Source organism: Heptranchias perlo, chromosome 3 (assembly GCF_035084215.1).
Source record: "Heptranchias perlo isolate sHepPer1 chromosome 3, sHepPer1.hap1, whole genome shotgun sequence".
In the NCBI taxonomy this organism is placed as follows: Eukaryota; Metazoa; Chordata; class Chondrichthyes; order Hexanchiformes; family Hexanchidae; genus Heptranchias; species Heptranchias perlo.
The window spans coordinates 33,425,667-33,670,634 of NC_090327.1; the positions used below are offsets into that span (position 1 = coordinate 33,425,667).

Genomic DNA, 244,968 nt, shown 5'->3' on the forward strand with positions numbered 1-244,968 from the left:
ACCCCTCCACCGCGTACCGTGGCTGCATTCTGTACTATCTATAGGATAGCCAAGACTTCTTCGGCAGCACCTTCCAAACCCACAACCTTCACCAACAACAACAACTTGCATTTATATAGTGCCTTTAACACGGTGAAACGTCCTAAGGCGCTTCACAGGAGCGTTATCAGACAAAAATTGACACCGAGCCACATAAGGAGAAATTAGGATTGGTAACCAAATATTTGGTCAAAAAGGTAGGTTTTAAGGAGTGTCTTAAAGGAGGACAGAGTGGTAGCGAGGCGGAGAGGTTTAGGGAGAGAATTCCAGAGCTTAGAGCCTAGTCAGGTACAGCCGTCAATGGAGGAGCGAAGGGAATCAAGGATGTACAAGAGGCCAGAATTGGAGGAGTGCAGAGTTCTCGGAGGGTTGTAGGGCTGGAAGAAGTTTCAGAGATAGGGAGGGGCGAGGCCTTGAAGAGATTAGAACACAAGGATGCTGGACCAGGAGCCAGTGTAGGTCAGCGAGCAACCTAGAAGGACAAGGCCATGGGAAAACCATCACCTCTAAATTTCGCTCCAAGTCGCACATCATTCCGACTTGGACATATATCGCTGTTCCTTCATAGTCATTGGGTCAAAGTTCCAAGAATTAATTAAAAAAAACTCTTCCCTCTGAGTTAGAGGTTATGGGTTCAAACCCCAATCCAGGAATTCTAAGCTATAACTTGAGTGCAGCAATTTTAAAAGTATCATTCCTTGGATGAGATCCTAACCTGAAGTCTTTCTGCTTGCTTATTAACATAGGCAATAAAGATCCCATTGCACTATTTGAAAAAAGGCACTCCTGGTTAACAATCTTCCCTCAACCAATCTCATTAGAAAAAATGGTTACTCATCTCATTTCTGTGTGTAAAATGGCTGCCACGTTACCCAAACAAACAGCAGTTCCTCTGCTTCTAAACAATCAATTTACCACGTAGAGTGATTTGGTGTTTCTCAAAGAAGTAAGCAAAGAAATTTTTTTAAGGACCTTCAACCTCTTTTCAGTTGAATCTCCATACCAGCTGCTCTCAGAATTCTGCCAGTGCTGCTCTGAAACAAATTACAAGCCGGTACACGGGACTGGTTCAGAAATGACTCAACAATTTCTGTTACCTTCCTGTGGGAAATGTTTGCCTTTGTTTTGGTTCTTTCCCATAGTGAGAGGTGCAGATTTAGGATCAGTGATAGGGACTGGGAGATAACATATCCCATTATTGGCATCGACGGATTGGATCAAATCAAATTGGCAAAAATAGCCCTGAGGAGTTCATAGAGTGTATTAAGGACTGTTTCTTAGACCAATACGTCGGGGAACCGACCAGGGAACAGGCCATTTTGGATCTAGTAATGGGTAACAAAACAGGATTAATTAATGATCTCAAAGTAAAGGATCCCTTGGGAAGCAGTGATCATAACATGATAGAATTTCACATCCAGTTTGAGAGCGAGGATCTTGGGTCTGAAACTACTGTATTAAACTTAAATAAGGGCAATTATAAAGGAATGAGGGCGGAATTGGCGAAAGTGGACTGGGTAAACAGATTAGATGGTATGATGGTAGATAAGCAGTGGCAAACATTTAAAAAGATATTTTATGACTCGCAACAAAAATATATCCCTGTGAAGAGGAAAGACTCACAAAAAGGGTGAACTAACGAAGGAAGTAAAGGATGGTATCAGATTAAAAGAAAAAACATACAACATGGCAAAGATTATTGGTAAGCCCGAAGATTGGGAAAACTCCAAAAACCAGCAAAGGATGACTAAAAGAATAATAAAGAGGGAGAAAATAAATTATGAGAGTAAACTAGCGAGAAATATAAAAACTGACTGTAAAAGCTTCTACAAGTATATAAAAAGGAAGAGGGTAGCTAAAGTGAACATTGATCCCTTAGAGGACGAGACTGGGGAAATAATAATGGAAAACAAGGAAATGGCAGAGGAATTGAACAGATGTTTTGTATCTGTTTTCACAGTAGAAGACACTAATAACATGCCAATAATAGAAAATCAAGGGGCAAAGGGGAGGGAGGAACTAAAAGCAATCACTATCACTAGAGAAAAAGTACAAGGTAAACTAATGGGTCTAAAGGCTGACAAGTCCCCTGGACCTGATGGCTTGCATCCGAGGGTCTTAAAGGAAGTGGCTACAGAGATAGTGGATGCATTGGTTGTAATCTTCCAGAATTCACTAGACTCTGGAAAGGTCCCAGTGGATTGGAAAACCGCAAACGTAACACCCCTATTCAAGAAGGGAGTGAGACAGAAAGCAGGTAACTATAGACCAGTTAGCCTAACATCTGTCATTGTGAAAATGCTAGAATCCATTATTAAGGAAGTAGTAGCAGGACATTTGGAGACTCACAATACAACCAAGAAGAGTAAACATGGTTTTATGAAGGGGAAATCATGTCTGACAAATTTATTAGAGTTCTTTGAGGAAGTAATGGGCAGGATGGATTAAGGGGAACCAATGGATGCAGTATATTTGGTTTTCCAAAAGGCATTCGATAAGGTGCCACATAAAAGATTACTGCACAAGATAAGAGATCATGGTGTTGGGGGTAATATATTGGCATGGATAGAGGATTGGCTAACTAACAGAAAACAAAGAGTCGGGATAAAAGGGTCATTTTCAAAATGGCAATCTGTAACTAGTGGGGTGCTGCAGGGATCAGTGCTGGGGCCTCAACTATTTACAATATATATCAATGATTTGGATGAAGGAACAGAGTGTCTTGTGGCCAAATTTGCTGATGATACAAAGATAGGTGGAAAAGCAAGTTGTGATGAGGACACAAAGTGTCTGCAAAGGGATATTGACAGTTTAAGTGAATGGGCAATAATTTGACAGATGGAATATAATGTGGGAAAATGTGAAGTCATCCACTTTGGGAGGAAAAATAAAAAAGCAAAATATTATTTGAATGGAGAAATACTTCAAAATGCTGTGGTACAGAGGGATCTGGGTGTCCTCGTACATGAAACACAAAAAGTCAACAGACAGATGCAGCAGGTAATCCGGAAGGCAAACAAAATATTGCCCTTTATTTCTAGGGGGATGGAGTATAAAAACATGGAAGTCAAGCTACAACTGTACAGGGTACTGGTGAGACCACATCTGGAGTACTGCGTATAGTTCTGGTGCCCTTATTTAAGGAAGGATATACTTGCATTGGAGGCAGTTCAGAGAAGGTTCACTAGCTTGATTCCGGGTACGGAAGGGTTGTCTTATTGTCCGGCATCGGACCACTAGGCACCGGACACGAAAACGGCAAACCAAGCCCAGTCGACCCTGCAAAGTCCTCCTCACTAACATCTGGGGACTTGTGCCAAAATTGGCAGAGCTGTCCCACAGACTAGTCAAGCAACAGCCTGACATAGCCATACTCACAGAATCATACCTTTCAGCCAACGTTCCAGACTCTTCCATCACCATCCCTGGGTATGCCCTGTCCCACCAGCAGGACAGACCCAACGGAGGTGGTGGTATAGTGATATACAGTCAGGAGGGAGGGGCCATGGGAGTCCTCAACATTGACTCTGGACCCCATGAAATCTCATGGCATCAGGTCAAACATGGGCAAGGAAACCTCCTGCTGATTACCACCTACCGTCCTCCCTCAGCTGATGAATCAGTCCTCCTCCATGTTGAATACCACTTGGAGGAAGCACTGAGGGTAGCAAGGGCACAGAATGTACTCTGGGTGGGGGACTTCAATGTCCATCACCAAGAGTAGCTTGGTAGCACCACGACTGACCAAGCTGGCCGAGTCCTGAAGGACATAGCTACCAGACTGGGCCTGTGGCAGGTGGTGAGTGAACCAACACGAGGGAAAAACTTTCTTGACCTCGTCCTCACCAATCTACCTGTCGCAAATGCATCTGTCCATGACAGTATTGGTAGGAGTGACCACTGCACAGTCAATGTGGAGACGAAGTCCGGACTTCGCAGTGAGGATACCATCCAACGTGTTGTGTGGCACTACCACAGTGCTAAATGGGATAGATTCAGAACAGATCTAGCAGCTCAAAACTGGGCATCCATGAGGTGCTGTGGGCCATCAGCAGCAGCAGAATTGTATTCCAGCACAATCTGTAACCTCATGGCCCGGCATATTCCTCACCCTACCATTACCAACAAGCCAGCGGACCAACCCTGGTTCAATGAGGAGTGTAGAAGAGCATGCCAGGAGCAGCACCAGGCATACGTAAAAATGAGGTGCCAACCTGGTGAAGCTACAACTCAGGACTACATGCATGCTAAACAGCGGAAGCAACATGCTATAGAAAGAGCTAAGCAATTCCACAACCAACGGATCAGATCAAAGCTCTGCAGTCCTGCCACATCCAGTCGTGAATGATGGTGGACAATTAAACAACTAACGGGAGGAGATGGCACTATAAACATCCCCATCCTCAATGATGGCGGAGTCCAGCATGTGAGTGCAAAAGACAAGGCTGAAGCGTTTGCAACCATCTTCAGCCAGAAGTGCCGAGTGGATGATCCATCTCGGCCTCCTCCCGATATCCCTACCATCACGGAAGCCAGCCTTCAGCCAATTCGATTCACTCCATGTGATATCAAGAAATGGCTGAGTGCACTGGATACAGCAAAGGCTGTGGGCCCTGACAACATCCACAAAAAGTAGGACAAATCAAATCTGGCCAATTACCACCCCATCAGTCTACTCTCAATCATCAGCAAAGTGATGGAAAGTGTCGTTGACAGTGCTATCAAGCAGCACTTATTCACCAATAACCTGCTCACCGATGCTCAATTTGTGTTCTGCCAGGACCACTTGGCTCCAGACCTCATTACAGCCTTGGTCCAAACATGGACAAAAGTGCTGAATTCCAGAGGTGAGGTGAGAGTGACTGCCCTTGACATCAAGGCAGCACTTGACCGAGTGTGGCACCAAGGAGCCCTGGTAAAATTGAAGTCAATGGGAATCAGGGGGAAAACTCTCCAGTGGCTGGAGTCATACCTAGCACAAAGGAAGATGGTAGTGGTTGTTGGAGGCCAATCATCTCAGCCCCAGGACATTGCTGCAGGAGTTCCTCAGGGCAGTGTCCTAGGCCCAACCATCTTCAGCTGCTTCATCAATGATCTTCCCTCCATCATATGGTCAGAAATGGGGATGTTCGCTGATGATTGCACAGTGTTCAGTTCCATTTGCAACCCCTCAAATAATGGAGCAGTCCTAGCTCGCATGCAACAAGACCTGGACAACATCCAGGCTTGGGCTGATAAGTGGCAAGTAACATTCGTGCCAGGCAATGACCATCTCCAACAAGAGAGAGTGTAACCACCTGCCCTTGACATTCAACAGCATTACCATCGCCGAATCCCCCACCATCAACATCCTGGGGGTCACTATTGACCAGAAACTTAACTGGACCAGCCATATCAATACTGTGGCTACAAGAGCAGGTCAGAGGCTGGGTACTCTGCGACGAGTGACTCACCTCCTGACTCCCAAAAGCCTTTCCACCATCTACAAGGCACAAGCCAGGAGTGTGATGGAATACTCTCTACTTGCCTGGATGAGTGCAGCTCCAATAACACTCAAGAAGCTCAACACCATCCAGGACAAAGCAGCACGCTTGATTGGCACACCATCCACCACCCTCAACATTCACTCCCTTCACCTCTGGCGCACAGTGGCTGCAGTGTGTACCATCCACAGGATGCATTGCAGCAACTCGGCAAGGCTTCTTCGACGGCACCTCCCAAATCCGCGACCTCTACCACCTAGAAGGGCAAGAGCAGCAGGCACATGGGAACAACACCACATGCACGTTCCCCTCCAAGTCACACACCATCCCGACTTGGAAATATATCGCCATTCCTTCATCGTCGCTGGGTCAAAATCCTGGAACTCCCTTCCTAACAGCAGTGTGGGAGAACCTTCACCATACGGACTGCAGCGGTTCAAGAAGGCGGCTCACCACCACCTTCTCATGGGCAATTAGGGATGGGCAATAAATGCCTGTCTTGCTAGCGACGCCCACATCCCATGAACGAATAAAAAAAAAATTAGGAAAGATTGAACAGGTTGGGTCTATACTCATTGGAGTTTAGTAGAATGAGAGGAGATCTTATTGAAACATATAAGATTCTGAGGGGACTCGATAGGGTAGATGCTGAGAGGATGTTACCCCTCATGGGGGAATCTAAAACTAGAGGGCATAGTCTCAGGATAGAGGGCCACCCGTTTCAGACGGAAATGAGGGGGAATTTGTTCTCCCAGAGGGTCGTGATTCTTTGGAATTCTTTATCCCAAAAAGCTGTGGAGGCTGAGTCATTGAATACATTCAAGGCTGAGTTAGACAAATTTTTGATCAGCAAGGGAGTCAAAGGATATGGGGAAAGGTTGGGAAAGTGGAGTTGAGGTAAAAATCAGATCAGCCATGATCTCATTAAATGGCGGAGCAGGCTCGAGGGGCCGAATAGCTTCCTCCTGCTTCTATCTCTTATGGTCTTGTGGCCTTATCACACTGTGCCCATTTTACAGGTGTAAAATGGGTGCCTAAGGGTCCAATATGATGGGCAGTGTGCACGCTTATTCTGGGCTGGATGTGTGCCACTCACCATATAGGTATAGTACTGTTGCATAGGCATAAGTTGCAAAAACAGGCTTTAAGCCCTTTACTTATGCAAATCGGATGTCTAACTCAAGCACCCACTCGCCCCCCCCCCCCCCCCACCTTCTGCTTGCACCCAATCTTGGTGCCTCCTGTGACTGGCGAGCTGCCTCTGGGGCCGCGAGTGGTGTCCGCATCTCACCGATATTAAAAATATGGGGCCGGTGGACCAGTTTGTCGTGGTCCTGCCACTGGCCTCTTTGAGTACCTACACTGCACCAGGATTGTGTACTGATTCGGGTGAGATCCAATTTCTAGGCCATTATATCCCATTAATTTAGACGCAAAATATAAAAATGTTTTAATTTCCCACCATCTTCATACCTGCTGAAATTTTAGAGTGAGCTTTGAAATAGGCGGGCCGGGAACTTCGTTAATATATTTAATTTGAGGTCCTATGAGGCCTCATCCAATTTTGATATCCTAACGTATGGCTCCCTGGCACAAGCATCCCATGGCACTATTTCGAAGAAGAGCAGGGGAGTTCTCCCTGGCACTAGCCAATATTTATCCCTCAACCAACATTACGAGCAACAGATGATCTGGTCATTCATCTCATTGCTGTTTGTGGGACTTTTGTGCAAATTGGCTGCCTTGTTTCCTACATTGCAACAGTGACTACGCTTCAAAAGTACTTCATTGGCTGTAAAGTGCTTTGGGGCGTCCTGCGGTCGTGAAAGGCGCTATATAAATGCAAGTCTTTCCTTGTGGAGTGAAACTAAGCCAAACGGAGCAGGTCCTTGATTCAACCCTTCTCTAAATTCTGAGTTAGTTTGTCTGATTTGGGGCCATTGGATGCGTCTGTTGGCCTGATTGGGGGTCATTTTCACTTTAGGCAGTGGCGGAGCAGCTGTCTGTTTTACACCCCCTCCCACCACCCGATTTTCCTTTCAATTGTAAGTGAAAATGATCCCCCCACCCCAGTCTGCTTTGGCAGGGGATGGGAAAATCAGCCAGAGTACCCAACTTAGTGACCATTTTTGGAAGGGCCCTCCACAAGAGAAAGTCGGATGACGACATAATAGAGCTCCCCTGTGATGTGTTCCCGCAGGATACCCTGCTAACACTCACTGTCTAGACTCATGTAAAAAGAATGACCACTTGGTACTTTTGGAGGGTATCTGGTGCCTGTGGAATCAAACTCTGGTGAGTCAGCGTTCAGGAGAGCAGAGAACTGGAAGACAAAATAAGGAGGATTCTTATTGAAAAAGTCATTATGACATTCAGAGGCCTTGAAACAATTTTGCAATTAAAAGCTTGATTGAAAACAAAAATAACATCAAAAAAAAATTCCTCTCACTGACATTTTGAAAGATTTAAGTTAAATTAAGGACGCTGGAATTATTTAGTTTTTGGCATTTGATTCACATAAAATAATTTATTACCATAACTATTTAACTTTTTACACCCTAATCATTTTATTAAATCCTGCAAATCAATTCTAGGAAGGAGAAGAATAAAAGTAGGTTGTAAGTTAGTACAGCTGTCGTGAAACTGACCGGAAATTGATAGGAAAAGTTCCCGGTCCTTAAGAAAGAAAGGAAGAATTAGCATTTATCAAGTGCCTTGCATGACCGCAGGACATCCCAAATCATTTCCATGCCAATGAAGTACTCTTGAAGTGTTCCAATGTCGATAATAAAACTTCCTATAATGTTTCCAGGAAGCATCGCTCTTACCACAGGGTAAATACATTGATTTTGCATATCAATACAGTGGAATGTGATGCCAGCACTTGATTTGATTTCAGAATGTTTCATTAGCTTCGAGAAACTACCAGATATAAATAAAATGGAGCTGGATTAAGAGGTACCATTGATCCATGTAATTTATTTCTTTGCTGATTCAGTTTCTCCATTTCAATTAAAAATCGCTCAAGGTCCCATATTTAAACAGAATTCTTGACAATCCCCAATGCTGTAGTGTCTGTGGCCTATTGAATTCGGTAAACATCTGCCGGGCTGACTGTGACTTACCTTGGACCAAGACTGTAATAGACATACTTATACATTTTATATGCACACGCATACACGCACGTATATATATTATATATATGTATACATAGTATATATATACACACACATATATATATATATATATATATACATACACATATATTTTTTTGAATGGTCAATGAAGTGTGTGAGCAGCAAATTTATATTAAAAAAAACTTAGAAACGTGCACTGCACACAAAGTTTTCGCACTTTAAACTTAAAACAAAAATTCTCAGACATAAAGGGCGAGAGGTTTGGAGCCCAGGACATGACTTGTAATTAATTAAAATTTCAAGATTGTAAATTAAAGCTCGCCCCTTCTATTTAAATACAATTATTACTGCAATGGCAGTGCTATTAGTTATAGTGTCGCTGAGAAACCTGCCACCTACTGTCCAATGTATGTATTGCACTACTGTATAACCAACCATTCAATGTTGCATTATTATAAAGCACTTTATCACTTCAAAACGTCTCAGAGCCTTGACAGACTTTAACAGAAAGCAGATAGTAGTGTTGAACGGTTCTTTATTCAGATTGAAGGGATGTATAGATTGGTGTCCCCCAGGGGTCGGTATTTGGACCACTGCTCTTTTTTATATATATTAATGACCTGATCTTGGGTGTAGAGGACATAATTACAAAATTTGCAGATGACATAAAACTTGGAAATGTAGTAAACAGTGAGGAGGATAATAGCAAACTTCAGGAAGACATAGACAGGCTGGCGAAATGAGCAGACACATGGCAGATGAAATTTAATGCAGAGCAGTGTGAAGTGATGCATTTTGGAAGGAAGAACAAGTAGAGGCAATGTAAACTAAATGGTACAATTTTAAACAGGGTGCAGGAACAGAGAGATCTAGGGGTTCACATACACAAATCTTTGAAGGTGGCAGGAGAAGTTGATCAAGCTGTTAAAAAACATATGGGATCCTTGGCTTTATAAATAAATAAGGAGAAACTGGTTCCACTGGCAGCAGGGTTGATAACCAGGACACAGATTTAAGATAATTGGCAAAAGAACCAGAGGGGAGATGAGGAGAATTGTTTTTACGCAGTGAATTGTAATGATCTGGAATGCATTGCCTGAAAGGGTGGTGGAAGCAGATTCATTAGTAACTTTCAAAAGGGAATTGGATATATAATTGAAAAGGAAAAATTTGCAGGGCTATGGGGAAAGAGCATGGAAATGGGACTAATTGGATAGATCTTTCAAAGAGTCATCACAGGTACGATGGGCTGAATGGCCTCCTTCTGTTGTGTATGATTTGGTGATTCTACGAACTGTTGTTTTGTGGAGGAACACAGCTGATGCTGTGCAGCAGCAAGGTTCCACAAACAGCAATGAGATGAATGTCCAGTTGATTTGTTTTTGGCAAGGTTGGTTGAAAGGAGAATGTTGGCCAGGACACCGGTAGAACTCTCTGCTCTTCTTTGAGTAATGCCATGGGATCCAGCAGATGGACATAACATCTCAGGTGAAAGAGGGGCCCTTCTGGCAATGCACCGATTGTCTTAGCCTCAATAAAGTGCTCAAGCCCTGGAGTGAGATTTGAGCCCACAGCTCTGTCTCAGAGATGAGAATGACACCGATTGTGCCGAGCAGGATTTGAAAGAATGATGCCACTAGTTTGGGAAGTTTTGAAGTGATAGATAAGTTGCTAGTATTGTGATTCTACCCAGACCATTTCATCTCAAGGAAAAATTCTGACCCCAAAGATAAATCAAGAATAACACTAGTCCTTTTCAACCTATCACACTTCCAGGAACTTCGTGGTTAGGGTAGCATGGTGGTTATGTTACTGGACTAGTAATCCAGAGGCCTGGACTAATAATCCAACAGTTGCAACAGTTTCTAATTGACATAACTGATTTGGGCTCATTCTTGTTGCAATCTCGCTGCATCCTCTCCAATGCCTATATGGAATATCCTGGAGTATTCTTTTAATTCAGATGAAATCAAGAATTAAAATGTGCTTAAATTAAAAAAGAATTAAAAGATGTCAGGCTTAACTCAGTGGTAGCACTCCTGCCTCTAAGTCAGAAGGTTAAAGGTTCAAGTCCTACTCCAGAGGTTTGAGCATATAATATAGGCTGACACTCCAGTGCAGTACTGAGGGAGTGTGGTGCTGTCATTTGGATGAGACATTAAACCGAGGACCCATCTGCCCTCTCAAATGGATGTAAAAGATCCCATGGCACTATTTGAAGAAGAGCAGGGGTGTTCTCCCTGGTGTCCTGATCAATATTTATCCCTCAATCAACATCACTAAAAAAACCTGATAATCTGGTCATTTATCTCATTGCTGTTTGTGGGAGCTTGCTGTATGCAAATTGGCTGCCGCGTTTTCTTACATTACAACTATACTTCAGAAACACTGCATTGGCTGTGAAGCGATCTGGAACTTCTCGAGGTTGTGAAAGGTGCTATATAAATGCAAGGGTTTCGTTACTCAAATAAGGACAGCCACTGAGGCCAGAATGGGCAGTCTGGGAGGGGGAGAGCGATACTATATATATATTTTACTAACTGCCATGCATAATTCCCTCTTCTATCTGAATTTAAATGTAAGCAGATTTTTTTTTCTTTCCCTTTTCACAGATAGTCCTGCCCTGTTTTTCATCACTGCTCACATCTCTACTAGAACAGTACTGCGAGGCCTTATCGTCCTTATACAATGTTACAGGTACATTTTACATTATTTATGGGGCCTACCATGGCCAGCCCTGCCTTGTATCAAGTCTGGGAACTATTAGCAGTGAGAATTACGATCTAAAAAAAAGTGAGCCAGATCATATGCCCCATTTAAACACATGGAGCTGTGTTCATTTTTTTAAGTCAGAGAAGATCAGAATAAGTTATGTTTTTGAACTAAGCAGTGAGTAAGAATCACTTCAAGTGAATGGGACTTGGCAAGTTCATTCAAATGAACAATGTGCTTAAATTGGCATTGTTGGTTAGCAGTCAAATTGCCCCTAATGTAAATCTACCATGAGTAATCTGCCAGCTGCAAGTACATTATTCAAACATTGGTATGTCTCCAGTTCATGGGCATGGGCCCATATCATGAGACCATCTCTAAATGCAATAAATGCTGGCTTTGCCAGCGACGCCCACATCCCATGAACGAATATTAAAAAAAAACGGCAATGAATCGGAAATCTCACTCAAGATGGCTGCAGAGAGAATTGGAAGAACACTGTTGCAGTAGGGAATACTCCTCTAATCCAGTGTTGTCCAATAGTAATCGCTGACTAGCCACAGGCCTGGTTACGGCGATACTGTTTTAGCTGCATGCATTAATTTTAGTAAAATATTCCTTATACAAAATACAGTAAATATACCCCATGTATGGATGTACTTAACAAACATCTACCACCATTCAGTGCAAAACTTTGCAGTCTTTCTCTTTCACCAAAGGGTCTGAAGAAAATAACATAGAGATTCTCTCTGTGCAACTCAATGGACTATCAATCAATTCTGTATATAAACTACCCAACACCATATTTGCTTACGCAGCTGACCTCACCAACAACATGGTTCGTTTTATAATTGGTGATTTTAATAGAAATGGGACCACTCTGAGACGAATGATGATGGTGAATTGGTTGAAGCCTGGACGGAAGCAAATCGACCGTTCCTTATATACGACCCCCCAAGCTTCCCAACTCATTCACCAATGGTTGTTGGAGCCATGGATTGAACCCCGATTTGGTATTTGTCAGCAGCATTGTCACTAATCAATGTGAGAATATTGTTTTAGATTCCGTCCCAAACACCAAGCTATTGGAATTAAGATCGATGCGGCTGTCTCCTTGAAGACTGCCTTGTTTCATCATCATTTTAATTTTAAGAAGGCAGATTGCAAAGGTTTCTCTGTTGGCCATCAAAGATGTACCTGCAACACCAGAGAACTGTGATCTCTTTGTGAAATTGATGCAGAAGGCTGCTCAAAGGAATATACTCCGTGGATACCGTACAAGCGATATACTGGGATGATATGATGAAGCTAAAATGCCAAAGGAGGATTACATAGAACACCTCCAGACAAACCCTTTTGTTACATTAACAGCTATGGTTGCCAACCCTCCATAATTGTGCTGGAGTCTCCAGGAATTGAAGATTAATCTCCAGGGCACTGCTGGGAGCAACCCGGAAAGAAAATCATAGGGGCATGAAAAAAAAATTCTTTCAACACTTTTATTAGTTATAAAAATGTTGGAAATGGGAAAGAAAAGGCTGTATGACTGACAGTCAAGAATCACCCAATCGGGTAATGAAGAGACTGTTTCTTTTCCAATTGTCGCGGGAAGGCACGGTGAGAATGGACATGTTGGTTGACCAACAAGGGGAGCTTGGGGGAAAGGCAGTTGAAGGGAGGAGCTCATGTGATGAAACCTCCAGGAATACATCCAGCCAGAGTTGGCAACCCTATTAACAGCAGGTGACAAACACATTACCGCACTCACAAATGAACGGCGTAAAACTTGGCAACAGCTGATTGAATCAACTGATAGGATTCGCAGCAGTAGGAAAGCTTGGAGGACTATATGAAAACTCAGCAATGACTCCACAAAACTGAACACACACTTCAACGTCACAGTAGTTCAAGTTGCTCACCAGCTTCTCCTAATTAGTCGAGGAAGTTCCAAACATAGTGCTAATAGGACCAAATTGCCAAGACCCGTCGATTCTTAAATATCTAACTCTGGGTTTACTATACCGTTTACCATGTGCAAACACATAGATGGTGTCAAGATATTAAAGAACAATAAAGCAGCTGGCCTCGATGACATCCAAGGTGAGCGGATCAAACACTTCGGACTGAAAGCAATTCATTGGCTGTATGATTTGTTCAACTTATGCTCAGAGCAATGCCACATCCTCAAAATTTGGCCTAGTGCAAAGATCGTAGCCATTTTGAAAGCTGGTAAAGACCCTACAAGCGCAGAAGACTTCAGACCAATTTCTCTATTGTGTCATACGTATAAGTTATTTGAATGTCTTATTTTGAACCAGCTCTTTCCCTGTGTGAAACAGCAGCTTATCCCAGAACAGACAGGTTTCTGATCTGGAAAGTCCTGCGCGATCCAACTACTTAATCTGACCCAGCATATCGACGGTGGCCTAGAAATGTGGCCACACTAAATGACCTCCCAAGCCTCCAATGCCGCGGGCAGAAAGCTTACGCTCATTACGAGCCGATGGTGGGCCACCCAACATATTGATAAAGGCCAGAAAATAGGCATGCAGTGCCCACACATGAAACAGACGTTATGCAAATAAGGGACCTAATCTCTGTTTGAGGCGCCAATGCAAATTTGGTTTGCCCTGAGACAACATTGGCATCAGAGTACCCCCAATTGCACCTGTGTGACATTTTTTTTACCATTTTCAACATCCTGAGGGCTCTCTGCGTGAGATTGCCAAGTCGTGAAAAATTAGCAACACTTTTGTGTTGTAGGCCCAAGACAACGAGGAACTGGATTGAGACTACCCAAACTCATTCTGCTAGCAGACAGAAGAGACATTCATCTGTTCTTTCTGGTCTAGATTTGAACCCATAACCTTGTCATGAAAGGACAATATTGAACCCACTGCTCCACCAAGTTCCCTTCTTTCTCCACTCCCCCCCCACCCCGCCCCAGGAGCTAAGGTAGAGTACTTTGAACAAAAAAAGCACTCCCATACACTTACCTTTCCCTTTCATAACTTTAATTATGCCTTATTCGGTAGTCACAGCAAGCAACTAAAAGTATTTGGTGCTATTTATGGACATTGCAGAGAATGTGGCAGAGAACCTGGAATGCAAGTTATTGTTTTAATAATAAAATGAAAAACAAGTATTAATAACAATCAACTGTAGATTCTGTTTGCCAATGTAAATGGGCCTTTGTGCATTAACTGTAAAATGAGATAGATTTATAACCCTTTAGAATAGAGACAGATTGCCTTCCTATATCAATTACACATTAAGCGCTGAGAATTTTACTTTAATATTCTATGCGGGATCTTGGTATCTGTCAGTGTTTTGATTGGTGAGCTCATTTGAGCGATATATTCATCTCATGGTACTGTGTGGTGGGTGAGTGACACATCCAGACAAAGGGACCAGCAGCGAGTCCATGTCCACACTTAGAAAGGCTTTATTCCTCAAGCTACTTTCGGGCTGTCCCATTGCCAGCGCCCTCATACCTCGGCAAAGCTCTTGGTTAGACTGTAAAGCTGATCATACACTGATTTATTGCAGATGCTTCTAAGAACAAGGTGCCTTTGAGTGTGCTGACTGTTTCATTCCATTTGTGTATTGATTTATGTTTCACTTTTTCATTTTGTGCTCGTCAAGATGAGAAAACAGTTTGCCTGTGTCAGCATTCAGACTAGGCCAGGTGTAGTACGGTAAAGCTCTCTCGACTCCAACCTCACAAGAGGACCAGTTTGGTATTTTTCCATTTCCCACTTGTAACTTCTCTGGTGCTAAATTATATGTAGTTTTGTACTGAGGCCTGCAACCACTATATTGAGATTTCAAACAGGCAACAGAGACTTGTACCCCATTGGCTTGGATTGGATTTGAACCCAGGTTCCAAACATCTAAGCACGGTCAATAACCTACTACACTACCCTAAGATAAGTATAGATGTTAGAGCACGTCCGTGTGTCCTCAACATGCTCTTGGAACTGATATTCAGTCTAAACCCTATTTTAATATCTCCTTACAAGCTCTCGGTGCAGCTTGTTTGGCTGGTTTCTCACCATTAGTTAGCTTTCCAGACTGATTAATGGACAGTTTATAACTTTCATAACTCCAAGCTACTCAGCCATATGTAGTCTGTTGGTAAGTGCATGGGGTAGTCCCTTGTACTGTTTTTTATCTGTGGGGCTTAGTTTCCCAGAATTCGGGGACCAACCCTTCAGGGTTTCCCAGAATTCAGTAATGAGGTTCAAAGATCCCTCTATGCTACAACTCTGTGCCCCTTTCATTTGATGCTCTGATTTTAATTGCCACTATTTTTCGAATGCTCTGTTGTCCTTACAATATGTGTATATGAATGTGTATATGCTTTTTGATGGACATCTATAAGCATGCAGCGTATAGATATATATACATGTGTATTTGATTGCTGTTATGTACGTACTTAAATCCAGCCCTTTGGGTTGAAAGTCTTTGCTGGTTTTATGCAGGTATATGTTTCTATGTATGTTTGATTTGATATACATGTATTTACTACACAGTCCTTTTAAAACATGACTGCCTAAGTAACGACTCTGCATTAGTCATAAGTCCTTCGGTTGAGACATTAAACCAAGGTCCGGTATTGCTTTTCCGAGGATTCAGGTGGGTAGCGCAGTTCCCATAGCACTCTTCAAAGAAGAGCAGAAAGTTGTCCTTGGTGTCCTGGCCAACATTCTTCCCTCAATCAATACCACCAGAAACAGATTAATGATCATTCATCTCATACTGGCGCAGAATGGCCACTACAGTTACCTACATAACAAAGTCAATGCATTAATTCACAGTTTAAGATGTTTTTGTCTGATAAGGTGCTGTATGAATGCATGGATTATTTAGTCATTATTATTTATTAGTTGTGGGCTCTAATTGTGCATTTCCTTTGTCCTGTGATTCATAGGAACAGGATTAGACCATTCAGCCCCTCGAGCCTGCTCTGCCATTCGATTAAATCGTAGCTGATCTGTACCTCAACTCCATTTACCCGCCTTTGCTCCTTGATACCCTTACCTCGCAAAAATCTATCTATCTCAGTCTTGAAAGCTCCAATTGTCACAGCATCCACAGCCTTTGAGGGAAGAGAATTCCAGATTCCTATTACTCTTTGTGTGAAAAAATGCTTCCTGATTTCGCTCCTGAATGGCCTAAGTTTAATTTTAAGATTATGCCCCCTTGTTCTTGATTCCCCCACCAGATGATACAATTTCACCGTATCTACCCTAACAAATCTTTTTAACATTTTAAACACCTCGATCAGATCACCCCTCAATCTTCTGTACTCAAGGGAATACAAGCCAAGGTTTTGCAACCTGCCCTCATAATTAACCCCTAAGCCCCGGTATCATTCTGCTGAATCTGCGCTGCACTGACCCAAGGCCAATATATCCTTCCAGAGGTGCGATGCTCAAAACTGAATGCAGTGCTCCAGATTGGGTCTAACCAAGGCTTTATACAACTGAAGCATAACTTCCTCCCCTTTGTATTCCAGCCTCCTTGAGATAAAGGCCTCCAAACCGAACATGTCAGTGACTGAAAGTCCTGTGCGATGAAGATACAGGGCTGCGGGGAGAAGGCAGGGCAGTGGGAATAGTTTGGGACTGCTGTAGTAAAGAGTTGGTATAGACATGATGGGACGAATGGCCTCCTTCAGCTCTGTAAAATTCTGAGCTTCTATGAAAGATCACATAATACAACTGTTAACAATCTGAGTAAAGAATTAGAAGCATTTGTTTTTAAAAAATTCCATATTGTTTCTGGTACCTATTACTGTTTGTCTGGTAGTTTCAAATGGAGTTTGTTTTCTTTGTTGAAAATTTCTAAATCTATGATATATTAAAAGTTTTGTGTATAACATACACTTCCTGTAAGTGTCACATTTAGGACCTATCACACTTTCCCCGTCACACTTTCCACATCACCCTTTCCCTGTCACACTTTCCCTGTCACACTTTCCCTGTCACACTTTCCCTGTCACACGTTCCCGTCAAATTGTTGATAACTCCTATTATTATAAAATGGTGCTATCCTGTGACTCACCACGAGCAATACCACAGGAGGTTGGTTAATATAATAAATTGATTAGTTGCTGCAAGTTTAAGTTGTTAATTTGTTGGGTTTCTGTTTACTACTTTCCTGCGATCTTCCAATTTTGAAATTGATCTGTTTAAATTTCAAGTATTCAGTTAATAATAATGAATAATTTAATTTTAAACAGCATTTCCTGGCTTCATAGGAAATCCATATTACATGCAGCTTTACCTTTTCTTGTGCTTTGGGAGATTTAAGGGGGGAAAACGCGAACGCTGGAATTGACAGGTTTAAAATTCTGTAAATTGACTTTCTCAACTGCATTTTTCAACTTTGCCTATATATATATATATATATCAGACTGTACTCAAGCGAAGATCAGTGCATGCAATTATAATTAACCTCAGGAAATGGATCAGAGTCATTAAACTGACAAGGAGACATCTCCCAGTATTTCATATTTTGTGGCTCAAACCTGGTTAGTGAAATTGACAAGTGTAATTGACTTGTCAAAGTCTCTTTCGCTTGATGAGTGCCTCTGCATCGTTTGTTTGTTAGCACTGATTGTGTTGGATTTGGTTCCTTCTTTGCTTATTCTGAATTTGGTCTTGACGTAGAACTGGGATGCGGAGCAGATTGGCCAGAAGAGGTGGGATGGGTGGGGGTGAAGTAGTTTTTTTTATTTGTTCATGGGATGTGTGCGTCGCTGGCAAGGCCAGCATTTATTGCCCATCTCTAATTGCCCTTGAGAAGGTGATGGTGAGCTGCCTTAATGAACCGCTGCAGTCCGTGTGGTGAAGGTTCTCCCACAGTGCTGTTAGGAAGGGAGTTCCAGGAATTTGACCCAGCGACGATGAAGGAACGGCGATATATTTCCAAGTCGGGATGGTGTGTGACTTGGAGGGGAATATGCAGGTGGTGTTGTTCCCATGTGCCTGCTGCCATTGTCCTTCTAGGTGGTAGAGGTCGCGGGTTTGGGAGGTGCTGTCGAAGAAGCCTTGGCGAGTTGCTGCAGTGCATCCTGTGGATGGTACACACTGCAGCCACAGTGCGCCGGTGGTGAAGGGAGTGAATTTTTAGGGTGGTGGATGGGGTGCCAATCAAGTGGGCTGCTTTGTCCTGGATGGTGTCGAGCTTCTTGAGTGGTGTTGGAGCTTCACTCATCCAGGCAAGTGGAGAGTATTCCATCACACTCCTGACCTGTGCCTTGTAAATGGTGGAAAGGCTTTGGGGAGTCAGGAGGTGAGTCACTCGCTGCAGAATACCCAGCCTCTGACCAGCTCTTGTAGCCACAGTATTTATATGGCTGGTCCAGTTAAGTTTCTGGTCAATAGTGACCCCCAGGATGTTGATGGTGGGGGATTCGGCGATGGTAATGCCATTGAATGTCAAGGGGAAGTGGTTAGACTCTCTCTTGTTGGAGATGGTCATTGCCTGGCACTTGTCTGGCACGTATGATACTTGCCACTTATCAGCCCAAGCCTGGATGTTGTCCAGGTCTTGCTGCATGCGGGTTCGGACTGCTTCATTGTCTGAGGGGTTGCGAATGGAACTGAACACTGTGCAATTATCAGCGAACATCCCCATTTCTGACCTTATGATGGAGGGAAGGTCATTGATGAACAGCTGAAGATGGTTGGGCCTAGGACACTGCCCTGAGGAACACCTGCAGCAATGCTCTGGGGCTGAGATGATTGGCCTCCAACAACCACTACCATCTTCCTTTGTGCTAGGTATGACTCCAGCCACTGGAGAGATTTCCCCCTGATTACCATTGACTTCAATTTTACCAGGGCTCCTTGTTGCCACAGTCGGTCAAATGCTGCCTTGATGTCAAGGGCAGTCACTCTCACCTCACCTCTGGAATTCAGCTCTTTTGTCCACGTTTGGATCAAGGCTGTAATGAGGTCTGGAGCCGAGTGGTCCTGGTGGACCCAAACTGAGCATCGGTGAGCAGCTTATTGGTGAGTAAGTGCCGCTTGATAGCACTGTCGACGACACCTTCCATCACTTTGCCGATGATTAGCTTTATAAAACCCTGGTTAGACTGCACCTGGAGTACTGTGAGCAGTTCTGGGCACCGCACCTTCGGAAGGACATATTGGCCTTGGAGGGAGTACAGCGTAGGTTTACTAGAATGATACCCAGACTTCAAGGGTTAAGTTACGAGGAGAGATTACACAAATTGGGATTGTACTCTCTGGAGTTTATAAGGTTAAGGGGTGATCTGATCGAAGTTTATAAGATATTAAGGGGGAACAGATAGGGTGGATAGAGAGAAACTATTTCTGCTGGTTGGGGATTTTAGGAGTAGGGGGCACAGTCTAAAAATTAGAGCCAGACCTTTCAGGAGTGAGATTAGAAAACATTTCTACACACAAAGGTTGGGAGAGGCTTGGAACTCTCTTATGCAAACGGCAATTGATACTAGCTCAATTGCTAAATTTAAATCCGAGATAGATAGCTTTTTAGCATCCAAGGGTATTAAGGGATATGGGCCAAAGGCAGGTATATGGAGTTAGATCACAGATCAGCCATGATCTTATCAAATGGTGGGGTAGGCACGAGGGGCTGAATGGCCTACTCCTGTTCCTATGTTCCTATGATTGAGAGTAAACTGATGGGGCGGTTTTTGGCTGGATTGGATTTGTCATGCTTTTTGTGGACAGGACATACCAGGACAAAGTCTACACTGCTCTAAAGAAAATAGACCTAGCTTCATAAACCTATCTGAGTAACTTAGGTTCTTTAAGCTAAGAATCATTCTCGTAGCTCTCCTCTGAACCTTTTCCAAGGCTACTGTATCACCCACCATATGAGTGGACCAAAACTACATAAAAATCTACGGCACGGAAGAAGGACATTCGGCCCATCGTGTCTGCGCCGGTCGAAAAATAGCTATCTAGCTTAATCCCACTTTCCAGCACTTGGTCCGTAGCCTTGTAGGTTATGGCACTTCAAGTGCATGTCCATGTACTTTTTAAATGTGATGAGGGTTTCTGCCTCTACCACCCTTTCAGGTAGTGAGTTCCAGACACCTACCACCCTCTGGGTGAAAAGATTTTCCTCAGTTCCCCTCTCATCCTTTTACCAATGACTTTAAATCTATGCCCCCTGGTTATTGACCTCTCTGCTAAGGGAAATAGGTCCTTCCTGTTTACTCTATCTAAGCCCCTCATAATTTTATACACCTCAATTAAATCACCCCTCAGCCTCCTCTGTTCCAAAGAAAACAACCCCAGCTTATCCAATCATTCCTCATAGCTAAATTTCTCCAGCCCTGGCAACATCCTTGTAAATCTCCTCTGTACCCTCTCTAGTGTAATCACATCTTTCCTGTAATGTGGTGACCAGAACTGTACGCAGTACTCAAGCTGTGGCGTAATTAGCGTTTTATACAATTCTAGCATAACCTCCCTGCTCTTATATTCAGTGCCTCGGCTAATAAAGGAAAGTATCCCGTATGCCTTCTTAATCACCTTATCTACCTTTACAACATGTCATCAATGAGGACAAACACCTCGCTATGGCCATCCCCACACCTCCACTACTCGCCTTTAAACAGCCACCCAACCTCAAACAGACCATCGTTCGCAGCAAACTACCTAGCTTTCAAGAGAACAGCGTCCACGACGCCACACAACCCTGCCACGGTAACCTCTGCAAGACATGCCAGATCATCGACACAGATACCACCATCACACGAGATGACACCACCCACCAGGTGCATGGTTCATACTCCTGTGACTCGGCCAACGTTGTCTACCTCATACGTTGCAGGAAAGGATGCCCCAGAGCATGGTACATTGGCGAGACCATGCAGACGCTGCGACAACGGATGAACGGACACCGCGCAACAATCGCCAAACAGGAGGGTTCCCTCCCAGTCGGGGAACACTTCAGCAGTCATGGACATTCATCCACCGACCTTCGGGTAAGCGTACTCCAAGGCGGCCTTCGAGACACACGACAACGCAAAATCGTCGAGCAGAAATTGATAGCCAAGTTCCGCACCCATGAGGACGGCCTCAACCGGGATCTTGGGTTCATGTCACGCTACACGTTACCCCACCAGCGAACAAATGTTATCTGTTTTTAATATAATGGGTCATTTGCTGGCTCTCTCTGCCTTCCAGATGTTTCTGCCTCTCTCTGTGTTTTTTTTCTCTGTTTTTTTTCCCTGTTTGTTTTTTTGTTGAATGTGTATTCGGGGGTTCTGCAGGTGACACCTCTCTGTCTGAACACGGTGATTGCCTTGGCAATGGGCAGTTGCAGGGGCAGTCTGTAAACACCATGTATTGTTCAATATGTATAAATGCGTAGGCTTCAAGGAGCTCTTGAAACATTTGCCTGAGGAAGGAGAAAATCTCCGAAATCTTGTGAATTTAAAATAAAATTGCTGGACTATAACTTGGTGTTGTAAAATTGTTTACAATTGTCAACCCCAGTCCATCACCGGCATCTCCACATCATTTCCTGCTACCTTCAGGAATCTGTGGACATGCACTCCAAGCTCCCCCTCTTCCTCTACACCTCTCAGTATCCTCCCATTTATTGTGTATTTCCTTGCCTTGTTTGCCCTCCCCAAAGGGATTACCTCACACTTCTCTGGATTGAATTCCATTTGCCACTTTTCTGCTCACCTGACCAGTCCATTGATATCTTCCTGCAGTCTACAGCTTTCCTCCTCACTATCAACCACACGGCCAATTTTTGTAGGGTGCAACTAGATGAGGTCTAACCAGCGACCTGTACAACGACAAAGAATATATTTATGCCTATTTAACTCTGTCTAGATCTTCATTTACCTGCCATTATCTTTAATTTATTTGCCAATAGGGCGGGGGAGAGGGGCTGACTTTAGGTTCGATCCTATCATCTGACATCCGCACATGGGCATCACTGGACGCAGCAGATGCAGGGACCCTGAATTATTTTTCCTTTCCTTATGCCAGAGATACTACGACCAACTGTTGAGGCCCTACCTGATACATGCTAACTCAGCACAACCCAGGGATTGTGCCTGCGCCCACCTTGGTGTGTATAGCTTGGTTCCAGACTGCGGCAGTAAATTCAGCATCGGGTAGCCCAGCGACTCGTTGCTTATTCTGAAAGTATAACTTACCGTAGCGCTCGAGTTTCACAGTAAAACTTGCCTCTTCCCACACCCCAACCTTCTCGGCAATAGCAAGTGCTGAGTCCAATGACTGAAAAAAAAACAAGTAGAGTATGGATAGCAGAAAAGAGTAAAGCTTTGAGTTGAAGGTATAGTCAGTGGCTGTAAACCACCAGCCTGACTGAGGCAGGGTAATCAAAGAAGAAAGTCATCAGCTTTTACTTGTTTGGGGTTAGGAAAAAAAATCACTTGGATCATCAGAACGTAGAAGTTATTGAAGAAGCTGGTTGCACTCATTCTACTGTTTCCTACAAATAGTGGGAACACTGAATACAATGGGACCAAAGGGCAAGATATGCCGACAGCCCAGCCAGCATGTGACAGAATGCCTGTATCAGTGTTTGCTATGGCAACAGCTAATTTCGACTTGGTGATAGCTGCACTACATCAGGAATATTTCTCTCTCATTTTCTCTCCTCTCTCGCTCTCTTTCTCTCTCTCTCATGCACACAAATATATTTTTGCTCCTGTCAGTCTATGCTGTCTTCCTGTCTTTCTCAGATAATTTTCCAGTTTTTAGATGCCGATGGAGATGCTCACTGGTCCATATCGAAATTCCAGCAACTTTCTGACCATTTAAGGTAACAATTGGAAAATTATGTAACACACTCCTGAATTCCTGATATGCGCAGATGAGAGTCCCCATCTCTCTATCTCTGTGAGTCTATTTCTCTATAGCTCAATCTGTATACATTTATTCATCCCTCTATATGTAGCTATTTATTTATCTAATTTTATCTGTACATCAATATATTTATACATAACCTAATTTGTTAGGTTACATAACCTAATTTGTTAGGTTATATCCATACATAACCTAATTTGTATATATTACTATCTTCCTCTGTATATCAATTTGCCTCTCTCCAGGTCAATGTATTTATCTTTGTATCTTTTCCTTTAGCTGTATCTCTCTGTTGTATGCCTTTAATTCTGCTTCTCTATTTATCTATTTCTTTCTGTATCTCCCATCTCTGCACATTTACCAATATCTGTCTCATCTATTTATCTGTGTGTCGATCTTTCTGTAAATGTATCTATTTGTCTATACTTTTATATCTATCTATCTGTGGTTATAGCCATTTATCTATTCTGAAGCTTTGTTTGTAACTCTCTGTGTATGTTTTGCTTTCTGTGTCTAACTGTATTTATATCTATTTATCTCAAACTCAATCTGTCCAGTTGTATCCATCTTAATGCAAAAAGTTTTATCTATCTTCCTCTATATGCATCTCTATTCACCTGTATCTACCTATATCTGCCTGTATCAATCAATCAAAAATGTACTGCACCTCTATTTGCATCTCTCACTATCTCTTTTTATTCTATATCTATCCCAAGTTGTATTTATTTCCAGCTGTATGTCTCTCACTCTCTCTATTGGTCTAAATCTATCTCAATGTATCTACTTATCTATCTATCCCTACCTCTATCTTCCTATCTCTCTATCACTCAATTTTTTTATCTCTATCTATCTACTTACCTACCTATCTATCTACCTATCTGTCTCTATAACGATATATCTCTCTATCACTATCTTTGTATTAATCTGAATCTCTAGATCTTTCTACCTATCTATCTCTCTATCAATATTCAGCCATCTTGTTATCTATCTATTCTCTCCATCTACAAACAGACCTATTTCTGTACTTTCTATCTATCTGTCTTCATCTGCTTAAATGTCTCACAATCTCTGGGTATATTTCTAATAGTTTTTTTGTCCTACATTTGATTCTGTTTGCCTGTTGTTTATTTTGAATGGTATTATGATATCAGGTTGGATTTGGTGTCAGAATGAAAATATACAGATGCTGACTAAAATCCTTTTAGTGATGCAGCCACTTCAGGGCATGTTGGACTCATTAGTCATGCCTTATCTGAGGCTTATTGCAGGGAGCCTGTCCTTCCACTTAACTCAAACAGCCACTGACTCCTGCGTTTACTTTTTTTAGCAGAATGGACGAGTTCTTTAACATCACTAAAAAGCGGCCCCATCGTCTGGTAGCACAATGTGTTAGTAATGTAAAATAACACATTGCATCTGGGCAAAGCGCCTGTCTTCTGACAGAATTTGGTTCACACTTTATTTCTCAAAACCCATCTCTTTGATCAAGCTTCTAGTCACCATTCCTAATCTATCCCTTCCTGGCTCAGCATCCATGTTCCTTATGACTATCTATGAAGCACCTGAGAGCATATTCTTTACATTAAAAGTGCTATATAAATGCAGGCTGCTGTTGCTGTTGCAATGATGAGATTGCAGCTGCTCTGAATTTGCCTTCCTTCACATTGCGAGGCAGCACTGCTGAAACAACCACACGTGCCCAATCTTGCACATACCCAGTCACTCAAGAATCGTGTTCCCGACTTTCAATTTCTGGCTTTGGCCATTACCACAATGTCCAGGGAGAGAGCTCAGCTCTACCAAAGCCAGAAGAAATGGCGACTAGTGCCATCCAGCACTGCTAGAGGCAGCTGTTTATGTTTGGCTCTGGCAGTTCATTACCTTCAGGGCCTCCTTAGAAATCCACCTCATAAAGTGTGTCTGTGTCCAGAGTCAGTGCAATTATAAAAGTGCCACATTAATCTACCTTAAATACAAAATATAACTTTATGCCAACATGTACCCAAAATGCCCAGAATCTAAGCATAAGTCATCAATCTCCCATTCTTTCCCAAAGAGTTAGGCTTTGGAATGCTTTGCCACAGGATTAATTGAGGCAAAGTCCCTTTAAGGGAAAAATGGAAAAACATTTGAAACAGAGGATGAAATGGGGAGCAATGATCCACAAACAGCAATGAGATAAATGACCAGATAATATTTTTTAATGATGTTGGTTGAGGGATAAATATTGGCTAGGAAACCGAGGAGAACTCCCCTGATCGTCTTCAAATATTGAGACCATCCGTTCAGCTGCCTCTGCCGCTTCCCTCCCTTCCCCTAGCCCACCAAGCCAAACTTCCCCTAAGGTTCTTCCCTGCCCCAGCCCTGAACTCGTATCTATCTCTAGTTTCTCTTCTATCTCCCCTCATGCCCTCTCCGAGCTCATCTTGTCCATGAGACCCACCTCCTGCTCCCTCAACCCTATTCCCACCAAACTGCTGACCACACAACTTCCCTTCCTGGCCCCCCTATTAGTTGATAGTGTTAATGGTTCCCTCTCCTCAGGTACTGCCCTTTTCCTTTCAAATCTGCCATCATCACCCCCCCTCCTCAAAAAACTCACCCATGACCCTTCTGTCCTGGCAAACCACCACCCCTATCTCCAGCTTCCCTTTCCTCTCAAAAGTCCTTGAACGTGTTATCGCCTCCTAAATCCATGCCCTTCTTTCCCGCAACTCCATCTTTGAATCTCTCCAATCAGATTTCCTCCCCTGCCACAGCACTGAAATGGCCCTTTTCAAAGTCATAAATGACATCCTAAGTGACCGTGTGCGGTAAACTATCCTCATCCTTCTTGACCTGTATGCAGCCTTTGACAACATCCTCCTCAGTTGTCGAGCTGGGTGGGATTGCTCTCGACTGGTTCCATTCCTGTCTATTCAGTTGTAGCCAGATAATCACTTGCAATGGCTTCTCTTCTCACTCCTGCTCCCGCACCGTTACCTCTGGAGTTCCCCAAGGGTCTATCCTTGGCCCTCTCTTATATGCTGCCCCTCGGTGACATCATCCGAAAACACAATATCAGGTTCCAAATGTACGCGGACTACACCCAGCTCTACCTCACCACTACCTTTCTTGACCCCTCCACTGCTTTTAATTTGTCATGCTGCTTATCTGACATCCAGTATTGGATGAGCAGAAATTTCCTCCAATTAAATATTGGGAAGACCGAAGTCATTGTCTTCGGTCCCCACCACCGTCTCCATCCCTCTCCCTGGCCACTGTCTGAGGCTGAACCAGATTCTAGACTCGACTATTCCAATGCTCTTCTGGCCGGCCTCCCACCTTGCAAACTCCGTAAACTTGAGTTTATCCAAAACTCTGCTGCCCTTATCCTAACTTGCAGCAAGTCCCGTTTACCCATCAGCCTTGTGCTTGCTGACCTACACTGGCTTCTGGTCCGGCAATGCCTTGATTTTAAAATTCTCGTCCTTGTTTTCAAATCCCTCCATGGCCTCGCCCCTCCCTATCTCTGTAACCTCCTCCAGCCCTATTACCCTTCCAGATCTCTGCGCGCCTCCAATTCCGGCGTCTCTGCATTCCCGATTTTCATCGCTCCACCATTGGCGGCCGTGCCTTCAGCTGCCTATGCCCTAAGCTCTGAAATTCCCTCTCCACCTCTCTACGTCTCCTCCTTTAAAAGTCTCCTTAAAACATATCTCTTTGACCAAGCTTTCAGTCACCTGTCCTAATATCTCCCTATGTGGCTCGCTGTCAAATTTTGATAACGCTCCTGTAAAGCACCTTGAGACGATTTATTACGTTAAAGGTGCTGTACAATTTCAAGTTGTTGTCGTTGTTGCAGTGCCATGGGATCGTTTACATCCACCTGAGAGGGCAGATGGGGCCTCGGTTTAACGCCTCATCTGAAAGACTCCCTCAGTACTGCACTGAAGTGTCAGCCTAGATTTTGTGCTTAAGACTTTAGAGTGGGTCTTGAGCCCACAACGTTCTGAGGCGAGAGTGCTACCACTGAGCCATGGCTGACACATTGTTAAATTTTATTCTAATCCAAAGATCCAATTTTCAAGAGCTGGTCCAATTAACATCTATAGGCCTAAGCCAAATCAGAGCACTCCACACTATTTACTGAACTATGTATAAATCATCAGCCTGGGGTGATCTCTTATCCGATTGTAATGTTTATTGACAGGTCTGTGATGTGTTTGTTGGAGTTCAGTTATATTTGTTATCTGAGTGAAATGGCCAGCTGCCTTTCCTTAATGAAAGACAGGAGGTTTGCCCCAAAGGTAACCCTTCTAATGGAGGATTCACAAATCCAGTAACCTGGTACTGTTTGAGCCTGATAAATGATTGCCTTTCTCCTCCCCCCCACCCCCCAATGAATTTTATACTTCAATCAATGCTTTACCTATTGTGAATGACTGGAGATGGAACACTGGATTCGAATTAAATTTAGGGCAGAATTCCAGCGTCGGGTATCTAGACTTGATTCCAAATAGATTTATAGTTGTAGTCTGTGAGCAGCACATGATGAGTTTTGTTTTTAAATAGTCAGTCAAGCTGAATGTGAAGCTTTAGAGCAGCCTCCAGTGCTTTGCCAGTTTTGTGTTGCTTAGGAAATGGTTGTAGCACAGGGGTTGGCAATCATAATTATCTTCACCAATAGTTGGTGAGGGCAGTGATTGAGAGTATAACTATTAAACCGAAAGGGAGAGACAGAGAGCTACCGGAGGAGAGCAAGAGATAGAGAGATACGGAGAAAGAGCAAGAGACAAGGAGAGATACTGATAGAGTAAGAGAGAGATATAAAGAGCAAGAGAGATACTGAGAGAGAGCAAGAGACAGAGATACTGAGAGAGCAAGAGAGAGAGATACTGAGAGAGAGCAAGAGACAGATTGAGAGAGTAATAGAGACCAAAACTAATGAGAGGAAAGACCGAGAAAAAGAAAGAGAGAAAATGAGACACAACAGCTGAGACAGTAACTGAGAGAGATTGAAAAATAGAGTAATGGACCAGAGCATGTCCAGGAGATAAAGCTTGAGAGAGACTGAAAAAGAGAGTGAGGGAGAAAAGAAACAAACATAAACAGATCGGGTGAAGGTGAGCAAAAAAAAGACAGACACATAGAAAGAAATAGACTGGGAGTTTGAGAGAGGGAGGCTGAGAAAAGGGGTGACAGAGGAGGAACTGAAAGAGAGAGAGGCCAAGGCATACACATTATGTGAAAGGAGGGGGACTGACGTGTAGATAGGTGAATATAGAGGCAGAAAATGAGCACAGATTGAAAGAGAAATAATAAGATAATTAATAAGTGGAGGAGTGGTATAGGACACTGGCCGGAATTCACAGTGCAAAAACTCAAATTAGCAATATGGGTGATCAGGCGTAGGCAGTTGCAGCATTCCCATTGGCCAAAGAGGTGGAGCGAATCTAACGGAGAGGTGAGGCTTTAAACCAGGAGGCGCCTCGCACATTTCAGGAAGGAGGGAGAGCGCGAAAGAAGGGGGAGAGAAAGGAGAAGCGGAGAGTGAGAGAAGCAGAGAGCCGCTGTAACTACAATAACAAAATCCACACACTCCCCGGCACAACTACAGTCCCGAAACCAACCTGCACCATGGACTCTACAATCTTTCAGATCATCATCGACGAGTTTGACCCCAACTGCAGCCTGATAGATGCTTTCCAGGACCATTTCTATGAAACCGATCCCTTCCCTGTTGTGGATTTCACTGGTATGATCGTCTGAACCGGGCAAGAAATTGTAGATTTGAGTTGTGGACCTTTAGCTTATGTTTGATTTTTTCTCCTTCCTGTTACCCTTTCTCATTTTAATTCTCTATATATTTTTATATCCTCCTCCAAAGGTGTTTATTGCAACACAACAACCGATCAAATAGGAACTTGCTGGCCGAGGACGACAGCGGGGCAACTTGTGGCGAGACCTTGCCCTGAGTTCTTCAATGGGATCAAGTACAATACGACAAGTAAGAACGGCTTTGAAAAAAACTTACCGAGTGATAAATTTCCATTAACATTATCCTCTATAAATGTAAATCTATAGACTAGTCTATTTTAGATTGTGATGAATTCATGCTCCATCTTGGCTGGTGTTTCTGCTATGTGCTGTTTTACATCAGGTTTACAGTTTTTAAAAAATGCTTTTACATTTTTAGTAGTGTTTTAGATTTTTCGCTTTAAGCCTACTGCTAATGACATCTTACACGGTAATGTCTCTGAGTCTGTGGGAATTCAATTTGTGGAAATTACATTTTGTATTTTAAAAAAATCTTAAAGTGAAAAGTGTAAAGTTCGAGTTGGAAACGAGTAAATGTGAAGTGCCCTTTAAGGAAGGAGGGAAAGAGACCCAGATGGGTGGTTGTGAGTTCTGCCCTCTGTGCTGCTGAATGATTCCTTCCTGATCCAGTGCAGTCCGTTAAAGTGAATGAAATAACCCAATGGGCTGTCACTGAATCCTCTTTTATGAGTTAGAGCGTTCACTTAAAGGTGCAACGTCGCCCTTAAAAGTTTGGTTGCCAAAGCGTTTTCTGTTTTTTTTGCTATGTAAATTTGCATTCAGAAATATTTAATAGAGGTGTTCAAAATTATGAGGCGTTTTTAGAGTAAATAAGGAGAAACTGTTTCCACTGGCAGGACAGTCGGTAACCAGAGGACACAGATTTAAGATAATTGGTAGAGGTGACACAGCGAGTTGTTATGATCTGGAATGCACTACCTGAAAGGGTGGTGAAAGCAGATAAATACTTGAAAAGGAAAAACATTGCAGGACTATTGGGAAAGAAGGGGGGAATGGAACTAATTGGATAGTTCTTTCAAAGAGCCGGCACAGGCACGATGGGCAGAATGGCCTCCTGTGTTGTAATGTTCTATGAGTCTATGTTCACTGCATTATGAAAATTTCAGTATGTTGTTTGTGTGCAATTTTTGTAAGCTGCTCCCAATGCAGGACAGCGATGGTTCCCCTTTAACATGAATTCTGAGTGTGTTTGGAAGATAACGAGATTCAGTAAACAAGGGGGCAAATTATCACCACCTGGTGGGCACCAAGGAGTTAATTGCTCACCTCATGAGACGATTTGCCGGGTGCGCAACTCGAGGTGAGAATGTTGGTACGGTCACAACATGGTCAGTCTGCCTGTGGGGTCCACCAAGAGCAATAGTAGTGACATAAAGGTGGCGTATACAGTAAGAAACTGGGCCCATGAAAGATCAACACTGCAGTAGATGTGACCCTAGAAATTAATGGATAAACACTTAACACTTTCATATGACGTTGCATCACCTGCTACTTTAATGCAGGCTTTTGTTTACATGGACTAATGCCTCCATTAAAATAGCTGACAGAAGAAATTCATACAAGAGAGAGTGCTTTAAATCGAGAGATACAGAGCGCGAGACTGGCAGAGAGAGATTGATAGAGGAATAGAGAGAAGGGGCCGTAATTGAGAGTATATTCCTGCTCTAATGTCAGCACAAGCAATTACTATTTTATAATAAATTATAATTTCTATTGTTGGGTGCTGAGAAAGTCAATTTATAGTGTAGCTTTTGGAATGTGTAGTCAATTTGAATCTGCTCAATTGTTCAAGACTGATACCGTATTGGTTAATAGTCATATGACTTTATTTAGCGCAAGCAAGAATCAATACATCACAGTATTTAAGCAGTAGTTTACAAAGCACAATTGAGAATTATATTAACCCGTTGTCCTTTGGGTAGAAGCCGTGACCCCATTGCCAGTTCCTTCATTCACGTACTCTCGTTCTCATTCACCCGCCTGGTGTTTTCTTTTCTGTCCTCTACACAAACAAAGTCTCTGACCCCCCCAGTTATACCCCAAAAAACGGAACTGCGGCAAAATACATCCAATCAGGTAATTTCCTAAATACTCCCCTTAATTTACCCAATCATATCATAGAATCATAGAAATTTACGGCACAGAAGGAAGCCATTCGGCCCATCATGGCTGTGCCGGCCAAAAAAAATCTATCCAGCCTAATCCCACTTTCCAGTACTTGGTCCATAGCCTTGTAGGTTACGGCACTTCAGATACGTATCCAAGTACTTTTTAGATGCGATGAGGGTTTCTGCCTCTACCACCCTTTCAGGCAAAGTTCCAAACCCCTACCACCCTGTGGGTGAAAATATTTCTCCTCAGATCCCCTCTAATCCCTCTCCCAATTAGTTTAAATCTACGTCCCCTGGTTATTGACCTCTCTGCTATGAGAAATAGATCATAAGAAATAGGAGCAAGAGTAGGCCATAAGGCCCCTTGAGCCTGCTCCGCCATTCAGTAGGATCATGACTGATCTTCGACCTCAACTCCACTTTCCTGCCCGATCCCCATATCCCTCGATTCCCCTAAAGGTCCTTCGTATGCACTCTATCTAGGCCCCTCATAATATTGTACGCCTCAATTAAATCTCCCCTCAGCCTCCTCTGTTCCAAAGAAAACAACCCCAGCCTATCCAATCTTTCCTCATAGCTAAAACTCTTCAGTCCTGGCAACATCCTCATAAGTCTCCTCTGTACCCTCTCTAATGCAATCACATCTTTCCTGTAATGTGGTGACCAGAACTGTATGCAGTACGCTAGATGTAGCCTATCTAGTGCTTTATACAGTTCTAGCATAATCTCCCTGCTCTTATATTCTATGCCTCAGCTAATAAAGGGAAGTATCCCGTATGCCTTCTTAATCACCTTATCTACCTTTCCTGCTACCTTCAGGAATCTGTGGACATGCACTCCAAGGTCCCTCTGTTCCTCTACACCTCTCAGTATCCTCCCATTTATTGTGTATTCCCTTGTCTTGTTTGCCCTCCCCAAATGTATTACCTCACACTTCTCCGGATTGAATTCCATTTGCCACTTTTCTGCCCACCTGACCAGTCCACTGATATCTTCCTGCAGTCTACAGCTTTCCTCCTCACTATCAACCACACAGCCAATTTTTGTATCATCTGGTTAGGCTGACTGGCCTATAATTACTCGGTCTATCCCTTTCTGCCTTTTTAAACAACGGTAGAATGTTAGCAGTCCTCCAATCCTGGAGCCAGGGAGGATTGGAAAATGACGGTCAGAGTCTTCGTTATTTCCTCCCTTGCTTTTCTTAACAGCCTGGGATACATTTCATCCAAGCCTGGTGATTTATATACTTTCAAAGATGCTAATCCCCTTAATACTTCCACTCTCACTACGTTTATCCCATCCAATATTTCATACTTCTCCTCCTTAACTGCAATGTCTACATTGCCCCCTCTTTTGTGAAGACAGACGCAAAGTATTCATTAAGATCCATACCCACATCTTCCGCCTTCACATATAGGTTACCTTTTAGTTTCTATTAGGCCCTACTCTTTCCTTAGTTATTCTCTTGCTCTTTATGTATGTATGTATTTATAAATAAATAAAAAATGTATTTATAAATAAATGTTGTTGGTCTTTTAAAAAAAAGTTTTTATTTTTTTACTATTTCTTTCTGTCTTTTTTATCTCTGTCTTTTAATTCAATATTTCTTACCCTCTCTTTTATTTCGCTTTGTGTACCTGATTTGACATTGATTTCATTATTCTAACTTACTCTTCCTGGTTCTGTGTCTGTGCTGCTTATTAACATGCTCCAATCTGATTGGATAAGGGGATACACAGCTGCTTGCCCCTTTCACACAGATCCCAGATGCCCAGGAGAGGGCGCCGCGCTGGATTGAGGGCCTGATAGGAGGAACTTGCAGTGCAAAAGCCCATGAAAAGCCTATGGGCAAGTCCAAATCTAACGGGCGTCGTTCCTTCGCTGCTCAGAGCAAAATCCAGCCCATTATTTTTCCTTGACGGAGAAGGACATTCTAGAGGCAATACCATTTCTTCAAAGTTCTTTCCACAATACTGGACCAGAGAATGCTGTGGAGCAGGCAGTCTAACTCGGATTTGAATAATGCTGGGATAATTGAAATTTTCAAGTCTGAGATAGCTAGATTTTTGTTAGGTGAGGGTAACAAGGGATATGGAGCAAAAGCAGGTAAATGGAGTTGAGGAACAGATCAGCCATGACCTAATAGAATGGTGGAACAGGCTTGAGGGGCTTAATGGCCTACTCCTGTTCCTATGTACTGATCTCAAACCAGCACAGTCCCCACCGTTATATCGGGAGTTCTCCCACTATATGATGGAAAAACAAGTAGCGCATCTCAAACATTAACCTGACATTTGAAATGCCCACAAATCATCAATAAGAAAAGTAAACCAGTGTGTATTCTAACTTGCACCAAGTTCCGTTCATCCATCACTCCTGGGCTCATTGACCTACATTGGCTCCGAGTCTGGCAACGCCTCAATTTAAAAATTTTCATCCTTGTTTTCAAATCCCTCCATGACCTCGCCCCTCCCTATTTCTGTAACGTCCTCCAGTCTTACAACCCTCCGAGTTCTCTGCGCTCCTCCAACTCTGGACTCTTGAACATCCTCGATTTTCGTCACTCCACTATTGGCGGCCGTGCCTTCAGCTGCCCAGGCCCGAAGCTCTGGAATTCCCTCTCTAAACCTCTTGGCCTCTCTACCTTTCCTCCTTTAAGGCACTCCTTAAAACCTACCTCTTTGACCAAGCTTTTGATCACCTATCCTAATATCTCCTTATGTCACTCGGTGTCAAATTTCATTTGATAACGCTCCTGTGAAGCACCTTGGGACGTTTTACTATGTTAAAGGCGCAATATAAATTCAAGTTGTTATTGTTTTGTATTCGGTTCACTAACTTTATTTAAGCCACACTGGTGAAAAAAAAGTAAAACACACAGAAACTTCTGATTTTTTTATAGAACACGTAATTGTACTGTACTTTACAGTTTGTACACAGCAGTCCTACTTATCTTCAGGAAAGAAGTCAATAATCCACAACCAAAAATAAAACAAAATACACTTGTACTTCTGTTTTTATTCCTTTTCTTTCTATTGTACCTTTAATCTTTCTCTAATGTATTTTAGCCTTTTTTCCTGCTTCCTCTTTCGCTGACTGCTTTTCTTCAGCCTCCCTGCTTCCTTTTTAAGGTGAGAGTAACTTCACAAAAAAAATCCCTTTTGACTGGCTAGCAACTGGCTCCGCAGCTGCCACCGATCAAACTTTTCATTACTTCAGAATGAGTAGCCCAGGAGAGGATCGCTCCTTTAAATCCTGCTCACTAATTTGTTTCCCAATTTTCTCCCCTCCTGAAAGTGTTGACTCCTGCTCGGGTATGACTTCATGGGTGCCATACCTCGCCCAAGTGGCCATTTTTTTTATTATTCATTCTCAGGCTGTGGCATTACTGGCAAGGCTGGTATATATTGACCATCCCTGGTTGCCCTGAGTAGGTGGCGGTGGGCCTTCTCCTTAAACTGTTGCAGTGTAGCGGTCTGATACAACTGAGTGGATTGCTAGGCCACCTGAGTTGATTTTTGGACTGGAGAGACATTTAGGCCCAGACCGGGTAAGGACAGCAGGTTTCCTTCCCTAAAATGCATTAACAAACCAGTTTTACAACAATCCGACAGCTTCATCGTCACTTATACTGATACAGGCTATTTATTCCCAGATTTTTTTTTAAACTGAATTCAAATTCTCAAACTGTCATGGAGGGATTTGAACTCGTGTTCTCTTGATTATTTATCCAGGCCTCTGGATTACTAGTCCAGTAACATAGCCACTACATTACCGTACCCATTGTGATCTGAGCCTGAGCTTGGCAGGCTGTTCCAGTTTAGGGGAATGGCATCACAGCTGAGCTTGATACTATTCTCATCCAACATCCACACAAAAGCAGAGGTGACTGGATAGTGATCAGGAGTGGAAACCCTGGCTGATTTTTCCCCTAGACTCAGGGGCATCTAGTCTATAACACCTTACTGAGATCAACTAAACATCACAGACTGGGAATCAAACCTGGGACCTTCCTAGTCTACTCGATTAGTTCCTACTTTCACCAACTGAGTCACTGGGGGAAGGAGCTTTAAAACCATTGCAGAAATATTCATTAGTCAGGTGTTCAAACTGAGGGGTCAGTTGTTCCAAGGTGAACTTTGTGTTGAAATGAACCATTAGTCTGGAGGGACTGTAGAAAAGTGCCTGCCTTAAGGAAAAAAAATCCATTACATGGCACTGCCATCCTGAGCCTGAGCTGCAATAAACAGCTTACATTTCTATAACACTCATTACGAGCAGAGTGCTCTGTAGGGCAGTGGATACTGAGTGGGAGAGAGAAAGGGAATATGGGTCAGAAGAGGACAAAAGCATTGTCAAAGAGGAGGAAGGTCATTGGGAGATTTTTGAAAGCTGGGAGGGAGGTGACAAGGAGGAGATACAGAGGGAGGGACAAGGCAGCTGAAGGAGTATCCACTGATGGTGAAGTGGAGGGAGCAGGAAATGAGAAGTAGGCCAATGTTGGACGACTGGAGGATGTGCATAGGCACATAGGTCTGGAGCAGATCATTGAGCTGGGGAGACACTAATAATATAGATTAAAAGGAAAAGTAACGTGTCTAACTTGTTTTGTGACAAAAAACAAAATGACCTTGTGGAAAAAGTTTATACAATTGACTTGTCTCAATTAGAAGGCATTTAATTCAAATTACCAGGTATTTCAAATTTTTCATGAAAAAATCATCAAATAATCTGGTAGACTTTTTCCTCAGTCTGTCAGGCTGACGCATCAGTGCAATGTTGAGGGAATGCAGCATTGTCAGAGGAATGTGTTTTATTGGCTGAGACATTAAACCAAGGCCGTGCCTGTACAGGTGGGTGTAAAAGATCTGCTTGAAGAAGAGGACTGAGATCCCCCAGTGTCCTTGGGCAACATTCTTTGCTGAGCCAAAAAACAAACTAACTAGTCGTTCATCTTATTTACTGTTTGTGGGATACTTGTCAACAAGAGAGCTAAGTCACCAAAGAAGATATGCGTAGGCTTAAGCACAAGAGATGAAGGATGAGGCAGATGTCCAGGCTTGGAACAGAATTCAGTTTCTCATTTTAGTTCTCATAGACTTCAACATGTTGGCTGCCACATTTGCCTACATAATATCAGTCTCTGTGAAGCACTCGGGATGCAATAAGGTGCTATTCTTTCTTTCGCTAAAGGTGTACACCAGTACAAAATAAAATAAAATATCAGCAGCAGTAATTTCTAGGCTATAATGGCTATCAGGCTTTGGAAGCTGTAACCATAGAGATACCATTTACAACTTGTCCCCATGGATGGCGCACACAAGATGCCAGATATTATTAATTCATTTTATAGATCAAATGGATAGTGGAGCTCCCAGCGTTCGTGTTTATTTGGACTTTCAGAAAAGCCCTAGGTCCTTTATGAGAGATACTAATCAAACTAAAAACCAGAACATGAGATTAGTTAGGAAGAATTGAAAATAGGACGTGCAGAGTGTTTTTGAGAGAAGTAGTGTCAGGTTGGGTTGGACAGAGGTGTGTGGAGTACAGCAGGGGTCTGTGCTTGGAACTCTGTCACTTCTTATCGATATGCAGCAACCAGTTTTCTCCCCCTCTGTGCTGAAGGTGGAGATTCCAGCTGGTGTATGGTTCCATGAGTAGTTGTGCCCCTTCAGTACCTCTCCCAGTGCCCATTCCTTATGTGCAAGTCTGGACAGTGAAGGTTCGTTTTTGATGAACGTAGCCCTAGCAATGTGGAGCTTTGCCTGCCGGCTGCAAAGCTGATTGTTCCATCCATTCAATCATGGGCAGCACCATCACGATTTCCTGATGTTCAAATCTGATGGGCATGGCTCTCCATTGCAAACCCTTGAGTGTCACCATACGAGCACCATATGCGTGATCCAGAAATTCATGACACCCATTGACCTGACATTCTGGGGGAGTGTAATTGTGATTGTTTCAATTTTCCCTGGCTCCGTAGGGAGGAAAAATATGTCCCTGATTGCCTGTTTCTTTTGCACCATTGGCAGGTTGATTATCTAGCCAGTATTCCACTGCTCACTCCTATATGATGTATTTGTTAAAAGCTGCATTGGACCATTAAAAATTCACAGTGAGAACAATTGCTTTGGTTGCTATGTGTAGCAACATCATAACCATGTTCTTTTTGAATGGATTTACAATGTCACCAGACAGTGGGGGTGAAATTGGGCCGTTTTGTAGGCGCTACATGGACTCCTAAGCCCTGAAAATGGGGTCCGCGATGTGCGATCACACTTCCAGTGTGACGTGCACAGGATGCCATCTTGGTAAAGGTGGTTGTGCACGCACACCTAACGGCCGTCAGCAGCATGTAAAGTAGGGAGATTAAGATGTTAATCAGTGTGCAACCTGATTTGAAGCAGCTGGCGGCATTTTGGAACTCCATGCTCCAGCCAACGCATTGTCTTAACCATGCACAGCAGAACAGGACTTAAATGGCATGACCGCTATTTAAAGGGATCATGCAGGAGTTACAGGTTAGTTGCTGGATTAGTTATTCTGGCTGCTGGTACAATTGTGCATGGTTTTGGAAGTTTCCTAAACAAGGAGAAAGTTGCAATATTCTATAGAGACTGGTCTGGCTGGTTTTGCAGTACTGTTAGTGGCACTTAAAATACTGTGCTGACCAAAGTTGCATCCGTGGGTGTCCTGCTAGGGCTTCTTCTGGGTATTGAACATGACTGGGAGCATGCAGAAAGGCCACGCATAGCAGGACAAGCTGCTAGAAGAGGGAGGTGGAGGAAAAGGTGCAAGGCATTCAGCAGGAGGCCATATCCAATGAGGGCGTTGGGGAACCAATTCTCTTACCTCAGCTTCAGCGACAACCAGTGCATCCGACGGCTGCGGTTCACTAAAGAGGTCGTTACTGAAATTTGTCAACTGTTGCAACCACAACTGCAGCCTCAGAGGAGGGCAAGGACAGCATTGCCTGTGGCTGTCAAGGTAACCGCAGCGCTTAATTTTTACGGCTCTGGCTCCTTTCAGGCTGCTGCTGGAGATATAAGCAACATCTCACAGCTTGCAGTGCACTGCTGTATAAGGGAGATCACTGAGGCTCTGTACGTATTCTGAAACACATTCATCTCGTTCCAGCTTGCCAGAGATAAGCTGCAGGAGTGAGCATGAGGGTTTGCTCACATTGCAGGCTTCCCCATGGTGCAAGGATGCATAGACTACACGCATATTGCCAAGCAGAACTCGGCCATATTCATGAACAGAAAGGGATTCCACTCCCTCAATGTGTAGCTGGTGTGCGACCACACGCAGCGCATCATGCAGGTCAATGCCCACTAGCCTGGCAGCAGTCATGACTCTTTCATTCTGCAGCAGTCCAACATGCTACCTAAATTTCAAACAGCATGGCAAGTAAAAGGCTGGCTACTGGGCAATAAGGGTTAGCCCCTCATGAAATGGCTCATGACTCCGGTCAGGAACCCACACACACATGCACAGCAGGCCTGCAATGAGAGCCAGGCTGCCACAAGGGACATCATAGAGCACACCATAAGCGTCCTCAAGCAACACTTCCGCTGCCTGGACCGCTCTGGGGGAGCCCTGCAGTACCCAGCTGGGCGGGTATCAAGATTTGTTGTTGTAGGCTGCATGCTGCACAACCTCGTCATTATGAGGAGACAGCCCTCGCCACCGCCTTTCCGGCGAGAACCTGAGCAACAGTTAGAGGAACAGGAGGAAGAGGCGGAGGCCAGGGCTCTGTGTGATCAGATTATTAATGAGCGATAACAGTAACCTCAAAGACACCTCCCCATTCACCAACAGTCCCACACCCTTTACCTTTCCTCTCCCACATGACCATCAAATCGTCCTCCTTATGATTACACATTGCTTCCTCAGCTCATTGCAGAAATGAAAACTAACACCAAATACAAATTCATATCCACCGTTTATAGATTTACACATGAAATTATTCAAACAAAATGAGACTATTCACCCTTGTGTATTCCCTTAGTGCCTGTTATTCGTGTGTCTTTACCTTTCCTAGTGCTCCTACAAGGTGCATCCCCAGTGGCTGGAACATGGGTGGTGGAAGGCTCCTAACCTTCAATGGAGGAGAGTGCAGATGGCCTTGGAGCAGCTCTAGGCTGGAGGGCCCAGCTTCAGACTGCACCATCTCGGCCTGGGCTGCAGCAGTCTGGCCTGACCGGCTGACAGGCAACGGCAAGGACTCTGGCAGAATGGCAGGAGTGGGAGCAGGAATGCTGTCATCCTGAGAGAGGACAACAGGTTCGTCTTCCATGGTGCCACTGCCACTCTCCTAGGATGGCACCTCAGCACTCCTGGTGATCTGCTGGAGAACAGATTGTTGGACTGCTGTGACGCCCTGAAAGCCCTGTTTCACGGTGGAACCCAAAGCCACAATAGCAGCAGTCTGAGCCTGTAACGTAGGAGTCTGAGCTTCCAAGGCAGCTGTCTGAGCTCCAAATGCAGCAGTCAGACCTTGGATGGCAGATGTTTGTGCTGCAATGGAAGTTGTGGCATCGGTTGTCAGACGCTGCATCATAGTGGGTTCCACAGGTGTGCTGATGGAGGTGACCACCCGTTGCATTTGGGATAGGACGGGCTCCAAGCTCTGCACAAAGCCCTGCACCAAATTGGAGCTAGACTCCTCCATGTTCCTTGACATTGTGCACAGGCTTTCCAGTGCATCAAGCATTTGGTTGTGTATGCCCATCAGCCTTCTTCTGTAGCCTAGCCCATTGAAGTCCTCATCTGACTCCTCTGCAGCAGAACTAGTGTGCGACCTCGCGCTCCATTCCCTCCGCCCCGGCTCCTGCACACTTGTGCCCGGTGTCTCTCCACGTGCAGATCCCTCCTCTATCCTAGCCTCCAAAGCTCGTGCAGTGCCGTTACCTGAGCTGGTGGCTGCGAGTGTAAGATTGCGTGACGGTGTGTCTGCATCATTACTGTCATCTTCCTCTGCCTCTAATGACTGTTCCAGCTGCAGTTCTTTGGTATCTGAAATGACAAAAGGACACGGGTTGAGTTGTGGTGAGGTTTGGGTGGTGTGGCTGTCATGGATGAATAGCTGCCAATATGTATGACCTGTGAGTTGTGGGTGTGCGGCTTGCAAGAGTGGTAATGTGTGAGGGTGAGATGCAACATCTGATTTGCAGGGTTGCGTACTGATTGAAAGAGTTTGTTGGTAAGTGGGCGATGGGTGGGTGGAATGCGTGGAGCAGTGGATGAGGCTAGTGGTGCAGTTGGTAGGATATGCCATGTGACAATTGAATGCTCTCACGTTGACCACTCGTGTCAAATTATTGAACTTCTTCCTGCACTGCATCCATGTGCATGGTGCGATGCTCCTGGCATTTACCTTGTCCGCCACAGCCTCCCACTACCTCTTCAGCATATGTCTGGAGGGCTTCCTACCCCCCTGCGGTTATAGGATGGCCTCTGTCTGTCCACTTCTTCCACTAAGGCCTCTAATGCGCCGTCCGAGAACCTTGGGGCACACTGTCTCCCAGGTGCAACCATTCTTCGATATCTTCCAGCACAGAGTTACTTCCCAAAGGACTTCCTGCAGACACAATGCACCTCCCCTTTAAGAGGTGCAGGCTGCTTTTAAGTAGAGTTAGCCACTCCTGATACCGGGGCCCCCTGCTGGTGCATGCAGCCAATCAGCAGCACAGGTAACACTGGCTGCACGCAGCAATCATTGAAATCATCAGGCAGCACGAATGTTACGTGCTGCCTGCATCGCTACGACCGGGCGCAGGTTAATCGCGCACTGCAATCCCAGCACCCATTTTCGGAGATTATTCAATATAACCCCAAGTAGGTTTTACTTAAGCACAGTTGTTGACCTGCGACTGTTTAAGTGTATATTACTGCCCATGCTGTATCACTGGAGGTCTATCTTCCCACCACTGAACCTGGCTCCTTGGAACTATGTCCCAAAAACTACTTTGCTTTGCTACCTCTCTATTTTGCTTGAAGAGTCTTTAAAACCCATTTCCTTGAGCATGTCTTTGGTTCTCCTGCCTTAGTCTTTTCCTTCCCCTGCTTACAGTCCTCCCATTCTTCATCTAAAGTGATCTGGGATGTTTCCATTATTGTACTCCTTTATTGATTCTCAAACAACTCAGGACTACATGCATGATAAACAGCGGAAGCAACATGCTATAGACAGAGCTAAGCGATTCCACAACCAACGGATCAGATCAAAGCTCTGCAGTCCTGCCACATCCAGTCGTGAATGGTGGTGGACAATTAAACAACTAACGGGAGGAGGAGGTTCTGCAAACATCCCCATCCTCAATGATGGCGGAGTCCAGCATGTGAGTGCAAAAGACAAGGCTGAAGCGTTTGCAACCATCTTCAGCCAGAAGTGCCGAGTGGATGATCCATTTCGGCCTCCTCCCGATATCCCCACCGTCACAGAAGCCAGTCTTCGGCCAATTCGATTCACTCCACGTGATATCAAGAAACGGCTGAGTACACTGGATACAGCAAAGGCTATGGGCCCCGACAACATCCCAGCTGTAGTGCTGAAGACTTGTGCTCCAGAACTAGCTGCGCCTCTAGCCAAGCTGTTCCAGTACAGCTACAACACTGGCATCTACCCGACAATGTGGAAAATTGCCCATGTATGTCCTGTCCACAAAAAGCAGGACGAATCCAATCCGACCAATTACCGCCCCATCAGTCTACTCTCAATCATCAGCAAAGTGATGGAAGGTGTAATCGACAGTGCTATCAAGCGGCACTTACTCACCAATAACCTGCTCACCGATGCTCAGTTTGGGTTCCGCCAGGACCATTCGGCTCCAGACCTCATTACAGCCTTGGTCCAAACATGGACAAAAGAGCTGAATTCCAGAGGTGAGGTGAGAGTGACTGCCCTTGACATCAAGGCAGCATTTGACCGAGTGTGGCACCAAGGAGCCCTAGTAAAATTGAAGTCAATGGGAATCAGGGGGAAAACTCTCCAGTGGCTGGAGTCATACCTAGCACAAAGGAAGATGGTAATGGTTGTTGGAGGCCAATCATCTCAGCTTCAGGACATTGCTGCAGGAGTTCCTCAGGGCAGTGTCCTAGGCCCAACCATCTTCAGCTGCTTCATCAATGACCTTCCCTCCATCATAAGGTCAGAAATGGGGATGTTCGCTGATGACTGCACAGTGTTCAGTTCCATTCGCAACCCCTCAAATAATGAAGCAGTCCGAGCCCGCATGCAGCAAGACCTGGACAACATCCAGGCTTGGGCTCATAAGTGGCAAGTAAAATTTGTGCCAGGCAATGACCATCTCCAACAAGAGAGAGTCTAACCACCTCCCCTTGACATTCAACGGCATTACCATCACCGAATCCCCCACCATCAACATCCTGGTGGTCACATTTGACCAGAAACTGAACTGGACCAGCCATATAAATACTGTGGCTACGAGAGCAGGTCAGAGGCTGGGTATTCTGCGGCGAGTGACTCACCTCCTGACTCCCCTTTCCACCATCTACAAGGCACAATTTGGTGTTGGTATGGAAAAGGTAGCTCCAGAAAATTACATTAAACTAAACTATTAGATTAGGACAAAAGAACAAACAGTAAAGGTTAATTTAGGGTATTTCTTGTAAACAAAAATAGTGATCAATACATGGAATGGATTTCCACGTAGGTTAGTAGAGGCAAAAACGCTGTAATTATTTAAGAAGCAATTGGATGCAGTGATAAAGAGAACTAGGGGATCTTTCTGGATGAATGAATTAAGGCAAATGGCCACCCTTGTCTGGATCTGTCTTGCGATTTTGTGATGATTTATTTATTTACATTCATTGGATGTGGGTGTTGCTGGCAAGGCCATCATTTATTGCCCATCCCTAATTCCCTTGAGAAGGTGGTGGTGACAACTGAGTGACTTGCCAGGCCATTTCAGAGGGCAGTTAAGAATCAACCACATTGCTGTGGGCCTGGAGTCACATTTAGGCCAGACCAAGTAAGGACCCTAAAGGACATTAGTGAACCAGATGTTTTTTTTAACAACAATCTGGTAGCTTCATGGTCACCATTACTAGCTTTTTATTCCAGATTTTTTTTAAAAATTAACTGAATTTATATTTCCCAGCTGCTGCATTGGGATTTGAACTCATATCTCATGGATTACTAGGCCAGTAACATAACCACTATGGTACCGTAGCCAGTAATTTAAATTAATTGAAAATGAGACTGATGTTAGTAACTAATGCCTCCATGTCGTAAGACACAGAAATAAACAAAAAAACCTTTACATTAAAGCTCCCACTTTTGATATCCAGCTTTCATTTTAGAAATTCTGGATACACCACTCTAAAACCGACTGTCGTGTCCCAATGAGATGGGTGGCAATCCTAAGTGGGCTTGATGGATCAAACAGTTCTTTTCTTCTTCTGTACATTTGAAGACCTGTCTCAAGTCTCCTTTCAATCTTCCTTTTTTCAAAAGAGAAGACCAGTTCTGGGGCAGGAGAGACCTGTACAAGGTGGAGGGGTTGCACCTCAACAGGGCTGGGACCAATGTCCTTGCGAGGAAGTTAATTCGTGTTGAGGGGGAAGGTTTAAACTAATTTGGCAGCGGGAGGGGCACCAGAATGAAGCATTAGAGAGGAGAAGCAAGGTGCACAGAGAGACAAGCAGTATTGGAATAAAGAATAGTTCAGAAATAGGAGGGATCAGACAGGATGGAAATGTGAGGCAGATTAGGATGGGTTCGGAGTGCATGTGCGTAAATGCACGAAGCATGGTAAATTAAGTTGGTGAACTGTAGGCACAAATTGCCACATGGGATTATGATATAGTGACAATAACGGAGACCTGGCTCAAACAAGGGGGGATTGGGAACTTAATATTCCTGGCTACAAGGTATTCAGGAAAGATAGGGAAGGAAAAAAAGGAGGGGGCACGGATGGCATTATTGATCAAAAATACTGTTGCAGCACTGGAAAGGGATGATGTACTTGAGGATTCAAAGACAGAATCTATTTGGTTAGAATTAAGGAACAATAGAACGGTACTGGCTGTATATTATAGGCTACCAAATAGTGGAAACATAAGAAAGTAAGAAATAGGAGCAGGGGTAGGCCAGACAGCCCCTCGAGCCTACTCTGCCATTCAGTAAGATCATAGCTGATCTTCTACCTCAACTCCACTTTCCCATCCTGTGCGCATATCCCTTGATTGCCTTAGTGTCCAAAAATCTATCGATTTCAATCTTGAATATATTCAACGACTGAGAATCCACAGCCCTCTGGGGTAGAGAATTCCAAAGATTCACAACCCTCTGAGCGAAGAAATTTTTCCTCATCTCTGTCCTAAATGGCCGACCTCTTATCTTGACCCCTATTTCGAGACTCCAACCGGGGAAACAGCCTCTCAGCATCTACCCTGTCAAGCACTCTAAGAATTTTATACGTTTCAATGAGATCACCTCTCATTCTTCTAAACTCCAGAGAATATAGGTCCATTCTACTCAATCTCTCCTCATAGGACAACTCTCTCATCCCAGGAATCAATCTAGTGAACCTTTGTTGCACCCCCTCTAAGGCAAGTATCTCCTTCCTTAGGTAAGGAGACCAAAACTGTACCCAGTACTCCAGGTGTGGTCTCATCAGAGCCCTATGTAATTGCAGCAAGACCTCCTTACTCTTATACTCCAACCCACTTGCAATAAAGGCTAACATACCATTTGCCTTCCTAATTGCTTGCTGTACTGGCATGTTAACTTTCTGTGATTTGTGTACAAGGACATCCAAATCCCTCTGATTACCAACATTTCTTAGTCTCTCACCTTTTTAAAAAATATTCTGCTTTTCTATTCTTCCTACCAAAGTAGATAATTTCACATTTCTCCACATTATATTCCATCTGCCACCTTCTTGCCCACTCACTTAACCTGTCTAAATCCCTTTGCAGCCTCTTTGTGTCCTCCTCAGCTTACTTTCCCATCTTGCTTTATGTCGTCAGCAAACTTAGATACATTACACTCGGTCCCCTCATCTAAGTCATTGATATATACCGTAAACAGCTAAAGGCCCAAGCACCGATCCTTGCAGCACCCCACTAGTTTCAACCTGCCAACCTGAAAATGACCCGTTTATTCCTACTGTCTGCTTTCTGTCTGTTAATCAATTCTCTCTCCATGCTAATATATCAGCCCAATCTCATGAGCCCTAATCTTGTGTAACAACCTCTTGTGTGGCACCTTATCGAATGCCTTTTGAAAATCCAGATACACTACATCCACAGGTTCCCTCTTATCTACCCTGCTAATTACACCCTCAAAAAAACTCTAATAGATTTGTCAAACACGATTTCCCTTTCATAAAACCATGTTAACTCTGCCCAATTACATTATGATTTTCTAAATGCCTTGTTACTACGTCCTTAATAATAGATTCTAGCATTTTCCCTACTACTGATGTCAGGCTAACTGGCCATTAGTTTCCTGTTTTCTCTGTCCCTCCTTTCTTGAATAGTGGGGTTACATTTGCTACCTTCCAATCCACTGGGACCTTTCTAGAATCGAGGGAATTCTAGAAGTTCAAACCCAATATGGCCACTATCTCTGCAGTCACCTCTTTTAAAACCCTAGGATGTAAGCCATCAGGTCCAGGGGATTTGTCGGCTTTTAGTCCCATTAATTTCTCCAGTACTTTTTCTTTACTAATCTTAATTACTTTAAGTTCCTCGCTCTCATTAGACCCTTGGTTCCCTACTATTTCCGGTATGTTTTTTGTGTCTTCTACTGTGAAGACAGATACAAAATATTTGTTTGGTGTTTCTGCCATTTCCTTATTCCTCATTATAATTTCTCCTGTCTCTGCCTCTAAGGGACCCACAATTACTTTTGCTAATCTCTTCCTTTTTACATACTTGTGGATGCTCTTTCAATCTGTTTTTATATTTCTTGCGAGTTTACTCTCATTTTCAATTTTCTCCCTCTTTATCAATTTCTTGGTCATCCTTTGCTGATTTCTAAAGCCCTCCCAATCCTTAGGCTTACTACTCTTTTTGGCAACATTTTAATCCTCTTTTTTTAAATCTAGTACTATCCTTAACTTCTCTAGTTAGCCATGGTTGGATCACTTTTCCCATGGAGTTTTTATTCCTCAAGGGAACATATATTCATTGAGAATTATGAATTATTTCTTTAAAGGCTCTCCATTGCTTATTTACTGTCATATCTTTTAATCTAATTTCCCAATCTACCTTAGCCAACTTGCCCCTCATACCTACCTAATTGGCTTTGTTTAAACTTAAGAGCCTTGTTTTGGACTTAACTACATTACTCTCAAACTCAGTATGAAATTGTATCATATTATGATCACTCTATCCTAGAGGATCCTTAACTATAAGATTACTAATTAACCCTGTTTCATTACACAATACTACATCTAAAATAGCCTATTCCCGAGTTGGTTCCTTGACATATTGTTCTAGAAAACTGTCTCGAATGCATTCCATGAGCTCGTCCTCCAAACTGCTTTTGCCAATTTGCTTTGCCCAGTCTATATGAAGATTCAAGTCCCCCATGATTATTGCATTACCCTTGTTGCATGCGCTAATTTCTTGATTTATACTCTGTCCAACACTATAACTACTGTTAGGGGGGGCCTACATAAACTATATGGGTTAATAAATGACAGCCAGCACGGATTTGTTAAAGGCAAATCGTGTTTGACTAACTTGATTGAGGTCTTAGACAAAGTAACTGACGGTAGTGCGGTTAATGTTGTGTGTGTGAACTTTCAAAGCGCCTTTGATAAAATACCACATAATAGACTTGTTAACAAATTTGAAGCCCATGGGATTAAAGGAACAGTGGCAGCATGGATATGAAATTGGCTAAGAAACTGAAAGCAGAGAGTAGTGGTGAATGGTTGTTTTTCAGACTGAAGGGAAGTTTAGAGTGGAGTCCCCCAGGGGTCAGTATTAGGACCACTGTTGTTTTTGACATATAATAATGACCTGGACTTCGGTACACAGGGCATAATTTCAAAGTTTGCAGATGAAACAAAACTCAGAAATGTAGTAAACAGTGAAGAGGATGGTAACAGACTTCAGGAGGACATAGACAGACTGGTGAAATGGACAGACACATGGCAAATGAAATTTAATGCAGAGAAATGTGAAGTGATGCATTTTGGTAGGAAGAATGAGAAGAGGCAATATAAAGTAAATGGTACAATTTTAAAGGGGGTGCAGGAACAGTGAAACCTGGGGGTGAACGTACACAAATCTTTGAAGGTGGCAGGATAAGTCAAGAAGGCTGTTAAAAAAAGCAAAAGCAAGGGATCCTTGGCTTTATAAATAGAGGCATAGAGTACAGAAGCAAGGACGTTATCCTGAACCTTTAAGGTAAGCCCCAGCTGGAGAATTGTGTCCAATCCTGGATACCACACTTTAGAAAGGATGTCAAGGCCTCAGAGGGAGTGCAGAGGAGATTTACTAGAATGGTACCAGGGATGCGGGACTTCAGTTACGTGGAGAGACTGGAGAAGCTGGGGCTGTTCTCCTCGGAGCAGAGAAGGTTAGGGGAGATTTGATACAGGTGTTCAAAATCATTAAGGGTTTTGGTAGAGTAAATAAGGAACAACTGTTTTCAGTGGCAAAAGGGTCAGTAACCAGAGGAGATAGATTTAAGGTAATTGGCAAAAGAACCAGAGGCGACATGAGGAGAAATTTTTTTTACACAGTGAGTTGTTTTGATCTGGAATGCACTGCCTGAAAGGGTGGCTGAAGCAGATTCAATAGCAACTTTCAAAAGGGAATTGGATAAATACTTAAAGGGGAAAAATTTGCAGGGCTCTGGGAAAGGGTAGGGGAATGGGACTAATTTGATAGCTCTTTCACAGGCAGGATGAGCCGAATGGACACCTTCTGCGCTGTTTCATTCTATGATTCTATGATGAGAAGATTACATTTTCTTAACCTCTCCTCACCAGTTAGATCTTGGAATTGATCCCATTTGTTCTCCCTAAATCATCTCATATCTTTTTTATTTACTGCCCAATTCACTTTAATTTTCAGCTCACCTAATTTGGTTGCAATCTTGCTTTTGGGTTAGAAATGTTCTGGCTTGTAGTAGGATTTGTGCTTGTAATCTTGGCTGACACTGCAGTATTGGGGGAGTGCTGTATTGTCAGAGCTGCCGTACCTTGGGTGAAACATTAAAAATGAAAGGCTCATCTGCCTGCTCAGGGTGAATGTTAGGGATCCTAAAGCACTATTCGAAGAAGTACAGAGAGTTCTCCTGGTGCCCTTCACACAGCACTACCAAAAGAGTCCAACTGGTTATCCATCTCTTTGCTGTTTGTGGGATGTTACTGGTGCTGAATGGCTGCTCTGTTTGACCACATAACAGCAGTCATTGCACTTTAAGTCAAACACTTTAAAATATGTTGATGTGATAAGATGCTATATAAATGCAAGGTTTATTTTTCCTTCTCATCACCTCCTGAAGGCATTGTATGTGTCATGTGGTACCACGTGATATCAAGAAACGGCTGAGTGCAGTTGATACAGCAAAGGCTATGGGCCCCGACAACATCTCAGCTGTAGTGCTGAAGACGTGTGCTCCAGAACTAGCTGCGCCTCTAGCCAAACTGTTCCAGTACAGCTACAACACTGGCATCCACCCGACAATGTGGAAAATTGCCCAGGTATGTCCTGTCCTCAAAAAACAGGACAAATCCAATCCGGCCAATTACTGCCCCATCAGTCTACTCTCAATCATCAGCAAAGTGATGGAAGGTGTCGTTGACTGTGCTATCAAGCGGCACTTACTCACCAATAATCTGCTCACCGATGCTCAGTTTGGGTTCCGCCAGGACCACTCGGCACCAGACCTCATTACAGCCTTGGTCCAAACATGGACAAAAGAGCTGAATTCCAGAGGTGAGGTGAGAGTGACTGCCCTTGACATCAAGGCAGCATTTGACCGAGTGTGGCACCAAGGAGCCCTAGTAAAATTGAAGTCAATGGGAATCAGGGGGAAAACTCTCCAGTAGCTGAAGCCCTACCTAGCACAAAGGAAGATGGTAGTGGTTGTTGGAGGCCAATCATCTCAGCCCCAGGGCATTGCTGCAGGAGTTCCTCAGGGCAGTGTTCTAGGCCCAACCATCTTCAGCTGCTTCATCAATGACCTTCCCTCCATCATAAGGTCAGAAATGGGGATGTTCGCTGACGATTGCACAGTGTTCAGTTCCATTCGCAACCCCTCAAATAATGAAGCAGTCCGAGCCCGCATGCAGCAAGACCTGGACAACATCCAGGCTTGGGCTCATAAGTGGCAAGTAACATTCGCGCCAGATAAGTGCCAGGCAATGACCATCTCCAACAAGATAGAGTCTAACCACCTCCCCTTGACATTCAACGGCATTACCATCGCCGAATCCCCCACCATCAACATCCTGAGGGTCACCATTGACCAGAAATTTAACTGGACCAGCCATATAAATACTGTGGCTACAAGAGCAGGTCAGAGGCTGGGTATTCTGCAGCAAGTGACTCCCCTTCTGACTCCCCAAAGCCTTTCCACCATCTACAAGGCACAAGTCAGGAGTGTGATGGAATACTCTCCACTTGCCTGGATGAGTGCAGCTCCAACAACACTCGACACCATCCAGGACAAAGCAGCCCACTTGATTGGCACCCCTTCCACGACCCTAAACATTCACTCCCTTCACCACCGGCGCACTGTGGCTGCAGTGTGTACCATCCACAGGATGCACTGCAGCAACTCGCCAAGGCTTCTTCGACAGCACCTCCCAAACACGCGACCTCTACCACCTAGAAGGACAAGAGCAGCAGGCACATGGGAACAACACCACCTGCACGTTCCCCTCCAAGTCACACACCATCCCGACTTGGAAATATATCGCCGTTCCTTCATCGTCGCTGGGTCAAAATCCTGGAACTCCCTTCCTAACAGCACTGTGGGAGAACCTTCACCACATGGACTGCAGCGGTTCAAGAAGGCGGCTCCCCACCTCCTTCTCAAGGGCAATTAGGGATGGGCAATAAATGCCGGCCTCACCAGCGACGCCCACAACCCATGAATGAATAAAAAAACACCTTTGATGGTGGTTGTCATCGGGCTATTCCACCAAAAGTGGCATCAGGAATAGGCCCGGTCCTGTCCATGGATGTGCAATTTATGGTCTTAGTTATGAATTACACAAGATTCTGCTTTGCAAGCTAGTACTCTTGACATACAACAGGAAGCTCTGCCGTTAGAAATGACTTCTCGGGTTTGATTTTTGGCTTGAGATAAAAATCTAGATGGCTCATTCCCAGAGGTTGTTGCGGTTGACCTCCGTAACGACTGAAATCTGGCTTCATTTCAGCTTAATGTGCAGTGTCCTGTATTGATTGCAATGGATGATAAATTTGCTTCAGTAATGCATATATATGCACTACTTTTTTCTGTTTTTTTTGCTCTCCATCCAAGTGTTGACAGGTTTGCTTTACACATTTCCCCAGCAGGGTCCGTGATTCCCAATTGCCAGTCAGTTTCACTGCCCAGATTATGTACTGAGAGCTGATAAGCTCCATTTACAACATTCTCCAGGGGGCCCCTCAGAAGATTGAAATGAAAACTGTCTCACTCAGCTACAGTTTCACACCGGTGAAACAAGACAGGCATTCTGAAGTTACATCAACATTCATTTCCTGGCTGTCATCCTACAGAGGGTAGGGGGAGGCAGTGTGATTAATGGGAAGACGTTAGCAGGGTGTAACGTTGCATTTACTTTATGTAATGTAGGTGAGGCAAGTGTTCAGCTATCAGAGATATCGAGACCCGTTTCAAGTAAACGGAATATGAGGCAGGTAACCATCGCTTGCAGATGATGCATAGGATTTTTCATGTATAATGTATTTTCCATATTCCTTCGTTTCCTGGCAAGTGTGCTTGATCAAACTCAAGTGCGTACTGTATATGGTTCCACTTTGTAATTTTAAGTGCTGGAATAATTTAGATTTAACAGGGCCAATTTTCCTCTCTGACCCTCAAGCCGAGCTCCCTCCTAGCACAGGCCCACCCCCAGCAGGGTCTTGTGCCATCAGCAGAGGATGGAAGCAGGAGCATAGCTGCAGATCTGATTGACCTGGTGAGCAGTAGCCAGAAGGCCCCTGAGGTCTGAAGATCGTGTGGAGTGGGGGTGGGGTTGCCAACTCTGGTTGGACATATTCCTGGAAGTTTCATCACATGACCTCCTGCCTCCAACCGCTCTGCCCCCACTCTCATAGAATCATAGAAATTTACAGCACAACATGTCTGTGCTGGCCGAAAATGAGCTATCTGGCGTAATCTCACTTTCCAGCTCTTGGTCCGTAGCCTTGCAGGTTAAGGCACTTCAAATCTCCTCCCATTGGTCACCCGACATGTCCGTCCTCATGTTTCACCACCTTCCCACGCCAATCAGAAAGCGAATAGACTCTTCGTTAGCCGATTGACAGTGAAGAATCATCCAGTCAGCAGCTTTTTTCTCCCATGTCTAAAATTTTTATAACTGGTAAACAAGAAAATTTTCAAAAACGATTTTTTATTACCCCTATGATTTTTCTCCAGGGTTGCTCGCAGCAGTGTCCTGGAGATTAGTCGTTAATTCGTGGAGATTCCAGGGCAATCCTGGAGGGATGGCAACTTTAAGTGGGAGAACGGGTAAATTCATCTACCTTGGATCTTTGAGGTATTCTGGGATGCCTGCAGCCCTCTGCAGTTTGTGGAGGGTCCCGATGCAAGGCCCGCTGTTAGCTTTATGGAGGCGCAGCTACATCTGGGCACCATGGGTGGACAAAAAGGAAAGTGAGGTGCCAGGGCCAGAATACCACCTTCTCCCTCCCTCATCTAATGCTCACACCAGCTTATTCCAGGTGCAGAACCAGTACCGTCCGTTTTGGAAATCCCAGGGCAGGTATTGGGTGCAGAGACATTAGGAGTCGCCACTGCCTTTTCCTCTTAGTTGTGTCTGGGAACTGAGCGTGCACCCAGGCGCAGCACAGAAGAAAATCAACATGTCCGTTGCTGCTGTCAAACATAGAACCATAGAAAAGATACAGCACAGAAGGGGGCCATTCAGCCCATTGTGTCCGCGCCGGCTCAAAGAACAACCAGGTGCCCATTCTAATCCCAACTTCCAGCACCCAGTCCGTAGCCCTGCAGCTTACAGCACTTTAGGTGAACACTGTGAATTGGACGCATGTCAACAGCAGCCAACAGTGTTGAGTACTACACTTTATAATGTGGAGATGCCGGTGATGGACTGGGGTTGACAATTGTAAACAATTTTACAACACCAAGTTATAGTCCAACAATTTTATTTTTAATCCCACAAGCTTTCGGGGGCTTTCCCCTTCCTCAGGCGGTGTGGAAGTGACATTTTCGAATCCTTCGCATTTTAAGATCACATAACAATGCCTGGTGATTACTGCCCGTTGCCAAGGCAATCACAGTGAGCAGACAGAAAGGTGTCACCTAAAAAGGCCACCGAATATACAAACCCCCCAAAAAAAGAGAGAGAGAGAGAGAGAGAGAGATAAGGAAGACAATCAATGACCCGTTATATTAAAAACAGATAACATTTGTTCGCTGGTGGGGTTACGTGTAGCGCGACATGAACCCAAGATCCCGGTTGAGGCCGTCCTCATGGGTGCGGAACTTGGCTATCAATTTCTGCTCGACGATTTTGCGTTGTCGTGTGTCTCGAAGGCCGCCTTGGAGTATGCTTACCCGAAGGTCGGTGGCTGAATGTCCATGACTGCTGAAGTGTTCCCCGACAGGGAGAGAACCCTCCTGTTTGGCGATTGTTGCGCGGTGTCCGTTCATCCATTGTCGCAGCGTCTGCATGGTCTCGCCAATGTACCATGCTCTGGGGCATCCTTTCCTGCAACGTATGAGGTAGACAACGTTGGCCGAGTCACAGGAGTATGAACCGTGCACCTGGTGGGTCGTGTCCTCTCGTGTGATGGTGGTGTCTGTGTCGATGATCTGGCATGTCTTGCAGAGGTTACCGTGGCAGGGTTGTGTGGTGTCGTGGACGCTGTTCTCCTGAAGGCTGGGTAATTTGCTGCGAACGATGGTCTGTTTGAGGTTGGGTGGCTGTTTAAAGGCGAGTAGTGGAGGTGTGGGGATGGCCATAGCGAGGTGTTCGTCATCATTGATGACATGTTGAAGGCTGCGGAGAACATGGCGTAGTTTCTCCGCTCCGGGGAAGTACTCGCCATCGTTCGCAGCAAATTACCCAGCCTTCAGGAGAACAGCGTCCACGACACCACACAACCCTGCCACGGTAACCTCTGCAAGACATGCCAGATCATCGACACAGATACCACCATCACACGAGAGGACACCACCCACCAGGTGCACGGTTCATACTCCTGTGACTTGGCCAACATTGTCTACCTCATACGTTGCAGGAAAGGATGCCCCAGAGCATGGTACATTGGCGAGACCATGCAGACGCTGCGACAACGGATGAACGGACACCGCGCAACAATCGCCAAACAGGAGGGTTCTCTCCCTGTCGGGGAACACTTCAGCAGTCATGGACATTCAGCCACCGACCTTCGGGTAAGCATACTCCAAGGCGGCCTTCGAGACACACGACAATGCAAAATCGTCGAGCAGAAATTGATAGCCAAGTTCCGCACCCATGAGGACGGCCTCAACCGGGATCTTGGGTTCATGTCACACTACACGTAACCCCACCAGCGAACAAATGTTATCTGTTTTTAATATAACGGGTCATTGATTGTCTTCCTTATCTCTCTCTCTCTCTCTCTCTCTCTTTTTTGGGGGTTTGTATATTCGGTGGCCTTTTTAGGTGACACCTTTCTGTCTGCTCACTGTGATTGCCTTGGCAACGGGCAGTAATCACCAGGCATTGTTATGTGATCTTAAAATGCGAAGGATTCGAAAATGTCATTTCCACACCGCCTGAGGAAGGGGAAAGCCCCCGAAAGCTTGTGGGATTAAAAATAAAATTGTTGGACTATAACTTGGTGTTGTAAAATTGTTTACAACACTTTATAATGGGATAGTAGAGTATTGAATGGATTTCCTTTCTGGATTTTTAATCCATGCTTCCAGTGCTTGGGAGAGATTATGGCCCCTTTTGTTTTGTTCTAACAATGAAGAAACCAAAGTAACTTCTTACTTTCAGCTGATCTGTCAATCTGCACTCTTGATCCACCTTCTGTGTTAATCCCTGTACATAGCTCTCTACCATTACACATGCCTAGTTTTCTTCTTCTTTCTGTTTTTTCATAAAGAAAGAATTCCTACTTTTTTTCCCGTTCCTCTCCTGAAGTATTGACTCTTGCTGGGGAGCAGGCAGTGGCCATCCTCTTGGCCCCTCGCCCAATAGGGTCTATCTTCATGTGTAAACCTAGACAATGATGGTTGGTGTGCTATTTGATCAAAGGGGAAGCCGCAGCCAAGCCAAGTGCGGTGGAAGTGAGCAGTATAAGGCTGATTCTGCAAGCAGGTGCCAGCGAGAATCAGCACTTGCAAGACGTGCAGGTCAGGAAAATCATGGCCGCAGCCTGCAACTCTGCAGACCCAAAATTTATGCACCTGCACTCGGTGCAAGCGTTGCTGTTCAATGGGAGTGCCCCATGGCAGAATCGGCCCTTAAGAGTGGGCTGAAGAGACAATTGAATGCAGTTTTGGAGAGAGAAAGAATTAAGGGACATGGCACAAAGGCAGTGGGTAGATAAGAACATAAGAAATAGGAGCAGGAGTAGGTCATACGGCCCCTCGAGCCAGCTCCACCATTCAATAAGATCATGGCTGATCTTTGGCCCCATATCCCTTGATTCCCCTAAAGTCCAAAAATCTATCTATCTCAGCCTTGAATATATTCAATGACTCAGCATCCACAGCCCTCTGGGGTAGAGAATTCCAAAGAATCACGACCCTCTGAATGAAGAAATTCCTCCTCATCTCAGTCTTAAATGGCCGACCCCTTATCCTGAGACTATGCCCCCTAGTTCTAGACTCTCCAGCCAAGGGAAATAGCCTCTCAGCATCTACCCTGTCAAGCCCCCTCAGAACCTTATATGTTTCAATGAGATCACCTCTCATTCTTCTAAACTTCAGAGAGTATAGACCCATTCTACTTAATCTCTCCTCATAGGACAACCCTTTTATCCAAGGAATCAATCTAGTGAATCTTCGTTGCACCATCTATAAGGCAAGTATATCCTTCCTTAGGTAAGGAGACCAAAACTGAATACAGTACTCCAGGTGTGTTCTCACCAAAGCCCTGAAACAATTGTAGCAAGACTTCCTTATTCTTATACTCCAACCCCTTTGCAATAAAGGCCAACATAGGGTTCATCTGTGAAGAAAGAATGGGTTTGTTGGACTTAATGGTCTTTTATTAATTGTCAAGAACTAAAAGAATGTCTAATAAGGACTGTGGAGGAGATGATAAGTGACAAACACAACATTCTGAGCTGAATATGGTTACAAACTGAAATGATAGGAACATTGGAATTGCTGGACGAAAAAAGACCAAGGTCCATCTAATTCGCATTCTACCATCCTGGTAGTCTCATGATACAATGATCATAGCAATCAATCTCTATTAATTAGTCTACAACAAACCCAGACATGACAAGAGGAAAACCCCCAGTGGTGGAGAGCTTTGGGAACCATAGGCCCAAAATCACCCATTCCTCCCAAGCTACTCTGACCACATGACATGTTTCAAATTACTCATATACTGTATCCCAAAATATTATTTTCTGAAGTGATGTGGATGCCAACTGCAATACTTAAGAAAGATCCCTCTAGAATCCATTCTGAATTAATTGTCTTTAACCTAATAAAAGCTCCATTGATTTTTCCATAAGTGCAGAGCCTATTACTGAAGGAACTATACACAAAACAGTCAAGGCTTATGAAGGATTAATGCACCTTCTGTCCATACAACCTGAGTAGGTCTGAGTTATGTAACACTAATGTGTGTGCAACTTTCCCGTGGGTTGCTTGGCTTTTTTAGGAAGCATGTTAATGAATCATAGAAGGTTACAGTACGGAAGGAGGCCATTCAGCCCATCGTGTCCGTGCTGGCTCTATGCACGAGCAATCCAGCTAGACCCACTGCCCTGCCCTATCCCCGTAGCCCTGCATATTTTTTTGCTTCAAGTACTTGCCCAGTTCCCTTCTGAAGGCCATGATTGAATCTGCCTCCACCACTCCCTCGGGTAGTCCATTCCAGATCCTAACCACTTGCTGTGTAAAAAAGTTTTTCCTCATGTCACCTTTGGTTCTTTTGCCAATCACCTTAAATCTATGCCCTCTGGTTCTTGACTTTTCTGCCAATGGGAACAGTTTCTCTCTATCCACTCTGTCTAGACCCTTCATGATTTTGAGTACCTCTATCAAATCTCCATTCAACCTTCTCTGTTCCAAGGAGAACAATCCCAGCTTCTCCAGTCTGTCCATGTAATTTAAGTCCCTCATCCCTGGGATCATTCTCCGCTGCGCTCTCTCTAAGGCCTTCACATCCTTCCTAAAGTGCGGTGCCCAGAACTGGACACAATACTCCAGTTGTGGCCGAACCAGTGCTTTATAAAGGTTCATCATGACTTCATTGCTTTTGTACTCTATGCCTCTATTTAAAAAGCCCAGGACCCCTAATGCTTTTTTAACTGCTTTCTCAACCTGCCCTGCCACCTTCAACAATTTATGCACGTAAACCCTCAGATCCCTCTGTTCCTGCATTCCTTTTGGAATTGTGCCCTCCAGTTTATATTGCCTTTCCTCATTTTTCCTACTGAAATGATCACCTTGCATTTTTCTGTGATAAATTTCATCTGCCACGTGTCTTCCCATGTCACCGGAGTGTCTATATCCTCTTGAAGTCTATCGCTATCCTCCTCACTGTTCACTGCCCTTCCAAGTTTTGTGTCATCCGCATATTTTGAAATTGTGTCCTGTACTCCCAAGTCCAAGTCATTAATATATATCAAGAAAAGCAGTGGTCCCAGCACCGACCCCTGGGGTAGACCTCCCTCCAGTCCGAGAAACAACCGTTCACCACTACTCTCTGTTTCCTGTCATTTAGCCAATTCTGGATCCATGTTGCTATTGCCCCCTTTATTCCATGGGCTGTAATCTTAATAACAAGCCTACCATGTGGCACTTTATCAAACGCTTTTTGAAAATCCACATTCACCACATCAACTGCATTGCCCTCATCTACCCTCTCTGTTACCTCATCAAAAAACTCTATCAAGTTGATTCTGACTGCGTTGAAGTTAATTTATAATTAAAGTCACCAGAGCAGGTTTTACAAATAATCAAAAGTTGGACGTTAATTTTAAAGGTATATTGTATTGGCAAAGAATCCGGCATGTTCTGTTCAAAGGCAGATCGATACACAATTGGTAATGTGGTAACTTGGATTTTAAAGGCCCCAACATTGCTGGCAGGAAGTGTGCGCACATTTCGGCCGGAAATATGCCACCCGCCATATTGGGTAAGGACAAATGAGGCATCCTTTACCTTCGCCTGATGCAGGTGTTAGACCCTTTGCATATGCAAATAAGTGGCCTAACACCTGTTTGAAGTCCCCTCTCCAAGATTGGTTTGCCCTTAGGCAGCCAGCGCCATTGCGGGTTACACTGTAACAGAGTAGGTAAATAACTAACTTGAATATGGAGCCGGGAGGAGCAGGAGTGCTCCTCCTGACCTCACAGTTAACCCCCCTACCGGATCGCCACCACTCCCAACCCCTGATCACGGCCTCTCCGGCTTCCTCTCCCGACACCCCCGATCGGCCTCTGCAATCGCCGATCCCGACCCCCAAACTCGACCACCCAGCCGATCAGATACCAGACCCATTTACCTGAGGGCCGCTGCAATGCTAGCAGTGGCCCGATATTGCACAACTCTTCACCGGCGGGCTCCAACTCTGTGTTGGCTCCATTATAATGAGTCCCGAGGCCCAATACATGGGGAGTCTCGGGCCTCACCATTCTGATGCACGGAATGTACCCAGCACTCCCTTCCCCACCCCCACGCCCAATGTGACATTTTGGGCCAATATTTTTAAGTACTAGCTGATCTCCTGGGGCATTGCTCATTGTGAGCCGGATGATACCCTGTTCTATAAATACAAGAGCATTATACCATGTAACGCATGGTGTACTATTCTGCTGTTAGGTCAATCCACAGCTGCGTCTTATCAGGTAATTTGTTCTAAGTAGGTACATGTTGAGGTCAGTTAGTGAAAGAAAGAACTTTCATTTATATAGTGCCTTTCATGATCTAAGGACATCCCAAAGCATTTTACAGCCAGTGAATTACTTTTAAAGCGTAGTCTACTGATGTAATGTCGGCAAACCTGGCAACCAATTTGCACACAGCAAGGTCCCACAAACAGCAATGAGATAATAACCAATTAAACTGCTTTTGCTGATGTTGGTTGAGGGAGTCAAGCAGATGAACACCAATAGTTGGGCAAAGGGAGAGGAAGATCCATAAGAAGCCAGAGTCGGAGGAATGGAGAGCTCAGGAAGGGATACAGATTGGAGGAGATTGCAGAATTTTGTGGGGAAGGTCATGGAGGGATTTTAAGATGAGGGTGAGGATTTTAAGGATTTTGGGAGCTGGGGAGCCAATTTAAAAACTGCAGAACATTTCTCAATATCAGGGGTAGGGCTGTGCAGAGCAGCAGTCCGTTGCTGGCCTGTGCGGGCAAATAAAGAGGTCAGCCTACCCATGAATATGACAAAATGGCAGTCAGCAGCGTCCAGCTCTGGCTGAGGCAGCCATTCTTGCCTTGGCTCCAGATGCCATTGGAAAGCTGCGTCACGAAGTGGATCTCGGGGCTTTCAGAGGCACTTTCAGACTGCCTCGTTCATACCTCCCACCACAAAAATATAGAACCAGGAACACTTCTCACCACGATGGACGTCTCGGCACTATACACCAGTATCCCCCACGATGACGGCATCGCTGCAACAGCCTCAGTACTCAACACCAACAACAGCCAATCTCCAGACGCCATCCTACAACTCATCCGCTTCATCCTGGATCACAATGTCTTCACCTTCAATAACCAGTTCTTTACCCAAACACACGGAACAGCCATGGGGACCAAATTCGCACCCCAATACGCCAACATTTTCATGCACAAGTTCGAGCACGACTTCTTCACTGCACAGGACCTCCAACCAACACTATACACCAGATACATCGACGACATTTTCTTCCTATGGACCCACGGCGAAGAATCACTGAAGAGACTACACGATAACATCAACAAGTTCCATCCCACCATCAAACTCACCATGGACTACTCCTCAGAATCGGTTTCTTTCTTGGACACACAAATCTCCATCAAAGACGGGCACCTCAGCACCTCACTCTACCGCAAGCCCACGGACAACCTCACGATGCTCCACTTTTCCAGCTTCCACCCCAACCACGTCAAAGAGGCCATCCCCTATGGACAGGCCCTACGAATACACAGGATCTGCTCAGACGAGGAGGAACGCGATGGACACCTACAGACGCTGAAAGACGCCCTCGTAAGAACGGGATATGACGCTCGACTTGTCGATCGACAGTTCCGACGGGCCACAGCGAAGAATCGCATAGACCTCCTCAGAAGACAAACACGGGACGCAACCAACAGAGTACCCTTCGTCGTCCAGTACTTCCCTGGAGCGGAGAAACTACACCATGTTCTCCGCAGCCTTCAACATGTCATCGATGACGACGAACACCTCGCTAAGGCCATCCCCACGCCTCCACTGCTCGCCTTTAAACAGCCACCCAACCTCAAACAGACCATCGTTCGCAGCAAGTTACCCAGTTTTCATGAGAACAGCGTCCACGACACCACACAACCCTGCCACGGCAACCTCTGCAAGACATGCCAGATCATCGACACGGATACCACCATCACACGAGAGGACACCACCCACCAGGTACATGGTTCATACTCCTGTGACTCGGCCAACGTTGTTTACCTCATACGTTGCAGGAAAGGATGCCCCGGAGCATGGTACATTGGCGAGACCATGCAGACGCTGCGACAACGGATGAACGGACACCGCGCAACAATCGCCAAACAGGAGGGTTCCCTCCCAGTCGGGGAACACTTTAGCAGTCAAGGACATTCAGCCACCGATCTTCGGGTAAGCGTTCTCCAAGGCGGCCTTCGAGACACACGACAACGCAAAATCGTCGAGCAGAAGTTGATAGCCAAGTTCCGCACCCATGAGGACGGCCTCAACCGGGATCTTGGGTTCATGTCACGCTACACGTAACCCCACCAGCAAAAAGGGGGAAAAAATTTATATATTTTTTAAAATTCTCTCTCTCTCTCTGCCATTTTAAGTTTCTTTCTGCTTGCCTGTGTAAAAGACACAATGTATATCGAGTGTACTGGGACGTTCTGTTCTCCGTGACTGGCCTGTTTGAATAACAACGACACCTTTTGATTGGTGTGATGCTGTCCCAACATCGTATAAGATATGCGATTTGAGAACCTTTTCATTCAATCATCTGACGAAGGAGATAATCTCCGAAAGCTTGTGATTTTAAAATAAATTTGTTGGACTATAACCTGGTGTTGTAAGATTCCTTACACAAAAATATAGAATTAGACCTATTTCCTTCCTTTGCAGTCGGGTGTGAAAGGGAACGTAAAATAAGCATCAATTGTTCAGCACGTGATGCCACTGACTTGCTAAAGGATGGAAATTAAAATTGGTTTACATCTCAATGCTGTAACACCTTGACACAAATTGGAAGACATTTCGAAGTGTTTATCAGATATTCTGGATTTTCACGTGAAGCACCATCATAGTTGAGGTGTATTTCACACATCTCTGTAAAGAGGATTAAACATATCACTTCAACTACAGCCTGGCAATATCCTTAGGAGACAAGGTAATAACTTGAACACTCTTAACCATTTGTGTTGTGGATTGAAGCAGTTGCTCAGTGTGACAATCTATTTTTATAAGCTTCTTTTCATTGGTTTAGTGCCGTGCTACTGGAGGAGGCTCTCATGCAGCCGACAGCAACACTAAGGGACGAAAATTCTATTAGGCCCATTTCCAGGCCTTAAATGGGCACCACACTTGGAGCGCACCCACCCCAACCGAGAGGTCTGAGGCTGGCCTGAAAATGGGCTTCTTACCTCATTAATATTATTTGAGTGAGCTACCAGCACCTGACACGCCTCCACAGACAGCGTGCCCATTTTAAAAAGATCAATGTCAGGCTGAATGCCTGGCTGGCAGCTGGTAAGTCCTGGGAGTTGAGGGATGGAGCAGCTGTTCAGACCCTCGTGAATAATGGTCTGACCCAATATTGCGTCAGAGGTCTTTCAGACGTAGTTTGGGCATGGGACATTGGTCCCGAAATTGGCCCTTGTTGCATCTGTTTTACACTCATAAAAAGGGCGCAGGGAGGTCCAATTTCTATCCCCAAAACAAGTTTGCTGGATTCACAAAGTTGGGCCCAGGGAAGCGGGGGGGGGGGGGAACAGGAAGAAAAACTGGGTCTTCCGGCCTTAGCGAATCTGCCTAGTTTACTTTGATGTTGCCGTCAGCTACACGGCTGAAACCGACGGCACTTGCATGACACTAAAACCAACGCTGAAGCAACTTTACAGCAGCTAAAAAAAATAATAATTCCTGCCTCGGGGGAGTGGCTTCCGTGTGCTGCTCTTTTTCTTCTACAAAACCACGGCCGATCTTCCAAGTTGGTGCAGCCAGCAGGGACTTTGATCAACAGCCATGCGAGGTCGCGGGCAGGTGCTCACAATATCACAATGTGTGCAGCTGGTATTCAGCCTTCAGCCGCCACGGTCCCATGCTCTGGAATTCCCTCTCTAAACCCCTTGGCCTCAGCACCTCTCTTTCCTCCTTTAAAGCATTCCTTGAAACACCCCTCTTTGACTAAGTTTTTGGACATCCCTATTAATCATCCTTCTTTGGCTCACCATCCACTTTTCTTTTTGCCTTATGCCACTTATGAAGTGCCTCGGGGACATTCATCTATATTAAAGATGCTACATAAATGAAAGTTGATGTTGTACTTGTACTAAGCTGAACACTTAGATCTGTTGGTATCGGCAGTTTAAGATATAAGTAAATCAATGACTACGCTTGTTTACACCTGATTATTGTGAACTGTGAATCAAGGGATGTTTTATGCTGTGGATTCACAGCTATGAGGAGCTGGGTTGAGGCTGCCCCATAGTTTGCTACACCGTGGAATTATCCCCTTTATGAGGAGAATTATAGCACCAACTCCATGCCCCCACAATCCAAGCAGGGAGTAACTCTTGCAGGGCAGGCAGGCAGCCCGTACTTTTCTGTCCATTAAAATTATTGGATGGAAATACTGAGCTGTGTGCCCCCAATTTCTACCCACGTCCCCTGAGAGAACACAGCATTGGCCCATTTCAGTTGTGACTGCTGGTGGAGGGAGCTGTAATTTCAGGCTTAAACAGTTTGCATTTCTCTGGACACATGCTTATTTGAAATGGGTTAACCCCTCCCTTAAAGTAGTGAAAAGGAATTTCAGATGAACACATAACTAAATGTCCACCCCCTCCACCACCGGCACACCGTGCCTGCAATATGAATTACCTACAGGATGCACTGCAGCAACTCATCAAGGTGACTTTGACAGCACCTCCCTTCCCTATAAACTCTGCCACTGAGAAAGTCAAGAGCAGCAATATTGTGTGAACACCATCACCTTCAAGTTCCCCTCCAAATCCCACACTTGACTTGGACATATATCGCCATTCCTTTACCGTCGCTGGGTCAAAATGCTAGAACTCCCTACCTAACATTATTTTTCTTTTATTCGTTCATGGGATGTGGGTGTCGCTGGCAAGGCCAGCATTTATTGCCCATCCCTAATTGCCCTTGAGAAGGTGGTGGTGAGCCGCCTTCCTGAAATGCTGCAGTGGTTCAAGAAGGCGGTAATGCCGTTGAATGTCAAGGGGAGGTGGTTAGACACTCTCTTGTTGGAGATGGTCATTGCCTGGCACTTGTCTGGTGCAAATAACCGTGTGGTGAAGGTTCTCCCACGGTGCTGTTAGGTAGGGAGTTCCAGGATTTTGACCCAGCGACGATGAAGGAACGGCAATATACTTCCAAGTCAGGATGGTGAGTGACTTGGAGGGGAACATGCAGGTGGTGTTGTTCCCTTGTCCTTCTAGGTGGTAGAGGTCAGAGGTTTGTGAGGTGCTGTTGAAGAAGCCTTGGTGAGTTGCTGCAGTGCATCCTGTGGATGGTACACACTGCAACCACGGTGCGCCAGTGGTGAAGGGAGTGAATGTTTAGGGTGGTGGATGGGGTACCAATCAAGCGGGCTGCTTTGTCCTGGATGGTGTCGAGCTTCTTGAGTGTTGTTCGAGCTGCACTCATCCAGGCAAGTGGAGAGTATTCCATCACACTCCTGACTTGTGCCTTGTAGATGGTGGAAAGGCTTTGGGGAGTCAGAAGGTGAGTCACTCGCTGCAGAATACCCAGCCTCTGCCCTGCTGGTGTAGCCACAATATTTATATGGCTGCTCCAGTTAAGTTTCTGGTCAATGGTGACCCCAGGAAGTTGATGGTGGGGGATTCGGCAATGGTAATGCCGTTGAATGTCAAGGGGAGGTGGTTAGACTCTCTCTTGTTGGAGATGGTCATTGCCTGGCACTTGTCTGGTGCGAATGTTTTGACGCAAATAATTTTGGGGGCTCCATCATCACAAGGACTGCAGAAATTCAAAGAGAAGGCCCACCATCACCTGCTCAAGGCAGCTAGAGATGGGCCACAAATGTGGCCTTGCCAGCATCGCCCACATCCTCTGAACAAGTACCAAAAAAAAAGTGAGCACATTAATATCCCACAGTACGATGTGAATTCTACCCAATGGCCTATTTGCAATCCTGCATTGCCGCCAATCAGCCGCCCAGCTGGTGGCCAACCTATGGCAGAAAGGACGTTACTGCCGTGCCACCCAAGGTGGTGCAACACACAAAAAAATGATAAGGCAGGAAATTCCTTGGAGCTGCTCCCACTCCATTGGCGATACTTTGACGGAAGTGTGTGCTCTGCCATTGTTGGTTCAGCTCTGTAGAAAGACTCTGCAGTATATACAGGGTGGCCTGTACAACAGCAAGAGCTGCAGATAGTGTTATGGAGTCACAAAGGAAAACTGAAAAAATGGAGCTTCTTAAATGGAGCTTCAACTATGCTCTTCCCCCATCTCCCTCCTCCCCCCCCCCCCCCCACTCAAAAATATCCCTGCTTCCTCTGGATTTTAGACAAACCTGTTTCCAGGGTCAATAAAGACATTGGGCTGGAAATTGCTTAAAAAAGAACGGTGAGCTCAACACCTCTTGCCGTTGTTAGTGGTGAAATCGAGGAGCAAGATCCAGCACTCGCACATGTGCAGTGAAACGCGGAAATCCAGAACTTATTCCTCCTGGTTCACCGGCGATATGACAGCTTCACATTAAAAGGATATCGCCGGCTGGAATCAACAGAATCAACGGACCAGCACCAACTTGCTCTTCTGTTCAGCTGGAAAGTAACTAATATCGCCACAAAACAGGTACGCTTAAAAATACCAGGTCCACACAAATGACTGCCAAACAACTAAAAATTAACTTTTAAAAATGTGGCGTCTCATTACTCATTTTAATAATTTTTGGTAATTAAAATTTTTTTTTAAAGAATTAAAATTTTTTAAAACTTTTTTTCCTTCAGTCTCTTTTTTATTTAATTCGATTATTGCTTACCCTCTCTTTTATCGCTGTCTATAATTGTTTTTACAAATGACTTTAGTCATGTCCCTCTCACTTCCTGGATTTTATGTTCCAGCTTGCAGAAGCTGTTCGCAGCTTGTCAAAAATGCTGCAATCTGATTGGCCGAGGGGAGAGCGACTCCTCTCGCTTCTCCCATGACGCCTAGCTTCACTGGAGCTAACGTTGGGCTCTTCTCCGCTTCCTATTAGAGGAAGTGCACCCAGTAAAGGCTGCGGTAAGTTAGAGGGTTATTTAAATCTATGAAGCGGTAAGCACTGTTAGCTTGCTGCTCGGAGCAATTTCTGGGTCAGAATAAACTGTGAATGCTGAAGATCTGAAGCAACAACAGAAAATGGTGGAAATATCGAGCAGGTCGCACAGCATCTGAAAAATTGAAAGGACAGTTAGTATTCCAGGTAGGACATCTTCAGCAGAGAGACGGCAGTATTGGGGAATGGATCAAACACTGCCAGGTCATACGTGGCATGATTTAGACTTAGGGTAGAGCTCCCTCTGCACTGCCATGGTACGTGCTTCAAACCCACTTCCACGGACTCACCTGCTTCTCCCACTAATATTTCACCTTTTCACATTTCCAATTCCTTCATGACCTCTGAGTAGCACTGCCAAATTAACAGCAGTTTTGTGCTGTGAACCTACCCCCATAAGGAGGTGGATTGAAAGTATCCTGAATTCCTTTCACTTGCAACTCCTGCAGATGTCAGTGAAGAAGTTAAGGAAAAGCACTGCCAGGAATTTCTTTCTTGTATGGAAGATATTCTAATGTCCAAAGATTTGAATGCCGATAGAATAAACTGTTTAGTAATTTCAGTGATGGTGATGGGAAAGTCAAGTCGCCTGCCATTTTTATTCAAAGATGAAGGTAACTCTATAGTCGAATATAATCACTGATAGAATTCCTCCTGTACCATCACTGATAGGTACTGATCCATGGACTTCCACCTGTACCATCACTGATAGTTACTGGTCCATAGAGTTCTTCCTATACCATCACTGATCGGGACTGGTCCATAGAATTCCTCCTGTACCATCACTGATAGGTACTGATCCATGGACTTCCACCTGTACCATCACTGATAGTTACTGGTCCATAGAGTTCTTCCTATACCATCACTGATCGGGACTGGTCCATAGAATTCCTCCTGTACCATCACTGATAGGTACTGATCCATGGACTTCCACCTGTACCATCACTGATAGGTACTGATCCATGGACTTCCACCTGTACCATCACTGATCGGTACTGGTCCATAGAGTTCCTCCTATACCATCACTGATCGGTACTGGTCCATAGTGTTCCTCCTGTACTATGGACCAGTACCTATCACTGATATGTACTAACTTATAAAATTGCACCTGTATCATCACTGATAAGTATTGGCCATTAGGGTTGGATTCTCGACTTTGCAGTGAAGGCAGCAAGGTGAGACCTTCCCACACTGCTATAACCCTGTCAAAACCCTGAGCTATTTTTCTGGGTCAGGAGTTGTTTGGCATGAACGGTGGGCTGCCGCCAGGATCTTCGCTATCAAGATGGAGTCTGCCAGTGCCAAGAAGGGATATCCTGGCAGTGCTTCCGTTACACCACCAGGAGAAATTGTCCTTCTTCGAAAAGTGCCATGGGATCTTTTACATCCATTTGAGTGGGCAGACAAGGCCTCGGCTGAAAGTGTCATCTGAAAGGTAGCACCTCCGACAGTGCAGCATTCCCTTGTATTGCACTAAAATATCAGCCTAGACTATGTGTTCAAGAATGTGGAGTGGAGCTTGAACCCACAACTTTCAGACTCGGGCAAGAGTGCTACCACTGAGCCTAGGCTGACACCTAAAAGGCACACTGAGGCTGAATATTTGTGGCTGTTCCAGAGCACTTTGGCAAGACTCTACCAGGGTGGTTGGAAACTAAGTCAGGTCCTGTCCTGGTTAAATGAGGTACCAATCTCCTGCTTGGATGGTCTTTTGGCTCAGGGCCTCCGTCAGCCTTTTACAAAGTCAATAACATAAGGTGTTGTGGGGGGGAGGGTGGTTGGTGGGCGGTGACTCTAAACATCAGAGTTTCCATGCCCTGTACCTACTTAGGCACCTGGCTTATTGTCCACGTTGGTACCCCTGGTGAGAATGGGTGCACCAGCCAACCAACCAGCAGTAGTGCACCCCACCTGGCAATCCATGTCAGGATCACAGCCTGGACCCAACATTTTTAAAATCATTTTAAGGCTGTCCCATTTACAGGAGGCCTGCAGTGGAACTAAAGTAATTCTGAAGGGAGACCCAACATGCGAGCTGCAATATAGTTGCTGCAACTGGGCACAACGTCCCTGGCCAATGAATGGAAAAATCAACCAGTGTCCCTGTTTCTGATCACCATTCAGTAATCTGTACTTGCTAGTGTGCAGCTGTGTTCCATGATATTTCCCCATGGTAAAATAGCCCAAAAATGCACACTGTCAGAGCTCGTACATGATAAATGCCCAATTGGGCAAGATATTAGAAGGCTGATGACTCCCACAGAACCGTAGCCCAGCAAAAGTCAGCTCCTTCAGAAGTGGGGAGGTGAAAATTGAAAATAAATACTTCTGTGCTCACCATTCATCATACTGTAGATTGTGTCATTCACGAACTGTTCTTAGTCATTACAGCATTGACATTTTGAGCCCTTCACATTTGAGGGCTTTCAATGGCTCTCGATAGCTTGTTGAGACTCCCAGTTCTGGCAATTGGTGAAATGTAGGCGTCTGATCGTTGTGTAACTGTAATGTGTCAACACAGCTGAGATGTTGCTGTCGATAGAAACGGCAACATTTAGAAGACAAAATTTATAACTAGTCCATGATATCAACTTCCGCCTTTCGAATGAGATGTTGAACCAAGGCCCCATCTGCCCTCTCAGGTAAACGTAAAAAATCCCAAGGCACTATTCGAAGAAGAGCAGGGGAGTTCTTCTAATGTCTTGGCCAATATTTATCTGTCAACCTACATCACTAACACAGAATGTCTGATCATTATCTCATTGCTGTTTGTGGGACCTTGCTGTGCGCAAATTGGCTGCCACGTTTCCTACATTACAACAATGACTACACTTAAGAAGTATTTCATTGGCTGTAAGTACTTCTTTGTGATGTCTTGAGGTTGTAAAAGATGCTATATATAAATGGAAGTCTTTCTTTTTTTCTATAATTTGGCTTCCTTTTGCTTTTGAGTGTGCCTCCTCCATAATTATAATGTGACATGTTTTCGCAACAGATGCATTCATCAGCAAAACTCATTGGAGTTGCCTGTTGTTAAACACACTGTCTGATAGGTTATTTCATGATACAATAGATTATCATTCATACCAGAAAAAGCACAATGCTACATCTTATTTGCCAGACTTCAGAAGCAAAGAACTGTAAACCATAACAGACGTAGAGCAAGTCACAATCGTTCACAACACAAAATCTGTTCTGATGTTGAAAGCATGAAGATCAATAAATTATATGTATCGGCTTGGCTCAGTTGGTAGCACTATCACCTCTGAGTTAGAACATTGTGGGGTCGAACCCCAGCTCCAGATCTTTAGCGCATTCGCCATTGGGGAGGTGGGGGGAGGGGAGTTGCTCCTGATTGTCCACTGTAACTTTGGCGAAAGATCCACGGAAACCGCTGCGGAAATTCTACCCCATAATCTAGTGCTGAGACCTTAGTGCAGCACAGTGCTGCATCATCGGGAGTGAAGTCTTTTGGATGAAACAGAGGCCTTATCTGTCTGTTCAGATGGATGTACAAGATCCCATGGCACTCTTCCAATGAAGGGAAAGTGAGTTCTCCCAGTGTCCAGGTTTACATTCATCCCTCAACCAACACCACTGAAACAGATTAACTGGCCATTTATCATGTTGCTGTATGTGGGGCCTTGCTGTGCGCGTATTGACTGCCACTTTTGCCGACAAAATAACAGTGACAACACTGAAATCGGAGAGTCATAGAATCATACAGCACAGAAGGAGGCTATTCAGCCCATCATGCCTGTGCTGGCTCTTTGAAAGACTTATCCAATTAGTCCCACTCCCCTGCTCTTTCCCCATAGCCCAGCTAATTGTTCCTTTTCAAGTATAAATCCAAGTAATTAATTTGATGTGAAGCATTTTGGGATGTCCTGAGGATGTGAAAGACGATATAAAATTTTTTCTTCTAAAGTTTGTACTAGAAGTAGGTTGCTCCTTTGAGCCCTGTTCTCCATGAAAGCCTATTTCCCTTCAAGACTCAACACAGCCGTGAATTGATAACTAGAAGGCATAAATTTAAGATTAACCACAAGATTAAAGGGAGAGGTTAGGATAAGGTTTTTATGCAAATGGTTGTTAGGACAGAGAATGCTCTGCCTGTAGTGGAACCCGAATCCATAGTAGCTTTCGATAGGGAAGTGGATAAATATTTGAAAAATAAAAACTTGAAAGGATATGGGAAAAGGAGATAGCACTTTCAGAGAGCTAGCACAGGTACGATGGGACATAGGAATATTTAGGAATAGGAGTAGGCCATTCAGCCCCTCAGGCTCTGCCATTTAATTAGATCATTGCTGATCTGTACCTCAACTCCTTTATTCCATATCCCTTGATACCCTTATCTAACAAAAATCTACTGATCTCAGTCTTGAAAGCTTCAATTGTCCCAACCTCCACAGGCTTTTTGGGAGAGTTCCAGATTACTACTACTCTTTGTGTGAAGAAGTGCCATCTGATTTCACTCCTGAAAGGCCTAGCTCTAATTTTAAGATTATGCCCCCTTGTTCTGGATTCCCGCACCAGACGACATAGTTTCTCTTTATCTACTGAATGTTTATCTACAAAAAGCCTAGAGGAGTATAAAAAGTGCAGGGGTGAAATTAAAAAGGAAATTAGGAAAGCAAAGAGAGGGCATGAAAAAAATATTGGCAAGTAAAATTAAGGAAAACCCAAAGATGTTTTATAAATACATTTAAGAGCAAGAGAATAACTAAGGAAAAAGTACGGCCTATTAGAGACCAAAAAGGTAACCTAGGTGTGGAGGCGGAAGATTTTGGTATGGTTCTTGATGAATACTTTGCATCTGTCTTCACAAAAGAGAGGAACGATGCAGACATTGTAGTTAAGTATAGGAGGAGAGTGAAATATTGAATGGGATAAACTTAGTGAGAGAGGAAGTATTAAGGGGATTAGCATCTTTGAAAGTAGATAAATCACCAGGGCCAGATGAAATGTATCCCAGGCTGTTAAAAGAAGCAAGGGAGGAAATAGCGGAGGCTCTGAGCATCATTTTCTAATCCTAACTAGATACAGGTGTCATTCCGGTGGATTGGAGGACTGCTAACGTTGTACCATTGTTTAAAAAGGAAGCGAGGGATAGATCGAGTAATTACAGACCAGTCAGTCTAACCTCGGTGGTGGGTAAATTATTGGAATCAATTCTGAGCGACAGGATGAACCGTCACTTAGAAAGGCACGGAGTAATCAAGGACAGTCAGCATGGATTTGTTAAGGGAAGGTCGTGTCTGACTAACTTGATTGAATTTTTTGAGGCGGTAACAAGGAGGGTCGATGAGGATAGTGCATTTGATGTAGTCTACATGGATTTTAGCAAGGCTTTTGACAAGGTCCCACATGGCAGACTGCTCAAAAAAGTACAAGCCCATGGGATCCAAGGGAGAGTGGCAAGTTGGATCCAATATTGGCTCAGTGGCAGGAAGCACAGGGTAATGGTCGACAGGTGTTCTGGTGACTGGAAGGCTGTTTCCAGTAGGGTTCTGCAGGGCTCAATACTGGGTCCCTTACTTTTTGTGATATATATTAATGATTTGGACTTAAATGTAGGAGGCATGATTAAGAAGTTTGTAGATGATACAAAAATTGGCTGTGTGGTTGATAGTGAGGAGGAAAGCTGTAGACCAGCAGGAAGATATCAATGGACTGGTCAAGTGGGCAGAAAAATGGCAAATGGAATTGAATCCAGAGAAGAGTGAGGTAATGCATTTGGGGAGGGCAAACAAGGCAAGGGAGTACACAATAAATGGAAGGATAGTGAAAGGTGTTGAGGAAGTGAGGGACCTTGGAGTGCTTGTCCACAGGTCCCTGGAGCTAGCAGGACAGGTAGATAAGGCGGTTAAGAAGTCATATGGAATACTTTCCTTTATTGGCCGAGGCTTAGAATATAAGAGCAGGGAGGTTATGCTAGAACTGTATAAAACACTGGTTAGGCCACAGCTTGAGTACTGTGTACAGTTCTGGTCACTACATTACAGGAAGGATGTGATTGCACTAGAGAGGGTACAGAGGAGACTTACGAGGATGTTGCCAGGACTGTAGAATTTTAGCTATGAGGAAAGATTGGATAGGCTGGGGTTGTTCTCATTGGAACAGAGGAGGCTGAGAGGTGATTTAATTGAGGTGTACAAAATTATAAGAGGCCTAGATAGAGTGGATAGGAAGGACCTATTTCCTTTAACAGAGAGGTCAATAACCAGGGCCATAGATTTAAAGTGATTGGTAGAAGGATTAGAGGGGAGCTGAGGAAAAATGTTTTCACCGGGAGGGTGGTGGGGGTCTGGAACTCACTGCCTGAAAGTGTGGTAGAGGCAGAAACCCTCAACTCATTTAACAAATATCTGGATGTGCACCTGGAGTTCCGTGACGTACAAGGCTACGGACCAAGTGCTGGAAAGTGGGATTAGGCTGGGTGGCTCATTTTCGGCTGGCGCTGACACGATGGGCCAAATGGCCTCCTTCTGTGCCATAAATTTTCTATGATTCTACCCTATCGAATCCCTTAAAATTTATAATTTTAAATGCCTTGATTCCATCACCCTTTAATCTTCTAAACTCAAGGGAATATAAGTGAAGCTACCTGTTCTCATAATCTTTGCCTCTAAGCCTCGTTGTCATTCTGGTGAATCTGCGCTGCACTCCCTCTAAGGCCAATATATCCTTCCTGAGGTGCGGTGCCCAGAATATGTTGTGTGAGTACCGGGCGGGACTTCCGCCTTGGGATTGACTCTCCCTCACAGAAGTTGTGTGTTGCTGCAGTCCTCACAGGCCTGTAACAGTGCAACCCAGGGTGAAATTGAGGCCTGCTGCCAAACAGTCTCCACCCCCACAGTGCCATCCTACTGCGCACATTAAATATCTTTTAAAAAGTTTTATCTGAGGTCTGAGGAATGTTGCTGGCTGCTCATCTACAGGTCCACCAACGTGAATGGCAGCCTAGCAGTGCCTAACACCCGGTCTCTATGGGCGCTCCGCTACCCTGGTGTCCACCAAGCACGAAGATCCAGAAAATGATGCGGGAGGCGTCGCTCCCTTGTCATTTGCATCCAGTAGTTCGATGCTCCCGCCCATCACGGGGATGCCCCAGTAAATGAGTGACAAGCGCAAACAGGGTAGAGACCTGGGCCTGGAATTTCCTCAGTGTTGCTCTTACTCCGCCGCTGTAATTTTCACCGGAAGCACGACGGAAACCCCGTTTACGTGTGCAAATGGGGCTTTCACCGCATGTCTGGAGCCATGTGTTACAGCAGCCACAGGTCGTGAGGAAATGCTAGGCCCTGGCGTGATCCTATCCGATTTCCACTGCCCAAGGCCCAGAGACCGTTTGGCAGCAGGCCGCAATTTCACCCCAGGTTGTGCTGTTAGAGGAGAATCGCTCCCCTCATCGTGGTGGAGATTATGGCCTCACAGGTGTGTGATGCAGTTCTCATGTCATGAAGCATTCTGCTCTAGGCCTAGGCACCAGTTGGTTAATTGGTAAGGCGAGTTTTTTTTTAATTTATCAGATCTGCCCAGAGACTGGCAAATTACTTGCCCTGAAAATTGTGCATGAGCACTCTGCTTTTTTGTGAATTAAAATTGCAAATGTAAAAGGAATGATATGCCATCAACTGACCCCACAGGGACAAGTCCATGATTTCCTACTCTCAGCGGGGTGCTGCACTTGGAGAGATCATAGGTCAGGGAATTCGGCGCTGCAGTGTCGTAAGCCGGACTCCAACCTGTGGATGCTGTGAGCCTGCCTTGTGACTGTTGTGATATCACAGCAAGTGTCAGAATACAATAAAAACGTGCATTTATATAGCGCCTTTAATGTAATAGCACGTCCCAAGACACTTTACAGGAGCCAAGTCTGAGTAATCAGACAAAAATTGACACCAAGCCAAAGAAGAAAATATTAGAACAGGAGCAAAACCTAGGACAAAAGAGCTAGGTTTTAAGAAGGGTCTTGAAGGAGGAGAGAGAGCTGGAGAGGCTTAGTGGGGGAGCGGAGAGGTTTAGGGACAGAATATGGGGGTGGGGGGGGGGGGGGGGGAGTGTTGAAATACATGCAGTGCCTGAGAGGATTAAATAAATCCGACAGGTTCAGGAAATGTTATGGCCACAGGCACAATGACATTCAAGCATTATTTACATGGTTATTTTCATTTTCACTGAAGTCTCGTAATCAATGAGTTAAGGTTTTTAGTTCCAGTCCTTGGATCACAAAGAGTCTATTCGGTCAAACGTCAGCAGAATAACTGGTCTCAAGAGCCCGCTAAAATAAAAAATAAACGATTGGCTTTGCTTTTGATGAGACTAAGGCCATGGTGGCTAACATTGAGGCTGAGGAGAAAGTTCGAAAAACAAAGAAGGAATTAAATAGTCAGACTGTGATTTACAGAAAAGTCAGCTGAGGGTGGTTAATAGAAGAAGTAAAAGATGCAATAGAAAGACAGACTATAAAAGGGATCCAAAGATGCATTAGAAACATAGGAATATGGAAATGTACAGGAGCAGAATTCATCTGGCCGGCCCCTATATCCCGCAAATTCATTTTCTCACCAAAGAGTAACTGAGAGGTTACACCTTTCAGGAAAGATTGAGCAGACTGAGGCTCTTTTCTCTGGAAAAGAGAAAATTGAGGGCTGACCTGATAGAGGCCTTTAAGATTATGAAAGGGTTTGATAGGGTAGACCAGAACTAGGAGCCATAAATATAAGATAGTCACTAATAAATCCAGTAGCGAATTCAGGAGAATATTCTTAACCCAGGGAGTGGTTAGAATATGGAACTTGCTACCACAAGGATTGGTTGAGGCGACTAGCATAGATGCATTTAAGGGGAAGCTGGATAAATCAATGAGGAAGAAAGGAATATAAGGTTATGCTGATAGGGTTGGATGAAGGGTTAGGGAGGGAGGAGGCTCGTGTGAAGTGTGAAGCATAAACACCGGCATGCACCTGTTGGGCCGAATGGCCTGTACCTTTGCTGTACATTCTTTGTAATTCTATGATAGAGTAACTGTTTCCACTGGCAGGAGGCTGGGTAACCAGAGGACACAGATTTGCGATAATTGGCAAAAGAACCAGAGGGGAGATGAGGAGAAATTTTTTTACGCAGCGGGTTGTGATGACCTGGAATGCATTGTCTGAAAGAGTGATGGAAGCAGATTCAATAGTTACTTTCGAAAGGGAATCGGATAAATACTTGAAAAGGATAAATTTGCAGAGCTATGGGGAAAGAACAGAGCAGTGGGACTAGGATCTTTCAAAGAGCTGGCACAGACATGATTGGTTAAATGGTCCTCTTCTGTGGGTGTTAAATTGGATCGAGTAGCGCCTTTTTTTTTTAAGTGCTATGCGGCCACCTAAGCTTCGAAAAAGGCATCCAAGATGGGAAGTGCGCAGCGCGCTATCATATTAAAGGAGCTTGCGCACATATGCCTACCGACCACCAGCTGCGATAGAAGCTGTGACATTGGTCATCATACACTGCATCGTGGTGGGTTCCACAGGTGTGCTGATGGAAATGACCATGCGTTCCACTTTGGGAAGGATGGGCTCCAAGCTCTGCGCAAAGCCCTGTGCCAAGATGGAGGTGGGATCCTCCATGTTCCTTGACATTGTGCGCAAGGTTTTTGCAGGCTTCCCGGTGTGCCAAGCATTTGGTTGTGTATGCCCATGAGCCTCCTTCTGTAGCCGGGCCCATCAAAGACATCATCTGACTCCTCTTATTCAGAACTAGTGTGTGACCTCTCCCTCGGCAAGCTGGCACCTGCGGTATCCTTTCCCCCCACCCCCCTGCCCTGGCTCCTGCGCACGTGCCCGGTGCCTCTACACGTGCAGATCCCTCATCTGTCTTATCCTCGAAAGTACGTGCAGTGTCAGTCTCTGAGCTGGTAGCTGCGAGAGCAAGATCAAGTATGGTGTCTCTTCATCACTGTCTTGTTCTTCTTCCTCCACTGGCTGAGAAGATTGCAGCTCTTTGGTATCTGAAATGAAAAAGAGACAGGGATTCTCCATCTTCAGCTTGTGAGTCAGAAGAGATTGTGGGAGGAGGGAGGAGGGTGAAGTGGGAAGAGAGAAGCAGGATTAGGTATGCAGAGACCCTGATCATCGACCCCTCCAGCGCCGGCAGTAGCCACGACCTCCGCGATGCCCCGTCCTATAATCGCCTACACTGCCTCCTCCGTGGGGGTTAAAATGTGCAGGCGCACATCTCCTCCTCCAGTTGCTTGCTGCTGCTACCTTTTATGTGCCACCTTCTCCTGCAAGAAAAATGGAATTATGTCAGTGAGTATCCAGTGACATGCTTGGGTGATGTGGCTGTCATGGTTGAATAGCTGCCAGTGTGTGTGAGCTGTGAGGTTTGAAACAGTGCTAGGTGTGTGAGGGTGAAGTGAAACATATGAATTGAAGTGTTCAGTACTGATTGATAAAGATTGTTGGGAGGTGGATGATGGGAGTGTAGTGAATTGAGCAAGTGGTGCAGCTGTTGGGACATGCCATTTGAAGACTGAACTTACCTTGAAAACTAGTCAGATCATTAAACTATGCTCTACCTGTTCGTGTAGATATACTCCTGGCATTGACCTCCTCCGATTTCTTCCCGCAGCCTCCTTAGCATATGTCTCGAAGGCCTCCTGCCCTCCCTGAGGATATAGGATGTCCCTGCTCTCTCCACCTCTTGCACCAAGGTCTCCAATGAAGCATCAGAGAACCTTGGCAAACATTTAAAGAAATATTTCAATATTCTCAACAAATATACATTCCATTGAGAAATAAAAACTCCATGGGAAAAGTGATCCACCCGTGGCTAACTGAAGAAGTTAAGGAGACTATTAGATTGAAAGACGAGGTCTGTAATGTTGCCAAGCCGAGTAATAAGCCTGAGGATTGGGAGAGTTTTAGAAACCAACAAAGGACGACCAGAAAATAGATAAAAAGGGAGAAAATAGAATATGAAAGTAAACTAGCAAGAAATATAAAAACAGATTGTAAGATCGTCCACAAGTATGTGAAAAGGAAGAAAGTAGCAAAAGTAAACGTTGGTCCCCTAGAGGCTGAGACAGGAGAAATTATAATGGGGAATCAGGAAATGGCAGATGCGTTAAACAAATATTTTGTATCTGTCCTCACAGTAGAAGACACAAAAAACATATCTGAAATAGTGGAGAACCAGTATGGAGAAATAGTAAATGAGATTGAGGAACTTAAAACAATTAATTTCAGTAGAGAAAAAGTACTGGACAAACTAATGGGACTAAAAGCCGACATCCCCTCGACCTAATGGCCTACATCAGAGGGTTCTAAAAGAGGTGGCTGCAGAGATAGTGGGTGCATTGGTTTTGATTGTCCAAAATTCTCTAGATTCTGGAATGGCCACAATGGACTGGAAGGTAGCAAATATTACCCTGCTATTCAAGAAGGGAGGGAGAGAGAAAACAGCGAACTACAGGCCAGTTAGCCTGATATCGGTCGTCAGGAAAATGCTGGAATCCATTATTAAGGAAGTGGTAACAGGGCACTTAAAATCATGTGATTAGGCAGAGTCAACATGGTTTTATGAAAGGGAAATCATGTTTGACAAATTTATTAGAGTTTTTTGAGGATGTAACCAGCAGGGTAGATAAAGGGGAACCAGTGGATGTAGTATATTTGGATTTTCAAAAGGCTTTCGGTAAGATGCCACATAAAAGGTTGTTACACAAGGTAAGGGCTCATGGGGTTTGGGGTAATATATTAGCATGGATAGAGGATTGGTTAAAGGACAGAAAACAGAGAGTAGGGATAAACGGGTTGTTTTCAGGTTAGAAGGCTGTAACTAGTGGAGTGCCTCAAGGATCGGTGTTTGGGCCTCAGCTATTTACAATCTATATTAATGACTTAGATGAAGGGACCGAGTGTAATGTATCCAAGTTTGCTGAAGATACAAAGGTAGGTGGGAAAGTAAGCTGTGAGGAGGACACAGAGTCTGCTTGACAGGGTGGATGCTGAGAGATTGTTTCTCCTGACTAGAGAGTCGAAAACTAGGGGGCATAGTCGCAGGATAAGGGGTCGGCCATTCAAGACTGAGATGAGGAGGAATTTCTTCACGTAGAGGGTTGTGAATCTTTGGAATCCTCTACCCCAGAGGGCTGTGGATGCTGAGTCATTGAATATATTCAAGGCTGAGATGGATAGATTTTTGGACTCTAGGGGAATCAAGGGATATGGGGAATGGGCGGGAAAGTGGAGTTAAGGTCGAAGATTAGCCATAATTTGATTCAATGGCGGAGCAGGCTCGAGGGCCCAATGGCCCACTCCTGCTCCTATTTCTTATGTTCTTGGTGCATGCTGTCTCGCAGCTTCAGCCAGTTCCCCCATTTACTGGTGCCCTCCCTAAGATTCCCCCATTTACTGGTGCCCTCCCCTAATTTCATTTACTGCTGCCCTCCACTAATTCCCCCATTTACTGTTGCCCTCCACTGATTTCCCCCATTTACTGATCCAAACATGAACAAAAGAGCTGAATTCCAGAGGTGAGGTGACTGCCCTTGACATCAATTTACCCATTTGACCGAGACTGGCAGCAAGGAGCCCTATTAAAACTGAAGTCAATGGGGATCAGATAGAATACTCTCCAGTGGTTGGAGTCATACCTAGCACAAAGGAAGATGGTTGTGGTTGTTGGAGGCCAATCATCTCAGTCCCTGGACATTGCTGCAGGAGTTCCTCAGGGCAGTGTCATGCCCAGCTATCTTCAACTGCTTCAGCAATGGCCTTCTCTCCATCATAAGGTCAAAATGGGGCTGTTCGCCGATGATTGCACAATGTTCCACTCCATTCACAATTCCTCAGATAACGATGTAGTCCATGCCCGCAGGCAGTAAGATCTAGATAACACCCAGGCTTAGGCTGATAAGTGGCAAATAACATTTACACCACACAAGAGCCAGGCAATGACCATTTCCAATAAGAGAGAGCCTAACAACCTCCTTTTGACATTACCATCGCTGAATCCCACTGATTGAATTGTTATCTGCTGTATTTGGATACATTTGATACATAGAATTGGATACATTTGTCTCTATATTGCATTTAATTATAGTTGCAAACACCTTTAGTTGGGTTTGACTCTGTATTTTGCTATATTTCAACACAGTCGCTGGTATATTTACATGGGTTTATCTGCTTTAATATTTAGTTGGGATTATCTCTGGATTTTGCTGTATTTACGATACAATATGTCTATTTCTCGAGAATTTAAAGTGACACAGATTATTGGTAGTGAAGATATTGTGGGGTAAAAATTTGTCTTGGCCTGTTTTTGGGGGGCCCATTTTCAGGAAGCCTGAGGCCAGCCTGAAAGTCGGCCTGGACCTCATTTTAATAATTTGAGCATGCTGCCAGCACCTGTCGCACCCACACAGGCAGCTTGTCCATCTCAGAACTTGCTTAACCCCAGTGGCCCTTAAGTAATTACCGGGGGAGGGGGGGGGGGGCGTCAGGAGCGCTGTGGGCCGGGAGGAGTATACCTGTTGCACCTGACTTCACATGAATTTTTCTTAAACGAATAATTTTACTTACCTTTTCGGTGGCAGCCACTAACTCGGCCGCATCCATGTCTTGAAAACCTGAGAGGAACAGGTCCAACAGGTAGCCAAATGTCCCTGGGAAGTCCTAAAACAGGCATTAAGCCCCTCATTTGCATTTACAAGGGAGCTGTTGCCTGTTTTAGGCAGTCACCCTGATCACATGAAAAAATGGCCTGACTAAATTTCAGGTGGGACATTTTTCAGGCGTTCTTTGGACGCAGAACTTTGGTCCCCGAAATTGTTGCATCCGTTTTACGCCTGTAAAATGGCCACAGTGAGGTCAAATTTCTACCCACGTATGTTTGAAAAAAACCTTGTATTATAGGTTCAACATGTAAATGACACTGGGTGAAGGCTTTTACCAAAATGCTTTACCCATCACAAATCGCCGTGAATTTAATGACTTTTATAAAAATGTTGTTATCGGAGGATCTTTAATACTTCAGAGAACTCTGAAGGCTCTTGTTTGTGTGGGCAATCAAACTATGATCTATCTCTGGGCTGATTAGCTATGGCAGTTCTTCAGTGGATTAATTACCTGAGTACAATGCATTTGAAGTTTGATAAATAAGTTCAACACGGTCACTTACCAACTGGCAGGAATTGCAGTTCCTCTGAGCATAGGAATTGCTGAACGATAAAAGACCACGGTCCCTTTAGTTCGCCTTCTATCATCCTGGTATTCGCATGATACAATGATAGTGAAGTGGTTGACTAATCATAGCAATCAATCTCTATTAATTATTCTACAACAGACCCAGACATGAGGCAAGGAAAACCCCAGTGGTGGAGAGCTTTGGGAACCGTAGGTCCAAAGTCACCTGTTCCTTGCAAGCATGTGACACTTATCACATGTCATATCTCAAATTACTGATATACCCTATCCCAAAATATTATTTTTTGAAAGAAATCTATTTAATTTGCATTTGAATGATTTAATACGAACTGCTTCCACTGTCTCGCTAGTGAGCTTGTTCCATAGATTAGTCACTTGCTCATTGCCTGAATTTGCTGTCAAAATAACGGTGAAATGCTACAGCATCTTCAGGTGAGGAGCAGATGCACGGTTAAACACAATTCCAAAAGTTGCTATCCGAGGGTGCGCTGCTCACATAAACGGCATCTCGCTACCTGCCTCACCATTGAAATGCAACGAAAGATGTGAAGTTGCTGTATTTGTGCAGTAGATACAAACTAAGCTCGCCAGAAAGTTAAGACTTGTCCATTTCAGTCTAAGTACCTTTTTAATAATGTGATAACTGTTAATTACTGCCAATCAACCTTTCTGGTACTGAAAATTAACTATTAGAAGTGTGGAATCTCATTCCTTCAGTTTTTTTTCCACTCATGGGATGTGGGCGTCGCTGGCAAGGCCAGCATTTATTGTCCATCCCTAATTGCTCTTGAGAATGTGGTGGTGAGCTGCCTCCTTGAACCGCTGCAGTCCGTGTGGTGAAGGTTCGCCCACGGTGCTGTTAGGTAGGGAGTTCCAAGATTTTGACCCAGCGACGATGAAAGAATGGCAATATATTTCCAAGTCGGAATGGTGTGTGACTTGGAGGGGAACGTGCAGGTGGTGTTCTTTCCATGTGCCTGCTGCCCTTGTTCTTCTAGGTGGTAGAGGTTGCGGGTTTGGGAAATGCTGTCGAAGAAGCCTTGGTGAGTTGCTGCAGTGTATCCTGTGGATGATACACACTGCAGCCACGGTGCGCTGGTAGTGAAGGGAGTGAATGTTTAGGGTGGTGGATGGGGTGCCAATCAAGCGAGCGGCTTTGTCCTGGATGGTGTTGTTGGTGCTGCACTCATCCAGGCAAGTGGAGAGTATTCCATCACACTCCTGACTTGTGCCTTGTAGATGGTGGAAAGGCTTTGGGGAGTCAGGAGGTGAGTCACTCGCCACCGAATACCCAGCCTCTGACCTGCTCTTGTAGCCACAGTATTTATGTGGCTGATCCAGTTAAGTTTCTGGTCAATGGTGACCCTCAAGATGTTGATGGTGGGGGATTCGGCGATGGTAATGCCGTGGAATGTCAAGGGGAGGTGGTTAGACTCTCTCTTGTTATAGATGGTCTTGTCTGGTGCGAATGTTACTTGCCACTTATGAGCCCAAGCCTGGATGTTGTCCAGGTCTTGCTACATGCGGGCACAGACTGCTTCATTATTTGAGGGGTTGTGAATGGAACTGAACACTGTACAATCATCAGCGAAGATCCCCATTTCTGACCTTATGATGGAGAGAAGGTCATTGATGAAGCAACTGAAGATGGTTGGGCCTAGGACACTGCCCTGAGGAACTCCTGCAGCAGTGTCCTGGGGCTGAGATGATTGGCCTCCAATAACCACTACCATCCTCCTTTGTGCTAGGTATGACTCCAGCCACTGGCGTGTTTTCCCCCTGATTCCCATTGACTTCAATTTTACTAGGGCTCCTTGGTGCCACACTCGGTCAAATGCTGCCTTGATGTCAAGGGCAGTCACTCTCACCACACCTCTGGAATTCAGCTCTTTTCTCCATGTTTGGACGAAGGCTGTCATGAGATCAGGAGCCGAGTGGTCCTGGCGGAACCCAAACTGAGCATCGGTGAGCAAGTTATTGGTGAGTAAGTGCCGCTTGATAGCACTGTCGACACCTTCCATCACTTTGCTGATGATTGAGAGTAGACTGATGGGGCGCTAATTGGCCGGATTGGATTTGTCCTGCTTTTTGTGGACAGGACATACCCTGGGCAATTTTCCACATTGTTGGGTAGATGCCAGTGTTGTAGCTGTACTGGAACAGGTTTTAATAGTTGTTGGAGATTTTAAAAATGTAAAATTTAAATTTTTAAATTTTTTTTACTTTTTCTTTCTGTCTCTTTTTTCTCTCTCTTAATCCAATCTTTCTTTCCCTCTCTATATTACTCTTTCTGTGCCAAATTTGACTTTGAATTCACCCACACTACCTTACACTTCCTTCTCACTCCATGCGCAGTTAATTTCATAATCCTTGAATCTGATTGATTAAGCAGATACACAGTTGCTTGCCCTGTTCACTCAGGTCCCAGATGCCCTGTTTCCCTCGCTGTGACGTTATCAGCTCACACTTTCAGCAACTTGCCATGCCAAAAATTTAAAAACCTAAACGTGCAGGGGGAAGTCTAATGACAGACGCCGTCAGATGCCCTGCCACAGAAAATTATAGCCCAGTGGTTCCGCAGATTCGTTTTGAATTTGCCCTCCTTGAAGCGCAGACCGTGTCCTAGGGTTGCCAACTCTCGATGGATGTATTCCAGGAGGTTTCATCATATGACCTTCCGTCTCCAACCGCTCTGCCCTGTCAATTGATCTTTTTTCCCATCTCCAATATTTTTATGAATAACAGTGGGGAACTGGATAGATAGTTGGCAGAAAAAGTGATCGAGAGGAATGAGGAAATATGTATTGTATGGGATTTTTCAGATGATGGCACTGGTCTGATGGACTGCAATAGTCTCTCCTGATTTGCTACATTACCGTTCCATTCCTACATTCTTAGAAATTGTTGGTGAAGGGAAATCAATCCAGGGCTCAGAAAGATTGAGATTGGGCCTGATTTGAGATTTTCTGACAGACCCATCAACATTCACTCATGCAGAATGAGACTCAGTCATTTTGATTTAGACACCCAACCTAATTCAATTTATCTCATTCTGAAATGTAAGCCCCATTCCATATGTGTAAGTCAGCGTGCAATCTGTCTCATTCTTTTTAATTATAACTCTCAGACCTAACTTAGTATCAAGTAACAATTTCAGTCAGGAGTAGACCATTGATCCATCTACCCTACCTATTCAACTTCCCACCAGTTAACCTCGATTCATTTCCAAATCTAACAGCCCTGAATGTTTTTTGCTGGCAGCAACTTGTCTAGTTTTGAGCAATGTCATGGTTTCATATTCCCGTTACCCTCGCTGATGGTCTGTTCCACATGTTTGTCGTCCTTTACTAAAAAATAAATTGCCTGGATTTCTCATTTTTCTTTGTCGTCCTTAATTTGAAATTATCACTTTGTTGTCTTGAATTTCATACCGGTCGGAAAGCCTATCTGAATCCACATTCTCTAAACCCCTCATAATTGTAAATACTTCTATCAAATCATCCCACAGTCTTCTCTTCTCAAGGGAGAAAAGTGCAGGGTAGCTAACCTCTCCTCATAGCTCTGTCCTGTCAGTTTTTTTTCTCCGCCAGGTGTCTGACATGCACAGAAGCCCACCATCATGTTTAAGAGTCTTCAAATCAAACTGCTGGAAAATATACACCCATCTGTAGGGTTTCTGTTTGCCCAATATGGAGTGCACACTATAGGGATGCATCCCACTTACCCAAATCCAGAGTTTTTAGGTGCAGGTTGGCAGAGCTAAGGCTTAGGGACTCCTAAGTATGCAAGGACACTGCTGGAGTTTAACCAGTTATAAATAGGCAACTTTTCAGGACTGCTACCCTCTGTTTGTCCACCTAGCCACTGGGGCATTGGCTTTCAGGTTTAACTGGAGCCAAGTGGGGAAAAATCCCAGCCCCCTGGTGGAAGCTCTGTTGCTCCAAGTTCCATTAATGTGCCAGGCTACTGGACAATCATTAACTGTGCTCTGGGGTACTGAGCATCTTACTGCTTTGGTTATTGAATTACCACATATGTAACCAAGGGTCTGCTTGGTTATGAGCTTCCATCACGAGGCATGTCACCCTGGAGCCACCTCAACCCTAAGGAGACCCCGCCTATTTTTTACATCTTCCAAAAGAAGATCATCCCTACTTGATCGCTGACAAGTGCAGTTTTGAGCCTTTGCTAGGTGGCAGCAGTAACCATTAGCTCCTCATGAGTGGCTTGAGCACTGCAATTCACCATAAAATGTGTAAGTGCATTGCCACTATCATCTGATCATCTGACCACAGCATGGATACACACCGTATTCCATTGAATGATGGTTCTACCAGCTGGAAGTGCCATGTTTCAAAAACAGCTGTTTGCCTCTTTGCAACCCAATCCTGATAGGTATTGTGCATCTGGATATATGAGTACATGATCTCATGCCCCACTTCCAAGTAATACCTTCCACTCATTGTTGTCCCAATTCTCAGTGTTTCCTCATCAGCTTTACAATAGGCATCTGCAGTCAGCAGGATCTAAATAGAGACTCGTGTTGTGCCAGTCACCTTGTTGTTCTAGACATACAGTGCTACATGACACAGGCTTACTCATCACCAACTGCTTCATTCAGGTCTTTTGGAAAAGAGGCATACCTGCCATGCATGGGAACACCATCACCTCCAAGTTTCCCTCCAAGTCATAATCATCCTGACTTGGACATATATCGTCATTCCTTTATCTTCACTGGGTCAAAATCCCAGAACTTCTTGCCTAACAGCATTGTGGGAGCACCTCCACCACATGGACTCTAGTAGTTCAAAAAAAAGGCCCACCACCACCTTCTCGAGGGCAATTAGAAATAGGCAATAAATGTCGGCCTTGCCAGCGGTGCCCACATCCCGAAGAATGATTAAATAAAGGTTGTTTCTCTCTGCAGGATACTTAGTAACAGGTTGGTGCAGGCGAAAGCTTTCCCTTCAACAATATCCCTTTTTGCCACAAACCCTGGTTCAATGAGGAATGTAGAAGAGCATGCTAGAAGCAGCACCAGGCGTTCCTAAAAATGAGATGCCAACCTGTTGAAGCTACAACGCAGGACTACATGCATACTAAACAGCGGAAGCAGCATGCTATAGACAGAGCTAAGCGATCCCACAACCAACGGATCAGATCAAAGCTCTGCAGTCCTGCCACATCAAGTCATGAATGGTGGAGGACAATTAAACAACTAACAGGAGGAGGAGGTTCTGTGAACATCCCCATCATCAATGATAGCAGAGTCCAGCACGTGAGTGCAAAAGACAACCCTTTGCAATCATCTTCAGCGAGAAGTGCCGAGTGGATGATCCATCTCTGCCTCCTCCCGAGATCCCCACCATCACAGAAGCCAGTCTTCAGCCAATTCAAATCATTCCACGTGATATCAAGAAACTGCTGAGTGCACTGGATACAACAAAGGCTATGGTCCCCGACAACATCCCAGCTGTAGTGCTGAAGACTTGTGCTCCAGAGCTAGCTGCGCCTCTAGGCAAGCTGTTCCAGTATAGCTACAACACTGGCATCTACCCGACAAAGTGGAAAATTACCCAGATATGTCCTGTCCACAAAAAGCAGGACAAATCCAATCCGGCCAATTACCGCTCCATCCGTCTACTCTCCATCATCGGCAAAGTGATGGAAGGTGTCGTCGACAGTGCTGTCAAACGGCACTTATTCACCAATAACCTGCTCACCAATGCTCAGTTGGATTCCACCAGGACCACTTGGCTCCAGACCTCATTACAGCCTTCGTCCAAACATGGACAAAAGAGCTGAATTTCAGAGGTGAGGTGAGAGTCACTGCCCTTGACATCAAGGCAGCATTTGACTGAGTGTGGCATCAAGGAGCCCTAGTAAAATTGAAGTCAATGGGAATTGGGGGGAAAGCTCTCCAGCGGCTGGAGTCATACCTGGCACAAAGGAAGATGGTAGTGGTTGTTGGAGGCCAACATCTCAGCCCCAGGACATTGCGGCAGGAGTTCCTCAGGGCAGTGTCCTAGACCCAACCATCTTCAGCTGCTTCATCAATGACCTTCCCTCCATCATAAGGTCAGAAGTGGGGATGTTTGCACAGTGTACAGTTCCATTCGCAAACCCTCAAATAATGATGCAGTCCGTGCTCGCATGCAGCAAGACCTGGACAATATCCAGGCTTGGCCTGATAGGTGGCAAGTACATTCGTGCCAGGCAATGACCATAACAACACAAGAAATAGGAACAGGAGGGGCCATATGGCCCCTCGAGCCTGCTCTGCCATTCATGGCTGGACTTTGACCTCAACTCCATTTTCCCGCCCGATCCCCATATCCCTTGATTCCCATAGAATCCACAAATCTATCCATCGCAGCCTTGAATATATTCTATTTTAAATTCACAAGCTTTCGGAGGCTTCCTCCTTCGTCAGGTGAACCTTCGTCAGGTTTCACATCGTTCACCTGACGAAGGAGGAAGCCTCCGAAAGCTTGTGAATTTAAAATAAAATTGCTGGACTATAACTTGGTGTTGTAAAATTGTTTTCAATTGTCAACCCCAGTCCATCACCGGCATCTCCACATCTTGAATATATTCAATGACTCAGCATCCACAGCCCTCTTGGGTAGAGAATCCCAAAGATTCACAACCTTCTGAGTGAAGAAATTCCTCCTCATCTCAGTCTTGAATGGCCAACCCCGTATCCTGCGATTATGCCCCCAAGTTCTAGACTCTCCAGCCAGGGGAATCAATCTCTCAGCAACTACCCTGTCAAGACTCTTCATAATCTTATATATTTTAATGAGATCACCTCTCATTCTTCCAAACTCCAGAGAGTATAGGCCCATTCTACTCATCCTCTCTCCATAGGACAACCCTCTCATCCCAGGAATTAATCTAATGAGCCTTCATTGTAGCGCCTCTAAGACAAATATACCCTTCCTTAGATAAGGAGACCAAAACTGTATGCAGTACTCCAGGTGAGGGCTCACCAAAGCCCTGTACAATTGTAGTAAGACTTCCTTACTTTTGTACTCCAACCCCTTGCAATAAAGGCCAACAGGCCATTTGCTTTCCTAATTGCTTGCTGTACCTGCATACTAATTTTTTGTGTTTCTCGTACGAGGACACCCAAGTCTCTCTGAACACCTACATTTAGTAGTTTCTCACCATTTAAAAAATATTCAGTTTTTCTATTCTTCCTACCAAAGTGAATAACCTCACATTTCCCCACATTATACTCCATCTGCCACCTTCTTGTCCACTCCCTTAATCTGTCTATATCTCTTTTGCAGACTCTTTGTGTCCTCCTCACAGCTTACTTTCCCACCTAGCTTTGTATTGTCAGCAAACTTTTATCCATTACACTCGGTCCCTTCATCTAAGTCATTAATATAGATTGTAAATAGCTGAGGCCCAAGCACCGATCCTTGCGGCACCCCAATAGTTACAGCCTGCCAACCTGACCATCTCCAACAAGAGAGAATCTAACTACCTCCCCTTGATAGTCAACGGCATTGTCATTGCCGACTCCCCCACCAACATCCTGGGGGTCATCATTGACCAGAAACTGAATTGGACCAGCCATATAAATACTGTGGCTGCAAGAGCAGGTCAGAGGCTGGGTATTCTATGGCGAGTGATTCACCTCTTGATTCCCCAAAGCCTTTCCACCATCTACAAGGCACAAGTCAGGAGTGTGATGGAATACTCTCCACTTGCCTGGATGAGTGCAACTCTAACAACACTCAAGAAGCTCAACACCATCCAGGACAAAGCAGCCCGCTTGATTGGCACCCCATCCACCACCTTAAACATTCACTCCCTCCACCACTGGCGGACCATGGCTGCAGTGTGTACCATCTACAAGATGCAATGCAGCAGCTCGCCAAGGCTTCTTCGACAGCACCTCCCAAATCCGCGACCTTTACCATCTCGAAGGACAAGGGCAGCAGACACATGGGAACACCACCAACTACACGTTACCCTCCAAGTCACACACCATCCTGACTTGGAAATATATCGTTGTTCCTTTATTGTTGCTAGGTCAAAATCCTTGAACTCCATACCTAACAGCACTGTGGGAGAACCTTCATCACACGGACTGCAGCAGTTCAAGAAGGCAGCTCACCACCATGTTCTCGAGGGCAATTAGGTATGGGCAACAAATGCTGGGGAACTGTACCCACCTCTTCTGCCTCCACGCACTGGTTACCTTTTTGGTTTCTAATCGGCACTACTGTTTCCTTAGTTAATCTCTTGCTCTTTATGTATTTGTAAAACATCTTTAGGTTTTCCTCGATTTTACTTGCCAGTATTTTTTCATTCCCTCGCTTTGCTTTCCTAATTTCCTTTTTAATTTCACCCCTGCACTTTCTATACTCCTCTAGGCTTTCCGCATTATTGAGCTCTCGGTATCTGACATAAGCTTCCCTTTTTTGCCATATCTGACCCTGTATGCTCCTTGTCATCCAGGGGTCTCTAGATTTGGCAGTCATGTCCTGAGGTCGTGAATGGCGCTATATAAATGCAAGTTCCTTCTTTATTTCTTTCGTTTATCGACTACCAAGGCCAATAAAGGACAAGCTTGCCTCATTCCTCTTTCGAGAGAGGTTGGCTCAGTCGATTTAATCCAGTAATCCTCCTCTGTACTGTCGTCCATTAATTTAATATTCCATTAACTTATCCCAATGTGTTTTGACAACTATGGAAAAGAGGGAGGAGAGAAGTGACATTCTTCCTTGTCCAGAGAAGCAAAGATGTGAGTGGAAAAAGTTGTTGATAAAAGTTCAGGGAAGCAGGAATGGAAGAAATAAAGTAAACTAAGTGAGCTTTTGAGGGTTAACTGAGCTGCAAGTGGTTGTCATGGGCCTGCATATGATTAAACTACAATAGAGTGATAAATTTTTCAGTGTTAATCATTCTGTTCCAGCTATTTTTACCTTTTTGTTTTGTAAATGTTTTGCTCACCAAGCTGAGGTATATTAGTACTGGGGAATAGAATTCTTTCAGATGCCTAGTATGTCACTATATCCAGGTTGGACCCAAAGTAAAGGTCTCTCCCAACAATGTGCCCCACCTCCAGGAGAAGAGGGCCCCCCCCACTACTATATTTTCCATTTCTCATACCATGCCACCCTGTGGTGTCTCTGCATAAATAGAAGATATTGCAGGGGCACATTGCCCTCTGCACCCAAACACCCAATATGCATACTTGACCAAAATGATTAATCATGGGCATGCTTTGCAAAAAGTGAGACTCGATTATTACAAGTTCACCGGAAATAAAATGTTAAAATCGTGACAGTGCCAAAATGATGAGCTGTTCACCATCTGTTGCATTGTTTGGGGGGCCATAGTATTTCCTACATGAACAGAATGTTCCTGTGATTTACTAATTGTGTGCCCTGACTATTATCAGGCTCACTGGCGATGGACATCTTTTGACATTCTATGTGGAACCAGGCACTGTTAGGGTCACTGTTAGGGTTAAGTTACGAGGAAAGATTACACAAATTGGGGTTGTATTCTTTAGAGTTTCGAATTAAGGGGTGATCTGATCGAAGTTTATAAGATATTAAGGGGAACAGATAGGGTGGATAGAGAGAAACTATTTCTGCTTGTTGGGGATTCCAGGAGTAGGGGGCACAGTCTAAAAATTAGAGCCAGACCTTTCAGGAGTGAGATTAGAAAACATTTCTACACACAAAGGGTGGTAGAAGTTTGGAACTCTCTTCCACAAACGGCAATTGATACTAGCTCAATTGCTAAATTTAAATGTGAGAAGGATAGCTTTTTGGCAACCAAAGGTATTAAGGGATATGGGCCAAAGGCAGGTATATGGAGTTAGATCACAGATCAGCCATGATCTTATCAAATGGCGGAGCAGGCTCGAGGGGCTGAATGGCCTACTCCTGTTCCTATGTTCCTATTATCTTTAACTGGCAAGTATCTGGACATGGAAGATGCAGCTCATGATTTTTCTAATGTTCTCTTACACTTCGGAGGCTGCCAATTGACAGTGGTGAGGTCTCTACCTGTCAGATAACTGTGGCCCAATTTTTATTCCCCCATGTTATCTTTGCAAACCAGATTTTAAAAAATGCACAAAATTGGATGTCCCTGTCAATCCTAATGAAAATTATACTTATGGGCCTTCCTCCTTTTCAGCGGATTAACAGGCTTCGGGTTTGATTGAGTAGCTCTTCTAACTGGATTAAAGCAGGTTCTCAATTTAAATTAGCAGTTGTTTATCCCTTTTCCCACCCAGTCTTCTGAAGGCACTGACTCATGCTGGAGGACATTGCCACAGATACCTGTATTACCCACATGGCTATTCTTCACGAGTGATGATATGTAGAGAGAGGACATGGCCTGCATTGAAGGGGGTAAATTAAAAACTAATCTGCGGAAACAATGGAGGGAATTTTACCCCACGATGGGTAGATAAAAATTTGAAACCCAACCCCAACCAGCCCCTCTGTAAGCTGCGCGATAACGGCATCTCGCCGTCTTGGTCCCCATTCAAATACATTGAACGGCGTGAAGTTCCTGTATTGACATCACAGATATGGACTAAACTCGCCACAAAAAGTTAGGGCTTGTCCATTCCAGTCTAAGTACTCTTTTAATGGCATGGTAAGTCTTAAATACTGCCAAATAACTCTATGGCACTGAAAGTTAACTTTTACATGTGTGGAGTCTCATTCCTACAGCTTTTAATTATTGTTGGAGATTTTTAAAAAAAATGTTAAGACATTTTTAAACTTTTTCTTTCTGTCCCTTTTATCTCACTCTTAATTCAACCTTTTTTCTTCCCCTCTCTTTATTTCACTTTCTGTACCTTTCTGTACTCTATGCAAGTTAGAATTTAGAATAGTGAATTCTAACAATCAAAAGCAAAATACTGCGGATGCTGGAGATCAGAAATAAAAACAGAAAATGCGGCAAACACTCAGCAAGTCAGGCAGCATCTTTGGAGAAAGAAACAGAGTTAATGGGCTCGATATTAGGAGGGCTGCAGGTTCGCGGCGGGGGGGCGACTGGGTGAAATCAGTCTGCCCCGCACGCGATCGCAGCCTAATTGGATCCACTTACCTGGTCTTCCGGGTTCCCCACTGCTGATCTGCGCGTCGGGTGGACTGCGCATGCGCAGTAAGGTCTGTCAGCTGGAGGAGCTCTATTTAAAGGGGCAGTCCTCCACTGACTGATGCTGCAAGAAATAGGAAAAATTACAGTTTAATGATGCCTCACTCCAGGTATTATTGGATGGGGTGAGGAGGAGGAGGGGGAGGACAGAGGCAGGAGGAAGCGGCCTGCCTCTGCCACCAAGAAGGCCTGGCTCGAGGTGGCAGAGGAGGTCACCTACACCACCAACATATTGCCCACCTGATACAGTGCAGGAGGCGCTCCAATGACCTAAGTATGTCAGCTAAAGTGTGTACACTTACTCATTCCCCTACACTCCGTCTCCCACATCTCCTTCTGCACTGCCAACACTACTCTGTCACATCACCCCTCACACCCACTCAAACCTCATCCTCATCTTACCTGCACTTACTCACCTCGCCAGTACTCATCCCGCCACTACCACTCAACCCAATCCTCATACAATCTCATGGCTCTATCTCATACTCACCCTCTCGTGCATCTCTTTCACGGTCAGCCTCACTCAACCTGCCACTACCTGTGCTGCAGCCACAGGGCATGCATCACATATGTGCAGTAGGCAGCGTAAGACAAACGTGTTGTGAGCATGAAGGGGATGCACAAGGGTGTTTGAGGGTTTGTCATGGTTTTCAATTATATTTAATTTCTGACCAACTCACATCACACATTATATTGGCACCACTACTGCCACGTCTTTGCGAATCTTGTCTGGTTTGTGCAATAATGCCCTTTCCTGAGGATCACAATGAAGACCCACACCTGCTGCCACCCATTGTGTCACTGCAGAGTGGGTGTAGGTGTATTTGCAGGACTCTTTTGTGCAGACAACTGAGAGATGTCGGCGATGTCCCCGGTGGCACCCTGGAAGGATGCGGAGGAAAAGTTGTTGAGGGCAGTGGTGACATTGACAGCTCGGGCCAGCCGGGAACAGCTCAGCATGAAGGAGGCTGCAGATGTCCACGACTACATGTCGAGTGACTCTGAGCCTCCGTTTGCACTGCTGCTTAGAGGGGTCCAGGAAGCTGAGCCTCGGTCTGTGGACCCTGTGGCGAGGGTAGTGCCCTCTGTGACGCATCTCTCTCTGTGTTTGCCCTCCCTCCTGCTGTGCAGGTAGATGTGTCACAGCACTGTGTTGTGGAGCTCCACGTGTCAGAGGTGGACGGCGTGGCCAGCGAGGCTGGTGATGCTGTTCGCCCTCTGAGGAGGTCATGACTGCAGCTGGAAGATGTACATCTGAGGGGGTCCGCAAGGTAGGTACATGTGTCTGGACACCGGGGTAAGTGTGCAAGTTTGTGAATTCGATTGTTAGGAGGAGGGTGGTGGGGACCAAACTTTGTCCAAAGTGACAGAGTGGCCTCCTGCAATGAGTGAGGGTCTCCTCCCCCCCCCGCCTCCCCCCACCACCTGTCAAATGGACCTTTGCAGCTGCCACAGGCTGATAGCTGCAACACGTCCATTTCAACTGGGAGTGTTTCCCCCAGTACGGGAAACAGTCCCAGTTGTTTCTAAAATCCCACCCCTCCTGAAATATCTCCTCAAGTGGCACCCCGCCGGCTTTAATTGCCTGCGGGAGTCCCACATGCGGGGGCTGCGTGCGCACGTCAGCGCGTCCGTGGGGAACCCGGAAGTGGGCGGGTTGGAGCCGGGCTTCCGACCCGCTCTGGGATTCCCCGATTTTCGGAGCCCCCCCGCCAGGAACGCACACGATAGCGGGTGCTAAAATCGGGCCTAATGTTTCTTTCTCCACAGATGCTGCCTGACTTGCTGAGTATTTCCAGCATTTTCTGTTTTTTATTATAACTTACACATCCTGGTTCAGATTCTGCGCTGCTCATTAACGATTCTTTGATCTGATTAGTTAAGGAGATAGACATCTGCTTGCCCTGTTCACACAGGTCCCAGATGCACTGTAGAGGGCGCCGCACCGTTTGGATCTCGAACTTACAGAAACTTGCTGTGCAAAACCCCATAGAAAGTCTATGGGCAAGTGCAAATCTAACAAACAACGCTGCTCCCAGCAAAATCCAGCCCATTATATCATAAAAAACTCATTCGGGACTCACAGCAGATGAATTGCGGGAAGGACCAAATCACATTCGGAAACCCAAGGGGTACAGGAGGACGAACGGGCCAATTTTGGGTGTGAATCCGGCAGTAATGGCTATCATGCCATTTTGCTACCGAAAACAAAAAGATTTCCCAATTTTTCACAGAAAAATGCCAAAAAATTATGTGGCTATTCGGGATCAATCTATTTTTAGCGGCAATGGCTGAGGGAGGAGCGCTGACCAGTGTGTCCTAGAATTCTTCGAATAATGCTAAAGGATTTTTTTTATATTCAACTGAACAAGCAAAAGGGCCTCAGTTTAACACCTCGTCCAAATGTCAGCACCTCTGATAACACATCACTCCCTCAGTGCTGCATTGAAGTGCCAGCCTGGATTATTTGCTCATAACCTGCAGTGGGACTTGAACCTACGACCTTCTGATTTGGAACACAGGAACACAAGTAGCCCATACAACCCCTCAGGCCTGTTCCACCATTCTATTAGATCATGGCTGGTCTACACCTCGACTCCACCTTTTATCCATATCACTTGATGCCCTTACCCAACAAAAATCTATTGATCTCAGTTTTGAAAGTTTCAATATAAGTAGGAACACTACAAACTGACTGAAGCTGACATAATCCTGCATGAAAAGGCCAGCAGAGCATGAATTATTTGACTTGCAAGTTTCAGAAATAACTCTCAAGCAGGTAAGCTGAATGTGTTTAAGCTACTCATTTCATATCTACTAATAGTGTGTGGGCTAAGGCCTGCCTAATGCTCCGATGAGTTTTGTCACTTCTCAGCTAGACAGTTGACAGCTATTTAAAGCTGTGATGCCTCCACAATAAATTGTTATACTTTGAAAGTTTTAGAGCAGGAAAGTGTGTGCTTGTGTGTGTGTGTGTGTGTGTGTGTGTGTTGGCATCCAAGGTCAATTAGCCTGCCAACACTCAAGGGTAAATTTTATGATTGCTCGTTTCTGGTGTGGAGCCTTACATATCAGGACTCACACGTGAGATCCCTGCGATTTTCTGACCATTAAAATTAACGAACTAAAAATCTTGAAGAGCGTGCCCAAGATTTCCTGATAATCACTCCTCTCGGGTGAGGCTCTGCATCAGAAGGACTCATTTTGTAAAATTTATCCTTCCCTGCCTCGGCCCACACTTAAACAAAGCCAGTTTAGTCAAGCACCTTTGGGAAACTGAAGGAGAAGACAATCATTGGAATAAGGAAAGATCATTTAGCTCCTACCTCCTGCCCAATTTATCACCTCTTGGACACTTTCTTACATTTTTTAACTCATAAGAACAGATTCTGCAAAGGAGTCAAATGTATCTTGTGGATTCAGGACTTGAGCACATAATCTGGGCTAACACTCCAATGCAATACTGTGCATTGCCAAAAGGTGATGGTGTTTAGATAAGATTTTAAACCAAGGCCTCGACTACCTACTGAGATAGATATTAAAGCCCCCAAGACAGTGTTCGAAGTAGAGCAGGAAGTTCTCCCAGTATCCTGGGTAACAGTCATCCCTCAACCAATAGCAAAAAAAACATATTAGCTGATTTTTCAGCTCTGGCTGTTTGTGGGATCTTGCTGTGTACACAACGGCTGCTGCTTTTGCCTACATAACAACAGTCAGTACACGTCCAAGGAAAAGGAACCATATAAAAGGCTTTCTTTCCATTAGTGTCTTATAAGGGGAATAAAAGCATCATTGGACATTAAGAGGGTGACTACAATGGAAAGTAAAATCGGGCAAGGTGTAAAACAGGCATCCGATCCGATCTCATCAGTTTCCCACTGGGCAGGTTAGGTTAAAATTAACCCCTACAAAACAAGTAAAAGCAGAGATTTTTTTTTCTCGGCTATTCTGATTTCCCCCCCCCCACCCTCCCCCTCGCCTCAAAAGCACTGACGCGCTCTTGGTACAGCCTCTGGGACACTGGACAGCCCTTTGCTACCTCATCCAAAATGGCTGTTTCAAATGTTGTGAGCATCTAGCCTTCGTCTCTTTCTTATCCTGTTTATCAATAATTATAGCTGTCAGTTTCTGTCACTAGAATTTTAATCAGAAAATCAATCTAGGTCTAGATGCCATTCTACAGCGGACTCTAAAGTCACGGCTTTCATTGCTTGAAGCCCCTCCCCTGGGGAGGCTATAGCAATTGGAGCCCCTTTATTTGCAATCACTCATCCTAAATGACTTTATTCTCCAAAGGCCGTGTGCTCTACCTCCAGAGAAGCGGTGACTGGCTGTTCATCAGCTAAGGACTAAATAGAATTGTGATTTAACTTTAACACACGCTCAACAAAGCTTATTTGACATTATGGCCAACTGAAAGTCTTATTCAATAGAAAATTGTACTTAACAACATATGGGTCACTGAAATGGGACCTTGTAGAGCTGTAAAGGTTAAATTCACTGATGGAAATATCCTACAGGCAGTGGGTTTGATGCATTGTGACGTGCTTCATTGATCTTCCACCATGTTTTTGTACAGTTATTAGCAGACTGAGTTTAAAGGAACACTATGGCATTTTCCCTCATTTCTGTGAAGAATAGTTTTTTGTTCTTCCCTTCCTACTGATGGGAGGGTGGCTCCATGGGTGCTAGCTGCCCTCCGGTATGGCATCCAACTGGCGATCCATCTTATGTGAGCCTAGACAGTAAGCATCAGCAAGCTGTTCAGTCATTGAAGGCATTCACAACTGAATCCAATCCTGTCCTATCCTGACATTCAGAGGGCTAAATTGGGCCGCATAGCGCCCGTTGTGTAGGCGCTACGTGGACTCTTAAACTCTGAAAATGGCATCCGGAATGCGCACGCACACTCCCGGCATGACGTGTGCAGGACGCCATCTTGGTAAAGGTGGCCGCGCACGTGCATCTAATGTATGGCGGCAGCATGTAAAGTAGGGAGAATACGAGGTAGATCAGTGTGCAACGCTGATTTAAAGGGACAGATTCGATTTTGGAACTTCATGCTCCAGCCAACGCACTGTCTTAACCTAGCATAGCTGAACAGGTCTTAAACAGCATGGAAGACCCCCCCCCCCACCCCACCTGCCGCGCTATTTAAAGGGATTATGCAGGAGTTACAGGTTAGTTGCTGGATTATTGCTTCTGGCTGCTGATGCATTTCTACCTGTTTTTGGATGTCCCCTTTACTTAAATACTAGGTCTAGGGGACATAGCCTAAAAATTAGAGCCAGGACTTGCAGGAGTGAAGTTAGGAAACATTTCTGCATGCAAAGGGTGGCAGAAGTTTGGAACTCTGTTTCACAAATGACTGTTGATGTTAGCTCAATTGGTAATTTTAAATCTGAGGTTGATAGATTTTTGTTAACCAAAGGTATTAAGGGATAGGGGGCTAAGGTGGGTATACGGAGTTAGGTCACAGATCAACCATGATCTTGATGAATGGCGGAACAGGCTCGAGCAGCTAAATGGCCTACTCCTGTTCCTATCTTCCTATGTTCCTATAATAAAGTTTCAATACTCTACAGGGGCTGGCTAGCTAACAGGCAACAGCAAGGGCACTGGTGGAGTGGCAGGGGTGGAACAGGAATGCTGTCATCCTGAGAGAGCCATGGTGTGGAGATGCCGGTGATGGACTGGGGTTGACAATTGTAAACAATTTTACAACACCAAGTTATGGTCCAACAAATTTATTTTAAATTCCACAAGCTTTCGGAGGATTCGAAAATCTCATTTCCACACCGTTCACCTGACGAAGGAGGAAGCCTCCGAAAGCTTGTGGAATTTAAAATAAATTTGTTGGACTATAACTTGGTGTTGTAAAATTGTTTACAATCCTGAAAGAGGACAGCACGTTCATGTTCCATAGAGCCACTGTCACTTGCTGCCTCCTGTTATGCAGCACCTTCTCCTGCAAGAAAGCAGGACGTGTGTCGGTGAGTGTCCTGCAAAATCTTTGGGTGATGTGTCTGTCATGGTTGAATAGCTGCCAGTGTGTGTGACCTGTGAGATGTGGGTGTGCGGCTTGTAACAGTGGTAATGTGTGAGGATGAGAGGAAGCATCTGATTGGAAGAACTGAGTACTGATTGAAAGAGTTTGCTGGTAGGTGGGTGATGGGGGTGTAGTGCATGGAGCAGTGGATGCGGCTAGTGGTGCAGTTGGTTGGAGATGCCACTTGACAGTTGTCCTCACTCACCTTGACCACTCGTGACAAAGCATTGAACTTCTTCCTGCACTGCATCCTTTTGTATTGCTACGCGCCTGGCATTGACTTCGTCCCCCACAGCCTCGGGAACATATGTCTGGAGGGCCTCTTGCCCCCCCACTGCAGATATAGGATGTCCCTCCTTCTTTCCACCTTTTGCACCAAGGCCTCCAGTGCATCATCATAGAACCTTGGTACATGCTCTCGCAGACTTGGTACAATCTCAGATCGGCAGATTAGTGGGGTCTGGCGTGCAGATTGGAGGATGTGGGATTTAGTAGTGCACAACCTTTATCCAATGTTTTAAAATAACTCAACAGTTTGTGAACATAGGGACAAGATCTGCATCTGTGTTTTACGTGTGCGAGGTCTGATCTCCGTTCAGACTCTGTGCGGACCCGTATCTTATATTTTGCAAATATCAGAGTCCTGCAAATGTTGAGCAGCCCAGTTGTTGCTCATTAAAAATTCCAGAGGTCCCATCATCACCATGTTGCACTATATTGCAGCAGATTCACTTTCCAATTGACTTCCACCACTTTCTGCAGCCACACTGCACCTTCCCTTTAAGAGGTGTAGGCTGTCTTGAAGTGGTGCTAGCCACTCGTGATATCTGGGCCCCCTGCTGGTGAGCAGCCACTCATCAGCGCAGGTAGCGCTGGCTGCACGCAGAAATCATAGAAATCACCAGGCAGCACGAATCTCACGTGCTGCCTGCATCTCAACGACCGGTTAGTCGCGCACTGCGACCCCCGCGCCTGGTTTCGGGGGTTATCCAATACAACCCCCTTACTCTTTCCAGAGGGAAATGCTGGATGGCAATTAAGCTAAGAATTTGCCTGACAGAATTTTTAATCCAGGAATAATTAGACCGCTACTCCTCAACAACCCCTCCACTGGTGCCTACCACGCCTCCCTGGTTTAGATGAACTATTCAGCATGCAGGGATGGCTCATGAAAGATTGGCAAGTCACACATGATTTCATTTTCAAGTACGGGTAGCTGAACAGAAAGCTATCCAGCCTCCGATCCCAGACAAACCTGCCCTGTTTGCTTATTGGCTATTGGTTGCTTTCTTGTTCCCCAGAGCTCGCTCAGAGCCTCCAAATTAATTTTAATAGTGAGCGAAGAGAGTCTGGTTAGCAGAGCATGATCTTGTCCAGAAAGTAGTGAGAGATGGGGGAAGAGGTTTGCAGACAGGCCAGCAAGTACATGCCTTTCCCTGCGGCACTCATGGCAGGGGCCATCATCCAGGAGGTCAACCACCCATCCCTGGCCACCATACCCACCATCAGTCGTGAGTCTCTTCCTGGGCTGATTACAGATTTGATCACGGGTCCACTGGGATCTGCTACACATTTTATCCGACCCCCAACTCCCGTGCTCAGATTACTCCCCTCTCCTAGAGGTGCCAACTCATGCTGCGGTATTGTTTCATGGACATGGACAGGCCTTTGATACTTTTAGGTCCTGAGCACATAAACTATGCTGATACTTCACTGAGGGAGTGTTGTTTTGTTGGAGGAGCTATCCTTCAGCAAGGTCCTGTCTGCCTGGTCAAGAAAGAAGAACAAAGAATTTGCATTTATACTGTGCCTTTCACATCCTCGGGACGTCCCAAAGTGCTTAACAACCAGTGAGCTACTTTTGAATTGTTGTCACTGTTGTTACACAGGCAAACACAGCAGCCAATTAGCAGCCAGCAAGAAAATTAGATAAATGACCAATTAATATGTTTTTCATGGTGTTGGTCGAGGGATAGATTTCGACCAAGACAACTCCCCTGCTCTTCTTCAAATAGCAGCATGGGACCTTTTACATCAGATAGGATCGGTTTAATCTTTCATCTGATAGATATTACGTGTGATAATGAAGTGATCCCTCAGCGCTGCACTGAAGTGCCGGCCTAGATGATATGCTGGCACTTTGGCAGGAAAAATCAGAGAGCAAGTTATTATCTTAATGGCGAGAAACTGGAAAGTACTGCAGTACAAAGGGATCTGGGGGTCCTAGTGCAAGAAAATCAAAAGGTTAGTATGCAGGTGCAGCAGGTGATCAAGAAGGCCAATGGAATGTTGGCTTTTATTGCTAGGGGGATAGAATATAAAAACAGGGAGGTATTGCTGCAGTTATATAAGGTATTGGTGAGACCGCACCTGGAATACTGCATACAGTTTTGGTGTCCATACTTAAGAAAAGACATACTTGCTCTCGAGGCAGTACAAAGAAGGTTCACTCGGCTAATCCCGGGGATGAGGGGGCGGACATATGAGGAGAGGTTGAGTAGATTGGGACTCTACTCATTGGAGTTCAGAAGAATGAGAGGCGATCTTATTGAAACATATAAGATTGTGAAGGGGCTTGATCGGGTGGATGCGGTAAGGATGTTCCCAAGGATGGGTGAAACTAGAACTAGGGGGCATAATCTTAGAATAAGGGGCTGCTCTTTCAAAACTGAGATGAGGAGAAACTTCTTCACTCAGAGGGTGGTGGGTCTGTGGAATTTGCTGCCCCAGGAAGCTGTGGAAGCTACATCATTAAATAAATATAAAACAGAAATAGACAGTTTCCTAGAAGTGAAGGGAATTAGGGGTTACAGGGAGCGGGCAGGAAATTGGACATGAATTTAGATTTGAGGTTAGGATCAGATCAGCCATGATCTTATTGAATGGCGGAGCAGGCTCGAGGGGCCGATTGGCCTACTCCTGCTCCTATTTCTTATGTTCTTATGTTCTTATGCTTAAGAACTGGAGTGGTATTTGAACCCACAACTATCTAACTGTATCAGCTCGGTGAAAGAGGCCCTTTGGGTCCGCCCGAAACCTGCTGGTCTTCCAGCTGAGGGAGTTGTCCACAACCGAGTGTTGCCGACTGACACACTCCAAGATCTAGGAGTACGTGCTGTGGGAGGCACTGAAGTGAGGTATGGCCTGCATAAAGGCTCTATGGGGAAAGGTCACTGTGTAAGTCCACCCCACTCTGTATTGTACAAAATGTGTTAGAAGATATGTACTGTGTTTTGAATTATAACAATGGGACCATAGTGTGTACGATCTGCATTGTATTGGTTTGAACTGCATTGCTTGAAATTGTGTCCTTTTACATTGAACTGTGTATATCTTTAAATTTGATGAAATACATTTTTTTAATATTTTGAAATATATTTTATCAACTGCTGCTGGAAAACCATCAGTGAAGGAGGCCCTATGGTCCACCCGAAACCTGCTGGTCTTCCAGCTGAAGGAGTTGTCCATGACCAAGTGCTGCTGACTGGCAGACTCCAGGGTCCAGGAGTACGTGCTGCAGGGTGCACTGAAGTGAGTTGTGGCCTATGCAAAGGCTCTATGGGGAAAGGCCACAGTGTAAGGCCATCCCACCTTTTGTATTATACACCATGTATTATAAGATATGTACTGTGTTTTGAATTGTAATGATGCGATCGGAGTGTGTACAATTGTAGTATTTGAATTGTGATTGTGTATTTACATTAAACTGTGTGTATCCTTAAATTTTATGAGAAAAAGTATAATTTGAAATTAAAAGAAACTCAGGAGCTGAGTATACTATCACTGAGCAAAGCCAAAGTGGCCACTCAGCACATTTGTAGCCTGGACTGAGTGTGAGTAGACTATTCTGCCATGGAGAGCGTCATAAGAAATAGGAGCAGTAGTAGGCCATACGACCCCTCGACACTGCTCCGCCATTCAATAAGAACATGGCTGATCTTCGACCTCAACTCCACTTTCCCGCCGAATATCCACATCCCTTGATTTCCCTGGAGTTCAAAAATCTATCCATCTCAGCCTTGAATATATTCAATGACTCAGCATTTACTGTGCTCTGGGGCAGAGAATTCCAAAGATTCACAAACCTCTGAGTGAAGAAATTCCTCCTCATCTCAGTCTTGAATAGCTGACCCCGTATCCTGCGACTATGCTCCCTAGCTCTAGACTCTCCAGCCAGGGGAAACAATCTCTCAGCATCTACCCTGTCAAGCCCCCTCATAATCTTATCTGTTTCAATGAGATCACCTCTCATTCTTCTAAACTCCAGAGAACATAGGCCCATTCTACTCAACCTCTCTTCATAGGACAACCCTCTCATCCCAGGAATTAATATTGTGAATCTTCGTTGTACCGCTTTCAAGGCAAATATATCCTTCCTTAGATAAGGAGACCAAAACTGTACACGTGAGTTCTAACCAAACCCTGTACAACTGTAGTAAGACTTCCTTGTACTCCAACCACCTTGCAATAAAGGCTAACAGGCCATTTGCTTTCCTAATTGCCTGCTGTACCCGCATACTAACTTTTTGTGTTTCTTGTTCGAGGACTCCTAAATCTCTCTGAACACCAACATTTAATAGTTTCTCACCATTTAAAAAATATTCTGTTTTTCTATCGTCCTACCAAAGTGAATAACCTCACATTTCCCCACATTACACTCCATCTGCCATCTTCTTGCCCACTTACTTAACCTGTCTATATCCTTTTGCAGACTCTTTGTGTCTTCTTAAAAGCTTAATTTCCCACCTAGCTTTGTATCGTCAGCAAACTCTAAGAAGTTAATATAGATTGTAAATAGCTGGGGCCCAAGCACCAATCCTTGCGCCACCCCACTAGATCACAATGGAGCCTGAACTGATCCTCATCTGTTGTCAACATGTATGTACTTTTCAACACAGGTCACTGGACAGTGGCCAAGAGGAGCAGTCCTGTCCCTTCTTAGCCCAAGAGCCACGAAGGCTAATTGTGGAAGGCTAGATGTAGCATTCTATTGCTATCCGCTCTTTCATGCTCCAGCTGAAGCAATACTTGTCACAAAGAGAGGGATGATGTAGGCATTGTAGTTAAGGAGGAGGTGTGTGAAATATTGAATGGGATAAATTTAGTGAGAGAGGAAGTATTAATGGGATTAGCATCTTTGAAAGTAGATAAATCACCAGGGCCAGATGAAATGCATCCCAGGCTGTTAAAAGAAGCAAGGGAGGAAATAGCGAGGCTCTGACTATCATTTTCCAATCTTCACTGGATGCAGGCATGGTGCCGGAGGATTGGAGGACTGCTAACGTTATACCTTTGTTTAAAAAGGGAGCGAGGGATAGACCGAGTAATTGCAGGTCAGTCAGTCTAACCTCGGTGGTGGGCAAATTATTGGAATCAATTCTGAGGGACAGGATAAACCGTCACTTAGAAAGGCACGGAGTAATCAAGGACAGTCAGCATGGATTTGTTAAGGGAAGGTCGTGTCTGACTAACTTGATTGAATTTTTTGAGGAGGTAACAAGGAGGATCAATCAAGGAGGTAGTGCATTTGATGTAGAATCATTTAATCATAGAATCATAGAAAATTTACGGTACAGAAGGAGGTCATTCGGCCCATCGTGTCCGCGCTGGATAAGCAACGAGCCATCCAGCCTAATCCCACTTTCCCGCATTTGGTCCTTAGCCCTGTAGGTTACGGCTCTTCAGGTGCACATCCAGGTATTTTTTAAACGAGTTGAGGGTTTCTGCCTCTACCTCCCTCTCAGACAGTGAGTTCCAGACCCCCAACACCCTCTGGGTGAAAAGATTTTTCCTCATTTCCGCTCTAATCCTTCTACCAATCACTTTAAATCTATGCCTCCTGGTTATTGACCTCTCCGCTAAAGGAAATAGGTCCTTCCTATCCACTCTATCTGGGCCCCTCATAATTTTGTACACCTCAATCAAATCACCCCTCAGCTTCCTCTGTTCCAAGGAAAACAATCCCAGCCTATCCAATCTTTTCTCATAGCTAAAATTCTCCAGTCTTGGCAACATCATCGTAAATCTCCTCTGCACCCTCTCCAGTGCAATTACATCCTTCCTGTAATGTGCTGACCAGAACTGTGCGCAGTACTCAAGCTGTGGCCTAACTAGTGTTCTATACAGTTCCAGCGTAACATCCCTGCTTTTATATTCTATGCCTCAGATAATAAAGGAAAGCATATGCCTCCATTTGCCTTCTTAACCACCTTATCTACATGTCCTGCTACCTTCAGAGATCTGTGGACATGCACTCCAAGGTCCCTCACTTCCTCCACACCTCTCAGTATCTTCCCATTTATTGTGTATTCCCTTGCCTTGTTTGCTCTCCCCAAATGCATTACCTCACACTTCTCCGGATTGAACTCCATTTGCCACTTTTCTGCCCATCTGACCACTCCATTGATATCTTCCTGCAGTCTACAGCTTTCCTCCTCACTATTAACCACACATCCTACCTTTGTGTCATCCGCAAATTTCTTAATCATGCCCCCTATGTTTAAGTCCAAATCGTTAATGTGTACCACAAAAAGCAAAGGACCTAGTACCGAGCCCTGCGGCACCCCACTGGAAACAGCCTTCCAGTCGCAAAAACACCCGTCGACTATTACCCTTTGCTTCCTGCCACTGAGCCAATTTTGGATCCAATTTGCCACTTTCTCTTAGATCCCATGGGCCTTTAATTTTGTGACCAATCTGCTATGTGGGACCTTGTCAAAAGCCTTGCTAAAATCCATGTAGACTACATCAATTACGCTACCCTCATCGATCGTCCTTGTCACCTCCTCGAAAAATTCAATCAGGTTAGTCAGACACGACCTCTCCTTAACAAATCCATGCTGACTGTCCTTGATTACTCCATGCCTTTCTAAGTGACGATTTATCCTGTCCCTCAGAATTGATTCCAATAATTTGCCCACCACCAAGGTTAGACTGACTGGCCTATAATTACTCGGTCTATCCCTTTCTCCCTTTTTAAACAACGGTACAACGTTAGCAATCCTCCAGCACCATGCCTGTATCCAGTGAAGTTTGGAAAATGATTGTTAAAGTCTCCGCTATTTCCTCCCTGGTTTCTTTTAACAGCCTGGGATACATTTCATCTGGCCCTGGTGATTTATCCACTTTCAAAGATGCTAATCCCCTTAATACTTCCTCTCTCACTATGTCGAGCCCATCCAATATTTCACATTCCTCCTCCTTAACTTCAATCCCTGTAACATCCCTCTCCTTTGTGAAGACAGATGCAAAGCTTATCCGCCTTATTTCCTATGCTCCTTGCATTGAGGTAAATACATTTAAGGACTGCCAAATTCCTCTGTTGTTTGTTTTCTAACCTTCGTTCCCTCTGCCTTCCAGACTCACTCAATAATTTTCTGCCTTCCATTTCTAGTCCTGACTTTATCCCATCTGAATCCACACTCAGGTTCCCATCTCCCTGCCAAGCTAGTTTAAACCCTCCCCGATAGCACTAGCAAACCTCCCTGCAAGGATATTGGTCCTGGCCCTGTTGAGGTGCAACCCCTCCAGCTTGTACAGGTCCCACCTCCCCCAGAACCGGTCCCAATGCCCCAGGAATCTAAAGCCCCTCCCCCTTACACCACCTTTGCAGCCACACATTCATCTGCCCAATCCTCCTGTTTCTATTCTCACTGGCGCATGGCACTGGGGGAAATCTGGAGATTACTGCCTTTGAGGTCCTGCTTTTTAATCTTTTTCCTAACTCCTTAAAATCTGCGTGCAGGACCTCATCCCTCTTTCTACCTATGTCTACATGGATTTTAGCAAGACATTTGACAAGGTCCCACATGGCAGACTGGTCAAAAAAGTACAAGCCCATGGGATCCAAGGGAGAGTGGCAAGTTGGTTCCAAAATTGGCTCAGTGGCAGAAAGCATAGGGTAATGGTTGACTGGTGTTTTTGTGACTTTAAGGCTGATTCCAGTGGGGTTCTGCAGGGCTCAGTACTAGGTCCCTTGTTTTTTGTGATATATATTAATGATTTGGATTTAAATGTAGGGAGCATGATTAAGAAGTTTGCAGATGATACAAAAATTGGCCGTGTGATTGATAGTGAGGAGGAAAGCTATAGACTGCAGGAAGATAGCAATGGACTGAAGTCAATGGGAATCAGGGGGAAAACTCTCCAGTGGCTGGAGTCATACCTAGCACAAAGGAAGATGGTAGTGGTTGTTGGAGGCCAATCATCTCAGCCCCAGGGCATTGCTGCAGGAGTTCCTCAGGGCAGTGTCCTAGGCCCAACCATCTTCAGCTGCTTCATCAATGACCTTCCCTCCATCATAAGGTCAGAAATGGGGATGTTCGCTGATGACTGCACAGTGTTCAGTTCCATTCGCAACCCCTCAGATAATGAAGCAGTCCGAGCCCGCATGCAGCAAGACCTGGACAACATCCAGGCTTGGGCTGATAAGTGGCAAGTAACATTCGCGCCAGATAAGTGCCAGGCAATGACCATCTCCAACAAGAGAGAGTCTAACCACCTCCCCTTGACATTCAACGGCATTACCATCGCCGAATCCCCCACCATCAACATCCTGGGGGTCACCATTGACCAGAAACTTAACTGGACCAGCCATATAAATACTGTGGCTACAAGAGCAGGTCAGAGGCTGGGTATTCTGCGGCGAGTGACTCACCTCCTGACTCCCCAAAGCCTTTCCACCATCTACAAGGCACAAGTCAGGAGTGTGATGGAATACTCTCCACTTGCCTGGATGAGTGCAGCTCCAACAACACTCAAGAAGCTCGACACCATCCAAGATAAAGCAGCCCGCTTGATTGGCACCCCATCCACCACACTAAACATTCACTCCCTTCACCACCGGCGCCCTGTGGCTGCAGTGTGCACCATCCACAGGATGCACTGCAGCAACTCGCCAAGGCTTCTTCGACAGCACCTCCCAAACCCGCGACCTCTACCACCTAGAAGGACAAGGGCAGCAGGCGCATGGGAACGACACCACCTGCACGTTCCCCTCCAAGTCACACACCATCCCGACTTGGAAATATATCGCCATTCCTTCATTGTCGCTGGGTCAAAATCCTGGAACTCCCTTCCTAACAGCACTGTGGGAGAACCGTCACCACACGGACTGCAGCGGTTCAAGAAGGCGGCTCACCACCACCTTCTCGAGGGCAATTAGGGATGGGCAATAAATGCCGGCATTGCCAGCGACGCCCACATCCCGTGAACGAATAAAAAAAAAAGGTGGGCAGGAAAGTGGCAAATGGAATTCAATCTGAAGAAATGTGAGGTAATGCATTTGGGGAGGGCAAACAAGGCAAGGAAGTGCACAATAAATGGGAGGTGTAGAGGAAGGGAGGGACCTTGGAGTGCATGTCTACAGATTCATGAAGGTAATAGGACAGGTTGATAAGGTGGTTAAGAAGGCATATGGAATACTTTCCTTTATTAGGCGAGGCATAGAATATAAGAGCATGGAGGTTATGCTAGAACTGTATAAAACACTATTTAGGCCACAGCTTGAGTACTGTGTACAGCTCTGGTCACCATATTACAGGAAGGATGTAATTGCACTGGAGAGGGTACAGAGGAGATTTACGAGGATGTTGCCAGGGCTGGAGAATTTTAGCTATGAGGAAAGATTGGATAGGCTGGGGTTGTTCTCTTTGGAATAGAGGAAGCTGAGGAGTGATTTAATTGGGGTGTACAAAATTATGAGGGGCCTAGATAGAGTGGACAGGAAGGACCTATTTCCCTTGGCAGAGAGGTCAATAACCAGGGGGCATAGATTTAAAGTAATTGGTAGAAGAATTAGAGGGGTGCTGAGGAAAAAATTGTTCACCCAGAGCGTGAAGGGGTCTGGAACTCACTGCCTGAAAGGATGGCAGAGGCAGAAACCCTCAACTCATTTAAAAAGTACCTGGATGTGCACCTGAAGTGCTGTGACCTACAAAGCTACGGACCAAGTGCTGGAAAATGCAATTAGGCTGGGTGGCTGATTTTCAGCCAGCACGGATATGATGGGCCGAATGGCCTCCATCTGTACCGTAAATTTTCTCTGATTCTATGAGTCCTATTTCTGTGAGAAATGTTTAATTTTGTAGATATAGTTCGGGGTAATGTTCATCTTCACCACCTGGGCTGTAATCTGAGAACAGATCACCTGCTCGTTGTAGAACCTGCCCAATTTTCCTTCCATCAATGGAGTGAAAATCGGGCGAGTTCTATAAAGGGCAGACGATCCACTCTGCAAAGTTAGTGCCCAGGGGATGAAATTGAAAATTACCCCACTTGACATCTTTATACACTCGTTTGCCTTATTGCTGCAAAGAAAAAACTGGGGAAATCTGCCTACCAGTAACTTGTTGATGCCAATCATTTTACCTCAGATAACGTGACCCTTTAACACTCAGGTGCAATTAGCCCTAGAGTCACTGCCTCCTTTAATATACCGTCACACGCCTCTGCTGCAGTCGGATTTAAAATGTTCTCAAAGCATGAATTAATGTTAGCACTACCGTAAAGTGCAGTGAACAGTCGGGTGCATCCGTGAGGAGCAGTCTCCTGTGAGAAATAGAAGCAGTTTAAACCTGATAAACACTCGTTCTCGGAGACATGGAATGCTAGGATGAAAGTTCTGTGTAGCTCAAAATTTCTACATTGCTTTTTAGTAAAATTAAGAAGTTAGAATTTATTTGACCTCAACCTAATTTATCACTGCAAGGTGAACAAGTCCATATTGGGAGACCTAATTGAAGGGCCAAGGCCCAAGATTGAAAAGAGTAGAAGAGAAGATGGCGTATAAATTTGTTTCGGGTAGCGTAAACCGAGCAATAGCAAATCGGCAGCCCGTTTTGCACTCCTCTTGATTTTTTTATGGAAATGAAAATCGGGACGAGTGCGAAACGGGTTGGCAATTTGCTATCATCGATTTTTTGTGAAGAAATGAGACCCCGATGAAGCCTTTCCGATGAGACATAAATCCGAGGCCCCGTCTGCCCTCTCAGGTCGACATAAAAGATCCCACAGAACTATTCAAAGAGCAGGGGAGTTCTCCCCGGTGACCTGGCCAACATTAATCCCTCAACCAACACCTAAAACAGATGATGTGGTCAATTATTTCATTGCTGTTTGTGGGAGCTTGCTGTGCGCATATTGGCTGCTGGGTTTCCTATATCACAACAGTGACTACACTTGAAAAGTTTAAAGTTTGCCAAAAAAAAGCAAAATGTACCCTTTGCCTATCACAATGAACCCTTTCTGGCTTTGCAGCTAATTTCCTCCCATTATAGTTTCACTTTTAATACCTGACCAAGTGTTTCTTTTTTGTTTTTACAGGAAGTGTGTACAGAGAATGTACCGGAAATGGAACATGGGCCTCTAGAATCAATTACTCCCACTGTGAGCCCATCTTAGAGGAGAAGGTTAGTCTTGTCTACTAGTTATGAAATGTCATTGTTAATTGTAGCAATGTGTTTCACCTCAGCCCATATGTATCTGTTTTTTTTTGTGTGAGGATACATATCCTTCTTGTCACTTTATCCTCCAGATCACCTGCAGGCCATGCACCAACATTTACTGCTAAGGATTGGGCTGGGGGACCTGCTCCCAAGCTGCATCTAACCCACTCTTGAGCTGACTGCCAACAGAAGAGAAGCTCAGTGCTCAATTCTCCCTCCAGTTCACCCCCCCACCCCCAGCCCTCAACTTTTCCATCTCATTGCAGAAGGGCTGAGATCAATGACTTATTGATGAGCAGAGTGGTGAGCACGAACCAACATCTCATGCACCTTTGCTGGAAATACATGATCTTCCCCTCATTTTAGCCATTGCAGCCCTCATACAAGGGCACCTAATGGATCTTTCATGATCTGTTTGATCTTCCTGCATATCTTCTTGTGAGGAAGCATGGTCTCTGAGGACCCAGGTTGAAGGATCATTCATAGGAACGCAGGAATTGCTAGATGAAAAGGTCCATCCAGTTCTACCATCCTGGTAGTTGCATGATACGACAATGATGCTGTTGTTGACTAATGATAGCAATCAATCTCTATCAATTAGTCTACAACAGACCCAAACATGAGGCACGGAAAACCCCAGTAGTGGAGAGCTTTGGGAACCATAGGTCCAATGTCACCTGCTCCTCCCAAACGTGCAACACTTCCTACCTGTCGTCTCAAATTACTTATGTACTGTATCCCAACATGGTATCTTCTGAAAGAAATCTATCTAATGATATCAGTCTATCAAGAGTAGGTGCGTCGTTCAAAAGGGAAGCTGAGCATTTGACAAATACTTTTGACCCTTGCAGGCTATCTTACCTCCATGAATGTATGTGTATGTGTATGGTGTATGTGCCAGTACGTGTCTGAGACGAAGTCCCTTGGGCATCACAATGTGAGGTGTAGCTGCTGTTTAAAGGTCACACCCGATGTTTCTTGATGTGTTTACTGTTGAAATGATGGGTCAGAACAGAAATAATATGAAGAACAGACTTTTAGCTTGAAGAGTTCATTAAATAGTATTTAAAAATGAGGTAGACACAATATGAATTAAGATGATGCAGCATGTAACGCTCATAATATCGAAGAGCTTGTGACCTTCTCTCAAAGCAGCAAAAAAAAAGTCATTGGTTCGGTTGTTGCTGCTGGTGTAGCTTCAGGACCCATTTTAATTGGCTGGCTTAAGTTGCCAGTTCAGTGGTGATTGTGTGGTTGCTAGGGAAACATTGCTATTTTCTGTGGGATATTGCTCTTGGGCATGGGCGAGTGGAATGCAACTGTTATATTTTAAACAATTAGCATGTTTTGCTTTGTTCATATAGGGCACAGAACTAGTCTCGTGAAGAAAAAAAAATCAGAGCTCATTTCATCAGCCGAACAGTGCAGCTGATGGTATGAGCAAAGGATGTAGTTACAAGCAGCCATGTGGTATCAATATCTTCCCAAGTGAAGAAGACTCAAGAGTATCAAAGTCAGATCAGAGTTTGGTCCAAGCCTCACAAGGCGGGATATCAGGAGATGTTGCTCTGTACGGCATTGGTCCGACCTCATCTGGATTACTTTGTGTAGTTTTGATTACCAATTATAGGAAGAATTTTACTTCCCTTGAGAGTTTGTAGGGGCATGTAAGCAAGATGATTCCAGGTATCAAGAATCTAATAATGAGAAAAGGTTATGGAAGTTGGGCTTGTTTGCTTTGGAAAATAGAAGATTGTGAATGAGCTAACTGAAGATTGCAGGATTATAGAATCATAGAATCATGCAGCACAGAAGGAGGCCATTCGGCCGTTGACACTGTTTCTGTGGGGTTTGTTTTGAAGTTACAGGAGAACCCCAGCAAAAGTTCTATCGCATTATTTTTATCTTATCATAATTTGGCGTTGACATGCTGCATTTATATAACACATGTAGGATATATCGAGTTTGAAAAAGTGACTACTTTGTCATTTTTATAACCCAGGAAAATCAGTGGAAGCTGTTATTTTTGGTAGCACTGTGCAGTTAAAACTGTACAACTATTTTTACCACCCGAGTACTATTAAGATTAATTGACATTTAGATTATTATGTTGTTCAATGAGACTTTTTCTTGGTTTTGTTGCCAACTCTCATTAAGGAAGTTTTATCACATTAAAGGAGCTCTATAAATGTAAGTGTTGTTCATTCCATTATGCGTATTGCATAAGACTGAGGAATTTTGGCTGTGTATTCTCTTGTAGTGTTCCAATTTTAGCAGTGCTACTTTGTTATTGCTTCTCAGACCATTCTTCCGGAGTTCCTCTTAAGTGTCATCTTGGCTCAGTTAGTAGCAAGCTTGTCTCTGAGTCAGAAGGTTGTGGGTTTAAGCTTCACACTAGGCTGACACTTCAGTGTTGCACTGATAGAATGCTGTGTTGTTAGAGGTGCTCTTTTTACGATGAGATGCCAAGCTGAGATGCTGTCTACCTGCTCTGCTAGATGTATTCTGGCCAATATTCTGCCCTCAAACAACAGGACCAAAAACAGAATAAACTGGTCATTCATTAATTTACTGTTTGTGTGACCTTGCTGTGTGAAAGTTGGCTGATGTATTTGCTTACGTAACAATAGTGATGTCACTTCAAAAGTAATCTATTACTTTTGGCAAAAAAACAACTGTCTTTTTTACAGCAGGGTGGCTTTTCTCGACCACTTCAGAGGGCATTAAGAGTCAACCATGAAGTGTGTGATCGGAGTCACATGCAGGCCACACCAACATGGGTATAGGTTCCCCTCCCTGAAAGACATTAGTGAAATCCAGTTGGATTTTTATGTCAATCTGACATTTTTCATGCTCATTGTTTCTGGTGCAAGCCCACAAATCAGCACATTTATTGAATTCAGTTTCACCATTTGCCAGCTCACAACCATAATCACTACATCTAGTGTGTTTGAGGAACTCATTAATGGATGAAGTTTTGCTGTAATGTCTAATGGATTCTGGATGTGACCCCGACTGAAGATTGTATACTTTCAGCCAAATGGACCCTTACCAGAATGTAACTAAACATGCTCAATGTACTATGTTAAGGATATAGGGGTCGATTTTCAACTTGCTACCCGGGCGTAAAACTGGTCTTGCAGATTGGCCACCTTGATTTCATTGAATTCACTGGAAATTACAATCAGGCTGTTTCTATATCGGGCGGTCGATCCGCATCATCAGATTTACACCCAGGCAGCAAGTTGAAAGTCTACCCTATCTAGTTACAATTAACGTGTATTGTGGTGCGAGTGGGGGAAAAGGGGAAATGGACTTGATTCCAAATCTAGATAATAGGCATTTTTTCTCCAAGTATCTAAAAAAAAAGGTTTCAACAGGTTCCGAAGCATAGAAAACTGATGGGCTTCATGAATTTCCATTTATAGGCACATCCTCTTTATTTTACACAGCCCCAAGAGTTGTGCCTAAAAATATATTTTTGTTGCAGGTTGACCCAGCATTGGCCCAGAATTTGCTGTAGTCGGTCAATGATTGGCACCTGCCATTCATTAGACTTGCCCTTGCCCGTTTAATCTCCATGATATTTTGCACTGCAAGTTGCAGGAAGTGTGAGAGGGAAATGGTGCGGCACCCTCTACAGGGCATCTGGGATCTGCGTTAACAGGGCAAACAACTGCGTATCTCCTTAATCAATCAGATTGAAGAATTGTGAAATTAACAGCGCACGGACTAAGAAGGAAGTGTAAATTAGAATGGTGAATTCAATGTCCAATCAGGTACTGAAAGAGAAGGAAAGAAAGATTGGATTTAGAGAGAGAGAAAAAAAAAAGAGACCGAAAGAAAAAAGTAAAAAAATTTAATTTTAAATTACTTTTTAAAAATCTCCAACAACTGAAGCCTGAACGATTGAGACTCCACAATTGTAATAACTAACTTTCTGCAGCGAGTTGAGTTCATATCTACCATGCAAGTACAGGAATTTCACACTGTTCAATGCATTTCAATGGTGAGTCAGACAGTGAGATGCTGTTTACGCGAAGCTAACAGCGGAGCAGCGCATCGCGGACAGCAACTTTCAGATTTTTGCGTTTAACCGCGCATCTGCCCTCGCCTGAAGTTGCTGTGCGATTTGCGCATAAATAACGGTGAGCGCCATTAGCCTCACCGTTATTTTGACAGCAAATTCTGGGCCATTGTGTTTAAGGAACTTGTTTATAGAGCTGCCTCAATACTTTTCAGATGCAGACTGGCTGTGGGCCTCCAACAGACCTTTTCTGCTTTGTGTCCCTCACTGAGCTGTAATTGGTTATTATCTAATCAGTAATGCCCAAAAATGGGACTGGGGAGAAATGGAAAAGAGAAGAAAAAAAAATGGTGAGAAAAGAAAGCAACACAGAGTAGGAAAAGGGGGACAAGAGAGAGAACAAGGGACAAAAGGAGAGAGTGGATCAGGAAGAAGGGGAAAAGAGAGGCAATGGGGTGTGGGGAGCAAAAAGGAAAGGATTGACCAAAGAAGAGAGAGGGAAGAAAGGAAAGAAGAAATAGGAAAGGAGAAAAGGGTGAGGGAGGAGGAAGAAAGAGAGATAGAGAGAGAAAAAATTAAAGCCAAGAGAACAGCACCAGAAAATTTATAGGAAAACCAACAAGGAAATACGCTGAAACAAAGAGAAAAAAATCTTAGTTATCCAGAGTACAGTGGCGGTAATGTGATTTAATATTTATATCCTATCTAAATTATGGCATTTTAAGCTTTGAATCAGAGAACACTTCAGAGAGTTGTTATAACAGTTTTCCCATAATACTTCACTACACCTCGAGCCAATGCACAGATCAGACAGTGTAGCATCACTTAAAGGCAGAATTAGTGTTCGCCCATTGCTATACAACTGACAGTTTCTAAATTACATTACCTGCTTGAGTGGGTTTTTCATTAAAATGAATCAAACTGAAAAGGAGAACATTGAGTTTTTATCACAGCTGGTTAGCCAGGCCTGAATAGTACATCTGAGCATATGTTGGTATTCCCACTATTGCAGCTAGTTAGATAGGCAGTGGTACTTTGTTTTCCTACATTTCAACAGTGACTACATTTCTAAAGTACTTCATTGGCTGTAAAGCACTTTGGGACATCCTGAGGTCGTGAAAGGCACAATATAAATATAAGTTTTTAGAAACAATAATCCGGGACAAACTTAATAGCCACTTGGACAAGTGGATTAACAAAGGAAAGCCAGCACGGATTTGTTAAAGGCAAATCATGTTTAACGAACTTAATTGAGTTTTTTGATGAGGTAACAGAGATGGTTGATGAGGTCATTGAGGCTGATGTGTATATGAACATTCAAAAGGCATTTGATAAAGTGCTGATTTGTGGCTTTCAAAAAGGAATTGGATAAATACTTGAAGGGAAAAAAATTGCAGGGCTACAGGGTAAGAGCAGGGATGGTCCCTGGCAATCGGGAAGAAGGGAGCTACTGATCAGGGCTTGGTGAAGAGGGCAGCAATTGGGAGAGAAGGAACTACGGATCAGGGCTTGGAGAAGAGGGCAGCAGTCGGGAGAGAAGGAGCTACAGATCGGGGCTTGGTGAAGAGGGAAGCAATCGGGAGAGAAGGAACTACAGATCGGGGCTTGGTGAAGAGGGCAGCAATCGGGAGGGAGGGAGCTACAGATCGGGGCTTGGTGAAGAGGGCAGCAATCGGGAGGGAGGGAGCTACAGATCGGGGCTTGGTGAAGAGGGCAGCAATCGGGAGAGAAGGAGCTACAGATCGGGGCTTGGTGAAGAGGGCAGCAATCGGGAGAGAAGGAGCTACAGATCGGGGCTTGGTGAAGAGGGCAGCAATCGGGAGAGAAGGAACTACAGATCGGGGCTTGGTGAAGAGGGCAGCAATCGGGAGGGAGGGAGCTACAGATCGGGGCTTGGTGAAGAGGGCAGCAATCGGGAGAGAAGGAACTACAGATCGGGGCTTGGTGAAGAGGGCAGCAATCGGGAGAGAAGGAACTACAGATCGGGGCTTGGTGAAGAGGGCAGCAATCGGGAGGGAGGGAGCTACAGATCGGGGCTTGGTGAAGAGGGCAGCAATCGGGAGGGAGGGAGCTACAGATCGGGGCTTGGTGAAGAGGGCAGCAATCGGGAGGGAGGGAGCTACAGATCGGGGCTTGGTGAAGAGGGCAGCAATCGGGAGGGAGGGAGCTACAGATCGGGGAAATAATTTCTCTCTATCTACCCTATTAAATCCTTTAATCATCTCAAACACTTCAATTCGATCATCCCTTAATATTCTACACTCAAGGGGGTGTAAGGCTAGTCGATGCAACCTGTCCTCATAATTTAACCCTTTTAGCCCTGGTATTATTCTGATGAATCTACGCTGCACTCCCTCCAAGACCAGTATATCCTTCCCGAGGTGCGGTGCTGAACGCAGTGCTCCAGATGCAGTCTAAACAAAGTTTTATACAACTGTAGCATAACTTCCACCCATTTGTATTCCAGCCCCTTTGAGACAAAGGCTAACATCCTATTAGCCTTTTTAATTATTTTCTGCACCTGTCCAGTACTTGGACCCCTAAATCTCTGCTCCTCCACAGTGGCTAGCTTCTTACTATTTAGAAAGTATTCTGATCTATTTTTCTTAGGTCCAAAGTGTATGACCTCACATTTCCTCACATTGAACTCCATCCACCACAGTTGTGCTCACTCGCTTAATCTATCGATGTCCCTTTGCTCCCATCTACATTGGTTACACTAGTTACTGTGCCACTTAACTTAGTGTCGTTAGACTGAATTCCAATCTGCTTGCTGTCCACCCCAAATGGCAATCCCGATGCAGTCCTACAGCAAGGTAAGTCCTCAAAGGGATTCATGATCACAGGCGGGACAAGGGGAGCCTGGGGCGGCAGCAACCCAGATTATCTTTGTGGGATCCAGAGGAGCACTCCTACATTTTAGGGGCCTTCACTTCTTGGCCGACTGAGCGGAGCATCCATGCCCAGTGGACCGTACAAATGGCTTTGGAGTCCTATCTATGTAATAGGACCCAGATTTAACTGGGTACCATAAGGCTACCATCCGAGTCAGGCGGGCACCTCAGCCGCCTATTAAACCATTGGCGGGAAGATGGCGGCAGGGCAAAAAAAAAGCGGTACGTCCACCATTTTGATTTCAACTCCAGTTGAAGATATCCTCATATATCAAATTATTTGCCAGGCTAAACCTAAATGTGCTTTAGGAAGCCACAGTGCCAACAAAGCCTTGTCATAACCATAGATGTCCAAATGATCTCAAGGTATCAGCCTGTAGCAGTAGTGGCCGGTTGCTTATGTTTGTCCTTAAGAACTGAGAACATACAGGTCAATTGAAGATACTTGAAATGACATTTAAATTAGCCATTCTCCACTTCTCTGTGTAATACAGAAGGAAGCTATTTAAATATTTACCTCATCTCCATAAATAAATGTACATATGACACAATTCATGTAGCACATCACAATCTGTCTCAAATAAAGGATGATAGAACTAGTCTCAACATGAAAGTAATTCCTTCTGACAGACATTATAAAGTTTTTTATAAATTGTTTGTGATTTGGATCACCCCCAAGAATATGATTGAGCTTGTCACAACTGTACTTGAGGGGCATCCTTAAGCACTAAGGTAAAAATCTGTCTTTTATCCATAAGGACTGGATATTTTTAGTGTTGCACATTGCTGATAGTAAATTGGAGACTTTTGAGTGGGTCTGGATTCAACTGAATTATGTTAGAGTCAAAAAGGATATCTGGGTTTGGGCAGAAGATATCACTAGGTTCAAACACTGTTCTTTCCACTCTTTCTTTGAACCAAGCCCAGTCTGATGGGATACAAATCTTCTCTTTGCAAGGATCCTAAATTAAATGGGTATGAGACAGTCTCAATATACCAGGAATTTGAATGCAGGAATTAGTTGGAAAATGGTCGGGAGTGGGCACCCAATGTGCACTCCCACCAGGAGCATGAATTGGTAAAATTGTCCCTCAAGTTCTAAGTGATTGTAGCTCACAGCATAAAGTTACACTTGATTCAGCACAAGGTGGCTCTAAATTGCTAGTTTCACTCAGCCTGGCCGTAGAATGGCTGGTCTAAATGTCACTGGTGCAGTAGAAAGATGGTGCTTTCTGGTTTTGGGGAAAAGACCCATTATAAAGCTTGAGTAGAAGGAATCTTTACTCTTCATCTGGCCTGTGTTATACTTGGTGCCAACAGTAGCTTAGTGGTAGCACTCTCACCTCTAAGTCAGAGGGTTGTGAGTTCATTGTGCACAAGTCTCTGGAGTGGGACTTAGTCCAGGCTGGTCCTCCAGTGCAGTACCAAGGGAGTGCTGCAATATCGGAGGTGCCGTTTTTTTGGATGAGATGTTAAGCCTGTCTGCCCTCTCAGGATCCCATGGCACTATTCACAGGAGTGTTCTTCCTGGTGTCCTGGCTAACATTTATCCCTCAATCAATACCTTAAACAAATTATCTGATCATTTATTTCATTGCTGTTTGTGAAAGCTTGCTGTGTGCAAATTGGCTGTCATGTTCACTACATCACAACAGTGACCACACTTCAAAAGTGTTTAATTGGCTGTAAAGCACTTTGCGACACCTGAGGTTGTGAAAGGCGCTATATAAATACAAGTCTTTCTTCTTTCTTTCTTTATTGACCGAGGAGTGCTTAATGCTTACACTGGAGGCGAAAAGGAGAAAAAAATATTTCATTTTAGACAGCCACAGTTCAATAAACACAAACATTCAACAAAAGGTGAATCAAGAGATAAAATAATTCGAGGACATATGACTCACAAACATTAATTGTTTACACTGCTGCCTTTATTAACTCATATGGTTAGGATCCAATTCGAGTGGTTAGGATCTGGAATGCACTGCTCGAGGGGGTGGTGGAGGCAGATTCAATCATGGCCTTCAAAAGGGAACTAGATAAGTACTTGAAAGGAAAACATTTGCAGGGCTATGGGGAAAGAGCGGGGGAGTGGGACTAGCTGGATTGCTCTTGCATAGAGCCGACGCGGACTTGATTGGCTGAATGGCCTCCTTCCATGCTGTAACCTTTCTATGATTCCATGATTCTATATATAACAGTTTAACTTTGCTTTGTGAACACTGTACATCTTAATGTGCCTGTTTCCATGGAGGTATCAAAGCATGATTAATCTGTTACTAACTAGTTTGACACTCAGTTGTCTTAGTACTCAAATCACCAATTTTGTGATGTGATAATAGAAAGCCTATATTTATATAGTGCCTTGTCACATTTCAGAAATGTCCCAAAGCCCGTCACCCAATGAATTATTTTCTAAAGGACAGTCACTGTTGTTTTTAGGAAAATGTGTAATAGCAGATTATTATTTCAAGGAGCAACTAACGGAATAAAACTAGATGACAGCATGTAGATTTAGATGCAGAAGTAGGTGTCAGAATTAGCTAGCAGAATAATAGACATTTCTGTATGCGCAGAGTTACTGGGTCTGATCACAAAACAGATACAGATAAAGAAGGCAGTCAGTGCATTCTAATTCATCCATCCAGAAGGTACTTATAGTTCCTGAATCATAGTATCCAGTTTTTTATTTAAATGATTCTAGGACTTTTTCCTCCATTACTCTATCTGGATTTCCATTCCACAATTTGCTTTTTATTAGTTTGAATTTGTGCCCCCTTGCTCTACTATCATGGCTTAATTACAATTTTCTCTATGAATATATCCATAGAGGTCCTCCCTTCATTTTTTTTAGCGTGGTTTAGATCTCCCTCTACGCTACTGCAAATCCTAGAATTGCCCCATTGTGGCCCCAGCTCTTTATCTGTGATTGAATATAGTCTTAGGAACAATCAGCCTCGTGTATGTGTCGGCCCTTTGGTATAGCAACTCAAAACAAATCCTACTGACCTACTGTTTCACTGTATCTTCCTTGGTTTCAAATAATGATCTACTCTTCCCTTAAATGTTCCACTATTCTCTGTCTCAACTAGTTCCAGATCTCAACTGGCCCATTGTGTGTAAATGCAAGTGAGGTCCACATATTCCTAACAGAGAGTGAACACAGAAGGAGGCCATTCTGCCCATGGTGTCTGTGCCAGCTCTTTGAAAGAGCTATACAATTAGTCCCACTTCCCTGCTCTTTCCTCACAGCCCTGCAAATTTCTCCACTAATCACCAGTGCCCCTCTCACATCTGGCTCAAGAGAGGCATTCAGAGAGAACTAGCAGTCGGCCAGTTCCCCCTGAATGCTCGCCCTTTTGACTAGGACATAGTGCAGAGTACCTGAAAAAAAAGGATCAAATGGGAGATTTGCCCAGTGGTTTAGTTAGTAAGCAGATTGTGCCGAGTTCAATCTCTGGTCTGTGCCGTGCTTGCTGATCTCAACCTAAGCAGTGACAGATTGGTCTGAGCAGCCCTGGGTTAGTGAGAACAAAAAAAGCGATTGCTGTCCAGTGAATCCTGCTGGAAAGTGCTGCTCAGGTGAGTGCAGAGAGGGGTTTGGCTGCGATGCCTCCCATGGACAAATAGGCTAACAAACGTACTGTCTCAGCTCACACAAAAGAAATGGCTATACGCAAATGAGAAAACTAGAGTACTCCTGTTGCACAGGAAACTTCACAGTAACTAGAGTCGGCGCCTTCAGGAGATAAGAACTGAAAACTGGAGCGGGGAGGGGACGGAACCAAAGGAAAAACTACATTGAAAAGGGCGGAAATTTAATAGGGTGAATGTTCCGATTCGCGAAGTTCACACATGAACACTTAAGGTACTTGTGTTAAGTTTCTGTGTGGACTATTTTTACACAGGCACTAACCCTTAAACAGGTTAGAGAATGTAATGCGACTGTGTTAAGCCTTTGTGCCATTAATTGGAAGATCTACCCCAATAAATTTAGACAGAATATAATTTTTACAGATGGAAACTCTCATGGGGGTTCATTATTCTACATAGATACAGAAGGCCAATTATTAAGTCAGTAACAGTGGCAGCACAATCAGCTGGCAGGAATCAACAAAAAATCTACTAAATGGGCTTGAGCAATTTCTGTCATGTAGCAATATAACAAGCCAAATGATGACAGGATCATAATAACAGGAGAATAGAAACTTTCAACAGCACCCATGGCAGATGCTAAACAAGTTCTGAAGTCTCTCAACCCCCTGCTCCCATATACACACAGACAAACACAAACACACACACACGCAAATATACGCAAACACACACGCATATATACAAACACACACATATTAACGACTTAGATGAAGGCATAGAAAGTCTCATATCTAAGTTTGCCGATGACATAAAGATTGGTGGCATTGTAAGCAGTGTAGATGAAAACATAAAATTACAAAGTGATATTGATAGATTAGGTGAATGGGCAAAACTGTGGCAAATGGCATTCAATGCAGACAAATGTGAGGTCATCCACTTTGGATCAAAAAAGGATAGAACAGGGTACTTTCTAAATGGTAAAAAGATAAAAATAGTGGATGTCCAAAGGGACTTAGGGGTTCAGGTACATAGATCATTGAAGTGTCATGAACAGGTGCAGAAAATAATCAATAAGGCTAATGGAATGCTGGCCTTTATATCTAGAGGACTAGAGTACAAGGGGGCAGAAATTATGCTGCAGCTATACAAAACCCTGGTTAGACCGCACCTGGAGTACTGTGAGCAGTTCTGGCACCGCACCTTCGGAAGGACATATTGGCCTTGGAGGGAGTGCAGCGTAGGTTTACTAGAATGATACCCGGACTTCAAGGGTGAAGTTACGAGGAGAGATTACACAAATTGGGATTGTATTCTCTAGTTTCGAAGGTTAAGGGGTGATCTGATCGAAGTTTATAAGATTTTAAGGGGAACGGATAGGGTGGATAGAGAGAAACTATTTCCACTGGTTGGGGATTCTAGGAGTAGGGGGCACAGTCTAAAAATTAGAGCCAGACCTTTCAGGAGCGAGATTTGAAAATATTTCTACACACAAAGGGTGGTAGAAGTTTGGAACTCTCTTCCGCAAACGGCAATTGATACTAGCTCAATTGCTAAATTTAAATCTGAGATAGATAGCTTTTTGGCAACCAAAGGTATTAAGGGATATGGGCCAAAGGCGGATATATGGAGTTAGATCACAGATCAGCCATGATCTTATCAAATGGCGGAGCAGGCACAAGGGGCTGAATGGCCTACTCCTGTTCCTATGTTCCTATGTACATATATACAAACATACAGACAGACAAACACAAACACACATATATACATATATATGCAAACACACACACATAGGAACAGGGGTAGGCCATTCAGCCTCTCGAGCCTGTTCCACCATTCATTATGATCATGGCTGATCCTATATCTCAATATCATATTCCCGGTCTATCCCCATACCCCTTGATGCCTTCTGTGTCTAGAAATCTATCTATCTCCTTCTTAAATATATTCACTCACTTGGCCTCCACAGCCTTCTGCAGTAGAGAATTCCATAGGTTCACCACCCTCTGAGTGAAGAAACTTCTCCTCATCTCAGTCATAAATGTTTTACCCTGTATCCTGAGACTGTGAAACCTCGTTCTAGACCCTCCAGCCAGGGGAAACATCCTCGCTGCATCCAGTCTGTTTAGTCCTGTCTGAATTTTATACGTTTCAATGAGAACCCCTCTCATTTTTCTAAACTCTAATGAATACAGTCGACCCTAATACCCCTTTATATTCTAGCCCTCTAGTTATCAAGGCTTGCATTCCATTGGTATTTCTGATTATATTTTGTACCTGACTACTACATTTTGGTGATCTGTGAACATGGACCCCTAAATCTCTTTGGACATCCACTATTCCTAGCTTTTCACCATTTAAAAAGTACTCGACCATTTTTGATCCAAAATGGATGACCTCACACTTACCTGCGTTGAAATCCATCTGCCACAGTTGTGCCCACTCACTTAATCTATCAATGTCTCTTTGTAATTTTATGCTCCCGTCTACACTACTTACTATGCCACCAATCTTTGACACACACACACACACACACACACACAAGTACAAACACACACAAATACAAAAACAAACACACGAACGCATATATTCAAAAATACACATACACATATATATATATAAACATACACACATAAGTACAAATTCACACACACAAATACACATAGCTACAAATGCACACACAAGTACAAACAGACACACGCACATAAATACAAACACACACATTAATGCAAACACATATATCAACACTGTGGCAAAATATAATTTTCATCAGCTAGTCATATGTATTTTGAATTTTGTTTTTAAAGTGAAGAATAATTTTATGAATTTGCACATCCAGCACAGAGATTTGCTCACTGGAAGAATATCAAGAATTTAGGTGCATCTTCGCGACAATTTTCCATCCAAAAATTGACGGACCGAGAATGGTGGGGAGTGCGGACCTCAGTCCCCGTTGTGTACTTTTGGTGGCTGAAGCTCCACGCTGGGAGTGTGAATTAGTAGAACGACACCTGTTGTGCCAACTGGTGCAGACCTGCTTCTGCACCGTAACGTTTAACGATTCTATGAATCCAGTTCTAAAGTGGTTTCAGTGTTATACCGAAAAGTGAAAATGGCTTCTCAGAAAATGTATGTTTGGGTGGGCACGGGGGCATAGGTGGGCACAGGGGCACCGATGGGCATGGGGTCACAGGGTGGGAGGGGAGTCAGTCATGGGGGGGTGGGATCGGGGTTCAGTCACGGGGGGTCAGTCACTGAGGGGGGAGTTTAGGATCGGGGGTCATCGCGGTGGTTTCCATGATAGTTGGGGGGGTCCGCGATTGTTGGGGGTGAATCGGATATCGGGGGGGTTTCTGCGATCATTGTGGGGGGGATCGGAGATCGTGGGGGGGGTCTGCGATCGTTGGGGAGGGATCGGAGATCGGGGCGGCGTGTCCGCGATCGTTGGGGGGGGTCCATCATTATTGTGGGGGTCCGTGATCATTGGGGAGTGGGTCCACGATCGTTGGGGGGGACTCTGCAGGTAGGCTTGTTGGGCCTGGGGGAAGCATTCCTGCTCCTCCGGGCCAACAAGCTGTGCCAAAAAGGCATTTACCTGCAGTTCGGGCCTTCTCGTCTCCTCTCACGTAGCGTGAAGGAGAAGACCTGGGAATCCTGGCCAGAGGTTGAAATTGCAAAACCTTTCAAAATGGAGGCCCAGAGCCTCCTTGAAAGGTTTTAGTGACCAACCCGCCCTCCTGGGAGCGAGTTGGTTGCTCGCCCCTCGGTGAAAACCAGAAATGGGAGGGTTGGGGGCAGGTCTGAAATTGTTGCAATTCTCAATGCCCCCCCCCCCACCCCAACCCACCTGTTTTTCACAGTTAAAATTCTGTCCCTTACACTTCAGGATCCCCTAGTGTTCAACTAGTGAACAAAGTTGGATAGAGTTACATAAATTGTATTTACATACATATCAATTTTCAGATTTGTGTCATTTATAAGATGGCATTAGCCCACTTAAATTATTTTAAACGTGTTAAAGTCTTGCTGATTGTTATTTTACATTGAATGGAAGTAAGTCAAATAGGCCTGTGTCCATTTTGTTACCCGTTTTGAATATAGGCACTTAACTGGGCTGTTTTCAATGAATTAGTACCTCCCCAGTGTCCATTGACTCCCTCATAATAATTGTCAGTGCCTCACAAATCTCCTCCCCAGTCTCTTACAGCTCCGTGAGATAAATACCATTTATTCCTGGCGTTTATCCCTTAGGGTCCTTAGCCTATCCAGGACTTCCATCTCATTTGTAGTGAAGTCATTGATTATACTTGGAATATCTTTGTTTGGAGAGGGCATGTTGCTCATGTCTTCTCTTGTGACTACTTGGAGGAAGTAGTCATTCCGAATAATTGTTATCCTCAGTTTGAAACCTGTTTGCATCTTTTCTAACTGTCCTCTTAATGAAAGAATTTTAAGCTGTTATGCTTAGCCTCAGCTGCTATTGCCTTTTTCCAGGACTTTCTGTCCCTCTGGTCACCCTTTGAACATATTTCTGTATTTTCTTATAATCATCTCAGTGAACCCCTTCTCCTCCCCGCAGAATTTATAAAGGCCAATTTTTAATTTATCATATTTTTCATTTGTTAATACATATAGGGTTACGTTTGCTAATTTTGAGCTTGTTGGTTTTGGGAATGTATTTTCCCTGCATGTTCAGCATTATACCTTTAAAGATGTTTCACTTGTCTTCTCCTAAAGTGTTGTTGTAATCATCCCCAATTTACTTGTTTTAGTTGTTACCTCATTTAACCTTTTTAAAGCATGTGTCTGGTTCCTGATATTGGGTATTTCTAACTCTTAGATCATGTTAAACTTTATCATCATGTGGTCACTGTCCATCAGGGGTGTTACGCTTAATGAAGAAATTAACTCAGATTAGCAACCTCGTTAAAGTAATTTCAAATCAACACATTAATGTGTTATCAATATCACACAATACAATTTTAGCCCAAATCAGTTGAATGCACTGATTGAGGAAACTGGTTCAAGAAGGAGACCCCACCACCACCTTCTCAAGGGAAACGAGGGATGGGCAATAAATGCCGACCTTGCCTGCCTGATTCCTACAGAAACTAACACCACAATTTTACCTCCCCCCACCTGGCGGAAACCAGTCGGGGAGCAATTAAAATGGAGTGGGGACTTACCCACTTCTTTCCCGTCCCAGTCTGACCAACTGCAATTTTAAATTGCAGGCAGCAAGGACACCGTGGGGTCCTCTTTATATATGCGGATCGGGCTCCGATCAGGGCCCCGATCTGCGATTTCAACCCGAGGCTTGAGCGGCATAGCAGCGGTGGATTCCCCGCCGGGGGCTGGATCAAGGGCCACAGGAGGCCCAGTAAAGTAAGTTTGAAATGTTTTTCCAAGTTTCCTTGTGGACCAGGAGGAGCAGGAGTGCTCCTCCTGCCCCACAAGGAAACGTTGGGCCTCACTTGCCCTGAGCTTTCCACCCCCACCAATAGCGATCGCCTCTGGACCCCCCACCTCACCACGTACCTGACTACCGGGGACCGTTCCTGCGGGTAACCAGCAGTGGCCTCCTACCACCTGAATTTCTGCTCCAGTCCACTGGCCTGGCAGTGATTCCTGCCGGGTTCAGGCAAGAGTCGGAGCCAGAATATTTAACTAAAGCCCTAGAGCCAAAATCTCCCCTGGCCTCGGCATGCTAATTTGTTGCTCGCCTAGGTCCCCCACACGGACCAATCATGCCCCGACTTAAAATCAAGGCCTAAGTGTCTCCTGTTATCAGGGATATGGGTGACGGGCTTGTCAAAAACCGTCAGGAAAAAGTCTGTTTTATTCTTATTTTTTCAGAGGAAATACCAGCTCCACTACAAAATTGCCCTGATCATCAACTATCTGGGCCACTGTATCTCCGTTGGAGCCCTCATCATCGCCTTTATGCTTTTCCTGTGCTTGAGGTAAGTAACCTTCACTCTGTGAACCTGACATTTTATTAGATAACCAACAGAAAATGACACCACCTGGGCTGTGAATCCAGCCAGTGTGTTTGAATGTTCACAAGTGGCCACCTAACCCAACCTCATTGACTGACAATATAATTGGAACATAGAACAGGAGTAGGCTAATTCAGCTTATCCAACCTGCCCTGCCTTTTGTTAGCTACCACAACTCATCCCAATTCCACGCCCCTTCTCTGTGGTTCTTAATACTCTTAATTCCTAAGTAACTGTCCACCTCCCCTTTTAAACAGCTCAATTGATTCTGCATCTATAGCCTTCTGGGTTGGTGCATCCCATATTCTTACAACCCTTATCTGTGAAGATTTTCTTCTAGATTTGTTTTTAAGCAGCTTAGTTAAAAATGTAAGTCTTTGGCCCTATAATCTGCATTCCTCCACTAGAGGGGAGAGTCATCCCCTACTGAACCTGTCAGTTAATTAATTCTGCATCTATGGGCATGATTTTATCGAAGGGGTAGGGGTGGTTTCCCGGACGTCCTTACGATTTTGATGTAAGGACATCTTTTATTTATTTTGACGATTTCCCTCCCGACAGGCCGGCCTGATTGACAGGCTGGTCTCAGTCGGTCGGAAGAAGAAGGAGGAAGAGGATGTGAACAGTTAAGTGTTAGATTGGGGGGGGGGGGGGGTCGAGGGTCATCGGAGGGGGTTCAGTCATCGGGGGTCATCAGGAGGGCTCAGTCTCCAGGGGGGTCAGTCAACGGAGGAGGGGGAGTCCGTCATCGGTGGGGGGGGTCAGTCATTGGGGGTTATCATGGGGGTCATGGGTCATCGGGGAATCAGACATCGGGGGGGGTCAGTCATCACGGGGGCTCAGTCTCAGGGTTGGGAGGGGGTCATTCGTCGGGGGGCTCAGTCTCTGGGGGGGGTGTCAGTCATCAGTGGGGGGGGCGCAGTTATTGGGGGTCATCGGGGGGGCTCAATCTCCAGGAGGGCACAGTCATCGGTGGGAGGGTCAGTCGTCGGGGGGTCGGAGTCGGGAGTTTTCACGGGGGTCGGAGATCATGGAGGGTGTCGGAGATCGTGGGGGGGTGGGGTCGGAGATCGTGGGGGTGGTCACTGCAGGTAGGCGTGTTGGGCCTGGGGGAAGCACTCCTGCTCCTCCAGGCCCACAAACTGTGCTTTAAAGGCATTTACCTGCAGTTTCGGGTCTTCTTGCCTCCTCTCACGTGGCGTGAAGTACAAGGCCCGTGAATCGCGGCTCCCAGGTGTTAAAAACAAAAAGCCTGTCAATGTGGAGGCCCGCAGCCTCCTTGAAAGCTTTTACTGACCCACCCGCCTCCTAAGAGCAGGTTGGTCACCCGCCTCCGTGAAAACTGGAAGTGGGCGGGTCGGGAGCGGGTTTTAGATTTTTAAAATTTTTACTGCCCCCCCCCGCCCCAAACCCACTCATTTTTCCCATTTTAAAATCATGCCCAATGAGTTTCTGGGACAGAGGACAGGGTATTCCACATGATAGGCTGAATGACCTCCATCTGTGTCGGAAGCTTCTATAAGCCTCATTCACGATGAATTACAGTACACATTCATCACTGCGTTCATGCGTTTCCTCTTCTTGAGGGGAGTGAGCCTCTCTACAGATGAGGTCTGACTTTTTAATTATTTTATTCAATTATCAGCTGCATTCGTACAGCAAAATAAATCAAAGAGTCCAACAAGAGAGACACTGAGCTGGTACAACGTGACGACTACACAGTTGGGCACAGATATGCAATTTCATTTCATGCGTGTAGATCTTCAGTATATGTATCTCACAAGCTAAATGAGATAGCCTCTTCTCCCATATTTACCCCAATCCATTCATTCAAAATGCAATTACAGCCCCCACCATTTACACCGTCCTTCCTTATCCCGACAGTCGCCTATATCGGGTAAATGGTGCTAACCGTTTGTCATTACCATAGGTATCAATTACAAAGGTGCCACTTAAAATGTATTAAGCGCGCCAACTATTTCGTGCAGTTCAGTACTTACCGACTTTTTAAAAGCCAATTTTTTTTAATGGCTGCATTAAATCAACACCTCACTGCAACATAAACAGAGCCACCGAGACATAAATAGAACCAAAATATTATAGCCGAGGTTGACCTGATCTCACGTTAAACATATCAGTTGTAAACAATTTTACAACACCAAGTTATAGTCCAACAAATTTATTTTAAATTCCACAAGCTTTCGGAGGCTTCCTCCTTCCTCAGGTTCACCTGAGGAAGGAGGAAGCCTCCGAAAGCTTGTGGAATTTAAAATAAATTTGTTGGACTATAACTTGGTGTTGTAAAATTGTTTACAATTGTCAACCCCAGTCCATCACCGCATCTCCACATCATGGCTACCATAAACATATCAGCTGATTGAAGCTGCCTGAAGTCTCCACTGCCTCCTGTAGTTGTTAACTGGCCAAATTTTGCTGTGGCAGGACATCTGCTGTTAGTTAGACTTGCCCTTGCACGTTTAAGTTTTTTAATGTTTCGTGTTATAAGTTGCTGAAAGTACAAGCTGATAACGTCACAGCGAGGGAAACAGGGCATCTGGGACTTGAGTGAACAGGGCAAGCAACTGTGTATCTCCTTAACCAGTCAGATTGAAGGATTGTGATATTAACAGCGCAAAGACTGAGAAGGAAGTGTAAATTTGAATGAGTGAATTCAATTTCGAATCAGCTACAGAAAGAGAAATAAAGAGAGGGAAAGAAAGATTGGATTAAGAGATGGAGAAAAAAGAAGCAGAAAGGAAAAGCAAAAAAAAAGTTTTACTTTTAAATTTGACATTTTAAAAATCTCCAACGACAATTAATAACTGAAAGAATGAGATGCTGCTTTTGCGAAGCTAACAGCGGAGCGGCACAATTCGGACAGCAACTGGATATTTACGTTTGACCGCGCATCTGCCCTCACCTGAAGTTGCTGTAGCACTTGCGCATAAATAATGGCGATTGCCATTAGCCTCACCGTTATTTTGCCAGCAAAATCTGGCCCAACAATGCGAACAGCTGATGGAGACTTCGGGCAGCTTCAATAAGCTATTTGCACTCGTAACAACTACGGAACGCAGTTGGAAAGTGCAGCCCTGCCGCCATCAGACATCTCCCCACCCTGCCCCCGCCACCTCTGTGGCCTCTAGAATTCCTGTAATTGCTGCGAGCCCCACGTCTGTAAAGTATTCTTTTAAATATTTTTGGTTACACCAGCTAACGCGTGTAATGGGCAAATCATGTTGACACCAATGCACCCGCTATATCCAGTGGGGACTGTATTTCTTCACACAAAGAGAAATCTAGAACTCTCCCCCAAAAAGCTATTGAGGCTAGGTCAATTTAAAAACTGAGATTGATAGATATTTCTTAGGTAAGGGTATTAATGGTTATGGAACCAAGACAGGTAAATAGAGTTAAGATACAGATCAACCATGATCTAATTAAATGGAGGAATATGCTCGAGGGGATGAATGGCCTACTCCTGTTTCTATGTTCTTCCTTTCTAAATATGTTTTATTGATCAGTCTAAGGGATTCAAGGCATTAAGGAAGTTAATTTTTAATTTCCTTTGACAATCACTTGACAACTTCAAAAAAAATTCCCAAGATTTGGTCACGAATTGACCTCGGTGTGCCTTAACATCAGTTAATCTTCAGTTGACTTCAGGAAGTGGTTGACTTCAGGAAGTGGATTAAGAGCATTTGGCCTTTAAATCACTAAAGATGTGCCTTAACAGCAATTAGCCTCAAGTTGATCTCAGATGTACCTATTTACATCAGTTAGACTTTGTAGGCTTAAAGGAAGAATCTAGAATGCACTAAGCTCCACCTTAGCTTATGATAAAAATAATACTTGACCTAGGCTTTCACATCAGTGTCGTACTGAGGGAGTACTGCACTGTCGGATATACCATCTTTCAGACGAACTGAGGCTTTTTCTGTCCCTTCGAGTGGATGTAAAAGATCCCAATTTCGAAGAAGATCAGGGGCTCCCCAGTGTCCTGGCCAATATTTATCCCAATCAACATCACTAAAACAGATGATCTGGTCATTATCATATTGCTCTTTGTGAGACCTTGCTGTGTGCAAATTGGCTGCCGCGTTTCCTACATTACAACAGTGACTACACTTTAAAAGTATTTAATTGGCTGTAAAGTGCTTTGAGACATCCTGAGGTTATGAAAGTTGCTTGTTTGGTCTGATTTATTCTTTCTAGATGCTGGGGCTGGAATTTCCCTGAAGCTGTTCCCGTTATAATTTCATCAGAAGTATGATGAAACTCCATTTCCACGGGGTTTCTGTCGCATTTCCGACGCCGGGACGGGAACAGCTCCAAGGACATCCCGGGCCTTGGTGTGGGTAATGAAATGCCACACTGGTACAGTAGGGGATGCTCCTCTGATGTAGGAATGGAACTGGCTTAAAACTGTCCAGACTCACTTTATATGTCCTCCCCCCAACCCACCTCACAGCCACCAAAGAGCAGAGACTTTCATCCTGTCGGTCTGAACTGGGCTTGAGTCCGGAGCCCACAAGCGAACTACCAGTGTTTCTTTAACCCACTGTGCCATCCACTCTCCCAACACTCGGTATTTAAAGCTGACATTCATTGGGTTTTGCTGAAAGGGAATGGTTGACCTGTAAAGACAGGAAGATGCCTTTTCTGACAAAAAAAAAATCTGATTTACCCATTTAGAGCAGAAGATTGAAAAATGGGAAATGGCTTTTGAACTCATCAAGCCCACCCCTTTGTAAGAGCTCAACTTCACCGATGTAGCCTCTCACCATATCCCTCAATTTTATCTCTCTTCAGCAATGCCGTTAATTGTCTCGTGAACCTTTTTATATTGCCCATTTCAATAACCATGCATGGCCTTTACATCGTGTGTTCCAGAAATCCTGGCACAGTTTTAATTGCTCCTCCTTTCTTTGTGTTGGCTGCCACAGGAGCATCAGATGCCTTCGGAATATTATTCATTGGAACCTGATAACCACTTTCATACTGAGGAATGCCATGTGGTTCCTGCTGCAAATGATCGACCACCAGATACACGAGAACAATGAGGTAATGCTAAGCTCTCACAATAGAATCAAGTTGCTGATTAATGTGTAACTGGGCCATACAGACCAAGAAGGTGGATCGTCCCATCGCTGTGCTGTACTGAGTCAGCTGATCTCAGCAGGGGTCAGCAGTAGGAGTGCCAAAATTGTCCTTTTCACTGGGCTAGGAAAGAGGAGAGACAACCATCCAGGATTCCTACCCATGATCTCCAAGCACTGACCTGTACTAGAAAATATGTATGTTTGGATGTCGGATGATAACGTGATTGGGCTGCATGCCCTCCATAATCAAATAATGTTCAGTCTCATATTTCATGTGACATACTGGGAAAACTGGATAAATATTTGAAGCAAGGAAAGACACAGGACTATTGAGAGAGTGGGGGGCAGTGAGATCAGTTTTGGATTGCTCTAGCACAGACATGATGGGCTGAATGGCCTCCTTCTGCAGTTCTATAGTTGACCAGTGTAAAAAGGAAAGATACTACCAAATTAGTTAGTAAATTCAGGATAGGAGTGGAGGAAACTGAAAGGGAAAAAAATGATTGAATGATTCACATATCTTATGAATACCAACATATGCAATGAGATGGAGCTGTGGAATGGCGAGACACAGATTCACTCTCCACCACTCCATGGAGTTCCTTATTTCACACATGCTGATCTGGGGAGATGTCTTGTACTTCCCAACATGAACGGAGGGAAAAGTAGAGGCAAAGTTATCATCACACCACTCTTTTACACCTTATAAGATCAGTTCTGATGAAGAAGAATCTTCACCTCATTTGATCTCATCTTCCCAGAGCACCAACTCATTACAGCTTTAACGAAGACCTGAACCAGTAGGCAACATCTCAATTTAATGTCACATTTGACAGTGCAATAATCAATTAATACTGCACTAGAGTGTATCACAGATTAGGCACTCAAACACTGGTGTGAGGGCCTGAATTTTCTGGCCCAGAGATAACAGCAGTATCAATGGACCAAGCTGACCTTCTGACGACCATAGCAACACCATTGTAGACCTTGGAGAAGATCATTTTCCCTCATTAGCACAAAACAAAACAATAGGACAGATATTGTGAGGCTCTGGGGCCAGAATGGAGCCTCAAGAGGTTTGAGCCTTGACTCAAATTAGCACTCTCGCCTCTGAGTCAGAAGGTTGTGGGTTTAAGATCCAGAAACTTCAGCACATAATCTCGGCTGACACTTCAGTACTGAATGTGTTGCACCATGGGAGCTGCCATCTTTTGGATGAGACTTTAAACCAAGCCTCTGCCCTCTAAGGTGAATGTAAAAGATCCTATGGGACTATTCAAAGAAAAGCAGGAGAGTTCTCCCCGTGTCCTGGCCAACATTTATGTCTCAAGCAACACCACTAAAAACAGATCACCTGCTCATTTATCTTATTGATGTTTGTGGGACCTTGTTGTGCGCAAATTACCTGCTATATTTCCTAAATTACAACGATGACTACGCTTCAAAAGTACTTCATTGACTGTAAAGTACTTTGGGATGCCTTGAGGTCATGAAAGACACTATATAAATGCAAGTTATTTCTTTCTTAGATGCAAGGGCAGGATGCAAAATCGGGATTACAAAATGATAATTGATTGTGAAGCACTTTGGAATGTCCTGAGGATGTAAAAGGTGCTAAATAAATTCAAGTTCTTCTTTACAATGATACAGTTTTGAGGTGTTCAAAATTCTGATGGGGTTTAATAGAGTAAATAAGGAGAAACTGTTTTCATTGGCAGGGGGGTCGGTAACCAGAGGACACAGAGAACCAGAGGGGAGATGAGGAGAATTTTTTTTTACACATCGAATTGTTATGATCTGGAATGCAGAGTGGTGGAAGTAGATTCAATAATAACTTTCAAAAGGGAATTGGATATATACTTGAAAAGGAAAGATTTCCAGGGCTATGTGGAAAGAGCAGGGAGTGGGACTAATTGGATAGCTTCCATGCTGTAACCTTTCTATGATTCTTTCAAAGAGCCGGCACAGACACAATGGGCCGAATGGCCTCTTTCTGTGCTGATTAATTCTATGATTCTGTGATCTCTATCTCCAATCAACACTCCATCAAGGCTCTGCACTGGCAGGAGAGTCTTGACATTTGTGCCACATTTAAAGACTAAACCTAAGTGCTCATCAAAACAGTTGGGTCAAGGGGACACAGAAACTACAATGCTAGTGTTAGAGTCGTAAGGAGATTCCACACCTCCCCCCGCCCCCCCCCCCCCACCCTCCAGGTTCAAATCCTAGTCTCAGTAATATTTCTAATGTGGCTTCTTGGGGATCACGGAAAAGGGTACAGGGAGATTTCTACTGGTCTTAACGAGGTCATCCAAGGAAAGGAGAAACAAATAAGCTGCCCTTTCTTGTTAAAGAAGAACAATCTTCACTTACCCGAACACAATGTGCCCTAAGTGTGGGTACGGTAGCATAGTGGTTATGTTACTGGACTAGAAATCCAGAAGTCATGGGGCCGATTTTAGCACCCGCTCTCGGGTGCGTTCTCGGCGGGGGGGCCTCGAAAATCCCGAAATGGAGGAGCGGGACCGGATCGCGCCTCGATCCCGCCCACTTCCGGGTTCCGCGCTGACGTGCGGGGGTGCGTGCGCAGCCCCCGCTGGTGGGAATCCCGCAGGCAATTAAAGCCAGCGGGATGCCACTTGAGTGTATTTACTTTGGTTGTTCAGGTCATTAACTGACCTGATTAAGGGACTGTGTGTGATTTTGGATAAACATGGGACTGTTTCACACACTGGGGGAAACAGTCCCAGTTGAAATGGACGTGTTGCAGTCGTCAGCCTGTGGCAGCTGCAAAGGTCCATTTGACAGGTTGGGGGATGGGGGGGGGGGGAGAGATCCTCACCCATTGCAGGAGGCCGCTCTGTCACCTGGGACAAAGTTTGGCCTCCACCACCCTCCTCCTGATGGTCGAAGTCACCAACCTGCACACTCACCCCGGGGTCCGGAGACATGTACCTACCTTGCGGACCCCCTCAGATGTACATCTTGCGGATGGGTGCCGCCGTAGCTGCAGTCATGACCTCCTCGGAGGACGAACAGCATCACCAGCCTCACCAGCCTCGCCATCCATGCCATCCACCTCTGACACGTGGAGCTCCACAACAGAGTGCTGTGACACATCCACCTGTACAGCAGGAGGGAGGGCTACCGCAGAGAGAGATGCGTCGCAGAGGGCACTACCCTCGCCACACGTTCCACAGACCGAGGCTCAGCCTCCTGGACCTCTCTGAGCAGCAGTGCACACGGAGGCTCAGAGTCAGTCGACATGTAGCCGTGGACATCTGCAGCCTCTTTCATGCCGAGCTGCTCCTGGCTGGCCCGAGCACCATCTTCCTACCTGTCGCTGTCAAAGTCACCACTGCCCTCCCGAACTTCTGCTCCATAGCCTTCCAGGCTGCAACCGGGGACATCCCCGATGTCTCTCAGTCGTCTGCGCAGAAGAGCCCTGCAAATACACCTACACCCACTCTGCAGTGACACAATGGGTGGCATCAGTGGTGGGTATTCACAGGGATACCCAGGAGCGGGCATTATTCCACAAACCGGTCAGGATTCGCGAAGACATGGCAGTATTGGTGCCAATATAATGTGTGATGTGAGTTGTTCTTTAAGTCAATAGATGTAAGAACCATGACAAACCCTCAAACACCCTTGTGCATCCCCTTCATGCTCACGACACGTTTGTCTTACGCTGCCTACTGCACATATGTGATGCATGCCCTGTGGCTGCAGCACAGGTGGTGGCAGGTTGAGTGAGGCTGGCCGTGAGAGAGATGCACGAGAGGGTGAGTATGGGATAGAGCCATGAGATTGTATGAGGATTGGGTTGCGTGGTAGTGGCGGGCTGAGTACTCGCGAGGTGAGTAGGTGCAGTTAAGATGAGGATGAGGTTTGAGTGGGTATAAGGGGTGATGTGACAGAGTAGTGTTGGCAGTGCTGAAGGAGATGTGGGGTGGGGGCAGATGGAATGTAGGGGAATGAGTAAGTGTTCTCACTGTGGCTGACCTACTGAGGTCATTGGAGCGCCTCCTGCACTGTGTGCAGGTGGGCGATATGTTGGTGGCGCAGGTGACCTCCTCTGCCACCTCGAGCCAGGCCTTCTTGGTGGCAGAGGCAGGCCGCTTCCTCCCGCCCGCCGGGTGGAAGATCTCTGTCCTCCCCCTCCTCCTCACCCCATCTAATGATACCTGGGGTGAGGCAACATTAAACTGGGAGCAGCCTTCCCCCTGGGCTGCTCCATGCTGTAATTTTTGCTGTTTTTGGCAGCATCTGTCAGTGGAGGACTGCCCCTTTAAATAGAGAGCCTCCAGCTGACAGAGCTTACTGCACATGCGCAGCCCGCCCGACGCGCAGATCAGCATCGGGGAACCCGGAGGAGCAGGTAAGTGGTTCCAATTAGTGTGTTGCCTGCTACGATCGAGCGGGTAACCCACTAATTTCACCGGGCGCGTTTTCAACGCGCCCGCTGGCCCACCCGCCCAGAACCCGCACCCCATGTAAAATCGGGCCCCATGAGTTCAGATCCTGCAAGCAGCAGCTGGGGAAATTAAATTTTAAAAAAATCTGAAATTAAAAAAAAACTAGTGTCAGTAATGGTGACTATGAAACTACTGGATTGTTCTAAAAACCCATCTGGTTCACTAATGTCCTTTAGGGAAGAAAACCTGCCATCCTTCCCCAGTCTGGCCTATATTTGACTCCAGACCCACAGCAATGTGGTTGATTCTGAAATCACCCTCTGAAATGGCCTAGCAAGCCACTCAGTTGTTCAAGGAGGCAGCTCACCATGACCTTCTCAAGGGCAATTAAGGATGGGCAATAAATGCTGGCCTTGCCAACAACACCCACATCCCATGAAGGAATTTAAAAAAAATCATATTTAATTAATTATTTTGTTTTGTTCTTAATATTATAATTGTCATATTTGCAAGGCTGAAAGGGACTGGGTGGTAGAGAGGGTTAGGACACTGTTCTCTCACTCTGAGGCCTCAGTTTGAACCCACCACTTAATGATGGAGGTAAAATCTCTTCTCTATTGGCTCTAAGGGGCTCAGTGCAATAAGTTTCTACAGTCTCAATGCATTTTCTATTGGACCTGCAATAAATAAACTCCTTATAATTTAATAGAAATTGACATTAAGTTCAGAAATTTCACTCAAAGGAGCCACAAGATTGACTGGTTTGGGAAATGAAAATGTCGCTTTGGATTGGTTTGTTTTCTCCTAAAGTTGGGGTTAAGCTACATATGGGGAATAAATACTACTTTATGATAAAGTAAAATCATAAAACACAGTTTTAGAATTTTATAACGGTTAGCATACAAGGCAAATCTGTGCCCTAAGTGTGGTAATATTGTAAATGTAATGGTTTTGGTCCTGGACTAGCAAGCCAGAGGTCATCAGTTCAAATCCTACCATGGCACGTTTTGAAGTTAAATTCAATAAATCTGGTAATTTGTGGACTAGCACCAGAAAAATAACCATTCATAAAAGCTTAACTGGTTTACTAATGTCCTCCAGGGTTGGGAGTCTGCCACTGCTACCCAGTCTGGCCTATATGTGACTCCAATCCTCCAATATGTGATTGACTCTTAATGTCCTCTGAAGTGGCCTAGTAACTCACTCTAAATAAATTGCTAGCAGTTCAAAAAGGAGGCCCACCACCACTTTCTCAGGGCAACTAGGGACAGGCAATGAATGCAGCCACCCTGAGAACATTTTTTTAAAATTCAGATTTTCACCCATTGTTGGTGCAGAGCAGAAGGAAAATTACTCTCTCTCTGTCTGGCCAGTTCTTTATTCCACCTGGGAGAGCTTGAAAGTGACACAGTGTGCAGGAAATGGAGAAAAGTGTTCTATTCCCCAGCACTGATGAGCACCAAAAAAGTTCACATCCCAGATATCTTAGAACGTATCTTGAAGCTTCTCCAGCGGTTTAGTAGCCTATTGCACTGCCCAATGAAGTACTGGGCCATGCAGGCCAAGGAAGTCCCAGGCTCGATCCCCAGTTTTGTACTGAATAGGTCTCAGCCAGGGTTCTCTGGGAGCACTACATTGGACAAAGTGCCCCTGGGCTAGGGAGGAATTGCCTGACCGTTCTACGGTAAGGTCTACTGCCAAGTCTGCATCTGGAAATGTGCAGACTCAGCTGAGATGTCCTCCAGCTGATGATCACTGTCCGGACTGACTCATAATTAATAAGCACTTAGGCGAGCTAACGAGAGATCAGGCGGCCCTCATGGAACTGCACCCCAGCAAAAAAGAACAATGCTTTCAGGTGCGGAAGAAGGAAAATTGGGTGGGGTGTGGGGGGAGGGGAGTGTTGGTGGGGGGGTAGCCAAGAGAAAATACACATCGCAGCATAAACAATTTTATACAATGTTCCTATGGTAATTTTTAACTTTTGCCAGGCTCCGCTCGGGCACGTGATCCTCACATGACAGGAGCGCAGATTGGAGAACGGGGCGTGGAGTTGAGCACGCCCAATTTGCAGCATTATTGGGAGTGCCACATACTGGGCGTGCTGAGCCCCACGCCCGATTCTCCAATCCGTAGCTTGGTTCAGTGGGCTTCTGTGCCGAAAGCAAAGCCTCGCAACATTTACCCTGCGATGTTATTCTTGTTTTTTTATAAATATAATGTGTGTAACTCTACTTATTAAATCTTTTTTTCAGCCCTGGTGCCGTCTTATTACAACTATCTTCAACTACTTTGTGGTGACTAATTTCTTCTGGATGTTTGTGGAGGGGTGCTATCTCCATACAGCTATAGTGATGACCTACTCCACAGACAAACTGCGCAAATGGATATTCCTGTTCATTGGATGGTGTAAGTCAGGGATTTTATGTAGGTCTGACTGAGGCAGCAACCATCACACTGATGCAAATGTCCTAAGTTCTTACACACACACACACACACACACACGCAAGCACACCTATAATATATTTAAATGTTTTCAGATTACGTGCACTTCCTGTCACACTTTCCACATCACACTCCGTTGATAGCACCTGTATTGTTGTAAAACAGCCTATCCTCCGATCACCACGGCAGATCTGCTATATACAAAAATATATTGTCAATTTACAGCCAAGATCCATTTCTCGAAACTGCATTCGTTCAGTTAAACTCACGGAGGTATTGTTCTTCCACAGGTATCCCCTGTCCCATCATTGTAGCCTGGGCCATAGGCAAGTTATATTATGAAAATGAACAGTAAGTACTGCATTAAGAAGTCAAGTGGATTTGTGAGCTTTATATTACTGTTTGTTTCTGGGTTATTTTTTAATGTGAGAAAAGCATAAAAGAAAAACCTAGGTCTGCCAAACCTCCCTCCTTTCATAGTACATGTACATTCCAGCCTTCCAAGGTCTTGTCAGGTCTTGAAGCAAGAGCTGGACAATTGAAGGAACAAGATCAAAAGCACAGTCAAAGAAATAGGTAATAGGAACAACAATAACAACTTCTATTTATATAGCGCCTTTAATGTAAAAAAAATGCCCCACAACACAGTGGTTTATGAAAGAGAACTGCAGAGGACAGGAACATGCTGGAGAAGGGTTTCCCAAAGAGGGCAGGGTGAGACTGTGGAGAAATTAGAAAATGAGGCTCATTTCCTTCACTGCACAGAGTCTGTGGAGCTGGATGAGGACGGGAGGGATAGTTAGTGAGGACACCGGCCTTAGGCTCCTTTATTGCAGTTGCCAACCAGCCTCTGGTATCTCACCCAAATGGCCATTCATTCCTTCATTGTTGCTGGGTCAAAATCCTGGAACTCCCTACCCAATAGCATTGTAGGAGCACCTTCATCACATGGACTGCAGTGGTACAAGAAGGCCCACCACTAACTTTTCAAGGGCAACAAGGGATAAGCAATAAATGCCGGCCTTGCCAACGATACCCTCATCCCGAGAATTAATAAATAGTCATGGGGAATTTTTGATAGTATAACTCCCACCTTAAAACCCACCTCTTTGAGCAAGCTTTGGGTCACCCCTCCTAATATCTCCTTAGCTGGCTCAGTGTCCATTTTTTTCTGAGTACCTCTCTGGGAAGGCACTTAGGAAATTTTTCTACCTTAAAGGCACTATATAAATTAAAGTTGTTGTTATAAAGAAGGCCCTTCAGCCATTTGATTTCATCCCTCCAGAATACCAACTCTTCCCATTAAATATCAAGCTGTTTCTCATGGTCCTGGTCTCAGGCACCCTTCTTGGAAACCCAATCCACTCTCAATGCATTCAGGATTTTGGCAGGGAATGAGAAAATTTACATAAAAATTGGATAAATATCCGTTTAAGGAAAGGAAGGATGGAAGGAAAGAATTAATTGCTTTTATGCAGCATCTTTCACATCCTCGGCATCCTAAAGCACTTCACAGCCAATGAATTATTTTTGAAATGTAGACAGACACTGTTATTATGTAAAATGTAGCAGCCAATTTTCCCACAACAAGATACCAGGAACAACAATGAGTACAACCAATGCCCATGGAACCATACCTAACATCCCTGCCGACCATGTGTGTGGGAAGTGTGTCCACCTGCAGCTACTGACCGATCGTATCTCGGAGCTGGAGCTGCGGGTGGACTCACTGTGGAGCATCCGCGATGCAGAGAAACTCGTGGATAGCACGTTTAGCGAGTTGGTCACACCGCAGGTAAAGGGTATACAGGCAGGAAGCGAATGGGTGACCACCAGGAAGAGTAAGAGATGCAGGCAGGTAGTGCAGGGGTCCCCTGTGTCCATCCCCCTCTCAAACAGATATGCCACTTTGGATGCTGTTGGGGGGGATGACTTATCAGGGGAAGGCAGCAGCAGCCAACTTCCTGGCACCACGGGTAGCTCTGCTGCACAGGCTGGGAGGAAAAAGAGTGGCAGAGCTATAGTGATAGGGGACTCAATTGTAAGGGGAATAGACAGGCGTTTCTGCGGCCGCAACCGAGACTCCAGGATGGTGTGTTGCCTCCCTGGTGCAAGGATCAAGGATGTCTCGGAGCGGCTACAGAACATTTTGGAGGGGGAGGGCGAACAGCCAGCTGTCGTGGTGCACATAGGCACCAACGATATAGGTAAAAAAGGGGATGAGGTCCTAAAAGCAGAATATAGGGAGTTAGGAGGTAAATTAAAAAATAGGACCTCAAAGGTAGTAATCTCAGGATTGCTGCCAGTGCCACGTGCTAGTCAGAGTAGAAATAGGAGGATATTTCAAATGAATACGTGGCTAGAGGAATGGTGCAAGGGGGAGGGATTCAAATTCCTGGGACACTGGAAACGGTTCTGGGGGAGGTGGGACCAGTACAAACCGGACGGTCTGCACCTGGGCAGGGCCGGGACCGCTGTCCTAGGAGGAGTGTTTGCTAGTGCTGTTGGGGAGGGTTTAAACTAAAGTGGCAGGGGGTTGGGAACCTGAGCAGGGAGAGAGAGGAAAGCGTAACAGGAAGGGACAGAAGGTATGGAGTAATAGGTAAAGTGTTAAAAAAGGAAAAAGCAGGAACTAAGCGTCACAAAACAGATTTGAAAGTTCTTTATCTGAATGCACGGAGCATTCGTAATAAAATGGACGAGTTAACGGCACAAATAACTACGTATGGGTATGATCTTGTGGCCATTACAGAAACATGGCTGCAGGGTGACAACGACTGGGAATTAAATATGCCATGGTATTTAACAATCAGGAAGGACAGGCAGGAAGGAAGGGGAGGTGGGGTGGCTATGTTAATAAAGGAAGGAATCACTGTAATACAGAGAAATGATATTGGGACAAAGCATCAAGATAATGAAACAGTTTGGGTGGAGATAAGGAATAATAAGGGAAAAAAAACATTAGTGGGCGTAGTATATAGGCCTCCTAATAGTTGCAACTCTGCTGGAAGAAGTATTAATCAGGAGATAGTCGGGGCATGTAATAAGGGAACAGCCATAATTATGGGGGATTTTAATTATCATATTAACTGGACAAATCAAATTGGGCAGAGCAGCCTTGAGGACGAGTTCATTGAGTGCATCAGGGATGGATTTCTTGAGCAGTATGTAACTGATCCTACAAGGGGGCAGGCAACCTTGGACCTGGTCCTGTGTAATGAGTCAGGATTAATTAATAATGTCCTAGTTAAGGATCCCCTTGGAACGAGCGACCACAACATGGTTGAATTCCATATCCAATTAGAGGGTGAGAAGGTTGATTCTCAAACAAGCGTACTGAGCTTGAATAAAGGAGACTATGATGGTATGAGAGCGGAATTGATTAAAGTGGACTGGGAAAATAGATTGAAGGGTAAGACGGTACATGAGCAGTGGTGTTCATTTAGGGAGTTATTTTACAACTTTCAAAATAAATATATTCCACTGAGGAAAAAAGGGTGTAAAAGAAATGACAGCCACCCGTGGCTAAGTAAAGAAATCAAGGATAGTATCCGACTAAAAACAAGGACATATAAGGTAGCCAAACTTAGTGGGAGGATAGAAGATTGGGAATTCTTCAAAAGACAGCAAAAAGTAACTAAAGGATTGATTAAGAAAGGGAAGTTAGATTATGAAAAGAAATTAGCAAAAAATATAAAAACAGATAGCAAGAGTTTCTATAGTTATATAAAAAGAAAAAGGGTGGCTAAGGCAAACATAGGTCCCTTAGAGGATGAGACTGGGAAATTAATGGTGGGAAACATGGAGATGGCAAAAATGCTGAACAAATATTTTGTTTCAGTCTTTACAGTAGAGGACACTAAGAATATCCCAACACTGGACAAACAGGGGACTCTCGGGGGGGAGGAGCTAAATACGATTAAAATCACTCAAGAGATGGTACTCAGTAAAATAATGGGACTCAAGGCGGATAAATCCCCTGGACCTGATGGCTTCCATCCTAGGGTCTTGAGGGAAGTGGCAGTAGGGATTGTGGATGCTTTGGTGATAGTTTTCCAAAATTCCCTGGACTCAGGAGAGGTCCCGGCAGATTGGAAAACTGCTAATGTAACACCGTTATTTAAAAAGGGTAGTAGGCAGAAGGCTGGAAATTATAGGCCAGTTAGCTTAACATCTGTGGTGGGTAAAATTTTGGAGTCTATTATTAAGGAGACAGTAACGGAACATTTAGATAAGCATAATTTAATAGGACAAAGTCAGCATGGCTTTATGAAGGGGAAGTCATGTCTGACAAATTTGCTTGAGTTCTTCGAGGATATAACGTATAGGGTGGATAAAGGGGAACCAGTGGACGTAGTGTATTTAGACTTCCAGAAGGCATTCGACAAGGTGCGACATAAAAGATTATTACTTAAGATAAAAAATCACGGGATTGGGGGTAATATTCTGGCATGGGTGGAGGATTGGTTATCAAACAGGAAGCAGAGAGTTGGGATAAATGGTTCATTTTCGGACTGGCAACCAGTAACCAGTGGTGTTCCACAGGGGTCGGTGCTGGGTCCCCAACTCTTTACAATCTATATTAACAATTTGGAGGAGGGGACCGAGTGCAACATATCAAAATTTGCAGATGATACAAAGATGGGAGGGAAAGTAGAGAGTGAGGAGGACATAAAAAACCTGCAAGGGGATATAGACAGGCTGGGTGAGTGGGCGGAGATTTGGCAGATGCAATATAATATTGGAAAATGTGAGGTTATGCACTTTGGCAGGAAAAATCAGAGAGCAAGTTATTATCTTAATGGCGAGAAACTGGAAAGTACTGCAGTACAAAGGGATCTGGGGGTCCTAGTGCAAGAAAATCAAAAAGTTGGTATGCAGGTGCAGCAGGTGATCAAGAAAGCCAACGGAATGTTGGCTTTTATTGCTAGGGGGATAGAATATAAAAACAAGGAGGTATTGCTGCAGTTATATAAGGTATTGGTGAGACCGCACCTGGAATACTGCATACAGTTTTGTTCTCCATACTTAAGAAAAGACATACTTGCTCTCGAGGCAGTACAAAGAAGGTTCACTCGGTTAATCCCGGGGATGAGGGGGCGGACATATGAGGAGAGGTTGAGTAGATTGGGACTCTACTCATTGGAGTTCAGAAGAATGAGAGGCGATCTTATTGAAACATATAAGATTGTGAAGGGTCTTGATCGGGTGGATGCGGTAAGGATGTTCCCAAAGATGGGTGAAACTAGAACTAGGGGGCATAATCTTAGAATAAGGGGCTGCTCTTTCAAAACTGAGATGAGGAGAAACTTCTTCACTCAGAGGGTGGTAGGTCTGTGGAATTTGCTGCCCCAGGAAGCTGTGGAAGCTACATCATTAGATAAATTTAAAACAGAAATAGACAGTTTCCTAGAAGTAAAGGGAATTAGGGGTTATGGGGAGCGGGCAGGAAATTGGACATGAAGCTGAGTTCGGATCGGTCAATGCCCTGTGGGTGGCGGAGAGGGCCCAGGGGCTATGTGGCCGGGTCCTGCTCCGACTTCTTGTGTTCTTTAGATTTGTGGTTGGGATCAGATCAGCCATGATCTTATTGAATGGCGGAGCAGGCTCGAGGGGCCGATTGGCCTACTCCTGCTCCAATTTCTTATGTTCTTATGTTCTTATGTTCTCCTCAACCCCAGTGCACTCTGGGTCAATCATAGTACCCCAACTGCTATCCTGACTTAAAGTGCAGACTGGGGACCTTCTGGCTTAGCCCGAAACCAGGTGGTGTCTTCACCCATTAGATTATTGGGGAGCTCTGCGTAACGTTTTGATATTATTGAGTCTAGTACTGTGGTTTGTAGCTGGGCCTCTAGCCATTGTAATTGAGTGGTGAAGGGAATTTATTTGAAGCGTTTTAGCCACATTTACAAAGTACCTACAGAAAGTCCCACTTCTGTAATTAAAGTATATGGGAATAATGAGGTACTTACATAAATCATAGTACAGAAAATAATTAGTGCTTTTTCTCTGCCATCGTCTTCAACCTTGTGTCACATTTTTTTTAAATTGCTGCTATAAATCATCTGAACGACTCAGACTGCCAGCACAGTGATTGTGCTGGAACAAAGCCGATGGCAATTAACAGAAATCTTGATATTTACAGATGCTGGTTTGGAAAAGCACCAGTGAAGTATATGGACTACATCTACCAGGGCCCAGTGATACTCGTACTGCTGGTAAGTGTGTAAATACAGTACTGCAAATTCGACTGAATTGCGGTCCTGTTTAGGGGCCTCGTCTGCTGGCGAAAGGACACCGTGGGTGCACTCCCCTTGATTTTTTTGTCCCACGTGTTTTCCTAAAATTGGTCCTATTTCTTGTTAAGTGCAATGATTGCTAGTGTGCAGCTCAAGTTGGGTTTTTTTTCTGAGAATCTTACGCTCATCAAGATGAGGGATTGTAAACAATTTTACAACACCAAGTTATAGTCCAGCAATTTTATTTTAAATTCACAAGCTTTCCGAGGCTACCTCCTTCGTCAGGTGAACGATGTGAAACGATCACCGGCATCTCCACATCAAGATGAGGGAGTTAGTGCTGGGGAATGGAGCCCTTTCACATATGATGCTCAGGGACTGATTTTCCTCTATTGATGCGTCATGCCTCAAAGGTTCTGAGCTGATGATAGTACTGCCTGATTGTGTGGATAATACTCACATTTCCTGGATCAGCTTATTTACATTAATCACACAAGGTGCTGACCAGGACATTAACATTTTGGGATACAGTACATGAGAAATTTGAGACATGACAAATGGTAAGTGTAGCATGCTTGGAAGGAACAGGTGACTTTGGACCTATACCTCCCAAAGCTCTCCACCACTGTGGTTTTCCTCTTGTCATTTCTGGGTCTGTTGTAGACTAATTGATAGAGATCGATTGCTATGATTAGTCAACAACTCCATTATTGTATCATGCAACTACGAGGATTTTTTTTACTCTTTCATGGGATGTGGGCGTCGCTGGCAAGGCCAGCATTTATTGCCCATCTCTAATTGCCCTTGAGAAGGTGGTGGTAAGCCGCCTTCTTGAACCGCTGCAGTCCACGTGGTGAAGGTTCTCCCACAGTGCTGGCTGGTAGTGAGTTCCAGGATTTTGACCCAACGATGAAGAAGGAACGACGATATATTTCCAAGTCGGGATGGTGTGTGACTTGGAGGGGAACGTGCAGGTGGTGTTCCCATGCGCCTGCTGCCCTTGTCCATCTAGGGGCTAGAGGTCGCGGGTTTGGGAAGTGCTGTCAAAGAAGCCTTGGCGAGTTGCTGCAGTGCATCCTGTAGATGGTACACACTGCAGCCACAGTGCACCGGTGGTGAAGGGAGTGAATGTTTAGGGTGGTGGATGGGGTACCAATCAAGCGGGCTGCTTTGTCCTGGATGGTGTCGAGCTTCTTGAGTGTTGTTGGAGCTGCACTCATCCAGGCAAGTGGAGAGAATTCCATCACACTCCTGACTTTTGGAAAGGCTTTGGGGAGTCAGTAGGTGAGTTACTCGCCACAGAGTACCCAGCCTCTGACCTGCTCTTGTAGCCACAGTAATTATGTGGCTGGTCCAGTTAAGTTTCTGGTCAATGGTGACCCCCAGGATGTTGATGGTGGGGGATTCGGCGATGGTAATGCCATTGAATGTCAAGGGGAGTTGGTTAGACTCTTTCTTGTTGGAGATGGTCATTGCCTGCACTTGTCTGGTGCGAATGTTACTTGCCACTTATCAGCCCAAGCCTGGATGTTGTCCAGGTCTTGCTGCATGCGGGCATTATCTGAGGGGTTGCGAATGGAACTGAGCACTGTGCAATCATCAGCAAACATCCCCATTTTTGACCTTATGATGGAGGCAATGCCATTGATGAAGCAGCTGAAGATGGTTGGACCAAGGACACTGCCTTGGATGGTAGAAGGCAAATTAGATGGCCCGTGGTCTTTTTTTGTCCAGCAATTGCTATGTTCCTAAGACAAGCGTAAGGCACACACTAGTGATGGGAAAGGAAGATTTTGTGTAAGTGAATGGATAGGATACGGGCAGCAGAGTTTTGGCCAAGTTTAATTAATGGAGAGTGGAGGATGGGTGCCTGGCCAGGAGAGCACTCGAATAATTGTGCCCTTATAAACTGATTCTATTTTCAAGCACTGCTAGGTGACTTCTAATGCCCTCTTTATATGGGCCATTCTAAGACCCAACCCACTCACCCACTGTTAGAATGGAAAAAAGAGAAGGAAGACATTTTACGACACGTTCGCATCACTAACTTGAAATGACAATTTCACCGACACTCTTGGGTGCTGCGTCTGCGTCCCCACCTGTGACGTCAGCAGAAATGACCACCAAGTGTTCATCAGGCAGAGACCTGCTTAAAGGATCTTCGTCCATTTCTCCACAGCCTAACACAGAGGTGAACCATTGAAATTTCAGCACAGAAGGAGGCGTTTGGCTCATCATTCCTATGCCAATGTGAGCTGTACTGAACTATCTACTCTAATCCCATTTCCCTTTGCTTCCCCTTTAATATTTTTCTTCTTCAAATGTCTTTCTAATTCACTTTTAAATGTTCTTGCTTCATGTTAAACTGCCCCTGTGATTCCACATTTCAGAAGGGTGCTTTGGAGATTAGGGATTGTATTTAAACCCTAGTCCCAGAAATGAAAAGGCCCTATAAGAATATAAGAACATAAGAAATAGGAGCAGGAGTAGGCCATACGGGCCCTTGAGCCTGCACCACCATTCAATAAGATCATGGCTGATCTTCGACCTCAACTCCACGTTCCCGCCTGATCCCCATATCTCTTGATTCCATTAGAGTCCAAAAATCTATCGATGTCAGTCTTGAATATACTCAACGACTGAACATCGACAGCCCTCTGGAGTAGAGAATTCCAAATATTCACGACCCTCTGAGTGAAGAAATTCCTCCTCATCTCAGTCCTAACTGTCCGACCCCTTATCCTGAGACTATGTCCCCTAGTTGGGGACATAGTCTCAGGCCACACTTGGAATACTGTGTACAGTTCTGGTCACCCTACTATAGAAAGGATATTATTAAACTAGAAAGAGTGCAGAAAAGATTTACTAGGATGCTACCGGGACTTGATGGTTTGATTTATAGGGAGAGGTTAGATAGACTGGGACTTTTTTCTCTGGAGAGTAGGAGGTTAAGGGGTGATCTTATAGAAGTCTATTAAATAATAAGGGGCATAGAAAAGGTAGATAGTCAAAATCTTTTCCCAAAGGTAGGGGTGTCCATAATGAGGGGACATAGATTTAAGGTGAGAGGGGAGAGATACAAAAGGGTCCAGAGGGGCAGTTTTTTCACTCAAAAGGTGGTGAGTGTCTGGAACGAGCTGCCAGAGGCAGTAGTAGAGGCGGGTACAATTTTGTCTTTTAAAAAGCATTTGGACAGTTACATGGGTAAGATGGGTATAGAGGGATATGGGCCAAGTGCAGGAAATTGGGACTAGCTTAGCGGTATAAACTGGGCGACATGGACATGTTGGGCCGAAGGGCCTGTTTCCATGTTGTAAACTTCTATGACTCTAGTTCTATACTCTCCAGCCAGGGGAAACTTCCTCTCAGCATCCACCTTGTCAAGCCCTCTTAGAATCTTTTATGTTTCAATGAGATCACCTCTCATACTTCTAAACTCCAGAGAATATAGGCCATTCTACTCAATCTTTCCTCACAGGACAACCCTCTCAACGTTTGTTGCCCCTGTCTAGTGCACTGTACCACTCAGTTCCCCTCTCTTTTTTTAGTTTACAAATTCTTATAGAAATTGATCAGAAAAACTTCGAGAAAGTCGTCGACTGGTTCTTCGCTGTGATTTATTATAGCAGTAAATACAGAATGGAACAAAATGTTGAGTTGGTGAGATGAGCTGTCATTTAGAAAGATCTGCACTTGATGTGCAAGGAAGAAACAATGATGGAATCCATTTTGTTGACCTTACTGACACGCAATAATTGACCATTGTGTACATTCAGCCTCCCCAGCGTTTTAATTGTTTAAGGAAGGCTCATGGATAACTGGGGAATAGCTAAAGCTCAGTTGTTGAGCTTTGGACTTCAATTGACTTTGATTTAAAAGGAAAAAGTCTACATTGGCCCCATTATCTTTTACCCAAGGGTGGATAAAATGGTTGTGATTGCAGTTAAAAAAAAAACCTTCCCTACTTCTGGATTTACTCAGCATTGAAACTACAGACATTAATTGACACTTAATCAACTTGGATTGACCTTAGAAGCAAAAGCTCTTATAGTGATGGCTGAGTCTGAAAAAAAAACGGAGCACATCAGCAGAAAATTAATTTGCTTCACAGTAATTCAATAACAAAAAATAGATGTTAGTGACTCATTTTAACACCACTAACTTTTATATTACTTTTTTTTGTATTTAGAGCTCATTAGGATTTTAGTGTTATCCAACTATATCAACTTGCATTTATATAGTGCCTTTGACATAGTAAAATGTCCCAAGGTGGTTCACAGGAGCGTTATCAGATAAAATTTGACATTGAGCCATATAAAGAGATATTAGGACATGTGATCAAAAGCTTGGTCAATAAGATTTAAAGGAGGAGAGAGAGGCAGAGAGGTTTAGGAAGGGAATTTCAGGACTTAGGGCTAAGACAGCTGTTGGCACAGCTGCCAATGGTGGAGCATAGGAAAACGGGAAGACAAATTTTTGGGATTCATTTCCTTTAGTTAATCTCCAAATGATAGTTTTCACAAAGGGTAGCTTTAATAATTACGATTAAAGTGACATCACTTTAAAATAAAATCTTGTTTTCTTCAGTGCCAGCAATATTCTGTTTCCATGCATGAGGGGGAATCAGAATATACAAGAGTCAACTCGGCTCTCCCATGGCCTAACGCTATGTACAGTTCTAGTCATCGCACTACAGTGTGGACAAGAGTATACGGAGGAGAGCAACTAAACTACTACTGGAGATTAGGTACCTCAGCTACGAAGAAACAGTAAGGAAGCTGGGGATTTACATTGAAAGAAAGGCAACTCCAGGAAACCTTATCTCTTTTTTAGATTCTAAGGAGTGTCAATCAACCGAACTCTAATAGAAAGAAATAACTTATATTAATATGGTGCCTTTGAAGACCTCAGGATGTCCCAAAATGCTTTGCAGCCATTGAAGTACTTTTGAATTATAGTCACTATTGTAATGTAGGCAAACGTGGCAGTTAATTTGCGCACAGCAAGGTCCCACAAACAGCAATGAGATAAATGACCTGATAATCTATTCTAGTGATGCTGATTAAGCGATAAATGTTGGCCAGGACACCAGGCGAACTTCCCTGTGCTTCTTCAAATAGTGCCACCGGATCTTCTACATCCACCTCAGAGGGCAGCCAGAGCCTCAGTTTAAGAACATAAGAAATAGGAGCAGGAGTAGGCCAAACGGCCCCTCGAGCCTGCTCCGCCATTCAATAAGATCATGGCTGATCTGATCCTAACCTCAAATCTAAATTCACGTCCAATTTCCTGCCCGCTCCCCGTAACCCCGAATTCCCTTTACTTCTTGGAAACTGTCTATTTCGGTTTTAAATTTATTTAATGATGTAGCTTCCACAGCTTCCTGGGGCAGCAAATTCCACAGACCTACTACCCTCTGAGTGAAGAAGTTTCTCCTCATCTCAGTTTTGAAAGAGCAGCCCCTTATTCTAAGATTATGCCCCCTAGTTCTAGTTTCACCCATCCTTGGGAACATCCTTACCGCATCCACCCGATCAAGCCCCTTCACAATCTTATATGTTTCAATCAGATCGCCTCTCATTCTTCTGAACTCCAATGAGTAGAGACCCAATCTACTCAACCTCTCCTCATACGTCCACTCCCTCATCCCCGGGAGTAACCGAGTGAACCTTCTTTGTACTGCCTCGAGAGCAAGCATGTCTTTTCTTAAGTATGGACACCAAAACTGTATGCAGTATTCCAAGTGCAGTCTCACCAATACCTTATATAACTGCAGCAATACCTCCTTGTTTTTATATTCTATCCCCCTAGCAATAAAAGCCAACATTCCGTTGGCCTTCTTGATCACCTGCTGCACCTGCATACTAACTTTTTGATTTTCTTGCACCAGGACCCCCAGATCCCTTTGTACTGCAGTACTTTCCAGTTTCTCGCCATTAAGATAATAACTTGCTCTCTGATTTTTCCTGCCAAAGTGCATAACCTCACATTTTCCAATATTGTATGACATCTGCCAAATCTCTGCCCACTCACCCAGCCTGTCTGTATCCCCTTGTAGATTTTTTATGTCCTCCTCACTCTCTACTTTCCCTCCCATCTTTGTATCATCTGCAAACTTTGATATGTTACACTCGGTCCCCTCCTCCAAATCGTTAATATAGATTGTAAAGAGTTGGGGACCCAGCACCGACCCCTGCGGAACACCACTGGCTACTGGTTGCCAGTCTGAGAATGAACCATTTATCCCAACTCTCTGCTTCCTGTTAGATAACCAATCCTCCACCCATGCCAGAATATTACCCCCAATCCAGTGATTCTTTATCTTGAGCAATAATCTTTTATGTGGCACCTTGTCAAATGCCTTCTGGAAGTCTAAATACACTACGTCCACTGATTCCCCTTTATCCACCCTGTACGTTATGTCCTCACAGAACTCAAGCAAATTTGTCAGACATGACTTCCCCTTCATAAAGCCATGCTGACTTTGTCCTATTAAATTATGTTTATCCAAATGTTCCGCTACTATCTCCTTAATAATAGACTCCAAAATTTTACCCACCACAGATGTTAGGCTAACTGGTCTATAATTTCCAGCCTTCTGCCTACTACCCTTTTTAAATAAGGGTGTTACATTAGCAGTTTTCCAATCTGCCGGGACCTTTGCTGAGTCCAGAGAATTTTGGAAAATTATTACCAAAGCATCCACAATCCCTACTGCCACTTCCCTCAAGACCCTCGGATGTAAGCCATCAGGTCCAGGGGATTTATCCGCCTTGAGTCCCATTAATTTACTGAGTACCAATTCCTTAGTGATTTTAATCGTATTTAGCTCCTCCTCCCCCCCCAGAGCCCCCTGTTTGTCCAGTGTTGGGATATTCTTAGTGTCCTCTACCGTAAAGACTGAAACAAAATATTTGTTCAGCATTTTTGCCATCTCCATGTTTCCCACCATTAATTTCCTGGTCTCATCCTCTAAGGGACCTACGTTTGTCTTAGCCACCCTTTTTCTTTTTATATAACTGTAGAAACTCTTGCTATCTGTTTTTATATTTTTTGCTAATTTATTTTCATAATCTATCTTCACTTTCTTAATCAATCCTTTAGTTACTTTTTGCTGTCTTTTGAAGACTTCCCAATCTTCTATCCTCCCACTACGTTTGGCAACTTATATGTCCTTGTTTTTAGTCGGATACTATCCTTAATTTCTTTACTTAGCCACGGATGGCTGTCATTTCTTTTACACCCTCTTTTCCTCAGTGGAATATATATTTTTTGAAAGTTGTAAAATAACTCCTTAAATGAACACCAATGCTCATGTACCATCTTACCCTTTAATCTATTTTCCCAGTCCACTTTAAATCAATTCCGCTCTCATACCATCATAGTCTCCTTTATTCAAGCTCAGCACGCTTGTTTGAGAACCAACCTTCTCACCCTCTAATTGGATATGGAATGTAACCATGTTATGGTCACTCATTCCAAGGGGATCCTTAACTAGGACATTATTAATTAATCCTGGCTCATTACACAGGACCAGGTCCAAGGTTGCTTGCCCCCTTGTAGGATCAGTTACATACTGCTCAAGAAATCCATCCCTAATACACTCAATAAACTTTTCCTCAAGGCTGCCCTGCCCAATTTGATTTGCCCAGTTAATATGATAGTTAAAATCCCCCTCATCTCATCCGAAAGACGGCACCTAGAATCATAGAAAGGTTGCAGCTCGGAAGGAGGCCATTCGGCCCGTCGAGTCTGTGCCGGCTCTATGCAAGAGCAATCCAGCTAGTCCCATTCTCCTGCTCTATCCCCATAGCTCTGCAGTTTTTTTCCTTTCAAGTATTTATCCAATTCCCTTTTGAAGACCATGATTGAATCTGCCTCCACCACCCCCTCGAGCAGTGCATTCCAGATCCTAACCACTTGCTGTGTAAAAAAGTTTTTCCTCATGTCACCTTTGGTTCTTTTGCCAATCGCCTTAAATCTATGTCCTCTGGTTCCTGATCCTTCCGCCAATGGGAACAGTTTCTCTCTATCTACTCTGTCTAGAATCTGCATGATTTGGAATACCTCTATCAAATCTCCTCGCAACAGTCTCTGTTCCAAGAAGAACGACCCCAGCTTCTCCAGTCTATCCACGTAACTAAAGTTCTTCATCACTGGAATAATTCTAGTAAATCTCTTCTGCACCCTCTCTAAGGCCTTCACATCTTTCCTAAAGTGCAGTGCCCAGAACTGGACACAATACTTCAGCTGTGGCTGAACAAATGTTTTATAAAGATTCATCATGACTTCCTTGCTTTTGTACTCTATGCCTCTGTTTATAAAGTCCAGGATCCCGTATGCTTTTTTAACCACTTTCTCAACCTGTCCTTCCACCTTCAACGATTGTGCACATATACCCCCAGATCTCTCTGTTCCTGTACCCCTTTTAGAGTTGTGCCCTCTAGTTTATATTGCCTCTGCTCGTTCTTCCTACTGAAATGTATCACTTCGCATTTTTCTGCGTTAAATTTCATCTGCCACATGTCCACCCGTACCACCAGCCTGTCTATATCCTCTTGAAGTCTATCACTATCCTCCTCACTGTTTACTACCCTTCCAAATTTTGTGTCATCTGCAAATTTTGAAATTGTACCCTATACACACAAATCCAAGTCATTAATGTATATCAAAAAAAGCTGTAGTCCCAGCACTGACTCCTGGGGAACACCACTGTACATCTCCCTCCAGTCCGCAAAACAACCAGTCACCACTACTCTCTGTTTCCTGTCCCTTAGACAACTCTGTATCCATGTTGCTACTCCCCCTTTATTCCATGGGCCGCAATCTTGATGATAAGCGGCACGTTATCAAAAGCCTTTTGAAAGTCCATATACACCACATCAACTGCATTGCCCTCATCTACCCTCTCTGTTACCTCATCAAAAAACTCCATCAGGTTAGTTAAACACGATTTGCCTTTAACAAATCCATGCTGGCTTTCCATAATCAATCCACACTCGTCCAAGTGACTGTTCATTCTGGCCCGGATATCGTTTCTAAAAGTTTCCCCACCACTGAGGTTAAACTGACTGGCCTATAGTTGCTGGGTTTATCCTTTTGAACAAGGGTGTAACATTTGCAATTCTCTAGTCCTCTGGCACCACCCCCTTACCTACGGATGTTTGGAAGATTATGGCCAGTACCTCCGCAATTTCCACCCTTACTTCCCTCAGCAACCTAGGATGCATCCCATCCGGACCGGGTGACTTTAAGTACATCTAGCCTTTCTCGTACCTCTTTTTTATCAATTTTTAACCCATCCAGTATCTCAACTATATCTTCCTTTACTGAGACTCTGGCAGCAACTTTTTCCTTGGCAAAGACAGATGCAAAGTACTCATTTAGTACCTCGGCCATGCCCTCTGCCTCCATGAGTAGATCTCCTTTATGGTCCCTAGGTGGCCCCACCCCTCCTCTTACTATCCGTTTACTGTTTACATGCCTGTAGAAGACTTTTGGATTCCTTTTTATGTTGGCCGCCAGTCTAATCTCATACTCTCTCTTTGCCCCCTCTTATTTCCTTTTTCACTTACTCTCTGAACTTTCTATATTCTGCCTGGTTCTCACTTGTGTTATCAACCTGACATCTGTCATATGCCCCTTTTTTCCATTTCATTTTACTCACTCTCTCTTTTGTCATTAGTTGGCCTACCTTTCTGCCTCGGGGGAATGTACCTGGATTGTACCCGAACCATCTCCTCATTAAATGCCGCCCACTGTTCAATTACAGTTTTGCCTGCCAATCTTTGATTCCAATTTATCCAGACCAGATCTGTTCTCATCTCATTGAAATTGGCCGTCCTCCAATTGAGTATTTTTACTTTAGAGTGGTCCTTGTCCTTTTCCATAGCTATTCTAAACCTTATGATACTATGATCACTGCTCCCTAAATGCTGCCCCACTGACACTTGCTCCACTTGGCCCGCCTCGTTCCCTAGAACCAAATCCAGCAATGCCTCTTTCCTCGTTGGACCGGTAACGTACTGGTCAAGAAAGTCATCCTGAACACATTTCAAAAATTCCTCCCCCTCTTTGCCCCTTACATTATTATTGTTATCCCAGTCTATTTAGGATAGTTTAAGTCTCCCGTTATCACTACTCTATAGCTTTTGCACCTCTTTGTAATTTCCCTGCAAATTTGCTCCTCCAACTCCTTCCCACTAGTTGGTGGCCTGTAGAATACACCCAGAAGTATAATGGCACCTCTTTTATTTCTTAACCCTAACCAAATAGATTCTGCCCTTGACCCCTCCAGAACATCCTCTCTCTCCAGTGCTGCAATATTCTCCGTAATCAATACTGCCATCCCCCCTCCTTTCTTTCCTTCCCCATCTTTCCTGAAGTGGAGATGCCGGTGATGGACTGGGGTTGACAATTGTAAACAATTTTACAACACCAAGTTATAGTCCAGCAATTTTATTTTAAATTCACAAGCTTTCGGAGACTTCCTCCTTCCTCAGGTAAATGTTTCAGGAGCTCCTTGAAGCCTACGCATTTATACATATAGAACAATACATGGGGCTCGAATTTAGCAGGCCTGCGGGTTCCCAGCGGGTGGTCCTCCGGGAGCGTCGAAAACGCGAACGGCGAAATTAGTGGGTTGCCCACGCGATCGTAGCAGGCAACCCACTAATAGGATCCAATTACCTGCTCCTCCGGGGTCCACGGCGCTGGCCTGCGCGTCGGGCGGGCTGCGCATGCGCAGTACGATCTGTCAGCTGGAGGCTCTCTCGTTAAAGGGGCAGTCCTCCACTGACAGATGCTGCAACCAATGGGACAAATTGCAGCATGGAGCACCCCAGGGGGAAGGCTGCTCCCAGTTTAATGATGCCTCACCCCAGGTATCATCAGATGGGGTGAGGAGGAGGGGGAGGACACAGATCTTCCCCCCGGCGGGCGGGAGGAAGCGGCCTGCCTCTGCCACCAAGAAGGCCTGGCTCGAGGTGGCAGAGGGGGTCACCTGCACCACCAACATATCGCCCACCTGCATACAGTGCAGGAGGCGCTGCAATGACCGCAGTAGGTCAGCCACAGTGAGAACACGAAGTCTTTCCACTACACTCCGTCTGCCACAACACTGCCCCCACCCCAAATCTCCTTCGGCACCGCCAACACTATTCTGTCACATCACCCTTCATGCCCACTCAAACCCCATCCTCATCTTACCTCCACCTACTCACCTCGCCAGTACTCATCCTGCCACTAACACGCGACCCAATCCTCATACAATCTCATGGCTCCATCCCATACTCACCCTCTCGTGCATCTCCCTCACGGCCAGCCTCACTCAACCTGCCACCACCTGTGCTGCAGCCACAGGGCATGCATTACATATGTGCAGTAGGCAGGGTAAGGCAAACGTCTCGTCAGCATGAAGGGGGTGCACAAGGGTGTCTGAGGGTTTGTCATGGGTGTTACCCATATTGAATTTCAGAGCCACAAACAGCACACATTATATTGACACCACCACTGCCATGTCTCCGCGAATCCTGTCCATTGTGTCCAATAATGCCCGCTCCTGGGTATCACTATGAGGACCCACCACTGATGCCACCCATCGTGTTACTGCAGAGTAGGTGCAGGTGTATTTGCAGGGCTCGTCCGCGCAGACAACTGAGAGACATCGGCGGTGTTGCCGGCTGCACCCTGGAAGGATGCGGAGGAGAAGGTGTGGAGGACAGTGGTGACTTTGCCAGCGACAGGTAAGCAGTTGGTGCTGGGGCCAGCCAGGAGCAGCTCGGCATGAAAGAGGCTGCAGATCTCCACGACTACATGTCGAGCGAATCTGCGCCTCCCTGTGCACTGCTGCTTGGAGAGGTCCGGGGAGCTGCGCCTCGGTCTGTGGACCCTGTGGCGAGGGTAGTGCCCTCTGCGACGCGTCTCTCTCTGCGGTAGCCCTCCCTCCTGCTGTGCAGGTGGGCGTGCAACCACACCGTGTTGGGGGGATCCACGTCTCTGCGGCGGACGGCGTGGACTGCGAGGCTGCTGGTGGTGGTCATGCTCTTCGTCCTCCGAGGGTGTCCACACACCACCCAACTGGCAGGTGTTGGTCTGAGGGGTTGTGCAGGGTAGGTGTGTGGGTCCTCGGACTGGGGCTGCGGTTTCGTGTCGGTCTGTCCTCTGGCTTGGCCGGGGGGTGGTGGGGGGCAGGGGTTGCCCTATGTGACGCGGTGGCCTCCTGCGTGGGTGAGGGCGCTCCCCCGTGGAGCGCACCTTGGCACCTGCCACAGGCTGCTGGCTGCAACACGCCTGGTTTGAAGGGTCCTGTTTCCCCCAGTGTGGGAAACTGACTGCTTTGAACGTAAAATCCCACACTTCCTCTTTTGACAGCTGCTTCAGCTCATTAACTGACCACAACGAGCAAGTTAAGTACTCTCAAGTGGAACCCCGCTGGCTTTAATTGCCAGCGGGATTCCCACCAGCGGGGCTTGCGCGCGCAGCCCCGCACGTCAGCGCGGTACCCGGAAGTGGCCGGGATTTCGTCCGAATCCGGTCACGTGATCGGAGATCGGGATTTTCGGGGGCCCCCCGCTGGAAACCCGCAGGTAACCCGACCCTAAAATCGAGCCCATGGTGTTTACAGACTGCCCCTGCAACCGCCCGTTGCCAAGGCAATCACCGTGTTCAGACAGAGAGGTGTCACCTGCAGAACCCCCTTGGTGTTGTAAAATTGTTTACAATCTTTCCTGAACACCTTGTATCTGGCAGTGCAGCACTTCCTCAGTACTGCACTAATAAATTGTTTTACATAACCACAAACTCTGTAACCAGGGGCATAGACTCAAGCTCAGAGGAGTGTTAGTGAACAGACTGTTTAGACTTAACTATTTAGCATGAGGTGTGGCAAATGTATGGAAAGACTGTTTAGGGAGGTAGGTAATCTCAGAAAATTCAACAGTGAAAGAAGTGATTGAGGGCGTAAGTGACAGAGTAGAGTGTAGTATTTCTGAACCTTGGAACCAGCAAGATGGATCACAATTGTTTTTTTCCATTCCTGCGCTTTGCTATTTAAAGGCATCATCCAGTTTAACAACGTAAGTCAAAAGGTCACAGGTTTCATTCTTGGGCTTGGAATTTTATACTTCCTGCCCCAGGACAGCTAGGAAAGGACTTCCACCCACAGTTCTGAACCTGATCCATTTTTCAGGGTCGGAGCTCCCACCAGCAAGAGGGAGCTCACTGCTGACAACAGGGAAAATTCTATCAGGACTGTCGCTACAGCCAAAGAAGCAGGACAGGTTAAAGAGCCCTGAAAATCAAGGAGGGACCTACAGGTTTTAACACCCCTGATGCTATTCCAACTAAGTTGAGTTAACTTAGCACAGACTGGAAATTGAACCTAGGATCTCGTTGGCTTATTTGCCCTACTGGAACACTAGGGAGTTCTGTTACCAACTGAGCTATTGTAGAATTGATTACCTAAATCTGGGCAAGGTTTGAACAGGGGAGATCTTCAGGAACACATTTACGAGGTCTCTACATAGTGACCAGAGGAATTGTTAGCCTCTGCTGTCTATTTAAATAATAACCAAGAGAGGCAATTTTATGTAGCCTCACCACTAATATTTCACTGTGGATTTTTTGGACACATGCAGTGTTCAGGAGAAGCTATTAACAGTAATTACAGAAAAAAAATTAAACCTATACTAGAAATTATGTTCAGCAATATTAACTTATGAATGCATAATTTGTTTGTGTGAAATTCCTTTGTCTGCTATTTTAGTGGGCAGGTAAACCCATTTACCTATCCTTATATAAAGTCTTCTATCTAGCAAGCATGTCACACTTGACACTTCACACACAAGTGCATCAACAAGAGTTTTTTTTTAAAAAGGCCGTCATTTTTGTGCTGGTTTCTCCTGACTTGCAGCCTGCAATTTACAAACACCTCCTAATCTCCAAATTCCCTTTACCTGGAAAAAAAATTAACTTCCAATTGAAAGTTCAGTACTTAAAGGGACAATTAGGCCTACAAATTGGACCTCATAAAACATGCACAGCGAGAGCCAATTTTGGGGAACAACATCCTGCGCCCCAAGTTCGCCTGAAAGATCTCCGACCGATATTGGGTTGACCCATTTTTCAGGAGTTCGAGGCCACCACCTAAAACAGGCATTAGGTCTCTTGCATATGCTAATGATGGGTTTAATACCTGTTCTAGGACCCTTCTTAGAAGTTGTTCTACCCTGAGTGGATGGGTTCTAGCAGGCGGCCACCACCAAAAGAGCAAGTAAAAGAAAAATGTTTTCATATTGATGTGGAGCCAGGAGGAGCAGGAGTGCTCCTCCCTGCTTCACGGCACTCCTGCCGGTTGCAATCGGCTCCCTCCCGCTGTCCTCGCCACCCCGGCACTTGCCAGAGGCCATTGCCAGCTAGCCAGGCGGCCCGAAATATAATGCTGCAGAAGGGTGAGCTGCCTGTGGAGGCGCGACAGATGCCGGATGCTCGCCCAGATTATTCTGATGAGGCCCAAAGCAACAAAAAAAAACTGATTAACTGGTCACTTCCTGGTTGTTTCTGGGACCTTGCTGCATGCAAATTGACTTCTGTGTTTGCCTACAAAAGAACATCACTACACTTGAAGACTAATTCATTAGCAATGAAGCACTTTGGGATGTCCTGAGGTCCTGCAAGTTCAAAAGAATTTCATCGAAAAGCTCATTCACATGTGAACATTTGCACTGTGTAATTTCAAGGCCATAATCTCTTTATTATAAGATGCACTTATGCCAATCTGTTTTTCTGAGCAGGTTAATTTTGTCTTTCTCTTCAACATTGTGAGGATCCTGATGACTAAGCTGAGGGCATCGACCACATCCGAGACAATGCAGTACAGGTAAATGAAACCAAGGCAGCCATTAAGTAGGTGCTGAGTCCAATTTCTCTTTGGGTTGACAAATTGGAACCATTGATAAATACAATGACCATCTTTGTGTATATTTGTTTATCAATTTATTCGTACTGATCAAGGTGATGAATATCCAAGCCGAATTTGAATATATCTTCTATTTCTGGCTCCCGTTATTAGTAATATCAATATCAGTGCTTGTTACTCCTTATCCTAGTCATTAATATATATTAGAAGTAGCAAGGGCTCCAGGTAGCAATAGGGTTATGAATGAAATTCCGACTCATAGGGCTCGATTTTCGGACATCCGAGCCGGCAGGTTCGTGGCGGGGGGGCTCCGAAAATCATGGATTCCCGGGGCGGGTCCGGAGCCCGGCTCCAACCCGCCCACTTCCGGGTTCCCAAGTGACGCACTTAGATGCGCGCGCAGCCCCCGCATGCGGGACTCCCACCGGCAATTAAAGCCGGCGGGATCCCACTTTAACCAATTAATTAGATAGTTCAGGTCGTTTGCAGACCTGATTTGTAGGATATTTTAGGAGGGGTGGGATTTTCAACTCAATTGAGACTGTTTCCCAGTTGAAATGGACGTGTTGCAGCCATCAGCCTATGGCAGCTGCAAAGTTCCATTTGACAGGTGGTGGAGGGGAGAGACCCTCAATCATTGCAGGAGGCCACTCTCACTTTGGACAAAGTTTGGCCTGCACCACCCTCCTCCTAACAATAAAATTCACAAACTTGCAACCTCAACCCCGGTGTGCAGACACATTTACCTACCCCCCTCAAATGTACATCTTCTGGATGGGGGCCGCCATAGCTGCAGTCATGACCTCCTCGGAGGGCGAACAGCATCACCAGCCACGCCGTCCACGTCTGACACGTGGAGCTCCACGACACAGTGCTGTGACACATCCACCTGCACAGCAGGAGGGAGGGCAACCGCAGAGAGAGATGCATCGCAGAAGGCACTACCCTCGCGACAGGGTCTATAGACCGAGGCTCAGCTTCCTGGACCTCTCTGAGCAGCAGTGCACACGGAGGCTCAGAGTCACTCGACATGTAGTCGTGGACATCTGCAGCCTCCTTCATGCCGAGCTGCTCCCGGCTGGCCCGAGCACCATCTTCTTACCTGTCGCTGTCAAAGTCACCACTGCCCTCAACAACTTCTCCTCCGCATCCTTCTAGGGTGCCACCAGGGACATCGCCGACGTCTCTCAGTCGTCTGCACAAAAGAGCCCTGCAAATACACCTACACCCACTCTGCAGTGACACAATGGGTGGCATCAGGTGTGGGTCTTCATGGTGATCCTCAGGAAAGGGCATTGTTGCACAAACCAGACAAGATTTGCAAAGACGTGGCAGTAGTGGTGACAATATAATATGTCATGTGAGTTGATCATAAATCAAATATAAGTAAAAACCATGACAAACTCTCAAACACCCTTGTGCATCCCCTTCATGCTCCCGACACGTTTGCCTTACGTTTCCTACTGCACATATGTGATGCATGCCCTGTGGCTGCAGCACAGGTAGTGGCAGGTTGGGTGAGGCTGACCGTGAAAGAGATGCATGAGAGGGTGAGCATGAGACGGAGCCATGAGATTGTATGAGGATTAGGTGGAGTGATAGTGGTGGGATGAGTACTGGCGAGGTGAGTAAGTGCAGGTAAGATGAGGATGAGCTTTGAGTGGGTGTGAGGAGTGATGTGACAGAGTAGTGTTGGCAGTGCAGAAGGAGATGTGGGGTGGGGGCGGTGATGTGGCAGACGGAGTGTAGGGGAATGAGTAAGTGTACTCACTTCGGCTGACCTACTTAGGTCATTGCAGCGCCTCCTGCACTGTATGCAGGTGCGTGATATGTTGATGGTGCTGGTGACCTCCTCTACCACCTCGAGCCAGGCCTTTGTGGTGGCAGAGGCAGGCCACTTCCTCCCGTCCGCCGGGGGGAAGATCTCTGTCCTCCCCCTCCTCCTCACCCCATCTAATGATACCTGGAGTGAGGCATCATTAAACCTGTGAGCAGCCTTCCCCCTGGGCTGCTCCATGCTGTAATTTTGGCTCCTTTCTGCAGTATCAGTCAGTGGAGGACTGCCCCTTTAAATAGGGCTCCTCCAGCTGACAGCCTATAATGCGGCTGTGCAGTCCGCCTGCTGCGCAGCTTTCCAGTGCGAAACTCGGAAGCCAAGGTTAGTGCCTTCAATTAGGCTGCGATTGTGTGCAGAGCACCCCAAATTCACTGGGCGCGTTACCCACGCGCCCAGTCGATCTCCCACTGCCAACCTGCCTCCCTCCTAAAATCGAGCCCATAATCTCTTTCAACCTTGAAAAATTCCCACTTATGGTTACCCTCTGTTTACTGTTTTTAAGCCAACTGTCCATCAAACACCATACTTTATCTCTATTTGTGATACTTTCACTTGGCCATTAACCACAGATGTGAGACCTTGTCAAACGCTTTCTGAAAATTCAGCTTTATAATGTCAACAAGTACATGATATCACAGGTGAGGTACAGTGCAGGTTAGATACTTTGTAAAGTTCCTTCTACTGTTTCCTAACAATGCACCTTAACCACAGCCTCAAAGAAGCAACCCTCCATGTGTCATTTCCATTTGTCACAGCAGCCATCTGACAACTCTCAAAGGAAGCCTCAGAATTTCACAGCACATGCTGAATTATGATTTGTTTTGTGCTGTCGATTTTAAGGACTGGGTTGAGATTTCCCAAATTAGTTTCCTGAAGGAACACAGGTTGAATGGCCGAGTCCTGTTCCTATCAAGCCTGTTCTTCCATTCAGTTTGATCTTATCTGATCTGTACTTTAATGCCATTTACCTGACTTTGCTCCGTATCATAGAAACATAGAAACATAGAAAATAGGAGCTGGAGTAGGCCATTCGGCTCTTCGAGCCTGCTCTGCCATTCAATATAGAATCATAGAATCATAGAAGTTTACAACATGGAAACAGGCCCTTCGGCCCAACATGTCCATGTCGCCCAGTTTATACCGCTAAGCTAGTCCCAATTGCCTGCACTTGGCCCATATCCCTCTATACCCATCTTACCCATGTAACTGTCCAAATGCTTTTTAAAAGACAAAATTGTACCCGCCTCTACTACTGCCTCTGGCAGCTCGTTCCAGACACTCACCACCCTTTGAGTGAAAAAATTGCCCCTCTGGACCCTTTTGTATCTCTCCCCTCTCACCTTAAATCTATGCCCCCTCGTTATAGACTCCCCTACCTTTGGGAAAAGATTTTGACTATCTACCTTATCTATGCCCCTCATTATTTTATAGACTTCTATAAGATCACCCCTTAACCTCCTACTCTCCAGGGAAAAAAGTCCCAGTCTATCTAACCTCTCCCTATAAGTCAAACCATCAAGTCCCGGCAGCATCCTAGTAAATCTTTTCTGCACTCTTTCTAGTTTAATAATATCCTTTCTATAATAGGGTGACCAGAACTGTACACAGTATTCCAAGTGTGGCCTTACTAATGTCTTGTACAACTTCAACAAGACATCCCAACTCCTGTATTCAATGTTCTGACCAATGAAACCAAGCATGCCGAATGCCTTCTTCACCACCCTATCCACCTGTGACTCCACTTTCAAGGAGCTATGAACCTGTACTCCTAGATCTCTTTGTTCTATAACTCTCCCCAACGCCCTACCATTAATGGAGTAGGTCCTGGCCCGATTCGATCTACCAAAATGCATCACCTCACATTTATCTAAATTAAACTCCATCTGCCATTCATCGGCCCACTGGCCCAATTTATCAAGATCCCGTTCTTCACTGTCCACAATGCCACCAATCTTGGTGTCATCTGCAAACTTACTAACCATGCCTCCTAAATTCTCATCCAAATCATTAATATAAATAACAAACAACAGCGGACCCAGCACCGATCCCTGAGGCACACCGCTGGTTACAGGCCTCCAGTTTGAAAAACAACCCTCTACAACCACCCTCTCAAAAGATAAGAGGATCAGCCATGATCATTTTTGTGAGGTAAGCTCCTTGATACCCTTACCTAAAAAAAAAGTATTTATCTCCATCTTGAAAATTTCAGTTGACCCAGCATCAGGGAGTTCCAGATTTCCATTACTCTCTGTGTGGAAAAAGTGCTTCCTGATTTCACTCCTGAATGACTTAGCTCCAATTTTAAAATTATGTCCCCTTGTTCTAGATTCCCCCCCAGAGGAAATCCTTACATCTAGCCAAGAGAGATTTTCATCCTACCAGTCTGAACTGGATTTAAAGCCAGGTTGAAGGGCTAAAAGCAATATAGGAATATTATGCTTTACCATATTTCCCATTTCCTTAATTGTAGGTCTGGTAGGGTAGTGGTTATGTAACTGGATTAGCAAGCCAGAGAATGTGAATTTAAATCCCACCATGGCAATTTGAGAATTTGAATTCAGTTTTAAAAAATCTAGAAATAAAAAGCTGGTATCAGCTGCATTAGGGTTAGGGTTTTTTTCATTCGTTCATGGGATGTGGGCGTCGATGGCGAGGCCGGCATTTATTGCCCATCCCTAATTGCCCTTGAGAAGGTGGTGGTGAGCCACGTTCTTGAACCGCTGCAGTCCGTGTGGTGAAGGTTCTCCCATAGTGCTGTTAGGAAGGGAGTTCCAGGATTTTGACCCAGCGACGATGAAGGAACGGCGATATATTTCCAAGTCGGGATGGTGTGTGACTTGGAGGGGAACTTGCAGGTGGTGTTGTTCCCATGTGCCTGCTGCTCTTGTCCTTCGAGGTGGTAGAGGTCGCAGATTTGGAAGGTGCTGTCGAAGAAGCCTTGGCGAGTTGCTGCAGTACATCCTGTGGATGGTACACACTGCAGCCACTGTGCGCTGGTGGTGAAGGGAGTGAATGTTTAGGGTGGTGGATGGGGTGCCAATCAAGCGGGCTGCTTTGTCCTGGATGGTGTTGAGCTTCTTGAGTGTTGTTGGGGCTGCACTCATCCAAGCAAGTGGAGAGTATTCCATCACACTCCTGACTTGTGCTTGTAGATGGTGGAAAGGCTTTGGGGAGTCAGGAGGTGAGTCACTCGCCGCAGAATACCCAGCCTCTGACCCGCTCTCGTAGCCACAGTATTTATATGGCTGGTCCAGTTAAGTTTCTGGTCAATAGTGACCCCCAGGATGTTGATGGTGGGGGATTCGGCGATGGTAATGCCGTTGAATGTCAAGGGGAGGTGGTTAGACTCTCTCTTGTTGGAGATGGTCATTGCCTTATCTGGCGCGAATGTTACTTGCCTCTTATGAGCCCAAGCCTGGATGTTGTCCAGATCTTGCTGCATGCGGGCTCGGACTGCTTCATTATTTGAGGGGTTGCGAATGGAACTGAACACTGTGCAGTCATCAGCGAACATCCCCATTTCTGACCTTATGATGGAGGGAAGGGCATTGATGAAGCAGCTGAAGATGGTTGGGCCTAGGACACTGCCCTGAGGAACTCCAGGGGCTGAGATGATTGGCCTCCAACAATCACTACCATCTTCCTTTGTGCTAGGTATGACTCCAGCGACTGGAGAGTTTTCCCCCTGATTCGCATTAACTTCAATTTTACTAGGGCTCCTTGGTGCCACACTCGGTCAAATGCTGCCTTGATGTCAAGGGCAGTCACTCTCACTTCACCTCTGGAATTCAGCTCTTTTGTCCATGTTTGGACCAAGGCTGTAATGAGGTCTGGAGCCGAGTGGTCCTGGCGGAACCTAAACTGAGCATCGGTGAGCAGGTTATTGGTGAGTAAATGCCGCTTGATAGCAATGTCAACGACACCTTCCATCACTTTCCTGATGATTGAGAGTAGACTGATGGGGCGGTAATTGGCCGGATTGGATTTGTCCTGCTTTTTGTGGACAGGACATACCTGGGCAATTTTCCACATTGTCGGGTAGATGCCCGTGTTGTAGCTGTACTGGAACAGCTTGGCTGGAGGCGCAGCTAGTTCTGGAGCACAAGTCTTCAGCACTACAGCTGAGATGTTGTCGGGGCCCATAGCCTTTGCTGTATCCAGTGCACTCAGCCGTTTCTTGGTATCACGTGGAGTGAATCGAATTGACTGAAGACTGGCTTCTGTGATGGTGGGGATATCGGGAGGAGGCCGAGATGGATCATCCACTCGGCACTTCTGGCTGAAGATGGTTGCAGACGCTTCAGACTTGTCTTTTGCACTCACGTGCTGGACTCCGCCATCATTGAGGATGGGGATGTTTGCAGAGCCTCCTCCTCCCATTAGTTGTTTAATTGTCCACCACCATTCACGACTGGATGTGGCAGGACTGCAGAGCTTTGATCTGATCTGTTGGTTGTGGAATTGCTTAGCTCTGTCTATAGCATGTTGCTTCCGCTGTTTATCATGCATGTAGTCCTGAGTTGTAGCTTCACCAGGTTGGCACCTCATTTTTAGGTACGCCTGGTGCTGCTCCTGGCGTGCTCTTCTACACTCCTCATTGAACCAGGGTTGATCCCCTGGCTTGTTGGTAATGGTAGAGTGAGGAATATGCCGGGCCATGAGGTTACAGATTGTGCTGGAATACAATTCTGCTGCTGCTGATGGCCCACAGCGCCTCAAGGATGCCCAGTTTTGAGCTGATAAATCTGTTCTGAATCTATCCCATTTAGCACGGTGGTAGTGCCACACAACACGTTGGATGGTGTCCTCACTGCGAAGACAGGACTACGTCTCCACGAGGACTGTGCGGTGGTCACTCTTACCAATACTGTCATGGACAGATGCATTTGCGACAGGTAGATTGGTGAGGACGAGGTCAAGTACATTTTTCCCACGTGTTGGTTCGCTCACCACCTGCCGCAGGCCCAGTCTGGCAGCTATGTCCTTCAGGACTCGGCCAGCTCGGTCAGTAGTGGTACTACCGAGCCACTCTTGGTGATGGACATTGAAGTCCCCCACCCAGAGTACATTTTGTGCCCTTGCTACTCTCAGTCCTTCCTCCAAGTGGTGCTCAATGTGGAGGAGGACTGATTCATCAGCTGAGGGAGGACGGTAGGTGGTAATCAGCAGGAGGTTTCCTTGCCCATGTCTGACCTGATGCCATGAGATTTCATGGGGTCCGGAGTCAATGTTGAGGAGTCCGGGGGCCACTCCCTCCTGACTATATATCACTGTACCGCCACCTCTGGTGCGTCTGTCCTGCCAGTGGGACAGGACATACCCAGGAGATGGTGATGGAAGAGTCTGGGACGTTGGCTGAAAGGTATGATTCTGTGAGTATGGCTATGTCAGGCTGTTGCTTGACTAGTCTGTGGGACAGCTCTCCCAATTTTGGCACAAGTCCCCAGTTGTTAGTGAGGAGGACTTTGCAGGGTCGACTGAGCTTGGTTTGCCGTTCTCGTGTCCGGTGCCTAGTGGTCCGATGGTTTTATTCTTATTATGACTTTTCGTAGCGAGATTTTACAACTGATTGACTTGCTGGGCCATTTCAGAGGGCAATTAAGAATCAACCACATTGCTGTGTGTCAGGAGTCACATTATGGCCAGACCGTAAGGACGGCAGATTTCCTTCCCTAAAGGTTCGGGTTAGGTTTCACCATAAAGCTGTCGGATTGTCGTAAAAACCCAACTGTTTCACTCATGTCCTTTTGGGAAGGAAACCTGCTGTCCTTACCCAGTCTAGCCTATATGTGACACTTGTCCCACACCAATGTGGTTGACTGTTAACTGCCCTCTGAAGTGGCTTAGCAAGCCATTCAGGGCAAGTAGGGATAAGCAATAAATTGCAAGTGATGCCTGCATCCTGAGAATGTGATTGGGGCTTTCCTACTATCACTTACTGTGGAAAATCATATGCATTCATTGACCTGACTTTGGCCTCCCTCCTTTCATATTTTGGTTGCGATGGGTATCAGACATTTAGATTTCCACTTTATAGAAAACATGCCCACGACATCAGAACTGCAATGCACATTCAGTAGCCAGTAGATTAAATTTAATGAAAAATATTCATGAGGGTAATGGAGCCAGATTTAACACGTTCTGGTCTATAACTGGATGAGCAAAGTCATAGGTTGAGTGAGATTCAAATTGAACATGTCATCATTCTGAATGATCTCCCCATTTTCTATGCCTCTCTAAAAATTTGAATCTGTTGTGGAAATCACTTAAAGTGCGAATATGCTGACCTCAGCAGAATATTAAAAGCATCAACACTTCAAGGAAATTAGATGTTTTTGAGGAAGTGATGTGAACTGTGAAGGATGTGCTGCCTACCAGTGAACTCCGATAGTGCTGCCAATCCGTTCAACATCTAAGTAACACACATTGAATTTCAGTCAAGCAATGTACACCACTTAGTGCTTGTCTATTCTGTATACAGAAGAAGATTTCTCTGTTAAAAAGCAACTGGGTAGGATGGTACAGTGGCATAGTATGTTGGAACTCCATTGGCGCCATGTTCAGGGAGTGGTAAGATGCTGGATCGGCCCATGTGAATCCCCCCGCGATTCCCCGTGCAGACAAAAAGATTTCCGCTGTGTGTTGAATATAGTGAAATCATAAACTCATTCTACATATATTGCACAGAAGAAATCTTCTTTCCCTGACCAGGCTGAATTACCAATTTTGACATGGTGTTATGGAAAAATGCCAAAAGCAGCAGCAGAATGCTTCCCAACCGCCAATCGTGGGGAATTAGATGGCTGCTTGAAAAAGAAGAATATTAAAGAATGGGATTAGACTAGGTGGTTCGTGTGGAGAAAAGCACCTGTGCGGACCTTACCTGCTGAACGGCCTGTTTCTGCGCTGGAACATGCTATAATGGTTCTGATTCTAGGAAAAGCAGAACATTGGAGGTCTCGACTCCTCCTGCACTGCTCACAGGGACCTCCGAGGAGTCAGTTATATAATGGTATTGCAGAGATCTGAGAACAAGTTAACTGACCTCATCACTTGAGGTGGTGGATGGCCAGAGAAGGGAATCTACCATCCCTACCTGGTCTACCTTATACATGACTGATTTCCACACTACATGGTTGCCTCTTAATGCCCCAATCTCACCTCTGATTCAGAAGGTTGTGGGTTCAAGCCCCACTCCAGAGACTGGAGCACAAAATCTAGGCTGACAATCCAGTGCTGTACTGAAGGAGTGCTGCACTGTTAGAGGTGCCGTCTTTTGGATGAGATGTTAAACTGAGGCCCCGTCTGCCTTCTCGTGTAGATGTAAAAGATCCCTTGGCATTGTTTGGAAAAGAGCAAGGAAGTTCTCCGCAGTGTCCTGGCAAATATTTATCCCTCAACCAATATCACTAAAAAAAAATAGATTATCTGGTCATTATCTTATTGCTGCTTGTGGGACCTTGCTGTGCACAAATTGGCTGCAGTGTTTCCGACATTACAACAGTGACTAAACTTCAAAAGTAGTTCATTGGCTGTAAAGTGCTTTGGGAAGTCCTGATGTTGTGAATGACGTTACAGAAAAGTAAGTCTTTCTTTCTTTATAAATATGAGCTGAACTATGTCAATAATCTTTGGCAATAATCACTACACTACATGCTCGCAGTAGCAGTCGAGAGATGAGTCAGTGCTGTTGGGAACCGAAAAGGCTGACTTCAGTTTTGTTGATAGGTGAGCTGAAGGATGCTTCAGCCCATGCACAACATGGTAGTGGTTGTTGGAGGCCAATCATCTCAGCCCCAGGACATTGCTGCAGGAGTTCCTCAGGGCAGCGTCCTAGGCCCAGCCATCTTCAACTGCTTCATCAATGATCTTCCCTCCACCATAAGGTCAGAAATGGGGATGTTCGCTGATGATTGCATAGTGTTCAGTTCCATTCACAACCCCTCAGATAATGAAGGAGTCCGAGCCCGCATGCAGCAAGACCTGGACAACATCCAGGCTTGGGCAGATAAGTGACAAGTAACATTCGCACCAGACAAGTGCCAGGCAATGACCATCCCCAACAAAAGAGAGTCTAGCCATCTCCTCTTGACATTCAACGGCATTACCATCACCGAATCCCCCACCATCATTATCCTGGGGGTCACCATTGACCAGAAACTTAACTGGACCAGCCACATAAATACTGTGGCTACAAGAGCAGGTCAGAGGCTGGGTATTCTGCGGCGAGTGATTCACCTCCTGACTCCCCATAGCCTTTCCATCATCTACAAGGCACAAGTCAGGAGTGTGATGGAATACTCTCCACTTGCCTGGATGAGTGCAGCTCCAACAACACTCAAGAAGCTCGACACCATCCAGGACAAAGCAGCCCAATTGATTGGCACCCCATCCACCACCTTAAACATTCACTCCCTTCACCACCAGCGCACTGTGGCTGCAGTGTGTACCATCCACAGGATGCACTGCAGAAACTCGCCAAGGCTTCTTCGACAGCACCTCCCAAACCCATGACCTCTACCACCTAAGCAGCAGGTGCATGGGAACAACACCACCTGCACGCTCCCCTCCAAGTCGCACACTATCCTGACTTGGAAATATATCGTCATCCCTTCATTGTCACTGGGAAAAATCCTGAAACTCACTACCTAACAGCACTGTGGGAGAACCTTCAACACACTAACTGCAGCAGTTCAAGAAGGCAGCTCACCATCACCTTCTCAAGGGCAATTAAGGATGGGCAATAAATGCTGGCCTTGCCAGCGATGTCCACATCACATGAATGAATTTTTTAAAAACTTGCATATGTGTCAACCCTCATGAGGGATGCTATGTAACTTAAGTTTTTGGAAGAACTGGTTGGAGCAATGGATTAGTTGCTAGCCTTTTTATTTCTGACGAAATGAATTCAAATTTGGCCATATGGGTGGAATGAAAGTCTTCTCTTTCTGCTGCCAATTAGAGTCTTATGTGCAATGAGATTGGATAGTACACAGGCTTACAGCACAAAACTGCTTCTAATTTGGCACTAATTGGAAATATCATTCAGACAGGATGGTTGGCATGGAGAATGGAAAAAGTGCTTCCTCGGAACTCTTCTGAGATTGGGATTGAAGTACATTAATGAGACAGAGTAGAGGGAACTTTTCTCTGCATCTGGCCATGCTGTACCTGATCTGGGAGTGCTTGATGCTGACACAGGGACGGGAATTTCTCTGGGGGATCTCCCAATCGGGCGCTGTAACATCCCTCACCTTGACGAGCATGAAAAATAAATGCAAGAAAATATTAGCACAAAGAACATTTCATACAACCTGAGGCTGCCAGCAAACTTAATTTGACTGATAATACATTTAGGAGAGAAATGTTTAGAACTTTTCCGGAGAGAGAAATTTAATTGCTCATCAAAAACAATTGCTGTATTAAGGTATTCCTTACCTCATTGCAAAATAGCAACCAATTAGATTGAACTCACACCTTGCACAGAGTAATCAGGCAAACTCACACTTCATGCACAACAGACAGATGAAAACCCAATACCATTTTTGTCTTCAAACCAAACTACTAAAAAATGAACATAAATAGAGTTTCTGTTTGCCTGATATAGAGTATATACTCTACCGTGAAGGGACACATCTCCCTTAGCTAAATCCAGAGATTGGCAAGGCTTAGGGACAGATTGGCAAGACTTAGGGACTCCCACATGAGCACAGGGGTACTGTTGAAGTTTAACCAGCTAAAAATGTACATCTTACCAATGCAGAGAACACCCTACCTGTTATGGCATTAGCTTGTCAGATTATCTGGGGCTGGGAGGAATCTCAGCCATCAGTGACAGGTCTGCCAGATTGAGTCTCATAAGTGACCCAGTCTCACTAGTCGATGCTCAACGGCACCTTGTAGTACTGCAGATCTGCCTGCCTCAGCTATTGGATTACTGCCAAAGAAAACCAACTCAGTTCCAATCTTCCATCACAAGGGCCAGGTATTTCTTCGACGCTGCTCCCACTCCACCGCCTTAGCTTCACCCGGAGAAGTTACGGCAGTGGAGCAGGAGCTGCTCCGAGGAAGTTGCCGGCCAATTGGAACCAAATTGACTCCTATACCTCACCAGAGAGAGTAGAAAAAAAACAGGATTACATTTAATACACAAGAAGGCATAGCTTAACAAAATCCTGCCTTTTTATTATTATTCATTCTTGGGAGGTGGTGATGGCTGAGTGGCTTGCTAGGCCATTTCAGAGGGCAGTTAAGAGTCAACCACATCAGTGTGGGACTAGAGTCACATATAGGCCAGACCAGGTAAGGACATCACGTTACCTTCCCTAAAGGGCATTAGTAAACCAGTTGGATTTTTACAATAATCCGACAAGTTCATGGTCACTTTTACTGATGTGGAGATGCCGGTGATGGACTGGGGTTGACAATTGTAAACAATTTTACAACACCAAGTTATAGTCCAACAATTTTTATTTGAAATCTACAAGCTTTCGGAGGCTTCCTCCTTCCTCAGGTAAATGTTTTACTGATACCAGCTTTTACTGATACCAGCTTTTGACGCCCATTTTTTAAAATTATAATGGAGGGATTTGAATTTGCATTCTCCAAATTATTAGCCCAGGCCTCTGTATTACTAACACTACATTACCGTACCTGTCTGACTGCTGTATAACTCTTCCTTGATCATTAAATGCGGTAGATTTAAATTCTTGGGCGCTCAGTCCAGTGTGAACATTGGGCAATTTAATTGACTGTAAAAATTTCCCAATGTACATTTTGTAATTTTCAACTTCACCAGTGTAGCACCCGCCCGATTTTCAACGGGATTAAAAGCAGGCAAATTCTGCAGCGAGCAGGTGAGATTACCATCCAGGCGATGAGGGTGAAAATTACCCTCTTTGTCTCAATCCAGTTCCTAGTGGGCACAAAGTCACATCTAATTTGTCACTGATTGGTACTGAATTGGCAGTCTCACTCAGAAAGGCCGCAGGATAGCTGATGTGAGGAAATGGAAAACTGTACCACATTTTTCATTCATATTATAGAGTGCTATTCTGAGACTGGGGCAAAGGTGCGTTGGACAGAGTAGAATGAACCCTTCACTAATCAAACCTGCTATGTCTGATGCGAGAGTGCTTGCTGCTGATATTGGATGCCTGGAATGCAACATAAATATCCCTCATCCTAATCAGCACAAGATTCACAATTACCTTTGTTGCTGTGGCTTAATTCACAGATAAAAGAAAGATGCAATTATCTTGCATCTTATCACATCTCTAAGCATGTCACAGTGATCTACTTTGAAGTGCAGTGACAGTTGTTATGTACTCACATACAGCTACAATTTTGAACATAGCAAGATTCCACAAATAGCAAATGAGATGAATGATCTATTTGGCAAAAGGACCAAAGGTGACATGAGGAAAAACTTTTTTATACAGCGAGTGGTTAGGATCTGGAATGCACTGCCTGAGGAGGTGGTGGAGGCAGATTCAATCGTGGTCATCAAAAGAGAACTGGATAAGTACTTGAAAGGAAAAAATTTGCAGGGCTACGGGGAAAGGGCAGGGGAGTGGGACTAGCTGGATTGCTCTTGCATAGAGTCGGCGCAGACTCGATGGGCCGAATGGCCTTCTTCCGTGCTGTAACCTTTCTATGATTCTGTGATTCTATGACTTAGGTTGGCATTGGTTGAGGGAGGAATGCTGGCCAAGAAAACCAGAACTCCGTGCTCTTCATATAGGGCGAAAGGATCGTTACTCTGCACCTGAACTACCAATACAGGGAGAGTTGACCTCAGTTTAATGTGTTATTTCAGTATAGTGCATCAGACAATGCATCTCTTCCTCAGTACTGCACTGGAGTGTCAACCTAGATTTCATGTACTTCAGAACCTGGTGTGTGGCTTGAACCGACACAATGTGATGACTCAGAGGTAAGAGTGTTATTAACTGAGCCAAACTAAGGGAGCATTCACACTCCATCGATTTAGCATGGGTGCAAAACACAAATCACTTCGCACCAACTCGAAACATGGAGCAGAAATCGGGTACCAAGGTCTGAACTGACTCCAAAGTGAAGCTGAGTGAGACCGTCTTCTCCAGGGAGTCTCACCCTGTCTGGTCATGACCCTAGCGTATGATACAGGTGGCATTTACACTAACTGCAGCATCAATGCAAAGCCAAACTGCTCTGTACTGTCACTAACAGGGCCTATCACAACCTCAACTAGCTCAAGGTAACGTATGTCTAGAAATACGTTTAATTATTAAATCAATGAGCAACACCTTCATTTTTAATCTATAAAGTAACTTCTCTCCTTTCACCATTTGTCCTACAGGAAGGCAGTGAAGGCAACTTTAGTTCTGTTACCCCTTCTTGGCATCACTTACATGCTGTTCTTCGTCAATCCAGGAGAAGATGACATCTCACAAATCGTTTTCATCTACTTCAATTCATTTCTGCAGTCTTTTCAGGTGGGTAATCTGGCCAGATGAACTGACAGCTTATTTATCCAATTCCCTTTTGAAAATTATTATTGAATCTGCTTTCACCACCCTTTCAGGCAGTACATTCCAAATTATTACAACTCACTGTGTAAATTTTTTTTTTCCTCATTTCGCCTCTGACTCTTTTGCCAATTATCTTAAATCTGTGTCCTCTGATTACTGACCCTTCTGCCACTGGAAACAGTTTCTCCTTATTTACTTTATCAAAACCCTTAATGATTTTGAATACCTCTATCAAATTGCCCCTTAACCTTCTCTGCTTTATGGAGAACAACCCCAGTTTCTCCAGTCTCTCCACATAACTGAAGTCTTTCATCCCTGGTACCATTCTAGTAAATCTACTCTGCACCTTCTCTAAGGCCTTGACTTCCTTTCTAAAGTGTGGTGCCCAGAATTGGTCACAATATTCCAGCTGTGGCCTAACCAATGTTTTATAAAGGTTTAGCATAACTTCCTTACTTTTGTACCCTATTCCTCTATTTACAAAGCCACGGATCCCACATGCCTTTTTATTTTCTTCTTGACTTGTCCTGCCACTTTCAAAGATTTGTATACGAACACCCCCAGGTTCCTGCACTCCCTTTAAAATTGGACCATTTAGTTTATATTGCCTCGTCTCATTCTTCCTACCAAAATTAACCACTTCACACTTCTCTGCGTTAAATTTCATCTGCCATGTGTCTGCCCATTTCACTAATTTGTCTACGTCCTCCTGGAGCCTATTACTATCCTCCTCACTGTTTATTACGTTTCTGAGTGTCGTGTCATCTGAGAACTTTGAAATTATACCCAGTATACCCAAGTCCAGGTCATTAATATATAACAAAAAGAGCAGTGGTCCCAACACTGACCCCTGGGGGACACCACTGCACACTTCCCTCCAGTCTAAAAAACAACTGTTCGCCATTACTGTCTGCTTTCTGTCCCTTAGCCAATTATGTATCTATGTAGCCACTGCCCCTTTAATCCCATAGGTTCCAATTTTGCTATTATGTGGTACTTTATCAGTTGCCTTTTGAAAGTCCATATGCACAACATCAACAGCACTACTCTCATTAACCCTTCATCAAAGAACTGCAGCGGTTCAAAAAGGCGGCTCACCACCACCTTCTCAAGGGCAATTAGGGATGGGCAATAAAAATTCTGGCCTCACCAGCGAAGCCCACATCCCATGAACGAAATTTAAAAAAGAACTCAATCAAGTTAGTCAAATATGATTTGCCTTTAACAAATCCGTGCTGGCTTTCATTTATTAACCCATATTTTTCCAAGTACCAATTAATTTTGTCCTGGATTATTGTCTCTAAAAGTTTCCTTACCACTGACATTAGGCTGACAGACCTGTAATTTCCAGGTTTATCCCTCTCCCCTTTTTTGAACAGGGATGTAACATTTGCAATCCTCCAGTGTCACCACTCCCATATCTAAGGAGGATTGGAAGATTGTGGCCAGAGCATCTGCAATTTCCACCCTTACTTCCCTTAGCAACCTAGGATGTATCCCATCCAGACCGAGTGACTTTTCTACTTTGAGTGCTGCCAACCTTTTAAGTACTTCCTTTATATCTATTTTTATCCAGATTAATTTGAATACATCACCTGCAATGCAAATAAGATCTTCTTTTCCTGAAGCATTAGGAATGTCTTAAAAGTCTTAAGTTACTGTCACAATTTGCTGTAGGACTCAACCAAATACCATTGTGTCTTACAGGGATTCTTCGTGTCCGTGTTTTACTGCTTCTTGAATGGTGAGGTGAGTTGGACTTATTCTCTTCTGAAATAGTTTAACAGGAGCAACGGGTATGAATAATTTTAAAGCATGCATCTCATTTTAACCTTTCAATTCACTGATAAGCCAAGCAGAGGAGTTAACGCACTTACAATAAACCAGTTAACGCCTGTGGTAAAATGGCGGACAAAGGAATGGCACGCCACGCCACACACTCCGCATTTGTCCGTTCACCTCACCAACAGTAATATCTGGGCTTAAATATGTTCCAACTATGTTAGAACAATTTTTTTTATTATTCTGAAACATAGGTGAAGGCTGATGGCCATAGTGCAGAGTTCAAAAGAATAGAAGAGAAGATGAGAAAAAAAAATCAGGTAGTAGTTAGTTAATATCAAATTTATGTTTTATAAGTCTGTGGAAAAAACGGAAGATTGAGGGAGGCCAGGAGTACCACAGTGTTAAGTTGCTAGGGAAAAATGAGAGTTGGGGACAGTGTGGTAAGTCTTGAATTCAACATAGGATGCAGGGAGAAGGAAGGGCATGTGGGACAGTGTACATGGATCTTTGGTAGAACAAAAAAGGGAAGTTCTTATCCTTGACTTATTAACTTCTTAAGAAAAGAGAAGCCAACTTCATGTTATTTTAGGTGCACATAGAAAAAATGATGAATTAGAAATAAAGTGTTAAGACTTCATGGACCTCAATGATCTGCCAGTGAGAAGTTGAGAACACTATTTACAGAAAGGAAAAACAAACAATTACTCATGACACTGCATCTGTTGCAATTTTGTAAATCAGAAAACTGAAATTCAAAAGAAGCAATCCAAACATAATGACAGAACATGTCTCTGGAGACCTACCTGGCTGTTTCTAACATCGAAGCACCATAAATTGGCATTTAGTCAACATGCATTTCTATTCACATTTACTACTTGTTACTTCAAATTGTTGCATGTGTTAAATAGATGGATGAATCAGTCTCACCGTTGACTATCGGGATTATAATCCCAATTTTAACCTAACCCGTCTGGCGGGAATGGGTCGGACACCCATTTTATACCCTGGCCGATTTTACACTCCATTGACTTCAACAGGACATAAAATCAGGCAGTGTATAAAACAGGTGTCTGACCTGAACCTTCCCCGTTCACACGGGTAGGTTAGCTTAAAATCGGGGCTTATAGTTCAGGAATACTGGAAATAAGGAAGCAAATAGGAACTAACGCATATTATTCATATGTAAGGAATCTTACAACACCAGGTTATTGTACAGGCTGATTCTCATCTGTATGTCAAATATTTTAGTGCAAATAAAATAGTTATTCACTACAAAATCCCATTGTTGTGGGTTCTACTTTCAAACCACACTGACTTTGCATTTGTTTTGGTGAATTTTGTATTAGAACATGGAGCGATGTCCCATTTTATCACTAGTTGCAGAGCAGCAAAGCAAGAAAGACTTACATACGAACATACGAATTAAGAGCGGAGTAGGCCATTCGGCCCCTCGAGCCTGCTCTGCCATTTGATAAGATCATGGCCGATCTGATTGTGACCTCAACCCTAATTTCTCGTCTACCTACTATAACCTTTGACTCCCTTGTTAATCAGGGATCTATCTAACTCAGCCTCAAAAATATTCACTGACCCTGCCTCCAATGCTGTCTGGGAAAGGGAGTTCCACAGACTCACAACCCTCTGAAAGAAAAAGATTCTCCTCATCTCCATCTTAAATGAGAGACCCCTTATTTTTAAACTGTGGCCTCTAATTCCAGTCTCTCCCACAAGGGGAAACATCCTCTCAGCATCTACCCCTTCTAGTCCCCTCAGGATCTTATATGTTTCAATAAGATCACTTCTCATTCTTCTAAACTCCAGTGTATCCAGGCCCAACTTGTCCAACCTTTCCTCATAAAATAACCCCCTCATCCCAGGAATCAGTCGAGTGAACCTTCTCTGAACCGCCTTTAAAGCAATTATGTTCTTTCTTAAATAAGGAGACCAAGACTGCACATAGTATTCTAGATGTGGTCTCACCAATGCTCTGTAGCAAAACATCTCTACTTTTATATTCCATTCCCCTTGCAATAAATGACAACGTTCCATTTGCCTTCCTAATCACTTGCTGTACCTGCATACTAACTTTTTGTGATTCATGTACTAGGACACCCAGATCCCTCTGTACCTCAGAGTTCTGCAGTCTCTCTCCATTTAAATAATAGACTGCTTTTCTATTCCTCCTGCCAAAGTGAATAAGTTCACACTATCCCATATTATAATCCATCTGCCAAATTTTTGCCCACTTACTTAACCTATCTATATCCCTTTGCAGACTCCTTATGCCCTCTTCACAACTTACTTTTCTACCTACCTTTGTGCTATCAGCAAATTTAGCAACCATACATTCGGTCCCTTCATCCAAGTCATTGATATAGATTGTAAATAGTTGAGGCCCAAGCACTGATCCCTGTGGCACTCCACTCGTTGCATCTTGCCAACCTGAAAATGACCCATTTATGCCTACTCTCTGTTTCCTGTTAGCTAACCAATCCTTTATCATTGCTAATATGTTACCCCCTACACCATGAGCTCTTATTTTGTGTAGTAACCTTTGATGTGGCACCTTGTCAAATGCCGTCTGGAAATCCAAGTACACCACATCCACAGGATCCCCTTTATCCACGTTGCTTGTTACTTCCTCAAAGAACTCTAATAAATTAGTCAAACACGATTTCCCTTTCATAAAGCCGTGTTGACTCTGCCTGATTGCCTTGAGATTTTCTGAGTGCCCTGCTACAACCTCCTTAATAATAGATTCTAGCATTTTCCCTGACAGATGTTAAGCTAACTGGCCTGTAGTTTCCTGCTTTCTGTCTCCCTTCTTTCTTGAATAGAGGAGTTACATTCACTATTTTCCAATCTGATGGGTCCCTTCCAGAATCTTGGGAATTTTGGAAAATTAATAGCAATGCATCTACTATCTCTGCAGACACTGCTTTTAAGACCCTAGGATGACGTCCCTAGGATGAAGACCCTAGGATGAAGTCCTTGCATTTATATAGTGCCTTTCATGACCTCAGGATGTCCCAAAGCGCTTTACAGCCAATGAAGTACTTTTGAAATGTAGTCACTGTTGTAATGCAGGAAAAAGACTACCCACTCAGCGTAGCAGAAAATTGTGCACGGCATGGGGAGATATAACTTGTTAAGGAGCTGGAACTTCCAGGTCAACTACAGCATATAAAGTTCCCTCATCCTTTTCCCTAACAATATGCTTTAGTCTATTAGAAGTTGGGTTAAAAATTCCCAAACTCTTTTCAAATAGAGCAGAAAGTGGAAGCTTTAATCCCACCAGCCTGGCTTGGTTTCAAATCCAGGAGCCAGAGGTCAAAGGCCAGCATGGAGTCCATTGAAAACATAAGAAAAGTTTATCGTTAGATAAACAATTGGGCCTGGAAATTTGACGGTGCCCAAAGAAGGGCTTGCAGAGCAATCCCTGCACCTGAATGAATAGGCGCGAGGCGCACATAGTATTGGGCCTTGGACCTCATTATCACCAAACCACCAAGCTGCAGAACTTGGGTTTCTGAATCAAATCTGGACTGATATGATGAAAGTTTCATCTGTCTGAACGTTATTGGAGCAGAGTAGAGAGTCTTTTATTCTGTATCTAATGCCGCTACACCTCATCTGAAGTAATTGTGCTCACTTCTACTGTTTCTTTAAAGTAGATAATAAATTCCCATTTTCATCCTCTTCTACTTTTAGTTTTAAGATAGCTATGGAGAAGGATAGGTCTGGCCCAAAAGTTAAAATTCTAAATTGGGGAAAGGCCAATTTTGATGGTATTAGACAGGAACTTTCAGAAGTTGATTGGGAGAGTCTGTTGGCAGGCAAAGGGACGTCTGGTAAGTGGGAGGCTTTCAAAAGTGTGTTAACCAGGGTTCAGGGTAAGCACATTCCTTATAAAGTGAAGGGCAAGGCTGGTAGAAGTAGGGACCTTGGATGACTTGGGAGATTGTGGCCCTAGTCAAAAAGGAGGCATATGACATGCATAGGCAGCTGGGATCAAGTGGATCCCTTGAAGAGTATAGAGATTGCCGGAGTAGAGTTAAGAGAGAAATCAGGAGGGCAAAAAGGGGACATGAGATTGCTTTGGCAGATCAGGCAAAGGTGAATCCAAAGAACTTCTACAAATACATAAAGGGCAAAAGGGTAACTAGGGAGAGAGTAGGGCCTCTTAAGGATCAACAAGGTCATCTATGTGCGGAACCACAAGAGATGGGTGAGATCCTGAATGAATATTTCACATCGGTATTTACGGTTGAGAAAGGCATGGATGTTAGGGAACTTGGGGAAATAAATAGTGATGTCTTGAGGAGTGTACATATTACAGAGAGGGAGGTGCTGGAAGTCTTAACGCGCATCAAGGTAGATAAATCTCCGGGACCTGATGAAATGTATCCCAGGACGTTATGGGAGGTTAGGGAGGAAATTGCGGGTCCCCTAGCAGAGATATTTGAATCATCCACCGCTACAGGTGAGGTGCCTGAAGATTGGAGGGTAGCAAATGTTGTGCCTTTGTTTAAGAAGGGCGGCAGGGAAAAGCCTGGGAACTACAGACCAGTGAGCCTGACATCTGTAGTGGGTAAGTTGTTAGAGGGTATTCTGAGGGACAGGATCTACAGGCATTTGGAGAGGCAGGGACTAATTAGGAACAGTCAGCATGGTTTTGTGAGAGGAAAATCATGTCTCACGAATTTGATTGAGTTTTTTGAAGGGGTAACCAAGAAGATAGATGAGGGCTGTGCAGTAGACGTGGTCTACATGGACTTCTGCAAAGCATTTGACAAGGTACCGCATGGTAGGTTGTTACATAAGGTTAAATCTCATGGGATCCAAGGTGAGGTAGCCAATTGGATACAAAATTGGCTTGACGACAGAAGACAGAGGGTGGTTGTAGAGGGTTGTTTTTCAAACTGGATGCCTGTGTCCAGCGGTGTGCCTCAGGGATCAGTGCTGGGTCCGCTGTTATTTGTTATTTATATTAATGATTTGGATGAGAATTTAGGAGGCATGGTTAGTAAGTTTGCAGATGACACCAAGATTGGTGGCATTGTGGACAGTGAAGAAGGTTATCTGGGATTGCAACGGGATCTTGATCAATTGGGCCAGTGGGCCGATGAATGGCAGATGGAGTTTAATTTAGATAAATGTGAGGTGATGCATTTTGGTAGATCGAATCGGGCCAGGACCTACTCCATTAATGGTAGGGCGTTGGGGAGAGTTATAGAACAAAGAGATCTAGGAGTACAGATTCATAGCTCCTTGAAAGTGGAGTCACAGGTGGATAGGGTGGTGAAGAAGGCATTCGGCATGCTTGGTTTCATTGGTCAGAACATTGAATGCAGGAGTTGGGATGTCTTGTTGAAGTTGTACAGGGCATTGGTGAGGCCACACTTGGAGTACTGTGTACAGTTCTGGTCACCCTATTATAGAAAGGATATTATTAAACTAGAAAGAGTGCAGAAAAGATTTACTAGGATGCTACCGGGACTTGATGGTTTGAATTACAGGGAGAGGTTAGACAGACTGGGACTTTTTTCCCTGGAGAGTAGGAGGTTAAGGGGTGATCTTATAGAAGTCTATAAAATAATGAGGGGCATAGATAAGGTCGATAGTCAAAATCTTTTCCCAAAGGTAGGGGAGTCTATAACGAGGGGGCATAGATTTAAGGTGAGAGGGGAGAGATACAAAAGGGTCCAGAGGGGCAATTTTTTCACTCAAAGGGTGGTGAGTGTCTGGAACGAGCTGCCAGAGGCAGTAGTAGAGGCGGGTACAATTTTGTCTTTTAAAAAGCATTTGGACAGTTACATGGGTAAGATGGGTATAGAGGGATATGGGCCAAGTGCAGGCAATTGGGACTAGCTTAGTGGTATAAACTGGGCGACATGGACATGTTGGGCCGAAGGGCCTGTTTCCATGTTGTAACTTCTATGATTCTATGATTCTATACTTTCATGTCTACCTACCTTCATATAGTAACCTACTAATTTTGAGGCAAGAACAGAGAGTTTTCTGGTACATCTTCCTTTAACTATTGACTGTAAAAGGAAAAAAAGACCTGGAGCAGGCAGTATAAGAATATCAGAATATCCTAAGTGAGAAAAGGCCTTTTGCCAGATCAAGTTCATTCCATCTAGAGTCCACGTACAGTTATTCTGTCATTGAATTTCCTTTCACATCAACTCTTGATCCCCTACTTTAAGGAAGATTAAGGGCGCTAAATTTGGCCATGTAGTGCCTGTTGTTTCAGTGCTGCACAGCCTTTCCGACATCCACGATGGCATCTTGGATGCACATGCACGTTTCCAGCGTGGCGCGCGCCGGACTCCATCTTGGTATAGGAGTTAAAGCAGGCGCAGATAACGAACGCTGGAATCATGTAAAGTAGGGAGAAAATGGCATCAATCAGTGTGCAACGCTGATTTAAAGTGATAGACATTTTGGGACTTAACGCTCAACTCAACGCACAGTCTTAACCCCGACCATCTGAACATGTCTTAGAGTGCCTGGAGGACCCCCCACCAGCGCTATTTAAAGGAGCCATGCAGGATTTACAGGTTAGTTGCTGGATTATTACTTCTGGCTGCCAAGACATTTGTAACTGTTTTTGGAGGTCTCCTAGACTTCAATACTAGGACGCGGGGACATAGCCTAACATAGGACGTGTAGGAATGAAGTTAGGAAATGCTTCTACACGCAAAGGGTGGGAGACGTTTGGAACGCTCTTCAGTGGACGGCAGTTGATGCTAGCTCACTTGTGAAAATTAAATCTGAGATTGATAGATTTCTGTGAACCAAGGGTATTAAGGGATATGGGGCCATGGCAGATATATGGAGTTAGGTCACAGGTCCACCATGATCCAATTGAATGGCATAACAGGCTCAACTGCCACTTGCTGCCTCTTGATATGCACCACCTTCTCCTGCAAGAAAGCGGGACATGTGTCTGGATGATGTGCCTGTCATGGATGAATAGCTGCCAATGTGTGTGGCCTGTGAGTTGTGGGTGGGTGGCTTGATACAATGGTAATGTGTAAGGATGAGAGGAAGCATCTGATTGGCAGAGTAGAGTACTGACGGAAAGAGTTTATTGGTATGTGGGGGATGGGGGTGCAGTGTGGTGCAGTTGGTAGGAGATGCCACTTGACAGTTGACCTCATTCACATTGACCACTCATGTCAAAGCATTGAACTTCTTTGTGCACTGCATCCATGTTCATGATGCTGTGCGCCTGGCATTGACTTCGTCCCCCGTTGCCTCCCACTGCCTTTTGAGTATATATCTACTGGGTCTCTTGTCCCACCCCTCACCCCCCATGGATATAGGATGTCCCTCCTTCTGTCCACTGCTTGCACCCAAGGTCTCTAGTGCAACAGCAGAGAATCTTGGTGCATGCACTTTCGCAGGCCTGGTACCAACTCAGATCGGCAGATTGGTGAGGTCTGGCGTGCAGATTGGAGGATGTGGGATTTAGTGGGGTTTTTTTAGTCATTCGTGGGATGTGGACGTCGCTGGCGAGGCCAGCATTTATTGCCCATCCCTAATTGCCCTTGTGAAGGTGGTGGTGAGCCGCCTTCTTGAACCGCTGCAGTCTGTGTGGTGAAGGTTCACCCACAGTGCTGTAAGGTAGGGAGTTCCATGATTTTGACCCAGCGACGGTGTGTGACTTGGAGGGGAACATGTAGGTGGTGTTGTTCCCATGTGCCTGCTGCCCTTGTCCTTCTAGGTGGTAGCGGTCGCGGGTTTGGGAGGTGCTGTCGAAGAAGCCTTGGCGAGTTGCTGCAGTGCATCCTGTGGATGGTACACACTGCAGGCACTGTGCGCCGGTGGTGGAGGGAGTGAATGTTTAAGGTGGTAGATGGGGTGTCAATCAAGCGTGCTGCTTTGTCCTGGATGGTGTCGAGCTTCTTGACTGTTGTCGGAACTGCATTCATCCAGGCACGTGGAGAGTATTCCATCACACTCCTGACTTGTGCCTTGTAGATGGTGGAAAAGCTTTGGGGAGTCAGGAGTTGAGTCACTCGTCACAGAATGCCCAGCCTCTGAACTGCTCTTGTAGCCACAGTATTTATATGGCTGGTCCAGTTAAGTTTCTGGTCAATGGTGACCCCCAGGATGTTGAAGGTGGGGGATTCAGCGATGGTAATGCCGTTGAATGTCAAGGGGAAGTGGTTAGACTCTCTCTTGTTGGAGATGGTAATTGCGTGGCACTTGTCTGGTGCGAATGTTACTTGCCACTTATCAGCCCAAGCCTGGATGTTGTCCAGGACTTGCTGCATGCGGGCTCGGACTGCTTCATTATTTGAGGGGTTGCGAATGGAACTGAACACTGTGCAATCGTCAGCGAACATCCCCATTTCTGACCTTATGATGGAGGGAAGGTCATTGATGAAGCAGCTGAAGATGGTTGGGCCTAGGACACTGCCCTGAGGAACTCCTGCAGCAATGTCCTGGGGCTGAGATGATTGACCTCCAATGACCACTACCACCTTCCTTTGTGCTAGGTATGAATCCAGCCACTGGAGAGTTTTCCCCCTGATTCCCATTGACTTCAATTTTACTAGGGCTCCTTGATACCACACTCGGTCAAATGCTGCCTTGATGTCAAGGGCAGTCACTCTCACCTCACCTCTGGAATTCAGCTCTTTTGTCCATGTTTGGACCAAGGCTGTAATGAGATCTGGAGCCGTGTGGTCCTGGCGGAACCCAAACTGAGCATCGCTGAGCAGGTTATTGGTGAGTAAGTGCCGCTTGATAGCATTGTCGACGACATCTTCCATCAGGTTGCTGATGATTGAGAGTAGACTGATGGTAATTGGCTGGATTGGATTTGTCCTGCTTTTTATGGACAGGACATACCTGGGCAATTTTCCACATTGTCGGATAGATGCCCGTGTTGTAGCTGTACTGGAACAGTTTGGCTAGAGGCGCAGCTCGTTCTGGAGCACAAGTCTTCAGCACTACAGCCGGGATGTTGTCGGGGCCCGCAGCCTTTGCTGTATCCGGTGCACTCAGCCATTTCTTGATATCATGTGGAGTCAATCGAATTGGCTGAAGACTGGCTTGTGTGATGGTGGGGATATCAGGAGGAGGCTGAGATGGATCATCCACTCGGCACTTCTGGCTGAAGATGGTTGCTAAAACTTCAGCCTTGTCTTTTGCACTCACATGCTGGACTCCGCCATCATTGAGGATGGGGATGTTTACAGAGCTTCCATCCACCGCCATTCATGACTGGATGTGGCAGGACTGCAGAGTTTTGATCTGATCCGTTGGTTGTGGAATCACTTAGCTCTGTCTATAGCATGTTGCTTCCGCTGTTTAGCATGCATGTAGTCCTGAGTTGTAGCTTCACCAGGTTGGCACCTCATTTTAAGGTATGCCTGGTGCTGCTCCTGGCATGCTCTTCTACACTCCTCATTGAACCAGGGTTGATCCCCTGGCTTGTTGGTAATGATAAAGTGAGGAATATGCCAGGCCATGAGGTTGCAGATTGTGCTGGAATACAATTCTGCCCAGTTTTGAGCTGCTAGATCTGTTCTGAATCTATTCCATTCAGCACGGTGATAGTGCCACACAACACGTTGGATGGTGTCCTCAGTGCGAAGACAGGACTTCGTCTCCACAAGGACTGTGCAGTGGTTACTCCTACCATTACTGTCATGGACAGATGCATCTGCGACAGGTAGATTGGTGAGGATGAGGTCAAGTAGGTTTTTCCCTCGTGTTGGTTCATTCACCACCTGCCGCAGGCCCAGTCTGGCAGCCATGTCCTTCAGGACTCGGCCAGTGTTGGTGCTACCAAGCCACTCTTGGTGATGGACATTGAAGTCCCCCACCCAGATTACATTCTGTGCCTTGCTACCCTCAGTGCTCCCTCCAAGTGGTGCTTAACATGGAGGAGGACTGATTCATCAGCTGAGGGAGGGTGGTAGGTGGTAATCAGCAGGAGGTTTCCTTGCCCATGTTTGACCTGATGCCATGAGATTTCATGGGGTCCGGAGTCAATGTTGAGGACTCCCAGGGCCACTCCCTACTGACTGTATATCACTGTACCGCCACCTTTGATGGGTCTGTCCTGCCGGTGGGACAGGACATACCCAGGGATGGTGATGGAAGAGTCTGGGACATTGGCTGAAAGGTATGATTCTGTGAGTATGGCTATGTCAGGCAGTTGCTTGACTAGTCTGTGGGACAGCTCTCCAAATTTTGGCTCGAGATCGTGAGGAGGACTTTGCAGGGTCAACTGGGCTTGGGCTTGGTTTGCCTTTGTCGTGTCCGGTGCCTAGTGGTCCATCCAGTTTTATTCCTATTTTGATTTTTTGTAGCAAGATTGTACAACTGAGTGGCTTGCTCGGCCATTTCAGAGGGCGATTAAGAATCAACCACATTGGAGTCACATATAGGCCAGATCTGGTAAGGACGGCAGGTATCCTTCCGTAAAGGGCATTAGTGAACCAGGTGGGTTTTTACGACAATCCGGTAGTTTCATGGCCACCATTACTGACATTAATTTAATTTAAATTCCCTAGTTGCCATGGCAGGATTTGAACTGATGAATCAGGATTATTAGTCCAGGCCTCTGCATTACTAGTCCAGTAACATAACCACTATTCTACTGTACCCATGGTGTGCAACCTTTATTCAATGTTTTAACATAACTCATTAGTGTGTAAACATAGGAATGGAACCTGCATCTCTGTTTTACATGTGCGATGTCTGATCTCTGTTCAGACTCCGTGCAAACAGTGGACTGTTATTTTCAGCAAATAACTGGTACCAGCTACCTTTAAGAGATTTCTAAGAAACATGCTCCCTTTAAGAGAATGGGCTCCCTCTGGTGGTGGAAAGTGTGAATTGGATTGATTCCACATGCAAGGCCTGCAATGGAACGCTGATTGCAGGCAAGTCCTGGGGTGGGTCGAAGCTTGCGTCCTGCCTACGCAGGGGCCATTGGGCGTCGGATAATAGCACATTATGCTACCTGCACCCAAAAACGCTCCCTATCGAATTTTTCCCCCTAAGTTCCTTCTCCTCCCTCTACTACAAAAAATACAGCAATATTATTAACACATCTATGACCCTCAATCTTCCTCAACAGATATCAAGAGGTCCCACTCGTGTGTCACTCCCTTTTAAAGGGTTGACTCCAATTGTGTCCTGGTAGTCTTTTCCACATATCTACTGTCTTGGAACAAATAATTTTTTTCCTAACCTCTAACCTTGACAAGCTTGTGAATGTTGTACTTGTGTCCTCTATTCCTTTGATCGTTGTTTGGGATACTCTTTACTGTTACCTTTTGGCCTCAAGCTGTATGACCGATCCAGCACGCTGGTTCCAAACCAATTTTTCACATTAGCCAGTGTTCTGCACCAATGGTTCATACAGTCCAGGAAGCATCTTATCCTGACCTATATAGAGTTTTGTGGTAGTTGGAGGAGCTTTAATTATGTATATGATCATTGATGTGTTGCAAGCCTAAGTATTTGAGCTTCCAATTGCAAATGTAATGAATTTTTGATCTATTAGCTACTAGATCAAATAATGAGGGTAAAGATCACAAATTGACCATAATTGCTACACCCTGCAGAAAGAACATATACGGTTCTTATTGTGAATTTATTGGGGTAGATTTTGGTCGGGGTCCATTTTTGGGCTCAGATTCAGCGCTGCTCGACCAGCACGCACCCGAACCGAGAGACCCGAGGATCGATGGAAATTGGTCCTGAGGCCTCTCTGCAGCTCGCCCGAAAGCAAAGATCAATGTCGGGCCACCTGCCTCACCGCCAGCAGCCCTCAGGTTAGTCCTGGGATGGGGGATTGGAGCCAGCTATAGGGGGGCGGATCGTGACATCCTGGAAGCACTCCTGCTCTTCCCAGCTCCATAGGAACTCAAACATTACTATGCAGCTAAGAAATGAGCTTATCTCTCATTGGCGGTCCCACTCATCACCGACTAATTTCTGGATTGAGTCCTCCAACAGGCATTAGGCCCCTAATTTACATACTTAAGGTGCCTAATACCTGCTTTAGGCTTCTGCCTGGGATGCCCAAAATTAGGGCACCACGAATTTAGCTGTGGTACCAAAACCTGCGTAGAGTAGGTGCAGGCTGTCCCACTGCTAATTTGGTACGCTTTGTGCCCGTTTTATGCCCAAAAAACAATTGCAAATAACATACCATTTTCTACACCATGGTTCATTAAGGTGAGGCATTTTAATGTTCAACTTGCTCACGACACAGACTACCCTGGGAAAAGTTACCAATTTCCATCTTTGTAACATCATTGGCATCTGCTTTTACCTCATCTGCACCAATGAAACATTCAACAACACTATAATTACTACCTGGCTTAATTGCTCCAAAATTCCTTGCTCTCCTCTAAACATAGAAAATAGGAGCAGGAGTAGGCCATTCGGCCCTTCGAGCCTGCTCTGCCATTCAATATGATCATGGCTGATCCTCTATCTCAATACCATATTCCCGGTCTCTCCCCATACTCCTTGATGCCTTTTGTATCAAGAAATCTATCTAACTCCTTCTTAAATATATTCAGTGACTTGGCCTCCACAGCCTTCTGTGGTAGAGAATTCCACAGGTTCACCACCCTCTGAGTGAAGAAATTTCTCCTCATCTCAGTCCTAAATGTCCTACCCCGTAACCTGAGACTGTGACCCCTCATTCTGGACCCCCCAGCCAGGGGAAACATCCTCCCTGCATCCAGTCTGTCGAGCCCTGTCAGAATTTTATATGTTTCAATGAGATCCCCTCTCATTCTTCTAAACTCGAGTGAATACAGGCCAAGTCAACCCAATCTCTCCTCATATGACAGTCCTGCCATCCCAGGAATCAGTCTGGTGAACCTTTGCTGCACTCCCTCTATGGCAAGCATATTCTCTGTTAGGTAAGGAAACCAAAACTGCACACAATACTCCAAGTGTGGTCTCACCAAGGCCCTGTATAACTGCAGTAAAACATCCTTGCTGCTGTACTCAAATTCTCTTGCAATGAAGGCCAACATACCATTTGCCTTCCTAATTGTTTGCTACACCTGCATGTTTGCTTTCAGTGACTGGTGTACAAGGACACCCAGGTCCCTTCGTACATCAACGTTTCCCAATCTATCACCACTTAAATAATACTCTGCCTTTCTGTTTTTCCTTCCGAAGTGGATAACTTCATATTTATCCACATTATACTGCATCTGCCATGTATTTACCCACTCACTCAACTTGTCCAAATCGCCTTGAAGCCTCTTTGCATCCTCCTCACAATTCACGATCCCACCTAATTTTGTGTTATCAGCAAACTTGGAAATATTACATTTCCCTAGCATTTCTGGGACGTTATTTGTGTCCTCTCCTGGGAAGACAGAACCAAAGTATTTGTTTAATTGCTCTGCCATTTCCTTGTTTCCCATTATAAATTCTCCCGTTTCTGACTGTAAGGGACCTATATTTGTACTGTTTGTACATATTGCGCCAGACAAGTACCAGGCAATCACCATCTCCAACAAGAGAGAGTCTAACCACCTCCCCTTGACATTCAACAGCATTACCATTGCCGAATCCCCCACCATCAACATCCTGGGATCACCATTGACCAGAAATTTAACTGGACCAGCCATATAAATACAGTGGCTACAAAAGCAGGTCAGAGGCTGGGTATTCTGTGGCGAGTGACTCACCTCCTGACTCCCCAAAGCCTTTCCACCATCTACAAGGCACAAGTCAGGAGTTTGGTGGAATACTCTCCACTTGCCTGGATGAGTGCAGCTCCAACAACAATCAAGAAGCTCGACACCATCCAAGGACAAAGCAGCCCGCTTGATTGGCACCCCATCCACCACCCTAAACATTCACTCCCTTCACCACCGGCGCACAGTGGCTGCAGTGTGTACCATCCACAGGATGCACTGCAGCAACTCGCCAAGGCTTCTTCGACAGCGCCTTCCAAACCCGCGACCTCTACCACCTAGAAGGACAAGGGCAGCAGGCACATGGGAACAACACCACCTGCACGTTCCCCTCTAAGTCACACACCATCCCGACTTGGAAATATATCGCCGTTCCTTCATCGTCACTGGGTCAAAATCCTGGAACTCCCTTCCTAACAGCACTGTGGGAGAACCTTCACCACACGGACTGCAGCGGTTCAAGAAGGCGGCTCACCACCACCTTCTCAAGGGCAATTAGGGATCGGCAATAAATGCTGGCATCGCCAGCGATGCCCACATCCCATGAACAAATAAAAAAAACACACCTCCTTTTCTCCCATTATTTTATTTATTTAATTAATCAATTTAGTTAATCAAATTATTTACCTCATTTAATTAGATTAAATTAAGTTTAGTTTTTAAAATGTAGTTATATGCTATTTGTTAATGTAAAACTTAGCCCACGGTCACTACCAATCACTTACCTGCCTCACCTGTAACGTCACACCACAGTTTTCTCTTGTTGCTGGTCTGCTGCTGCTTTTATCCCCGTTATCGGTCTGCTGCTGCTCAGGTCCGCCGCTCTGCAGAAAAAGTTAGGAAAAGCAAGGCAAAGCAGCACCTCCTTCCCCCACTTCACGGAACTCCCACTCTTACTAAACTCTCAAGCTGTATCACTCTGTGCCCCTGCACTCAGTGCCAGTTACACTCACAGGCCCCTGTATTTCTACTGGTCGTGACTCAGATGAGTCAGCACTGCTCTGCTACTGTTTCAGGTACCAGTTTAATCTAGCTAACCAATTAATTAACTACAGTAGCTCTCCAGTAGGAGAGCTTGCTTGTTTGTCTCTGCTTAAGCCTGACAGAAATTTAAAGTTTAAAATTGAACTTAAACAATTGATAGCAATTTACACAAGATTTTAAAAGAAATTAACCCTTAAACTCCCACACTTACCAAACTCTCAAGCTGTTTCACTCTGTGCCCGCTGCACTCAGCCATCTTGCTTGAACTCTAGCTCGTCCAAAACTCTGCAAATCACATCCTGTCCTGTAGCAGATCCTGCTCAAGTATCACCCTGTTTTTCACCAACTTCCACGTCTCTCCATTGCCAATGCATTGACTTAAAAATCTTCCCCCACTGTGTTGCCGCTTCTAACCTTTTCAATGTGTTCAAGCCCTACGCCTCAACTCGCAACTTCTGTTCTTCCAGCTCTAGATTGCCATGCATCCCTCCTCCCTTGAATCCACCATGGGTGCCAGAGTCTTCAGCCATCACTCCTTGCCCTCTGGAACTCTCTCCCTAAACTCCTGCCCATTGCTATCTCTCTCTCACCTTCAAAAGGCTCTTCGGAGCCTACTTCTTCAAACGTGCCTTTAGTCACTTCACCTTCAAGAAAGAACTTGCATTTATATGTTACCTTTCATATCTTCAGGAGATCCAAAAGCATTTTACAGCCGTTACAGCCATTGAATTACTTTAAATGTAGTCACCGTTCTTTTGTAGGCCAACGTGCCAGTCGTTTTGTGCACAGCAAAGTTCCACAAACAGCAATGAAATGAACGATCAGTTAATTTGTTTTTGGTGGTGTTGGTTGAGGGATAAATATTGGCCAGGACACTGGGAGAGTGTCTCTACTCTTCTTTCAATAGTGCCAAGGGATCTTTTACATCTGCCTGACAAGGCAGATGTAGCTTCAGTTTAATGCCTCAGCCAAAACCTAGCACTTCCAACAATGCAGTGCTCCCTCGGTACCACACTGAAATGTCAGCTTAGATTATGTGCTCAAATGCTGAGGTGGGGATTGAACACACAGCCTTCTGACTCAACGATGAGAGTGTTACCACTGAATCAAGACTGACACTAACTCCTCTCCTAATTCTTGCTTGGTATCCATTCCCCCTCCCACCTTTTTTTGTGAAACACTTTGAGACAATTTGCTATGTTGAAGAAGATACTGTATAAGTACAGTATTAGTGCTGAGAAATAAACCAGGGGAGTAACTTTGAACTTTGGCGGGGGCGGAAAACTGGCAGAGTTGGATTGGAATGCCCATTATACATCCCTTCAATGGAAACGAAAATCTGGTGGGGTGTATAACGAGCGGCCGATCCAACAATGCCAGTTTTCCACCTCCGTCAAAGTTGCCCCCACTTTCCATTGCAGGCATCAAGTGTCAGCTCCAAGCTTTCAAATCAGGCCCTGCAGAGTTACAGGCAAGAGCCTCATTAATCTATGCAAATTGGGGTCCTTTGTACAGCATTTTAGTGATGCAATTTTCGTGTTCCAACTAAAACTAGTCCCTGCACAAGTCCCAACCAGTGGAACTCAACTATCCTTAAAGGTTCCAACTCAGGAGCATAGGAATTGCTAGACGAAAGAAGGTTCATCTAGTTCACCTTCTACCATCTACACATGATACAACAATAATGGAGTTGTTGACTAACAGAATCAATCTCTATTGATTAGTCTACAGCAGACCCAGATATGATGCGAGGAAAACCCCAGTGGTGAAGAGCTTTGGGAACCATTGGTCCAAAGTCACCTGTTCCTCCCAAATTTTTGTGAAGCCAAGAAGAGCAATAATGCTCCTCCTGGTCCCACCTGCTGCAGTACTCTCCGCAGCCTCACCTCCCTTCCTTTAATTAAATACTGCCAGCTTGGTTCCGCTGAGGAGCCGCTGGTTCCCCCCCAACCACAGGATGAGCTGTCTGTCAGCATTCGAAATGTGTAGGCCGAGAATATTTTAATGAGGCCTTGACCATGAAAGTGGTTCAGGCCTCCAAGGAAATTCATCGAGCAAGTGGTGGACTCACTCCACTCGATGAGTGGGATCACATAACAATCGACCCCTCATGTTCATAGTGACTGTGGTGAACTTAACAGGCTTAACCAAGCTCAGTCACCAGACATGAAGGAGGGCACATTGAAACAAGATGACAAGGAGGGAGTGACAGAAAGTTAAGTGGGAAAAATTCACAAGTGAAAAGGGATGCACTGTACAAACTCAAATTTCCCAGCATAGAGCTTTACACAGACAGAAAATCATGTGGGTTTTGCATCGTGTGCATTGATCTGTGTACCCAAAGTCCTGATACTTACTCCCATCGCACAAAACTGTGCTACGAACGCCAAATCATAAAATTTTCTCCAAGTATTCAGTAGCTAAAACGTCAAGTGATGCAAACCTGATAATGAAATTGTCCATTTGCTTTCAGGTACGTTCTGCTACAAGAAAGAGGTGGCATCGATGGCAAGACAACCATGCCCTCAGAGTACGAGTTGCACGGGCTATGTCCATACCAACCTCACCCACAAGGATCAGCTTTCACAGCATAAAACAGACAACAGGTGTCTGACTCTACAAGACAGAACAGGCTTTTTTTTTAGTTTTTCACTCTGTTTTCCTTCAACACTGAGGTGATTTGTTTGTTTGTGGATTGCTGTGCACATTTAAAACATGCAACGGTGAACAAGAGAAGTCGAAGGTGCAAGACCCACCACTTGGAAACGAAACTGGAGAGTAGAAGTGAGGTAGACCGCAATTGTCCTTCCAGCATGCAGCACAGAAATGACAGAGCAGGGAGCGTGAGGCTGCATTAATATCGATCCTGTGGTGACTGAGATGTCTTTTACAGCTCAGCTTAGCTCTTTCCATAGTCCAGCTCTGATTTAGGGAATGTCACAATCTCAGAGCAAGAATGAAGGCTATCTCAAAGCTTAAACCTTTCAGCTTTCATCTTTTACCACCAATCTCTCGTACAAATACCTGATTTCCCGCTAAAAAATCACCTTGAATTGTCAACTGGGAATCTATAGAATAAGGAGGAGGCAGAAGAAAACATATCTTGACTTCTGGTGTCACCAGGAAGAATCCTCAAGGCTCAAAACATTAATCCACTGAAAGAAGTTTTGAAGGAATGATGATCTATTCCAACCCCATGCCATACAACAAATCCTATCCAAGCTGCCTGCTGGATGTAGCAAACTCCATATTTAAAAAGGACACCTAATCTGTCAAATGACATGTGTCCAGCAGTGAAATGAGATAAAACCCTGTTTGGTGATACGTACAGGGCTAAAAGAATTTGTTATTAAATCACTGGCCCAGAACCAGGAGAAATTGAAAATGGACGGATCATTGGGTTCCATGAACCAAGAAGGATCACACTGTGCATCACATACGCAGTGCTAACTACAACATGTCTTGCTCTAACAATAATACTGCAAGAAGACAATTTCTAATCTATCTAATGGGTTTTATTTTGATGAATAGCAGAATATTGTAGACCATGGCTGGTTAATGATCAATTGACCCACGTGAGTCAGTATTTGGAGTTGATCTGTTGATATTTCTGTTCCAAGACACAGTATCATTAGATTCTTCCAGCCCTGGCACACCCACATCTAGAACCCATTTTTAACAGCTATTGGCCTGTTCACAGTGTTGAAATGGAGATGATCGACCGTACAGAACTGATCCACAATCAGCCCACTCAAAGTTGAGGCCTAGCCAGAACTATCAGACCCTGGTTACCAGCAGCTTGGAAGTTGCACGAAGCGACCACACCAAGCGGGTTATCTACTACTGGTAGCTAACTAGATACCGAAAAATATAAGAATCACCTGTGAATAAAGATTACCCACCGTACAGCCATTCCCCAAACAAAGTGACTATTACAAAGGGGGCTCATGTCTTATCAAAACATCTTGTAATGTGAGCTTTGGTTTCTCATTTGCAGTTTAGTGTCATTTCCTCTTTGAGTGAAGTATCTAACCCCAAACAGTTAGGCAGTGCTACATGTTAAAAGTGGCTTGTTATATATAATGTTAACAATTGTGACAATATCTGCACCGAAAAAAAATTCAGGATATTTACGCATTATTTATATTTATAGCATATTTTCATGAAAAGTTGTTGGATGTTGCAAAGGTTAAAACTGAGTCCACTATGATCATGGTGACGATCCGGATTCTTTCCCCTCAGTCTGGTTCAGTAAAAATTGAAGTCGAATACATTTTAAAGCTCAACACAACTTTAATAGCAGGGTTCTTAGTCTGCAGCATTGATTTGGACTCCTGATAGAGTCCCTCTATGCTGGCAGAGCAAGAACAAAAACATACAGAAATCCACACATTTTTATACAAATCAATAGGGTTGGAACATACTTAACGAGGGTCAACACCAATCATAAGCCGGGCACAGGTTGCCATGCGAGGTTACATTATTGCCGGCCAATCATAGATAATCATGTGCTGACCATGTTGCTGTTAGACATCAAAGGGGATACTTCCTCACCTTCCAACCTGGAATGTTCTTCCCTGTTCCTTATCTCCCAACCTGGAATGTCTTTCAACTTTGGCTAAGTTCGTTACCTATATTGATCTGCCATAAACATGGAGACATTCAGACCAGTCCTTGAATCACATCAAAGACTCTACATTGCTAAGACCATGCAAACCTGCTGACTACGCAAACATATGGCCCAGCAGGAGGCCAGGCCACCTGTACCAATCTCAGTTACTAACTAATTAACCCTTTCTAACCATTTTGCATTCTGCTTCTTTGCCACATAGGCATCTTAATATTTTACCGAAAACTGACCACGTAGGGATTCTCAATGGCACGTTAGGGATTTACATGCTACTCATCCAGTGATCCACATGGAAATCGCCCAATTTCCATTCAAGCTAATTTAAAAGAATGAGTTTGACTTTAAAAACTGCAATCACTCTTGCTCTGCTATCCGACTGTGTTGAAATTAGGACTCATCACCCAGCTTCTACTCTCTAACTTTCTTTCACAAGACCTCAAGTTGTGAAACTGCTTCTTTCACTCAGCCTTCCCATTCTCCTCCGTTTGGGATCTCCCGTTCACTACTTTTTTAAATTATCTTCTCTTCCTATCGTTTTCTGTCCTGGCCAACATTTCTCCCACAACCAGCCCATCAAAAACAGATCAGTTGGACACTAATCTCATTTGGCCTACTCCTCCAGTTCCTATGTCCCTATTTGCTGTTTGTGGGATCTTGCTGTGCATAAACAGGTGCCATGTCTGCCTACAAAACAGTGTCCATGGTTCGAAAGTAATTAAGTGGACCTGAAATGCTTTGGGATGTCCTGAGGATGTGACCAGGAACTATATAAATGCAAGGTCCTCCTTTTCGGTCTTGGCGCTGTCTGGCACTATGGTCTTTCACCTAGGTTTCTCAAGTAAAAGAAAGATCCTGGCTGGGCAGTTAAATCAAATGATTCACAGTGGCAGAATATCATGTTTCCATACCAGGGAGTATTGGGGGGGGGAGGGAGGGGTTTGGGTTGAAGGAAGTGAACAATTTGTTAAAATGTTTGACCTTCCTCTCTATTCCAAAAGAAATTAAAAGGTCATGTTTGATGGTGGCCTGCGTGATGGGCCTCGGCCCTTCTCCAAGTTTTACCAAAACTTACTCGAAAATTTACTGTAGGCAACTGGGTACTCTAGAAACATAATGTTCATCATCCAATGTAAACTCCATGAACACTGGAGGAACAAACTTATAGGTGGCATATAAGCCAGGGAATGCTGTTGGTAGCTGCTTAAGAGAGATCCTATTGAAATGCCCAAATTGTTTCATTCTGCCTTTATGAGAATTTACAATGCTAGAAGCAGAACATTTTGGACTGTGTGTAACCCAGATATTCTTATGGGTAAAAAATGTCCAAACTGCAGCTTCTGGGCCACATGTGACCCCCCGAGTCATGATCATCTGACCCTCAAAGCCCAGGAAACTCAGTCCAATTTGTGTTTAAATTTCTTAATTGATGATTTGCCCTGTTTGAATTTCATGGACCTGGAGGGCTGTTCTTAGTACTGGATAAATAGATGGACAAATCCTAAATTAGGACAGCAAGATTGTTAGCATCAGCAACTTGAGATCAATTGGAACATTGATTTAAACTTTATACATGGCCCTGAGGCTCTATGGTACACACCCATGCAGCCTATGGAAATAACATGCTGTCACACCCCTCTTGTAGGGCTGCTTTGATTACACACTTTCATAGGTTAGTTCCTTGAAGAGAACGAGGGAGCAAGTTGGAAAATTTGACCTTTCTCGCAGCCTTTATTGAACATGGATCATGACTGAACTTAGAACTGCTCGAAGCTAACACTTCCAGATAGATAAGATTCAAATTACAGTGAAATAGTGAGCTGGGCAGTGAGTATGTCCGGTTTAATTTAATTTCCTGAATCTGTGTTAAAATTCAGCCCAGACTGATGGAATGAAAGTTTCCACTCTCTTATGGTTGTAAGCGCTCAATGAAATATTTGAACAGTAGCCATAAGCACAAAAATATCCATAACCTGATACTAAATTGGCATTCACTCATAAGAATGGTTATGTGGGTAAAGAAAATGTCACGCTGACACAGTAAGGAATGTTGTTATGGCATAATTTTGGGGCATCGTAGAGGGTACTTTACTCTGCATCTAAACTGTGCTATACCTAGCCAGGGCATTCTTGATTTCCGTCATTCGGCATTAAAAATTACAATCTCTCATCTTGATGAGTATAAAAGACAGTGGTAAGATACCCCAAAAAGGCTAATGGAATGTTGACCTTTATCTCAAGGGGGTTGGAATACAAAAGTGAGGAAATGAAGCTTCAGTTGTACAGAGTCTTGGTCAGACCCCATCTGAAGTACTGCATTTAATTTTGACCACAGCACCTCAGGAAGGATATATTAGCCTTGGAGGGGGTGCAGCACAGATTCACCAGAATGATACTGGAGCTTAAAAGGTTAAATTATGAGGACAGGTTGAATAAACTTGGCTTGTATTTCCTTGAGTTGGGAAGGTTGCGGAAGATAGAAAGATGATCTAATTGAGGTGTTTAAAATGATAGAGATAACGATAGGATAGATACCGAGAAATTATTTCTTCTGGTAGGGGAATCCAGAACAAGTGGGCATAATCGTAAAATTAGAGCTAGACCACTTAGAGTGAAATCAGGAAGCATTTTTTCACACATTGACCATTGGAATTGGTTGTGAGCATCTGGAACTCTCTTCCCCCAAAAGGCTGTGGATGCTGGGGGTCAATTGACTGAGATCCATAGGTTTTTATTAGGGGTAAGGATATCAAGGGATATGGAGCAACGGTGAGTAAATTGAGTTTAGGTACAGATCAGCCATGATCTATTAGAATGACATAACAGGCTTGAGAGACTGAATGGCCTACTCCTATTCCTATGTTCCCTAATTGTATGTTTCGCCCTGCAAAAGATTTGAAAAATATTTAATTATATGGAATTGAACAAATTGTGGCTGTGTTTTTTTAATAGAATAATGAATAGGCTCAAAATAAACTCTAAAAATAAGAAAGGATTCATATGGTGTGATCTCACAAAAATACATGCATAAAAAATCAAAAGAAAGAACTTTGACTAAAGGTTGAATTGTTGACAATGTTATTGCAGTACCAAGAAGTATTCTGTCACACTCCAACCTGTGTTATTCAATATAATCCCCTACTTTCTTAAAATACCCTCCATGCTGACCCAGTCTAGGGTATGGTACCACTGGTTCAGTTGCCATCCAAGTGGATAAAATTATGTGTGAGTGTCAGCAATTGAAAATCTATTGAATTCTTGGCCGTTATCCAGTGGCTGCTGCTGGAAATTGCACTTGTGTGGATATTGTTTTCACCCAATATCCACACAAGTGCAATTTCCAGCAGCAGCCACTGGATAACGGCCAAGAATTCAATAGATTTTCAAGATGGCAGCCAGATACATTTGGACAAATGTGAGAGGTCACTCACATGACATATTAGCAAAATGCCCTTGTCAGCTGTGATAATCTTGAATTAAATTATATGACTCATACCAAGTACCTCACCTAAGTGACTGTTCTTCACCTTTCAGAATAGACAGTAAATTTTGATGGCTATTTAACTATGGAAAGTATCACAGCTAAGCCTGATCCTATTCCAGTACATGTGTGCACTTTCCAGTATGAATTTTTGGACAGTGATCAGGGACATGGCTGATTTTAACTCGTCAAAAAGAATTTGAGGCCAATTGTACCACCTCTATTGCAACCGTAGCTAAGATCAACTAACTCAATACAGACCAGGAATTGGACTTGGGACTTTCGTGCTCTGGGTGGCTTAATTGTACAAGGGCAATGGCAAAACTGAGACATTAGAAGATTACTCCATTCTGAGATCATTCCTTGTGCTGCATAGTTGCTTTGCAATTACACAGAGCAATGAAGATTTTAATACTGCTTAATTAATGTCAATCTTCATTCATGTTTTATGGTTTCTCCAACTGACTTGCTTCCCATAGCTCTTTCTGATCAATTTTTATTCCACCGGTTATTTCAGTCTGGCTGCTGTTGTCTATCTGGATGTCAAAACTGTCCATACATAATCCATTATTTCCAAATATATGGTCTAACGGTGGAGTATGCAATACTACCCAATTACTGTGATAATGCAGCAGGTGTTCATATCCACCATCAGATACCTGGAGATAAAAGTGTTAATGCAGAAGGATGGTATATATGGTCTGGGACTCTTGAGCTTATCACAGCATGTGTGAAGTAACATAATCAATCCAGACAGAAACATTCACTATCTGGAATAATGGAGTGTCTGGATAACTTCTATTAAATTGGCCAGCTAAGGTTGAATGTATTAGTGATGCAATACATTAAGGCACAGAATTGAGTGATCCCGCGTTCCCTTAAAGTCATCGCTAAAGTCATCATCAACCGTCAGGTCAAGTTTACAGAGGAACATAGGAGCAGGTGTAGGCCATTCAGCCCTCGAGCCAATTTTAAAATTCTTTTCTCATTCTAAATAGCTTCCCTTTGTCACCGTTCGTCCTTTGATTTCGAAGAAGACGGCCAGAATATCCTAATTTTTTACAGTGAGTTCTCTGATGAGTCCTATTCTTGCTCGGAACGAGCATCCGTAGATTGAACAGTGGACATACCAAGTTGGAAATCTCGATTTTATTGGGCAAGACTTCCTCAGCTGATGTTTACATTCAGCATCAGCAATGTGACGGGCCTCGTAGTAGGAGGTGTCTTCATGGATGGGTTTCTGCCAGGCCTTCCTATCTTGAGCAAGTTGTTCCCACTTATGGACTTCTATTTTTCACTGTTTCACCATCGCTTTTACATAGGAACAGGAGTAGGCAATACAGTCCATCGAGCCTGTTCCGCCATTCAATTAAACCATGGCTGATCTGTACCTGAACTCCATTTACCCACCTCAGCTCCACTGCTTTTAAGCAGTCTTTATATCTCTTTTGCTGACCACCACAAAATCATTTCCCAATTGTCAATGTGCCATAAAAGATCTTCTTCGGAATTCGTTCATCAGACATTTACATCACTTGACCTGACTATCATAGCTGTGCCTTCATGATCAGAGCATCTTTGCTTGGCATATTAGCTCTTTTAAGAACTTCCATGTCAGGGATCTTGCCTTGCCATCTGATCTTTATTAGTTGTCTCAGGCAGCTTAGGTGAAAGTGATTTGGTTTCTTAATATGGCATGAGTATGTTGTCCAAGTTTCACAGGCATAAAACAGGGTTGTCAGAATGGCAGCCCTGTATACTTTGAGCTTGGTCTGCCTCTCTTGTCCTAGAGGTGTTCATGGAGCTAAGCTGCCTTCGGCGATTCTGTAGGATGCTTCTGTATTGATATGGACTTCTCTAGACAGGGTGCTACCCAAGTATGTGAATCTGTCCACAGCCTGAAGCATATGATCGCCAGTAGTGATGATTGGTGGAGTGTAGTCCTTGCCTGGGGCTGGATGGAAGAGTGCCAATGAATACTCTCCTGTCCAAAACAGGAACACCTTCCCATATGTAATACAAAGCTATAAATAACCTTGTATCATGCTCTGGGTTTGTATAAAGTTCCACATTTTTGGAAGGCGGTGGGGGCGGGGTGGGGGGGGCAGCATCGTCTTGCTAAAGGAATATTTTGAGCCTAAAACTACACCTGGGTTCATGGCTATGCATATCCAATAATGCAGAAGTCCCCATTTCAGAGGTGTGATCTAGGGTTCTGGAACTATTTAGAAACCTGCTTAGAAGTAGTTTGGGTGCCACAGTTGATTAACACACTAGCACTTAGGTTGGTGTTCAATTCAGAATGATGAGTCAAAAGCATTGTCCTTGTCAGCTGCAAGGATTCTTTATGAAATGAATTTGGACAACCCACACCAAATTTCCAGTGATTGGAACACAAAGCTTTTCACAATTCGACACAAATTAGTACTCTTGCTTATTGCTGTCTACAGTAGGCAATTGAACAATTCGTGTGGTTAGAGTGTTCTTCTGACATTGGGATTAAGCTTTATTTTGAGGGCAGAGATTAAGAAAGGGAAGATAGATTATGAAAATAAATTAGCAAAAAATATAAAAACAGATAGCAAGAGTTTCTACAGTTATATAAAAAGAAAAAGGGTGGCTAAGGCAAATGTCGGTCCCTTAGAGGATGAGACTGGGAAATTAATGGTGGGAAACATGGAGATGGCAAAAATGCTGAACAAATATTTTGTTTCAGTCTTTATGGTAGAGGACACTAAGAATGTCCCAACACTGGACAAACAGGGGGCTCTAGGGGGGGAGGAGCTTAATACGATTAAAATCACTAAGGAACTGGTACTCAGTAAATTAATGGGACTCAAGGCAGATAAATCCCCTGGACCTGATGGCTTACATCCGAGGGTCTTGAGGGAAGTGGCAGTAGGGATTGTGGATGCTTTGGTAATAATTTTCCAAAATTCTCTGGACTCGGCAAAGGTCCCGGCAGATTGGAAAACTGCTAATGTAACACCCTTATTTAAAAAGGGTAATAGGCAGAAGGCTGGAAATTATAGACCAGTTAGCCTAACATCTGTAGTGGGTAAAATTTTGGAGTCTATTATTAAGGAGACAGTAGCGGAACATTTGAATAAACATAATTTAATAGGACAAAGTCAGCATGGCTTTATGAAGGGGAAGTCATGTCTGACAAATTTGCTTGAGTTCTTTGAGGACATAACGTACAGGGTGGATAAAGGGGAACCAGTGGACGTAGTATATTTAGACTTCCAGAAGGCATTCGACAAGGTGCCACATAAAAGATTATTGCTCAAGATGAAGAATCACTGGATTGGGGGTAATATTCTGGCATGGGTGGAGGATTGGTTATCTAACAGGAAGCAGAGAGTTGGGATAAATGGTTCATTCTCGGACTGGCAACCAGTAGCCAGTGGTGTTCCGCAGGGGTCGGTGCTGGGTCCCCAACTCTTTACAATCTATATTAATGATTTGGAGGAGGGGACCGAGTGTAACATATCAAAGTTTGCAGATGATACAAAGATGGGAGGGAAAGTAGAGTGGGTGAGTGGGTGGAGATTTGGCAGATGCAATACAATATTGGAAAATGTGAGGTTATGCACTTTGGCAGGAAAAATCAGAGAGCAAGTTATTATCTTAATGGCGAGAAACTGGAAAGTACTGCAGTACAAAGGGATCTGGGGGTCCTAGTGCAAGAAAATCAAAAAGTTAGTATGCAGGTGCAGCAGGTGATCAAGAAGGCCAACAGAATGTTGGCTTTTATTGCTAGGGGGATAGAATATAAAAACAGGGAGGTATTGCTGCAGTTACATAAGGTATTGGTGAGACCGCACCTGGAATACTGCATACAGTTTTGGTGTCCATACTTAAGAAAAGACATTCTTGCTCTCGAGGCAGTACAAAGAAGGTTCACTCGGTTAATCCCGGGGATGAGGGGGTGGACATATGAGGAGAGGTCGAGTAGATTGGGACTCTACTCATTGGAGTTCAGAAGAATGAGAGGCGATCTTATTGAAACATATAAGATTGTGAAGGGGCTTGATCGGGTGGATGCGGTAAGGATGTTCCCAAGGATGGGTGAAACTAGAACGAGGGGGCATAATCTTAGAATAAGGGGCTGCTCTTTCAAAACTGAGATGAGAAGGAATTTCTTCACTCAGAGGGTAGTAGGTCTGTGGAATTTGCTGCCCCAGGAAGCTGTGGAAGCTACATCATTAAATAAATTTAAAACAGAAATAGACAGTTTCCTAGAAGTAAAGGGAATTAGGGGTTACAGGGAGCGGGCAGGAAATTGGACATGAATTTAAATTTGAGGTTAGGATCAGATCAGCCATGATCTTATTGAATGGCGGAGCAGGCTCGAGGGGCCGATTGGCCTACTCCTGCTCCTATTTCTTATGTTCTTATTTCAATACATATGGTCATTGTGTATCTGAACAGGGAGTGACTGATGCTGACACCAGGTGTAAAATAAAGTGGGAAGATGTTTCATTCACCACAAGCACAAACATTCACCCCCAAAAATTTGGAAAATAAAAAGACAGGTTTAACAGACTCTCTCAATGTCTCTGGTGTTAGGTAACCCTGACTTGATTGCTTATCTTTTAAGGCTCCAATTATCAAATGAAAGATCATTCGCGCCTCAAGGCAGTACTTTCACCAAACCAAATACAAATCAATCTATTATCGATGATGCCTCACCCAGGAAATTACTATATTAAATATTCCTAATCTCCAAGATAATAAAGTAAAATTTCACAATTTTCATCTCCCCCTCCCCCTCATATTTTCACCATTCAAATCAGCCAATTGATGTTAAATCTTGGCCAAATAAAACAGGATCCATTGTTTCCCGAAAATGGAGTATTTCGTCATCATAGTCTATACTTATCCCTAGTACCACCAATAACATACCTTACAAGATATTTATCCTGCTCCTTTTTGAAGGAGTTAGCAACACAGCCTCAACAGCATTTTGCTGAGAGTCAGATCACACAAAGTTGCACTCTGTGAAAAAACAAAGGCCAGGAATTTCCCCGGAGCTGTTCCAGCCCTCCTGCTTCTCCCGCTTTATCTTCGCCGGAAAACCCATTTGCGAGCATAAGCGGGGTTTCCGCCTCATTCCGGCAAAGTTACGGTGAAGGAGTGGGAGCGACTCCGTGAAAATTCCCAGCCACAGTTTCTTCTAACCTTGTTCATTTTAAACCTGTCTCCTCCAGTTCTACGTTGATAGTCAATGTTAAATTATTCAATACAAATGTGTTTTTGGGAAACATGACTCGTGTAAGCCATTTGTTTGTTGTGTAATTTTGACTTTGCCCTAATTACATGTGATTAGGAAGACAGAAGAATGCAGATCTCTCATGAGACAGATATCTATTTTCGATTGTAATAAATGTGCAAAGTCTATATGCGAATCATCTAAAAGTATAAAGCATTTGAACATTTCATAATGGAAGGATTTGAATATTGTTTATAGTTCAAACAAGCTTGGAGATGTTTCTAAATTACCAGTTCAAATTGCACTTTGCGATATTAGTAATTTGTTGTAATAGGTGAGTAAAGGATTTTCATACAATTAAGTGATGTCGCACAGCCCGATTTTAACCCATTTGTATCAGATTAATCCTCATATTTGATTCCAAGGAGTATTTTTTTTTTGCCAGTTTGCTATATTTCACTGCTTTTGCATCAGGCAGAACGGAAAATAGTTGCCTCAGATCAAAGTGATCTGTTAAAGGTTTCTCAACAGGGATTAGTTCAATCAGACACCAATAAAACATCTTATATATCACTCACTATAGAATATTCAAAAAGCGGGAGAGGGAATAACAAATCTAATAGTAAAAAGACGAAAGTTAAAAAGGTAAATGTTTGTGTTTCACTGCTTTTGGAGGAGGTGTTGTCAGAAGAAAAAAAAGATGGCTGAGGTAAGCTGTTAAATAGCAACAAAGGCTGGGCTGCTACAACAGCAACAGGTAGAATGGTTTAGGTGTTAAAAAAATCTACTAAGCTGTTGCCCAGGTTGTTCCAATTTCAGGATGTCACTAAATGAACATAGAAAGTACTAGAGGTATACAACAGGTCTATCAGCATCTGAAAAGAGAGAAAATAGGTGAGTGTTTCAGTTAGAGACCCTCGTATGGAACTGGAAAGGAACATAGGAGCGTATGGGGCCTTGCGGCCCATTCCTGCTCCTATTTCTTTTCTTATGAACAGGAGTAGACCATTCAGCCCCTTAAGCCTGTTCCACCATTCAATTAGATTATGGCTGATCTGTACCTCAACTCCATTTGCCCACCTTGGCTCCATATCACTTGATACCCTTACCTAACAAAAATCTATCGATCTCCATTTGACCCAGCATCCAGAACCTTTTTGGGGACGAAAATTCCAGATTTCTACTACCCTTTGTGTAAAAAACTGCTTCCTGATTTCACTCCTAAATGGCCCAGCTCTAATTTTAAGATTATGTCCCCTCATGATTCCACTACCACAGGAAATATTTTTTCTGTATCTACCCTATCGAATCCTTTTAACAATCTAAACATCTCAATCAGATCACCCCGCCATGTCCAATACTCAAGGGAATACAAGCCAAGTTTATGCAACTTGAAAGGTGGGTAAATGTAGTAGTTATGTTACTGGACTAATAATACAAAGGCCTGGATTAATAATCCAGAGAATGTGAGCTCAATTCCCAATATGGCAGTTTGAGAATTTGAATTCAGATTTTTTTTTAAAATCTGGAAACAAAAAAGCTGGTAGAAGTTTTTTTAATTCATTCTCGGAACGTGGGCATCACTGGCAATACTGGCATTTACTGCCCATCTGTAGTTGCCCTGATACAACTGAGTGGCATACTAGGGCACTTCAGAGAGCAGTTAAGAATTAACCACATTAGTGTAGGCCAGGCTGGGTAAGGACAGCAGGTTTCCACCCCTAAAGGACATTAGTGAACCAGTTGGGTTTTTATAACAATCTGATAGCTTCATGGTCACTTTTATTTCCAGCTTTTTATTTCCAGCTTTTTATTTCCGGATTTTTTAAACTGAATTCAAATTCTCAAACTGCCATGGTGGGATTTGAACTCATGTTCTCTGGATTACTAGTCCAATGACCATGAAGCTGTTGGATTGTCGTTAAAAACCCAATTGGTTCATTAATGTCCTTTAGGGAAGGAAACCTGCCGGCCTTACCTGGATTGGTCTACATGTGGCTCCAGTCCTATACCAACATATTTGACTCTTAAAGCCATTCAGCTGCATCAAACCGCTACAAAGAATAACGTCATCATGGGTCAAAATCCTACCTAACAGCATTGTGGGGGTACCCTCACCACATGGACTGCAACGGTTCAAGAACAAGGCCCCCCACCACCTTCTTGGGGCAACTAGGATAAGACAATAAATGCCAGCCTTGCCAGTGATGACCACATCCTGAGAATACTTTTCTTTTAAAAGCTGCTTTGTAGCAGTAATGAACACAAGAGGAGAGCAAAAGGTAAAGGTTGACATTAAAATATGCTAAATACTAGTAGAAGAAGGGCCTGTTAAGGGATTTACTAGCCTAAAAATAGGTTTAGAAAACTGGAACAAGATAAAAAGTGCTGAATAATAGAGAATAGTGATCTGTGACAGGCTACAATAAAGGCATGAGGAAGGGCAAAGGTGAGTCAAATAGCTCCAGAATGAAAGGGAGCATGGTGGAATCTGAATGGGACAAATAGGCAGCAACATGGAGGACAGCTAAGGTCTGAAGCTGCTGATGTCAATGCTCAGACCACAGCGTTGCAGCGTGCCCACAGAAAGATGAGACACTGTTTGCACTGAGCTTGGTTGTTGCAATGTTGCATCCAAGTTCGAGTGGAAATGAGAATCGTAGAAAATTACGGCATAGAAGGAGGCCATTCGGCTTATCATGTCCGTGCCTGCCGATAAAGAACTATCCAGCTTAATCCAACTTTCCAGCACTTGGTCCGTAGCCCCGTAGGTCATGGCACTTCAAGTGCTCATCCAAGTACTTTTTAAATGAGTTGAGGGTTTCTGCCTCTACCACCCTCTCTGGCAGTGAGTTCCAGACCCCTACCACCATCTGGGTGAAAAAATTTCTCCTCAGGTCCCCTCTAATCCTTCTGCCAATTACTTTAAATCTATGCCCTCGGTCACTGACCCCTCCGCTAAGGGAAATAGGTCCTCCCTATCGAATCTATCTAGATTCGCAATAATTATATATACCTCAATTAAATCTCCATCAGCCTCCTTTGTTCCAAAAAAAATCAACTCTAGTCTATCCAATCTTTTCTGATAGCTAAAATTCTCCAGCCCTGGCATCATCCTCGTAAATCTCCGCTGTACCTTCCCAAGTGCAATCACATCTTTCCTGTAATGTAGTGACCAGAACTGTATGCAGTACTCAAGCTGTGGCCTAACTAGTGTTTTATGCAATTCCAGCATAACCTCCCTGCTCTTATATTCTATGCCTCGGCTAATAAAGGAAAGTATCCCGTATGCCTTTTTAACCAGCTTATCTACCTGACCTGCTACCTTCAGGAATCTGTGGACATGCACTCCAAGTGCCTTTGTTCCTCTCCACCTCTCAGTATCCTTCCATTTATCGTGTACTCCCTTGCCTTGTTTGCCCTCCCCAAATACATTACCTCACACTTCTCCGGATTGAATTCCATTTGCCACTTTTCTGCCCACCTGACCAGTCCATTGATATCTTCATGCAGTCTACAGCTTTCCTCCTCACTATAAAGCACATGGCCAATTTTTGTATCATCTGCAAACTTCTTGATCAAGCCACCCACATTCAAGTCCAAATCATTAATATATACCACAAAAAGCAAGGGACCTAGTACTGAGCCCTGCAGAACCCCACTGGAAACAGCCTCCAGTTGCAAAAACACCCATCAACCATTACCCTTTGCTTCCTGCCACTGAGCCAATTTTGGATCCAACTAGCCACTTTCCCTTGGATCCCATGGGATTTTACTTTTTTGACCAGTCTGTCATATGGGACCTTGTCAAAAGCCTTGCTAAAATCCATGTAGACTACATGAAACGCGGTACTCTCATCGACCCTCCTTGTTACCTCCTCAAAAAATTGAATCAAGTTAGTCAGACACGACCTTCCCTTAACAAATCCACGCTGACTGTCCTTGATTAACCCATGCCTTTCTAAATGACGATTTATGCTGTCCCTCAGAATTGATTCCAATAATTTGCCTGACTGACTGACTGGCCTATAATTACTCGGTCTATCTCTTTCTCCCTTTTCAATCAACAGTACAACCTTAGCAGTCCTCCATTCCTCCGGCACCATGCTTATAGCCAGGGAGGATTGGAAAATGATGGTCAGAGCCTCCGCTATTTCCTCCCTTGCTTCTTTTAACAGCCTGGGATACATTTCTTCCGGGACTGGCAATTTATCTACTTTCAAAGATGCTAATCCCCTTGATACTTCCTCTCTCGCTATATTTATCCCGTCCAATGTTTCATACTCCTCCTTAACTACAATCTCTGCATCGTCCCCCTCATTTGTGATGACAGACGCAAAGTATTCATTAAGAACCATACCACATCTTCTGCCTCCACATATAGGTTACCATTTTGGCCTCTAATAGGCCGTACTCTTTCCTTAGTTATCCTTTTGTTCTTTATGTATTTATAAAACATTTTTGGGTTTTCCTTAATTTTACTTGCCAGTACTTTTTCATCTCCTCTGTTTGCTTTCCTAATTTCCTTTTTAATTTCATCCCTACACTTTCTATACCCCTGTAGGCTTTCTGCAGTATTGAGCTCTTGGTATCTGACATAAGCTTCCCCTTTTTGCCTTATCCTACCCTGTATGTCCTTGTCATCCAGGCGACTCTAGATTTGGCAGCCCCACCCTTTTTCTTTGTGGGAACATGTTTACTACGAACCCCTTGAATCTCCCCCTTGAATGCCTCCCACTGCTCTGACACTGATTTACCTTCAAGTAGCTGTTTCCAGTCCACATTTGCTAAATCACTTCTCAGCTTAGTAAAATTGGCCTTTCCCCAATTTAGAACTTTTACTCCTGTTCTATCTTTGTCCTTTTCCATAACTATACTAAATCTATCTGAATTATGATTACTACCAGCAAAGTGCTCTCCCGCTGATACTCCTTCCACCTGCCCAACTTCATTCCCTAAAACTAAATCCAGAACTGCACTCTTGTTGGGCTTGTTACATACTGGCTAAAAAAGTTCTCTTGAATGCAATTTAGGAATTCTGCGCTCTCTATACCTTTTGCACTGTTTGTATCCCAGTTAATATTGGGATAGTTGAAATCCACAATTCTTACTGCCCTATTGTTTTTGCACTTCTCAGAAATTTGCCTACATATTTGCTCTTCTATCTTCCTCTGACTGTTTGGGGGTCTATAGTACACTCCCAGCAGTGTGACTGCCCCTTTTTTTTCTTTAGCTCAACCCATATGGCCTCATTTGATGATCCTTCTAACATAGCATCCCTCCTCACAGCCGTAATTGTTTCTTTAACCAAAATTGCCACCCCTTCCTTCTTTATCCCCCTCTCTATCTCGTCTGAAAACTCTGTAACCAGGAACGTTGAGCTGCCGTTCCTGCCCCTGTTTAAACCATGTTTCTGTAATAGCTATGATATTGTACTACCATGTGTCTATCTGTGCCCTTAGCTGACCTGCCTTATTCACTATACTCCTTGCATTGAGGTATATACCATTAAGCTTTGCCAAACTCCTTTGTTGTCTAGTTTCTAACCTCTGCCTTCCAAACTCAATTTCTAATTTTCTGCCTTCCATTTCCAGCTCTGCTTCTCTCCCTTCTGAATCTACGCTCAGGTTCCCATTCCCCTGCCAAGCTAGTTTAAATCCTCCCCCACTGCACTAGCAAATCTCCCCACAAAGATATTGGTCCTGATGTGATATTGATATGCGAGGTAGTCAAAATGGAGAACCACACACAGTGAGACTGATCCCAGCCATCTAATCGACACTTGCAGAACAGCTTCTGCACAGCTAGAAACACAGCTGCTGCATTTATTAGCATAAGCTCCTCTGATGGATTAGTCGAATCAATGCACTGCCTGATGCGGTACTGAGTCATCCTGGCTGGGGGAGGGGGATTCTCAGGTACAATACCCAGACTGGACTGAGCAACTCTACTAACATTGCAATTCTACCAACAATCTGTTGATATTAAATTGCTTTTGAAGATAAATTAATTTCAAGCAGCATGGTATTCCAGTTACATTTTTCTCTCCCACAATGTACTCCCCTTTTGGTTAATCCCTCTGGCTTCTGCAGCTCCTTACTCCTGCAGGGGTATAGTGAAGTGGGTGCTGACTGCATTGCAATACCTCACCCAAGTTACATTCTTTATATGTGAACCAAAACAATGAATGTTGCCAAGCTATTTTACTGTTGGGGTGGGGGTGGGGGGGCATTACAGCCCTGGTGGATTCTGGCCTTGCCCGTCATTCATGCACATGCACTTTACAACAAGTGCCTGGACAACGTTCAGGAATGGTTGATTTTTCCCTCTGTTGGGCCAAATGTAGCACCCCCATTGACATATTAGTTGAGATCAGTGTTGAACCTGGGACTTTCTTAGTCTAAGGTGGCAGTAGGGGTGTAATTATTGTCCATACTGCACAGGTACAAAAAGTAATCAAAAAGGCTAATGAATTGTTGGCCTTTATCTCAAGGGGATTGTAATACAAAAGTGAGAAAGTTGTGCTTCAGTTGTACAAAGCCTTGGTCTGACCCCCATCTGGAGTACTGCTTTCAGTTTTGGGCACCACACCTCAGGAAGAATATGTTGTTGGCCTTGGAGGGAGTGCAGCACAGATTTACCAGAATGATACCAGGGCTTAAAGGGTTAAATTATGCAGACAGGTTGCATAAACTTGGCTTGTATTTCCTTGAGTTTAGAAGGTTGGGTGGGTGATTTAATCGAGGTGTTTAAAATGATGAAGGGATTTAATAGGGTAGATAGAGAGAAATTATTTCCTCTGCTAGGGGAATCCAGCACAAGGGGGCATAATCTTAAAATTAGAGTTAGGCCAGCGAGGAGTGAAATCAGGAACCAAATTGTCACACAAAGGGTAGTGGAAATCTGGAAAACTCTCCCCCAAAAGGCTATGGATGCTGGGTCAATTGCAATTCTCAGTACTGAGGTCGATAAATTTTTCTTAGGTAAGGGTATCAAGAATATGAAGAAAAAGCGGGTAAATGGAATCAATGAACGGATCAGCCATGATCTTACTGATTAGCGGAACAGGCTCAAGGAGGTGATTGGCCTACTCCTGTTTTTAGGTTTCTATAGTCCCGGGCTAAGGAAGGGTAAAAAAGCCAGGGTCACCATCTCTTAATGTTCTTCAGTGATCCATGCTGGAAAGGGGTGTCAAATAAGTGCATAATCAGGCTTGGTTCTGATGCATCCCTCCCCCACCCCACCCCCCCAACGGTCAAGCAGCAACTCAACAATTGCTGTCAGCGATGAAAAATGGCCACTTGAGTGATGTATCCATGGTCTGCCAGTGCTTTCAGATCGGTACCATAGCATAAGCCAATGCTTTCAGCAACGAAAGGGAGAAAATTGGAAAAATAGTTGCTCCTTTAAGAGATTGCAATGTTTCTCAATGTTATGCCAAGCATTTCTGGTTTTGTTTCATTCTCAATAAATACAAGTGCAGTTATGTTTCAGATCCTTACCACTATCCATCTCACTATCTTTAGCATAACGTTGTTGGTAAAAAAGTTTGTATGAAGACTGTATGATTTTGTTCCATAAGAATTGTACAAATGGATCACAGTTCATACTTCAATGTCATTCAGTGAATTGCTTTTCATGAATTTGTTCTATTGATATTATTTCAAAGCTTGAGTCAATTATTTGTGAAAGTTCCGCTTCAAAACCATTCTTAATAAAATAGTTGGATGCCTTAAAAATAGGTTTGATGTGATGGGCTGATTTTCTGACTAACTTATGCTAACTGCTCATTCACTAAAGATTACCTAACTCAACCCTTCATGGAAAATACAGTTTGCCTCATTACAGCATCTAACTACCTCTCAAATGACTTGAGTTTTGTCTCCACTGCCTTATCAAGACAATCCCAGATGTTGTTCATTTGTATTTATTATTATTCATTCTCATCATGTTGGTGCTGCTGGCAAGACCAACATTTATTGGTCATCCCTCTTTTGCCCTGAGAATTTGTACCTTCCTATTCTGTAGGACTCAGTTCTATACAGAATAGCAAATTTACCAATGGAGACATGGGGCTAGCCGGACTCCAGAGCTTGTAAGGTCCCTATTATTTTATGCAGAAGAAAATATTGGCAAATAAACTTCAATCTTCACTTTGGATGGATTATGAAGCAATAACTGCAGTACATTTAACTTTACTGGGCCTGATTTTAGCAGGCCTGCGGGTTTCCGGCGGGTTGGGTTTCGGGTGCGTGGCCTCCGCGCCCGGTGAAATTAGTGGGTTGCCCGCGCGATCGTAGCAGGCAATCCACTAATTGGATCCACTTACCTGCTCCTCCGGGGTCCGCGCTGCCGGTCTGCGCGTCGGGCGGGCTGCGCATGCGCAGTACGATCTGTCAGCTGGAGGCTCTCTAGTTAAAGGGGCAGTCCTCCACTGACAGATGCTGCAACCAATGGAACAAATTACAGCATGGAGCAGCCCAGGGGGAAGGCTGCTCCCAGTTTAATGATGCCTCACCCCAGGTATCATCAGATGGGGTGAGGAGGAGGGGGAGGACAGAGATCTTCCACCCGGCGGGCGGGAGGAAGCGGCCTGCCTCTGCCACCAAGAAGGCCTGGCTCGAGGTGGCAGAGGGGGTCACCTGCGCCACCAACATATCGCCCACCTGCATACAGTGCAGGAGGCGCTCCAATGACCTCAGTAGGTCAGCCACAATGAGAACACGTAGTCTTTCCCCTACACTCCGTCTGCCACAACACTGCCCCCACCCCACATCTCCTTCGGCACCGCCAACACTACTCTGTCACATCACCCCTCATACCCACTCAAACCCCATCCTCATCTTACCTGCACCTACTCACCTCGCCAGTACTCACCCGCCACTAACACGCAACCCAATCCTCATACAATCTCATGGCTCTATCCCATACTCACCCTCTCGTGCATCTCTCTCACGGCCAGCCTCACTCAACCTGCCACCACCTGTGCTGCAGCCACAGGGCATGCATCACATATGTGCAGTAGGCAGCGTACGGCAAACGTGTCGTGAGCATGAAGGGGATGAACAAGGGTGTCTGAGGGTTTGTCCCGGGTGTTACCTATATTGAATTTCAGAGCAACAAACAGCACACATTATATTGGCACCACCACTGCCATGTCTCCGCGAATCCTGTCTGTTGTGTCCAATAATGCCAGCTCCTGGGTATCACTATGAGGACCCACCACTGATGCCACCCATTGTGTTACCACAGAGTAGGTGCAGGTGTATTTGCAGGGCTCTTCCGCGCAGACGACTGAGAGACATCGGCGGTGTACCCGGCTGCACCCTGGAAGGATGCGGAGGAGAAGTTGTGGAGGGCAGTGGTGACTTTGGCAGCGACAGGTAAGCAGATGGTGCTGGGGCCAGCCAGGAGCAGCTCGGCATGAAAGAGCCTGCAGATCTCCACGACTACATGTCGAGTGAATCTGCGCCTCCGTGTGCACTGCTGCTCGGAGAGGTCCGGGGAGCTGCGCCTCGGTCTGTGGACCCTGTGGCGAGGGTAGTGCCCTCTGTGACGCGTCTCTCTCTGCGGTAGCCCTCCCTCCTGCTGTACAGGTGGATGTGTCACAGCACTCTGTTGTGGAGCTCCACGTGTCAGAGGTGGACGGCGTGGATGGCGAGGCTGGTGATGCTGTTCGCCCTCCGAGGAGGTCATGACTGCAGCTACGGCGGCCCCCATCCGCAATATGTACATCTGAGGGGATCCGCAAGGTAGGCACATGTCTCCGGACACCGGGGTGAGTGTGCAGGTTGGTGACTTTGACCGTCCGGAGGGGGGTGGTGGAGGCCACACTTTGTCCCAAGTGACAGAGAGGCCTCCTGCAATGGGTGAGGTTCTCCCCCCCCCCCCACCTGTCAAATGGACCTTTGCAGCTGCCACAGGCTGACGGCTGCAACACGTCCAGTTCAACTAGGACTGTTTCCCCCAGTGTGTGAAACAGTCCCATGTTTCCCCAAAATCACACACAGTCCCTTAATCAGGTCAGTTAATGACCTGAACAAGCGAAATAAATAACCTCAAGTGGCATCCCGCTGGCTTTAATTGCCTGCGGGATTCCCACCAGCGGGGGCCACGCACGCACCCCCGCACGTCATCGGGGAACCCGGAAGTGGGCGGGATCGTGGCGGGTTCCCGTCACGTGACTGGATATCGGGATTTTCGGGGCCCCCCCGCTGGAAACCCACAGGAAACCCGACAGTAAAATCGAGCCCACTGTGTCAGACTATAGCAAAGAGTACTTAATAACTCAGCTGTCAAATATTTTGGCTGTGTCAATTTTGTGAGGGCCGCAGGTTGACGAAGTGATTGACCTAATCCACTGCAGCATGAGCCAACACCATGAGGAGAACAGCAAGCACTTATATTCCTTATTGATCAACTGAACTAATAAGTAATGAATGAGTCCTTAATCCAGGATTCCCTACAGGCATGGATGATATTACATTCAGTCATGTCTAATTCATGATGCTTAGTTGTTTTTGACCTTAGATCTCCAAATATATTGCAATTGGAATGTTCAGCCTGAGGCTTTGGCATTTGTTGACCCATAAACTGAATGTAACAATTCTCTTTTCCTCCTTTTTATTTACTTAAACTGCAAATAATGCTGAGCATCTAGCTAAGGGCAGGGATGTCATTGTTGGTCAGGGTTGTTTCACCTTTATGAAAGTAAAAGACATGAGCTTTCAGAATGGCCTAATGGTCAAAGACAATGTCGGTTGTAGCACTCAGCTTTAGTCGCAAGAAGGCCCCCAGGTCCATTATCCAGCCTCTGCTAATTTATGAGATCTCAGACAGTACATCTGTTGGGTTTTTGTTGTTGGCCTTAGTAGCCATACATAGGGAAAGGAAGCAATCTTCCCAGAATGCCGTCTTGAACAGTTAAGTCTAACAGTTCTATGTTCCATCCTTTCTTGAACCAAACGCTGCTCCATTAGCAAGTGAAAAATTCATATTGAAAAGTCCAAAATCCTTCACACCCCAATTAGATCACCCCTTAATTTTCTATACTCAAGGGAATACAAGCCTAGTCTATGCAATCTGTCCTCATAACTTAACACTCTAAGCACAGGTATCATTCTAGTGAATCTGCGCTGCACCCCGTCTAAGGCCAATATATCCTTCCTGAGGTATGGTGCCAAGAACTCAATGCAATACTCCAGATGCGGTCTAACCAGACTTTTATACAACTTGTTTATACAACAAGGTGACCGTGATTGCCTGCGCCACTAGCCTCCATACTAGCCTCCATACCACCTGTACCAGGGGCCTGGAGAAACATCCACCCATCCCTCTTTAATTCATGCACTGAACATGTTTGTCAATCTTCCTGGTGGCCCCTCATAATCACAGACAGAATATTGTACTTTATTCAGACACACTGAGGACTGACGGCTTCCAGAATTAATTGAATTCCATTTACTTACCCTTATCACAAGTTCCTGGAATGAATCCAAACTTTAATTTTCTGATGGGAAGAGGGCTATCTCAAAACTTTGTGTTCGTCAGTTGGGTCATGTATCTTCTGTTGTCAAACTGCAACTAGTCTTTATGTTTCTGCAGTTCTCTGTAGGTAATATCTGATTGTCATAGAAGATACTTTGTCAGCAACAGGCTATGAATATAAACTGGGTGAATCAAATTGGCAAAAGTAATCTAGAAGACGAGTTCATGGAATGCATTTGAGACAGTTTTCTAGAACAATATGTTGTGGAACCAACCAGGGAACAGATTATTTTAGATCTTGTCTTGTGTAATGAGACAAGGTTAGTTAATAATCTCAAAATAACGGATCCTCTGGGGAAGAGTGATCATAATAAGATAGAATTTCACATTGAGTTCAAGAGTGACGTACTTAAGTCTGAAACTAGAGTCTTAAACTTAAACAAAGCCAATTACATAGGTATGAAGAGCGAGTTGGCTAAGGTAGATTGGGAAATTAGATTAAAAGATATGATGGTAGATAAGCAATGGCAAACATTTAAAGAAATATTTCATAATTCTCAAAATATACATTCCATTGAGAAATAAAAACTCCACAGGAAAAGTGATCCATCCATGGCTAACTAAAGAAGTTAAGGATAGTATTAGATTAAAAGAAGAGGCTTATAATGTTGCCAAGAAGAGTAGTAACCCTGAGGATTGGGAGAGTTTTATAAACCAGCAAAGGATAACCAAAAATTTGATAAAGAGGGAGAAAGTAAAATATGAGAGTAAACTAGCAAGAAATATAAAAACAGATTGTAAGAGCTTCTACAAGAATGTAAAAAAGAAGAGAGTAGCAAAACGTTAGTCCCTCAGAGGCTGTGACAGGAGAACTTATAATGGGAAATAAGGAAATGGTAGAGACGTTAAACAAATATTTTGTAATAAAAACCGAAAATGCTGGAAAAGCTCAGCATCTGTGGAGAAAGAAATAAAGTTAACGTTTCAGGTCGAAGACCTTTCGTCAGAACTGGAAGAAGTTAGAGTTTTTAAGCAAGTACAGAGCAGGGGAAAGGTGGGGAGGGGAGGAAAGAATAAAAGGGGTCTGTGATAGGGTGGGGTGATTAAATGTTAAAAGGGATGATGGTGCAAGGCAAAGGGGGTGGTAATGGGACAAGTTAAGAAACAAAAATCATCTAGAGGAGCCATGATGGCAACAGCAGAACCATAACCAGCACCTGCTGGCCGAGAAAATGGGAACAGAGGTTATGATCTGAAGTTATTGAAATCAATATTGAGTCTGGAAGGTTGTAAAGTGCCTAATCGAAAGATGAGGTGTTGTTCCTCGAGCATACGTTGAGCTTCATTGGAACAGTGTAAGAGGCTGAGGACAGAGAGGTCAGAGTGGGAGTGGGACGGGGAATTAAAATGGCAAGCAACCGGCAGGTCAGGATCACATTTGCAGACAGAGCAGAGGTGTTCAGCAAAGCAATCACCCAATCTGCGTTTGGTCTCCCCAATGTAGAGGAGACCACATTGTGAGCAGCAGATATAGTATACTAAATTGAAAGAAGTACAAGTAAATCGCTGTCTCACCTGGAAGGAGTGTTTGGGACCCTGGACGGTGGGAAGGGAGGAGGTGAAGAGGCAGATATTGCATCTCTTGCACGGGAAGGTGCCATGGGGAGGAGAGCAGGTGTTGGGGGTGATGGAAGAGTGGACCAGGGTGTTACGGAGGCAGCGGTCCCTTCAGAATGCTGAAAAGGGAGGGGAAGATCTGTTTGGTGGTGGCATCGCGCTGGAGGTGGCGGAAATGGTGGAGGATGATACATTGAATGTGGAAGCTGGTGGGGTGGAAGGTGAGAACAAGGGGGATACTATCATGGTTCTGGGAGGGAAGGGAAGGGGGAAGTGCAGAAGTGCGGGAAATAGGACAACACGGTCGAGGGCCCTGTCAACTATAGTGGAGGGGATTCCTTGGTTGAAGAAAAAGGAAGACATAGTGGAAGCACTGATGTGGAAGGTGGCATCGTCAGAACAGATGCAACAGAGACGAAGAAACTGGGAGAAGGGAATGGAGTCCTTACAGGAAGCAAGGTGGGAGGAAGTGTAATCAAGGTAGCTGTGGGAGCTGGTGGGATTATAATAAATATTGGTTGACAGCCCATCCTCAGAAATGAAGATAGAGAAGTCGAGGAAGGGAAGAGTCAGAGATGGACCATGTGAAGGTGAGGGAAGGGTAGAAATTGGAAGCAAAGTTGATGAAATTTTATAGTTCGGGACGAGGGCAGGAAATAGCACCAAAGCAGTCATCAATGTACCGGAGAAAGAGGTGATGGAAGGGGACCTGAGTAGTACTGGAACAAGGAATGTTCCACGTATCCCACAAAAAGGCAGGCATAAGTGGGAGCCATACAGGTTCCCATAGCGACACCTTTTATTTGGAGGAAGTGAGTGAAGTCAAAGGAAAAGTTGTTCAACGTAACAAGTTCAGCCAGGCGGAGGAGGACGGTAGTGGATGGGGACTGGTTGGGCCTCCATTCAAGGAAGAAGCAGAGGTCCCGCAGGCCGTCCTAATAGGGGATAGAGGTGTAGAGGGATTGACCATCCATGGTGAAATGGAGACAGTTAGGGCCAGGGAACTGGAAAATGTTAAAGTGGCAGAGGGCATCAGAAGAGTCGTGGATGTAGGCCAGAAGAGACTGGACAAGGGGAGAAAAAATAGAGTCGAGATAGGAGGAAATAAATTCCATGGGGCAAGAACAGGCTGAAACGATGGGTCTCCCAGGGCAGTCCTGTGGATCTAGGGAAGGAAGAAGAAGCGGGCAGTGTGGGGTTGGGGTACTATGAGGTTGGAGGCCGTGGGGGGATGATCTCCAGAGGAGGTGAGGTCAGTGACAGTTGATGGAGTCATGGTCCGGGGGAGGTAGGAGGAGGTATCGGAGAGATGGCGTTCATCCTCCACAAGGTAGAGATCTGTTCGCCAAACAACAACAGCACCACCCTTGTCAGCAGGTTTACTGACAATGTCAGGGTTGGACCTGAGAGAACTGCAAGAGAGAGTGCTGCAAGTTCAGAAGGAAATAGATTAGAGTGAGTAAGGGGAGTAGAGAAATTGAGGCGGCCGGTGTCACGCCGGCAGTTCACAATGAAAAGATCAAGAGCGGGTAAGAGGCCAGAGGGAGGGGTCCAGGTGAAACGAGAATTCTGAAGAGGGGAGAAAGGGTCCGCTGTGCGGGGGGAAGACTCCTAGCCAAAGAAGTGGGCGCAGAGGCAAAGGCGACGGAAGAAGAGCTCAGCATCGTGTCGAGCTCAAAATTCATTGAGTTGGGAGCATAAGGGAATAAAGCTATGGCCTTTGCTGAGGACTGATTGTTCGGGGTCAGAGAGGGGAAGATCAGGGGGAATGATGAAAACACGACAAAGGATGAGATTGGAGGGAGAGATGGGGTCAGATGGAAGTGGAAGGAGGATCAGGATGGGTATTTTGTATCTGCCTTCGCAGCAGAAGACACAAAAAGCATACCAGAGATAGTGGGGAACCAAAGAGCTAATGAGAGTGAGAAACTTGGAGTAATTAATATCAATAGAGAAAAAGTACTGGAGAAACTAATGGGACTAAAAGCCGGCAAATGTCCTGGACTTGGGGTTCTAAAAGAGGTGGCTCCAGAGATAGTGGATGCATTGGTTGTGATCTTCCAAAATTCCCTCGATTCTAGAATGGTCCCAACAGATTGGAAGGTAGCAAATGTAACACCACTGTCCAAGAAATGAGGGAGAGAGAAAACAGGGATCTACAAACCAGTTAGCCTGACATCAGTCATCGGGAAAATGCTAGATTCCATTATTAAGACTTAGAAAATTATAATATGATTAGGCAGAATCAGCCTGGCTTTATTAAAGGGAAATCATATTTGACAAATTTATTAGAGTTTTTGAGGATGTAACTAGCAGGGTAGATAAAGGGGAATCAGTGGATGTAGCATATTTGGATTTTCAAAATGCATTCAATAAGGTGCCACATAAAAGGTAAGGGCTCATGGGGTTGGGGGTAATATATTAACAGGGATAGAAGATTGGTTAATAGACAGGTTTTTCAGGTTGATAGGCTGTAACTATTGGGGTGCCGCAAGGATCGGTGCTTGGGCCTATTCACAATCTATATTAATGACTTAGATGAAGGGACTGAGTGTAATGTATCCGAGTTTGCTGATGATACAAAGCTAGGTGGGAAAGTAAGCTGTGAGGAGGTCACAAAGAGTCTGCAAAGGGATACAGACAGGTTAAGTGAGTGGGCAAGAAGGTGGCAGATGGAGTGTAACATGGAGAAATGTGAGGTTATTCACTTGGGTAGGAAGAACAGAAAAACAGAATATTTTTTAAATAGTGAGAAACTATTACATTTTGCCATTCAGAGAGATTTGGGTGTCCTTGTACACAAAACACTGAAAGTTAGCAAGCATGTACAGCAAGCAATTAGGAAGGAAAATGGCATGTTGGCTTTTATTGCAAGGGGGCTGGGGTATAAGAGTAAGGAAGTCTTTCTACAATTGTGCACGGCTTTGGTTAGACCCCACCTAGAGTACTGCATACAGTTTTGGTCTCCTTATCTAAGGAAGGACATACTTGTCTTGGAGAGGGTGCAACGAAGGTTTACTAGATTGATTCCTGGGATGAGATGGTTGTCCTGTGAGGAGAGATTATGTAGAATGAGCCTATATTCTATGGAGTTTGGAAGAATGAGAGGTGATCTCAATGAAACATATAAGATTCTGAGGGGGCTTGACAGGGTAGATGCTGAGAGGTTATTTCCTCTGGCTGGAGAGTCTAGAACTCGGGTGCATAGTCTCAGGATATTGAGTTGGCCATTTAAGACTGAGATGAGGAGGAATTTCTTCACTCAGTGGGTTGTGAATCTTTGGAATTCTCTACCCCAGATGTTTGTGGATGCTCAGTTGTTGAGTATATTCAAGGTTGTGATAGATTTTTGGACTCTAGGGGAATCAAGGGATATGGGGATCAGGCAGGAAAGTGGAGTTGAGTTCGAAGATCAGCCATGATCTTATTGAATGGCGGAGCAGGCTTGAGTGACCGTATGGCCTTATCCTGCTCCTATTTCTCATGTTCTTAAATTCTTATGAAAAATATGGGCTAATAAAGTATAGTCAGCATGGATTTCTTAAAGGAAAATCATGTTTGACTAACTTGATTGAGTTCTTTGATGAAGGAGATAAGGGTTAGTGTGGTTGATGTTGTGTATATGGACTTTCAAAAAACATTTGATAAAGTACCACATACTAGATTTGTTAGCAAAATTAAAGCCCATGGGATTAACGTGGATACAAAATTGACTAAGGGACAGAAAGCAGAGAGTAGTGGTGAATGGTTGTTTTCAGACTGGAAGAAAGTATACAGTGCGTCTCCAGGTGTCAGTATTAGGACCACTGCTCTTTTTGATATATATTAATGACCTGGATTTGGGTATAAAGGGTATAATTTCAAGGTTTGCAATTGATATTAAATTTGGAAATGTAGTAAACAATGTGGAGGATAGACTTCCCGAGGACGTAAACAGTCTGGTGAAATGGGCAGACACATGGCAGATGAAAATGTGAAGTGATACATTTTGGTAGGAAGAATGAGGAGAGGTAATATAAACTAAATGGTACAATTTTAAAGGAGGCACAGGAGTAGAGAGACCTAGAGGTGCATATACACAAATCTTTGAAGGTGGCAGGAGAAGTTGAGAAGGCTGTTAAAAAAGCATATGGGGTCCTGGGCTTTATTAATAGAGGCATAGAGGACAAAAGCAAGGAAGTTAAGCTAAAACTTTATAAAACACTGGTTAGGCCTCAGCTGGAGTATTATGTTCAATTCTAGGCACCACCCTTTAGAAAGGAAGTCAAGGTCTTAGAGAGGGTGCAGAAGAGATTTACTAAAATGGTACCAGGGATGAGTGACTTCAATTTTGTGGAGACACTGGAGAAACTGGGGTTGTTCTCCTTAAAGCACAGAAGTTTAAGGGGAGATTTGATAAAGGTGTTCAAAATCATGAATAGTTTTGATAGAGTAAATAAAGAGAAACTGTTTCCAGTGGCAGAAAGATCGGTAACCAAAGGACACAGATTTAAGGTGATCGGCAAAAGTACCAGAGGCGACATGAGGAAACATTTTTTTTACGCAGCGAATTGTAATGATCTGGAATGCACTGCCTGAAAGGGCAGTGGAAGCAGATTCAGTAGTAACTTTCAAAGGGAATTGGATAAATACTTGAAGGGAAAAAGTTTACAGGGCTATGGGGAAAGAGCAGCGGAGTGGGATTAATTGGATAGCTCTTTCAAAGAGCCGGCAGAGGCACAATGGGCCGAATGACCTCCTTCTGTGCTATACCTACTATGATTCAGCAATGACAAGGAAGTACCTGAATCTGCCAAGGTTCCTCCTGCCTTTATTGAAAAGTAAGAAGCTGGATTTAAAGGGCACCAAGGGGAGGAACGGTAGGATGGTTGTCCGAATTATCTTTAGTGAGGTTTTCAAGTCACTGATGGGATTTGGGGCAAGGTGGGGTAATGCCTATTGGAAGGAGAATATCCACCACACGGACTGTAGCAGTTCAAGAAGGCGGCTCACCACCACCTTTTCAAGGGCAATTAGGGATAGGCAATAAATGCCGGCCTTGCCAGCGACGCCCACATCCCATGAACGAATTAAAAAAAAGAACCAGAATGATCTCTAAATGGGAGCTTAGATGGTTGTGAAGGAAAGCGACCTTTCAGCAGGCGACTGAATTGAGTTTGTTTCCAAAGAGGGACCATGATGGCAGGACTCATTTGCTGAGTTGCACAACCAGAGCATGAGCGTCTGAGTAAATGAAATGTAGAGAGGAAATTTAAACCTATTCCAGTTCTGTTCCATTGGACATCTTTACTTCTTTTAGCTTAGTTATTGAAAGCTTGTGATACCACACCCTGTCAACTGTTCTTTTTTAAATGAAAAGAAAAACATTCCCATGGAACTAAAATTAGTCACTAGGAGCCAGAACCTGTTTATCAGCTTAACTGACCTGTACTCATGCCAATTTTTTCTGACACTCAGATAATCTTCCAGGAGTGGTCTTAAACATACTTGAGGGTTGCTAAGTCATGTCTCTAGCCGATTGTGGATACATTATTTGGGATAAGGTTATGGGTCGAGGACCTCTAAAAGACATGAGCACATAATCTAGGTTGACACTACACTGCATTACTGAGTGAGTGTTGCATTGCCAGAGGCTTCATCCTTTGGATGAGATGACAACACAAGGCCTCCCGCCTGCTTGTTCGTGTGGATCATAGAATCATAGAAAGTTACGGCACAGTAGGAGACCATTCAGCCTATTGTGTCCGTACCGGTCGAAAAGAGCTATCCAGCTTAATCCCACTTTCCAGCACTTGGTCCGTGGCCCTGTAGGTTACGGCACTTCAAGTGCACATCCATGTATGTTTTAAATGAGTTGAGGGTTTCTGCCTCCACCACCCTTCCAGGCAGTGAGTTCCAGACTCCCACCAACCTCCGGGTGAAAACATTTCTCCTCGACTCCCCTCTAATCCTTCTACCAATCACTTTAAATCTATGCCCCCTGGTCACTGACCCCTCTGCTAAGGGAAATAGGTCCTCCCTATCCACTCTATCTAATTTTATACACCTCAATTAAATCTTCCCTCAGCCTTCTTTGTTCCACAGAAAACAACCCCAGCCTATCCAATCTTTTCTCCAGCCCTGGCAACATTCTCGTAAATCTCCTCTGTACCCACTCTGGTGCAATCACATCTTTCCTGTAATGTGGTGACCAGAACTGCATGCAGTACTCAAGCTGTGGCCTAACCAGCGTTTTATACAGTTCTAACATAGCCTCCCCGTTCTTATATTCTATGCCTTGGCTAATAAAGGCAAGTATCCCATATGCCTTCTTAACCACCTTATCTACCTGTCCTGCTACCTTCAGGAATCTGTGCACATGCACTCCAAGGTCCCTCTGTTCCTCTACACCTCTCAGTATCCTACCGTTTATTGTGTATTTCCTTGCCTTGTTTTCCCTCTCCAAGTGCATTACCTCATACTTCTCTGGATTGAATTCCATTTGCCACTTTTCTGCCCACCTGACCAGTCCATTGATATCTTTCTGCAGTCTACAGCTTTCCTCCTCACTATCAACCACACAGCCAATTTTTGTATCATCTGCAAACTTCTTGATCATGCCCCCTACATTCAAGTCCAAATCATTAATATATATCACAAAAAGCAGGGACCTAGTACTGAGCCCTGTGGAACCCCATTGGGAACAGCCTTCCAGTCACATAAACACCCATCGACCATTACCCTTTGCTTCCTGCCACTGAGCCAATTTTGGGTCCAACTTGCCACTTTCCTTTGGATCCCATGGGCGTTTACTTTTATAATCAGTCTGCCATGTGGGACCTTGTCAAAAGCCTTGCTAAAATCCATGTAGACTACATCAAACGCGTTATCCTCATCGACCCTTCCTCAAAAAATTTAATCAAGTTAGTCAGACACGACCTTCCCTTAACAAATCCATGCTGACATTGATTAATCCATGCCTCTAGAAATGAATCAGATGGATTTGGACGATCCCATTGCAGTATTTGACAAACATAAGAACATAAGAACATAAGAAATTGGAGCAGGAGTAGGCCAATCGGCCCCTCGAGCCTGCTCCGCCATTCAATAAGATCATGGCTGATCTGATCCCAACCACAAATCTAAAGAACACAAGAAGTCGGAGCAGGACCCGGCCACATAGCCCCTGGGCCCTCTCCGCCACCCACAGGGCATTGACCGATCCGAACTCAGCTTCATGTCCAATTTCCTGCCCGCTCCCCATAACCCCTAATTCCCTTTACTTCTAGGAAACTGTCTATTTCTGTTTTAAATTTATCTAATGATGTAGCTTCCACAGCTTCCTGGGGCAGCAAATTCCACAGACCCACTACCCTCTGAGTGAAGAAGTTTCTCCTCATCTCAGTTTTGAAAGAGTGGCCCCTTATTCTAAGATTATGCCCCCTAGTTCTAGTTTCACCCATCTTTGGGAACATCCTTACTGCATCCACCCGATCAAGACCCTTCACAATCTTATATGTTTCAATAAGATCGCCTCTCATTCTTCTGAACTCCAATGAGTAGAGTCCCAATCTACTCAACCTCTCCTCATATGTCCGCCCCCTCATCCCCGGGATTAACCGAGTGAACCTTCTTTGTACTGCCTCGAGAGCAAGTATGTCTTTTCTTAAGTATGGAGACCAAAACTGTATGCAGTATTCCAGGTGCGGTCTCACCAATACCTTATATAACTGCAGCAATACCTCCTTGTTTTTATATTCTATCCCCCTAGCAATAAAAGCCAACATTCCGTTGGCTTTCTTGATCACCTGCTGCACCTGCATACCAACTTTTTGATTTTCTTGCACTAGGACCCCCAGATCCCTTTGTACTGCAGTACTTTCCAGTCTCTCGCCATTAAGAAAATAACTTGCTCTCTGATTTTTCCTGCCAAAGTGCATAACCTCACATTTTCCAATATTATATTGCATCTGCCAAATCTCCGCCCACTCACCCAGCCTGTCTATATCCCCTTGCAGGTTTTTTATGTCCTCCTCACTCTCTACTTTCCCTCCCATCTTTGTATCATCTGCAAATTTTGATATGTTGCACTCGGTCCCCTCCTCCAAATCGTTAATATAGATTGTAAAGAGTTGGGGACCCAGCACCGACCCCTGTGGAACACCACTGGTTACTGGTTGCCAGTCCGAAAATGAACCATTTATCCCAACTCTCTGCTTCCTGTTCGATAACCAATCCTCCACCCATGCCAGAATATTACCCCCAATCCCGTGATTTTTTATCTTAAGTAATAATCTTTTATGTGGCACCTTGTCGAATGCCTTCTGGAAGTCTAAATACACTATGTCCACTGGTTCCCCTTTATCCACCCTGTACGTTATGTCCTCGAAGAACTCAAGCAAATTTGTCAGACATGACTTCCCCTTCATAAAGCCATGCTGACTTTGTCCTATTAAATTATGCTTATCTAAATGTTCCGTTACTGTCTCCTTAATAATAGACTCCAAAATTTTACCCACCACAGATGTTAAGCTAACTGGCCTATAATTTCCAGCCTTCTGCCTACTACCCTTTTTAAATAACGGTGTTACATTAGCAGTTTTCCAATCTGCCGGGACCTCTCCTGAGTCCAGGGAATTTTGGAAAACTATCACCAAAGCATCCACAATCCCTACTGCCACTTCCCTCAAGACCCTAGGATGGAAGCCATCAGGTCCAGGGGATTTATCCGCCTTGAGTCCCATTATTTTACTGAGTACCATCTCCTGAGTGATTTTAATCGTATTTAGCTCCTCCCCCCCGAGAGTCCCCTGTTTGTCCAGTGTTGGGATATTCTTAGTGTCCTCTACTGTAAAGACTGAAACAAAATATTTGTTCAGCATTTTTGCCATCTCCATGTTTCCCACCATTAATTTCCCGGTCTCATCCTCTAAGGGACCTATGTTTGCCTTAGCCACCCTTTTTCTTTTTATATAACTATAGAAACTCTTGCTATCTGTTTTTATATTTTTTGCTAATTTCTTTTCATAATCTAACTTCCCTTTCTTAATCAATCCTTTAGTTACTTTTTGCTGTCTTTTGAAGAATTCCCAATCTTCTATCCTCCCACTAAGTTTGGCTACCTTATATGTCCTTGTTTTTAGTCGGATACTATCCTTGATTTCTTTACTTAGCCACGGATGGCTGTCATTTCTTTTACACCCTTTTTTCCTCAGTGGAATATATTTATTTTGAATGTTGTAAAATAACTCCCTAAATGAACACCACTGCTCATGTAACGTCTTACCCTTTAATCTATTTTCCCAGTCCACTTTAATCAATTCCGCTCTCATACCATCATAGTCTCCTTTATTCAAGCTCAGTACGCTTGTTTGAGAATCAACCTTCTCACCCTCTAATTGGATATGGAATTCAACCATGTTGTGGTCGCTCGTTCCAAGGGGATCCTTAACTAGGACATTATTAATTAATCCTGACTCATTACACAGGACCAGGTCCAAGGTTGCCTGCCCCCTTGTAGGATCAGTTACATACTGCTCAAGAAATCCATCCCTGATGCACTCAATGAACTCGTCCTCAAGGCTGCTCTGCCCAATTTGATTTGTCCAGTTAATATGATAATTAAAATCCCCCATAATTATGGCTGTTCCCTTATTACATGCCCCGACTATCTCCTGATTAATACTTCTTCCAGCAGAGTTGCAACTATTAGGTAACTATATACTACGCCCACTAATGTTTTTTTTCCCTTATTATTCCTTATCTCCACCCAAACTGTTTCATTATCTTGATGCTTTGTCCCAATATCATTTCTCTGTATTACAGTGATTCCTTCCTTTATTAACATAGCCACCCCACCTCCCCTTCCTTCCTGCCTGTCCTTCCTGATTGTTAAATACCCTGGCATATTTAATTCCCAGTCGTTGTCACCCTGCAGCCATGTTTCTGTAATGGCCACAAGATCATACCCATACGTAGTTATTTGTGCCGTTAACTCGTCCATTTTATTACGAATGCTACGTGCATTCAGATAAAGAACTTTCAAATCTGTTTTGTGACGCTTAGTTCCTGCTTTTTCCTTTTTTAACACTTTACCTATTACTCCATACCTTCTGTCCCTTCCTGTTACGCTTTCCTCTCTCTCCCTGCTCAGGTTCCCAACCCCCTGCCACTTTAGTTTAAACCCTCCCCAACAGCACTAGCAAACACTCCTCCTAGGACAGCAGTCCCGGCCCTGCCCAGGTGCAGACCATCCGGTTTGTACTGGTCCCACCTCCCCCAGAACCGTTTCCAGTGTCCCAGGAATTTGAATCCCTCCCCCTTGCACCATTCCTCTAGCCACGTATTCATTTGAAATATCCTCCTATTTCTACTCTGACTAGCACGTGGCACTGGCAGCAATCCTGAGATTACTACCTTTGAGGTCCTATTTTTTAATTTACCTCCTAACTCCCTATATTCTGCTTTTAGGACCTCATCCCCTTTTTTACCTATATCGTTGGTGCCTATGTGCACCACGACAGCTGGCTGTTCGCCCTCCCCCTCCAAAATGTTCTGTAGCCGCTCCGAGACATCCTTGATCCTTGCACCAGGGAGGCAACACACCATCCTGGAGTCTCGGTTGCGGCCGCAGAAACGCCTGTCTATTCCCCTTACAATTGAGTCCCCTATCACTATCGCTCTGCCACTCTTTTTCCTCCCAGCCTGTGCAGCAGAGCTACCCGTGGTGCCAGGAAGTTGGCTGCTGCTGCCTTCCCCTGATAAGTCATCCCCCCCAACAGCATCCAAAGTGGCATATCTGTTTGAGAGGGGGATGGCCACAGGGGACCCCTGCACTACCTGCCTGCATCTCTTACTCTTCCTGGTGGTCACCCATTCACTTCCTGCCTGTATACCCTTTACCTGCGGTGTGACCAACTCGCTAAACGTGCTATCCACGAGTTTCTCTGCATCGCGAATGCTCCACAGTGAGTCCACCCGCAGCTCCAGCTCCGAGATACGATCGGTCAGTAGCTGCAGGTGGACACACTTCCCGCACACATGGTCGGCAGGGACACTGGTAGTGTCCATGACTTCCCACATCTTGCAGGAGGAGCATATCACGGGTGCGAGGTCTGCTGCCATGACTTGTCTTAGCTTAGTTACCCCTTTTAAATTACGTTGAAATTAGAAAATGTTAACTATACTAGGGACCTAGGTTCACTAAAAAAAAACACTATCTGCTATAAAACCTGCAGATCTTCCCTTTCTTATTACTTTACTTACAGTAAAATGGTAGAAATACTCACCTGAACCTACTCACCAATCAGCTGCCTCCTCTGTGCCGCGTCACTTTCTGACTGGTGACGTCACCCTGAACTCTGCCGCTGGTCTCAGAGTCTCGCTCTCAGAGTAAGCTGTGGTCTCGCTCTCTCCCGCCGCTCACCGACTGAACTCTCGCTCTCTCCGCGCTGTTTATATCCCCGCTCTGGTCTCGCTCTCTCCCGCCGCTCACCGACTGGACTCTCGCTCTCTCCGCGCTGTTTATATCTCTGCTCTGGTCTCGCTCTCTCCCGCCGCTCACCGACTGGACTCTCGCTCTCTCCGCGCTGTTTATATCTCCGCTCTGGTCTCGCTCTCTCCCGCCGCTCACCGACTGAACTCTCGCTCTCTCCGCGCTGTTTTTATCCCCGCTCTGGTCTCGCTCTTTACCGCCGCTCACCGACTGGACTCTCGCTCTCTCTGCGCTGTTTTTATCCCCGCTCTGGTCTCGCTCTTTACCGCCGCTCACCGCTCTCAGGTCCACTACCGCTCTGCAGGAAAAGCAAGGCAAAGCAGCACCTCCTTCCCCCACTTTACCAAACTCCCACACGTACCGAACTCTCAGCACACTGTTGTCCTCACACCGTGCTGTCCGCACTGACAGGCCCCTGTATTTCTACAGTTGAGACTCAGATGAGTCAGGCCTGCCCCACCTTCAGGGACCAATTGAATCTAGCTAACCAATTAACTTGCTACAGCAGCTCTCTGCTGAAGCCAGACAGAAACTTAGAAATTTAAACTTTTAAATTGACCTTAAACAGTTGAAGCAATATGCACTAGATTTAAAGAGATTAACCCTTAAAGAGATTAACCCTTCAACTCCCACACGTACCGAACTCTCAGCACACTGTTGTCCTCACACCACAGCAGGAAGTTCATTTAGTATCCTGGCTAAAATTCTTCTCTTAAACAACACCACTAAAAAAAAATGAACTGGTCATTCACCTTGCTGGTTTTGGAACCTTGCTGTGTGAAAACTGGCTGCTGCATTTGCCCGGTTAACAACAGTTACTGCTCGTTCCTGAAATTCGTTGTAAGTGAAGTGCTGTGACAGGTTTCTGAGACCGTATAAACCAAGGGAGAGAAATTGGATAGCGGTCGTTTTTGGGCGTAGGTAGTGTGATGTGCTATTACTCCACGCCCAATGGCCCCTGTGCAGGCAGGACGCAAGTTTCAGCCCACCGGAGGACTTACCTGCAATCAATGTTCCATTCCAGGCCTTGCACGTGGAATTAATGCAATTTGCACTTTTCGCCAGCAGAGGGAGCTCAATCTCTTAAAGGGAGCATGTTTCTTAGAAATCTCTTAAAGGTAGCTGGTACCTGTTATTTGCTGGAAATAACAGTCTACTGTCTGCACGGAGTCTGAACAGACATCAGACATCGCAGACGTAAAACACAGATGCAGGTCCCATCCCTATGTTTACACACTGATGAGTTATGTTAAAACATTGAATAAAGGTTGCGCACTACTAAATCCCACATCCTCCAATCTGTACGCCAGACCTCACCAATCTGCCAATCTGAGTTGGTACCAGGCCTGCGAGAATGCATGCACCGAGGTTCTCTGCTGATGCATTAAAGACCTTGGTGAAAGAGGTGGACAGAAGGAGGGACATCCTATATCCGCAGGGGGGGGGGGGGGGGTGCAGGAGGCCCTTCAGACATATATCCAAAAGACAGTGGGAGGCAGCAGGGGATGAAATCAATGCCAGGCGCACAGCATCATGAACATGGATGCAGTGCAGGAAGAAGTTCAATGCTTTGACATGAGTGGTCAAGGTGAGTAAGGTCAACTGTCAAGTGGCATCTCCTACCAACTGCACCACGCACTACAGCCCCCATCACCCACATACCAATAAACTCTTTCCATCAGTACTCAACTCTTCCAACCAGATGCTTCCTCTCACCCTTACACATTACCACTGTTTCAAGCTGCCCACCCACAACTCACAGGCCACACACTCTGGCAGCTATTCAACCATAACAGGCATATCACCCAAACACACGTTCCGCTTTTTTGCAGGAGAAGATGGCGCATATCAAGAGGCAGCAAGTGGCAGTGACATTGAGACCCTCGAGTTCCTCCATTCAATGAGATCATGGTGGACCTGTGATCTAACTCCATATACCCGCCTTAGCCCCATATCCCTTAATACCCTTGGTTCACAGAAATCTATCAATCTCAGATTTAACTTTCACAAGTGAGCTAACATCAACTGCTGTCTGCAGAAGAGAGTTCCAAAGGTCTCCCACCCTTTGCGTGTAGAAGCATTTTCTAATTTCACTCCTGCACATCCTGGCTCTAAATATTAGACTACATCCCTGCGTCCTAGTATTCAAGTGTAGGAGAGCTCCAAAAACAGTTACAAATGTCACGACAGCCAGAGGCAATAATCCAGCCACTAACCTGTAAATCCTGCATGATCCTTTTAAATAGCGCCAGTGGGGGGTCCTCCAGGCACTCTAAGACACGTTCAGATGGTTGGGGTTAAGACTGTGCGTTGAGTTGAGCGTTAAGTGCCAAAATGGTGTCTATAACTTTAAATCAGCATTGCACACTGATTGAAGCCATTTTCTCCCTACTTTACATGATTTCAGTGTTCGTTATCTGCGCCTGCGCAAACTCCTATACCAAGATGGCGTCTGACGCATGTCACGGTGGAAACGTGCATGCGCATCCAAGATGCCATCTTGGATGTCAGCGAGGCCGTGTAGCGTCGAAACAACGAGCACCACACGGCCCAATTTAGCGCCCTAAGTCTTTCCAGTTGGTGATTTGTTTTTTTCAATGGTAACTCTTTCTTGTTTGGCTCATTCTGGTGTGTCAGTGCTGCTGTTTACCTTCAACCTGCCTCTCTTACTCCAGCTCCTGATCATTGACAGATTTTGTGTGAAAATTGTCTGAATGTCAGATAAGATTTGACATGAGAACAGGTCAGTTGAGCTGATGAACAGCTTCTGGATCCTAATGACTATTTTTAGTTCCATGGGAATGTTTTTCTTTTCATTTAAAAAAGAATAGTTGACAGGATGCGGCATCTCAAGCTTTCAATAACTAAGTTAAAGGAAACAAAAATTGGCTACCGTGCTTGCTTACACAACAATTAGTCAAACAACAAACAATTTTACAGTACAGGAGGGGACCATTTGAATTCATTGCGCCTGTGCTGGCTGTCTGAAAGAGCTATCCATTTAGTCCCACTCCCTTGCCCTTTCCCCATAAAATTTTCTTTTTCTCTTTATCAAATATTCATCAGCGTCCCTTTAAGAAGCTACTATGAATTCTGCCTCCACCACTATTTCTGGTAGGGCATTCCATGTACTAACACATCTGTGTTAGTAAATCTCTCCTAACCTCACAGCACTTCAAAGTCATTTATAATCTGTGAAGTACTTTGAGAACTCTCTGAGAGGTGTGATCAAGTGTGATCTAGATTACTGTAGTGTAGTGGTTATGTTCCTAGACTAATAATCCAGTAGGCCTGGATTTATAATCTGCAGAATGTGAGTTCAAATCCCACTATGGCAGTTTGAAAATTTGAATTTAGTTTAATAAAATCAGGAAATAAAAAGCTGGTATCAGTAAAAATGACCATGAAGCTGTTGGATAGTCGTTAAAGAAAACCCAAATGATTCATTAATGTCCTTTAGGGAAGGAAACCTGCCATTCTTACCTGGCCTGGCCTATGTGTGACTCCAGTCCACCACGAATGTGGCTGACTCTGAAGTGGCCTGGCAAGCTCAGTTATATCAAACCACCACAGCGGTTCAAGAAGAAGGCCCACCACCACCACCTTCTCAAGCCAACTAAGGATGGGCAATAAATGTTGGCCCTGCCAATGACAGCCATATCCTGAACAACAACAAAAAATTCCTTCAATCACAAAGAATGGTAAAAAAAAGTCCAAAGAGTTTAGCATTCTTTGTACTATTATTAAATTCTGGCTACATGACGTCTCAGAGACTCTAGTTTATTTTGCATTTCATAATGCTGGGTAGTCAAAAGATCAAGGTAATTCATTATACAAACAGAATAAGAATTTGTGGTGTGATAAAGTTTATAGAGAAATTAAGTCTTGAATCACCAAGCAAGTCAAAATCTGAAAGAGCAGCATGTGAAAGGAGTCAGTGTTCGAAAGCTGTTAACTACTTTATTAAAAATCTAATGACTATCGTGAATTGATTAAAGAGTTTATGGGTTAAGCACAAGTCAATCTGAGGTTAATAGTCCCACCCACCCCTCATAAAAAATCAATTTACTTAATTAATCTCGCTACCAGCTATTCAGTGTGACCTTCATCAAGGCTACTGGGATCACGACACATTCAGAAAGTAATCTCTCCCCATTAACATTTTTATAAAGAGCTTGGTTACTTACCGTGAAGTCCAAGGTGTCACTTTATGGGGTTGAGAAAGGATATTATCATTATCACTATGTATGGGGTTGAGAAAGGATATTATCACTATCCTACTTTCTAATTGTAAACAATTTTACAACACCAAGTTATAGTCCAGCAATTTTATTTTAAATTCACAAGCTTTCGGAGACTTCCTCCTTCCTCAGGTAAAATAAAATTGCTGGACTATAACTTGGTGTTGTAAAATTGTTTACAATTGTCAACCCCAGTCCATCACCGGCATCTCCACATCATGACTACTTTCTAATGAAATAGGTTGCTATGAAATCATTCCCTTTTCAGATGCTTTCAGATCTCTGCGCAAACCTGGAAGTGCAATCCCAGATTTTTTTTTAACAATTATATGTTTGTTCATTCCTGAAAATTCCCAATTTTTCCATTCCTGGGATCTCATCTTCATCAGGAAGTATGGAACAAAAATAGCTGTTTCCTCCCTGCAGCCTCCCGGTGTTGAACCAAAAGAGTGATTCCACAATCCGGCATTGCCAGCTGAACATGGAGCACAGGTTGGGAAATCACAGGGCCTACAAGTTCCCAATCTGCGCTCCCTGTGAGTGCCGCTCCCCACAGGGAGCACTGGATTGTGGAATTGCTCATCAAGAATCATCCTGCACTGACTCTTTTCTTCCCGGGACCTCAAAACTGTCAATTCCTTGCCTCCCTCAGTCTTCCCTTGCACCTACAATCTACAGGCTGTTAAAACCCAAGTGAGGTGTCACCTGTCTCCTACTTCTTGATTTATTGCCTCTTCTCTCCTGCTCTTTTGAACTTTGGTGGAGCCCTGCACTGTGGGACATGAACCCTCCACTTTCCCAATTCAAAGAGAGGTGTCTGAGCCCACTTCTTCCAGTTATAGTTTGAACTATTGTGAACCTCTCTTAACTAATTTATATAGAATTACATAAAAATTCCAATGTGGATACAGTCTATGGTGGTGTTTATCCTCTACATGAGCTGTAGTCCTAAACCCATGTGCCCCCCCTGTTCCCATATCCCTGTATCCCCTTTCTTTCAACTACTTTTTTTAAAATTTATTCGTTCATGGAATATGGGCATCGCTGGCCAGGCCAGCATTTATTGCCCATCCCTAATTGCCCTTGAGAAGGTGGTGGTGAGCCGCCTTCTTGAACCGCTGCAGTCCGTGAGGTGAAGGTTCTCGCACAGTGCTGTTAGGAAGGGAGTTCCAGGATTTTGACCCAGTGACGATGAAGGAACGGCGATGTATTTCCAAGTCGGGATGGTATGTGACTTGGAGGGGAACGTGCAGGTGGTGCTGTTCCCATGTGCCTGCTGCTCTTGTCCTTCTAGGTGGTAGAGGTCGCGGGTTTTGGAGGTCCTGTCAAAGAAGCCTTGGTGAGTTGCTGCAGTGCATCCTGTGGATGGTACACACTGCAGCCACTGTGCGCCAGTGGTGAAGGGAGTGAATGTTTAGGGTGGTGGATGGGATGCCAATCAAGTGGGCTGCTTTGTCCTGGATGGTGTCGAGATTCTTGAGTGTTGTTGGAGCTGCACTCATCCAGGCAAGTGGAGAGTATTCCATCAAACTCCTGACTTGTGCCTTGTAGATGGTGGAAAGGCTTTGGGGAGTCAGGAGGTGAGTCAGTGGCTGCAGAGTTCCCAGCCTCTGACCTGCTCTTGTAGCCACAGTATTTATATGGCTGGTCCAGTTAAGTTTCTGGTCAATGGTGACTCCCAGGATGTTGATGGTGGGGGATTCGGCGATGGTAATGCCGTTGAATGTCTGGGGGAGGTGGTTAGACTCCCTCTTGTTGGAGATGGTCATTGCCTGCCACTTGTCTGGCGCGAATGTTACTTGCCACTTATGAGCCCAAGCCTGGATGTTGTCCAGGTCTTACTGCATGCGGGCTCGGACTGCTTCATTATTTGAGGGGTTGCGAATGGAACTGAACACTGTGCAATCATCAGCGAACATCCCCATTTCTGACCTTATGATGGAGGGAAGGTCATTGCTGAAGCAGCTGAAGATGGTTGGGCCTAGGACACGGCCCTGAGGAACTCCTGCAGCAATGCGGCAACCTATGGCATGGGCCTAAATTTTAAGCCCCATCAACGGGTGGGTTGGGGGCGAGTGGGAAGGTAAAAATTGTAAAAAACTAAAACCAGACCTCAATTCACCTCCAACCCGCCCACTTCCATTTTTAACAAAGGCAGGATGAGGGACGAGTGACCAACCCGCTCTTAGGAGTTGGTTCCTCAGTAAAAGCTTTCAAGGAGGCTTTGGGCCTCCATTTTTACAACTTTTTTATTTTTAACTCCTGGGGGCCGTGATTCCTTGGCCTTTTGCTTCACACCACCTAAGAGGAGGTGAGAACATAATAAATAGGAGCAGGTGTAGGCCAAACGGCCCCTCGAGTCTGCTCCGCCATTTGATAAGATCATGGCAGATCTTCAATCTCGACTCCACTTTCCCGTTCGATCCCCATATCCCTTGATTTCCTGAGAGTCCAAAAATCTATCAATCTCAGTCTTGAATATCCTCAACGACTCAGCAGCCACAGACCTCTGGGGTAAAGAATTCCAAAGATTCACCACCTTCTGAGTGAGGAAATTCCTCCTTATCTCAGTCCTAAATCGCCCACCCCTTATCCTGTGACTATGCCCCCTTGTTCTAGACTCTTCAGCTAGGGAAAGCAGTTTCCGCATCTACCCTGTCAAACCCTCTAAGAATTTTATACGTTTCAATGAAAAAGCCGGAAACAGCAGGTAAGTGCCTTTATCGCAGTGCTTGTGGGCTCGGAGGAGCAGGAATGTTTCCCCAAGCCCAACAAGCCTACCTTCAATGACCCCCCACCGCGATCTCCGACCCCTCCTCCACAATCTCCACTATCCCACCCATGATCGCCAACCCCCCCACGATCTCCAACCCGCCCGATGACTGACCCCAATGACTCCTGACCCCCCGATGACCCCCGACCCCCCATGACTCCCGACCCCCGATGACCGACCCCGATGACCCCCCAATGACCGACGACTCCCGACTCCTGATGACTCCTGACATCCTGATGATCCCTAACCCCCTGTTGACCAACCCAGATGACTCCTGACTCCTGATGACCCCCAACCCTCCCCCTGATGACCCCCGACCCGGAACCCTCCCCCCATTTAAGATGTACCTGCTGGCATCCACCTCCTAGCTCTTCTCCTGTCCGACTGACGGTCAGCTTATCAATCAGGTTGGCCTGTTGGTCTGGAACCGACAAAAAAAATAAAAGACCTCTTTACATCTAAATCGTAAGGATGTTCAGGAAACTTGTACTTCCGAGTTTCCCATCAGAAATTCCTCCTCCCACTCCCCACCCTCTTCCCAGTTCCTGGTTAAAATTTATCCCATGGTCTCTGCTTCAATCGCCAACTCCATTAGTTCGTTCCAAAACCTCACAACCCTCTGTGTAAAAAATGTTTCTCCTGCCCTCTGTCCTAAATCTCTTACAGTTAAGCCCCGATTTTAACTTGGGGCAAGCGGCGAGCATGGGGACGGTGGGATGAGTGTCACGGTTGCCACGGCTTGCTGTGGTCCAGCAATTCCTATGTTCCTAAGTCACAAATATGACTTCTTACCAAATGTAATCATCTGGGAAGAGGCTTTGTTGCTGTGAATTGGTATGAACTATGTTAACCTTACCATTTCTTTCTCTCAGGAGATTAAGGTGAACTTGTAATGATACTTTCAGTTTGATGTGAAGCAGATTTGGCATGTCAAAGGGTAAGTGACAGCATAATTCTGGACTCAGGTCCCAGCTGACTCCCGAAACATAGGCACATTTGAGCTGATTAGTGACAGACGGTGGGAATCCAATATATTCTTTGATTAAACCCAGTGTCATTATCAGTGATTTCGAACTCATGCATGATACCGCTCAGATGCAGTGGCAAACAACCACTTCATTTCACCAGCAAATCCGGCAATGCAGGCACACCCTTTAGGAATGTACCAACGTGATGTTTTCCACCACTCGACCCATCTTTATGGCTTGTCTGATTAGCATTGCTGTATCAGTTAATGTGGGATTGTGTGCAAGGACCAAGAGGTAGGAACCTAAAAATTTTTCAGAACAGTTAAGAACAATTAGGCTGCCAAGCCCATGCTTTCTTGATTGATTTCAGTCCCACCTACCCACCTGCTGATCGTGTTCTTCAATCCCTTCTCTCTCCAGAAATATATTTTTTGCCCATTTGTACTGTTTGCTTAATTGGCCTTCCCCTATGGGCTTTTGGTGAAAAAAAAACAGTTGACTTCCCCCTTAATCTTCCCATTTTCAGCTAATGGTATTTGAACCGCTAACTTCAATAATTATGAAGCTTACTGGGACATGTCCTCAAAGCAAACCACTTTGTGTCTTGTTATGGGCAATATTGGGCCCAAGGAAAGACATGGTAGGCTGCATCAGCTTGGGTGAGGAGCATCAGTAGACATGGACGGGAAGAGTTATGAACTGTAGCAATTGTGGAAAATTTCCTTTCACCGACTGGTAAAATTGTAAATTCATTGTTACCCTATTGTTTGCTCTGCTCATATGCTCTCAGTGACATCCATCTTGCCATTCATTGTGTGTGTGTGGGTATGAAGAATGGGCCTTTACTATATTGCCGAAGGATTCCCACATTCAATCTCGGCTCAATGGAAGTTCTCTTGCCTCTGATTTAGAAGGTTGTGGGTGCAAGCTCCACTCCAGAGACATGTGCATATAATCTAGGCTGACACTGTAGGGCAGTCCAGAGGAAGTGCTGCACTGTTGGAGGTGCTGTTTTTCAAATGAGACGTTAAACCAGGCCCCTTTAATGTCCTTATGATGACCCAAAGCCTTTTGCAGCCAATGAATTACTTTTTGAAGTGTAATCACTTTTGTTCTGTTGGCAAATACAGCACTCAATTTGCGCAGAGCACGGTACCACAAACAAGATGAGATGAATGATCAGTTTGTACATTTTTGTGTTCTTGGTTGGGCAGAACACCAAGAGAATATATAAAAAGTTACAACATGGGAACAGGCCATTCGGCCCATCCGGTCCATGTCAGCATTTACCCTCTATGCAAGCAAATGGTTCTAATCATATTTAAACGCCTTGTACCATTTCCCTCCATCCCCTATTCCTTCATCCACCTATCCAATCTAATCTTGAATATTCTGCCTCAATCACTAGCCTTGGAAGTGAATTCCACAGCCTCACAACTCTCTCTGTGTGAAGAAGTTTTTTCTGCCCTCTTCTAAATCTCTTACATTTAATACTCTACCTCTTATCCCTCATTCTAGATCCCTCAACTACTGGAAGAAGGCTGCATCTATTACCCTGTCCCATTCTTTCACAATTTTAAACACTCCTATTATATCACCCTATAATCTGCATTGTTCTAACAGAAAAGACCCCCATGTTTGAAGTCTTTCTTCATATTTGTATTTTGAGCAGCATCCTAGTGAATCTCTAAAGCCTCAATATCCTTCCTATCATATGAAGCCCAATATTACACATAGTACTCTAACTGAAGCTTTATGTATGCTTATTGTTGCCTCTTGGCTTTTATATTCTATACCTCTTGTGATTAAACCGAGCATTCCATTAGCTTCTTTTATGGCCTTATCAACCTGAGATGCTGCCTTTAATGTCCTGTGTACCTGTACCACCCAAATCTCGCTGCTCTTCAACAGCATTCAGCCTACTTTCATTCAGAATTATCGCTATTATTTTTATTATTACTTCCTGCTCATCTTTGCAAAAAATGCCACAGATCTTTAGCATCTGCCTGAGCAGGTGGATGGAGCCTCAGTTTAATGTCTCAACTCTAACACTTCCTCAGAGCTGCACCATTAGGAAATGAAATATCAAAATAAAGCTTTACCAAAAAAAAGTGTTTTGGATGAGGTGTTAAGCTCTGGGCTTTGCCTGTTCCAGTGGTCCATTTGAAGAAGAACAGAGAGCTCTCCTGGTGTCCTGTCCATTCTTCCCTTACCCAATGTCAGCAAGAACAGATTAACTGGTCATTCAGCTCATTTCTATTTGCAGATCATACAGTGAAATGGCTGCTTTCTTGCCGACATAACAGTCACTCCACTTCAAAATAATTTATTGTATGTGAAGCACTTTGAGATGTTTCTGAGAAGTGTGTTAAAACACTATATTAATCCAAGTCTTTTTTTGCACAAGAAGAAATAAAACAGCTGATAAGAAAGAAAGCAATTGCATTTATAGGGTTGTGTCGTTCTCAGCTATCAGCCTTGGCTCAGTGGTAGCACGATCGTCTCTAAGTCAGAAGGTTTTGGTTCAAGCCCCAATCCAGAGACTTGAGTAAATAATCTAGGCTGACATTCCAGTGCAGTACTGAGGGAGAGTTGCACTGGATCCCTTCACCAACATCATTAAAACAGATTACCTGGTCATTATCTCATCGCTGTTTGTGGGACCCTAGGCAAGACAGAGGGTCAGAGGGATCTTGGTGTGCAAGTTCACAGATCCCTGAAGGCGGCGGAACAGGTAGATAAGGTGGTAAAGAAGGCATATGGGATACTTGCCTTTATTAGCCGAGGCATAGAATATAAGAGCAAGGAGGTTATGATGGAGCTGTATAAAACACTGGTTAGGCCACAGCTGGAGTACTGTGTGCAGTTCTGGTCGCCACACTACAGGAAGGATGTGATCGCTTTGGAGAGGGTGCAGAGGAGATTCACCAGGATGTTACCAGGGCTGGAGCGCTTCAGCTATGAAGAGAGACTGGGAAGATTGGGTTTGTTTTCCTTGGAGCAGAGGAGGCTGAGGGGGGACATGATTGAGGTGTACAAAATTATGAGGGGCACAGATAGGATGGATACTACGGAGCTTTTTCCCTTCGTTGAGGGTTCTATAACAAGGGGACATAGATTCAAGGTAAAAGGCGGGAGGTTTAGAGGAGATTTGAGAAAGAACTTTTTCACCCAGAGGGTGGTTGGAGTCTGGAACTCACTGCCTGAAAGGGTTGTGGAGGCAGGAACCCTCACAACATTCAAGAAGCATTTGGATGAGCACTTGAAATGCCATAGCATACAAGGCTACGGACCAAATGCTGGAATATGGGATTAGAGTAGACAGGGCTGATGGCCGGCGCGGACACGATGGGCCGAAGGGCCTCTATCCGTGCTGTATAACTCTATGACTCTATGACTCTATGACTCTATGACCTTGCTGTGTGCAGATGTGGGCGTCGCTGGCGAGGCTGGCATTTATTGCCCATCCCTAATTGCCCTTGAGAAGGTGGTGGTGAGCTGCCTTCTTGAACCGCTGCAGTCCATGTGGTGACGGTTCTCCCGCAGTGCTGTTAGGAAGGGAGTTCCAGGATTTTGACCCAGCGACGATGAAAGAACGGCGATATATTTCCAAGTCGCGATGGTGTGTGACTTGGAGGGGAACATGCAGGTGGTGTTGTTCCCGTGTGCCTGCTGCTCTTGTCCTTCTAGGTGGTAGAGGTCGCGGGTTTGGGAGGAGCTGTTGAAGAAGCCTTGGCGAGTTGCTGCAGTGCATCCTGTGGATGGTACACACTGCAGCCACTGTGCGCCGGTGGTGAAGGGAGTGAATGTTTAGGGTGATGGATGGGGTGCCAATCAAGCGGGTTGCTTTGTCCTGGATGGTGTCGAGCTAATTGAGTGTTGTTGGAGCTGCACTCATCCAAGCAAGTGGAGAGTATTCCATCACACTCATGACTTGTGCCTTGTAGATGGTGGAAAGGCTTTGGAGAGTCAGGAGGTGAGTCACTCGCCGCAGAATACCCAGCCTCGGACCTGCTCTCGTAGTCACAGTATTTATATGGCTGGTCCAGTTAAGTTTCTGGTCAATGGTGACCCCCAGGATGTTGATGGTGGGGGATTCGGCGATGGTCATGCCGTTGAATGTCAAGGGGAGGTGGTTGGAGTCTCTCTTGTTGGAGATGGTCATTGCCTGGCACTTGTCTGGTGCGAATGTTACTTGCCACTTATGAGCCCAAGCCTGGATGTTGTCCAAGTCTTGCTGCATGCGGGCTCGGACTGCTTCATTATTTGAGGGGTTGTGAATGGAACTGAACACTGTGCAATCATCAGCGAACATCCCCATTTCTGACCTTATGATGGAGGGAAGGTCATTGATGAAGCAGCTGAAGATGGTTGGGCCTAGGATACTGCCCTGAGGAACTCCTGCAGCAATGCCCTGCGGCTGAGATGATTGGCCTCCAACAACCACTACCATCTTCCTTTGTGCTAGGTATGACTCTAGCCACTGGAGAGTTATCCCCCTGATTCCCATTGACTTCAATTTTACGAGGGCTCCTTGGTGCCATACTCGGTCAAATGCTGCCTTGATGTCAAGGGCAGTCACTCTCACCTCACCTCTGGAATTCAGCTCTTTTGTCCATGTTTGGACCAAGGCTGTAATGAGGTCTGGAGCCGAGTGGTCCTGGCGGAACCCAAACTGAGCATCGGTGAGCAGGTTATTGGCGAGTAAATACCGCTTGATAGCACTGTCAACGACACCTTCCATCACTTTACTGATGATTGAGAGTAGACTGATGGGGCGGTAATTGGCCAGATTGGATTTGTCCTGCTTTTTGTGGACAGGACATACCTGGGCAATTTTCCACATTGTCGGGTTGATGCCAGTGTTGTAGCTGTACTGGAACAGTTTGGCTAGAGGCGCAGCTAGTTCTGGAGCACAAGTCTTCAGCACTACAGCCGGGATGTTGTCGGGGCCCATAGCCTTTGCTGTATCCAGTGTACTCAGCAGTTTCTTGATATCACGTGGAGTGAATCGAATTGGCTGAAGACTGGCTTCTGTGATGGTGGGGATATCGGGAGGAGGCCGAGATGGATCATCCACTCGGCACTTCTGGCTGAAGATGGTTGCAAACGCTTCAGCCTTGTCTTTTGCACTCACAACAGTTACAACACACTCCTAAGTTACAACAGTGACTACACTTCAAAAGTACATAATTGGCAATGGGGCGCTTTGGGACATCCTGAAGTTATGAAAGGCCTAATATAAATGTAAGTTCTTTCTTTCTTTCTTTCTTTCTTTCTTTCTAAAGTTGTTTCTTTATTATTTTAAGGGACTTCTTATTGTGGCTGCTTTTAAGGCTGCTGTCGCAAGTGGTGAATAACACACAACCATACCAACTTCATTCCCAAAATTCAGTATTAGTAAATGATTAATACCTGCTAGTAAATGAAGTTGAGAAAGATTGTGCCCTAGCCACTATCTGAATCTGAATCTATTGTGCATTGTACATAAATTGTATTTATGTAGTGGTCTATCGCATTGATACATCACGATGCATTTCACACAATGAATTACTTTTTGGAATTGAGTGACTTGTTGTGTAGGCAAACTCAGCATCCATTCTGTGCCAGCAAAGTCCCAAAAACAATAAAGTGATGAATGACCAATCTGTTTTTGGTGGTGTTGGGTTGGGGGAGGAATACTGACCAGGACCTGAACATAGGAACATAGGAACAGGAGTAGGCCATTCAGCTCCTTGAGCTTGCTCCACCATTCAGTTAGATCTTGGCTGATCTGTATCTCAAATCAAGTTTTCCCACCTTTGCTCCATATCCCATGATATCCACACCCAACAAAAATCTATTGATTTCAGTCCTGAAAGCTTCAATTGACACAGCATCATAGTCTTTTGGGAGAGAGGGTTGCAGATTTCTGCTACCGTTGTGTGAAGAATTGCTTCCTGACTTCACTCCTGAATCACCTGGCTCTAATTTTATGATTGTGCCTCCTTATTCAGAACTCCCCCACCAAAGGAAATAGTTTTTCTGCACCTCCCTATCCAATCCTTGTATCATTTTAAACACCTCAATTAGATCACCCCTCAATCTTCTATACTCAAGGGAATACAAGCCAAATGTATGGAACTTGTCCTCCTAATTTAACCCTTTAAGCTCTGGTATGATTCTGGTGAATCTGCACTGTACCCACTCCAAGGCCAATATATCCTTCCTGAGGTGTGATGCCCAGAACTGAACGCAGTACTCCATATGGCGTCTGACCAGTGCTTTATACAACTGAAGCATAACTTCCTCCCCTTTGTATTTCAGCCTACCTGAGAGAAGATTGGGAGAACACTGTAGGGGTTAAAGGTAATTAGTTAGACTGTCAGAATGTGGTAAGTGATGTTCCACAAGGATTGGTGCTGGGACCACTGGTGTTCACCATTTGATAAGGTTAATGAGGCCATAAAAAGCAAACAAAGCACTGGGGTTCATTTCTAGAGGGATAGAATTAAAAAGCAGGGAATTATGTTAAACTTGTATAGAGCTATCATTAGACCACACTTGGAGTACTGTGAACAGTTCTGGTCTCCATATTGTAAAAATGATTTGGAGGCACTGGAGAAGGTGCAAAAAAGATTTACTAGGATGATACCAGAACTGAGAGGTTATACCTATCAGGAAAGACTGAACAGACTGGGGCTCTTTTCTCTAGAAAAGAGAAGGCTGAGGTTGACCTGATAGAGGTCTTTAAGATTATGAAAGGGTTTGATAGACTAGATTAGAGAAATTGTTTCCCCTTGCAGGGGAGACTAGAACTAGGGGCCATAAATATAAGATAGTCTCTAATAAATCCAATAGGGAATTCAGGAGAAACTTCTTTACCCAGAGAATGGTTAGAATGTGGAACTCATTACCACAAGATGTAGTTGAGGCGACTAGCATAGATGCATTTAAGGGGAAGCTAGATAAACACATGAGGGAGAATGGAATAGAAGGATATGTTTATGGGGTTAGATGAAGAAAGGTGAAAGGAGCTCATGTGGAGCATAAACACCGGCATGGACCCGTTGGGACAAATGGCCTGTTTCTGTGCTGTACATTCTATGTAATTCTATGTTTGTAATGTAATTTACATAAATGATTTGTACTCAGGGAACGGAAGTACAATTTCAAAACTTACAGACAACACCGAATTGGGTGGTATAGTTAATACTGAGGAGGACTACGACAAAATAAAGTAAGACATTAAGAAACTTGCAAAATGGGTGTGTAATTGGCAAATGAATTTCAATATAGATAAGTGTGAGGTGGTACATTTTGGTAGGGAGAGTAAGGAGGCTACATATTCCTTGGAAACACTGGGCGCTAAATTGGGCTGTGTAGTGCCTGTTGTCTCGGCGCTACACGGCCTCTCTGACATCCAAGATAGTGTCTTGGATGCGCACGCACATTTCCTGCGTGACGTGTGCCAGTCGCCATCTTGGCATGGGAATTTGCGCAGGCGCAGATAAGAAACGCTGGAATCATGTAAAGTAGGGAGAAAATGGCTTCAATCGTTGTGCAACGCTGATTTAAAGTGATGGACGCCATTTTGGGAATTAATGCTCAACTCAACGCACAGTCTTAACCCCGACCATCTGAACATGTCTTAGAGTGCCTGGAGGACACCCCCCCCCCCCCCCCCCCCCACCGGCGTTATTTAAAGGGACCGTGCAGGATTTACAGGTTAGTGGCTGGATTATTGCCTCTGGCTGCCGTGACATTTGTAAACGTTTTTGGAGGTCCCCTAGACTTCAATATTAGGACACAGGGACATAGCCTAACATTTAGAGCCAGGACGTGCAGGAGTGAAGTTAGAAAATGCCTCTACACGCAAAGGGTGGGAGACATTGGAATGCTCTTCTGCAGACGGCAGTTGATGTTAGCTCACTTGTGAATGTTAAATCTAAGATTGATAGATTTCTGTGAACCAAGGGTATTAAGGGATATGGGGCTAAGATGGGTATATGGAGTTAGGTCACAGGTCAACCATGATCTCATTGAATGGTGGAATATGCGCCACCTTCTCCAGCAAGAAAGCGAGGCGTGTGCCTGGGTGATGTGCCTGTCATGGTTGAATAGCTGCCAGTGTGTGTGGCCTGTGAGTTGTGGGTGGGCGGCTTGTGGGTGGGAAGAAGCATCTGATTGGAAGAGTTGAGTACTGATGGAAAGAGTTTATTGGTATGTGGGTGATGGGGGATGTAGTGCGTGGTGCAGTTGGTAGGAGACGCCACTTGACAGTTGACCTCACTCACCTTGACCACTCATGTCAAAGCAGTGAACTTCCTGCACTACATCCATGTTCATGATGCTGTGCGCCTGGCATTGACTTCGTCCCCTGCTGCCTCCCACTGTCTTTTGAGTATATGTCTGGAGGGCATCTTGTCCAACCCCACCCCCCCCCCCCCCACCCCACCCCCCGCGGATATAGGATGTCCCTCCTTCTGTCCACCTCTTGCACCCGAGGTCTCTAGTGCATCAGCAGAGAATCTTGGTGATGCACTCTCGCAGGCCTGGTACCTACTCAGATCGGCAGATTGGTGAGGTCTGGCGTGCAGATTGGAGGATGTGGGATTTAGTAATGCGCAACCTTTATTCAATGTTTTAACATAACTCATCAGTGTTTAATCATAGGGATGGGACCTGCATCTGTGTTTTATGTGTGCGATGTCTGATGTCTGTTCAGATTCCATGCAGACAGTAGACTGTTACTTTCAGCAAATAACAGGTACAAGCTACCTTTAAGATTTCTATGAAACATCTTCCCTTTAAGAGATGGAGCTCCCTCTGGTGGTGAAAAGCGCAAATTGCATTCATTCCACATGCAAGACCTGGAAAGGAACACTGGTTGCAGGAAGGTGCTCCCTGGGGACTAAACTTTCGTCTTGCCTGCCCAGGGTCCATCGAGCACGGGGTGTTATCGCGCTAACATCGCCCAGAACGGAGTCTTAATCAATTTTTCCCCCTAAGAGTCTAAATGGGGTAGAGGAGCAGAGGGATCTGGGGGTACAGATACACAAATCACTAAACTAGTGACCCAGGTTAATAAGGCCATAAAAAAAGTAAACCAAGCGTTGGGGTTCATTTCTAAAGGAATAAAATTGAAAAGCAGAGAAGTTATATTAAACTTGTATAGAATTTTCACTAGACCACACTTAGGGTACTGTGAACAGTTCTGGTCTCCATATTAAAAATCTCTTTCGGAGATTTTCTCCTGCCTGAGGAAGGAGAAAATCTCCGAAAACTTGTGAATTTAAAATAAAATTGCTGGACTATAACTTGGTGTTGTAAAATTGTTTACTATTATAAAAAGGATATAGAGGCACTGGAGAAGGTGCAAAAAAGATGATACCAGAACTGAGAGGTTATACCTATCAGGAAAGATTGATCAGGCTATGCCTCTTTATTCTAGAAAAGAGAAGACTGAGGGGTGACCTGATTGAGGTCATTAAGGTTAAAAAGGCAACCTGTGTGTGGAGGTGGAAGACGTGGTATGGTGCTTAATGAATACTTTGCGTCTGTCTTCACAAAAGAGAGGGACAATGCAGACATTGTAGTTAAGGAGGAGGAGTGTGAAATACATAGCGATCAACATAGTGAGGGAGGAAGTATTAAGGGGATTAGCATCTTTGAAAGTAGATAAATCGCCAGGCCCGGATGAAATGTATCCCAGGCTGTTAAGAGAAGCAAGGGAGGAAATAATGGAGGCTCTGACATCATTTTCCAATCCTCTCTGGCTATCGGTGTTGTGCCAGAGGACTGGAGGACTGTTAATGTTGTACCTTTCTTTAAAAAGAGAGAAAGGGAAAGACTGAGTAATTACAGGCCAGTCAGCCTAACCTCAGTCGTGGGCAAATTATTGGGAACAATTCTGAGGGACAGTATTAATCGTCATTTAGAAAGGCACGGATTTATCAAGGACAGTCAGCATGGATTTGTTAAGGGAAGGTCGTGTCTGATTGAATTTTTTGAGGAGATAACAAGGAGGGTCGATGAGGGTAATGCGTTTGATGTAGTCTACATGGATTTTAGCAAGGCTTTTGACAAGGGCCCACATGACAGACTGGTCAGAAAAGTAAACGCCCATGGGATCCAAGGGAAAGTGGCTAGTTGGATCCAAAATTGGCTCAAAGGCAGGAAGCAAAGGGTAATGGTCGATGGATGTTTTTGTGACTGGAAGGCTGTTTCCAGTGGGGTTTCTCAGGGCTCAGTACTCGGTCCCTTGCTTTTTGTGGTATATATCAATGATTTAGACTTAAATGTACGGGGCATGATTAAGAAGTTTGCAGATGATACAAAACTTGGCCATGTGGTAGATAGGAGGAAAGCTGTAGACTGCAAGAAGATATCAGTGCACTGGTCAGGTGGACAGAAAAGTGGCAAATGGAATTCAGTCCGGAGAAGTGTGAGGTAATGCATTTGGGGAGGGCAAACAAGGCAAGGGAGTACACAATAAATGGGAGGATACTGAGAGTGTAGAGGAACACAAGGACCTTGGAGTACGTGTC

General features: G+C 44.7%; 1 protein-coding gene across 1 annotated transcript; it reads left to right on the top strand.

Annotated features, from left to right (window-relative positions):
* The first annotated feature begins 28,748 nt into the window (after positions 1–28,748).
* Positions 28,749–193,951, top strand: LOC137311712 (corticotropin-releasing factor receptor 2-like). The gene is made up of 12 exons (XM_067978757.1): positions 28,749–28,969; positions 29,102–29,221; positions 107,980–108,065; positions 124,467–124,573; positions 129,556–129,673; positions 136,385–136,538; positions 136,865–136,925; positions 142,723–142,795; positions 157,609–157,694; positions 171,911–172,046; positions 173,790–173,831; positions 191,031–193,951. Exons 1-12 carry the CDS (start codon positions 28,852–28,854, stop codon positions 191,169–191,171), a joined length of 1,242 nt encoding a protein of 413 aa, XP_067834858.1. The 5' UTR covers positions 28,749–28,851; the 3' UTR covers positions 191,172–193,951.
* The last annotated feature ends 51,017 nt before the right edge of the window (positions 193,952–244,968 follow it).

Bases quoted from the DNA above. Each gene is read 5' to 3' on its own strand.
- LOC137311712 (XM_067978757.1), top strand. From the start codon at position 28,852: ATGGACTCTACAATCTTTCAGATCATCATCGACGAGTTTGACCCCAAC. The intron at 28,970-29,101 runs GTATGATCGTCT...CCTCCTCCAAAG, and splicing joins CCCTGTTGTGGATTTCACTG to GTGTTTATTGCAACACAACA. The intron at 129,674-136,384 runs GTAATGCTAAGC...TCTTTTTTTCAG, and splicing joins AGATACACGAGAACAATGAG to CCCTGGTGCCGTCTTATTAC.